General features: G+C 45.5%; 1 protein-coding gene across 1 annotated transcript; it reads right to left on the bottom strand.

Moving 5' to 3' along the window:
- Positions 1-54,354: 54,354 nt before the first annotated feature.
- LOC146809709 (germ cell-specific gene 1-like protein) lies at positions 54,355-192,996 on the bottom strand. Its single transcript, XM_085614370.1, has 6 exons — positions 192,779-192,996; positions 153,524-153,906; positions 71,743-71,790; positions 67,052-67,204; positions 64,749-64,860; positions 54,355-59,231 (listed from the first exon to the last, which is right to left on the bottom strand). Exons 2-6 carry the CDS (start codon positions 153,843-153,845, stop codon positions 58,883-58,885), a joined length of 984 nt encoding a protein of 327 aa, XP_085470496.1. The 5' UTR covers positions 153,846-153,906; positions 192,779-192,996; the 3' UTR covers positions 54,355-58,882.
- Between the last annotated feature and the right edge of the window lie 91,727 nt (positions 192,997-284,723).

The following is a 284,723-nucleotide window of genomic DNA, read 5'->3' as shown; positions in this document are numbered from 1 at the left end:
ATGCCCTAATGAGCTTCAAGGAATCCCTTCAAGGGAAGTCAGTCCTCCTCAAGATGGACAACATATCAGCTGTCGCTTATATAAATCGCCTTGGAGGAACAAGGTCTCCAGACCTCTCCAACCTGGCCAAAGAATTATGGATGTTCTGCTTGAAACACCAAATTTCTCTAAAAGCAGAATACCTTCCCGGCCTAAAAAATGTCTGTGCGGATTGGAATTCAAGGTTCCTCCTTAGATCACACCGATTGGAAATTAAATCCAATTATATTCAACAATCTAGACCATGTTTGGGGTCCACTAGAAATAGACCTCTTTGCAAGCAGACTCACACCCAACTTCCAAGATACTGCAGCTGGCTACCAGACCCTGGGGCTCTTGCAGTGAACGCCTTTCTCCAACACTGGAAAGACATTCGGGGATACACCTTTCCCCCCTTCGCGATGATTCAACGTGTCCTTCAGAAGCTGAGGACAGAACGGTCATCAATAGTCCTGGTGGCGCCATTTTGGCCGTCCCAAGCTTGGTTCCCAACAACATTGGAATTAGCTTACGAAAAACCCTTTCTACTTCCAGATTCTCCAGACCTCCTAAAAGACTTAAATGATTTCGATCACCCCCTCATTCAGAATGGGACTTTGAACTTTCTTGCCTGGAAAGTGTCAGGCGAGCCAATGAAATCACTGGACTTTCGGCGCTAGCTTCTTCTCTCCTCCAAGAATCTTGGGCACCTGGTACACACTATAGGTACAACGGAATCTGGAAAAGATGGGTTCGTTGGTGCCTGGAAAGGAACCTGGATACCGTGGAGGCCCCTATTGTGCATGTAACCAATTTCCTGGTAGAACAATTTGAAAGAGGTCTTTCCTACAGATCCATTAACTGTTATAGATCTGCCATTTCCGCTGGTCATTCCCTCCTTAATGGTCGAACTATTGGCAAAAACCCTATTATTTGTAGAATTATGAAAAGTATCAGACTTAAAAGGCCTCCCAAACCTAAATATGACTCCCTTTGGGACATAAGATTACTTCTTGATCTTTTTTGTAATTGGCCGGATAATAATTTATTAAACAACAAATTTCTCTCAATCAAACTAGCTTCTCTCCTTTGTCTAATATCCTGCCGTAGAGTTTCGGACGTTAAAGCCTTAGATATCCAACAGATCCTATGATGCTTTCGGTGTCAGATTCGATATTTTCAAAAGAACTAAAACGATGTCTGATATGATTTTTTATCCTAGGTTTGACTCTTGTAAAAAATTATGTGTAGTGGATTGCATGAGTGAATATGACTTAAGGACGAATCCTCTTCGCACTATTGGGGTGACCCAACTCCTAATTTCATTTGTTAAACCCTTCAAACATGTCTCTTCTTCTACAGTAGCTAGATGGGTTAAACTAGCTATGCAATTGGCAGGCATCGATCTATGTAGATTTCAAGCACATTCCTTAAGGGGAGCTATGGCTAGTCAGTCCTTTTGGAAAGGAGCAAAATTAGATGACATCCTCAAAGCAGCAGACTGGTCAAGCTCCTTTACCTTTGCAAAACATTACTGCAAACCTGTCGAACACATGTCAGATGTAATTCTGATTGACTATCAACATGCATAATGGCAGCCTCCGGTCTTGTAATGAAATTGCGATTCTCCTCTTACCATGACCAGAGAATCTGGATTTCATTAAAGACACGGAGGCTGACATTATCCCAACCCTCCCTCCCGGTAGTGGATTTTAACATCTCTTTATTTGTCATATGTAATTCTTTGATTTATTATATTTTAACTCAATTTGTTTAACAATTTTGCCTTTTATTACCCAATGTGGATTATATTATCTTTAACCACTGTTTTTCTTACCCCCTCAAAGGGTGATAAGTACATTTCCTAACTTTTTTCCCCTTTTCAGATAATTCGTCTTGACTGAACTCTTCTTCATCATCCATTGTAACAGCAGCCGACACCTCCTTCCTCTATTCCAGAGAGTGGCCTTTTCGGCATGATGCCAGCATATGGACTTTGCTGCCTCTGAGGAACTGTTTCTTATCTTCCTGTGTTCAATGCATTTAAAAGAGGCTGATCCTTGTGGTACCGTTGCCCAGATACACTTGTTTGTTCTAGAAGTTTTACTTATGATGTAACTTTAAAGTGGCTGTACTTGAAGTTGCATTAAAAAGATAATGCATAATGTCAGCCTCCGTGTCTTTAATGAAATCCAGATTCTCTGGTCATGGTAATAGGAGAATCGCAATTCTCCTTCCCAGACACACCATTACCATTCATATTTTGCCTGGGCCTTCCTTTGGTCCCCTGAGAATTACTCTGGCCCTTACCGTCTGGCCAGGGTAAGGGGCAAGCAGGAACTACTGGGCTCACCTGCGGCGGTTGAGGCCTTTTACTTCTGATGTCCCGGTGCCTAACCTGTTATGAATCCTGACCAATTGGGCCAAGAACCCCATCAGCAGTTGAATGTCAGTGGTAGTGCGGTTTGAGTAGAGCAAAGGTAGACACAGAGGGTGAACGAAGGCTGAAAACTCAAAATACATGCAATATTTATTTGATTTATTTTTATTTATTTGAAGAGTTTTATATAGCGCTGGCTAGACCCGGAGGTATCAGAGCGCTTTACATGAGGACAAGCATTTGTTTCAGAGCATAGTTACGAGTTACATATTTAGACAGTTTCAGAGCATAGTTACAAGTTGCTGGAGCGTAGTTACATGCGTTAAAAACATAAACGTAAGGTAAAAAGCAGGTAGCAGATTCCCACACCTCTGCTGTGTGTGGCTCCCTTTACCCTGTGGACTCTCTCAGAGGGGTCTCTCAGACTCCAGGGTATACATACTGGATCCCTCCCCAACAAGGAGAGAGGGAGAGCTTTGGCAAGGGGCGCCATTCCCACACCTCCGCTGTGTGTGGCTCCCTTGACGCTGTGGACTCTCTCAGAGGGGGCTCTGAGACTCCAGGGTATAAATGTTGGATCCCTCCCCAACAAGGGGAGAAGGAGTGCTTTGGTAAAGGGCACATGGTTACAATAGTTAGAGTTGCAAAAGTCCAAGACAGAAGAAACAAGTCCCCAGGAGAGGGAAGAGGGGAGGCAGGGGGCTGGGAAAGCGGGTCAGCTCTGGCAGATCAGCAGTGGGGATGGAAAAACCTTGTGGGGGCCCAACAAGGAAGAGTAAACAGGCCCCACACTTAGATGGGGTCTCAGTCATCAATTGAAGTCTGGGCGCCATTTTAGAGTCAGTCAAGTCCCAGGTAAGGAGTGATGCTTAAAGGGGACTGCTTAAACCCGTGACTCAGCAGTTTGTCTTGTCTCTTGTACTGAGATTCTTTATTCAGTAATGATTTTTGTCCAGTTAAAAACCTTGTGATCCTCCTTCACCGATAGTATTTCCCTGGCGGGGCCGTTTTGGAGTCAGGCAAGGCATATCCCTTTAAGGAAAAATTAGCAAAGTTTTTATTTTAATGGGAAATTATTCAGGCACCCTCCGGACCTCAAATTCCTAAATTGGGTCTCCTGAGGCTTACTCCGCTCCCTCACTTACCGCTTCTCCGCCCCTGCAGCGCATCCGCAAGGCGTGTGGGATTCTCACGGTATCGGCGCAGAGTCAGGCGGACTCCCGGTGAGCTCACCGGCTGATGCTGCCTCTCACGTTGGGTTGTACTCAGGTTTAGGGGATGTTTTTATGTGGGTTTTCGGCGTCTGCGATGCTCCGTGTGATCAGGGCAGAAACCACCGGAGGCAGTTGCTCCACTTCTGTTACAGGCGCCCACCGGAGATGCAGATAAGGCAGCTCCAGGTCTCGCCGCTCCCTCAATGTGGTCTCCCGAGGGGCCGCTCCTGTTTTCGCGGTCCCCGCTTTGTTAAACAAAAAAAAGATGAGTCCGCTCCGCTTCATGCGCCATTTTGGGGCGCGATCGCCTGGCGAGATTTTAGCTGATTTCACGGCAGCGACGTGGATTGGGGGAACGGCGTCTGCAGCGGCAGAAGCTCCCAATACTCTGATGTCAGGAGTGATCTTTTTTGGTGTGATTGAGGCACAGTGCTTGGCTGCCATGCATAGGGCTTCCACGGTATATCATCATTAAATAATTGTTCGGTCATATCCCCGCTTCTATGAAAAAATTGGTATTTACCAACACTAATAAAAATACAGCATTCACAAACAATACACACAGTCACCCGAGGTCATGGTGCTAGTGTTTCAATAGGTGGATTCCTGAGTCCCACTCCCCTCTCGCTAGCTGTAGTGGTTACTTCCCATTCACTACAGGTGGCATTCAGGTTTAGCCCTACTAGTATTCCGAGTCTCAGATGTGCCGCTCCAACTCTAATTAAAGTCAAAAGTGTTCCAGCACCGCATCGCTATATATTGCGGGAAAGTTCCACTAGGTCCTTCTAGTCCATTAATAAGTCTTACCCACACCAGCAAGACCTGCCCGACTGTATTCTCCGAGAGTGGGCATAGAGGCAGCAGTGGCTTTCTCTGGCAAGTATCGCATATGTAGCCCTGTCGGGGCAGTGGTCCGGTGTCCTCAAGTTCTTCACACTCGGTTCTGCGGAGACAGCAGCCGTGTGTCCTCTGCATTCCTTTGTTACCGGTAAGTTTCCTTAGATCCTCCCCACAGGTGTAGGGGCAGGAAGGAATTTGACACTCCTGGTGCAGATGCTCAGTCAGGGCTCTGGCCTGCACAGGTTACCTGATGGCATCATCCTCCCAACGACAGTCCAGATCAAGACACACTCCTTGCCTTTCTTTTCCGGTGACCCCCACCTGGCATATGGGGTCAATGTCCTCACCCCGCACACGGTTTATGGCCTGATTGGCATGGCAGCAACATTCACAGCTGCCTCACCTGACATACGGGGTCACCAACTTCACTCCCAATCTTCACAGGAGCCCCACCTGGCATACCAGGTCACCGACTTCCTTCAACACATGGGCTATCGATGCAGAGCAGTGTCTTTACACCTCGCTTTAGAGATCCAGTTGCTAGAATCTCTCACTGAAACTTGCTCCCTCCATCGCTCTTCTCTTCCTCACCTAGCATTCTGGTCTTGGCAAGCAGGCAGGCAGGCACGCACTGGTGTTCCACACTCCAGGGCAGGTGGTCTTGGATTCCTTGGGTGAGGTCGCCGTTTCAAGCTGGGACACTGATGGGCCTTAGCCTGCAGAGATTTCCCTCCTCGCACACCCCATCTGACTGCCTGACAGTTGTCCATTTTGGGAGCCTCGAGCTCCCCTTCCTGTACTCCATTTTCAGACACAGTATGTGATTTTGGGTCTAGTCTTTGATGTTTATGTCAGGGGTCTGCTTCCTTTTGAAGTGCTCTCTCCCCTGCCCTGCCCTTCCTCCAGAAAGCAGTCTGTCACAGCAATTGTGACTCCAAATCTGAGCACCACAAAACAGGCTATGAGAGTGACTAGAGGTTCACACATGGATGTCCGCCACAATGATATGTGCATCAAAAGGTTCCTCTGAGGCCTCAGCTCTGGCCTCTTTCCAGTGACCCTTCTCTGAATCAAGAGAGCCCTTGCAGCATACTGAAGATGATGGCTTTTCCTCCGGTGTGTCGTGCTCAGCTCGCAGAATGCAGAAACCCACAAGTCTATCTGGGGGTTTCTCTACCTCCTCATGCTCCTCCAGTCAGCTTTGGGTCTCCCAAAATGGAATCCCGAATATTTCCTGTATTGTACCATGTACAAGCACACATTCACCCAGCACATGCATATAACACACATGCACAGCACAACATCTTCCATGTATAGTACCATTCACAGGTACACATACACCTGGCACATGCATATAACACACACTGCATAGCACTACATGTTCCATGTATTTAACATTCACAGGCACACGTACACCCAGCACATGCATATTGTACACGCACTGCATAGCACTACATCTTCCATGTGTTGTACCTTTCACAGGACCACATACACCCATCATATGCATATAACACACACATTGCACAGCACTATAAACTAAACTGATGTAGGCCAAGGTTGAGTTAAGCACAGAGCAGTGGAACTTTACATGAGTGAGTCTGTAGGTAAAAAGGTCTGTTCACTTCTACTGATCACTACATGGTATGCTGCCACCATTGTGCTTATGCTGCTTAACACTTGGCAAATGCAGTAGCTTTTCACCAATATCCGGATAGCACTTTGGGTTCACCTCCCTGTCCAAAAAGAAACAGGTGTATGTCATGGCACACATGCATGATCTGTGTTTGCCCATGACAACAAAAAACAGCACGAGGGATACAGACATTTTGGTAGCTGAGGGACTCAGTGCAGGGGTACATGTTCTTCACCATGCAAGGGACTTTTCCATTCCAACGTTTAGCTTCAATGCATTTCAGGAAATAATTATTCCTTCATCAAGAAGATATGTCACTTGCTTAAATACATAGTTTATGAACACAATAATGGGAGAAAATGATAACCTCTATTAAGGTTACACTGTTTATTAAGCAATACATGATTTTCGTGTGTAGCATCAGAACTAAACAAGAATAATTGAACAAGAATATGGCTAAAGGTAATGTGCAATGTTTCTTGTATGTTGGAGCAACTAAAAGAAAATCTTAAAATGTCGCAATTAGATTGCGACAATGGATCTATGCAGTTCCCAAATCACTGGCAGAACGCCATTAATGTGTGGTCATGGTGGATTGCTTCATCCATTCAAAATCCTCTATATATTTCACTGCATACTCCTAATCTGCCTACACCCTTCATAGTAGATCAGGTAACAATTTCTCAGGTGCACAAACTGTCTCTACAGTCTATCACCTCACTGTTCAAGCCTGTCTTACTTTATAAAAACAAACCTACCTACATTTTGTTTTTGGTCCTTCACGCTAATATTCAGTGACCTCTTTTGAAAGCAAATATTTACCATCTTGGAACGAAATTAGTCAAACAATAATTTTTTCTAAACATCATAGAAACATTTGTAGTCATTCTGTTCCTTCTGCAAATTAGGAGTTAATTAATGTAATTTTTCTATCCAAAATGATCCCTTTTCTTACAAAATTCTTTGAGGTTTGGGACATAATCGATGAACATAGAGATGTCAATACATTAATTCTGATGTTTGACTAATTTTCATTGAATCTCACTTGGACAGACCATGCTGCTTATCCTATATAGTAACTGCCACATGGGTTTTGTATTGTAGAAATCACTTGGTTAGAATTGAATGTTTGTATGCACTATTTCACTAGCGGGAACCAAAGGCAGGCGAGCCCAGTATGGGATCAAATGCGAGCAAAACGCCCACCAATCATGGTAGAGGTAGCTGGCGTGTGCATTGTTAATGCATTGGGATGTATTGTTCTTTAAAAGGCTGCGTCTTCAACTCTTTACTAATTTGGAGCAGCGTAGGCGCGGTTGTGATGGATACAGGGATATTTTTCCAGGGTGCAAAGATAGAAAAGGCCTTCTGCCTTGTCTGTTTTTTCTTTTGCACACTCCATAGTCTGATGGTGCCGCGTCTGCAGGTGTGCCGAGAACCCCCAGAGATAATTGCTCGTCTTGATGACTTTGGCCGGCAAAGGAAGCCAATTGACAATGCATGTCGAGAAGTGGCAAGTTTTAAATTGCTTTCCTGTGAAAGAATGGTAAAATGTATGTGATTTAACTAAATACAATTTAATCACAAGAAAAAAATATTTTGTGGTTCTCTTTGTTGCTTAGAATCTACTTTAATATATTTTTGAAATTCCTGTAAGTTTTGTTCATGCAAATTAATTCCTGTTGAGTTACTTACTTCATATTTGGATCAGTGCTTAGCAGTCGACAACCTTTTACGCTGATTTCTTTTGCTGTCCTTGACCGTGGTGAAAAGTTAACCACAAATCACAAGAAATTTATTTTGGCCTTCCAGACATGTTGGCACCTCTTAAAGGCTGGTAGCACTGGAGAGCGCGAGTCACTATTAAGCCTTCTGCTCGTGTTTCAAAGGTGTCTTCTCAAGAGACAGAGAAAGCTGTTTTGTGATGGTAAGCAACCTAGTAATTGATGTTGGAGGTCAGCCCTGATTTCTTTCTTTAATTAAATGTAATGTTTAGTGCTAATCCTCAGCAAGTAGTATTAAGAGGAATTGGCAGATGGGGCTGTTAAACCTTGCATCAGCCTTAGTTGGCAAATGTTAAGCAGCAGGCCACGTGAGACAGCCCTGGAAAATGTCTCCTGGAATTTCTGATTTACCCCACCTTGCAGGCAGACTGGCATATTGGTAAATTTTCTGAAAGGTTGGTAGGAGTACGGGATAGGCTGTTAATGAGGGGATGTGTATATGTACTTAACTATATTTAAGGAGTGTAGGCTTGACATAGTTCGGATGACGGGTAGAGTGTTATGGTAAATATGTGCAAGTAGGACCTGCCTACTCGGGCTGCTGTCATGAAGAGTCTAGGGAGCTATATTTGCGATCTGTGCCCCCAGAGTCTAGGGAGCTCTGTTTGTGATCTCTGCCACCAGGGTCTAGGGAGCTCTGTTTGTGATCTCTGCCCCCAGTGTCTAGGGAGATCCTGTTGTGATCTCTGCCCCCAGAGTTTAGGGAGCTCTATTTGTGATCTCTGCCCCCATAATCTAGTGAGCTCTCTTTGTGATCTCTGCCCCCAGAATCTAGGGAGCTCTATTTGTGATCTCTGCCCCCAGAGTCTAGGGAGCTCTATTTGTGATCTCTGCCCCCAGAGTCTAGGGAGCTCTATTTGTGATTTCTGCTCCCATGGTCTAGGGAGCTCTATTTGTGATCTCTGCACCCATTGTGAACCTACTGCAGTAGAGGCATTCACGTACTGTGTTACAATTGTGTCTTTCATATCACAATATCTGTAGAGCCATCTGGCAAAGAGATGGCACATAGACATTGTTCAGTGATAGACGTAAACAGCCCTCATGCAGAAGTAGATCTACAGCGAGCAACTAAGTAGAGAAGCACTTTACATATCGTAGTACAAACGAAGCGAGCACAGAGGATTATACAGTGAGGGTGATATTCAAGTTCAAGGACAAACACACTTTATACCATAGATAATGTCTCTCTTCTCTGCCTTTGGGTGCCAGGGGAAGTCCCCAGGTACATGGCTTATGTCTCCTAGCTAGCAACATCTTATGACTGACGGTGGCGATGACGAGGAAACTGATGAAGAGATGCATTGACTAATAAACTGTGCAGAATTGAGTAAAGTGAAATTGATGTTTTGCTGTTTAGCACAATTGTTCTTAACTTGTGGTCCTGGGACTCCTGGGGGTCCTCGTAGCCTACTCAGGGGGTCCGTGACTGCTTAGAATATGAAATAATAATAACAGATTAATAAAGTTTATAAAAATAAAGAAGCAAAGTGTAAACATGAATGCTTTTAAAGGTTCAGTTATTATGAAGGAATTTGAAATTGGAGGCTAAAAATGAAGTTAGTATGCTCAGATTGATTCGTGGGAGCAGTGCAAGTGCATTGAACAGTATATAGTATGGAAGATGAGTGGCCTAATTTGAATTTAGAAAAGCTACACTCTTCCGATTTAAGATTTCCATTTTTTCATATTTGCTTGTGAATATTTAATAATTTGTGCGTTTGTTTGAGGGGCGCTGTTTCTGTATTTTAGTGTATTGTTTTACGGTTCATATCAATGAAAATGCGTAGGCCGGGTGTCCCAGCTTTCAGTAATGACTCATTGGGGTCCCCGGGTACCAGTAAGTGGGAGTCCATATAAATCACAGCATTAAAAGCCACTAGTTTAGGGTATTTTCTTGGTTTAATTGAGGCAGTTGTCCACTCCACAGACACTTTGTAGAACTTGTTAAACCGGTAATGCATTGTAGGTCTTAACCTGATACTGGACTTTTCTCTTCCTGAATCAGGGAAGGCTGCCTCACCTTAGTTTGTGAGCTACTTATTACTTGGCAGATCACTCTTTTTTAATGATCTTTCCTGGTAGCAACTTCAAGCTCATGTAAACAGTTTTTACATCTAAAAATTCCTAAATCGGTACCCAAATAAGGGCATAAACATGGCTGCACATTTACGTCAGTCAGTCAGAAAACTTTATTTCGCCAACACAATGTAGGCATAAAAAGTATACTACATATAAAAACAATTCACAACATTACGACACACATAAAAAAGGTAATTACTTTTAAAAATACAGATATAAATTCATGTTCATTTCCACAATAGTAAAATCATTTCATTTTGTAGGAATATAATTTCAAATGGTTATTGATCTCTTTTTTAGTGCCAATAAAAAAAAGGATGCTAAAGAGAAACAGATAAAAGGATCAGGTAGTAGCTGAAGATAATAAAGTGCTACACGACACTGTTTAAAATTCATTTTTCGCATAATAGGCATAATAAAACGTTTCCTTTCGTTATAATAAAATTTACAGAAAAACAAAAAATGTATATCATCCTGCATAGATTGATTATCACAGGTACAAAATGGGAGTTCAGAGACGACAAACATTGCGAGGAGTAGCCAGCATTAACGGTATATAATTTAATCGAAACCTCACCAAGACATACCTATGTTGCAGATTAGTAACGAAGGTTAGGTATGTTCTATATGGGTTCGTTAAATCTATGGTCGGGCACGCCAGGTAAGATTTAACTGTTGGGAGATTAATATTTTTAATCTCCCTTCTTATCTGGCGATTCGAGAGCAGTCGAGCTTTTAGGTCAATTTTGGACATAGTACTGCAGTTAGAAGGTTTCAAAAAGAGGTAATGAAGCCCAGCCGCCTTCAATGTTATTTCGACATAAGTTAGCCAAGCAATATTACCTACTCCATCTAGTTTCAGGACATCTTTGATGATCTCTCTTGTCAAGGCTAGGGACTCCTTTCGCCATATTGAGTGCCACATTAGGATAGGGGCCATTGCAATTGTATCAGTTATATAAGGGGCACCTAATTCCATGTGACACTTGTAATTAGCACATGACTGTGGTAACGAAAGGATCCTTTTTAGGAAATTGTCTTCAATAATCTGCAGTTTTGTGCAGTCTTTCATGCCCCAGACAGCTGCCCCATAGGTAGCAGTAGATACAGTCTTGGCTTGGTACACTGTTTTTATTAGATCTATTGGTTTTAAGCCAGTTTTTTTTATAAACTTAGTTAGAGCCCCAATGTTTTTTTCCATCTGAGTTCCTCTATTAGTGATCATCTTTTGCCATTTTGTTTGAGAATCAAACATAATCCCTAAATAGTTAAAAGAATCGACAACCCCCATTTTTCCCTCTTCAGTCGTGATTTGCGGATAATTTCGATGTTTTGAGCCTGCTACTAAAATAAATGACTTTGAGTAATTCACTTTCATGCTTAAATTACACATAAATTGTGTATAAACCTGGACTAGACGACGCAATACATTACTAGTACGAGCTAAGAGTACAGCGTCGTCTGCATATAATAAAATTGGCACTTGTGCTGAGTTAATATAAGGGGTATCTGGTGTAGAGCCCAACAATGCAGATTCAACACCATTAGTATAGAGTGCAAATAGGAAGGGGGCAAGAACGCACCCCTGCCTCACGCCTCTTGCAATTTTAAATGGCCTTGTGCACTTACCATTCCTCCCATAGCGAACACAGGCTGAAGCATCTGTATACAGGTCACAAATTATATTAATAATCTTCAGGTCAATACCCATCTCCTCCATGATCTGCCACAGCCTAGGCTGTGCCACGCAGTCAAAGGCTGCGGACAGATCCATGAAGGCTAAATGGAGATGACCTTTTTTTGCAGCCGTGTATTTCGCCATAATTAGGCTCAGGTTCAGGCACTGATCTACCGTGCCTTTCCCTTTTCTAAAGCCAAATTGGCATGGGATAATAATATTCTTTTCCAGTGCCCAGTCCTCTAATCTGTTTAAGATCAATCCACCCATTAGCTTTGCAGTAGAGTCTATTAAGGAGATAGGTCTATAATGTTTCGGGATCGACCTATCCCCTTTTTTATATATGGGAACGATTACAGTTGTTTTCCAAGATGGCGGTGCTTTTGATTGAGCAATTTTATTAAAAACATTTGTTAAAAGTGGAGCCCATAGATCTTGATTATCTAGGAATAAATCTATAGGAACTCCATCCGGTCCTGGAGCCTTTGCTCGTTTACATTGATTTAGAGCATGTTTTGCTTCGATGAGTGTAAAGCTGACAGGAGGCTCATCAGTCTCCAAAACATGGGGAAAAGATTGAGGGGTTGTCATATCATCCGTTCCAAAGTGGGCTTCAAAATGTGTCACCCATGCCTCTTGGTCAACATTATTATCTGTAGTCTTAGCCTGCTCATGCTTTAAAAACGGAGCATTAATCAAGGACCAGAAAGCTTGTGAACTTTTTAGTGTAGCAGCCTTTTGCAAGTTTTCCCACCACTCTTCTTTTAAGAACCTCAGGCTAGTGGTCCTTGCACTTTTGTAGGCTTGACGCAAGCCTTTTACCAGTAATGTATCTCGCGGTCTGGCCTTCAAAGCTACATGCAGACTCTTAAGGGTTTTATCACAATTGTTATCGAACCAACTACATTTTTTAAATTGGCCATTCCAAATGACATGAGTTAAATTGTTTTTAACATCAGTTAAAATCAAATCAAAATCCAGGAGCATTTTGTCATGCAAATCCAAGTCTAAGCAGTGGGTTATTTCCCCAAAGCGTTTAGAGACTAAATTTGCCCAAAAACTTCTTGTGTCCACTTTTTCCCACTTTAAAACGATACCGTTCTCTCTTGCTATCACAGGATTTATAGGGAGTTTATAAGGACACTCAATTTACTTTGTATTTTGGATACAGAAAGTTACTGCAGCATGGTCACTAAATGAGTAAAACGAGATCTTAAAATGAGAGAAAAGGCCTATCATTGCATCAGAGACCAAAACATAATCCAGGGTAGAAGACGTAAAGTGATTTAAAAAAGTACATTCAAACTGACCAGTTAAATTATCAATAACATTTAAAAAGGCAAGATTATTTATCATTAGTAATCTGTTTAGGGTATTAACATATTCAGTATGACAAAAATGGGGGACACAGTCTCCTTCCTCATCCTGTATTCCACAAGTTAGTGTATTAAACTTATCACAAGGGTGAGCATTAAAATCCCCTAGCCAAATTATATTACAGGGTTTACTGGATTTATCCTGTAACTCAGTAACATCTCTTTCCAGCGTAGCCAACACCGCTGCTTGGTTACTTCCAAAATTATTATTATAATAATTAATAAGCAGCCAGCAATAATCCTGAGAATGTTCAATTAAAATAATATGATAATAGGGAGAATCATTCAGAAATGCCTTCACTTTAAACGGTAAAATATTAGAGAACAATGTCAGAAGACCGCCCTTAGCCCGACCAGCAGATGACGGAGCAGCTGCAGTATAAAAGGAGCGGTACCCATTCAAATATATTGGGACCCTTTCCCAGGTCTCTTGGAGGCACACTATATCACTGGAAGTCAACAAAGAAAGCCAATCGTTATTAGACCTTTTTTGGTTATAACCAGCGATGTTCCAAGACATATGAAACCGATAGAGTTCCCTCGAAATGTCGGGCACTGAGACGGGTTATAAATGTTCTTGCGCCTGACTAAGGTGACTGGAGAAGTGACCGAAGTGGTAGTGGGCAAAGGGGACCTTTTATGCAAATCTAAAGGAACATTCCCACTGGTTGACATAGTCTCAAGATTCAGTCAATCACAGACAGAGAGGCCTTCTAATGCGGCATATCTATTTTTCAAAGGAAGTGGGCGGAGTAAAATAGAGGAAGGTTGATTGAGTAGGGGTCATGGAGGCCTCCAGGTAATTTGCCGACTAAAATGGGGCAACTGTGACAGCTGAGGAATAGAATGAGGTTTATAAAAGAAACCCAAAGGTAAAACAAATATCTCAGAATGAAATGAAGACATGTTTGGGAGAATTGATAATAAGTTGCCCACTACAAGGGAACTATCAAAGTTTACTACGATACAATCACCTTTGATAGTTTTGGGGGCTCTTCCTACCCAAGATACCCTCCTCGCCATGATGATATTTCGATGAGCATTAGAATTTTCACCTAGGCATTTAGATAACCAATGATGAGATTTATTTATAAGCTGCTCCGTATTTTCTAGTGTATTGGGGTTGAGTTCTGGGACGTTAACTAAAACCATAACATAGGAACATGCAGCTGGAGGAAGATCTAATGTTAACTTGGGGTTCCTAAGTTCATCTTGATACTGAGAAACTCCCCTATTTGAGCCTAAAGAATGTGACCCTCCCTGTAGCCCACTCTCCTGGCAAATCGCAGGTATAGGTCTAATAGGGCATGGGAGGGTAATGGGAGAAATAGTGGATATTTGTTGTTCGCCATACAACCTTGAGCGACCATTATTCTCAAGATTACCTAGTAGCTGTAGCTGCATTTGGGACCTATCATTAGGTCTCAAGTTATTAGTAGAAGTAGGATCACGGACGAAGCCAGAAGGAACAGAAGAGAGCCCAGTAGTTTGTTGTTGGGCAGTGTTACCCATCCCATTGATGATAGCATTTGACCTTACAAAGGGGTTTATGCTTAACTGGGAATTAGGTCTAGCTACGTCAGTTATTGCAGTAATATTAGGAGGGGAGTATTTTGTAAGACAAGAGGTCTCCAGAGCTGTTAATTTTTCCTCTATTTGAGACAATTTGTACAATACCGGATTCAACAAAACAGTCATCATAGTTTCTAGTCTCTTCATTAAGTCTGAGTCACATGGATGCACAGCCCCCAAGCAGGTTTGTTAGCATTTTTTTTCGTTTTGACCAGCACATCTAGTAGCACATCTAGTAGATCTTAGCTGCAATGAGAGACCTAAGTTTGAGTTGTTACCCTCAGTAGCGTTCTCCTTACAAATCCGCTTTGTAATTCTTTGCTTTACGAGACCACCTCCCTTTCTCTTTTTAGCGTTCGAATCTGGTTGGTTTGTTCCCACTTGGTTGGTAGTTAATTGCTTGTGGGTAATATTGGGGTCTCCATCTGTGGTATTAATAGGGCGAAAAGATGGATCCACAGTTGGAACTCCGACAGAGCCGGAATCACCTACAAGTTGGGTCGAGTTTAATAGGTCAGCGGCAGTAGCTGAATACCCTTGTCCTAAGGAAGAACGCTTTTGCATGATCAAGGTGTCCAAGGAAAGCCTTCTCCCCGTGAGTTCAATTTCATGCGCCAAGACCGATTCTGCTCTTGTTAAAAAGGCATCCAAGGTACCAACATGATCAGTTCCTTGTTTTTCCTTGGGGTTCTTTCTTTTATTCATTGCAGCCCTATTTATACAAATCTCCCAGAATCAAGTTTTAACTTTAACAGTACCTTAACAATGCCACAATATAATGGATATAGGTAGGTGCGATTTTATGGGAACCAAGCAAGACCCACCGCCTCCCCTACCTTATTCCTCAAATCGGTAGTGGTCAAAGATCCCTGCAACGGTGATTTCCTGGCAACGTGTGAGGTTCCGTGTGGGACGGAACAACACTTTTGAGTGGTGACGAATATGGATGAGTTGGGTATCTACGAACCGCAAATGACGAGTATAGTGGGTGTACGTAGTTTCGCTACGCAACCACGTATGGTTCGTCTTATTTTTGGGTTTGTTCATCTGAACCCTCGGGTTCCATTTTAGATACGGCATCCATTTTGTTTCTTGCCCTCAAGTAGCCAGCGAACGGACTTTGTCCGCTTCGTGACCCTGGGACTCTCAAGCTTACACGAGGGACACGTGTTCTTTTGAGTATGACTTTTATGACGAGGGAAATGACACGACGAAGGCAGATGGCCCCGCTCAAGGCTCATCTTGCCGTGCCGGTCTATTGTTTCAGTCATGCATACATTAGACACGGGGTCTCTGATCCCGTTATCAAGTTCCCTTTATTACTCCTAACACTCTTCTCTAATCTGTTGTGCATCCTTGTCCTTTCTTTGCATCTGTTTTTGTCCCTTCTCCTAATGTGTTTACGGTCAGGATGGAATGTGTTTTATTGCAGAGAAGATATGTTTTTACAGTTGGGAACTGGCAATACTGTTGTAATTATGTTCCGGCCTCCTGAAACATGAACGCGACTCTTTTGAAGTTTATTGTGGGAACTAAGTTGTAATCTTTGCTCACCATACTGTTCTATGGGAAAAACGTGTATAAAAGGAGCGATCCACTTTTGCAATTTGAAGCAGTCTCCGAGAACCTACACGTTGTGTACTTCTTGTGACCTCTGTATCCCTGCAGTAAATAAACGCTGATCTCTGACGTCGCTGGAAGTGTCCCGTGTCTCTGTGTTTGGTACGCCAGAACAGGTAACCCACGAAGGTTTCAGGTGTTGTTCCCTGGCACCGCTGGGTCTTAGAATAACCCAGTCCTTCAGTTGGCGCCCAACGTGGGGTGACATCAACGGTACCGGTCCAAAGCCCGACGATCGTGAGGAACTTCGTGTGAAATCTCCGAGGGAAGGTGCACCCCGCTTCATCGATCCAGTTGTCAAAATAAGTGGCCCGACGTCTTTTCCCGCGAAGATCCCCGCCTCCTGACGGCTGCGACGGACTGATGCCCTGACTGTCGACCTGTTTTGGCGCCTGGCGTAGTCCTTTGTACGGCGAGACGATCGACGGGCCTTCCTGGTGACGCCATTGTTCTCTCAGTTAAGTATTTTTGGGTCGCTCCCAGTGTTCCTTTGTTGTTTGCATGGTACCATAGCATTCGTGGTTCTTAGTTGTTGGGTTTTATTTGACGATTGCAATTGCCAAAAACCGAGGGTCTCGCATTTTTTTGCGAGGATATCATAAATTCGATAGCCCTTGAAGTTTGTAAACTCGGTTAGTGTGCGCGATGCCTAGCCGTAGTACTTTGTTTGGGTTTCTCAAATGTTGCAGAATGGATTCCCGGCTGGAGGATTCATGTCCGATACCTCCGGTTGGAACTCCAATTTACGAGCTCTATAGTCGCCATGGTGTGGGTCCTATCGTGTATAATGAATATTGGGTCCGCTACACTAAAAATGATGGTGTTCTTAGTTGGCCATCTCATGGTAGTTTCGAAACTGCCGTTTTAGATAATTTGGAAGCTAAACTGTTTAAAAAGAAGGCTAGGCCGGCCATGTTTGATTCCTTCCGGTTATGGCGGAAAGAGGCCAAGCAGAAAGAAATCAAACAGAGTAAGAAAAATAAAAGAGAAGGCGTTATTACGGTGATGCGAAATGCTGAACAGTATCAGCGAGACAAAGATGAGAAAGAGCAGGAAGTTAGTGCTCGACTTCATCATATGGCGGTGGATAAATGTTATCCGGTGCTACCGTCTAATGTTGATAAGTCGGGAGAAGAAGCGGTAGAGGATTCGTTATTGTCTTATCTGTTGAAATCACCACCTCCCTATGCTCCCGATGCTGTGGGCCCTGTGATTCTACCTCTTCCTTCACCTGCTGTTTTGGCGGCTGCTGGTCAGCCCGCCGTTCCTCCCGCTCTCCCGAATCCCCTTGTGCCGCAGATCGTTCATCCTCTTTTACCGGCTTCTCTTCCTACTGCGCCTTCTCAAGTCCCTCCTCAGTCTGTCGTTCCCGCTACTCCTGGTACCGCGTCTACTTCTACTGCCTCCACCCCTACTGTTGCTGCGCCTGCATCTTCTTCCTCTTCTCCTTCTGTACGTAGTCGTCTCCTGACTGCTGTTGCTACTCTTTATTCTCCGCTTTTTGGGCCAATACTCGGCTCGACTCTTTCAGATGTCGCTCAGAGGCGCAGCCAGCTTCCTGATGGTAGGGAACGTGAATCGCTGGTAAAAATGGCACGTAAATGGATTCGTAATCCTGTTAAATACACTTCGCGTGTAGTGTTTGAAACATTTTCTCAGTTTAATGCGCCCACTCAACGATTCGTGTTTGAGGAATTGTGTAAATCGTTGAAGGAGGAGTGGGATCATGATGTGGTAGATAATGTACCGTCTGAGGTTTCTGAGCTCCAGCATCAGTTCACAACTGGTGTGATCGTAGGTGACAAGGTTCGAGAAGCTCTAGAGCGTTTGTTATCATTTCGATGTACAGTGCAACCTCGAGCGTTGTTTAAGGAAGAGACCGCAGAGTGGATGGCAAAACCTGGTCAATATCCGATGCGGGAAGTTCCCCCAGTATGGATGCCAGGTGATCCTAATGCTAACCCTGCTGTCCCAGGCCATTTTCAGAGAGTGTGGATACACCTCCCTTGGAAACGATCGGAAGTCTTACAGGTGAAGCAAACTTTGCCTGATCCCCGTAAAAATCCAGCAGGTTATTATAAGGAGCTGTCCCAATTGGTGGATGCTACTGTTATGAACCTTGCTGATATTGACATGTTGTTTGGCAATGTAGTGCCCCAGCCGATTTGGGCGAAAATTCGTCACGAGAATCACGCGGCCGAGTTAGGCAGTGACTGGGCTGCCCTTACGGCGGCAGACGCTCAGCAAGTCGGTGGGGCTAAGCCTGAGCAGCTTATTGTGGCTTTGCCCCAGAGGATAATTACCCTTATGAAAACGCTTATGCCGGCGATGCGCGTCAATTGGGACAAGTTGTCCGCGTGCAAGCAAAAGAGGGATGAAAGCGTTTCCGATTTCTTTACGAGATTCGAGGAAGCATTTGTTGATCATAGTGGCCAGGACATGGGTTCAGAGGGTGGTCAGCGGCTGTTTGTTGATAAGTATGTATCGAACTTGTTGCCCGAACTTAGCAATAAGTTGAAAAATTCTGAGAGTTCGTGGGCTGTTTCTACCACTGCTCAAATATTGGCTACGGCCCAATATTACGAAAATAGGGAAAAGGAGGAAAGTGAACGTGCAGATGAGAAAACAAAGGTTCTTAAAACTAAGGTCTTATTGCAGCAAGCGTATCCTCCGCGCTCGAATTTCAGTGATTCGCAACAGCCAAATCGATCGCAATCACAGTTCTCCAGATCGCAGACGCGAAATGACTCCCGCACCTCGTTTTGTGTTGGGATATAATCAATGTGCGTATTGTCGAGGGGAGGGCCATTTGAAGTTTAATTGTCCGGTTCTCCGTGATAGGAATAATGGTGTGTCAGCTCGAGGAGGTCGTGGTGGTCCTCAACAAGCTTCACGTGGTAGAGGTCGTGGAGTTACTCAGAATCAGGCCGAGCGTTTTGCCACTTCCTCAGACTCGCAGAATTGTTTCGATCGACGCGAACCATCGTCCGGTAGATCTGCACAGTATCATGTGGATGACTGTTACGTCGAGCATGATGTTGATACGGATGGTATCTATTAGGACAGCCATAGACAAAGGAAGGGAGAAGTATCCGTTCCGGTTGATCAGAGAGGGCCTTATGTTGCAGTAGCCACATTGGGCGTCGTTGAGCCTTTTCTGTTGGACACTGGTGCAGCAAAAAGTTCCATTATGCATTCGAAACTCCCTGGCGTGCCTTTGTCTGGCTTAACGAATGTTTCCGTTGGATTCTCTGGCGCCCCCGTTAGCAATCCAGTTTCTAGCCCCTTGCCCCTTACGATTGGGTCTCATGAGTTAGAAGCTCCTTTGATTTTGACTATTGGTTGTGGTGAGAATCTTTTGGGCTTGGATTTGTTGAAGAGGTTACATGCGACCTTGTACTGCTCTCCTACGGGTGTGGAGCTTACATTGGGTGAGAATGTGATTTCCCCTATGTATCTATCGATCGATAAGCTCCCACCGGAATTGAGTTCTCTTCCGGTTTCTTTGTGGGCGACAGGTCCCAATGATGTGGGCCTGCTGGATATCCCACCTTATGTTGTTCAATTGAAAGTTGATGCGCGCTTACCACGCATACCCCAGTATCGTATTTCCCTTGATGGTGAACGGGCACTATTAGCGATCATTTATGATCTGATCGGTAAAGATGTTATCGAGGAGACACGAGGTAACGTGTGTAATAGTCCCGTGTTGCCTATTCTGAAACGAACTGATCCGTCCAAGCCTCCCGTGTACCGTCTAGTTATTGACTTACGGGAAGTAAATAAAATTGTTGTCCCGCAGTTTCCTGTGGTTCCAGACATTACAGCTTTACTGACTCTGATTCCAGCCTCTGCATCATGGTTCTCGGTAATCGATCTGAAGAATGCGTTCTTTAGCATTCCGATTGCTGAGGAAAGTCGTGATTTGTTCGGATTTTCGTTAGGAGGTCGCAGTTTCCGGTTCAAACGCGCACCTCAAGGCTACTGTGAGAGCCCATCGATATACAGCCAAGCTCTTAAGAGTCAACTAGATGCATTTGTGCTGCCGACTGGTGCGGCTTTGATTCAGTACTTCGACGATCTGTTGGTAGCTGCAGATACTGAACAAGTTTGCAAGACTGCTACTGTGTCACTGTTACAGCATCTCTGTGACTTACACCACAAAGTGTCACCTTCTAAATTGCAATATTGTTGTCAAGAAGTTACCTACTTAGGTCACTTATTGTCAAAGGCGGGAAGAAGGTTGACCCCTGAAAGAATCGCAGCAATTGCTCGAATGACTGTGCCGACGACCCAGAGAGATGTGCGTGCCTTTTTAGGTATCACGTCATACTGCAGACAGTGGATTCCGAATTTTTCACTGTTAGCGAAGCCATTGATAGCTCTCACGTGCAAGGACGTTTCGACTCCTTTGCCATGGACGGAGGAATGTCAAAAAAGTTTTTCTGAACTACGTGATGCACTGTGTTCGGCTCCCGTGTTAGGTACTCCTGATTACAGCAAGCCATTCACATTATACGTTCACGAGAGGGAAGGTTGTGCGTTGAGTGTTTTAACGCAACAATTTGGTGGCAAGCAGCGCCCGTGTGCATATTTTTCCTCGACCTTAGACCCGGTAGCTAGAGCGTTGCCAAGTTGCTTGAGGGCGACAGCGGCAGCAGCGGCGTCTATTCGGCAGTCCGCAGGTCTTGTCATGGATAATATGCTCATGGTGATGGTTCCGCATGCAGTTGATACTCTTTTGAATCCGACAAAGACTCAACATCTGACGAGTGCAAGGTTGTCTGGGTACGAGCTGACCCTTTTGGCAAGTCATATACAGATCAAACGTTGTAATGTACTGAATCCGGCGACATTGTTGCCGATTAATATGGAATCAGATGATGTGCCACCACATGATTGTTATTTACGAACTGAGGAAGAAACAAAAGGTCGTGTGGACCTGAAAAACACTCCCTTGACAGATCCCGATGGTACTTTGTATGTGGATGGCTCGTGCTTTAAATTGCCGAATGGCGATGTGACGACTGCGTATGCTGTAGTGACGTTGAGCACGGTTGTGGAAACTGCGAGATTGAATCAGAATTCAGCACAAGCTGCAGAGTTGATTGCATTGACAAGAGCGTGTGTTTTGTCTAAAGGAAAGCGAGTGAATGTGTTTACCGACAGTCAGTACGCATTCGGTGTTGCGCATAACTTTGGAAGACTGTGGAGAGAAAGAGGATTTATGACATCGCATGGTACGAAGATTCAGCATGGGCAGCTCGTGAATGACCTTTTGGATGCACTTACATTGCCTAAACAAGTGGCGATTGTTAAATTTAGTGCACATCGGAAAGTGACGGATGATGTTGGTCGTGGTAATGCGTTTGCGGATGAGATTGCTAAGGAAACGGCTAAGGATCTTGCGACCCGAATGTATGTCACGAGTTCAGTGAGGTGGCCGACGGAGACTGGTATGTGTGAAAATACTATTGAGAGTGTGAAAGCAATTCAGAACGAAGCTACTAAAGCTGAAAAGACTAAGTGGAAAGAAAGTACGGGAAAGTTGGACATGCATGGATGTTGGGTTGACCTGACGGAATGTCAGAGGTGGATGTTACCAGATACGTACGTATTAGCTGTTGTGACGATGGCTCATGGGTTGTCACATATCAGTGCGAAAGGAATATGTAGGTTTTTGTCCCCTGTATGGAGGAATGAGGGTATTGCTAAATGTGCCGAGAGAGTGGTTAAGAATTGTATGGTGTGTTTGATGCACAATCCTGGCAAGGGCACCCCCACTCCACCTGGTCATTTTGCTCCTCCTGTTTGTCCCTTTGAGGTTATCCAGCTGGACTTTATCCATATGGAGAGATGCAATAACTTAAAGTATGTTTTGGTTGTGGTTTGTGCGTTCTCCAGATGGATTGAGGCCTATCCTCTTAAGGATAACACTGCCCTGTCCACAGCAAAAATCCTGCTGAAGGAATACTTTCCTCGGTATGGAATGCCACGGATTGTATGGTCGGATAATGGAAGTGAGTTTGTGGGAAGTGTAATGCAGAGTGTGTGTAAGGGTCTTGGAATTCGTCAAAAATTCCATAGTGCTAATCATCCACAGGCAGCGGGTTTGGTTGAAGGGTACAATGGTACCCTGAAACTAAAACTCGCGAAGATACAGGCTACGACTGGTCTATCATGGCCTGATGCCTTGCCTCTGGCTCTCCTATCGACCAGAGCGACCGTACACTCCCGAGTAGGGCTTAGCCCATATGAGATTGTGTCCGGCCGCCCTGCGAATATTTGGGGGGTCCCGAGGCCAAGGGCTTTTGATAGTCTTGAGTATCCAATGTTAATTGACTACCTGCATGATTTGACCACTAAACTACGGTTAATCCATCAACAGGTCTTTGAAGCTCTACCAGCGCAGACAGAGGGTCCTGGACACCAGCTCCGGCCAGGGGACTGGGTCGTTACCCGAAATTTTGGTCGGAAACGTAACTTGGAGCCAAGATTTGTAGGACCCTTTCAAGTCTTGTTGACAACGAGGACTGCGGTTCGACTGGAGGGCCGGAAGAACTGGGTACACGCCAGCCACACGAAAAAGGTACCGATCCCCTTACCAACGGATGGTTGGGTGAGGACTGGGATTTCGGCAACAGAAACTGAGACTCCTTTGCACTTTGTGCCGTTTAGCGACGCTCAACCTGTGGGGAATGATTTGTCACTGCCAAACCCACATGTGGAGTCATCGGTAGCAGAGAGCCCAAGGTCTGACTCGTTGTCCACTTCATAGAATACTGTTGCGCCAGCTGAACAATTGTTTGTAAAGCAAACTCGACCTGGAAGAAGTCGATACTTTCTTCGTTCAAGGACTAATAAAAATTAGTTGTATATTTGCTTTTTGATGTTATGAACATTATGGACAATTATATCCTTTCTTTTTGAGTTTTTATGTGCTAAGAGATTTGTAATAACACTGAACGTTTCGAGGAAACCTCTCCATCCGGGTCACCGTAGGGCCGTGCGGGTACTCCTTTCTGTTTAGCAGGTTTCTGACGCTAGGTCGGTTACTTTTGTCGATTCCTGGGAACTCCTGGGGATTGATAATCGCTACTCAGAACGAAGTGCGTCAAGTACGTCACGGACGGTTTGTAGAGGATGGCATTCTCTAAGCTGTTGGAGGTAGAAAGGATGTCGGCGCAGAGATCAGAATTAAGAAGAGTTGTACGTACAAAATGTTTTTTGTTTCAGGTGTTCCTACTGTTCCTGACCGTATCTATGTTATTGGTGGGTGGAGTGTATTTTGGAGTACAGTTGTTATTACCTTCTGTTTCACCTACCTTTTCTCCTAAACTAAGCTCCCTCACCACTGTTTCCCCACATTCTTTTCATCCTCTGCCTCAACATGAACAGGTTAGGCGTGCGGAATTTATGAATAACTCCTTCGTTCAACTTCTACATCAGCATCAGTTGGTGATGAATACTACCAATTGTTGGGTGTGTGGGTTAATGCCACATACCATGGATAGGGGTATTCCATATTTGGTCCTTCCTTACAGCTCCCAGGGTTCGACTCGAGCATTCCAAACTATGTTCCGTAGTGCATTAGATTCCTACCCCAGTCGAGAGCCACGTTCTGCCAATTTCGGTCCTGGGCCGTATCACAAACCCTTGGCAATAGCGATAGCGGATTTAGATAGAGATGTTTTTGATGCATCGCTTATCCCAAATGAAGAGGTACAGGCTTATAAGGATCTGAGCGAGGCTGAGTATAGTACGTCAGTGGGTGATAGACAGCTTAAGAGCTCGTCCCCAATATGGATTGTACCACACCTCGGTAATTTCTGCTTGAAAGGTTTGGGTCGAAATCCGAGAGCACAACTTGGGAACAGTGCTTGCACTGACACGTATGTTCTGCCGATGCTCTCCTCCCCTGTTTTTCTGACTGCTAAGGGCACTTATTTTGTATGTTATGAACGCGCATATACATGGTTACCCCGTGATTTTTCGGGTACCTGTTATATTGCGAATCTTTTACCACCGACTTTCACTGTCGCCTCAGATTATCACAAAACTAGAGTTGTGAGAGGCGTTATTAGCAAAGAGGATACTGCCGGTCAAGAAGCAGGAGACTTCTTTAAGGGTTTCTTGCCGTTTTGGGGACCTATGGTTAATAGTAGGAACCTAAGACAGTTGACACGTGTAGTTGAGTCGACTGCTAATATTACTGCAAGTGCCCTTGGTAATTTAACAGCTGAACTTCAGGCGGATAGACTCATGACGTTGCAGAACCGTATGGTTCTAGATGTTGTTCTCGCAGATAGAGGTGGTGTGTGTAAAGTTATCCATTCGAGTTGTTGCATTTTTATTCCTGACAATGCTCCAACTGTATACCAAGCCATCTCGAAGTTGCACAAGATTTCCGAGTCCATACACGTGGACGAAGGTAATTGGACGCTTCTAGGATGGTTTTGGGGCCTGATGTCAACTTGGGGTTGGAAGATTCTGATGATCGTAGGGGTTGTTGTAACGTTTCTGTTCACGTGTTGTCTTTGTGTACAGTGTGGTCCTGCCTTATGTGGCCTATGTGCTACAACGTGTATAAGACGGCCATCTGTTACCAAGGAAACGTTGATGAATAGAATGATGTTCCAGCAGCAACTGAACGATCTGATGAATATTGAAATAGATTCCGATCTTGACTAATGCTTGCCTACATGAGGCCAAAAGGAGCGTCTGAGGTTCCGTGTGGGACGGAACGACACTTTTGAGTGGTGACGAATATGGATGAGTTGGGTATCTACGAACCGCAAATGACGAGTATAGTGGGTGTACGTAGTTTCGCTACGCAACCACGTATGGTTCGTCTTATTTTTGGGTTTGTTCATCTGAACCCTCGGGTTCCATTTTAGATACGGCATCCATTTTGTTTCTTGCCCTCAAGTAGCCAGCGAACGGACTTTGTCCGCTTCGTGACCCTGGGACTCCCAAGCTTACACGAGGGACACGTGTTCTTTTGAGTATGACTTTTATGACGAGGGAAATGACACGACGAAGGCAGATGGCCCCGCTCAAGGCTCATCTTGCCGTGCCGGTCTATTGTTTCAGTCATGCATACATTAGACACGGGGTCTCTGATCCCGTTATCAAGTTCCCTTTATTACTCCTAACACTCTTCTCTAATCTGTTGTGCATCCTTGTCCTTTCTTTGCATCTGTTTTTGTCCCTTCTCCTAATGTGTTTACGGTCAGGATGGAATGTGTTTTATTGCAGAGAAGATATGTTTTTACAGTTGGGAACTGGCAATACTGTTGTAATTATGTTCCGGCCTCCTGAAACATGAACGCGACTCTTTTGAAGTTTATTGTGGGAACTGAGTTGTAATCTTTGTTCACCATACTGTTCTATGGGAAAAACGTGTATAAAAGGAGCGATCCACTTTTGCAATTTGAAGCAGTCTCCGAGAACCTACACGTTGTGTACTTCTTGTGACCTCTGTATCCCTGCAGTAAATAAACGCTGATCTCTGACGTCGCTGGAAGTGTCCCGTGTCTCTGTGTTTGGTACGCCAGAACAGGTAACCCACGAAGGTTTCAGGTGTTGTTCCCTGGCACCGCTGGGTCTTAGAATAACCCAGTCCTTCACGTGGAAAGAGGGTAGGCCCCGTGCAGCCTCTTCTGCCCTAACGGGCACGCACGCCCTTGACCCAGGCTTTGCGAGTGGGAAACTGGCCTCGCCTCCTACCTCCTAGCTCATAAAACAGCAGCAAGGTCTCTTGGGCCAGGCAAGGCAAAGCAACAACTGGCGGCAGCGCAATCATGCAGTTTATGACATTCAATGCTATTTTGTACGTTGCTCCTCTGATGATCCATACACCGTCGCGATTCCTGCTTTAAATTCTTTCTTTTGGAGTACTTTACCGATAGCTGCGAGCGGATGCCTAGCAACTCATTGTTAAGTGCTGATTCTTTTTCAGGAAATCGGGCGGTGAAATCAGCCGGGACCAGGGAAACGGGGATCCTAGGATGCTCAGTTATGAAAACCGGTTTACTCACAGTTCCAAGCCAGGTTGTGTGTGAAAAAACCAATGGGGTAAATCCTGGGTAAATCCTGCCGTTTACTTTTGCGGGACCTCCACCGCTCACAAGCCCCCCCCACACCTCTCACCTCCGCAGCTTCCTCAGCTTCATCAGTTTCCTCAGGTTAGCCTCCGCAGCCACCAGTGATCCTGCCACGAGCAACAGGGGAAGAGTCACCGGTTTCGGGTGGCGGCGTGGAGTTGCGGGTCCTCAGCCAGGTCTGGTGGTCGGGTCGGGTCTCCGTGCAGGCAGACCGACCGCAGGGGATCACCGCAGATCGTGACGGGATCGTAGCGGGATAGAGGCCGCGGAACAGGAAAACAGGCAAACAAGCCGCGAGTCAATCCTGCGAGCAGCAGTGGCAGCAATGACGTGGCTCCTCCTCCTTACAAATGTATGCAAAGTCACATTGTCTGCATTACAAAAACTGAATTTGCACCCACACGTCAAGCCATTTTAATGTCTAACTTGTACTTAAGTGCCCAAATGGCACTGTGAAACAAGTCCTAAGTGTTTGCTCAAACACCTAACTTAGATTCTAGTCGTTTTTATTAACATTTTATAATCGTACAACATAAGGTGGGCATTCCCACCTAACGGTCTCAAACCTAATTTCAAAGTGGAATGGAGCATAGGGTCTGCAGTCTAGTCTGTGCCTCAGAATCTCTCATTTACAGTGGTGTGGCATGGCCCTTCATCAGAACTCAATGTTTTGCTAAAATAAATATCCTGTAATTTGGGGCCCAGTCTTGCAGGAAGTAGTCTAGAGTCAAAACACCCTCCTAGTGCTTTATGTTGTGAAAAAAACAAATATCAATAAAGTGCATTATAGTTCGAGTGCAGGCAAATCCTTTTCGTTTTTACTATAGAAAAGTAGAATGGAGTTCTGTTTTAAACCTCTGAGCAGAGTTGAAGAGAGAAGCAGCAGGTACAGTACAAACACCTGTGGCTTCCGGGTGTTATATAGTATGTAATACTTTGGAACTGTGAAACAAGTCTTCAAGGGATCCAGAAGGATTTTATCCCTGTAAACCGGAGAAGACCTGAAGTGGCAGTGTTCTGTCCTGTTACTAGACATCTGCCTTATTCAGCTGTAAAGAAGCAGCAGGTTTTATGTGAAACACGCTTTACAACACATCATTTACCACACATCCTTTACCACTTATTTCCTTTACAACGAAATTGTAAGTACATAGGTAAGTGAAACTATATATATATATATATATGTATATGTTAGAAATTAGGGTAAGGGCATTTTAAGGGTTACGGGAGGAGTAAGGGTGTTTTTAGGGGTGGGGGTATTGGGTGGTAAGTGTGTTTTTAGGGGTGGTTAAGGGTTTAACGGTGTGTAAGGGTTTTGGCTGGTAATGGTAGTTTTAGGATGCAGGGGTATTGAGTGGTAAGGGTGTTTTAGGGTTTAGCAGTGGATAAGGGTATTGGGTGGTAAGGCTGTTTTTAGGAATTAGGGGCGGAAAAGGGTATTGAGTGGTAAGGGTATTTTTAGAGTTTAGGGGTGGGTAGGGTTATTGGGTGGTAAAGGTGTTGTTAGGGTTTAGGGGTGGGTCGGGGTATTGGGTACCAATGAATATTACGATTTATGAGGTCTTGTTAGCCCTGAAAGAAAGTGTAGGGGGAAAAGCCCGGGACCCAATGGGGTCCCAGTGGACATTTATAAAGCAGCCGCAGATTTGTGGTGACCTATTCTAAGCAGGGTGTTTAATATAGATGCAACTGATAAGATTCCATCATCATGGGGCATGTCTAATATAATACCCATTTCTAAAAAGGGCAATAAATGTGAACCGAAAAACGATTGCTCAATATCGCTTTTAGATTCTTCAGCGGAAGTGATGAGCAAGGTATTATTAAAGAGATTAGAGGAATGGCCATGTGAATACTCATTACTTTCCCCGGCACAGTTTGGCTTTAGACAAGGTGTGGGGACCCTAGAGCAATGCAGTAATCTGGATTTGCTAATAGGCAAATGTACTTGTGGTGAAGGTGGTACATTGTACCTTTTGGTATGCAGACCTGAGTAGGGCTTTTGATTTAGTTGATCATTCCATTCTCCGGCCAACCTTGGTGCCCCTAGAACAATTATTTGCTTTATGGCCAGGCTGTATGAGAACTTATCAAGCAAAGTACGTTTTGGCCCCTAGGTTGAATGCACCACTAAATCCAATGTGAAAAGAGGCATTTGGCAAGGCTATGACCTTGCCCCATTATTGTTTTCCTTGTTCATTAATGAGGTGAATAAAGCCCAACTAAATGTCCAAGCAGATGTCACACGAGATGCCGGGAGTCCTATATCATTGCTATTATACGCGAAGGACACTGTTTTGCGGTCGCGGACCACGGTGGGTTTACAGAGATTAATTAATACTTTTGGGAAATTTATTTCTGCGGGGAAATTGGTGGTTAATAAAACCAAAACTTATACCATGGTATGTGGGGACAAGTCAAAACAAATGCAGATCTTTTCATATTGATGCCCCATGGCCACTGTCAATACATTTTGCTATTTGGGTATTACTTTTGCAAGTAATGGGTCATGGTTGCATGAAATAACTGACAGAGCCAAAATGAGCAGAAGTGCTCATGGGATCTTTAGGTACTCAGTGAAATTTAGAAGTTGCCCAATCAGAGATATGGTAGAGATATATATTGCTAGAGTAGTTGCTATCACCACCGAAGGGGCTGGTGTGTGGGGTTTCTCTAATAGCAAAGCATTGCAGGTCGAGAGAAATTGTTTCCTCATGCGTTCATTATACCGGCCCATTTCTGCCTCTACAGAGATTGGCCATGGGGAGGCTGGGCTACAGTATTTAGCAGGAATATAGCATGTTTCTACACATGCTATTACATCGCGTTCTATTACAACGCTGTTGTTACAACAAACGTGTTGTTCGAATGCGATACCTTTACATTGCAAGTCATTAGATCGACTTGCTGTAGGGGGCGTGCTGGATTTAGGAATAGTATAATTTACTATTCCAACTCCAGGGTGCCTAACAGTAGGGAATTTGTTGTAATAGTAAATTATACTATTCCTTAGGTTAGAGCGCCACCTACAGCAAGTCGATCTAATAACTTGCGATGTAAAGGTATCGCATTCTAACAACACGGTTGTTGTAACAACCGCGTTCTAAAAGGAACGCGATGTAATGGCAGCGTTGTAAATGCTGTTTCCCATTTAGTGGACGTGATTACACTATGCCCCCTGCTGCTCTGACACTTTATATGGGTTAGATAGGAGAGACAAGTTGTACTAAACCAATCATTTTAGATTGTCATTAATTGTAGCTTTAGTAGTCTGTTTAAGATGTTAATTCGGCCTAACCCCTCCCTGTTGACTACACTGACTAAATTGTATATTAAAGATATCTTTATGAATTACAGAAGGGTATCCTGAATGAGGTCTGAAGGGTGACATTTTGTTGGAGGAGGGTTGTCAAAGCGATCTATCCGGGGTCACAAATTCAGTGCACCATGTTGTAGTAAATGGATTTAGATTTGGGACTGTCCATCATTTGGTGGCCTTCCCCACAATGAAATCTTTCCCCCCAGATACGATTCCTTGTCCCAGTGATGGGTTGAAGAAGCAAAGTGCAATTCATTTTATGCTAATGAGTGATTTGTATTCAAATTTTAGGCATTAATATTAAAAACCCCTTGTGGTAGCACAAAATATTAGATTGCATATTGCTGCCCTGACATTTATGCTTGATCTGAATGATGGGGGGGGGGGGGGGGGGAGGGGGTTGATTTTAATGCTGTACTCTTTATTTTAAAAGCAATTAATGCACAAAAAAGTATTATTTTTAAAATAATTAGGTAATGCATTATTAATAGATATTTTTAATAATGGTTTCTATTGGAATAAGTTTGACGTTACCTATTCATTCTTAAACATGGTTTTTGGATCGTTTATATGAATCTGTGTTTTTCGGGTTTAGGGGTGAGAGGGGGTTTTGGGTGGTCAGGGTTTTTTTAGGTTTTAGGGGTGGGTGGGAAGGGTGTTTTAGTGATTAGGGGTGGGTAAGAGTATTGGGTGGTAAGGGTCTTTTTAGGGATGGGTAAGGGTATTGGGTGGTTAGGGTATTTTTAGGATGTAGTGGTGGTTGAGTTCAGGGGTGGGGCAGATAAGGGAATATATATTTATATATATATGTGTGTGTATATCTATATATATGTATACACACATATATGTATCTATCTATCTATCTATCTATCTATATATATATATATATCAACTCTAGTCTACACTTGAAGACACTGACACTGCGAGGAATAAAGGGGTTTCACTTACCTGATATATACTTACAATTTCGTTGTAAAGCCATGAGTGGTAAAGGATGCATGGTAAAGGCATGCATTTTAATGACATACAACCAAGTTTTATAAACGAGAACAGATCAAAATCAGTCTTGGTTTCTTTTCTGCTTCCCAAAAAATTGCCCTTTGGTGGAAGAACTCAGTTGCTTCTCCTCAAAGTCTAGCAGGCAGAGTCACAGAATATTTGATTGTAGTTCAATTTATAATATCAGGTGAATACTGTTGAGTGTGATCTTTCGCAACAAAACAATTAAAGATATCAACTTTTTGCTTCATTTAAAAGCAATTTTCTGCAAGTCGAGAATTTGTAAACCACCCTCAAAGTGTGCAATATCAATAATTTCTTGGGAGAACCGGTGGCCTTCAGTGACATCTGCCTCTAGAAACCTGGAGAAAATAAGAGTGACCCTTGCACACAGATTAAGAAAAACATTTCCTTACCAATACACTTTGCATCTAACTTACTTTATTTTCCTGATTTAGTTTTCTAAAGGTAAAAACAGTGAGGCGATAGCAAAAGTATAAGTAGAATCTTTTCAAGCTTAGGGTTAGTGAAGCTTTCAGCTAGTGTTGCAAGAGAATTTTTTTTGTTTTTTGGAGCAAGTTCCTTTGGATGTTTGGTACCAGTAAAAGACAATATTATATAGTGAGGTAATAGGTGCTTCTTCTGTTCTTAAGAAAGTTTGGGCGGTTCCGTGTGATGATTTTAGGGTGGGTGGCAAGAGAATGCTACAGGAACATAACCTACCAGTTTTACATTCAGAGGTGGGTGATTGGATCAGAGTCAAGTCATTGAGGACACGTTAGGAGGGTTTGAAAGTATTTATTAATTGATTGTATTGTATAGATCTTGCCTAAGGTGGTTTGTGTGCCAAATTGTCTTGTGGAGCAACATAGTAAGAGTAGGGAGGAACATAAACGTGATTTGCTGTAGCGAAGAGTGAGGCAAATCTAAAATGAGCCCTCTTCTACAAAACACCATTACCCAAATAGCCTCCCTTGATGAGAGATTATAAATGTGAGGGATGTATGGAAAGTTGCATGGTGTTGAGGCATACGTCTTGCTGGGATAGATGGTTATGTGAGTTGATGTTTCTCATAGTGTTGTCCTTGGGTATTTTATTTTTCCTGTGCTTTTTAGGTCGAGCCTGGGCCGTGCATGCGCTGCTCTGCATGCTGCATTCAGGTATGGACTTGAAGCTCCGGCCTCTCTCTGCCCGTATTTTTCATTGGCTTGTGTTATTGTCCACTGTTAACTGTGGCTGTTATTGGTCAATAGACTTTGTACTCCCTCCTTAGTACCGCCTTGTCTAATTTTGTACCCTCCCATGGCGACACCCCCTTTTATGTGTGTTGTTACTCAGTAGGCTTTAATTACAGCCTCCGAGCACTATTTGCTCAAATAGCTTTGTCCTGCCTGCTGTTGCAGGCAGGACACGCGCTCTCATAACACTTTAAAAAAATCTTTATAGCACGGGCCTGAACGCATTTGCAATGCAATAGGTCTTGCATTTGCGAGAGTTTAAGCTATTGGCATTGTAAATGACAATGCCTTTTATTTATCTGTTTTAAAAACAACACGGCATTGTCCTTTACAATGCCAATAGCTCAACCTCTCGTAAATGCGAAACCTATTGCATTGCAAATGCTTGTTCTAATATTGTTTCCTTTGCCATTTTGTTTCAGTTGCTTATTGAGGAAGCGAAGTGTGTTATCTGCTTCTAAGCTGACACTTTTTCTTGGTATTTGATGCCCTCTGTTTGAAACCATTATTACAGTGTATGTAAGCTCTATACTGGGTGGTGTGGCTCTTGCAAGCTGCTTTACCTCCTTTATGGCATAGTCTACTTAGCCAGTGTGAATTATTCAAACTGATTCCTGTAATTTCAGAAAAATATGGGCTTTGGAGGCGTGATATGCTTCATAATCTCCAAACATATAGATTTCTCCCAGAACATAAGTTACTTTACAGTTCTTTTTCTAGGAATTCCCAAACAACATGGGATTCTGTGAGTTGTAACTCCTTTCCATCGCTAACCAAACTGCTTCGCCAATCATAGACTTTTCTTTTCTCCTCCAGTTACCTCTTTTCTGGCCTTTTACACGAGTTGCCTCTCACTCAAAGTGCTGTCGCAGGAGCATAGGTTTGATATTTTTCATGATAAAAGTCAGACAGACCCATCGAATTGTTTAAAGAGCCGTAAGCGGAGCTTTAAAGTGCATTTTCTGCTCAAATGGAATCCAGTAAAGAACTCAAATTTGGGGGGTTGGGGATACATGATCATTAATTATCCTTTCTGAACCCTAGTAAACTCCAGGGTGATGCTTTCTAAAGCAGTATAAAAAGTTGGAATATTTATTTTGGTAAAACCACGTACAAAGCGTCACTGCAGTCCAGCTTATTGAAATAAATGCTGGAATTCTGCTTCCTGTGTGATATGTAAGAGGCAGGAAGTCATTAACAACCACACTTAGGGAAGTAAAGACAGCTGATATTTGACGTAAGTCATTGAGGAGGTACACGTTGGAAGCCCTGAAAGAATAATCCTATCGCTGCCACCCACCGCATCTATTTCCATCCACACGGATCTCATCCAGTTCATAATGGCCACCAATCTTACATGGCCACATACGCTGTGACACCTCTATCACAACACATTGGTGAAGTCAAAACATATGGACCAGATAAACTGAACTATGTGCTGTACAGAAATGTTGACCATGATGGGCGACCACATAGTTCCTTGGCTGACCTATCTCATCAGCGGACAGAGATACAACTTGAATTGCAAAAGGGTGAGCTCTTGTGTTCAGGACAACAGAAAAGATAGCAGCCATTGGAGCTCTGTCTGCTGTGCTGACACTAAACAGCCGGCAGTATTTGACAAATTCAAATACCACTGGTAACTATAACAAAACCAGGGCTGTCGCTTTCGGCTCTCATGAGGAGATTGTTGAGGACTGAGATCAGCTCTAATTCTCTTCCTCTAGCATCAGACAACATGAGACCTCCACAAAGTCTCCAACTTGGATGCTCGCAATTCCGTCTGGAAGGAGGTGACGGCATAAGATAAATGTTTAGGCAAAGATTAAAAGGAACTAAACATTCATAATATGAAATGCATTGAGGCTTGGTGAAATGTTTGGTCTTCAGATTTGATCAAATTTAACATACTATGAGGAAATGTGTCTGCATTCATACAGTGGGGGGGGAATGATAGACGCCACCCTTTCTTTAGTTAAACTAACTTTGTAGCACTCGTCAGAAATTATGAAGCACATAAAAACAATGTATAACAAAGATGGTCGAAAATCTTTGTTATACGATTGGTTAGTTGAGGCTTCCTGATGGTGCCTAGCAATGTAAAATCGGTGTGGTAGAATTTCCGTGCATGTAATTTGCATGTTGCTAACTCTGCCATTAATAAGTCTTACCCACACCAGCAAGACCTGCCCGACTGTATTCTCCGAGAGTGGGCATAGAGGCTGCAGTGGCTTTCTCTGGCAAGCATCGCATATGTAGCCCTGTAGGGGCAGTGGTCCGGTGTTCTCAAGTTCTTCACACTCGGTTCTGCGGAGACAGCAGCCGTGTGTCCTCTACATTCCTTTGTTACCGGTAAGTTTCCTTGGATCCTCCCCACAGGTGTAGGGGCAGGAAGGAATTTGACACTCCTGGTGCAGATGCTCAGTCAGGGCTCTGGCCTGCACAGGTTACCTGATGGCATCACTCCCAACGACAGTCCAGATCAAGACACACTCCTTGCCTTTCTTTTCCGGTGACCCCCACCTGGCACATGGGGTCAATGTCCTCACTCCGCACACCTTTTATGGCCTGATTGGCATGGCAGCAACATTCACAGCTGCCTCACCTGACATACGGGGTCACCAACTTCACTCCCAATCTTCACAGGAGCCCCACCTGGCATCCCAGGTCACGACTTCCTTCAACACATGGGCTATCGATGCAGAGCAGTGTCTTTACACCTCGCTTTAGAGATCCAGTTGCTAGAATCTTTCACTGGAACTTGCTCCCTCCATCGCTCTTCTCTTCCTCACCTAGCATTCTGATCTTGGCAAGCAGGCACTGGTGCTCCACACTCCAGGGCAGGTGGTCTTGGATTCCTTGGGTGAGGTCGCCGTTTCAAGCTGGGACACTGATGGGCCTTAGCCTGCAGAGCTTTCCCTCCTCGCACAGCCGATCTGACTGCCTGACAGTTGACCATTTTGGGAGCCTCGAGCTCCCCTTCCTGTACTCCATTTTCAGACACAATATGTGATTTTGGGTCTAGTCTTTGATGTTTGTCAGGGGTCTGCTTCCTTTTGAAGTGCTCTCTCCCCTGCCCTGCCCTTCCTCCAGAAAGCAGTCTGTCACAGCAATTGTGACTCCAAATCTGAGCACCACAAAACAGGCTATGAGAGTGACTAGAGGTTCACACATGGATGTCCGCCACAATGATATGTGCATCAAAAGGTTCCTCTGAGGCCTCAGCCCTGGCCTCTTTCCAGTGACCCTTCTCTGAATCAAGAGAGCCCTTGCAGCATACTGAAGATGATGGCTTTTCCTCCGGTGTGTCGTGCTCAGCTCGCAGGAATGCAGAAACCCACAAGTCTATCTGGGGGTTTCTCTACCTCCTCATGCTCCTCCAGTCAGTTTTGGGTCTCCCAAAATGGAATCCTGAATATTTCCTGAATTGTACCATGTACAAGCACACATTCACCCAGCACATGCATATAGCACACATGCACAGCACAACATCTTCCATGTGTTGTACCTTTCACAGGACCACATACACCCATCATATGCATATAACACACACATTGCACAGCACTATAAACTAAACTGATGTAGGCCAAGGTTGAGTTAAGCACAGAGCAGTGGAACTTTACATGAGTGAGTCTGTAGGTAAAAAGGCCTGTTCACTTCTACTGATCACTACATGGTATGCTGCCACCATTGTGCTTATGCTGCTTAACACTTGGCAAATGCAGTAGCTTTTCACCAATATCCGGATAGCACTTTGGGTTCACCTCCCTGTCCAAAAAGACCGGAATCAGTGAAACAGGTGTATGTCATGGCACACATGCATGATCTGTGTTTGCCCATGACAACAAAAAACAGCACGAGGGATACAGACATTTTGGTAGCTGAGGGACTCAGTGCAGGGGTACATGTTCTTCACCATGCAAGGGACTTTTCCATTCCAACGTTTAGCTTCAATGCATTTCAGGAAATAATTATTCCTTCATCAAGAAGATATGTCACTTGCTTTAATACATAGTTTATGAACACAATAATGGGAGAAAATGATAACCTCTATTAAGGTTACACTGTTTATCAAGCAATACATGATTTTCGTGTGTAGCATCAGAACTAAACAAGAATAATTGAACAAGAATATGGCTAAAGGTAATGTGCAATGTTTCTTGCATGTTGGAGCAACTAAAAGAAAATCTTAAAATGTCGCAATTAGATTGCGACAATGGATCTATGCAGTTCCCAAATCACTGGCAGAACGCCATTAATGTGTGGTCATGGTGGATTGCTTCATCCATTCAAAATCCTCTATATATTTCACTGCATACTCCTAATCTGCCTACACCCTTCATAGTAGATCAGGTAACAATTTCTCAGGTGCACAAACTGTCTCTACAGTCTATCACCTCACTGTTCAAGCCTGTCTTACTTTATAAAAACAAACCTACCTACGTTTTGTTTTTGGTCCTTCACGCTAATATTCAGTGACCTCTTTTGTAAGCAAATATTTACCATCTTGGAACGAAATTAGTCAAACAATAATTTTTTCTAAACATCATAGAAACATTTGTAGTCCTTCTGTTCCTTCTGCAAATTAAGAGTTAATTAATGTAATTTTTCTATCCAAAATGATCCCTTTTCTTACAAAATTCTTTAAGGTTTGGGACATAATCGATGAACATAGAGATGTCAATACATTATTTCTGATGTTTGACTAATTTTCATTGAATCTCACTTTGACAGACCATGCTGTTTATCCTATATAGTAACTGCCACATGGGTTTTGTATAGTAGAAATCACTTGGTTAGAATTGAATGTTTGTATGCACTATTTCACTAGCGGGAACCAAAGGCAGGCGAGCCCAGTATGGGATCAAATGCGAGCAAAACGCCCACCAATCATGATAGAGGTAGCTGGCGTGTGCATTGTTAATGCATTGGGATGTATTGTTCTTTAAAAGGCTGCGTCTTCAACTCTTTCCTAAATTGGAGCAGCGTAGGCGCGGTTGTGATGGATACAGGGATATTTTTCCAGGGTGCAAAGATAGAAAAGGCCTTCTGCCTTGTCTGTTTTTTCTTTTGCACACTCCATAGTCTGATGGTGCCGCGTCTGCAGGTGTGCCGAGAACCCCCAGAGATAATGGCTAGTCTTGATGACTTTGGCCGGCAAAGGGAGCCAATTGACAATGCATGTCGAGAAGTGGCAAGTTTTAAAATGCTTTCCTGTGAAAGAATGGTAAAATGTATGTGATTGAACTAAATACAATTTAATCACAAGAAAAATATATTTTGTGGTTCTCTTTGTTGCTTAGAATCTACTTTAATATATTTTTGAAATTCCTGTTAGTTTTGTTCATGCAAATTAATTCCTGTTGAGTTACTTACTTCATATTTGGATCAGTGCTTAGCAGTCGACAACCTTTTACGTTGATTTATTTTGCTGTCCTTGACCGTGGTGAAAAGTTAACCACAAATCACAAGAAATTTATTTTGGCCTTCCAGACATGTTGGCACCTCTTAAAGGCTGGTAGCACTGGAGAGCGCGAGTCACTATTAAGCCTTCTGCTCATGTTTCAAAGGTGTCTTCTCAAGAGACAGAGAAAGCTGTTTTGTGATGGTAAGAAACCTAGTAATTGATGTTGGAGGTCAGCCCTGATTTCTTTCTTTAATTAAATGTAATGTTTAGTGCTAATCCTCAGCAAGTAGTATTAAGAGGAATTGGCAGATGGGGCTGTTAAACCTTGCATCAGCCTTAGTTGGCAAATGTTAAGCAGCAGGCCACATGAGACAGCCCTGGAAAATGTCTCCTGGAATTTCTGATTTACCCCGCCTTGCAGGCAGACTGGCATATTGGTAAATTTTCTGAAAGGTTGGTAGGAGTACGGCATAGGCTGTTAATGAGGGGATGTGTATATGTACTTAACTATATTTAAAGAGTGTAGGCTTGACATAGTTCGGATGACGGGTAGAGTGTTATGGTAAATATGTGCAAGTAGGACCTGCCTACTCGGGCTGCTGTCATGAAGAGTCTAGGGAGCTCTATTTGCGATCTGTGCCCCCAGAGTCTAGGGAGCTCTGTTTGTGATCTCTGCCACCAGGGTCTAGGGAGCTCTGTTTGTGATCTCTGCCCCCAGTGTCTAGGGAGATCCTGTTGTGATCTCTGCCCCCAGAGTTTAGGCAGCTCTATTTGTGATCTCTGCCCCCAGAATCTAGGGAGCTCTATTTGTGATCTCTGCCCCCAGAATCTAGGGAGCTCTATTTGTGATCTCTGCCCCCATAGTCTAGGGAGCTCTATTTGTGATCTCTGCCCCCAGAGTCTAGGGAGCTCTATTTGTGATTTCTGCTCCCATGGTCTAGGGAGCTCTGTTTGTGATCTCTGCACCCATTGTGAACCTACTGAAGTAGTGGCATTCACGTACTGTGTTACAATTGTGTCTTTCATATCACAATGTCTGTAGAGCCATCTGGCAAAGAGATGGCACATAGACATTGTTCAGTGATAGACGTAAACAGCCCTCATGCAGAAGTAGATCTACAGCGAGCAACTAAGTAGAGAAGCACTTTACATATCGTAGTACAAACGAAGCGAGCACAGAGGATTATACAGTGAGGGTGATATTCAAGTTCAAGGACAAACACACTTTATACCATAGATAATGTCTCTCTTTTCTGCCTTTGGGTGCCAGGGGAAGTCCCCAGGTACATGGCTTATGTCTCCTAGCTAGCAACATCTTATGACTGACGGTGGCGATGATGAGGAAACTGATGAAGAGATGCATTGACTAATAAACTGTGCAGAATTGAGTAAAGTGAAATTGATGTTTAGCACAATTGTTCTTAACCTGTGGTCCTGGGACTCCTGGGGGTCCTCGTAGCCTACTCAGGGGGTCCGTGACTGCTTAGAATATGAAATAATAATAACAGATTAACAAAGTTTATAAAAATAAAGAAGCAAAGTGTAAACATGAATGCTTTTAAAGGTTCAGTTAATATGAAGGAATTTGAAATTGGAGGCTAAAAATGAAGTTAGTATGCTCAGATTGATTCGTGGGAGCAGTGCAAGTGCATTGAACAGTATATAGTATGGAAGATGAGTGGCCTAATTTGAATTTAGAAAAGCTACACTCTTCCGATTGAGATTTCCATTTTTTCATATTTGCTTGTGAATATTTAATAATTTGTGCGTTTGTTTGAGGGGCGCTGTTTCTGTATTTTAGTGTATTGTTTTACGGTTCATATCAATGAAAATGCGTAGGCCGGGGGTCCCAGCTTTCAGTAATGACTCATTGGGGTCCCCGGGTACCAGTAAGTGGGAGTCCATATAAATCACAGCATTAAAAGCCACTAGTTTAGGGTATTTTCTTGGTTTAATTGAGGCAGTTGTCCACTCCACAGACACTTTGTAGAACTTGTTAAACCGGTAATGCATTGTAGGTCTTAACCTGATACTGGACTTTTCTCTTCCTGAATCAGGGAAGGCTGCCTCACCTTAGTTTGGTGAGCTACTTATTACTTGGCAGATCACTCTTTTTTAATGATCTTTCCTGGTAGCAACTTCAAGCTCATGTAAACAGTTTTTACATCTAAAAATTCCTAAATCTGTACCCAAATAAGGGCATAAACATGGCTGCACATTTACGTCAGTCAGTCAGAAAACTTTATTTCGCCAACACAATGTAGGCATAAAAAGTATACTACATATAAAAACAATTCACAACATTACAACACACATAAAAAAGGTCATTACTTTTAAAAATACAGATATAAATTCATGTTCATTTCCACAATAGTAAAATCATTTCATTTTGTAGAAATATAATTTCAAATGGTTATTTATCTCTTTTTTAGTGCCAATAAAAAAAGGATGCTAAAGAGAAACAGATAAAAGGATCAGGTAGTAGCTGATGATAATAAAGTGCTACATGACACTGTTTAAAATAAATTTTTCGCATAATAGGGATAATAAAACGTTTCCTTTCGTTATAATAAAATTTACAGAAAAACAAAAAATGTATATCATCCTGCATGGATTGATTATCACAGGTACAAAATGGGAGTTCAGAGACGACAAACATTGCGAGGAGTACCCAGCATTAACGGTATATAATTTAATCGAAACCTCACCAAGACATACCTATGTTGCAGATTAGTAACGGTTAGGTATGTTCTATATGGGTTCGTTAAATCTATGGTCGGGCACGCCAGGTAAGATTTAACTGTTGGGGAGATTAATATATTTAATCTCCCTTCTTATCTGGTGATTCTAGAGCAGTCGAGCTTTTACGTCAATTTTGGACATAGTACTGCAGTTAGAAGGTTCCAAAAAGAGGTAATGAAGCCCAGCCGCCTTCAATGTTATTTTGACATAAATTAGCCAAGCAATATTACCTACTCCATCTAGTTTCAGGACATCTTTGATGATCTCTCTTGTCAAGGCTAGGGACTCCTTTCGCCATATTGAGTGCCACATTAGGATAGGGGCCATTGCAATTGTATCAGCTATATAAGGGGCACCTAATTCCATGTGACACTTGTAATTAGCACATGACTGTGGTAACGAAAGGATCCTTTTTAGGAAATTGTCTTCAATAATCTGCAGTTTTGTACAGTCTTTCATGCCCCAGACAGCTGCCCCATAGGTAGCAGTAGATACAGTCTTGGCTTGGTACACTGTTTTTATTAGAGCTATTGGTTTTAAGCCAGTTTTTTTATAAACTTAGTTAGAGCCCCAATGTTTTTTTCCATCTGAGTTCCTCTATTAGTGATCATCTTTTGCCATTTTGTTTGAGAATCAAACATAATCCCTAAATAATTAAAAGAATCGACAACCCCCATTTTTCCCTCTTCAGTAGTGATTTGCGGATAATTTCGATGTTTTGAGCCTGCTACTAAAATAAATGATTTTGAGTAATTCACTTTCATGCTTAAATTACACATAAATTGTGTATAAACCTGGACTAGACGACGCAATACATTACTAGTACGAGCTAAGAGTACAGCGTCGTCTGCATATAATAAAATTGGCACTTGTGCTGAGTTAATATAAGGGGTATCTGGTGTAGAGCCCAACAACGCAGATTCAACACCATTAGTAAAGAGTGCAAATAGGAAGGGGGCAAGAACGCACCCCTGCCTCACGCCTCTTGCAATTTTAAATGGCCTTGTGCACTCCCCATTCCTCCCATAGCGAACACAGGCTGAAGCATCTGTATACAGGTCACAAATTATATTAATAATCTTCAGGTCAATACCCATCTCCTCCATGATCTGCCACAGCCTAGGCTGTGCCACGCAGTCAAAGGCTGCGGACAGATCCATGAAGGCTAAATGGAGATGACCTTTTTTTGCAGCCGTGTATTTCGCCATAATTAGGCTCAGGTGCCTTTCCCTTTTCTAAAGCCAAATTGGCATGGGATAATAATATTCTTTTCCAATGCCCAGTCCTCTAATCTGTTTAAGATCATTCTACCCATTAGCTTTGCAGTAGAGTCTATTAAGGAGATAGGTCTAAAAATTTTCGGAATCGACCTATCCCCTTTTTTATATATGGGAACGATTACAGTTGTTTTCCAAGATGGCGGTGCTTTTGATTGAGCAATTTTATTAAAAACATTTGTTAAAAGTGGAGCCCATAGATCTTGATTATCTAGGAATAAATCTATAGGAACTCCACCCGGTCCTGGAGCCTTTGCTCGTTTACATTGATTTAGAGCATGTTTTGTTTCGATGAGTGTAAAGCTGACAGGAGGCTCATCAGTCTCCAAAACATGGGGAAAAGATTGAGGGGTTGTCATATCATCCGTTCCAAAGTGGGCTTCAAAATGTGTTACCCATGCCTCTTGGTCAACATTATTATCTGTAGTCTTAGCCTGCTCATGCTTTAAAAACGGAGCATTAATCAAGGACCAGAAAGCTTGTGAACTTTTTAGTGTAGCAGCCTTTTGCAAGTTTTCCCACCACTCTTCTTTTAAGAACCTCAGCCTAGTGGTCCTTGCACTTTTGTAGGCTTGACGCAAGCCTTTTACCAGTAATGTATCTCGCGGTCTGGCCTTCAAAGCTACATGCAGACTTAAGGGTTTTATCACAATTGTTATCGAACCAACTACATTTTTTAAATTGGCCATTCCGGATCACATGAGTTAAATTGTTTTTAACATCAGTTAAAATCAAATCAAAGTCCAGGAGCATTTTGTCATGCAAATCCAAGTCTAAGCAGTGGGTTATTTCACCATAGCGTTTAGAGACTAAATTTGCCAACAAACTTCTTGTGTCCACTTTTTCTCACTTTAAAACGATACCGTTCTCTTTTGCTATCACAGGATTTATAGGGAGTTTATAAGGACACTCAATTTCCTTTGTATTTTGGATACAGAAAGTTACTGCAGCATGGTCACTAAATGAGTAAAACGAGATCTTAAAATGAGAGAAAAGGCCTATCATTGCATCAGAGACCAAAACACAATCCAGGGTAGAAGACGTAAAGTGATTTTAAAAAGTACATTCAAACTGACCAGTTAAATTATCAACAACATTTAAAAAGGCAAGATTATTTATCATTAGTAATCTGTTTAGGGTATTACTATATTCAGTATGACAAAAATGGGGGACACAGTCTCCTTCCTCATCCTGTATTCCACAAGTTAGTGTATTAAACTTATCACAAGGGTGAGCATTAAAATCCCCTAGCCAAATTATATTACAGGGTTTACTGGATTTATCCTGTAACTCAGTAACATCTCTTTCCAGCGTAGCCAACACCGCTGCTTGGTTACTTCCAAAATTATTATTATAATAATTAATAAGAAGCCAGCAATAATCCTGAGAATGTTCAATTAAAATAATATGATAATAGGGAGAATCATTCAGAAATGCCTTCACTTTAAACGGTAAAATATTAGAGAACAATGTCGGAAGACCGCCCTTAGCCCGACCAGCAGATGACGGAGCAGCTGCAGTATAAAAGGAGCGCTACCCATTCAAATACATTGGGACCCTTTCCCAGGTCTCTTGGAGGCACACTATATCGCTGGAAGTCAACAAAGAAAGCCAATCGTTATTAGACCTTTTTTGGTTATAACCAGTGATGTTCCAAGACATAACCGATATGAAACCGGTAGAGTTCCCTCGAAATGTCGGGCACTGAGACGGGTTATAAATGTTCTTGCGCCTGACTAAGGTGACTGAAGAAGTGACCGAAGTGGTAGTGGGCAAAGGGGACCTTTTATGCAAATCTAAAGGAACATTCCCACTGGTTGACATAGTCTCAAGATCCAGTCAATCACAGACAGAGAGGCCTTCTAATGCGGCATATCTATTTTTCAAAGGAAGTGGGGGAAGTAAAATAGAGGAAGGTTGATTGAGTAGGGGTCATGGAGGCCTCCAGGTAATTTGCTGACTAAAATGGGGCAACTGTGACAGCTGAGGAATAGAATGAGGTTTATAAAAGAAACCCAAAGGTAAAACAAATATCTCAGAATGAAATGAAGACATGTTTGGGAGAATTGATAATAAGTTGCCCACTACAAGGGAACTATCAAAGTTTACTACGATACAATCACCTTTGATAGTTTTGGGGGCTCTTCCTACCCAAGATACCCTCCTCGCCATGGTGATATTTCGATGAGCATTAGAATTTTCACCTAGGCATTTAGATAACCAATGATGAGATTTATTTATAAGCTGCTCCGTATTTTCTAGTGTATTGGGGTTGAGTTCTGGGACGTTAACTAAAACCATAACATAGGGACATGCAGCTGGAGGAAGATCTAATGTTAACTTGGGGTTCCTAAGTTCATCTTGACACTGAGAAACTCCCCTATTTGAGCCTAAAGAATGTGACTCTCCCTGTAGCCCACTCTCCTGGCAAATCGCAGGTATAGGTCTAATAGAGCATGGGAGGGTAATGGGAGAAATAGTGGATATTTGTTGTTCGCCATACAACCTTGAGCGACCATTATTCTCAAGATTACCTAGTAGCTGTAGCTGCATTTGGGACCTATCATTAGCTCTCAAGTTATTAGTAGAAGTAGGATCACGGACGAAGCCAGAAGGAACAGAAGAGAGCCCAGTAGTTTGTTGTTGGGCAGTGTTACCCATCCCATTGATGATAGCATTTGACCTTACAAAGGGGTTTATGCTTAACTAGGAATTAGGTCTAGCTACGTCAGTTATTGCAGTAATATTAGGAGGGGAGTATTTTGTAAGACAAGAGGTCTCCAGAGCTGTTAATTTTTCCTCTATTTGAGACAATTTGTACAATACCGGATTCAACAAAACAGTCATCATAGTTTCTAGTCTCTTCATTAAGTCTGAGTCACAAGGATGCACAGCCCCCAAAGCAGGTTTGTTAGCATTTTCGTTTTGACCAGCACATCTAGTAGCACATCTAGTAGATCTTAGCTGCAATGAGAGACCTAAGTTCGAGTTGTTACCCTCAGTAGCGTTCTCCTTACAAATCCGCTTTGTAATTCTTTGCTTTACGAGACCACCTCCCTTTCTCTTTTTAGCGTTCGAATCTGGTTGGTTTGTTCCCACTTGGTTGGTAGTTAATTGCTTGTGGGTAATATTGGGGTCTCCATCTGTGGTATTAATAGGGGGAAAAGATGGATCCACAGTTGGAACTCCTACAGAGCCGGAATCACCTACAAGTTGGGTCGAGTTTAATCGGTCAGCGGCAGTAGCTGAATACCCTTGTCCTAAGGAAGAACGCTTTTGCATGATCAAGGTGTCCAAGGAAAGCCTTCTCCCCGTGAGTTCAATTTCATGCGCCAAGACCGATTCTGCTCTTGTTAAAAAGGCATCCAAGGTACCAACATGATCAGTTCCTTGTTTTTCCTTGGGGTTCTTTCTTTTATTCATTGCAGCCCTATTTATACAAATCTCCCAGAATCAAGTTTTAACTTTAACAGTACCTTAACAATGCCACAATAGAATGGATATAGGTAGGTGCGATTTTATGGAAACCAAGCAAGACCCACCGCCTCCCTTACCTTATTCCTCAAATCGGTAGTGGTCAAAGATCCCTGCAACGGTGATTTCCTGGCAACGTGGAAAGAGGGTAGGCCCCGTGCAGCCTCTTCTGCCCTAACGGGCACGAACGCCCTTGACCCAGGCTTTGCGAGTGGGAAACTGGCCTCGCCTCCTACCTCCTAGCTCATAGCACAGCAGCAAGGTCTCTTGGGCCAGGCAAGGCAAAGCAACAACTGGCGGTAGCGCAATCATGCAGTTTATGACATTCAATGCTATTTTGTACGTTGCTCTGCTGATGATCCATACACCGTCGCGATTCCTGCTTTAAATTCTTTCTTTTGGAGTACTTTACCGATAGCTGCGAGCGGATGCCTAGCAACTCATTGTTAAGTGCTGATTCTTTTTCAGGAAATCGGGCGGTGAAATCAGCCGGGACCAGGGAAACGGGGATCCTAGGATGCTCAGTTATAAAAACCGGTTTACTCACAGTTCCAAGCCAGGTTGTGTGTGAAAAAACCAATGGGGTAAATCCTGCCGTTTACTTTTGCGGGACCTCCACCGCTCACAAGCCCCCCCCACACCTCTCACCTCCGCAGCTTCCTCAGCTTCATCAGTTTCCTCAGGTTAGCCTCCGCAGCCACCAGTGATCCTGCCTCTGATCCTGCCACGAGCAACAGGGGAAGAGTCACCGGCTTCGGGTGGCGGCGTGGAGTTGCGGGTCCTCAGCCAGGTCGGGCGGTCGGGTCGGGTCTCCGTGCAGGCAGACCGACCGCAGGGGATCACCGCAGATCGTGACGGGATCGTAGCGGGATAGAGGCCGCGGAACAGGCAAACGGGCAAACAAGCCGCGAGTCAATCCTGCGAGCAGCAGTGGCAGCAATGGCGTGGCTCCTCCTCCTTACAAATGTATGCAAAGTCACATTGTCTTCATTACAAAAACTGAATTTGCACCCACACGTCAAGCCATTTTAATCTCTAACTTGTACTTAAGTGCCCAAATGGCACTTTAAAACAGGTCCTAAGTGTTTGCTCAAACCTAACTTAGATTCTAGTCGTTTTTATTAACATTTTATAATCATACAACATAAGGTGGGCATTCCCACCTAACGGTCTCAAACCTAATTTCAAAGTGGAATGGAGCATAGGGTCTGCAGTCTAGTCTGTGCCTCAGAATCTCTCACTTACAGTGGTGTGGCATGGCCCTTCATCAGAACTCAATGTTTTGCTAAAATAAATATCCTGTAATTTGGGACCCAGTCTTGCAGGAAGTAGTCTAGAGTCAAAACACCCTCATAGTGCTTTATGTTGTGAAAAAAACAAATATCAATAAAGTGCATTATAGTTAGAGTGCAGGCAAATCCTTTTCGTTTTTATTATAGAAAAGTAGAATGGAGTTCTGTTTTAAACCTCTCAGCAGAGTTGAAGAGAGAAGCAGCAGGTACAGTACAAACACCTGTGGCTTCCGGGTGTTATATAGTATGTAATACTTTGGAACTGTGAAACAAGTCTTCAAGGGATCCAGAAGGATTTTATCCCTGTAAACCGGAGAAGACCTGAAGTGGCAGTGTTCTGTCCTGTTACTAGACATCTGCCTTATTCAGCTGTAAAGAAGCAGCAGGTTTTATGGGAAACACACTTTACAACACATCATTTACCACACATCCTTTACCACTTATTTCCTTTACAACGAAATTGTAAGTACATAGGTAAGTGAAACTATATATATATATATATATTACCTACTGGCGGTCGCCAGTAGGTAGTTATAGTTAGGACCCTGTTTCCATAGGAAATCCGCAACATTCTATTTTGAATAACTTTGGCGCCGGTCGACGAATCCTCGCGAATTTCTCAAAATAGGTGGGGCGCTACGCTCCGCTCCTACCCTGAAAGTCTCGGGGGGATTCGTCAAGCGGGGGCTGAGATAAAAGGGGGGTCCCAAAACGCGTTTTTCCCATGCATTTTTCCATAGGACCTTTAGACAGGGCTACAGCCCGAACGGCTGAACAGAATTACTAGAAATTTGGCAGAGAGGTAGTCCTCAGGTCAAGGAAGTGCCTTTTGTAGGTTTGGTGTAAATCTGTTCAGTAGATTCTGAGAAAATAGCCTTTAAATCAATATATATATCTGAGCCAGCTTACGGTACGCTTACCGTAAGCTTACCGTACGCGTACGGTGGCGTGCGCGAGCGCGATTCTGATTGGCTGTTACATCTAAGTAAACATTCGAATCGGTCGAAACCAGGAAGCGGCGGCCGCCATTTTCTCTCTCGCACTCTGAGGGGGGGGCTGTAAACAAAGGCAAAAAACATATAAAGGGGCTGTTTAGACAGCGCCCATGCACATAGCCATGTTAGTTGAGTCCTCAAAGATCCCCCAAGGCCAAAAACGGTAAATTTTTATTTTTTGAAACATTCGCCGATTACGCATACCGTACGCGTACGGTGCGCTTACGCTAAAAATTTTAATAAAAAAAAAAAACACTCTCTGTGCATGGCATATTATTGTCATCACTTACAAATTAAATTTAACAGATTACCTATCACAAGGAAGCGCATAATATGTCCTCCATGTGCGCACGGTGCGTAACGTGGGCACGCGGTGCGCGTAGCGCACTGCGTGCCCACCTTGCGTGTACGGCACTAACTGCGTAAAGTGGGCGCGAAGCGCACCGCGTGCTCACTGTGCGCGCACGGTGCGCGAAGCGCACCGTGCGCGCACGGAAAGAACTGCGTTAAGTGGGCGTGCACGCCACGAATGGCGTAAAGTAACTTAGCATTTAAAAAAACGTACAAATTCACTGAAAAAACCATAGGTTTCACACACGTTATAGTTAGGAATTAGCATTTAAAAAACCTTGGTAATTCAATGAAAAAACCATAGGTTTCACACATGTTATAGTTAGCTGGAAATTTTACTGATAAAAAACCAATGAAATTCCCCCGTTATAGTTACTGTAGGCAACTATAACTCACGCAACCGCAATCCTCTGCTGATGACATATGTGTCTTTATGAAAAAAAAATATTTGTAATATATGTATAGCTAAAATTTAATGGAAGAAGACATGGGCAAATAAGTGTCTAAATACAGTATTAGCATCAGCAGAGGATTGCGGTTGCGTGAGTTATAGTTGCCTACAGTAACTATAACGGGGGAATTTCATTGGTTTTTTATCAGTAAAATTTCCAGCTAACTATAACATGTGTGAAACCTATGGTTTTTTCATTGAATATATATATATATATATATATGTTAGAAATTAGGGTAAGGGCATTTTAAGGGTTACGGGAGGAGTAAGGGTGTTTTTAGGGGTGGGGGTATTGGGTGGTAAGTGTGTTTTTAGGGGTGGTTAAGGGTTTAACGGTGTGTAAGGGTTTTGGGTGGTAATGGTAGTTTTAGGATGCAGGGGTATTGAGTGGTAATGGTGTTTTAGGGTTTAGCAGTGGATAAGGGTATTGGGTGGTAAGGCTGTTTTTAGGAATTAGGGGCGGAAAAGGGTATTGAGTGGTAAGGGTATTTTTAGAGTTTAGGGGTGGGTAGGGTTATTGGGTGGTAAAGGTGTTGTTAGGGTTTAGGGGTGGGTCGGGGAATTGGGTACCAATGAATATTACGATTTATGAGGTCTTGTTAGCCCTGAAAGAAAGTGTAGGGGGAAAAGCCCGGGACCCAATGGGGTCCCAGTGGACATTTATAAAGCAGCCGCAGAATTGTGGTGACCTATTCTAAGCAGGGTGTTTAATATAGATGCAACTGATAAGATTCCATCATCATGGGGCATGTCTAATATAATACCCATTTATAAAAAGGGCAATAAATGTGAACCGAAAAACGATTGCTCAATATCGCTTTTAAATTCTTCAGCGGAAGTGATGAGCAAGGTATTATTAAAGAGATTAGAGGAATGGCCATGTGAATACTCATTACTTTCCCCGGCACAGTTTGGCTTTAGACAAGGTGTGGGGACCCTAGAGCAATGCAGTAATCTGGATTTGCTAATAGGCAAATGTACTTGTGGTAAAGGTGGTACATTGTACCTTTTGGTATGCAGACCTGAGTAGGGCTTTTGATTTAGTTGATCATTCCATTCTCCGGCCAACCTTGGTGCCCCTAGAACAATTATTTGCTTTCTGGCCAGGCTGTATGAGAACTTATCAAGCAAAGTACGTTTTGGCCCCTAGGTTGAATGCACCACTAAATCCAATGTGAAAAGAGGCATTTGGCAAGGCTATGACCTTGCCCCATTATTGTTCTCCTTGTTCATTAATGAGGTGAATAAAGCCCAACTAATGGTCCAAGCAGATGTCACACGAGATGCCGGGAGTCCTATATCATTGCTATTATACGCGAAGGACACTGTTTTGCGGTCACGGACCACGGTGGGTTTACAGAGATTAATTAATACTTTTGGGAAATGTATTTCTGCGGGGAAATTGGTGGTTAATAAAACCAAAACTTATACCATGGTATGTAAAAACAAATGCAGATCTTTTCATATTGATGCCCCATGGCCACTGTCAATACCTTTTGCTATTTGGGTATTACTTTTGCAAGTAATGGGTCATGGTTGCATGAAATAACTGACAGAGCCAAAATGAGCAGAAGTGCTCATGGGATCTTTAGGTACTCAGTGAAATTTAGAAGTTGCCCAATCAGAGATATGGTAGAGATATATATTGCTAGAGTAGTTGCTATCACCACCGAAGGGGCTGGTGTGTGGGGTTTCTTTAATAGCAAAGCATTGCAGGTCGAGAAAAATTGTTTCCTCATGCGTTCATTATACCGGCCCATTTCTGCCTCTACAGAGATTGGCCATGGGGAGGCTGGGCTACAGTATTTAGCGGGAATATAGCATGTTTCTACACATGCTATTACATCGCGTTCTATTACAACGCTGTTGTTACAACAAACGTGTTGTTAGAATGCGATACCTTTACATTGCAAGTCATTAGATCGACTTGCTGTAGGGGGTGTGCTGGATTTAGGAATAGTATAATTTACTATTCCAACTCCAGGGTGCCTAACAGTAGGGAACTTGTTGTAATAGTAAATTATACTATTCCTTAGGTTAGAGCGCCATCTACAGCAAGTCGATCTAATAACTTGCGATGTAAAGGTATCGCATTCTAACAACACGGTCGTTGTAACAACCGCGTTCTAAAAGGAACGCGATGTAATGGCAGCGTTGTAAACGCTGTTTCCCATTTAGTGGACGTGATTACACTATGCCCCCTGCTGCTCTGACACTTTATATGGGTTAGATAGGAGAGACAAGTTGTACTAAACCAATCATTTTAGATTGTCATTAATTGTAGCTTTAGTAGTCTGTTTAAGATGTTAATTCGGCCTAACCCCTCCCTGTTGACTACACTGACTGAATTGTATATTAAAGATATCTTTATGAATTACAGAAGGGTATCCTGAATGAGGTCTGAAGGGTGACATTTTGTTGGAGGAGGGTTGTCAAAGCGATCTATCCGGGGTCACAAATTCAGTGCACCATGTTGTAGTAAATGGATTTAGATTTGGGACTGTCCATCATTTGGTGGCCTTCACCACAATGAAATCTTTTCCCCCAGATACGATTCCTTGTCCCAGTGATGGGTTGAAGAAGCAAAATGCAATTCATTTTATGCTAATGAGTGATTTGTATTCAAATTTTAGGCATTAATATTAAAAACCCCTTGTGGTAGCACAAAATATTAGATTGCATATTGCTGCCCTGACATTTATGCTTGATCTGAATGATGGGGGGGGGGGGGGGTTGATTTTAATGCTGTGCTCTTTATTTTAAAAGCAATTAATGCACAAAAAAGTATTATTTTTTAAATAATTAGGTAATGCTGCATTATTAATAGATATTTTTAATAAAGGTTTCTATTGGAATAAGTTTGACGTTACCTATTCATTCTTAAACATGGTTTTTGGATCGTTTATATGAATCTGTGTTTTTCGGGTTTAGGGGTGAGAGGGGGTTTTGGGTGGTAAGGGTTTTTTTAGGTTTTGGGTGGTAAGGGTGTTTTAGTGATTAGGGGTGGGTAAGAGTATTGGGTGGTAAGGGTCTTTTTAGGGATGGGTAAGGGTATTGGGTGGTTAGGGTATTTTTAGGATGTAGTGGTGGTTGAGTTCAGGGGTGGGGCAGATAAGGGAATATATATTTATATATATGTGTGTGTATATCTATATATATATGTATACACACACACATATGTATCTATCTATCTATCTATATATATCTATATTCAGTGAAAAAACCATAGGTTTCACACATGTTATAGTTAGCTGGACATTTTACTGATAAAAAACCAATGAAATTCCCCCGTTATAGTTAGTGCAGGCAACTATAACTCACGCGACCGCAATCCTCTGCTGATGCTAATACTGTATTTAGACAATTATTTGCCCATGTCTTCTTCCATTAAATTTTAGCTATACATATATTACAAATATTTTTTTTTCATAAAGACACATATGTCATCAGCAGAGGATTGCGGTCGCGTGAGTTATAGTTGCCTGCACTAACTATAACGGGGGAATTTCATTGGTTTTTTATCAGTAAAATGTCCAGCTAACTATAACATGTGTGAAACCTATGGTTTTTTCACTGAATTTGCAAGGTTTTTTAAATGCTAATTCCTAACTATAACGTGTGTGAAACCTATGGTTTTTTCAGTGAATTTGTACGGTTTTTTAAATGCTAAGTTACTTTACGCCATTCGTGGCGTGCGCGCCCACTTAACGCAGTTCGTTCCGTGCGCGCACGGCGCGCCCACTTTACGCAGTTAGTGCCGTGGATGGGCCATGTACGCACGATGCGCTTCGCGCACCGTGCGCACATGGAGGACATATTATGCTCTTCGTTGTGAAAGGTAACCTTTTACATTTTCTAATGAAATCTATGCCATGCGCAAAGGGTGGCCTACGGGCACCATTTGCACACGGGGTGGGGAGAGTGTGGATAATTTTTTTTTTTGAAATTTTTTTTACCGTACGTGTACAGTAAGCGTAATCGGCGATTTTTCGTAAAAAAATAAAAGATAATTTTTGGCATTGGGGGTACTTTGGGGACACATTCAACAAGGCTAGGTGGTTAGGAGCTGTCTAAACAGTCCCTTTACATGTTTTTTCCCTTTGTTTTTCCTCCCCCCCTCAGAGTGCGAGAGAGAAAATGGCGGCCGCCGATTCCTGGTTTCGAACGATTCGAATGTTTACTAAGATCTAACAGCCAATCAGAATCGCGCTCGCGCACGGCACCGTACGCGTACGGTAAGCTTACCGTAAGCGCACGGTAAGCGCAACGTAAGCTGGCTCAGATATATATATTGATTTAAATGCTATTTTCTCAGGAACTACTGAACAGATTTACACCAGACCTACAAAAGGCACTTCCTTGACCTGAGGACTACCTCTCTGCCAAATTTCAAGTAACTCTTTTCAGCCGTTCGGGCTGTAGCTGTGTCTAAAGGTCCTATGGAAAAATGCATGGGAAAAACGCGTTTTGGGACCCCCCTTTTATCTCAGCCCCCGCTTGACGAATCCCCCCGAGACTTTCAGGGTAGGAGCGGAGCGTAGCGCCCAACCTATTTTGAAAATTTCGCGAGGATTCGTCGACCGGCGCCAAAGTTATTCCAAATAGAATGTTGCGGATTTCCTATGGAAACAGGGTCCTAACTATAACTATCTACTGGCGACCGCCAGTAGATAATATCTATATGTATATATATATATATATATATATATATATATATCTCAACTCTAGTCTACACTTGAAAACCCGGACACTGACACTGCGAGGAATAAAGGGGTTTCACTTACCTGATATATACTTACAATTTCGTTGTAAAGCCATGAGTGGTAAAGGATGCATGGTAAAGGCATGCATTTTAATGACATACAACCAAGTTTTATAAACGAGAACATATCAAAATCAGTCTTGGTTTCTTTTCTGCGTCCCAAAAAATTGCCCTTTGGTGGAAGAACTCAGTTGCTTCTCCTCAAAGTCTAGCAGGCAGAGTCACAGAATATTTGATTGTAGTTCAATTTATAATATCAGGTGAATACTGTTGAGTGTGATCTTTCGCAACAAAACAATTAAAGATATCAACTTTTTGCTTCATTAAAAAGCAATTTTCTGCAAGTCGAGAATTTGTAAACCACCCTCAAAGTGTGCAATATCAATAATTTCTTGGGAGAACCGGTGGCCTTCAGTGACATCTGCCTCGAGAAACCTGGAGAAAATAAGAGTGACCCTTGCACACAGATTACGAAAAACATTTCCTTACCAATACACTTTGCATGTAACTTACTTTATTTTCCTTATTTAGTTTTCTAAAGGTAAAAACAGTGAGGCGATAGCAAAAGTATAAGTAGAATCTTTTCAGGCTTAGAGTTAGTGAAGCTTTCAGCTAGTGTTGCAAGAGAATTTGATTTGTTTTTTGGAGCAAGTTCCTTTGGATGTTTGGTACCAGTAAAAGACAATATTAAATAGTGAGGTAATAGGTGCTTCTTCTGTTCTTAAGAAAGTTTGGGCGGTTCCGTGTGATGATATTAGGGTGGGTGGCAAGAGAATGCTACAGGAACATAACCTACCAGTTTTACATTCAGAGGTGGGTGATTGGATCAGAGTCAAGTCATTGAGGAAAGGGTTGTCAGAAGTGTGACACGTTAGGAGGGTTTGAAAGTATTTATTAATTGATTGTATTGTATAGATCTTGCCTAAGGTGGTTTGTGTGCCAAATTGTCTTGTGGAGCAACATAGTAAGAGTAGGGAGGAACATAAACGTGATTTGCTGTAGCGAAGAGTAAGGCAAATCTAAAATGAGCCCTCTTCTACAAAACCCCATTACCCAAATAGCCTCCCTTGATGAGAGATTATAAATGTGAGTGATGTATGGAAAGTTGCATGGTGTTGAGGCATACATCTTGCTGGGATAGATGGTTATGTGAGTTGATGTTTCTCATAGTGTTGTCCTTGGGTATTTTATTTTTCCTGTCCTTTTTAGGTCGAGCCTGGGCCGTGCATGCACTGCTCTGCATGCTGCATTCAGGTATGGACTTGAAGCTCCGCCCTCTCTCTGCCCGTATTTTTCATTGGCTTGTGTTATTGTCCACTGTTAACTGTGGCTGTTCATTGGTCCATAGACTTAGTAGTCCCTCCTTAGTACCGCCTTGTCTCATTTTGTACCCTCCCATGGCGACACCCCCTGTTATGTGTGTTGTTACTCAGTAGGCTTTAATTACAGCCTCCGAGCACTATTTGCTCAAATAGCTTTGTCCTGCCTGCTGTTGCAGGCAGGACACGCTCTCTCATAACACTTTAAAAAAATCTTTATAGCACGGGCCTGAACGCATTTGCAATGCAATAGGTCTTGCATTTGCGAGAGTTTAAGCTATTGGCATTGTAAATGACAATGCCTTTTATTTATCTGTTTTAAAAACAACACAGCATTGTCCTTTACAATGCCAATAGCTCAATCACTCGTAAATGCGAAACCTATTGCATTGCAAATGCTTGTTCTAATATTATTTCCTTTGCCATTTTGTTTCAGTTGCTTATTGAGGAAGTGAAGCGTGTTATCTGCTTCTAAGCTTATACTTTCTTGGTATTTGATGCCCTCTGTTTGGAACCATTATTACAGTGTATGTAAGCTCTATTCTGGGTGGTGTGGCTCTTGCAAGCTGCTTTACCTCCTTTATGGCATATTCTGCTTTACTGCTGGACCAATTAAAGATTATTTCAGTCTACTTAGCCAGTGTGAATTATTCAAACTGATTCCTGTAGTTTCAGAAAAATATGGGATTTGGAGGCGTGATATGCTTCATAATCTCCAAACATATAGATTTCTCCCAGAACATAAGTTACTTTACAGTTCTTTTCCTAGGAATTCCCAAACAACATGGGATTCTGTGAGTTGTAACTCCTCTCCATCGCTAACCAAACTGCTTCGCCAATCATAGACTTTACTTTTCCCCTCCAGTTACCTCTTTTCTGGCTTTTTACATGAGTTGCTTCTCACTCAAAGTGCTGTCGCAGGAGCATAGCCTGGATAATTTTCATGATAAAAGCCAGACAAACCCATCGAATTGTTTAAAGAGCCGTAAGCGGAGCTTTAAAGTGGATTTTCTGCTCAAATGGAATCCAGTAAAGAACTCAAATTTGGGGGGTTGGGGATACATGATCATTAATCATCCTTTCTGAACCCTAGTAAACTCCAGGGTGATGCTTTCTAAAGCAGTATAAAAAGTTGGAATATTTATTTTGGTAAAACCACGTACAAAGCGTCACTGCAGTCCAGCTTATTGAAATAAATGCTGGAATTCTGCTTCCTGTGTGATATGTAAGAGGCAGGAAGTCATTAACAACCACACTTGGGGAAGTAAAGACAGCTGAACTTTGACGTAAGTCATTGAGGAGGTACACGTTGGCAGCCCTGAACGAATAATCCTATCGCTGCCACCCACCGCATCTATTTCCATCCACACGGATCTCATCCAGTTCATAATGGCCACCAATCTTACATGGCCACATACGCTGTGACACCTCTATCACAACACATTGGTGAAGTCAAAACATATGGACCAGATAAACTGAACTATGTGCTGTACAGAAATGTTGACCATGATGGGCGACCACATAGTTCCTTGGCTGACCTATCTCATCAGCGGACAGAGATACAACTTGAATTGCAAAAGGGTGAGCTCTTGTGTTCAGGACAACAGAAAAGATAGCAGCCATTGGAGCTCTGTCTGCTGTGCTGACACTAAACAGCCGGCAGTATTTGACAAATTCAAATACCACTGGTAACTATAACAAAACCAGGGCTGTCGCTTTCGGCTCTCATGAGGAGATTGTTGAGGACTGAGATCAGCTCTAATTCTCTTCCTCTAGCATCAGAAAACATGAGACCTCCACAAAGTCTCCAACTTGGATGCTCGCAATTCCGTCTGGAAGGAGGTGACGGCATAAGATAAATGTTTAGGCAAAGATTAAAAGGAACTAAACATTCATAATATGAAATGCATTGAGGCTTGGTGAAATTTTTGGTCTTCAGATTTGATCAAATTTAACATACTATGAGGAAATGTGTCTGCATTCATACAGTGGGGGGGGGAATGATAGACGCCACCCTTTCTTTAGTTAAACTAACTTTGTAGCACTCGTCAGAAATTATGAAGCACATAAAAACAATGTATAACAAAGATGAGTGAAAATCTTTGTTATACGATTGGTTAGTTGAGGCTTCCTGATGGTGCCTAGCAATGTAAAATCGGTGTGGTAGAATTTCCGTGCATGTAATTTGCATGTTGCTAACTCTGCCTTTCCAACTCTTCATTAAGGAAATCTTATGTTCATTTCTACATCTGTGTGCACTGGAAAAATAACAAAAAGCTATTGTGCAATAAGTACCTTTCTCAAGTATGCTCATCGTGCTATTCAATAAAAAAATAAAATCAGGACGTTTATTGCTAATTAGTAGAAAAAGGTAGCCTTCAGTGTGGTTCGTAATGTCATGGTTAAGTGGTAAAGTTGCTTGTGTGATACTTTAGCTATCCAAAAAGGGCAGTGTGGTGCCTATTTCATTCGCTCATACATTCAGTGTTTGAGTTGTTTTGAGGATTCTATCTATGGTCAATGTTCTTTGAGGGCAAATTCTTTCCAGTAAAAAAAAAAACACTTCGGGCTTCACCCATTGATTGCATGTAGTTGTATATGATCTCCACAGGAAAAGCATGACTGAACAGTGACAAATCCATTCATGGCTTTGTCAGGGTTTTATAGAGTCAACCAGGTGGATGCCCGTTGTTGCATTTGTCACATTCCTATTCTTGCTCCTAGCCAAGAGCCCATTGGCCATTTGCAGGTGGGCGTCATTACTCGCTCCACCGTGGAGGGGTGGTGGACCGAAGAAGTGGGTCATGACCGGAAGTGGTCATGAGTTATGCGACAGAGGGGAGGGGGCAGAGTAGAGCCCTTTAAAAGTGGGCTACCTCCCAGTGACCCCCTCTTTGTCCCCTTATGTGCTGCGGGAGCCAGACTAAATGTTTGCCACCCACCCACCCCAACATATCTACATGGGTGCTCATCGTAGCCATGTAATGACACTAATGCTTGAGGACGCTAAGTTGCCCAGTTGGCTGCCTTCTTCGGGAGAAGCCTTTCAGTGGTGAGGCTGGTTGGAAGGAGGGCTGAACTGCTGGTGGCTCTAGCCCTACCTCGGATACCCCAGAGAAGATATATGTGGGGCATGACCAAGAGTCACGGGATGCCCTGGCAGGGACCAATGTGCTATGCGGTCTCTGGAGATGTCTGAAATGTTTGATGTGAAAGTTTATCACCTGGTCTTTCTCTACTATGTTGCCCCCAAATGGGGATATGAATAGGACATGTGCAATGCCATGTTCAGGTTTGCTGTATATTTTGCAATATCTTCCATTCTGTAATGTCATTTTTTTACAGTGGTTTATACCACCTTGTTTCATGTGGAGTAAATTTGCTATGCCCTAACCTAAGAAGTTGAGTCTGTTGCCTTTTTGTGGGGGGGCGAGGGGACCACGCAGTTAGTAAGGGTGGTTCACCCCATCTCCATTGCACGAGCGAATGCACTACCGTCAAGAGCCCATCGGCCATTTGCATGTGGGCGTCATTAGTCGCTCCACCATGGAGGGGTGGGAGACCAAAGAAGTGGGTCATGACCGGAAGTCGTCATGAGTTATGCGACGGAGGGGGCAGAGTAGAGCCCTTTAAAAGTGGGCTACCCCCCCAGTGACCCCCTCTTTGTCCCCTAATGTGCTGCGGGAGCCGGACTGAATGCTTGACACCCACCCCAACATATCTACATGAGTGCCCATCGTAGGCCCATCGTAGCCGTGTAATAACCCTAATGCTTGCGGGCACTAAGTTGCCCAGTTGGACGCCTCTTTCGGGAGAAGACTTTCAGGGGTGAGGCTGGTTGGAAGGAGGGCTGATCTGCTGGTGGCCCTACACTTCTAGCCCTACCTCGGGTACCCCGGAGATTATCTGGGGCATGACCAAGAGTCGAGTGATGCCCTGGCAGGGACCAATGCGCTATGTGGTCTCTGGAGATGTCTGAAAAGTTTGATGTGAACTTTTATTCCTATTCTTGCTCCTTAGTCAGCCTTGTTAGAAACAGATAAAATAGAGCGCCCACATCTTAATTTAGTTTTCCCCATACTTCTGTTTCTTTTAGGGACTATTAGGACGTCTGTGCCTTGATTGTGAGTTAAGGGCTGCATTCCATTCCCTTTGCAAACACTTGTTAAGTGCCTCTTTGTGTACTTTGTTTTTAAATCAGGACTAATGGTTTGGTTTGGTTGTTTTTTCCTTGGCAAACTGGCTATTTGTGAATTTGCGTTTAGACTTTCTTCATTCTGGTTTCACTTACTTGGTAGTGGCTTATGCAAGAACAGTTGTCTACTTTTGACGGTCTTCAAGATGGCGTCAAGCAAACAGTGTCATAATGCAAAGGGGGAAAATGCCAGAGCAAAAAAACATAAGGGGCAATTAAATTATAGGATTTGTACTCGTAGAAGAATGGAGGTAAAGTTGACATTACTCATAAAAGACATAGGTGCCAAAAAATCGGATTTGTGCTGCTGAGGCTTAAATCAGAACAGTAACTGGGAGAAAAGGAACACTCTATTCTCTTGGGGGCAGGGAGTCGTTTAACCTGGATGAGAGGAGTGGAGTGGTATGGAGGGAGAAAAAAAATGCATCATGCATCTATGGAAATGAATTGTACATGCACATGTAGAATACAATATATTTACAGTTTATGAATGTGGAAAATCAGACTGGTACTCATTGGGGAATTACACAGGAGCTGAATATTCGGATTCCATGGTTGGGATAGCAAATGTTCCTCATGGATTCCAGAACAAACAATTGCCCATAACAGAGGACAGGCCCCTGCTTCCTCCTTTCTACAGAGAGAATTTAGAAACATTTTATGGCGAGCAACGTTTGGCCACAATATCCCCAGTCCACTTCTTAGCCTTTCTCTCTAATCTCTGGTGCTTTATTGGAAATGTCCTATTACTCCAGCATCAGCACTGCTCTCCATCATCAGTTTCTTCGCCTCCTTCCATCCGTTCTCCTTCCCCAACTGCATCCCTGACAGTTCCCGGCAGGTCTGTGATGCTGCCAACATCCACAAAAACAGAAGTGGTGGAGCCCTTGTGCCAATTAAAAGGGTCTTCCACAGAACCACTGACAGAGAAGATGTACTTTTCCCAGAGGAAGCGGACCATCTGTGAGTCCAGGAATGGATTGCGGGCTTGTACGTTCTTCTCAAAGATGCGCCTGCGGTATTTGAACTCCAAAATTGTCTTGGTGTAGGTGTTCAGAGTTAGAACAGAGGCTGACATGCAGAGGGTGAAGGAGAGCCAAGCCAATCTGCAAGGGAAGGAGAAAGGAGGCGATTAAAGACAACATTTTCAAGTTAGCCTGTATTTGACAAATGGAATGAAAATGTGCCCCTTCTCAAGTATGTGCATTTGGTAGCCATCTTGCATGTTTGAGTGGAGTCTTCGCCCAATATCCCAACTTTATGAATAAGAAAAAAAAGGCTAATGGAATTAAATATATATTAAAATACCCCCTAGTGCACATACACCTCCTCCCAACACAAAAGAACGTCTGCCAGCCTTTTCATGACGGTTTCGCCGTCATGGAAAGGATGGATCACAGCCTGCATCATAATATGGTGGACGGTGCCTGCTAGGCACCGGCACCTTTTTATGCATGCAGACCGCTCCGGCAGGCAATTGGTCCGATTGCCTGTGGCGGTTCTGTGGCGGACGGTCTTTGCGTCCGCCACGGTCGCAGTATGGATCCGCCCAGCATCCCAATCTGGCGGGCTGTCAATCCACGTTTGATGACGGACGGATTGCCACCGCACGTCTGGCGGTGGCGGTCCTTCCGCCATCATAATGACCCCCTTAGTCATTATTTACAATCTGTACTGTGAGCCAAAATGTGATGTCTAGAAATGGAAACTTATTTAAACAGTCTAGAATCAACTACAAGTCCCCTAAAGGTACAATCATCCAAGTGCTGGGAGCTCAGTTCTGAAGTTCCCAGTAACCCCAACTGAGAAATTAGCAAAATTACATCACTAAATGAAAAATATGTACACCATTCCTCTTCAAAGAGGCATTTCTAAACCAGAGCAGGGAGTATCCCTCTATCCGGAGTTTGCAAGACAGGTTTAATTTATATGCCTTATTCACTTGCCCACACCTTAAGCTTCTGAGCTACCCTCCTATATACAAGTCTGCAACTTATCCATCAGTTTTTGCCCCTGCATTTCACACGATAGTTACTGAGCCTTTGAGGTTCCTATTGACCCTGAGGCTGCAATCACCTATTCGTTCTTAAGCTCAAGTGCTACCTACCCATTTGTGAGTTGTCTATAGAGCTTGCAGATCTTGGCCCTTAAGCTTGTCACCTGTTACCGGCCCTGTGTGTCACCTGTTAGTATTCGAATTTATACAGCGCATCACCTGCCGTTAGTATGGCATTGCAACACTTTTGTTGGTCCGTGGTTCGACGTTCTAAACGTTTCCTTGCAGACCAGAGTGTTAATTGGTTTTGCTTGAAATCTGTTTATTAACGTTTATAACAAGATAACATAAAATACATTTCATGATACATGCATTGATAAAATATACGCACCACATTTTCATACTGTGCTGCATTTTAACAGTAGTCAACAACATTGTATAGAGGGCAGGGGTGTACTAGAAGTGATGTCAGTGCAGAAGACCCTAACAAGGGGCTTTGCAAGTGGTTAGGCATTTCGTGGGTCTACAAAAACCAATAGAACCATACAGTAAAACCAGAGGTGTGGCTCAAACAGTGGCCAACCCGGTGTGGTGGCTTGGAACAGTATAAGTTAATGAGTCTGAGGCATTAGAGGGGGATGTGGTGAAGGGAGGGAGGGTGTGTGAGAGCAGCAGGAGGTCAAGACCACTGCATCCGTATCATCATCTTGTGGTGCTGTTAATTAAGTAGTCAGAGTGATTTAAGCCAGGGTGGCGTGAAACAGGTGTACTCTAGGTGGGTAAAGTAGTCAAGCAGTGGTTGCCAGATGTAGGCAAATTTAGCATCAGTATGTGCCAACATATGGGACAAACGTTCCATGGTCATAACATACCAAAGACGTGTAAACCATTGAGCAATGGGCAGGGCATTGGGTGCCCAAGAATCGCCTTTCAATACGTAGTAATAAGAAATCATGACCCCCAGATATTGCATATGTTTCCCGGTGTAGAAGAACAGCACCAGCAAACGACAGAGGCAGTGGGGTAGATAGTGCGGAGGCTGGTCGGCGTGTAGTACCATCACATCATGATTTTGTATGCTGTTTCACACTGTGGTTAGTTCTGTAAGTTTTAAGGATGTTGCGCCAGAGTGTTTCCCACTGCTTTTGGGAGTTGCACTGTACAGGGCTGTTCTTCCATTGCGATTGGTTAGTGTAGAGTTGAGGCTGCGTTCAGTGTTGGAGTACTTGTTAGGTGCATGAGATCAAGCACCCTAGTGCCATCATATGCTCTGACCAGTTTCTCAAAAGAGCTAAAGCCCCGCTTGGGTCCCGCAACGTTAGGTGGGTGGAACACCCAGTGACGCAATTGACAGTGTTTTAGTTGTGTTGTCTCAGGGACTTTGAAGTCCACTTTGTATAACTCTAAGGTATTAATGGCCTCCCCCTCTAAAATATCTCACAGAGTGTGACATTCGCCAGCCTCTCAGTTGGAGAGTGTATGGGGGTCAAAAGCTGGCAGGTTACGAGCAAGTGGTGTGTTGGGAGAGGGGAAGGTGGTAAGGCCTGTTTGCAGCGCTGTTCTATCCTAAATCTCGAGGGACATCCTCTTAGGGGTGGCAATGTATGCCCTTCTTGGCCTGGCATGCTTGGGGAACCTGGCTAGGGCGACAATCCAACGCTCGGTCCATGTGAAAACAGTACTTTTTACTTTTGCAGGCTATCCATTCGGAAAGATCAGTAGCCCAGTAGTAGTCGAGTAGGTTATGGCAGGCTTATCCATCTTTGTCATTAGGTAGCATTAAAACGGAGCTGGACAGCCGATGGCTTTTGCCTACCCGAATAAAATCGGGTAAATCCAGTGGTAGGTGTAAGATGGCATCAGAGAGGGTGGGTGTAGGTAGCGAGTGAAAGAGGTAAAGAACTCGACAGAGAACATTCATTTTGATGACGTTAAGTCAGCCCAACCATTACATGTGCAGCGATCTCCACTGTGTAGATCATCCAGAACGGACTTCTGATATTCCGGCCAGTTAGCTTGTGTCCAGGATTTCAGAGTAGGGGTTAAGTTAAGACCCAGATATCTGATAGTTCTAGGAACCCTATGAAAGGGAGCTGGTGTCTGTAAGGCGGGGAGGTCCTTTTTAGGTCTCGCCTAGGCAGCGCGTGCGCTGTGTCTTCGAGACATGCTGTATTCAGGATATGGGCATGAAGCTCTGCCCACTTTCCACCCATCTTTTTAATTGGCTCCTGTCCCTGTCCTTTGTAAATGGTGGCTTTTCATTGGTTATTAGTCTTAGTAGTCCCTCCTTAGTACCGCCTTGTCTCTTCTTGTAACCTCCCATGAGAACACCCCTGTTACATGTGTTGTTAGGGGTAGGACACACACTTGGTCCTACGCTAGGCTGGCAGTGGTAACTTCACTCACTAGAACATCTCACATTTATAGTAGACCATCTACAATCTAATTCGAAATTAACGTAATAATTATTTTGTCACTTTCAAAGCTACTAATTGTATATATGGACATAGCTATTTGAATGTACTCATAGTACTGTCTTGCATGCAAAGCATTTTGGGTATGGTGGATTTATCATATCTTCTACAGGGTGCAGTACCATATGTGACCAAAAGAGGTCCCATGGGCCCTTTTACTTCGGTTGTTACATGTATACTTTAATAAGAGCCTGGGAGCACTATTTTCTTAATTGGCTTTCTTTTGCCTGCTGTTGCAGGCAGGACACTCTCGCACAACGTTTTTTTTAAATGTAAGCAGCACAGGCGCCCCAGATGGGATAATGGCGGACGTGCTTTTCTATTACCTGAACATGGGCGTGCTTGTTTTGTTTTAGTGGATCGTCAGCTGTCCATTGATGTCACCACGGCTTTACAACTTTAAACATATAATTGCTCATATTTCAAGCAGCTGTGTACTGTTTTGCTTAGGAAGTTTATAATGCTGACCTCTAGGAGCAGCTTGCCGTACTGCACCTAGACATGCAGTACTGGTGCCTTGCTCACTAGGGACCTCTAAGAGCAGTTTGCTGTAATGCACCGAGACATGCAGTGCTGGTGCCTTGCTCACTAGGGAACTCTGGGAGCAGCTTGCAGCACTACACCTAGACATGCAGTGCTGGTGCTTTGCTCACTAGGGACCTCTAGGAGCAGCTTGCTGTACTGCACCTAGACATGCGGTGCTGATGCATTGCTCACTAGGGACCTCCAGGAGCAGTTTGCGGTACTGCACCTAGACATGCAGTGTTGGTGCCTTGCCCACTAGGGATCTCTAGGAGCAGCATGCGGTACAGCACTGAGACATACAATGCTGGATCCTGGCTCACTATGCAAGAATTTGCAATGCACTAGGTTTCGAATTACTGAAAGTATGAGCTATTGGCGTTGCATTATTATTTGCAACACCAATACCTCAAACTATCAGTAATGCGAGACCTATTGCTTTGCAAATGCTTGTTAGGTATGGTGAGATTCAGGCCATTTGATTTGGATATGTTGATTTTAAAGCTTGAAACCTGCTCAAAGGCTGTGAGGCAATGAACCACCACAAAGAGGGAGGGTAGATCATCAGCGAAAAAGACTTATTTTGTGGGAGCGCCAGCCAAATGGGATATTTAAAATTGACCCTATCCACTGAATGGCAATGGCCAAGGGTTTCGACTGCCAGGGTGAACAACTAGGGTGACAATGGACACCCCTGCCAGGTGTCTCAAGCAAGGTGGATCGGGCTCATGTGTTGTCCATTAAACTGGATAATGGCTGTAGGGCTGACATAAGATGCAATGATCCAATTTATTATGCCTGGACCTAAGCCAATTTTTATGAAGAACCACATGAAGAAAAGTCCAGCTAACCCTGTCGAATGTCTTCTCCGCATCAAACGAGAGACGACAGGAGGGAATATTGTGACGGTGGGATTTTGCTACCAGGTGCGCAACCCAGCAAATATTACCCGCACTTTGCCTGCTGTGGATGAAGCCCATTTGGTCTGGATCTATGATGTCACGGAGGATCGCCAGGGTCTTTGTGAAGATCTTGGTGTCTGTATTCATGCGAGCTATTGGATGGTAAGAAGAGCATAAGGTGGGGTCCTTGCCCGGTTAGGGGATGAGGGCAATATCAGCAGATGCCATGGTGGGGGTTAATTCCTGTGTTGTGCGTGAGAGAGTTAAATAATGTCAGCAAGCAATCCTGGAAAATAGGGAGGAACAGGGAACGTTCGTCTTCGTCAGGATTATAATTTATCTGTGAACAAGGGCTTTGTTAGCCCAAAACGCATCAGGAATTGAGTAGTTAATCTAATTAAGTGAATTCACCGGATTTGTTCCATCCGCTGCCAATAAAGTTTGTTTGAACAGCGAGTGCGTCTCCAAGCCTAAGGCAAAACTAGTGAAGATATCATGCAACCTTTAAAGTCAATGTGCACCATTACAGCTTTAGTGCTATGATACTACCAGTTTGCATACGCTACTCCTTATAACACACAGTAGCACAACCTAACATAACATAGCGACATAAACCCAAAACTTCCACAGTACTAGGTCTAGACTCTATAAGCACATAAAGACTATCTGTCTTCGCTCTGATAGGGGAACTACTCTGTTACAACTGTGTCATTCTGTTTTTTAACTTACCCAAAGGACCAACCGTAATACCAGGTCTGAGGTCTCCAGTCTTTTGGGCCGAGGTTAACAGTCACCTGGAACACCGTCATATACATCATGTGAGCCACCATGCCAAGAAGCCCTGATGTGAACACAGAGAGAGAATGGTAAATGGAAGAAAATGAAGTACTATAAAAATCACCATGTGCACTCCATCCATCATAATGTTTTCACAGACCTTCGATGAATGTGCTGGTTTTGTGCTACTGTGGCTAGCCCTCCTTGTCTAAGCTCTGCTATCGAAATTCGATGAGAATCAAATTACCCATCAAGGATGACACATGGAGATGCTGTGATTGACTGTACTCTGTAGATTAGATCGGTCAGTTTCATATTGTGCTGAGATGCTGGGATGTCACTCTCTCATTACACTAGCACGACGCGGCTGACTTTAAGTATATACTCCCAAATACACTTTACAATTACACATAGTTGATAAAGCCACTTGCATCAGAGTACACACAAGCACAAAGACAAACTCACCTTTTGTGTAATAAACCTTTCTACCTGAATTAAAATTTTAATGCTACTCACCTTTGACCACACTCAAGTGAATCTGCTCTGGAGTCAGCCCTTAACTGCCCCTTACCTGTAGAACCTCCAAATTTGCACATAATAAAAACAACAAACTGATTACTTTTGAGGAAACAGTTATTAACCAACCTCTTCTTCCAAACCTTCAATCATCCCCCACTTTCCAGTCTGACGGAACCCTGCATGCATTTACCCCGCATGCCTTTACAACACAGTCACTACCCCGACTGCAACGTTACCCGGTGTTACTTTACCACACAAGTTGTTACAACAGCTTGCTGTAGGGAACGCTGGACTTTGGAATAATATAATTACTATTCCAACTCCAGTCTACACAACAGTAGGGACGTAAAAAGGCTTTAGTCGGACTTCGTAATGCGACTTTTCGTCCATGCGTAACCCTGCCTGACTACAGTTACAGCTTTGATGTCCTTCTAGTGGCTTTTTAGACGCAAATAAAGTGATTACGACTGAAGGAGAAACCTTGGGCTGGGCAAGGCAGCAAATCTAGTTCTGCATCGAAGTGACATCAACAGCTATGAAATCCAACTTTGCCCTTCCCTGAGATTTTGTTGACAACAGCTTCAGCAGGAACTCGATGATGACGTATCCAACTTCAAACAACCCTCATGGGATTCAGCCTTGGACTCTACCCTGCTGGAAGACTTTGAGAACCAAAAAGTAGACTTTTAACAAGTGTTATCAGTCATTGGCCTGAAATTGTGCTGCTGCAGGTGCACTATAAAATAAACAGCCCCCGTTAACATTCACCCTTGCCCTTCCCACGGCAGGACTGAATGTTCAAGGGCTTGTAATTCCACCACATCACGAGCCACATGCCTGGCCTTATTTGATGCAGCCAGTAGTACCCTTTCATACCTCTGTAAAGAAAGAGTACACACTCCCATCTCTGTAGTACTAACACACTGCTCTATCAAAGTGTTATGGAGGGAAAAGCAGATAAGTGGGCTTCTTTGGCATGCACCTTAGTGACGTGAGGAATATGATTCTGCCTCAAGCTCTTTATTATGGGGGTTTCGACAAAACATTCAATGAACAGACAACAGATAGAAAAATGCTCATTTTCAGTGTAGCATGCCTACTTTTTTTTTCTTTCAGTAGGCATATCTATGCCAATAGTTTCTGCTAAAGACTCTTTTCTAAATGCCATGTTGGCAAAAGTAATTTTTCCTTAGTTTATGTTGCTTGAAATAGACATAGCTACACCCAGAGTTTCTTCTAAAAACTCTATAGGTTGCCTTGTTGTCATAAGTACAAGTTCTTTAGTTTATCCCATGAGTAAGCTGGCAGGTGGCGCTAGCCTGGTCACTGTCAAGAGATTCTTCAAGACCTACAAGTCCTACTAACTTCCACATCTCATCACAGAACCTCCGCAGTGCCCTACACAGGCTCTACCACTACAAACATCATGATGATGTGTATGTTACTCATACTGCATAATTAACACATGATTGTGAGTCAAAGGAGAAAGAATGAAGGAAGCCAGGTAGTCAATATGTCCACAAAACAATGAATACAAGAGGGGTTGGGGCTGGCTGTGCTGACACTGTTCATAATTGAAAGATGAGACAGCAAATAATGGGGAGAAAAAAAACCCATAGGAAAGAGGGGAAGATGATGACAAGACCTCTTCTATCATTTACTCTGGTTGACCACACCACCCCTTCAACGGAGCAAGATGAACTTGTTAAAGATTATTCAGGATTACGGCTCTTTACCTGCAAGGACAGAAATGATTGCAGCGAAGGCATTAATCTTCAGCGCATTGATGAAGTGACTAGAGCAGGCCAGCTCCAGGCACATCAGCAGGAACCCCAGGCTTAGCAAACTGATGAAGAGGAATTCTGACACAACGGACATCCAGAGAAGTCCTGTAATGGCGCAATGCAAATGGATTCCTTTATTAAAGCAGAAACACAACTTGAACATTATAAACGGTTATATACCTCAAAGCCCGAAACATTGCATAGCTATGGACTACTGATGTCCACTGTCTTAGTATACAAAAGACACGCTAAATCAAATAAAATGGTCTGGAAAAATAGCAACATGTTTTTACTTTCAGATACTGCCACATTTTGAATGAAAGTGAAAACTGGCCACTTTAAATTGGGCAAGCTAACAAATGACCAAAACTCTGATGGCTCTTACTCCGTCAGGCTGTCAGGGGAGTATGTAAGTGGTGGAGATGAGTAGTCTGTGTCGCTGACATATTTAAGTTCCGTCCGACTGTAAATGAGGCGGGTGCAACATTAGTGTTGCGTAGAGGGTACTCCGTTGTCGTTGAAAAGGAGTACCCTCTCTGCCATACTTTAAATCAGGCCCTTTGTGTGTTTCACCTGGTATGGTACAACCTGTAGAAGAGTTTACTACCTGGGGAACAATTTTTGTGAGTATTTACACTACTACACATGGCACACACTCATTAGTAGTGTTACGGGGTGTTAAAACAAATACAGAATGAGCATGGAGCTACACCTACTGTTGATTTAGCGATGAAATTAATAGGCTATTTGAAAACTGTTTCCACGATATTTCTCAGTAACGTTTGATGAGAAGTAGTGGTTCTGGCAGTGCAACACTGTTTGGTGTCTTTCCTGCTTCCCAAAATTTTTTCAGAAACTTACAACTCTGTAAGCTGGTATACTTTAAGGTCTAGAGCCACAAAACTACAACTCAAGGAAGGATGAGTCTGAGGGTTTTGATAAAGAAAAGTCTGCACCGGAGACTAAGAAATCGCAGACGGATACTCAGAAAGACAGGATTTGCTCTCTACAGAAGAATTCCAGTAGCGGGAGATATATTTCGTAGACCATGATAAAATTAAGAAGCAAGATCATTATCAGAATTCTGATAACTTCTCTTTGCTTTTTTTGCCGGACTCTAGTGACAGTAAAAAGACAGCAAAGAGCAGATGGACTTAGTATTGCATAAAAATGAATATAATCCACACACTTGTCCATCAAATAGTTCAGCACCCACTGTTTATTGTTATATTGAATATTATCTATTCTAATCAGAACAAGACTAATCAATTACAACTTTCAGTTTTGTAGTAATATCACACCCATGTTCCATAAATTTGTTAAAAGTCTTTCAAGCTTGTCATGTGTTGATAAATTCTTTTACTGAAAATGAGCAAAGTATTCACACCAGCGTAGCCAACGGGTTTCATCCCTCCTCCCGAGATTTCTTCAGGGTTTTTCTCTCTCATATAGGTGCTCCACAGGCATCCATTCACATTAATTAGTCCAAAGGGTCCTTAATTAAAAAATAAAAAATATTCGTTTTGTTATAACATGATTGAACAGATTAAGCAAGTTTGTGGCTTTAGCCCATGTCAGTAAATAAACCTAGTAAGCGATTCACTGAGCGCGTTCACCGTCTCCGTGTTGCGAGTTCAAATGTGTTGGCTACGCTGGTGTGAATACTTTGCACATTTTCTATAAAAGAATTTATCAACACACAACAAGTTTGAATGAATTTTAATGAATTTATGGAACAAAATTTAAAGTTGTAATTGATTAATCTTGTTCTGATTAGAAAAGATAAGATTCAATGTAACTATAACTAGTGAGTGCTGATCTATTTGTTGTACAAGTGGCAGCAGAAGTGACAATAGTTTTCCAGACTCTCAAACAACATCTGGTAGTGGCTCCATTATTAGAATACATACAGGTTGAAACACTGAATAGACAAATACACTCTCCAGACAGGTCAGTGATGTAGAAATACAAATTGAAGGGGATATAATTGCAAATTTAAAGGTGCATTCTGGTCTCATTTGTCCAATGCCTGTGACATAAATTTTGTAGAGGATGATTGTCCTCCATCATTTATAACTATTCACCTTTAGGTAAGAAAGTGAGAATGGAAGCATTTTCCTCCTTAATGTCTGAAGAACTCAGAGAAAATTATGCATGTGCATGGGTCTTAAAACAGGCTCCTGCCTTGTCTAGAAACAAAGCGGATGGGACAAAGATTTTGTATCGCATTTGATTCCCATAAGGAGTAAGCCCCACGTTCAGGCTCAGTACCCATTAAAACCAGAAGCTAAGCGGGATATAAAGGTCAGCCGTGATCAATTAAAATTTCAAAAAATAATAGTGCCGTACCATTCTACTATGAGTGCCTCTCTTTTTCTAATATTGAAACCCGGTAACTTAAATAGAGTATTAAAAATGTACAATACGTGAACAATCAAGCCTTTGGACTGTTATACAGACCACTTATTCCAGTTCTTGGGGTAGGAGGCACGCTCACTGCGATCCTGCCACCACTTCCTGGCACCAAGAAAATTGAAAAGTGTCAATCAACAACTTCAGAAAGTACTATGTTGCCAATTTTGTTCAACAGACCTCAGCTGACCGCAAGGTCCCTCCAGATCACATCAGTATGTCCTCTCTCTCTATTAGGAGTTATCCCAAGAAGAGTACAGCCTCGCCAAGATCATTGGCGTCCTTTCGGCGACTGATAAACCTGCTGTGTCTCTAGCTTTATACCGGGTACCAACTAAATCAAATAATGAATTAGGCAATATGGTACAACCACCATATTCAACAAGTGAATCTGGTGAACGTGCTACTGCTATATCAACAATAGCCACTTCCATAACCACATTTTATTATGAACCACCAAAACAATCTAGGTCAATTAACATAATACAATTGCAAGAAACGGCACTTCATGAAAATGACTCTGATCCAGATTTTGAGACTGATAAGATCTAAGAAGACAAAGAAATAGTTATTTCACAAATTGGCAGATGCACAAATGGCTTCTTGCATGTTGCTGGTTCCATGACAGATACATTCATCCTCCATAGTCTTACATCGGGATTGCCACTGCAATTATATCACTCCTCATGTGGATTATAATGCTGGTTATAATCTTGTTGTTGATACATGGGAAGTATATTCCTGAGAAGCCAATGATATATTCTGTGATTCAAGAATTACAACTACACCCTTCTTCATACAGAGCCAAAAAGGAATTATGATGCTGTTAACAGCACTGCATATGCTGTGCTTGAGGGCATAATTTGGGAAAGAGTACCTTTATGAGACGTTTGATCCTACAGGAATGATTCAGGTTCCTTATGTTTTAAAACATTGTTTGGATGACATTATCACACCAGGTTTTTTTCAAAGTCATGGGGCATCAATGCTTTTAAAGAACTGATGGATGACCTGTGTTCATATGCTTCACTTGATAATGAAGATCCCTATCTAAACACAAAGAATCCTCAGGAGCTGCTTTGTTTTCCTTATTACATTCATCAAACTGACATGTAACATGTAAGAAATTACACCAAACTCAATTAGGGTAATCACGGCTTTAGAGGTAGTACTGTGACTTAAATTGCCAGATTATCACATCTGTAATGTCAAAAAAATAGGTGTGAGTAAAGATTAACTCCTAATTTTAGAAACATTTTTATATTCACTCTGAATGACACAAATCATAACTAAATGTCATGATCCTGAAGAACGTTTGGATGTAGGTTATTTTTTTTAATTTATGAAGGTTGGATAATGGATACATTTAAGAAAATAGGTCTAAGAGCAATTAGATTGAGCTAAGTGTTATCTTGGACTGTTTCATGATTCCGTTTTAGTACTATGCAGGCACAGAACAGGTCCATGCATCTTTTGCTTTTTAAATAGCACATAAATGCACTCAGCAAATCTCTGAGTTAGTGCATAGTTTGCAGACAGCAACGCTTGGTGTTGGGAAACAAAAGCCCACTGCATGATGTACAGTTGTGTCCCCTGCCCTGCATGCCAAAACTGCAGTATCTGTGATCCTGGCTTGTTACGCACGAATATACTGTGTGCTTAAAGGGCTAAGCCTGGCCTTCAGTAAAATAGATTCTGGACTTGTCCTAAACCTGAAGGGGAACTCAAAATAGCCAGGGTGGTCACTACTCTTTTGTACCTCTGTGGTGGGTGCTTCACCTCAAGACTGACCTGCTGTGCAACACATCACTCCATGTATAAGCTGGGTCAGGCAGCTCGATAGGCTGACATGGGCACATGATAGCAGAACCAGTTCAACGAAGGCAGCTTTGCAATCTACATCCTCTTTGCGAAAACCACAGAATCACAAAAAGGAGGTCATACTTATGAGTTACAAAGGTATTTATGAATGGTTTGTGACTCTACCTGGTTAGGGCCCATCAATGTGATATAGCAGACATCATGTGCAAGTATGAAAGCCCAAGTTTTGGCTAATGCCAATCATTATGTTTATTGAAGGAGTGATAACAGAGTGTATGTAACAGAAAGAAAGCATCTAAATGGAAATGAGAAATTTCTTGCACAAACCTGACCTACTTGTACGTAATAGTCAACTCCATGAAGCGCTTTATCCAAAATGCTAAAAGTCAGAGAATATGGAGCTTTCTTACCTTTTTCAGAGTCTGGGGACAGCTCGAGAAAGCTCCGGCAGAACTCATCTGTAAGATAAAGATACTGATTTAAGCACTGTAAAGCTAACTGATATTTACTTCAAAATGGAATCCTTGTCAATCCCTTCTAAGAAACAGAAAATAATGCAAGGTGCATTCAAATGCATCCAATGATACCAAATAGAACAAAACAAGCTGCCCAAGTTCCAAAGCACTGTGATAGTTCAGGTAGTAAATGGGGATAGTAACGACTGGGTGATAATTGGCAACATGTGCTGGTTATTAGGTTCTTTCTCTGGGATAGTAGTAGGCAACAAGCAGGGAATTTCAAGAATTGCAAATCCTTCCAGCCAGTTGTGAAAGAGAGACCTGATTTTATTCAAGGCAAGGGTATTGTGCAGTCATTTTTCTTACTTTTTTTTGCAACACTTAAAACCAAACTAGAATTTCCACAGTCCTGCTTACATAGGCAGGAAATGTAAACATAGAAAACATACATACAATCAACACCCTATAAAATAAGGCAGACACACAAGAAACTTCAACTTTTCTTGATGTCCACAAACGTTTATCACAGATCATGTGTGAACCTAAAAATGGTCCTCTTTCCAGCAAGATCTTGTTCCTGCAGCTTGACACGTGGTTAGTAGTGACTTGCGCTATGATTAATAAGAAACATCCATCATCAATAGTCCTATGGGTAGAAAGAAAAATAGCTGTGGTGGAATAATACACTTCCCCTTAAATAAAATCTGAACTCTCTTTCACTTCTGCAATTTTATTAGAAGACAGGAGGCTCAGATAAGCATTTTGAAAGCATTTTTGAAACTCTATCTCCAGCATAGAAATCACTCCCCAGCACACGTCTATTAAAGATAAGGTTTCCCAGTTTAGCTAACAAACACAGTTGACAATGTATAACAAATTAAGACACAAATACGATCCTCTCTTTCTTCTTTAGTGTTTATTCACGTAGGCCTTCACAACAGCTTCCAACAGTCAACACATGTTTCGTCGCGCAAGGGGATATAGTCCTGCGACTTCCTCAAGGCTAATTCTTCAGTGTAAAATCCTTTAATCTGTGGTGATACTTCCGGACCACAATGGATTTCTGTATAGGCCGCGTCAATCACAAAAGATCCTATTGTGTTCTCAAGACTTCACAGTCTGGCCGGTATTCACAACGCTTAGTATTTTGCCTCCAAAAACTTCACCCGACGCCGCCAAACATGTAAATCGAGTACGGCAACATGAAACACCGGATTGCAGTAAAAAGTGAAACTCTTGACTATTCTGACACCCTCAAGATGTCTTCTAATCCTGACCAGCCCAAAAGGCTTTACAGTCCATAGCTCTCCTGGCTAAGTGTGCCCCAAAGTCATATCAATCAATCAATCAATCATGGAATTTATATCGCGCACTACTCACCCGGAAGGGTCTCAAGGCGCTTGGGGAAGGGGGTCTGCTACTGCTCGAACAGCCAGGTCTTGAGCTGTTTCCTGAAGGCAAGGTGGTCCTGGGTCAGCCGCAGGTGGACGGGTAGGGAGTTCCAAGTCTTAGCCGCCAGGTAGGAGAAGGATCTTCCTCCGGCGGTGGCTCTATGGATGCGAGGGACGACGGCGAGGGCGAGGTTCGCGGAACGTAGCTGGCGGGTGGGCGTGTAGAAGGTGAGGCGGTCGTTGAGGTACCCTGGGCCCAGGTCGTGGAGGGATTTGTGTGCGTGGGTGAGGAGTCTGAACGTGATCCTCTTGTTGACAGGGAGCCAGTGCAGGTCTCTCAGGTGGCACGAGATGTGGCTGCGTCGGGGGACGTCCAGAATGAGTCAGGCGGAGGCGTTCTGGATACGCTGAAGTCTTTTCTGAAGCTTGGCTGTTGTACCGGCGTAGAGGGTGTTTCCGTAGTCTAGTCTGCTGGTGACGAGAGCCTGGGTGACCGTCTTCCTGGTCTCGGTCGGGATCCATCGGAAGATCTTCCGGAGCATGCGGAGGTTGTGGAAGCAAGCTGAGGAGACGGCGTTGACTTGTCTGGCCATCGACAGGGAGGAGTCCAGGATGACGCCCAAGTTGCGTGCGTGGTCCGTTGGTTTGGGTGCGGTGCCTAGTGCCGGAGGCCACCAGGAGTCGTCCCATGCGGAGGGCGATGGTCCCAGGATGAGGACTTCTGTCTTGTCCGTGTTCAATTTCAGGCGGCTGATGTTCATCCATTCAGCGACGTCTGTCATCCCTTTGTGTAGGCTGGCTTTGGCGGTGTCGGGGTCTCTGGAGAGGGAGAGAATCAGCTGTGTGTCATCGGCGTAGGAAAAGATGTTGAGGTTGTGTTGGCGTGCGATGGCAGCGAGGGGTTTCATGTAGATGTTGAAGAGAGTGGGGCTGAGCGACGATCCTTGCGGGACGCCGCAGATGACTTCGGTGGCCTCGGAGCGGAACGGAGGGAGGCGTACTCTCTGTGTTCTGCCGGAGAGGTATGAGATGATCCATTCCAGAGCCTTCCCTTGGATGCCGGTGTCGTTGAGGCGTTGGACTAGTGTGCGGTGGCAGACAGTGTCAAATGCTGCGGAGAGGTCTAGGAGGATGAGTGCCGCTGTTTCACCGTTGTCGAGCAGGGCTCGGATGTTGTCGGTGGCTGCGATGAGGGCGGTCTCGGTGCTGTGGTTGGCTCTGAATCCGGACTGCGATGGGTCGAGGGATCCGTTCGTCTCGAGGAAGGCTGCCAGTTGCTTGTTGACGACCTTCTCGATGACTTTGGCAGGGAAAGGAAGGAGCGAGATGGGGCGGAAGTTCTTGAGGTCGGTCGGGTCCGCTGTTGGTTTCTTCAGCAGAGCGCTGAACTCGGCGTGCTTCCAGCTCTCCGGGAAGGTGGCTGTGTTGAAGGAGGTGTTGATGATGTCTCGGAGGTGGGGTGCGATGGTAGAGGCGGCCTTGTTGAAGACATGATGGGGGCACGGGTCGGTCGGAGATCCGGAGTGGATGGTGTTCATCATGCGTGACGTGTCTTCGGGGGTCACCTCGGTCCATGTCTGGAGGGTGGCGGCGGGGTGCGTAGGTTCGACCGATGGGTGCGGGGGTGGAATGCCGAAGCTGTTGTGGATGTCGGCGATCTTGCGGTGGAAGTACGAGGCGAGGGAGTCGAAGAGGTCCTGTGCGGGAGTGATGTCGTTGTTGCCGGTGCTGGGGTTGGAGAACTCCTTGACGATGTTGAAGAGCTCCTTGCTGTCATGGGCGTTCTTGTCTAGTCGTATCCACTCCAGACATAACCATCCCATGCTTAACCCATCTAACCTTGTAGTTGAGGTTACTGGTGTGAATGGCTTCCACATAGCTAACAAGTGCACAGTGGAAGGTCTCATATCCTTGTTTACCTCCAAGACATGGGTCCTCACACAGCTTATGATGTGCAGTGAAAACAGGAAACCCCACATAAGTTGACTCATTGTTTGTATGCTCAGTGATGTTAAACTGTACCCCTCCTGGAGAAAAAGTAAATGTAGAAATACCTAGACCCTTACGCCTGAAACTCTCCTAAAGGAAACTAAACACAGCAATGTAACAAATTTATCTCGCAACAAATTAAACGACAAAGTTAATTTCCATTCTGAGACTGAAAACACTGCAACCCCAAATTCACATCTCACATCGTAGAGTATCTAGGTTAAGGAGGGTTTATGCATCTTAGTCCTTTCAACAAGCTGCACACCAGAGGATGCTCCCTTACGGGTTTCCTATCTATCTTTTGATGCTCTGCTGACACCACTGATCTATGCCCGTTAATTGTCCAAAACAATTTCTGCGCTGCCACTGGTGATACCAAGAGGTTTACTACACCTAAAATATGAGTTCCAGACACCAGCCATTCCATACCTCCCATGCTGATCTATAGGCTTTAACTGCACCAAGAGCCCAGGATGCTTGGCTGTACCCAGAAGTAGACCTGAAAGTCCTGGCAAGTCCCGAAATGCCCTGAAAGGTTCTGTCCCACCAGCACTAGTTTGTCCTAAAGCAGAAGGCTGTTGCGCAGCCCATATGGACTTCTCAATGGATAAGGGACTACCAGTGTATGCATTAGGATCTTCCTGGATAGTTCCAAAAAAATTGGATACAAAAGTTGGCTCCTCAATAATTGGGCAACTACTACCACAGAACAATCTGGAACAAACATCTGGATAACATGCCATAATGAGGAAAAGCATAATGACTTCTCCCATACCAGTCCTGAAGAAAAGCACCCGTTACCAAGGCCTCTGGATCTGGTCTCTAAATGAAGAACTTTCCAAGCTGAGCTGTTAGCCTGGAGACAAAGAGATTTATAGCGAACGGCCCCCAAATCCTGTCTAAAGCCTTAAATGTTTGCCCATCCAAGCTGCTGTCTCCCATATTCCTTGAACACCAATCTGCTACCCTTTTGGATGACCCTGGAAGATCCTCTGCTATCGGATACCTCCAGCTGGAGGCAAAACTGCCACAGAGCCTTTATCAACTCTGCCAGGAGTTTTGTTCTTGTGCCCCCCAACTTGTTTACATTTCTAATTGCAGTCAGATTATCCATACAAAGGAGTACTGTGCATCTTGCGCTGCCCTATACAAACTCAGGATTGCAAAGGAGCCTACAAGAATCGCTAAACAATTAATGTGGAATGATTGCTCCTTCCTGGACCATTTTCCTGCATTCGAGAGGGTGCCATACATTGCTTCCCATCCCCAAAGATTTCCATCTGATTCTAAAAACTAGAGCTGAGAATGTAGGGAAGATGCCCCTTCTGTCCAAGGCATCTATAAGGTCTAACTCCATATTCGCTTCTGCTCTTGCTTCTTGATCTACAGGCACCACCTTTGAATAACTTAATCCTTTCTGCACATGTATGATTTTTAACCTTTGCAGCGCCCTGTAATAAAAGAGTCCCAGGAAGATTGTCTTTATAGATGAAGACAAAAGACCCACCAACCCTGGCAATTGTTTGTGGGAGTCAAACATACCGATGGTGATAGGAGGATGCTTGCAACAAGTCTAACCACTGGCTATCACTTGGGTAGCATTCAAACCCATTGTTCTTTTGACGACCATGCCTCCTTAGATTAGACCCAACCATACACAAAGCAGTCTTGGTCTTTCTCCAATGGGAACAGTCCAGCTCAAACTGCCAACTACCTCTGAGACCTGAGGGCTGCCACTAGTGGCTTTAGCAGTTAGTGATACACCAGGGAGTGGAGAAAAACCCATATGGAAGGGATATCGACCTGTAAAATTGACCATGCCTATAAAACTGAAGAAACTTCCTGTGTTCCTGATACATTTGTACTGTCCGATAAGCATCCTTCAATCCAAGAGCACCATACAGTGCCCTGGAAATAAGATATCCCGAAGGCTGATGTTCTTCCCCATTTTGTGATTACTGTGCATTACAAAGTAATTGAGATCCTTTAGATTTATTTCTGGCCTAAATTTGTTGGTTGCCTTTTACACTAGAAATGTCATCTATTCCCCATCCGCTAGTATATCCTGCACCTCTATAGATTTCAACTCCATATTTGATTGTGAAAAGTGAATTGGAGCTGGAATTGTGAACTGGACTGGCACAGCTTAAAAGTCTATTCTGAACCCCTGAATTGTTTAAATAAAGGATCCATGGATCACTTGAAATCGACCCCCACTTTTGCACAAACAATGCAAACCTGCCTTATACCTTTGCAGAGGGAACTGAAATGACTGTTACCGTGGGTCCCCCTCCCCTTGCTTATCCACCATAGAATTAGAGATGTCCACCTCTTCTCCTCTCAGGTAAGAACATTGGTATTAAATACATGTACTGGCATTTGTAGTAGAGATAGGACTTGAAGAATCCTGCAAGGCTAGCGAAGTAGTCCCTGTACCTGATGAAACCCGCCCAAACACCCTCATTAGTGAGGAGTGGGCCTTCTCAAGAGATGTGAATACGTGAACATACCTGCTGTTTTCTTTATTGAGTTTGTCCCTAATTAGGGACACTTAAGCATTCAAGTCAACATCTGCCCTTCCTAGCTTAAATTAGGGTAAATTGTTAACAGTAAGCCTTTCTCTCAAAGGACAACCCTGAGTTAGTGTTATCCAGAAAACAAATGGCCATCTAGGCTCACCTGAGTGCTTAGCTTGTTCTGCTAAAGTTAAAAGGCCCAGAGTATCTGAAAAGCTTGCTTTGGCAGGATGCCCAACACCCTGTCAACTCCCCTTCTGGGGTCCTTGCTACCCCTGCTTAAAACTTCTTAATTTTGGTATCAAGCACAGGCTTCTTTACCTGAATGGAAGGCCTAGAGCATTCTGCCCTCATCCTAGATTTGGTTGCCCTATTAATAGGAGTCCTGATTATTGTCTTAATGTTTTCATACAGAAACAGGTGAGGGAACCAATCTGCAGAATTTGGATACAGCAACAACCCAGGATTAAAAGAGGACTGCCATCATCATCATCCAAAGTCACAGTCTGTGGTTTCTCCTCCTTATTTTTTCTTAGCCATATTAGGATTATAATCCTGGTCATTATAGTAATCCTTAGCATAAAAACCATTTAAACATGTGAAAAATATAATTAAATAGTCTCTTATATTGACCACCAACCGTACTTGAATCCATATCATTCCATAAGGTATTTAATTCCATATCTCCATGCAGAATTTAACCACCACAGTGCCCCTGCTTATTATCCAGCACTACCACATGCTTATTATTCATTACTTTTGTTTTAGGCTGTGCGGGTGAAAATAAACTTGATATTGCATTTGCCACTGAGTTTATGGCCACATTTTTCAAATATGCTACTGCTTTTTTAATATAATTTGACATAGATGAATCAAGAAATTCAAAGAGATTTTTCATAAAAACTTCTTCCTCCACTTCAATAACATTATTATTATCAATTCAATATTAGCTTTCTTCGATTTTCATAAAAGAAACAATGAAAGCTTACAATAAATCACAAAGCCAGTGCAGAATGACTTACTCAATCATAACCAGTTAAGTTACAAAATTAGCAATTAAAAAGATAATATCAATGTGAACAGTAGTCCTCATAATGAAAATGTGCAAAGATAAAAAAGTCGCTGTTACGCTATTGACGCTTCATTCCGTTGAACCATCTTTTCCTAAGGTAGATCACAGACCACATAAAACTTGATATTCTACAACAAATCGGTAAAGAGGTTAGTTGTTGCAAGAACAATGAAGCGGGTGACATTGTCTAAAATTGTAATCATGTAAAATAGGCAATATAAAAGGACCTTATAAAATGTAGAAAAATACATTATATGCAAAGTACATTGGCTAGATTTGTGGTCACAGGGGCATTTAATCAGAACATCCAACCTATCTTTAATATTGGGGAATGTAACTGAAAGGCTAAAAATATGCAGCCTATAATGTGTCAAAACAAACCTATGGCAGGAATTTTGCACAGAATTAAGATGAGGCTGCCTGCCTTCATTGATAAGTATCATTTTGTTGTTGGCTCTCACTTGGGTTTGCTAGTTCCAAAGATAGTCTACATTCTTGGAGCAGGGATAACCATTGCTTCTTTATATCTCTTCTACTGATGAGGTGAAGGGTATCAGGGTTCTCAAAGTACTCAGCATGACCTATTTCCAAGCAGATCTGTTTTATAGATTTGAACCAGGGGATTTGGTGAGCCAAAGACAGTTTAAGGCAATCAATAATAATCTTAAAATTTAAAACTGTCTTCACAGGTACATATAGCGTGCTACTCACAGAAAAAGCGCTTCAACGCCTCGTCAGGGGTAGTAAGCGCTATATAAATGCAATTACAATATAATACAATACAATATCTTGTGCCATAATATAATTGGTTGGGAATAGATCACGTCAGTTAGAAACAGTTAGAAACAAAGCCCCAAGTAGCGTGTGACATAAATTGAATTAAGGTTGGTGTAACCACAAATTCACACCCCATATACGGCTGTCAACACGCTTTTCACCTTCTATATGGTTAGCATTTCTCTCAAGGGTTTTTCATCAAATATGATAGCAAAATTTAACAATGCTGAAGTGGATTTATTAAAATGCAACTTCCTGTTGTTAATGGCCCATTTCCAAGAGCCGTGAGCCTCGAACAAAATTCCCAAAAAAGAGAAGGTGGTAGTGAAGTTCAACTTGACATTGTCAATAACTGTCGCGATCACGGGCCAGAGGCCAAGGAATAGGGCAGTGAGCAGTCTCTCTAGAACCGTCCGCCGACATAACACGGTGTCAAATGCATGTATCACCGGTTGGAGGCCACTAGGGGGCAACAGAAGAAACCTGAACTACATTACCCAGGAGCCCCACGTGGAGACAGCCCGGAAGCAGGAAGCGACTCCCTGACCTCCGGAAGACCTACAAAGCCTCGCCGCTCCCATTGCTTGGGGCTTGACAATTTCATCGTGTCCAGAGAACGAGAGAACGTATTTCCGAAGGATTCCTTTCAGCGTGTCCCGAACCCAGCCGAGCGACAATCTTCTGAGCGGCATTTCCCCCGAGCCCTGGTATCTTTCGCCTCCAGCCCCTCCTCTCCTCTTTGTCGAGACTCGGCCAGCAGAAGGTGTTTCCCCGCAGGACGACCGAGTCTCGGAACTCCCTATACCTCAGTTTCCTGGCGAGCGCAAACGGAGCGCTTTCCCGATGAGACAGAGGATTGCTAACCTACGGTGATGTAACTGAAGGTAGAGAGCGGAGCATTCATGCTCGGAGCAGCGGGGACTCCATTCAGGTATTTAGGCTTGTGTAACTGTCGGCTCTCGCATAGTGCCAAGACAAGGGGGATTGTCTTGGAAGCTGTGCGCGTTCCTCCTTGCTGATTTCGTTTTGTTTTGTTTTGAGGGTACGCACGTGCTAAAGCTACGTGTGGTATTTCCCTCCGAAGACCCCTTGCTGATTTTGGTTCTATCATTGACATTTCTATTATTGATCACGCCTTTGGATTCATTATACAAGAGCCAGGAAGACACCCTTGTTTGATAAACCATGGACCGTGCACACGACCTTCTCCTTCCAGCTTCCCCTTTTTAATCGTGTCTTCTCAGGTAGAGAGCCATTGGGGAACTATCGGGGTGGGAGTCATTTAAGGGAGAGTCATTGTTCTATGTTGACCTTGGACATCTTGTCTCCATTCTTGTGCAGTTACCCCGACTGGCCTGGCCTGACTGATTGGAGACCTTGGAGTACCAGAGTGCCGCAGTGGTGTTTACTTTGTCCCTTTCCTTTTCTTCCCTTGAGTGCAGTACTGCATAGCGGTGTATCTTAGCCCTGTGTGGAGTTGCGCCCTGGGGGAATTGAGGGATCTTTCAGCCTATCCTCGTTCCTGCTGATGTTCTACAGAGGTTAGTGGCTACAAAAATTCACGAGCTGCTGGCATCGTGACAGATTGTCAAGCCCACGTATACCATCAGTCTGAGCGATGGACACTAACGCGGTGTTGACCTCGCTGGTGGAGAGCGTGGCGGCTCTGCAGCAGGAGGTTCACACCTCGCGGCAAGAATCCCAAGAGTTAAGAGCCAAGATCGGGACCCTACGCAGGGAAGTAGCAGGCATCTCCAGGAGTGGCAAGAACCCCGTAGGAGGGAAGAGTCCGTACATCAAGGACTGGACACTACCCCCACCTCTATGGGGGTGGGTTCTCAGAACACAGGGTTCTTTTCCGTACACAAAGCCAGTCCTCCTTCCCAAGGGGCTACTCCCACAGTGCAGGTGATACATAACCCGGGTATACCCTTGGCCCCACCAGAACGTTTCTATGGTGATCCGAAGAAATTCGAGACCTTCATTAATCAAAGTCGCCTCCATTTTTATGCAAACCAGCCATTTTTCAAGAAGACGCTGCGAAGACTTCATTCATGATGTCCTATATGGGGGGGAATGCAGCTAACTGGACAATCCCATTGATGGAGCGGAATGATCCCGTGCTGCATGATTTTAAGGCCTTCTGTCTGGAAATGAGGAAACTCTTCGACAGAAAAACACACATGTTGACCCTGGACAAGGAACTCCTCACCCTTCGACAAGAATCACAGGATCTGTTAACGTACATTACAGCTTTCAATCGACTGTTGGTGGAAACCGACGGGCCACCGGAGAAAAGGACCATCCTGTTCTACCAAGGGCTCCGAAGCGAACTTAAGGACGTCCTCTCCCAAGTGGTGCAACTGCCTCATTCCTGTGAGGAATTAATAGAGCTTACAGTACAATTGGACCATCGGGTGCAAGAACGAAAAGGGGATAGAAACCGAGGAGAAACACGCCCCATTAATTTCAGACCACGACTTAACCAGGGAGACTCGCTCAAGTCCTCAGACAGACCCGAGCCCATGCAGATCGGCAGAATCAGGGGGCCCTTGACAGCGGACGAGAGGGAAAAGAGGAGACAGAAGCTGTGTTTATATTGCGGGAAAGGCGGGCATTTTATCAGAGAATGCCGGGCCCGGGAGAGAGGTCCTGACAGAGGCGTCACTCCAAGAACACAGGCCGCCACCCAACAGGAGACGGAAAACTAAGAAACCCAAGGACAGACGGGACCACCGCCTTGGGTTTGGGTTCACATACGGTCCCAGCGCTTCTGGCAAACACCATCCAACCTGCAGTGGCACATATCTCCCTGAGTGTCGAGTTATGGATCTCCGAGGCCTCTCCTCTCAGTATCTCAGCACTGCTGGATTCCGGAGCCACAGGAAATTACATGGACCAGCAGTACGCAACAAATATCGGAGTTCCTTGCGAATGCAAGAAGGCTCCAGAAGCCGTGAAGGCAGTCGACGGGAAGGCACTAACGTCTGGACCTGTCACACATCATACCATGCCACTCACCATGCGCATTGGGGCTGATGATTACGAAACCATCCAATTCGATGTTATCGACGCTCCCAATTTCCGCCTTATCCTTGGTATGCCCTGGCTTACAGTACATGACCCGGTCATCAGATGGACGGAACGTACTGTAGCATTGTACCCAGCGGCCTTTCATTCCAGAAAAAACTACCAGTACTCAAGCAGAGTTTTTGGCCATGGGCTGCAGTAACGTTGGATACTGCTGCTCTACTTTCTTACCCGAGGACTACGATGATTACAGAGAGCTCTTCGACAAACAAAAAGCCACTCAGTTGCCACCCCATCGACCCTACGATTGTAGGATAGAACTTGTTCCCGGAGCGGACATCCCCTGCAGCAGAGTGTATGCTCATACCGAACCAGAGACACAGTACCTAAAGACATACTTGGAAGAAAACCTTGCTTCCGGATTTATCAGACATTCCACGTCTCCTGCGTCTTCCCCCCTCTTTTTCATTTCAAAGAAGGACTGTGATGAGCTCAGGATGTGTATTGACTACCGGGCGATCAACAAAGTAACTATAAAAAATAGATACCCGTTATCCCTGATTCCTGTCTTGCTGGACCAACTGTGAGGCGCACGTATCTTTACCAAGCTGGATCTGCGAGGGGCCTATCATCTGGTACGAGTAAAGTCCGGTGATGAATGGAAAACCGCTTTCCGAACCAAATACGGACTTTACGAGTACCAGGTGATGCCCTTCAGGTTGTGTAACGCCCCCGCAGCCTTCCAATACTTCATGGATGAGGTATTACGCAGACTGTTGGACACTCACTGTATCGTCTATTTCGACGACATCTTGGTATATTCGGACAACCTTTCAGAACACATACGCCACGTCACAGCTGTGCTAGACAGACTCCGAGCACATTCCTTGTATGCCAAGCTGGAAAAATGTTTGTTCCATGTTGAGGAGGTTGCCTTTCTGGGGTACGTAATTAACGCCCGTGGCTTTCAGATGGATACGGGAAAAGTAGAGGCCATAACAGGATGGAAGCCACCCCAGAACGTGAAGGCAGTGCAGAGTTTTTTGGGGTTTGCTAATTATTATAGACGGTTCATCAAGGACTTCTCCAAAGTGATACACCCCATCTCCAGCCTCCTGAGAAAAAACGCTCCGTTCAATTGGAGTGCAGAAGCGAACCAGGCCTTTGAGACATTGAAAGGTCGTTTCACCCAGGCCCCCATCCTGCGGCATCCTGATACTTCCTTGCTGTTTCTGGTGGAAACGGACGCGTCGCAATACGCACTAGGGGGAGTGTTATCCCAACGGCACACTGATACAGGACAACTCCATCCTGTCGCATATTTCTCCAAAAAGCTTACCCCAAGTGAAATAAATTACTCTGTGTCGGATAAGGAACTGCTTGCCATCAAACGAGCCTGTGAGGAGTGGAGGCATTACCTACTTGGTGCACGCCATACTGTTGAAATTTACACCGACCACCGAAATCTCCTATTTCTGAAAACAGCCCGAGCCCTGACCCCACGCCAGCTACGATGGTCCTTGTTCTTCTCAGATTATGATTTCGTGATTAAGTATAAACCAGGACCCCAGAACGGAAAGGCAGATGCCTTGTCCCGACAGGAAGACGATGCATTTCCTCCCCCGGCCGAAAACCAAGACCCTCCTCCCATACTTCCGGCTTCAGTGTTCCAGGACCAAACCCTCGCCTTCGTGATCTCACAGGATTTCATCGAGGATGTCAAAGTTGCTCTCGCCAACGTGGATAGCCAAGCATGGCTACAAGAATCGCCTGAACACAGAAACACCACAGGGGACTTATTATACCACCAACATACCCCACGCAGCGCTACAGGAACAAGTGTTAACCTGGGCTCATGACTCCAAGTTGGGAGGACATTTAGGGGAATATAAAACCATTGCTAACATCGAAAGGTTGTTCTGTTGGCCTACGCTGCGTAAGGATACTAGGGAGTATCTAAAGAACTGTGCTGTGTGCGCTCAGGGAAAACCAGCAATTCCAAACCTGTGGGATTGCTAAGACCCATACCTATACCTCCAGTTCCCTGGCACACAGTATCCATGGATTTTATAGTCGAAATGCCCCCCTGTGAAGGGTACACTACAATTCTCGTTGTCATCGACCATCTAACAAAAATGGGGCATTTTATTCCACTAAAGAGACTGCCTACCTCAGCCGAGTTGGCATTGGTATTCCTACAACATATAGTACGAGCTCATGGGATTCCCCGAATTCTCATCACCGACCGAGGCTCACAGTTCACTTCACGGTTTTGGAGGGCGCTGTGCACCGCCATGAACCTGGACGCCCGGTTATCTACGAGCTACCATCCCCAAACTGATGGGAAAACCGAGCGGCTCAATCAAACATTAGAGCAATACCTGCGGTGTTTCAGTCTCCAAAACACCTCTGATTGGTATTCCTTGATATGGGCAGCTAAATTCACGTACAACAACGCAGAGCACTACACACTAGGGCGCTCACCCGTCTTTTATTTACATGGGTTTCATCCAAACATATTACCCTTTGACTGGCCTGTAGTGTCCAAACACCCTTCTATACAGGAACATCACGCTCACTTGAGAGCATTACTCATAGACGCCAAACATCATTTAGCCCTCGCTCAGGCCACACAAAAAAAGGCAGCAGACACGAAAAGGGCTCCGGAACCTGCATATCAGGTGGGTGACAAAGTATGGCTGTCAACTAAGTACCTACACTTAAGAGGGGTGGGAAAATTGGCTCCTAAATACATCGGGCCCTATGGGATAGAGGAAATCATTAACCCCGTGGCTGTGCGGCTCACTTTACCCCTTGCATGGCGTATCCATCCAGTATTCCATGTATCCTTGCTTCGACCGTGTCCGGTGAATATGAGGTTGCCAGCCAAACCAGCTCCGTTAGACATAGACGGACAGGAAGAATACGAAGTCAGAGAAATACTGGATTCCCAGTTAATCCGAGGCAGGGTGCAGTATCTAGTAGACTGGGAAGGATATGGGTTGAGGATAGGACATGGGAACAGTCCAACAACCTACACTGCCCCCGTTTGTTGGAACGATTCCATGCTAGACATCCCGGTAAACCAGGACAACCGCCGAGACGGCAGTCCTTAAGGGGAGGTTCTGTCGCTATCACGGGCCAGAGGCCAAGGAATAGGGCAGTGAGCAGTCTCTCTAGAACCGTCCGCCGACATAACACGGTGTCAAATGCATGTATCACCGGTGGGAGGCCACTAGGGGGCAACAGAAGAAACCTGAAATACATTACCCAGGAGCCCCACGTGGAGACAGCCCGGAAGCAGGAAGCGACTCCCTGACCTCCGGAAGACCTACAAAGCCTCGCCACTCCCATTGCTTGGGGCTTGACAATTTCATCGTGTCCAGAGAACGAGAGAACGTATTTCCGACGGATTCCTTTCAGCGTGTCCCGAACCCAGCCGAGCGACAATCTTCTGAGCGGCATTTCCCCCGAGCACTGGTATCTTTCGCCTCCAGCCCCTCCTCTCCTCTTTGTTGAGACTCGGCCGGCGGAAGGTGTTTCCCCGCAGGGCGACCGAGTCTCGGAACTCCCTATACCTCAGTTTCCTGGCGAGCGCAAACGGAGCGCTTTCCCGACGAGACAGAGGATCGCTAACCTACGGTGATGTAACCGAAGGTAGAGAGCGGAGCATTCATACTCGGAGCAGCGGGGACTCCATTCAGGTATTTAGGCTTGTGTAAGTGTCGGCTCTCGCATAGTGCCAAGACAAGGGGATTGTCTTGGAAGCTGTGCGCGTTCCTCCTTGCTGATTTTGTTTTGTTTTGTTTTGTTTTGAGGGTACGCACGTGCTAAAGCTACGTGTGGTATTTCCCACCGAAGACCCCTTGCTGATTTTGGTTCTATCATTGACATTTCTATTATTGATCACGCCTTTGGATTCATTATACAAGAGCCAGGTAGACACCCTTGTTTGATAAACCACGGACCGTGCACACGACCTTCTCCTTCCAGCTTCCCCTTTTTAATCGTGTCTTCTCAGGTAGAGAGCCATTGGGGAACTATCGGGGTGGGAGTCATTTAAGGGAGAGTCATTGTTCTATGTTGACCTTGGACATCTTGTCTCCATTCTTGTGCAGTTACCCCGACTGGCCTGGCCTGACTGATTGGAGACCTTGGAGTACCAGAGTGCCGCAGTGGTGTTTACTTTGTCCCTTTCCTTTTCTTCCCTTGAGTGCAGTACTGCATAGCGGTGTATCTTAGCCCTGTGTGGGGTTGCGCCCTGGGGAATTGGGGGATCTTTCAGCCTATCCTCGTTCCTGCTGATGTTCTACCGAGGTTAGTGGCTACAAGAATTCACGAGCTGCTGGCATCGTGACAATAACAAAGTCAAAGCACTTTTGAGCTTTTCTGCCACATTTCATTATGTATGTTTTACCTACATTAACATTCAGACCCAAATCTAGCATATAGCTGATAAAACAGGTAAGTAGCAGCTGTAAACCCAGCAGGGCATAAGTACAGCATCATTGGCATAAAGCAGAGCGCAAATGGGTCTATGCCCAATCTGTGGGAGATCCCTACATTTTGTTTGTAAAAACAGAACCCAAAATGTTAATGTACAGGGTGAACAAAAATGGTGCAAGGGCACATCCCTATCTAACCCCTCTCTTAAGATCAAAAGTGTGAGTGCATTCCTCCTTGGTCCGTAACTCACCCTTGACTTTCTCCCCGAATACATTTCTCTCAGAAAGGATATTATTGGGGGTCCACCCAAAGCTCTACCAAAATGTTTCACAGTTTGTCATGCAAAACACAGTCAAAAGGACTTGACAGCCTATCTGCCGTGCATACCTGTGGTTTAAGAGCAGGTAGTGGTAAAGGCATCAGTAGTGCTGTAAGGGAGGTATGCTGTGCTAGCGGTGAAGCGGTTGGAGGTCTGCCTCATCAGTTCTGGACGCCGGTGTGGACACCGACATGCCTCCCAAGACAGCCCGCGGCGGGAAAATCGGAGCTACTATCGAAGCTGTGGCAGGGAACAGAGCGCCGGTGTTGCAGGGCGCAATTCTAGGGCTGCGCTGGAGAGAGCAGTAGGTTTCTTGGACAACCCGGTGCAAGGAGGTGAGCAAGGGGTAGAGAGTAAAAAAGTACCCCAGATATTTTTGGCAGTGAACAAAAAAAAACATTTAATTCCGCATGTGTCGAAGGCTGCTGCTGAGAAAAAGTTAGATGGGGGAACCGGCAATTTGGATATCGTTGGGGCTAGCAATACAGACTAGGGGAAATCTATGTTGGAAAACAAGGTTGCACAGAGTCAAACAGAGTCTGAAAAGAGTGTTATGAGTACTGGTGCTGCTCCAGTAGAGTCAGGGGCAATGATTGAACAAAATATGATGACAATAAGGCTTCACGAGAGAGACTTGAAAATAAAAACCGCTCAGGATACTCCTGTTGAGGACAGGTTTGGAGATAGCGGTGTGGTAGAAGCTGAGCCTGGAGCAACTGGTGATGCTGTTAGCAGAGAGAGTGATTCAGGGAAGAAGTTTTTTTCCCTCTCAGACCCCTCGGATATATCGGATGATGATTGTGAACTAGGTCATAAATTGGGCTCTTTGGAGGGATCAATAATGAGCATTGGTAGTGGTCCGAATTATACAAATCTGGAGGATGAAAACTTTGAGGTATCCACTGTGCGTAAGCAAGCCCCAATTAAGGAGAAGGGGATGCAGTCAGAAGTAGCATAGAGTTTGCTGTAGGACTATTCCTCTTCAGTCAAATCGACCCCTGAAGGTGTAAAATCCTCGGATCAGGTCACGGGTGGTTTAGTAGAAAAACCAGATGAAGAGATCTCCCTGGAGTCAATTTACCAATGTATTTTAGATCATAGAGTGGAGACACGTATGGAGAATTTAAAAACTCACACGGCTTGTCGTAAACTTCAGAACACAGTGAGGAGGATTACCAAAGCGTGCAATGAATTTACTGAGAGAATGAATGAAGTTGAGGCACGAATATCTACATTGGAGGATGAAATGGTGACTCAGAAAGTGGCTACAGAAGCTATGAGTGCTCACAAAGATGACACACAACTTAAGCTTGTGGATTTGGAGAATAGGCTTTGGAGGAATAATCTCAGAATACTAAGAATACCTGAGGGGATGGAGGGTCAGGATGTTTATAAGCTCGTGGTAGAGTTGTTTACAGAGGCACTTCCTGAGCTGACGGTGTGGAATTGGGCCAGTGAAGTGCAAAGGGTGCACAGGTTCCCATTCAAGCAACAGGTTGCGAAAGGGGGGCAATCTGAATTAAGGCCAATGGCAATTTTGATCTGTCTGAATAACATTTTAGTATGTCAGGCCGTTTATGATCTTGCACGGCCAGATAGGAAGAGGGAGGGGAAGGGCATGCAATTTTTTTAGACCCGATTACTGCCATCATACAGTTGAGAAAAAGTGGCAGCTGTGCCAATTAATCACTCCCTTCCATGGAAAGGGGGCACAAGCTTTTTTGTTAAACCCTGCCACACTTAAAGTAATCTGTAAGGGGCAAACGCATTTCTTTATTTCAGAGGTGCAAGCTAAGGATTATTTGATGTCTATTTGAGCAGACCTATTGTTATGTGGAAGAGCAGGAGTGGGATTCTAATAACAAAAAGTATGCAGGTCACAAACCTAAGGTTTTTAAAGCATTACGGCAACTAATCTTGGTAGATGTGTGGTCAACCCTAAATAATACAGTCCTGGGATATACTTTTTATTCGCACCCACACCATAAATTAGTAAGACTTGACTATGTCTTTATGTCAAGACAATATATGGTGGGAGCACAAATGCAGGTATGGCCTAGGATCACGGCAGATCATGGCCCATTGCTATTAGATGTTAATTTGGTTATTCAAAAGAGGGCGGGTAGGGTCTTTACGTTCAATAGGAAGCTTTTATTGGATAGCTTTTTTGTAGAACATATGAAAGTTTGGAGTCTACAATTTTTAGAAGTTAACAGAGGATCCACCTCTAATGCTTTGATCTGGGATGCCACGAAGGCTGGATTGCGGGGTGAGACAATTAGCTATGGATGGGGTAAGAGGAAGCATTATCAGGATACGATGCGAGGACTCTTGGATGATCTTAGAAGGGCAGATCAGAAATTAAGGAGGGGGGCTAAAGCTAAAGAAATACAAACTAAGATAGCCTGTTGCAAAGATAAAATCAATAGGGTCTGGAGTAAGGATATTGCTAGTCAATATAAGACATATAAAGAGGAAAGGTATGAATTTGATGAAGATACAGGGCGTTGTTTGGCGCAGCGGTTGCGAGTTAAACAATCTTAACAGAAAATAAATGCATTGGTGGATCCGGCTTAGAATATGGTAGAAACTATGGAGGGTATATTGGGAGTCTTCCACGCATTTTATAAAAAATTATATTCTCAGGATGAAGGGAGTGAACAAGCTAGTATAGATTTTTTGCAAAAAGTTGACTTATTAGAATTAGGACAAGAGGAGCAAAAAGCGCTTGATGCCTTGATAACCATGGAAGAGTTAGAGGAGGCAGTGGGGTCGTTGGCTAGAGGAAAAGCAGCAGGGCCAGATAAATTACCACTTGAGGTATATCAAATGCAGTTTCAGGTGCTAAAGGAGGATATGTTGGCTGTCATGCAAGAGGCACAGGCTGGGAATTCGCCACCATCATGGGAAGAGGCCAATATAGTGGTATTAAATAAGAAAGATAAACCATCAGACCTACCAGGGTCCTATAGGCCAATTTCTTTGTTGAATGCGGATGGTAAAATATATGCCAATATCCAAGCAACTAGGCTGGCGAGGGTGATTACGCACTTGGTATCTATACATCAGCATGGGTTTATACCTGGCAGGAGCATGGTCAACCATATAAATAGAGTAGTTATCTTGATAGATTATGCTAATGTACATCAAGCTAGGTTGGGATTGATATTCCTTGACGCTGAGAAGGCGTTTGACCGTGTTTCTTGGCCTTTCTTATGGGCTGTTATACATAAGATGGTGTTTGGTCCGGGCTATATCCGAGCTATTCAAACTATGTATGCATCACCCAAAGCCAGGATATGTGTAATGGGTAAAGAATCGGAACCAGTGTTTGTAACTAGGGGAACAAGGCAGGGTCGCCCCTGCCCACCGTTGTTATTAGGCCTGGGCAAAAATTTCGTTCCGTTCGCGGAAATTGCGATATTTTGACATTTTTGCGTTCCGCGGAGAGCGCGAAAATGTCAAAAATTCCGGTTTCCGCAGCTTGGCGATAATTTGTTTCTTGCTCGCGCTGTAAAATGATACATTCTCGCGCGCGCGCGATCGCCTTACCTGAATCCCTGCGTTCGCCGACAAGTTTTCTTGATCCGGTCGCGTTCTCCATGAGATGTTGTATTGTTTTTAGCCATTTGCGCTGTCTCGCGACAGTTCGCGCCCGCAGTGACGTCATGCGTCGCGCGATCACGTCTTTCTTCTCGCGATCATGCACCGCGAGAACAACTCAAAACAAGATGGCCGCGCCCGCAAGCAGCCACATGGGTAAGTTGGCGACCCGCAACCATGCAGAAAATCGCGCGAACATGCCGGAAAAAAACTTCCGCATCTTCGCGATATTTCTGCTTGTTTGCGATAATTTTAAACATTCTCGCGATAATTTGCGAAGGTTAATTCCGCAAATTCCGCCCACCCCTAGTTGTTATTTGCATTATATATTAATCCGTTCTTGGGTATGCTTGAAAATAGTAATAGGATCAGCTCCATGACCTGTGCGCAACACCAAGTTTGAGTTTTAGCTTATGCAGAGGATATTGCGGTGGCAACATCGGATCCAGCGCAAGCAGTTGAAGAGATAGAAAGTCTTGCCCAAGTGTTTGGGGAGGTGTCAGGATATAAATAAAATCCCACAAAAACTCAGATTGTGTGTACAAAGAAGGTGTGCGCTGGGGATTCTTGGGTCGTTGTGGAGGCTACATACTTGGGTATAAAAATCAGGATGGATCTGCAGGAGTTAATAGAGGTCAATTGGGAAAGTATAGTTGCAGGGGTTCAACAGTGGTTGGAGCGATTGAAGTACTTGCATCTTTCGCTAGTGGGAAGGTGCCATGTCCTCAAGATGTGCATTCTTCCTAAGGTCATGTATTATTTCAGGGCAGTACCATTAGAGTTAACCCAAATACAACTGCAAAAAATACAAGCTATTGGCGATACGTTTTTGTGGGGACAAAGAAAAGCTTGGAGGGCTTTTAAGTATATGATGCTACCCCCGGATCGTGGGGGCTGTACCCAACTTTGCTTTTTATTATTATGTTTGTCTTTTTCAAAATATGATGGTATTGTTAACATGTGAGGAAGTGGAAACATTGGCAGAAACACCATCAATATATCAGTTATTGTTGGGGTCAGAGGCGAGAAACTTTATTTAAATTCTTGGAGCCAAGCTACTTTAAAAGAGCACAATTTAAAGTGGTATCCGCGGCATACAAAGTTTGGAAGCTGGTTAGAAAGAGGGTAGGAATATCAGGGATATGTTATTATACTCCCACAAACACTACATCAATGCTGCCGGCTATATTTTAGGATTTAAGAATGGAGAAATGGAGGGCAAATGGGATTAGGCAACTAGGTGATTTTTTTGAGGAGGAAGTATTTGTCTCATTTAAAATGCTAGTGGATAGATTTGGGTTGCAAAACAATTTTAAAAAAAAATATTTACAAATTCGAGATTATTTTTTGAAACAGAAAAAGCAGAGGGGGATGAAAACTTTCCCTCTCGTTGAGGCAGTCAGGCACGGAGTTAAAATAGGTGCACTGTATGGTATATTGATGGATTTACAACAGGATGATATGTAGACGCAGGATAGGAATTGGTGTTCCCGGTTACAACAGGATGGTTAGTATATGCAGGAATCAATAGGCTTTGCGGAGGAAATTTTGGTGTCAGCTAACTTGAAAGCCCAACATTTTAAGACATTATTCAATTTGTATCATACACCTTTGAAGATGATAAAATGGGGGGGTTCAAATGATGGGAGATGCGATGGAGAGGGCAGTTATCACCCATATTTTCTATGGGTGTATGTATTTAAACCAATGGAGGGGGCTCATTGAGGGGATTCTCTTAGAAATCACTGGTGTTAATGTGCAGATAATGATGGATATAATGCTAACAGGAATTGGAGATCCCCTTAAACAGGGTGAAGTTTACTATCCATTTAGATATTTGATATTTATAGCAGTGGCGGTAGCTAGGCTATGTGTAGCGTCACTTTGGCTGCAGCAGGTAGCCCCCTCTTTTGAAATGTGGCGGGCCAGATTCTATAGTATCTTTAATTTGGAATCTAGTTTATACTCCTTGAAATCAAAAGCTGGGTATTCAGATATGGGGGCCTATGATGGAGCGCATGAAATGAGAAAGTTATGTAATGGATATCAGCGTGTACTGCTTGTTTTGATTCTTTTATTATTGTTTATATATGATATGGCTCTTTGAGGGCTAATGTATATATGTAATTGAACTCGATTGATATTTGTTATGGATTGAATAAAAAAAAAATATATATATATAAAGGGCTTGACAAGTCAATAAATGCTAAAACATAAATGAACATTGTTTATTAGGGTATATTTTCCAATTAGCTAATTTAAATTTAACCCCTGTTCTATCATCTCCAGACCCCTAGGGAAGCCATATTGTAAATCGGAGAGGATTTTGTTGTTTTCTGCCCACTCTTCTACTCTGTTCAGTAATATTCTACCAGTGACTTTCACCAGGGAGTCGAATAGTGAAATTGGGCGATAACAAGCTGGATCAGAACGATCCCCTTTCTCATAGATGGGGGCTATCAGAGACTTTGACCAGGTATTCAAAATACTAAAGCAGCAACAAGCACCTATCACCCCGGTCAAAATAGGGCCCCACAATGGAATATTGTCCTTAAAGAGATCAAATGGAATGCCATCTGGGCCAGGAGCTTTCCCACCCTTACTTCCCATAAGTGCCCTATCAATTTCATCCAGGGAGAAAGATAAATTGCTCATGTCCGATGGAGAACCTTCAGCATCCGTGAGATCGACTGAGGTTCAGAAAATCTAGGAAAAGTGGGCCACCAATGAGACTCATTGATTTACAACTTCAAATCTGGGAGCACTATTATCTCTTAAGAATGGGGCATTAATAACATGCCAAAAGGCTGAGAAAACTTTAGTCACACAGGCCTCAACTAAAGAATCCCAGGCGGCATTCTTTAGTCCTAATTTCTTTTGTTTCAGTGCTAGACTGTACTCACCTCTACACGTTCTCACTTCTAGAATGCACCACAGGGTCTTGTGAAGCACTAACACGCTTATGAGCTTTACAGCATTTACGGTCAAACCAGCCTGGACTATAGTGACTGGACTGAGGTGGGGATGTAGTTAATCGTTCTTTAGTCCCATGAGAAATACTAAGGAAAGCTTCCTTGATGCCAACATCATTAGAAGAATTATCTAAATAGATCTCAAAATTCTCCTTATGACCGATAACCAGTTTTTCAAAAAAGTTTTCTGAGTTGACCATAGACCCACGTAGTGAAAGTCCTTTGTGGGTAACTAACACAATGTTGTCAGTGGTGCGTGCAGGATGATTGCTATTCTGGATCAACAGGCAGCTTACGTTTGCGCACTGTGGAAAGTGATCACTCACCAATATAGAGGGAGTGGTAAGGCTAGATAAAAACACACCCAATTTTTAGGAAGAAAGTCTGTAATAAATAACAGTGCTGTGACCACAACCATTAAAGGTGCAATTAAATGAGGCAGGAGGGGTACACAACTGATTGACAAAAACAAGATTATGATTTGACATTAGATCTTTCAATTCCCCTCCATAATCACTATGAAGAAATTGCATTTGATTAGTTCCTTACATGTCCACTATGCAGCATACCTTTTTAGGTGGGAGATTACATAAATTGACATTAAAATTACGTCCCTACAGTATAAGAAGCTCCTTCCCTCACAACAACATAAGACTTGAAGATGGTGATCAAGCTGAGGTAAAACCTTGAGTATATCAGTTAAAGGAGCATTATTATAGAAATTAACAAGCACAACATGAGGATTATTAGAAAATTCGATAACAATTATTTGATAATATGTAGATCTAATCTCTGATTTTATGCAACATGGAACAATAAATTTGATATAAAGATGGACAGCCAAACCTTGGCGCTACCAGCTCATGAAGGGACTGCAGGTAGGTGAAATATCCTGAAATGGTTCATATGGATGGGCTCGGGAGCCCAGGTTTCCTGGAAACACAGAATGTGGAATTTAGTTATAAAATCAATCATGCGCAGAAGGAGCACTTTAGAGCATAATCCTGCCACATTCCAAAATATAGCATTACAACGAAGTTGACAATCTTTGACCCCAAATGTTGGAGCTAAAGGAACATGATTAACCATGCTGGTCGGGCGAGAAGGTAAATAAAACATGACCCTCCCCAGTGACCCTTAGAGCTAAGTGAAGAGGACCCGGTACCCAAAGCTGTAGGGTCAACAGTTGGGTCAGACTTCTCAGGCTTGACTGTGAGTCAGTCTGTTCCATCCAATGCAGCCAACGGTGCAAAACGCTGGACGAAATTCATGCGTCTGTACAAGACTAGAAGTGGGTCGTGGCCTATCGGTAAAAGTCTGAGAGCGGCAGAAATAACCAAGTGGGAGAGATGTAACTTGACTGGAGGGAGCATTTAATAGACTAGGTCTGCACAAAATTGTCTCTACCAGGCTCGGAGGTTTGAAAGACATGACAATTGCCAGGTAGAGTTTTAGCTCCCCTACCAACCCACTTGCCCTTCTGATCATTTTTATATCCTCAAAAAGAGCCTTAGTTATTCCAGTTTTCTTACCTACCCAATGAATTGATGTATTCTTCAAGATATCCCTGGTTGCAAGCTCTTTTTGAGAAGGAGTCGGCATGTTAGCTAGTATCATGATATACAGAGTTGCTTCTGGGGGAAGATCAAGAAAATTGGGCACACCCCTGGCACTAACGGAACCTAAGATTTTATTGCGTTGCATGCCGAATAAGTGGGCAAATTTACTTTGCTAATAATAGATGTTTGAGCAGTGCCATTCTCGAGACTGGGTAATACTGAATGGTTATTTGAACAAAGCGGTGGGTGAGTGGGTACACAGAGGGAATTTGGACACTAGTCAGATTCAGGTTAAGGTGAGAGCTAGAACTGCGTTTAGATTGCAAAATATCTAAACAACTAGCAGTCATTTTTTGTACTAGTGTTAAACTTGCAGAGAGAGAGATTCTAATGATGACTTGACTAGGGCTTCTAGGGCTTGGACTGAGGCAAGTACACATTTGAGATCCTCCTTATTGACCAGCAGGACTTTGGCAGCTTTACCCCTGTAGACATGGCAGCTGAAACAAGCCCGTCCTGTACATTCATGCCTGATCTATATAAAGAAGGGCCAGCGATTTTCATACTCTTAAAGAGGTGGGTGGGAAATCGATTCAGATTGAGAAACTGAGGTTATAAAATCAGAGTTATTCTGCGCACACCCGTTAACTGCCTTACTCAGAGCAGTCCTACTAGTCCCCGCGTCAATTCTAGTATGCAAAATTGATGGTAAACTTTTTTTGATGGTTATCAATGCATCTCTAGTCTCTCTCTTCGACTGTGGTAATCTCTTTATCAAGCACTAGTCAAAAATTTTGTAATTGAAGAACAAGACTTACCCTGAGGCATGGATGGGGAAAGTTTTCTCTTCACCATGGTGGAAGGGGGTAAAAAGATGACACAATTAGGACGAAAGAATGGTCTAGAAACAGAGGACCAAGAGAATAGCTCCAGCCCAGCCGTATCCAGTATCCCCCTCCTCCTGGGTTGTGCAAGGGCTGTTAGGGTGCCCAGTCCAACAGCAAAGCAAAGCATCTAATTAGTCCAGTTGAAATTAGCTAAGACTAAGACTCCCAGAAGGCACTGGTGTAGAGAATCCCAGGACAGGGCACAGTGACCCCAGAGTCACAAGGCACACTTGCTTCCAGGTAACTGGCCTTTCTGACACACCCACTGGAACACGGCTGGCAGTACAGGGGTGTTGCTCGACCGCCTCTTGTCTCAGAGCCCCCCTTGCACAGCAGCTCCCCTTCAGCTGTCAGTTCCGGGTGAGTTTTCTCGGGCCCCGACCACTGGCACGAGATCTCTGCTCACCCGAGGACTGTTGGTGCCCATACAGGCAGGAGTCCAATGCTAACACGACTGGCCCGTTTCTCACACCGGCACCGGGGGGGCCCAGATGTGGATATTACATAACATTATTTTCATTACCACCTTCATCACTCATGGTGCATTTGAATTGAACCCCCACTATGTAAAACAAGTATTTGAAATGCAATAGGTCTCGCATTACGGATAGTTTGAGGTATTGGTGTTGCAAATAATAATGCAACGCCAATAGCTCATACTTTCAGTAATGCAAGACCTAGTGCCTTGCAAAATGATTGCATAGTCAGCCAGGAACCAGCATTGTATGTCTCAGTGCAGTGCCGCATGCTGCTCCTAGAGCTCTCTAGTGAGCAAGGCACCAGCACTGCATGTCTAGGTGCAGTACCGCAAGGTGTTCCTAGAGCTACCTAGTGAGCAAGGCACCATCACTGCTTGTCTAGGTGCAGCACTGCAAGGTGCTCCTTAAGGTCCCTAGTGAGCATCATAAACTTTGAAGATATGGTAAATCCACCCTACCCATAATGCATTGCATGCAAGACAGTACCACGAGTACATTCAAATAGCTATGTCCATATATACAATTAGTAGCTTTGAAATGTGACAAAAGAATTCTAGATTAGGTTAGCTTGTACTCTATGTGGAGCTGATGAAGAGAAATTTATAGAAGGTCTAATATAAATGTGAGATGTGGTAGGTGCAGTATCGCAAGCTGCTCCTAGATGTCCCAAGTGAGCAAGGCACCAGCACTGCCAATACCGCAAGCTGCTCCTGGAGGTCCCTAGTAAGCATCACAAACTTTTGGTCACATATGGTACTCCCATAATGCATTGCAGGCAAGACAGTACCATAAGTACATTCAAATAGCTATGTCCATATGTACACAATTAATAGCTTTGGAATATGACAAAACAATTATTATATTAATTCCGGATTAGGCTGTACTCTATGTGGAGCTGATGAAGGGAAATTTATATAAGGTCTAATATAAATGTGAGATGTTTAGGTGCAGTTCCGCAAGCTGCGCCTAGATGTCTCTAGTGAGCATCATAAACTTTGAAGATATGGTAAATCCACCCTACCCATAATGCATTGCATGGAAGACAGTACCACAATACATCAATATATACAGTTAGTGGCTTTGAAATGTGACAAAATAATTATTATATTAATTCCGGATTAGGTTGTACTCTATGTGGAGCTGCTAACCTCGTTTAGGACCAAGTGAGTGTCCTGTCTGAAGGCCTTTAAGAAAATAGTGCATTGAGGTTGTAATTCAAATCTAGGGTGTAACAACACATGTAATAGGGGGTGTCCTCATGGGAGGTTACAAAAAGAGATAGGGAGTAACTAAGGAGGGACTACACGGCTTAATAACCAATAAAAAGCCACCATTTACAAAGGACAGGGACAGGAGCCAATTAAAAAGATGGGCGGGAAGTAGGTGGAGCTTTATTCACATATCCTAAATATAGCATGTCTTGAAGAGACAGCGCAAGCGCTGCCTAGGCGAGACCTAAAAAAACAAATTATTTACAAAAGTGCAAATGCTTATGGTTTTATAATTTCCAAGAAGCAGACTATCCTTCAATCAAAACTCTCCTGTATGGATATACAAAAGAAACATATAGTTTAAAAATAAAACATCATGAAAATGAAATATTGAAAAACAATTCTGCTTGAAAGCCTCTCCGGCGAGACCCAGTCTCAAACTTCAAAACTCCACTCAGAATCTCATGGCACTGCCTTCAGTCTAAATTCCTTGTAAAACTAAATTGTCTTCTCTAAAAACAGACCCTTAACATCCACAAACAATAGAAACCACACGCTACAAGCACGCACATCTACGTCCAAATTGTCAAATTAATCTTAAGGCTTCCAGTGTGCGCATTTACATTGACACACTTTCTCTACAGCCACACTTGAAACACTCAAGAAGGTGGCAAATTTACCAGGAGCAGGTCTGCCTCGAATGCAGGTCTCCCAAATTAACAATGTAACAACAAAATAAATTGACAAATTACCCATAGCATGTCTCCCTGTAGTGCTAGAGGCACTCTTGTGATCTGACACTCTGTGATGACCTTTGACTACCATTATTTTAATTGACTTTGGTGTGTTATTTTATCCTAGCCTGAATGTACAACGTCCTGCATATGCCTTGCTTCTCTTAAAAGTTTCTTTTTTGTAAACTTGCAGTCTTTCAGTGGGAGCTGTCACGGAGTAGAACAGCATTGCCAAGAACAGAACGTGTGGGATGTGCATATGAAAGCTTGAGAGGGAGGTGTGGAATGTACTTTTTGGTCTCGAAGTGCAGTGTTGTGAGCAGTGATGCACAAATGTGCTCTGTGTTGTACATTAAGAGATGAAGTATGTGATGCTATAGGACATTGAGAGATTAAGTATGTGATGTTATGAGCAGTATTGCACAAATGTGCATTGTTTGATAAGTATTATGAAGTTCTTACTATTGGCTTTGACCTGGTCTCATGTCATCCAGTTTTCAGACACTGCCTTGCTTTGGCTTTTCTGCACGCACAGCAACGCATGCAAGTTGTCTGTGATAATCATGTTCAAGGATTGTTTTTGTGAGAGATTGTTTAATGTAACCTGGAAGGCTTTTGTGAGCATCGTCAAGATAAAGGCTCGAACATGCGAGATGGAGAGGGAACGTGGGAACTCCTTACTGCCATTGGAATGCTTGCTTGGAAGCTGGCCAGTTCTGGTAAGATTCCTTTGGCTCGGGGGTTTTGAGATTATAAAGCTGAGGGTTGTTGACTTAGAAACCAGGATTTTGGAATCCGAATGGGGACGGACGCGTCTACTTCGATACGGAACCCTGGTTTCTGAGGCTCTTAACCACGGCTGTTAATCCCCCAGGCAGGAGTGGGCTAAGATGCAGTGTTTGCACCAGGTGAAGTGTTGAGTTTTGATTATTGCCATTGTGATGTTTGGCCAGTGGCTTTGATCATTTGAGGTGCTTGAGCTTTGATTATTGCCATTGTGATGTGTGGCCAGTGGCTTTGATCATTTGAGGTGTTTTCTTTGTGATGTGTTACTGAGTGAGGTTCACACCCAAAGTAATCATTTGATGTACCTAGTGTGTATATATCTTTCTGATCTCTTGCAGGACGTCCAGCATATTATATTTTCCTAAGTATTTTCTCATATTATTTGCTGCTTGTTTTTTCATGGTATTATTCATGCATTTAACTGTTGCATTTACCAAATGTGTTATTATTACTTGCATATAAACATATAAATCTCTTTGCGTATTTGAATATTGTGCATTTGGCATCTGGGAAAGCCTTTTCTGTTAGAGAGCATTGTGTAAAATAAAACCCCAAGCCTTATTCTAAAAAGAGAGACTTTGCATTTTGTAAAATAAAACCCTCTTCTAAAGGTGTTGTTTGTTTTGTGTTAATGTCTCATGCTTCATTGGGTTTGAGCCACCGTGTGGCAGATTCTGTATTATCTGAAAGGCGAAGCAAGACACTCCCCTGCAGCACGTCCCAAGGAAACGCAAAATAATAAACAGCTACGGAACACGAGTGCGACTCAGTTCCAAAATCTGAAGCATTAAAAAACAAGAAATCAGCCGCCACACAATGCACACAACAAACTAAATATACTATTTCCTTTTCAAAATAAGAAGTCTCATGCCATACAATACCATCAAAAAGACAGATCTCAGCCCGCGCGGCGGAACTTGACTCTCACATCTCCTCACTAGAAGAGCTCCTCCTCTCCTTAGGCACCAAAGCAGTCCTCTCTGACTGGAAATCCACCCCCAGTCCACCCCGCGCCTTTGACCAGCGGTGGAAATTACTGTGCTCAGTTAGAGGCACTAATAACACTTTATACTCTAAGCTCCATGGCTCCTTGAGCCGTGGCGGCTTTGAGATACATTGGATAAATACTTACAGGAGAACAAACCGCCACAAAGTCCTCTTCCATTTCCTCGCTTGTTTGGGGGTAATGTCCGGAATTTATCATATATCCAGCTTACCCCTGCCCAGTGTAGCCGTACCCTCCTTGCCTCTTTCCCCATTACTCCTACCCTCTTTTCTCACTCTTTGTCTCCCTCTTTTCTTTCTCTCTCTTTCCCTCTCCTCCCATGAGCCAGCAGACTTGTTTTGCAGTACTCTCTGATCAGAAAGTCTGAATTGTGATTAACTAGACATACCAATCGCTAGACATAACTACCACCATGTCTGCTTTCTAATAAGAGACGCTTCGTAACCACTTGTTATTACTGTATACTATTACCAGCCATATCATTCAATTGATGTCATCGTCTCTCTCTTCCTTCGGACATTTGGAGTGTACTGCTTACCTTTGTATTGTTTGCTTCTTGATTTTCTTTTCCATTTTATATCAAATAAAAATATCTGAACAAAAAAAGAACAACTTCTCTCAGCAGCAATAAATGAGAACGTTTCTTGTGGGACTTCCCTATTTATAGGGTGCTGATTGTATGTTTGCTATGCTTACACTTCCTGCCTAGATGAGTAGGATTCTAGGAATTGTAGTTTGCTTTTACGTGCTACAAATAAACAATAAGAAAAGAGACTGCATAATTTGAACCTCGCGTCTTATGATACAATCAATCCTCTCTGTCTGGTGTTGCTTAACATATTGATAAAGCAACACTCTCGAGGTTTAGAAGTTTAGGCAAGTCTTTTGCAGATGATTTCAACCTCCACTGTATAAAGATGTCAAAAAGTAGAAAGAGGTTTTAAAAATGAATATTGTGACCAGAAAAGTAGTAACTAAAGTTCAATGCAGCAAAAAGTGAAATATTCAGCAAGCATAGACAGCATGGAAGTTGTAATGATGTGCTTGGCTTTGCTGGTGTAGGATGAGTGCTTGCAATACAGTAAAAATTAATGGTTCAGAACATGGTGTTAAAGGACAGGAATGGGGGATAGCAAGGCATTGTTTAGTTAATATGTCTTTAATGAAGTGAAAACTACAACTTAACCAGTCGCGTAACAAAACATTCCGATTCTTATACTTTCAGGACTGAGCTCTAAAAAGATCTTCAAACATGAGTGAAAGATCCTCAGAGTATAGCGCCCAAGGTAAAGAAAACCCTAAGCCCCACCCCAAGGTTGGCGCAGAACAACACACATTTCAGGAGAAACCTGAAAACTGAACCTTTATAACTCACCTATAACTCAACAAATAAAAGATGTCAGTCCAGGGCCTCCACTCACTCACTGGACTCTAACTTTCCTCTTTGAATCTTTTTCTTATCTTATCTAGCGCCCTGAAGTAATCCATAGGTTATAGGCAGTGCAATATGAAATTCCTCATGAAATAAATAAATACCTTAGAAAATGACTTTTAAAAACAAATGCAGAACAAAGTTTACCTTCATCCACATACAAGGACCTAATTACACAAACGTGTAAAATAGTCAAATCTTTCTACTTGCCATTGCTAATACAGTGGACGTGCCCTTTGCACAGCACAACGCCACTTTATCAGCAGCCAACAAGGGAGGACTCTATCTCACTGGGCCAAGCGGCAGGAGCCGCCAACGCATGTAAGCCGCGCCAGGAGGGGCTTAAAAGGATCTCCAGGGTCCTGCAGCGGGAGCAGCGCCCGAGCCAAGAGTGGGCCCGTCCACGCCTGTCAGAGCCCGGAGGAAGCTGGGCTGGGCCACCCCTCTAACATCTGGATCCCGGGACTATCAAACATCATCACTGAAGTACATTGGCACTTTTTGTTATTAACATTATCAGGGGTACTGAAATGAGCAAACGGAAGACCATCAATGACCAGCCGGGGTCGGGAGTAGCAAGAACACTCAACGCTTTTCTCTTGGAGCTGAGTCAGTCCACACCCATGAGATCGAGCTAACGGAGCGCCGGCTCTCATCGGCCTTTGAGCTTGCAGAAATGTTCCTCACTAGGCAGTCATTTTACAGGTAATACTCCCCTACATCCCCCCCCATCTCCACCAATACAACACATGGCGCCAGATCTACAAGCCCCTCCACCCCTTGAGTTAGTAAATGGGCCTAATATAGTTACACGGGCCAGGTTGCTGAAAAGTCCGCAAGATAACAATCAGCCACCATCAATAAAAATAAAGGGTTGGGGACTGCAAAACCAAAAACAAAAATCTTCAACAGCTAATATTAGTAATATTAGTGGAGACAAAAGCGGAGATGGAGGCCGCAAACCTGGGACAAGCTCTGTATTGAGGACTAATGACTCTGATATATTGCCTCCAAGGACGAATGATGAGGACTTCTGGAAAAGGTTAGAGACTATGGTTTCTGTTCTTATTAATCCTCTGTTACTAAAATTAACTCAAATTGAAGACAGACTTGCAAAAATTGAGGGGCTAGGTATAAGTAATTGCTCTCTCTCCATGGGCACATGCCCTGGTAGGGGTTTTGGGTCTTCGGTAAATTTGGGGCTGGGAGATGGGGATCATCCAATTGTATCCAACCCTGAGAGTGGGCAGCCGCATTACATAAACACTAACGATAGTACTGTTGATGCCAAATGCCCCCCACAACCCCTGGAATCTATTGGGCATTTGCATGGTATTGAAGGTCCCACAATTGGGTGTATACAGGATGGTAGCATCTCTAATAGGACCTTACCTAACATACCGGTTCCATTGTTGGGAGATGGAGGGAGAGATGCCCACACACAGCTACAGCAAAGGCCTAACCTGAGTCATCCTATTAATCAAAATCAGTCTTTGCACCTCCCGCCTGAAGCCACTTCCTATAAGATTATACTGGTAAACGTCCATCCTCCTCCTCCTGCCCATGAACCTTGGACCACTTTAAGGAATAAATCACTACATTTATTGAGCACTGGAACTGGTCTAACTGATATTCTCTCCTCTGAATTTAAAATGGCTAGAAGAATAGGATGGGCCAGTAAAGCAAGTAAACATTTTGCAGGTAACTTTTTGGTCCTAACCTTTAGAACCCCCCATTTGGTGCAGACTATCCTTGATAGAACTGGTAATCATTCTATCAAGGCCCAGGAAATTAACATTTTACCCCTAGGGTATTTCTACCAACCTCCAAAGGTACAGTGGTTCAGACCCATGGCGGGGAGTTACCCGGGCATAATGCAGAATAGGTACAGGGTCCCGGTCAGTAACCGCTTTGATACCTTCAATACCCTAGAAGATATAGATTGACTAATTCAAGCTATAGATTTTCATCCTATTCAAAAGGAGGACGCTAACAGTAATAGATCTAACAAATTAAACATAAGTAGAAGTATCCCTCACTATGTACAAAAAGAAATAAAAACGCACGCTTTATTACCGGCTTAGCCTACTCTGAGAGAAGAGCTATGGGGCACTAAACATCCAATTGAGGGCTTTAAATATATCTCATTCATTAGCCCAAATGATGCATTAAGTTCCAATTTACTAATCCCTGAAAATTCCTGTAACCTGGTTTTCTGGAACATCTCAGGTTTACGATCAAAGTTTTTTTTTAAACATAATTTTATTGATTTTCAAAGTTTACATGTACCATACATTAGCGCAGTATTGCATAAGAATCCCAACAGACATCTTGTATTATTACATTCAACAGGCTGTAACAGTTCCTGCCCACTGTTCTGCAAGGACATGCTTGATTTTCCTCAATGTTATACATATTGCAATTCCATTACAACGTGACGGTTGACAGCTCAAATCGACCATGAAGTGGCATCATGATAACTTTCCGTGTCTGTTCTGCCCTCCTGTAATTGGTTATAACACCGTCTTATCTCAACATATGATGTACAAACCCACAACTGTACTTTTCCCTCCCCCCACCCTCTAGTCCTGAGTACATACAAAACCTCCAATGTTGATCAGTGACACTTACATAATTGTATCCTACATTATACACGAAGCATACAGCTTACGTCCTGGGTCGTGTCGGTCCAAATCCCAGTTTCAGTCACTTCCTTGCGTGTTATTAACGGTATTAACAAATGCTATATCCAAGGACCTACACGCTTCCAGCATGACATTCCATTCCATCGCTGTCGGGGTCTTTCGTAGCCCTCTCGCCTCCTCCCGCCTCAACGCAGCACTCTCTGCCCCTCCCCAGCGCACCAATTCACTATGCCATGCATACGTAGTGGGCGGCGTTTTTGATTTCCAGCGCATGGTGATCATCCGTCCTGCCAACAGGAGCGCCAAATTTACAAACCTACATTGCACTTTATATTTGGATGTTCCTTTTCTTAATCCCAGGAGACAGCCCTCGACTGTAGCAGGTATCTCCCTATGTGTGCTCTCCGCCGTATGACGTCTGACCGAATCCCAATACCCTCCAATCCGTTGACATGACCATATCGTGTGCACTAGGTCAGCTCCTTCTAGTCTGCATCTGGGGCAGTGGTGTCGTGTGGTTGGGTACATCTTGTCTAGTTTGCGTGGTGTAAGATACGCCCTGTGTAAGATCATAGTTTGGATATACTTGAACCGCGCGTTCCGTGATACCTTTTTAGGGTGTTCCACTACTCTCTCCCATTCCTTATCCTCAAGGGCCCTACCTATGTCTCCTTCCCAGGCATTGCGCAGCGGCATCAGGTCTACTTGCGTGTGGGAACGCAGCCCTACATATAGCCCCTTAATGAGGTGCCGGCCCCTTCCCATGTAATACAGTGTTTTTACCAGATCATTTGTGGAGGGTTCTTGCCTTTGTGGGGCCCAATGTGCTCGGATATATTGCAATAATGCTGCGTGTAAGAGATATAAATGGGCCGGCGCACCCGTTTCTCGCACAAAATTATCGTGGTCCAATAACACCCCATCTCCGAATAGGTCTGCCACCGTAGTGACCACCACGTCCAACCAAGGTGCAAGTCTACACGCCGTCAAGCGTTCGCTCTGTAAAGGTATACCAAGCAGATGTATATTCCCGGCATATGCAGGGGATGTCTGGTGTACTGCAGAGCTGCCCTCCAGCACCTCAACGCCGTGCGCAATAGAGGGGGGAGTTCACGCGGCATCTTGCTATGCGGCAGTAATAGGGTGTGTAGGGCCCCTTTTCCTACGTCCTGTTCAGTCATCCCTATCTCCTGCAGGTTACGCCCCGCTGTCCAGAAGGACAGCCACTGCAGTTGGTAGGCATAGAAATACGCTCTGAGATCAGGCACTCCCAGGCACCCACCAGATGTGCTGCGTTGTTACTTCTTTAGGCTGATCCGTCGCCTGCCCGTCCTCCAAATAAGTTCAACTAGTAATGTGTTCATTAATTTAAAAGTAGTGCCCGAGAGCATAAGTGGTATGTTTGTAAAATAATAAAGTAGCCGCGGGAGGACCACCATTTTTGCGATTGCTGCCCTACCCGCTACTGATAGTGGCAGAGTGGTCCAAAAGGTAATGCTAGAGCAAGGGGCTCTCAGGGCTCTGTTCAGGTTGCCCTCTAGCATGTCTGCCTGGGTCCGATATACGTGGATGCCGAGATACTTAAACGTGTGAGGTGCAACCTCGAACTGTAGTGTGCCAAATTGAAAGTCCAGGAAGGGCGCCTGTTCCTTAAAGAAGAATACCGTCGATTTCGTTGGGTTGATAGCGAGACCTGACAACTGCTCGAAACGTTCAAACATCGTGTCCATGGTGTCCATAGGGGTGTGGAGGTCGCGTAAGTATAGGATAATATCATCAACATATGCCGACAGCAAGTGCGTGGTGTTTCCCACCCATGTCAACCAGCTCCACCCTGATCTTCAATGCTAAAGGTTCAAGTGCCAGTATAAAAATAAGCGGCAAAAGCGGGCATCCCTGCCTCGTTCCCCTGTGTATCTGATATTCTGCCGATATGTGCCCTCCCGTCTGCGCTCTAGCCGTGGGAGCGCTATAAAGGAGGTGGATCCACCTGACATACTCTTCCGTCAGTCCAAATCTCTCTAGGGCCCTATATATGTAGTCCCATTTAATGGTGTCGAACGCTTGGCACATGTCTAGTGAAATACAACCCGCATAGTCATATCGGTTCGGGGCCTCTGCGAGTAGGTGGTGCAGTTTCCTAGTGTTCAATGATGAACTACGCGCAGGCAGGAAATCCGTCTGATCTATATGGATCAGTTTATGTAGTGTTGCCAGGAGTCTATTAGCCAAGACTTTACTAAGTATTTTGTACTCCGTCGTTAACAGTGATAATGGACAGTAGCCGGCCATGTCAGTGGGGTCCCTGCCTGGTTTCGGGGTGACACCACCAGCGCCTGCGCCGTGGTGAGAGGAAGAGAGCGCCTCTCCAGTGCTTCTTTATATAAAATTTCCAACTGGGGCACAAGGGTATCCGCATGGGTAGCATAAAATTCAGCTGGCAGACCGTCCATCCCAGGGGTTTTATTTCGGGGGAGACCCTTAATGGCGGCTCTAATTCCCGATTTAGTGATGGTGCCCAGTTACCCTTTCTGAGCGTCTGCTGATAACTGAGGGCATGATATTGTGGATAAAAACTCATCTATGTGTGTGCTCACTTCTTCCCCAGGCTCACTATAGAGTATTGCATAGTATTGCCTGAAAGCCTCATTAATATCTCCCTGGGTAGACACCACATCCCCTGCAAGGGTAGTGACCTCATTAATAACAACATTAGGGGGTCGTACCGTAGCAGTTTCGCCAGCAGGGTCCCCGCCTTGTCTGCCTCTGTGTGGCTCAATTGCGTGTATCTTTGATGGTCTATGACACGGAGAGACTCCAGTAATTCGGCGTGTCTGATTCTAGCCTCCTGCAAGGGGGCTCGCTTGTCGACGTTCCACACGGCTTCCTGCTCCAGCTTGTTGAGCCTCTCTTCCACATCTATCAGGGACTTATAAACCTCTTGTCGTGCCCCTACCGTCACCCCTATTGCCTTCCCACGGACCACCGTTTTAAAGGTGTCCCACTCGATCAACTTAGTAGACGCTGTGTTACTGTTTTCAGTAAAGTAATGCTGGATAGTGTCTGATATACCAGTGCGGAACACTGAGCCTTCTAGCATTTGGAGCCGTAACCGCCATGTTGGCACTGGGGTGGGTACCCTGCCCCACCCGATCACTATTTCCAGTGGGTAGTGATCAGAGAAGGATTTTGCCAAGTATGTAGTAGTCATCACCTGCATCGCAATTCTATTTGAACAGTACATCCTATCATTTCTCGTGTGTAACATGTGCACTGTTGAATAGAAGGAGTACTCCCTGTGTGTTGGATGTCTCATTCGCCACACGTCACTTAACCCCCATCCCTCTGCCCATCCGCATAAAGCACTCGCCTGTTTACAGACTCCCTTCCCATGGAGGGGCGGATGCGACCTATCAAGTGCAACATTCATCACAGCGTTACAATCCCCACTGATTATCCATGGGTAACTCTCACAACCCGCTAGGGCGACAGACAGCGTACTCAGGAACTTCTCCTGCTCTGAGTTTGGCGCGTATATAGAACCCAGGACTACTGGTTGGCCGCCTAGGGTACCCCACACCAAAATATACCTCCCCTGCTGATCCACTCTCTGCTTCATTAACGTAAAAGGCACTCCATGCCTGATCCAAATTGTTGCGCCTCACGCAAACCCCGAGCATGTGGTAGAGAAAACCTGCCCCCTCCACTTTTTACGAAGGTACACTATCTGCACCTTGCGCCTCAGTAGCTGTGCATGTATCCTATGGCGTTTCTGAACCGAGCCCAGGCCGCGAACATTCCACGTTATTATGGTATATTTATTCTGCATATGCATCGCATGCCCAGATTTGGCCGCCATGCGGCCAGCATAACATGTGTTGGTGCTGTGCCAACTTAAGAGTATGCGCAACTCAGGACCATTCCCCTCCCTGATAATACCCAATACTTGGTCCGATCGTAGAACTATACCGGACCACCGAACTAAACAAAAAACATAGAAACCTAAATTGCATCTATACAGAGCCTTCGCACTTTGGGGTACATGGCCAGGCCTACACATGCAGCGCACACTCTTATTCAGGGTTACAATGGCAATCAAACGGCCCCTGGGCCATATATTCAAGCAATTCAAAGCCGTTAGGACAAACATAACAGTAAGGATATAGCAACCGTGTACATTACTGTTCAGTTCAGATCCGGGTTCACAATGCAGTCCATCCCGCTAGGAAATCAGCCCATCAGCCATCTGCGGGGTCACGGAGGGAAACAGGGCTATGCTCCCATCCGAGTCCGATCTCTGAGTGTCCACTTCGGAGGTGGTCAAGTTGCCGATCTGCGCCTTAGTTCGAATGGAAGAAACCGCAAGGATCGCCGTCTCCTTACCGCTCTGCATCTGTTGGGTCGTTGGGCGGAGTTGCGTATTCCCTTTGTGCAGTCAACGTCAGCTGCGCTGTCCTGGTGGCTGACCATCACGTGCAGTGGAAGTCGAGGTCTGAGAGGCAGTCCTCGATTGTCTCTCCGGTTCCATCACCTCCAGCCATTCCTCTACGTCACCAGAACTTTCGAAGAAATATGTCTTCCGTTCGTGAACAATCCTTAACCGCGCCGGGAAGAGTAGGGCGTATTGCAGATTCAATGAGCTTAGAATTTTAAAACAGACCTCTAGGAAGCTGGAAAAAAGATGGAGAACCTCACATCAGGAGAAGGATAGGAAGCAATATTGGGCTTCTCTGTCCATTTATCACAAAGCTATTCGTGGGGCACGTAAAACCCATATAGCATCACAAATTGCTGCTGCAGGGAATTCCTCAAGGGGTTCTCTATCAGGTTTTACAGTCTTTCATTAAGCCAGTTGCCTGTGAAAGCTCTGAACTAGTATCTCAACATCTTTGTGACCAAATTTCGTCCTTCTTTTCTAATAAGATAGATAGGATTTATGAGAATATTGTCAACTCAAACAATGCCACTACTGCCACTGTCTCCTGTCAGGTTTTTTATGATACTGAACATGTGCCTAATGCACAAGTTTTAGACACCTTTCCCTCAATTTCCTCCTCAGATCTATTGGCTCTGATGACCCAGATAAAAAGTGGTAGTCCGGATGACATCATACCTGCCAAACTTATGCCCATCCTTTCTGGACAACTAGGCCCCATGATTCAAAGGCTTGTTAACTTATCTCTTGACTTGGGCTCTGTTCCCAAGGATTGGAAGCGTGCGCTGGTAAGGCCCATCAGGAAAAATACAACTATCCCTTGGACCGAACTTACCAATTTAAGACCTATCTCACTGCTTCCTTTTCTGGGGAAATTGACAGAAAAACATGTCAACAGACTTTTATCAGGCTTTGTTGAAGATATGGGTGGCCTTGACTACTCACAATCTGGGTTCAGGCCAAAACACAGCACAGAGTCTACTCTTCTGTCTGTGGTAGACGACCTACATATGCTTCAAGATAAAGGTTACTCTGTAATCTTAGTTTTGCTTGACTTGTCAGCAGCGTTCGACACCGTGTCACATAACATTCTTGTTGACCGGTTGTCGAACATAGGAGTAAAGAACACAGCCCTTGCCTGGCTGAGGAGCTTTCTTACTGGCCGTACCCAGACTGTCACCATGGGTACTTACCGTTCCAGGGAAGTAGAAATCACGAAAGGGGTTGCCACAGGGCTCCTGTCTGAGCCCTACACTCTTTAACATCTATGTGGCACGCCTGGCAAGAGTGATGCGCAAATTTGGTTTTATTCCCGTGTCCTATGCTGACGACACGCAGCTCCTCTTCCCTTTCAAAACCCTCACGACGGAAACTAAGAACTCTTTCTCGGCAGGCATGAAGGCTGTAGGACAATGGATGTCCTCTAATTACCTACAATGCAATGTCAGCAAAACAGAGATTATGTTGTTCGGAGGAGCCAAGGTACTGTGGTCCCCCGATTGGTGGCCCCCCGATCTGGGTATGGTTCCTGAACCGAAGCAGGTTGTTAAAAATCTGGGGATACGTCTTGACCAGGACTTAGTGTTAAGGCAGCATACCAATTATATCACAGGTATATGCTTTTACACTATTGGCCTGCTGCGTAAGATTTTCCCTTTGTTGCCGGATTCTTCCAGAAGGACCTTGGTGCAGGCTCTTGTCCTAAGTCGGCTGGATTACTGTAATGGCCTGCTCCTCTCAGCAAATGAGGGAGTGTTGGCCAAACTACAGGTGATCCAAAATACAGCAGCTCGACTGGTCCTTAATGCCCCACCTAGAACAGCTTCTAAACCTCTTTTGGAAAAGCTGCATTGGCTGTCAATCCGTCAACGGATTAAGTTTAAAATTTGTTGCCTGATCCACAAAAGCATAAATGGCCAAGGTCCCCTGTACCTGGAAAACAAATGTATTCCTTATACTCCTACCAGGACCTTGAGATCCAGCAATGGTTATCTGCTAGTAGTGCCCCGTGCCAAAAAAGCTAGACATGGTGGCAAAGCATTGTCAGTCGTGGGACCTACATTATGGAACAGTCTACCACTAACTTTAAGACTATGTCCCGAACACCTGCAATTCAGGAAACAACTTAAAACTTTGTTGTTTAAAAATGACATTTAGGCCGGCCCTCCCTGTCTGCTAATGATCAGCTAAAACCCGACCCAAAGCGCAGAGATACTCCATTGGAGTCGATTCCAGCGCTATATAAACCCGCAAATAAATAAATAAATAAATTCCCTTAGTTTCCTTTTAACAGACAGGAAGGAGGAGCGTTGCTTCTGCACCATTAGCATGTAATCTGGATATAACAAGACCTTAGTGTTGTCAAAACGAATTTGGGGCACTTCTCTTGATTTCTGCAGCAGCTCGTCCCGGTCCCTGTAATTGAGCAGTTTAATTATGAGTGGTCGCGGTGTGGCCCCCGGCTTCGGACGGCTCGTAGGGATTCTGTGTGCCCGCTCGATGCAGTATTGATCTGAAAGACCCTCTGAAGTGAAGTGTTCTTTGAGTCATCCCTCCATATATCGGGCAGCATCGGTCCCCTCACTCTGCTCTCCCTGCCGCATCCTCCACTCGCTCCATCAGGGTGGCAACTTGGGTCTGTAGTTGTTTAATATGGGCGGTGTTTTGGGTTTGCTGAGGGGATAGAACATCCAGCTCTGTCGTGTGGTCCTTCACCTTGTCGGCGAGTTTGGCATGGTCAGCCCGGAGTAGCGACAGACCAGTCGTAAGGGCGCCAGTTTGAGTTTCAATGGCTTTCCTTGAGTCTCGCACTTCCTGCAAGATTAAGTCCAGCTTGTCCGTTGTCTCCACTGCATTAGTAGGTGGTATACAGTTGGCCTGTTGGGAGGCGTCCATGGATGCTGCAGTATCTGGTTCGTGGTCGATACCAGTATCGCCTTCTTGTTGCTTGTCTTTCACTCGCCCCATCTCAGAGTTGCCAGGAGCATTGTCCCTGGCTATAGTGGTGGATCTGCACAGTCTGTCTCCGTGGGCCAGCCACATGCACTGCCAGACGTCTCTACAAGGCCCCCCGCTGTGCAGTTGCCCCAGCCGGTCCTGCCGTTCGTCTCTAAGTTAATTGGTAGAACTTGCCTGCAGTCCCCAGCCTGGGATTCTCTGGCCTTGTCTCCGTTGCACAGTGCTATGTTCATCTCACCCCTTCTACAGCCACGCAGTGCTGTTCGTCTGTGCAGGTCTAAGCCGTCCCAGGGGGGTAGGAGGTGGAATCGCTCCAAGCTTCCCGTCTTATATCCTCTCTCTAGGGCAATCCCCTGCTGGCCATGCCACCACTAGCTCCATGCACTATTTCCACCCTCCTTGCACTGGCCTGCGCACCTCCACCGGTCTCAGTGCTGCCTTAGCAACACACTAGCAGGCGGTTGTTGGCCCGTTCGTGTAGTCCAGGCTGTTCTCCCGCATCCGAAGTCTGTCCACACACCACAGCTGTGTCTTCTCCCCTGCAGAGCCCCAGTTGCATCTCCCACCCGCAGTCCGCTTCTTTTCGTCAGCGGGATGCTCCGCCTTTCGTTGCTGGATAGAGCAGGCGTGTAGGCCGCGTCGCAGCCCCGGTACTTGCGTGGTCGAGGCCAGAGCCGCACACACCGAGCCCGTTGGCGCTCACCCTCTGGGCCGCGTCGGGTCTCAGGCTTCACTCCGGCGTTCCCACGCGACCCCACCGGGTCTCTTCAGCACCGCCCAGGGCTCCACACCGCGGGTCCTCCATGCACCTCCAGGCCGCGTGTGGAGTCCGACGGGCCACACCACACCGTCAGCCCAGCCCGCCTCGACCTTCCGTCATCCCACAGGCCCTCCAACAAGGGATCGCACCGCTCCTCAGCAGGGGCCTTGCGGGAGCCCGGAAACGGCTCCGATTGTCAGCACCCGTTTAACACTGCGGCGCCCGGTCCCGGTAGGCGGCAATCAAGGCTGGAAATGGCTAATTATCAGGATATTGACTGCCTGGGTCCGGATCTCCCTTAAGAGGCGACCGCCATGTTCTGCAGTTGGCCACGCCCCCCCCCCCCGTTTGCGATCAAAGTTGATTAAATCATTATGGTGCGACTTTATATCAGAGTTTGACATAATTGGCTTCCAAGAATCCTGGGTAAAGGATATCGTACATATTATTGGTTTTAAAACTTTTCACGCTGCAGCTGTGGAAGCGGTTTACGGGAGGGCAAAGGACGGGTTGTGTACCTATGTATCCAACAGGGTGAATGTGAGAAAAATTTAGGTACACATAGAAGAAATCTATTACCAACTGATTTTACTCCATGTTGATAAGAAGCAATTTATCGCCCTGACAAATTTTTATAATAACATCCCCCGGACCAGATTGGAGTAATTGTGAAGAAATTGGGCCATGGTCTGAAAACAATTTAAAGTGGCAATGTAAAGGACATATTCATCATTTTGGTAGGTGATTTTAATTCTGCACTATGCTCAAATGATGGGGAGAAACTATGTAGGTTTACAAATGAGGATGGGACTAGCCATTCACACTTTCGACACTCTAAACTTGGCAAACTATTTAACAAAGTTATGTTTGGTCTTGACTTAGGGTTTGATAATGAGCTATGTGTCCCGCACGTTCCCCTAAGGCATACTTTTAACGGTAGAGAATGTTTTACAACCATAGACTATATATTGCTGTCAAATAGTCACTCGAGTAGAGTCAAACAATTTACTACCCACGATAATTTATTGAATGACCACTCCCCATTGAGTATTACTGTTTCACTGTCAAAAATCTAATATGGCTCCGGGATAAAAGTGCACATGTCGCACAAAACTTAACTATTAACAAAAATAATGGTTATTCACTGCGCTGGTGGATGGTGGATCCCTTAGAAATCTTAAAACAAGTGATAACTAGTTGTAAATTATCTTTCGAAGCCTGTCTGAGTGAAACAACCATACCTGATAGTCTTGTAAATTCTTTCCAAGAAATATCGGGAGTTATTAAAGAGGCCCTATTTGTTCAGAATAGTAAACAAGCATTTGCAATGCAATAGGTCTCGCATTACTGATTGTTTGAATTATTGGCATTGCAAATATTAATGCAACGCAAATAGCTCATATTTTCTGTAATGCGAGACCTAGTGCATTGCAAATGCTTGCATAGTGAGCCAGGAACCTGCATTGTATGTCCCAGTGCAGTAATGCAAGCTGCTCCTAGAGGTCCCTAGTGAGCAAGGCACCAGCACTGCATGTCTAGGTGCAGTACCGCAAGCTGCTTCTAGCATCATAAACTACATAAGCGAAACAGTACATAGCTGCTTGAAATATGAGCAATTACATGTTTAAACTCTTAGGGCCGTGGTGACATCAATGGACAGCGGATGATCCACTATAAAAAAATAAGCGCACCCATGTGCAGGTAAAAGAAAAGCACGCCCGTCATTATCCCATCTGAGGCAGCCATGCTGCTTACATTTTTTAAAAAGCGCTGTGAGAGAGAGCGGGCGTGTCCTGCCTGCAACAGCAGTCAGAAGAAAGCCAATTAAGGAAATATTGCTCCCTGGCTCTAATTAAAGTCTGATACTAAACAGCAAAGAGAAGATCAGGTCACTAAAGAACCTGCACCAGTCAGGTTAGTACAAAAATTGTAAATAGACAGAACTGTGGTGCAAAGAGCCAGGGACGTGACCTTCCTACGTCCCTAATATTTGGTTTCACCCAAAGCAAATACAACAAGCATTTGCAATGCAATAGGTCTCGCAGTTACGCAAGTTTGAGCTATTGGCATTGCAAATGGCTATGCCATTTATTTTGGTATTGGTTTTTAAAACAAATAAAAGACATTGTCATTTACAATGACAATAGCTTAAATGCGCGTAAATGCGCGACCTATTGCAATGCAAATGCTTGTTAGACCAGTGATGAGCAGCATTTCGGGAGTTGCAGTTTCACTTTTGACATTTCTGATATATGCTCATAAATCCTAGCGTGCAAACTGCTGTTGCTAAGAAGGAAGCCATCATTCAAGGTGCCGCACACGACGTGAGGCCTCTTGTCGGCGATGGAAAAACAGGAACTCCTCGGTTGTAACAGGCCCCGCATCTGTAGGAGTTCCTGCCACTTCTATCGAGCCGTACTCTGCACAGAGGTGCTGACAGTCACTCACTTATAATGAGAAGCATCGAAATACGAGTCTCAAAAGCCAGGGTCACCGGCTACCTAAAAGGACTGCCAGAAGGTGCTCTAGGTAACATGACACCAAGTAATAATATTGGAAGAAGGCGCCAGGAATGTGATATAAAGAGCAGTGTCGTGAGTGGATCCTGCATTAGATGGAAGCAGAGAACGGACTCATTTTTATCTGAAGTGCAAAGAAAGTCGTCATTCTTTTTTTGGAGATTTTTGGTGAAATATCTGGCATCTGTCAGATCACTGGATCACCAGAGAAGCTCCTGAAGATAGTACATGAGCTGGGCGAGTAAATGTGCTTTTTGCAGATATATCTGCACACCTTGGAGGCCAAAGGCTACACTTCCAGCAAACTGCAAAGATTGTGGATGCGCCTTCTGCAGAAATCTGAGATGCACACGCAGCCTGATTCCTCAAGCGGCTATAGCATGGAGGTGATGTGGCTTAACGGCTGCGCGCTGACCTTGGAACTGGGGGAACAGATCCGAGTCCGTTTAGTCTCTTAGGCTCAACATTCTATGATTCTGGGCAAATATCTTATTCTGCCTGGGCCTAAACAAAAATTCTGACCTCATGTAATGTAATCTGGGGCTGAGGCAAAGTGCTCTGGTGCCTTTAGGACACGTGAAAATGCGCCAGTCACAGGGATTCACATGCAATAAATCATCCGACTGGTTTATTTTGCTAGGTACGGTAATACGTGCGCGCAGACCGCAGTTCACATATTGCAGTTCCAGTGTATACTAGAGCTCACGGCTAGATGAAGCCGGAGAAGTCCGCCATAAAAGTGGAACAAGTAACATCTGTATTTTTTGTTCGCACACAGAACAAAATCCGGGTTATTTCGCTGGCGAAAAATAAAACCCAAGGCATCCAGATTAGTGCCTGTCCTTCAAGTACAACCCAGTCACCTCCCTGGTGACTGCCTATGGCCGTTTCTCTTCTAACCGCAGGGATGTTTGCTTCAATTACAGGTCACCGGTTCTACTCCTAGTAAGACAGCTCAGTTGGTTAATGTGCGCGCTGCAGAGACCTTCCTGTTAACTGCAGCCCATGGGTTGCCATATTTAGCAAACTAGTTTATAAATCTCCTCCCACCTGCTGTACAGTTCAGATCTGTGTATAATCTGCGGTTTTCCCATTCGGATCCCGGCATGTCCGCCTTTCCATTTCCAAAGGTCAATAAAACGGAACCCCCACAGACGTTCCATTTAATAGTAAAACCACCTAATAACAGCCCAGTTTGTGGTTCGCGCTGTATAGGCTGTGCTCAGTAGTATTATGGGGTACATTCCTGTAGGCAAACATTACATTTTAGTGGCACTCTGTCAAGAATTCCTGTCATACAAGGGAAACACGCCCTTATGTAAACAGGAGAGCTGTTACATAACTCAAGGAAAACACGCCCTATAAAGGGAGGAACCGGGAGGTACAACGCTGTCGGATATTGTGTTCACACCGACGTACCTGCTTCGTAAAGAGCAGTGTTCCGGAGTGGTGCTCCAGTAAGGCAAGAACGGAGGTAGGTCGAGTCGTTACTCCCTGGGCCGTGTCTTGCCCCATCGTCACCTGTGAAGGACCCGGAAGCTCTACCGGTCAACCATTGAGCTTCGCTTTTTGACTCGGCTGAGTCCAAGCGCAGTGGCGCTTTTGCTGGTTGGAGTCGTAACTCCCAGCCCGACCAGAGACACAGGGACTGCCAGCTGTAACGCACACCAGGAGGTGTTTGCCGCGTTACAGACTCGGAAGTCCACAGGATCAATCGAGCGGCTGCTCTCGGTTCAGTCTTCTTGCTTGTGATTGGGGTATCGGTGACGCATCACCAGGAGGTGACTCCGCGTCCCGGTGCAGTCTGAGGAAGAGGTTGAGCGGCTGCTCCCTTCAGGTAGAGACCCCGGCTGGGTGTTTCCCTGACTCCTCGATTCTCCCCAACACTCTTCGTGCCCCTGACAGCCTACCGATTGGCATTGTCGGCCATTTCATTTCTGCCCTCTGTTGGCATATGCCGGGACCGGCGTATATGCAGAGGACGGTTAGGACCATCCGTGCTGTGGGCTGGTAACGTACTTAGCCTGGAGGATTCCAGTGACTATAACGTGTTTATTCTTTGTATTATATTTGCCTTCATTAAAACAACTAACCCTTCACTAGTGGTTGCGTCCTCATTGTCGTGTCTGTTAAACGATCCTGAGACGTTCAGGGCGTTACACACTCACCATTTTCCCATGACGACCTTGAGCTCTGCGCAGGTGGTCTCAGGCGCTTCCGGTGCTGCCTGGGTGGCCTGCGGCGTGTGGGTCTCACTGTCAGACATGCTGGAATGTGCTTCAGTTTTATGCTAGGTCTTTTTTTATGCTTTTCGGTGTCACCTGTTTACTCTCCGCCGTCTGTCCGTCCACTGCCTCCTCCCTCCGCCCGCCAGGGCCTGCCTCGCACGCTCCGGCTCTCCACTGGACTGAGAGGAATCGTTCTGGCACCGGGCTCGACACAGATCCCGCCGACGCTAGCATCGGTGGGGGCCTCAGAGAACTGGTGCCTGCTACCCTCTATAGCCACCCGGACGCTGAAGATGGGCCCTGACGCCAGGGGAATGACACCCAACCACTCCGGGGTGCCTCGGTTAGATTTCTGGTCCCAGTGATCAGATCAACGTTCGAGGCAGATCCATGAGAGCACGAAGGCGCCACCCTGGAACAGATGAAGGGCCACTAGGGTGGGCTGATACTCCCAAACTATGCAGACCCTCGTGCGGACTCATGGCCCCAGTGATGATAACCGGCGCCCTGAGAAACATGCTCCGGCGCGATCCTCTTTCGCTTTCGAAGAGCTTGTTAACCCGAATCTATAAAAAACAAAAATCAGTTAATAATAAACTGTAGCAAGCATGCTGATTTGGGGTGTAGAAAAGTACCAAAAAACAAATGAGGAAAAGGTAGGTGACAATAGAAGCTACGAATAGAGCTATTGTTTAAGTCCCTCTCTGCCGCACCTACACACACTTTAGAACAAATCACTTACTTGGCTCCTTACATCTACTTATAGCAAGGAATACATAAAACTGCGCTTTCAATGCTCTCTAGAAGGCGGGATTCCGCGTTGTCTGCCTGGTTTATATTTTGGGCTGGCTCTTCGCCGTCCGAGGTTTGCTTCCTCCCCCCGCCTGTTGAGCACAGTCTCAGATGGCACCAGCTTGCAGTATCCGGCCAAGGGGCGAAGAGATGCGCTCGGAGACCGCGTGTAAAAACAACGCGTGTCCGGGAAAGAAAACATTAAAAAAAAATAATAATAAAAGCGACGTAGAAGTTAACATAAGAAAAAAACAAGCCGGAAGTCAGGCGTCCTTGCCCGGGACGTGGGCGGGGCCTGCTCCGGCAGGAAGAGAAACGGCGTCACGTGCCATGCTAACGCGGGGCTCCCATGCTGAAGGGAGAGCCCCGCGGTGGCGACCGGAGTGGAGGGGGCCCGGATGACGACTGCGGCGCCCACGGCGGTGCGGGGCTCCTGGGAGTGCAGGGAAGCCCCGCAAGAGAAGTGCTGCAGCCGCGAGGAGGAGCCCCCCCAGAAGAGAAGCCCGGTGAGTGAAGAAGGGCTGGGGGGCTCCGTGTGGGCTATTGTTGGTGCCTGATCAAGGCACAGCGTCCTTTTGCCATTCTGAGCGGCCCCCGTCTTGCAGCGGGCCGCTCCAACAGGGCTGACATGTGGTCGGAAGGGGGACAGGAGATGTGCACGCCGCGTGGCTGTAAGCGCGTACACCAATTCAAATCCGCTAAGAGCCTGCGCGTGCACATCTCCTGTCCCCCTTCCGAGGCAAGTCAGCAACAATAGATCTCGCTGGCGACAGCGCTTCGCGCTGCATTCGCCAGGCGAGACCTAAAAACAGAAATGGCTCAGCACACAACTCAGTTTCAAATGTAATAGACAGAGATGTATGTCAAAATCAATAAGCAACCATAATTATAAAGTATCCCCAAGGATTCACGGTAGACTTCAGTATCTGAATGATGACATTTTCTTTATTTTATTGTTCACATTGTTCTCAGTTAAAACACAGCATACAATTCATAGCCTTTGTTGTTCAAGTTATTCTCAATTAAAAGCACAGCATACAATTCGTAGCCGACGCGACGCGTTTCGTCCCAACGGGACTTCTTCAAGGCTCACAGAAAGTGCATATACGGTCCAACGTAAATCAGTGTTTACCCTTATCCTTTCTGTAATTGGTATATTCAAAAGTCTAAGACCTTTATACAGACAAACGCCTCTATGTTAATATGATGTGAAAGTGGAAAATTGAAGGTACGATGGCCTTGATCGTGATATACGGTCAGAAAGTCCTAAGGTCAGCACTCCGCGTGTTCGAAAGTCTACATGTAAAAACCGAAGTAAAAGGGCCAGTCTTCATGGGAGGTTACAAATGAAGACAAGGTGGTACTAAGAAGGGACTAACAAGCCAATTAACCAATAAGAAGCCAGTATTTACGAAGGACAATGACACAAGCCAGTGACAAATATGGGCGTGGAGATGGCGGGGCTACAAGTACATACTGCAATACAGCATGCCTCGCAGAGCAACGCATGCACGCTGACTCTAGGCTCAACCTAAAAATGTATTCTATGTCTTATTGCTAATGTGCACTAAATCTCCGACATGCATTACATTACCGCTTCACAGTTAAACATTTTAACTTTAAAATGATAATGTGATGCATGTCGGCAATTTAGTTGATGTAATTGCGTGTGCATGCATCCACCACACATGCCCGCGCCGCCACTCTCTGTAGCTGGCAGCCACCACGGTTCATTCGGACTTAAATTCAACATCACTCTTTTCAAGAAGCGACTGCGAGAGCCTCCCAAGCAAGATCCTTGATATATGTGCTGCTCAATTATATAACAGGACCACAAAGACAGGGTTGGAGTTGCTTGTGTAAATGAACCACTCCCCCAAACACAACACGTTTGAATGTTGGGTGGTCGGATCTTAGCAAGTTGATCTTTAAACCTTTTAGTTGCTTATTCCTGGTGCTAATGAGGTGAAGACTTTGTGCCTTGTTAAGATTTATAAAACTGTCAAAGTAATGAAGTAATACCATGACATAATTTGCCTCATTATGCTGCATAATTTGCCTTTTATTGGTGTATAATTTAGTCAACTCTGCCACGTAATTTTGTCCTCCCCACTACATAATACCAGTGTCCCTCACCGTGGACAATAACTGCATTAAAATATAAAGTAATCACCTTAAGTGAAAAATAAATGCAAGGTAACTTAACACAGAGTAGAACTGAATGCTACTGTGACAAGGGGATGGTCCATGGGTCGTTATTGGGAAATCCCATGCAGCCACCCAAGGATTTTGATGCAAAGCCCTAGCTACTAAAAATAAAGAGTAGACAGGACTCAGGACAGACAGTAGAAAATGGACTTTTCCTTGAGGAATCCGTAAAGTTTTAGAAAAGTTTTCTTTCAACTTTTCAAATTTTGCATGCATACTCCACTTGACAGCAAACACACAAAGTGGTATAAGCCGAGGTGTTCCATCTTTTTCCCAACCCTATGCTTGATATCACGTCTACCCTTGCTTTATTGCAGAATGTAAATAACGATAAAGAGTACTTGTAAACTGACTGCAAGCCTGCCTTTCTATTTCACTTCTGATCTATGCAATTTTATACTTTATCAGAGCCTGTGGCTCGGAAACCACAGGCACATTGTATAGGGTCTGTGGAAAGTCTTCAAACCTGTCTGTTTCCCCATAAATTTAGTGTCTCCTACTACCCTGGTACAGAGCACACTGGAGAACAGGTAACTGGGTCAGGCTTTGTGTAAAAATCCAGATACACAATGTGAAAACTGTGTGGCCTTCTTATCCATAATGCGCATCCATCTGCCACTCCCAACCGTACTGCCTACCGCAAGCCTACATTTTAGAATACGACAAATACAGGGCATAGAAAGGTAGTACTGGAGCGTACCGCGAGACTGAGCAAGTGTCATGTCCTCTCTACCACAAGATGGCTCCGCAATTTAAATGTGCAGTGCTGAAATATTTATTAATCGCCAGGTCACAAGTTGGGATCCCTGCAGTGTGACTTCAGTCCATGGGTAGAGCTTAGAAATGGCAAAACTGAGATATGAAGCGCAGTTTGACATGGCCTTATTGCATAAGAAATGTTATGTGCTGATAGAATAGTTTCAAGAGCCCCCTACCCACGCCTGTTTTAAAGCATGACCTGCGGTTTTGTGTGCCATTGGCTGTTTATTCAAAGACCTTTGACAAAAATGTTAACATGAATTCCGTCTTTAGAGAATAATAACCTTTTCAAATGCACTTCTTTGTTATTTTGACCTATCTGTTTTGTCTATTCTTCTTATTGTCAAAGAAGTCCCCAATGAAATATGATTTGAAATGTTTAGTAAATATCACATTTCTTCAGCAACTGGTCTCTTCAACCTGAGGCCAACCTTAGGACCAGCGACACCGTGACCCTTGCAGCTGCTAACAACGGTAAACAACGTTTACCCCGAAACTTTTAAAACGCAGGGAATCACGACCGCGTTGTGATTCCGCATACCATTACTCCGCAAGTCAGAACAACGACTTGCACGGGGGGGGGGATGTTGGATTTAAAATCCAACACCTACCCTATTGTCCACACAAACTGGAGTTGGAATAGTAAATTATACTATTCCAACATCCATCGCCCCCCCTCCGCAAGTCGTTGTTCCGACTTGCGGAGAAATGGTATGCGGAATCACAACGCGATCATTGTAACGACCGCGTTGTGATTCCCTGGGGGATAAAAGGCGGCGGAATAAAATCATACATTTCGCTAACAACTGCTAGTTGTTCCCGCAGGCCCCTTGTCTAAATTCCATTGTTACGGCAGACTCTCTGAGAGAGTCATTAGCATGAATATCTAGATTATAATTCTGGTTTGTCACTTCTGTGACTCAGCAGCACCGGTGGCACGGTCACTGGGGCCGGTAGCCATCTTACTTGTCGGATGCGGGTCACTATTGGCGGATTTTAAAGCTGTACCGACACCGCTCATGGAGAGACTGTCCGCACCGCCGGCGCTGCTTCAGCTTAGGCGGGGAGGATAGGTGCAGAGGATGGTGGGGAGGCTGTCAGTGAAGAGTGGGTGGTATGGGTGGTGGTGGTGGCGGCGGCGGCAGGGCACCATTCATTTAAAACTTGGGCTAGGGAGGATAAATGATGCAGAGGGTGATGGGCCAGATCGGCAGGGCACCAATATGTTTTTATAATACTCGGTAGTGTGATTAATGCCGAGGTTCATGCGGGAAGGTCGCAGGATCCCAGGCATTTTTTTAAAACTCTAGGTAGAATAAGTAGTAGTTTGACCAAATTGAGTTCAAGAGGGCACACACTTTTTGGAGGGCCACTGGGATTATGCGACGCTGCGGGTTTTTACGTATAACTTTGGATTTGCCTCATAATTTACTGGCTGCTATACAAGTTGCAGATTTAAAAAACCAAAATAAACAAAATTGCTGTATTTGGGTGTTGAACTAGTACTAATAAACTCAAACCTTTGTCCAGAGTGTGTCAATGTTTGTCAGAGTCACAACTAGAGTCAAATTTCGTAGGGGGCTACTAAAAATTTCAGGGGGTGGGGGGCTCTAATTCTTCCAGCAATACACAGAGTGGAGATGAAGGGGTAAAAACACAACAAAGCCTCGTTAACTTGTCTTTTCAATGCCCTGTGAAGTACTCGGGTGCGGCTGCAATAAGCTCAACTAAAAGTACTTCGCAAGAAGCTTCCACCCCATTGAGCGCCACCATTATCAGACCCTAGGCCCCTAGGGAGTTATCGGGACGGTCAGTCCGGATGTATGCGGATGGAGAACAATGCGCATCATAGGCTGCGCAATGGATGGGCAGTGTCTTGAGGAATACACTTGGCCTGATAACACTACACTGGTGGCAGTCTCTCCACTGAAGTGTTATCAGGCTGTATATACTTAATAGAATTCTTTCTCAAAATCAAACAAATGTTTTTTTTTTTTTTTTTTTTTGCATATTCATAGAGCGCGAACTCGCCCCAAGGTATTGGCGCTCTTTACATGGAAATCATGTTGCATTGTATCTATGAATGGTTTAATATGTTTTTTGGATTAAATCAAATAAAATTCAGATATGTTTTAATATAGTTGTATTGTATCCACACTGAGTTCCTATATATCATGATGTTGTTGGTATGATGAGTTGTTAGATTAACTGAACCGTATGACTGCCTAGAGTGTTTTCTTACAATTATATGTTTTTTACATGAGCACCAGTTACTGAGACGATATACCACTGTAGAAGTGTGCGGCACTTCAAGAGAGACTCCGAGTCAGTGCTCACCAACATGCACATCAGTCCGGGGAATTCCTCATTACTTGATGTATTTAATCCAGTGACAGCAAAGCCTTCACTCGCTCTGGAGGCTTTTTGTTTCACTTTCCTAGCGCTTTCCATGAGCACCAATAACATTACACGGCGACATATTCATATTTTTTGTAGACACTGGGAGATTAATCAGCAGCTCTGTTAAAGACATTTAAGTAATGTCCTGAGCTGCTGAATAATCTCCTTGTGCCTACAAAAAATATGAATCTGTAATTGTGTAACGTAACTCGTGCTTTTGAAAAGCACTGACAAATGAATCAAGAAGCGAAGAGCGAGCTGCTTCTTATGCGTGGCTTGATGCAAACAAAGAGCGACTCCAACAGGGATCCCAAAGCGAGAGGGTGTGGCTCAGCAGCCAGAGCTGCAGACTTCGGAGCTGGGGATCCGTGTTCGAGCCTCAGCATCGCTTCGACATCCTGTGAATGATTGTGGGCAAATGTTCTCCCTAAAATATACAAAAAATAAAATAAAAAGCATTGATCAGTATTGGAGGGATGGTGGGGGCCCACACAAGCACTATTGTGGGAGGGGTTGGGGGTGGAGACCACAGGAATAATTAAGTGCACAGTGAGCAGCGGCTGGCAGGAAAAAAGAAGCCCATTCTCACCTTAAAATAAAGCCCAAACCAAACTATTCTACCAAACTATCCTACCACAAAAAACCCAACTAACACAAACCTCAAAAAGCATAAATATACCTAAAAATAATACAAGCAATAGAGCTGTAAGCACTGCAGGGGAGGCATCAGTAAAGTATCTGTAGCATAAAGAGGGGATGTGCGTAAGAAAGCTACATTTAAACGTAAGCAGTAGGGAGCTGCAGTTGAACACAGACAAACACTAACAGAGCAGGAAACCAAGAAAGAAAAGAGTACCCCAGAAAATAGATAAAGAACCATAGTGGAATGAGACAGTACTTAGTCCCTGCTGCATGGGAGGAACGGATGAGAGAAAGGAGGGACAAAGAGGCAGGACTGACCACTGGCAAGCAAGAATTTTTTAAGGACACTGGCATAGACAAATGAAAAGCTTGGGGATGGCTTTGACCCAACATAAGAAATTACAATAGGTCTCAAATGCTCGACCTAAAAAGGAAGAAAGAAACAAGGTTGTTTGACTCCAAATGTACACGAGCCTACGCTAACTTAAAACGTAAAACACATAAGACTCCAAGAAATCCAAACGATATCAGACAGGCCAGAGGGGCCTATAGGCTAGCACTCAAGGAATGTAAAGCAACTCTGAGAAATTACGCTTGGCTAGCATTGCACAATGCCTCTCTATCCAAAGAAAGCTCGGCCTTCTGGAAAGCTGTGAAAACCCCCTTTTTGATACCCAGAGATGGCCCGACCATTAAAATAGCTATCAGAGAAGAACAATGGATCAAGCACTTTTCCACGATGTATAATTGTGGTGTAAGTGCTGATCCTTCAGATAGCCAACCGCATGGAGATGTTGCCTTGGCATCTCTGACTCACCATACTGATCTCCAGATCACTCTGGATGAAGTCAATTGTGCTATTATAGCAAGTATGGGGGAAAGGCCCCTGGGCCTGATGGGGTCCCAGTAGACTTACATAAGTCAAATGTGATGTTATGGGGCCCATTATTAGCTCAGTTAATTACTACAAGTTTCTCCTCCCATTTTATAACAAGCTGGTCAAAATCTATTATAGTGCCTATTTTTTAAAAAGGGGATCGTCAGGATCCTGGCTGCTACAGGCCAATATCTTTTTTAGACTCTCTGGTAAAAGTGGTTGGCCGAATCATTTTAGAACCATTACAGGACTGGGCAGAGGATAATAAGGTTATCTCTGATATTCATTACGGATTTCGTGAGGGCTTGGGAACTGTCGAACAGAGTCTAAACTTGAACATCATCGTAGGGAAGTATATTCGGACTAAGAGGGGCAGGCTGTTTTTAGCATTTGTGGATCTCAGAGCAGCCTTCGACTGCGTTAGGCACAGTAAGCTTTGGAAGATCCTTGAGGATCTGGGAGTGGAAAAGCAAATTATTCACTTTCTTGGACGGTTATACAGTGATGCTAAGGCTAGAGTGCGGTTTGGTGCAAATAGTGAATGTTCTGCCCCGTTGCCAATAAGGAGGGGTGTAAGGCAGGGCTGCGCCCTAGCCCCCTTTCTTTTTAACCTTTATATAAATGGCTTGGACAAAGCACTGGTAAAGGATTGCCAAGATCTCCCACAAATAGGTGGACGCCCCATACCCGCTCTCATATATGCGGATGACGCAGTCCTGATGTCCCGCACCCAAGTGGGATTGCAAAGGGTTTTAAACAGTTTTTCACTTTTTATGTGCAACTTGGGCCTTAGGGTAAATACAATTGAAAACTTTTATTATGAGATGTGGTAACGGCAGCCAAAAGTGCAGGATATGTATATAGATAAGCAGAAGATAGTTCACTAAGAGATTTTCGTATCTTGGAATTCTTTTTGACAGGACTCTTGGTCTCAAGCGGTGCAAGCTAAAAACTGTCATTTATGAAGGCCATAGCTGCCCTCGTTAATTTTTCAAGAAAGCTGGGTAGGGGGCCCCCGGTGGAGCGTTTAGAGATTTACAAGGTGAAATGTGTCTCCACTGCAATGTATGGTGAAGGGGTTTGGGGTTATGTTGACTTGCACCCCCTACAAACTGTGGTAAATGCGTTTCTAAGATATATTCTGGCAGTCCCGAATAGCATATCCTCGTACGTTTTCCACTCTGAATGGGCATGCCATATATTACAGGTCTTATAAAAATAGAACCCATTATTTTATGGCACAGGATATGGTCATCGACAAAAACCATGCTTAATCAGGATATTTCAAAGGACAGTTTTAAATTGGATGGGGCTCTAACCATCCTGTGGCTAAGGTATGTCTGGGATTTTATGTGTGATCTGGGCCACCCAAATTATTATACCAAGCCTAGTACCATTTCTACCATCACAAGAAAAGAGTTGAAAAAAGAGGTCCTAATGTTATTAGAAACTCTCAGGCTATCGGCAGAGATCACAAAGCCCACTGTACTGTCCAACCAAGTGATTTTGACACCTTTTAGTATCCAACCTTATTTAAATATTGTACCTGGTGGTACTGACCAGATTCAGACTTGGGATTCTACATAGACTTATAAGTTTCCCAAAAATGAATGACTGGTCACAAGCTTTTGTGTCCCTGCGATGACCATTCAGAACAATCAACCTTACATGCTGTTTTATTCTGTAGATTTTATGATGGACCTAGGAAAATGTGGATTGTACCAATTTTTTAATCTTTGGGTATCAGACAATGTCGTCCTGCGTTCATTTTATTACAGTTTTTGGAAAATGAACATACAGTTTGGAGGGTAGCATTATTTCTAAAAAGTGTACTTAAATGCAGGAAACGTATTGTACCATGAATGTCTGACCAATCATGGAAAAAGGAACAGTAATGAAATGAATTAATTTTATATTTGATATTCTTATTTTTATTGTGTATTGTATTGTGGTTTTATGTGGTTTTATGATTGCCTAATACAGTAATCGAATAAAGCTTTGTCTGAATCTGAATCAGTGGATATATAAGTTATTGCTAATACAGTTTAAGTTCATGACATTCCTCATAAAGCAGGTGCATATAGCAATGCCAAAATTACAGACATTTCTGAAAGGAAAACAGTACCAACATGTGCACTGCACCAGCCCCGGTGTTGCAGCTTCTCCACCAGAGGCTGGATGGGCATGCTGATAGACATGGTCAGAGCCCAATATCTAACGCCCTTCAGTGTACTCGGTGGCCCGCCCATAATCCTGCTGGGTGAGTAAGAGGTCCACTCTGGATGCAAGGCAGTGAGCAAGGACTCTAAAAGGCTCACCCGTTCCAAGTTTTGGGAAGGACCAAAGCAGACAGAGCTCTAATTTGACTGTGGGCACATAAAGTGTTGTACTCACTTCTGTATATCAAAATCAAGGGGAATGGAGAGAAATTATTTTCCAAGTTCCAGCATACACTCTCCCCGGTTTAACTGTATATATGCAAAACATTTAGGGGCATATTCACAGTAAACTATCGCAATCAACAGCACTTTATCGCAGCCAAAGTTGCGATAAAAATACCTCCCCATTCACAAGCCGGTGTAAACAGCCCACAGCACCAGTTTACCCGCGATAGCAGCCGCAAAAAACATCGCCACAGAGGCCCCCCGCAACTATCACTAATGAGATGACAGAACTGCGATAAAAACACAAAACAGGCGATAAGGCGCGTTAGCACCAGGAAATCTACACCTGCTCTGACCTGGTGTAAAGTCGGACGGCAGCCTGCACCACAAAAGGGAGACCAGCCCAGGGCCACATCGGAAGGGCAACAGATGCCATGGAGCCACCCATCATGCGGCCCGGACACCCATGAGGGCCATAACACCCACCGACACCACCCCAGGACCACAACCCACACCTAGAACACTCCCCCCCGGACCACCACAGACGCAGCGCAGACAAAGACAGCGGACCCCCAGGAAGCGTACCAGCCACACAGACCCAACCTCTGACAATGTCACCGTCCACCACAGGCTGAAAGGGACAACCACCCCACGCATCCCGACCATCATCGCCCAACAGGCCTACGGCACCAACACAGCTGACAACCAACATCCCATCCCACACCAAGCTGCTGGCTTGGCTGCACCTGTTGACCCTGGCACCCCCAACCAACACCCGCCAGAGTCAGAAGAGTCCAACTGCCAGCCACATCCAAGTCCCTCACACCTGTCCTGGACATCACCAACACCCTGGTACCCCAGTTCCCATACGTCCAACACAATGCGCAGGTCACGCTGGAGACCAAGCAAGGATCATACGCCATAGCAGGATGCAGGCATGTGTTGGGAGCAATCCACAGCACAGATGTCCCACCTGTGCCCCCTGGTGACTCAGCACGCAATCACCGCAACAGAAAGCACACGTCCCACTCCAATGTGCAGGCAACAAAAGAACACTGTTGAACCTCCCAAAAAGTCGCCTTCAAATACACAGCCAGTGTGCATGATTCCTCCATCCTCCGACAATCCATCAGCAATCAGTGTTCCCAGGATGGCACCAAGGGAAATGCACAGCCCCTTGGCAAGTTCCAAATGAACACCCCACTCACCTCAACTCCACAACCATGCCAATCACAACTCTGGCAATGCACACGTCACAAAATCACATCCAACATGCACAACAACATGCCCACCCACCAGACACGACAGAACAACTCACAATGGTCACCTGGCCAAGCCGTGAACATGAGCCGTCAACTGCATGGCACCTCAGCCACACAACTGCCGAATGTGGGGAGAGGTGGCAAACAGGCATGTGTGAAAGATGCAGTAGTACCATGATTGGGAAAGTACACAATGCCAAGAGTGGCGGAGATGTTCTGGACAGACTGCAGTATGCAGCACACACCCATATCCATGGCGAGATACACCTCTGGTGTATGGAGTGTAGTAGACAGTGGACGCAACCATGTTACCACAGCCAGTGGGGGACCTTGCGGAAATCTTGCCTGTTACGCTCCCCCCTAAGCATGACCGGAGTGTGATGGCCCAGCGTACACCACGCCAGCGTAGGGGTGTGAATAAGTAGCACGTAGCCCTGGACGTGGTCCTCTTCCAGAAAGCCCAATGTCTCTGCCAGGGCGGCGCCTCTCACCACGCCATTAGGCCGACGCCGTCCTCGTGGCCTAGTTGCCTGCGACGCTGTGCGCCTGCCGGACCACGAACCCATCAGGCCCGCCCCTGCGCAGCCAGGCCTCACTGGTCACCTGCCGACACTGATGCGTGTCAAGGAGGGCCCACCACGTTCCAGCTCAAGCCCCAGGCCCGAGTCCCGCGACCTTGACAGACCATCACGGCCTCGACGACACGGGCCTGCTTTAGCCCTTTTTCATTGACATACTCTACTGCCGCCTCAGGCCTACTCCCCAGCCCAGTAGGTCCCATGTGTGAAACTGTGTCCTGAGTCATGAATGGCAGTGACCCCAAATCCGGGCCACCGGCAACAGCACAAGACTCCCTTCGATCAGTGAGGCATAGTTCCATATGGGCTTCTTGCTACACGTGGTGCCACTAACCCTGTTCAAGGCCAGCCGGCGACACGTGGTGCCACTAACCCTGTTCAACGCCAGTCGGCGACACGTGGTGCCACTAACCTGTTCAACGCCAGCCGGTGACACGTGGTGCAACTAACCCTGTTCAACGCCAGCCGGCGATACATGGATGAGGGACCAAGACTACCCTGCTGACCAGTAGGTCCTACATCCAGCACCTAGGCGCAAATCACTAATGGCAGAGTCCACACCAGTGGTCGCACAGAGAGGAGTAAGAGGAAGATGCGGCTCAGTCCGGACGAAACCCGGGTCACATACACAGAGGTGTCCCAACACGTGGTGCCACTGAACCTGAACTACGCAGGCCGGTGGGGCCATCCAACCTATGCCGGCGACACTCGGTGAATGGGCCATGCTGACCGCTGCCTCAGGCCTACACCACGGTCAGGTATGTCACACATTTGGAACTGAGTCTTGATTACAACATGGCAGTGAACACCATTTAAGGCATAGGACAAGTCACTATTCTCACTTCGATGTGGTGCCAACAAGTCTGTGCATGACATCACAACCACACGTGTCTGTGGCCCTACGCGGACTACTGCCCTCGGCCTACACTGCGCACAAGTGGGTCACAGATTTGGAACTGAACATCGGTTATTCAAAAGGCAGAATATATGTCATCGCACGCACGGGGAGGCGTAAGAGGATGATGAGTTGCAGTCTGGAGGGAATAAGATCATCGTTACGGAGGTTATCGAACACTACTGACAACTGCCCTTGTGTCACTAACTCTGTGCCACGCCAGCCAACGACATGTGGCTGTGGGCCACTGCTGACCGCTGCCTCTGGCCTACACTGCGGTCCAGTAGGTCACAGACTCTTCATTTTGCAATGGCTGAGTTCATATCAGCGTACCGGCATCATCGCAGACAGCATCTCCTCTCAGCCCCGGTGCCACTAAGTCTGTTCCCCGACAATCATGGACACTCTCTGGTCGAACTTTGGTGGCGTCTGAATCTATGGACTAGGGGGCAGTTTTCATCCTCATGTAGCTGATACCTAATTGGTGGTGGCAACAAGGCTGTCGCATTCCACTCCTCCATTTGCTGCTTCCGGATAAAATCAAACCTTTCAGCGTCATGCCCTGGAGGACACCTTCCACTGTCCCCCGATACCCTCTGCAACATACACCTCGGACATTGATGGTGACCCGCTCAGATCGCATGACCCATCTGACTGCACCGCAAGTCACTGTCCCGTGGCTGGGTGCCTGTGCCGTCCGCTGTGCATCCGGGGCCACTAACTCTGTGCTGGTCAGGTCCGTGACCCCTTCTTCTGAGATATTGGATGGCCCCCAAAGCGTTGGCCTTGAGGTCATCAACGCCATTTCTCTGTGGCCCTGCGCTGTACGCAGCCTCCGGGCCCAACAACGTCCCACCAGTGCTCACACACCAAATCGAGTCCTGACCGGCCCAGACGTGGCATCACTGCAGGAGGCACACGCCCCCACCGCAAGGACCACCTCCAACAGCCATCTGTCAGAGTCAAAACGGTGGTCCTGACAGACTTACTGAGTTGCTCAGACTGGTCGTGGATGCCATCATCGGCCTGATACCCTGCTCAGCACTCCAGGTGCCAGTGACTCAGTGCACCACAAGCCATTGTCCGTTACTGATTGAGCTGTGGAGAGGTTGCGCAGCTATGTCACCTCAAACAGTGTGGGGGCCCTGAGACGTTGATGGGGAAGATGATGCAGGTATGACACACCCCACTGCATCTGCATCAGGTGTTTGTTGGAGGGACACAATCCGAGACTTTTTCTTCACATGGGCGCGCTCATCTCTAGTGTCCCATCCCCAGTGCACTGCAACTCACGGACACTTCTGTTTGCATGTTGGCTGTCCTCTGCTCCGGCTCCCTCCATGTTACTCAGCAGTTGACTCTTTAATGCATGTGTTTTCTGTTTCCGTTACACTGGTGTCTAATGTTCAAGTGGTTGCCAGAAGATATTTCTGTGTGTATGTAAATATATGTAACGTGACAAGTTTTCGCTATTTTTCTTAGAACAGATAAAAAATCGTTGAATATAAGATAAGAGTGTAGCGCTTTTTGGTTTGGACAAAGGGCCCCTTTTTCTCATTTGTGGATTGTTCTCATTTATTTGGAGAGACATAATTGAAAAAGTGCTTTAGATTTTTAAAAGTGGCAGAACCACTGTTTCACTTATACTAATAATCCCCAGGTTCTGCACTAGACTGGGCCACCCCATTGCTTTATATCGTCGACCAGAGTAACATAGACATTAAATAACTTTGGACTCAAGGATGAATCAGCTGAAAAAAGCAATTTTCCAAGAAGGATTGAAACTATGAAAGTGCTGAGCCCTGAAAATCTGCTACCGCTAGTCTTTTAAGGAGCACCAGATGAGATATGGTGTCAAAGGCCGTGCTGAGGTTCAAAAGAATAAGAGCTGCAGATCCTCCTGAGTCCAGCTCCTGCCTAAGATGTTCAGTGACTCCTAACAATGCCTCTTGGCACTGTGTTCTGGACGAAAACCGAATTGAGAGGAAGGGAGCTTAGTGTTAGATTCCAAAAAGCCAGAAAGCTGGATGTCGATTTGCTTTTCAATGATTTTAGCATAAAGTAGCAGCAAGGAAATCAGGCAATAATTGGCCCAGTTAGAGGCATTCAAAATTAGCTTGTTGAGTAACGGTAGCACCATAGCATGTTTCCAAGCTTTGGGAACTATGCCATTTGCGTAAGACATCTTCTTCAAATCAATAGGAATAGGGGTTAAAATGGGACTTAATAAACCTAGCTTTTCAAGAGGCACTATGTCGGAGGGGGAACAGAACTCAATGGTTTTCAATAATGTCAAAAACAAGTTCATATCCAAAGGCTGAAAACAGCTCAGGGTCTTTATAGACTCCATCATTAAAATGATGAAGTTAGCCATGGTGATGGGGTCAATAAAAATAGAATTTGCATCATTTGCAGTAGTGGTCCGAGCAGCAGCTGATATCCAATATTTGCAGATGCCTTCAGGCAAGACCAAAACAAAATTTTGCAGCCTGAACTGGCCACATCTGAACTCTTGCTTCCCTTTAAATATGCCTTCACTGATACCTTAATGGGGACTTGGCCAAAGCCCTGTTCCTACACACTGGTGAATGGGAGATGGCCAGGTGTCACATGGCGGCTCCTAGTTACCCTGATCATCTCACTAAACATCTTACTGCTGCGAGTATAGTTGTTCAAGCTTCAGCGAGCAAGGTGACCCCCAAATCATTCCCCACAACTTCTCCTGATATGGAGCTGAACAGGCTCTTCTAGACTGGCATTGTCAATGTTTTTTGTTTATTTGGTCTCCACGTACATGCTGTATAGTACATAGCTAACAAGATCTTGCTGGTGGTGCTGGAAGAACTTAGAGTTTCTCTGGCTCAGACAATTTATGATGGACAAGACACAGCTGAATATGTGATGTGCACTGGACTAGATACTACTGACTGCCTGGAAAGGGTGGTTGAAACCAATTTGTCCTCCGCCAACATATGTAGATGTGTTCCACAGACTTTTCTGAGATGTACAAGCCTCATGGGTATGCCATTTGCCAGCTCTCGCTTTTTACCTTGGAGCATTTCACAGACAGTGGATCCATTGTACGCTCTTTGGATTTCTTGATCCCTGCCAAGCACTTCCCATACCAGTTCAGAAAATTCAGAGGCTACACCAGGGGGCTGGCACATAGGCAATGGCACTATACCCAAATATGCAGCAGTCACCCTAGTTATTTTGATGCCTTGAACATAGTTGTGGTAGGCAATGAGCAGGTCAGCAAGTGTGCTAGTCCTCCTAATTCCCTTCCCCTGCGGCAACAGCCACCAAGTTTCCTTTAATCCCTTTAATAAACACAGGAAATTTGATGGCGTGCTCTATGTGTCATTTGAGTAAACAATTCAAAATCTTTGCGGTTCACAAGCTGAGGGAAAACCACTAAATCCCCCTAAATGTGGACCGAGGTCCTGACAAATGCAAACGAAGCCTATGCACACACTACAGTGTTAAGTGAAAGTTCAAATGTGTAAACATGAAAAAGATACAGGCAAATGAAATCTTGTAAGAAGTTCTTCTTGTTTTCATTCAATGAGAAAACACAGGGTCCAGCTAACACGCGTTTCGTCCAAAGGGTAGTGACCCTGGACTTCTTTAGGGCTGGAAGTGATACAAAAACAAATTCACTTTACATTAATGTCAGAAACGTCACGTGTGTAACAAGGACATGTACAAGGACATACACGAAAGAATAAGTGACACACGTGCGTTTACAGTACAGGAGACGTGGCAGACATCGTCATCACGTGGGGAAACCTTCATTGCATAGACATTGATGGGTGGTGTGAGTGGAAATTGCCAACTGATTGGCATGAGAGAAAGGAGAAGAAAGAAAATGCAATGTGTGTTTACATTGCAGTGCTGGTATTGTGGGAGCCTGCGTATATAATGTGTGCATGCTAACGCCTACAAATCAGGCCATCCATGCTAATAAACAGTTGATCGCTGGTAGAAAATCAATCTGAACGTGGAAACAGGACTGAATAATATTGAGTCAAGAAAGTGGAAGGAACGTGCTAAGGAAGCAACAATAGCGTGATGACCTGAGTGTTAAAGACAAACCAAAACCGAGTGAGTGGGACTGTAGAAAGAGAAGGACGCACACCTGTCATGTGAGCAAAGTAACTTGGACTTGGGGAAATTCGATACAAAACGGTTAATTAATATGCTAGAAAAACCACTGAGTGAGAATGTACTCAAAAGTAGTGCCCGAGAGGTGAATACCTCAACTAAAAGCCGGTGATAATTCCAACCCGGCCCGTCATAGGCAAAGCCAACTGGATCTTTGTGGTAAAGACTCCGTCAACGTGGGAATATAAATTTGACCTGATCCTGCTAAATAGACACAAAACTGGCTTAGAGTGCAGGTGACCAAAGGTCACGTTGGAAAGGTGGGAATCTCACCTAGAAGCTGGTGATAAGTCCAACCCGGCAGGGCATCGGAAAAGCTACAATTAATCTTCCGAAAATCGCTTAGTGTTTCTGTAGATCAAAGTAAGACCTATCAATGCTGAATTACTGCGAACATGAGTTAAACACCAGGTGTAATTTTCAGTGGTCATGATACGAGAGTGAAAGTCCCGTGGTCTCTTACCTTGAGATCTAAAGGGGCCTCGTCTAATTAAATGCGTCCTGATATAGATAGCGAGTCAAGAAAGGTCAGCCGGAAGTGTATATAGGCCAAAGTATGCCTTAGAAGTCTGTCATTCTGTAGGAATGGACAAACAGTGGTATTAGACTAAAGAATTGTAACATGCGAAAGCCAAAGCTACTGATTGAGAAAGGCTGTAAAAATGTGGAATATGGGAAAATGTCTACCTTCGAGCGAGTACGCTGCGAAAATAGTCCAAGCACTCCCGGAAACACGTAGAAACCGTATGCTGTTACGGAAACGACCCGGAAGTGCTTAAATAGTGTCCTTCTCAGAAAAGCTAGAACGCAAGGCGTAGAAGTACCTACAGGAACTGTTATACACGAAAGGAGTAGGTGAAAATGAAAATTTGTTTAATAAAGTTCACACGATATGCAAAATTGTAGATAGTAGTGGGGCTGTTCTAATGTACTAAGTTTGCAGGATATAACGGTGGCGTTAGCAAATCGTGATGAGTTCATTGCAGTGCGAGCAAGAAAACAAGAGAGTCAAAACGCCACCAGTAATAATTATCACAATCTGGTTTCAAAAGTGTACATGTATAGATTGTAAATTAGTGATGGTTCATGGTGCGCACAGAGTAACATGTAATGAAATTCACAATGGGCATCTTATAACATGAGGGTCAATGCAATAAACACAGTCAATTATAGTGGAATGTGCAATCAAGTGAACCAAATGTATCATAACATTTAAAATGTGAGGTGACAACCCACCGTCAGCAAAGCGAAAACCAGTAGAAATTGGGGACAGCGATACATATGAGGAAGAGTAAGCAGACAGGTTTTTGGTGGAAATTTCCAAAACCTAGGACAATTGTGTGTATACAACGACATTTGCGGGATGAAACATGACACAAAATATAGGTCCTGGTGTCAGTGTAGAGCAAAGAGACATGCGCATATAAGATTATCAGGGACATGTGCATATCATTACCGAACATTATAACAATAAACAGAAAAAACAGACAACACTCCGTAGCGAAAACAGGGCTGATATGCAGAGGGCCACAAGTTAGCCTTACGGGATCCGCAAGGAAAATATCTACATGTTTAATTAGTCATACCAGATAGAAGATTTACAGCAGGATGCGACTGGGATATGCATAGTACGTATGAAATGATGCACATGACATATGCAAAGGCCCCACACCTGTTGTCATGACTGTAATCACATATCAATGGGGTGGAGTGACACGCCAAATCAATTGACAGCTGGAAAAGTACCAAACAGGGGACCAATTAACGGATACATAGTGGGCGTACATATTAATCACCTAAAAAATAATGTAACTCATGGTCGTTGTTGAGTCCTAGCTCAACCGCTCTCAAACGCATGATCCATGTAGCCTCAGTACACCTAAAACGCAATTCCCTAGTCCCACCTCTGAGATTAGGTTCAATGGTTTCAATTCCATAAAACGTAAAACATTTGTTAGTTCCTTGAGCGGGGCAGACTGCTGCGTGTAGTGCCATGGGGTACCTGGCATCTCGCTGTTTAATGGCTCTCACATGTTCGCTAATTAGTTCCCTGAGTATTCTGATGGTGCTGCCTACGTAGAGACGTTTGCATGCACACTCTAGTACGTAAATCACATATTTGGTACCATAGTTGATTTTCGATCTGATGGTATAGTTCTTATTAGGTCCAGCAAATTCAATCAAGTTGCTCTTGGCCCACATGCATACACCGCAGGAACCGCATTTGTAAAAGCCTAGTGATTTCTGTGTTATCCACGTCATGGTTTTCCTTTCTGTGGGGAAACTAGGGCTCAGTCTGGTTCTCAATGTCCTACCTCGTCTGTATGTATTCAGCGATCGCTTGGTGGTGTGGTCTTTTAGAGACTTGTCAGCTGTGAGCAACCTCCAGTGTTTTTCAAGGCTCTTGTTGAAGACAATACCGAGGTTGCTGAAGTCTGTAATTAGCCTGACCGGATGCTTGTCCGTAACCTTCTGTTCTCTGTTGTTTAGTGTGTCATTCCTACATGTCTTCTTGATCCTACTCTCTGCTCTCCCTAGGTTTGGTTGTGTGTATCTCCTATTCTTGAAACGTGCTTTCATGCTTGTAAGGCAGGACTTGAAGTCATCATCGTTACTACAGTTTCTTCTTGCCCTGGTGAATTTGCTAAATGGGATGGCTAGGATCTGATGTGGCGGGTGTGCATTTGTGGTGTGGAGGATTGCGTTGCAGGCGGTGTCTTTGCGAAAAAGGCAGCTGTGTGGTGCATTCTCCCTCACATATAGTTCTACATCTAAGAAAGTGTATTTAACACTAATGAACATCCTTATTGAGAACGCTGACCGCAAGGTCTCAAAGTTACAGGTTGAGATCTCACTCCTTGAGAAAGAAATCAGGGACTTAGACCTGAAGAAAGCAACCAAGAAGAATTACGTAATACTAAATGACATTCTCTTGAAGCATCAGAATGATATTTAAAGAAAAGAAAGCCAGAGAATTGAGACGTGACGAGATAGATTACAAAGCGGGTAGAATCTTTACTTTCGCGAAAAAGTATGACCAATTACTTCAAGAGGGCCATGACAAAAATAGATCTAACAGAACCGAGAAAATCTCTATCTCATCCAGCTCTACCTCTTTGAGCGCCCCTCCCACCAGCAATAGTGACATTGAGAACAATGCAGGTTCCTCTGGGGAAACTAGACCAGGTAATTTTTCTTTTTTAAGGGAGGTACAGAGAATCAGAAAGGGCAACAGAGCACAGTCCAGAAGAACAGATCAGGACTCAAGACCCGTAGAGGAAAGAGAGCAGGACAAAGAAGAATACAGAAGGAAACTAAGATTGGGAGACAACAGGAGGTGATAGACAGTGCTGAGAAAGGTGTTAATTTTATCAACTTCTCCTCCAAGACACTGACAATGACATTGTTGGATTTGGGGGTCTCTAGTTGGCATAGGTAGGTACCTGTGACAAATAGGGACCCTTGCGTCTAGTCAGGGTAAAGGGGAACACTCCTAAAATAACCCCTGCTCATCCCCTTGGTAGCTTGGCACGAGCAGACAGGCTTATCTCAGAGGCAGTGTGTAAAGCATTTGTGAACACATACAGTAGGGCACCAGGGGGCAATTCAGTTGATACTTTCTACCAACTGGGCCTAGAAGACTTAAACAAATACAGTGACTCAAGCTGCCACATGAGAACTAGACACCGTTTCAATCTTCTCCCAGGTGAGCGTCAGGCTCTCAACACACTAGCCATTGATGACGAGATGATAATAAGAGGAGCTGACAAGGGGGGTAACGTAGTCGTGATGAACAGTCTAGATTACCACAGGGAGATCATGACACAACTCAATGAAGTGACTTGTTACGAGAGTCTTCATCAGAACCCCATAGGACCTTTAACATTCAAAATCAACAAACATCTTACTGACTGGCACAGTGCCGTTCTGATCGACGATGATGAGCTGATGTATCAAGTGACAACACTACAGATGGACACCACACAAGTTTTATATGAAAAATAAGTATTCTTTATAAAGACTTATCACAAGATCATAAACGACAAAAATCTACAATACTGTTACTTTGAAATGGTAGAATTTAGCTTAGTTCTCTTAAGATGGTAAATGCGACACTCGGAGTTCAATGTACCTTAGATGCGACACGCAGGGCATTGAAAGTTTTGCAAAGACTGTGATGCATTGAAGATCCGGTGCAAATAAACAAAGATGGCGCTTTCTTCTTGATGCGACACGCTTCCCGGTGATGCGGCGGTGCATGATGCGACGTCAATCCTCTTCTCTGGTGATGCAAGATGTTTCCTCACGTTGCAAGCCGCGACAGGCCCTGCGACACACTTCCCAGTGATGCAGCGGCATCTGCGGCGACGTCAATCCTCTCCCCTGGGGATGCGAGTTGCTTCCACAACGATGCGAGCCACGACAGGCCCTGTGACACTCTTCCTGGTGATGCGGCGGCGTCTGTGGTGACGTCGATCCTCTTCTCCGGTGATGAGCCGGGACAGGCCCTGTGACACGCTTCCCGGAGATGCGGTGGCGTCTGCGGCCACGTTGATCCTCTTCTCCGGCGGTGAGCCACGACAGGCCCTGCGACACGCTTCCCAGGGATGCGGCTGCGTCTGCGGCGACGTCGATCCTCTCTCCTGGCGATGTGAGGCGCTTCGGTGGACCTGCATTGACTCAACGATTCTACTACGACCCGCTTCCCGGAGATGCGGCGGTGTCTGCGGCGACGTCGATCCTCTCTCCTGGCGATGCGAGGCGCTTCAGTGGACATGCGTTGACTCAACGATTCTTCTGCGACCCGCTTCCCGGAGATGCGGCGGCGTCTGCGGCGACGTCAATCCTCTTCTCCGGCGATGCGAGGTGCTTCGTGTTGTGAAGCGGCAGCAGCAGTTTGGCGGCATGCTTCTTTTTCTTGAGTCGCGCTTCCAGCGCCTTGCGACACACAAGCCCTCAAAAAGTCCAGCACAGCTGCAGGCACTTCAAGAGAACTCTTGGGGAGCTGGTGGGTGAAGTCTGTTGTCCCTGAGACTTCAGTAGGAGGCAAGCTCTTGGAGATCCTTCACAAGTTGAATGAAAATGCACACAAAGTCCTTTCTCCTTTCTTTGGCAGTCAGGCAACCACTGTAGGCCAATCCCCCAAGCAGCACTTCAGTTGAGGGGTAGTCTCTCCTCAGTTTCTTCTGGTTCCACTCCTCAGCAAAGGTTTCTTCTTGTTCCCAAAGTGATCTAAAGTTCTGGGGTCTGGGTCCCCTTTTTATACACAGGTTCTCTTTGTTCTCTGAAGGCAGAGAGGCCTTTGCCTAGTCCAAACCAGTTCTGGTCAGTCCTGGAGCACTTTGTTTACATGACTCCTTCTTTCCTTTTACAGTGCAGGGCAGAGACATCAGACGCACCACAGGAGGTGGAGCCAGCATTGTGGAGGGAAAGCACAGCCCTATTCAGGTCCCAGGTGCAACTCCTCCCACCCATCTACATGGAGATCTCTCTATTCAGCCCTGGGCTGACTCACCCTGTCTCCGGGAATTCCCCAGCCCCCTGGAATTTCCCAGTCCCTGTCACTCAAACTCCAGACAAGGAATACACAGCCTAGCAGAGGCAGGTTTGGATGGTTAGACAAGAAAATACCTACTTTCTAAAAGTGGTATTTCCAAACACAGAATGTTAAAACCAACTCCACTAAAATATGTCTTTTATCATTCTGAGTTCAGGCATACTAAACTCGAATTTCTACCATGTTCCCTGAGTCAGTTAGGATTATAAGATGTAATAATCAAACTGCCCATTCTGACCTATGGGGAAAAGGTAGCCTTGCAATAGTGAAAAACGAAAATGGCTGTAATTCACTATTAGGACATGCCACACACACCAGGGCTTGCCCTAACTTATACTTACAATGCACCCTGCCCTTGGGCCTACCATAGGGGTGACTAATTTGCAGCAAAGGGAAGGTTTAGGTACTGGCAAGTGGGTGCACTTGCCCAGTCAACATGGCAGCCCGAGACTGCACACAGGCTCTGCAATGGCAAGCATTAGACACACTTTTACAGGCTGTTTCTGTAGGTGGCACAACCAGTGCTGCAAGCCCACCAGCAGCATTTGGATTACCAGCCCTGGGCACTCCTGGTGCACTGTACTAGGGTCTGACAGGTAAACCAAACCAGCCAATCATGGAATCACTAAACCATACATCAATTTACATAGGGAGAGCATATGCACTTTAGCACTGATCAGGAGGAAGGCAAAAAGTTCATGGATGACCCTGCAAAAAGGGCGAAGTCCAACAGACATGATCTCCCTTTTAGAGAAAGGTTTGAGCTTCATCCCGAAGGTACAGGGAGATATTTGTAATCTGAAAATTGATTTGTTTAAGTTTGTGCGAAATCTCAAATTGAAGAAGTTTTTCCCTAATAATCCTATGCCGAATAAAAGAAACACGAATATTCCAACCTGTTTTTTATCAGATGTACTAAGCATACAGGATGTGCATGACACACACTTACTGCTATCACTTACAGACATGGAACATACACCATACCAGATGGAGACAATCCTAGAAGAATTAGAGGTGGACCCATACTACACACTGGCTAGTGGTTTGAAGAACAAGTCCAAATGGACACCCACCCTACCAGGGGGCAATTCAGTTGATACTTTCTACCAACTGGTCCTAGAAGACTTAAACAAATACAGTGACTCAAGCTGCCACATCAGAACTAGACACCGTTTCAATCTTCTCCCAGGTGAGCGTCAGGCTCTCAACACACTAGCCATTGATGACAAGATGATAATAAGAGGAGCTGACAAGGGGGGTAACGTAGTCGTGATGAACAGACTAGATTACCACAGGGAGATCATGACACAACTCAATGAAGTGACTTGTTACGAGAGTCTTCATCAGAACCCCATAGGACCTTTAACATTAAAAAATCAACAAACATCTTACTGACTGGCACAGTGCCGTTCTGATCGACGATGATGAGCTGATGTAACTTAAGGTCTTCAGACCAACATTCCCGTGCCTTTACACCCTCCCTAAGGTGCATAAACAATTGACTTTTCCACCGGGAAGACCCATTGTTTCTGGAATAGGGGGACCTACTGAACGACTTGCCGAATACGTTGACTTGTTTCTTGGCCCTCTAGTGCAGAATCTCCCTTCCTACATTATACATTAGAGTAACCAAGCACATTCTCAGAATCCTTACAGATTTGAATTTGTAGCCAGGCATGATCCTAGCTACACTTGACGTTGTGTCCTTATACACGAGCATTAAACCAGAACTCGGTCTTAAGGCAATACAAAGACATCTTCACAAGAGAGCAGCAACACAGCGGCTGCACACCAACATGCTGTTGTCAATGATGGAACTTATTCTCGAGAATAATGTCTTCCTATTTGAACAACACTGGTACAGACAGAAAAGGAGAGTAGCTGTAGGCTCCATGTTTTCTCCATCCTTTGCGAATCTCTTCATGGGCGGTCTAGAGGAGAATTGGATCTGGGGCAGCAAAGATAGTACATACAGTGACTCCATTATTTTCTGGGGGCTTTACATTGATGATTGCCTCCTAATATGGTTAGGCACGCAGGAGAAACTCACCCCATTTTGCACATATCTTAACACCATCTCCTATGACATCAGGTTTACTCACACAATCAACTGAATAAGTGTCACTTTCTTAGATGTAGAACTATATGTGAGGGAGAATGCACTACATTGCTGCCTTTTTTGCAAAGACACTGCCTGCAACGCAATCCTCCACGCCACAAGTGCACACCCACCACATCAGATCCTATCCATCCCATTTGGCGAATTTACCCGGGCAAGAAGAAACTGTAGTAACGATGATGACTTCAACTCCTGCCTTACAAGCATGAGAGCACGTTTCAAGAATAGGGGATGCACACAACCCAACCTAGGGAGAGCAGAGAGTAGGATCGAGAAGACATGTAGGAATGACACACTCAAAAACAGAGAACAGAAGGTTACGGACAAGCATCCGGTCAGGCTAATTACAGACTTCAGCAACCTCAGTATTGTCTTCAACAAGAGCCTTGAAAAACACTGGAGGTTGCTCACAGCTGACAAGTCTCTAAAAGACCACACCACCAATCGATCGCTGATTACATACAGACGAGGTAGGACATTGAGAACCAGACTGAGCCCTAGTTTCCCCACAGAAAGGAAAACTATGACTTGGCTAACACAGAAGTCACTAGGCTTTTACAAATGCGGTTCCTGCGGCGTATGGAGATGGGCCAAGAGCAACTTGATTGAATTTGCTGGACCTAAGAAGAACTATACCATCAGATCGAACATCAACTGTGGTACCAAATATGTGATTTACGTACTAGAGTGTGCATGCAAACGTCTCATGCGTTTGAGAGCGGTTGAGCTAGGACTCAACAGCGACCATGAATTACATTGTTTTTTAGGTGATCAATATGTATGCTCACTATGTATCCGTTATTTGATCCCCTGTTTGGTACATTTCCAACTGTCAATTGATTTGGCGTGTCACTCCTCCCCATTGATACGCGATTACAGTCATGACAACAGGTGTGGGGCTTTTTAATGTCATGTGCATCACTTCATACGTACTATGCATATCCTAGTTCCATCCTGCTGTGAATCTTCTATCTGGTATGACTAATTAAACATGTTGATATTTTCCTTGCGAATCCCGTAGGGCTAACTTGTGGCCCTCTGCATATCAGCCCTGTTTTCGCTACGGAGTGTTGTCTGTTTTTTCTGTTTATTGTTATAGTGTTCGGTAATCTTATAGGCACATGTCCCTGATAATCTTATATGCACATGCCTCTTTGCTCTATGCTGACACCAGGACCTATATTTTGTGTCATGTTTCATCCCACAAATGTCACTGTATACACATGATTTCATTACATGTTACTCTGTGCGCACTGTGAACCATCACTAATTTACAATCTATACATGTACACTTTTGAAACCATATTGTGATATGACACAAACTGGTGACATTTCATCTATCTTCTTTTCTTGCTCACACTGCAATGCACTCATCACGATTTTCTAACACCACCGTTATATCCTGCACACTTAGTACATTAGAACCGCCCCACTACTATCTGCAATTTTGTGTATCGTGTGAACTTTATTGAACACTTACTCTTTTCGTGTATCACAGTTCCTGTCGGTACTTTTCCACCTCTCGTTCTAGCTTTTTTGAGAAGGACACTATTTAAGCACTTCCGGGTCATTTCTGTATTAGCATACGGTTTCTACGTGTACCCGGGAGTGCTTGGATTATGGTCGCAGCGTACTCGCTCGAAGGTAGACATTTTCCTGTTTCCCACGTTTTTACAGACTATCTCAATCAGTAGGTTTGGCTTTCCCATGTTACAATTCTTTAGTCTAATACCACTGTTTGTCCATTCCTACAGAATGACAGACATCTAAGGCATACTTTGGCCTATATACACTTCCACCTGACCTTTCTTGACTCTCTATCTACATCACGATGAATTTAATTAGACGAGGCCCCTTTACATCTCAAGGTAAGAGACCACTGGACTTTCACTCTCGTATCATGACCACTGAAAATTACACCTGGTGTTTAACTCATGTTCACAGTAATTTAGCATTGATAGGTCTTACTTTTATCTACAGAATCACCAAGCGATTTTCGGAAGATTAATTGTAGCTTTTCTGATGCCCTGCAGAGTTGGACTTATCACCGGCTTCTGGGTGAGATTCCCACCTTTTCAACGTGACCTTTGGTCATCTGCACTCTAAGCCATTTTTGTGTCTATTTAGCAGTAACAGGTCAAATTTATATTCCCAGATTGACGGAGTCTTTACCACAAAGACCCAGTTGGCTTTACCTATGACCGGCCGGGTTGAAATTATCACCGGCTTTTAGGCGAGGTATTCACCTCTCGGGCACTACTTTTGAGTACATTCTCACTCAGTGTTTTTTCTAGCATATTAATTAACCCTTTTTTATCGAATTTCCCCAGGTCCAAGTTACTTTGCTCACACGACAGGTATATGTCCTTCAGTTTCTACAGTCCCTCTCACTCGGTTTTGGTTTGTCTTTAACACTCAGGTCATCACACTATTGTTGCTTCCTTTGTACGTTCCTTCCACTTTCTGGACTCGATATTATTCAGTCCTGTTTCCATGGTCAGATTGATTTTCTACCAGCGATCAACAGTTTTTTAGCCCGGATGGCCTGAAATGTAGGCACTAGCATGCACACATTATATACGCATTCTACCACGATACCAGCACTGCGATGTAAACAAACATTGCATTTTCTTTCTTCTCCTTTCTCTCACGCCAATCTCTTGGCAATTTCCACTCACACCACATATCAATGTCTATGCAATGAAGGTTTCCCCACGTGATGACGATGTTTGCCACGTCTTCTGCACTGTAAATGCACGTGTGTCACCTAATCTTTCGTGTATGGCCTTGTACATGTCCGTGTTACACACGTGACATTTCTGACATTAATGTAAAGGGAGTTTGTGTTTGTATCACTTCCAGCCCTGAAGAAGCCTAGGGTCACTACCCTTTGGATGAAACACGTGTTGGCTGGACCCTGTGTTTTCTCATGGAATTAAAAACAAGAAGAACATCTTACAAGATTTCATTTGCCTGCATCTTTTTCATGTTTACACATCTAATTTTCACTTAACACTGTAGCGTGTGCATAGGCTTTGTTTGTGAAGTTTCCTTTAATTTGCCATTAATGGTGCACACCCATCCTTTAGGAGCAAGATTCAATACTTTCAGGTTGGCAATTCATCATGCTGGAGAGATGGATCATACAAATCCTTCTGTTTGACTATGCACTACCCTTTATTATTGCCCTGCCAAATATTCCCCCACCACAACACGGTGACCTTCAAGTCCCTTCTGTAACTAGAGGTGTGGATGTTTCTCTTCAGCGGTGCTATCGAGAGGGTGCAGGACTCAGAAAGAGGCGTGGGTTGTTACTCTTCATGGTATATCTTCGAACTGAAAAATGACAAGGGCCTCCATCCTATTTTAGACTTTCAACCTCTGAATGTCTTTCAGTAGGACAAATTTGGATTTAGAATGCTCATGCTGGCCCAGATCTTGACTGCTCTGGACCCTGGGGTTGATGGTGTCCTTTGACCTACAGGACGTTAATAATCTATACCAGCCCTGGCGTCCCACATATTTTACCCGTGGTCCAAGCTCAGCCAGGTGCATTTTCAGTAAACCATGCTGCCTTGTGGCCTCACCAATGCCCCTCAGGTCAGGGATACAAGTTTTTCCTTGCTTAAATGACTGGCTATTGAAGATAGGCTCACCACAGTCAGCCATAGACCACCTCCAGATGAAGGCGAATCTCCTGACATCATAGGGGTTCATGGTCAATGAGCCAAAGTCACCTGACTCCTTCGCAGAGGCTACCATTCTTTTGAACCATCCTGGATAGAGTGCAGTTCAGGGCCTTCCCTTCATTGCAACAAGTCCATGACATTCAAGCTATAATCCTGATGTTTCAGCCTTGGTCTTGGATACCGGTGAGAGCAGCTCTGAGGTTTCTTGGTCTCTTTGCCCTCTGCATCCTTCTTGTCGAATACACCGGGTGGCACATGTGGGCTCTACAATGGAATCCGACGTTCCAGTGGGCCCAGCATTAAGGATATCTATTGGATGTCATCCAGATTTCTCAGGAGACAGCTCACGATCTGCAGTGGTGGCTGCTCAAATGCTATTGGTCCAGTGGCCGACCCCTTCCCTCTCCCCACCCAGTGCTGACGCTGGTGGTGGATGCATCACTACTGCAATGGGGACGTCATCTGTGGGAGGTGAACATCAGGGGACTCTGGTCTCCGACAGAACCCATCTCCATATCAATGTGTTGGAGTTACGACTATTCATCTAGCTCTGAAGGCTTTCCGGACATCCATCAAGGTGCAGGTTCTCACCGACAATACCGCTGGCATGTGTAATTACAACAAGCATGGCAGAAGTGAGTTCTGGTTCCTGTGCCAGGAAGCTCTGCATCTCTGGAGTTGGTTGAAGCAGCAGGGCACTTTTACAGCTACAATCCATCTAGCTGAGTCATTGAATGCCAGAGCGGCCAAGTTCAGCAGGAGGCATTTGCCATATCATAAATGGCATCTACATACCAAAATGACACAAGGCATCTTCCAGCAGTGGGGAGACCTCTTGCTAAATTTTTTTGCCTCCATCGAGAATGAGCAGTGTCAAAGGTTTTGTTTCCACAAGAACACTGTATTCTGGCTGCAATGAAATATGGAACTTCTGTACACCTTTCCCAAGTTCTGAAAAACATCAGGAATAACCAGGCCAAGTCATCTAAATGGCTCCGGATAAGGCAAGGAGAATGTAGTACCCAGAACTTATAGGAATGAGCATCTGTCCTCTGATCAGGCGACCACTTTAGGAGGATCTTCTGTTGCAGTAGCACGTCAGGGTCTTTCACCCAAATCTGTGCAATCTACATTTACAGAGTGAGTGGCGGCAGTTGATTGCGTTTGATCAGCTGATTGAAGTGGTGGATATCATCCTCCCTGCTAGAAATCCAGGGCGGTGCGACCGGTGCCACCGCACCGTGTGCTGACTTCACACAGGGGCGCCTGTTTGCTTAAAAGCAGCTGCTGCCGTGTTCCTGGCCTCCAGCAACTTGCAGTCCACAATTAAAATGTCAAGAAAACTCCAGTGATCAATGTTCTTCCTGGCAAGATCGGAGTTTTGTCTAGTAGAAGTTTTGACACGTGGAAGTTTTGAAGGTAGCACAAAGGGTTAATATGCCTGCTGCAAAGAACATGTACCATGCAGATCACAAAGTGAATATAATGTAAACAGGTCAGTGGGTTACTGCTTTTGTCAGGGACTTCCTTTTGTTAGTTGTAGTTTGCAGTGAGCTATTAACTGCCATCAAAGAACTGCGTGCAGACTTCAAGGTATAGATTAGAGTGTATGGATTTTTTTGCCCAGACTTTCATTATTGTAATGTTGCAAAAAGGGCTCATTTGGATACAAATCAGTTCTGGTTATTAAAGAGAGCCCCAATCCATTGTGTTACATTTTAAATTCAGAGTTTGCGCTTCTCCAGACCAAGTACTCTTCAACTATACTGCCTACCTGTATGGATGACATGTGAATCTACCCCTTGTTGTCCTCTGTCTTATGTAACATTTCCTATACACTGATTTACACACCTATGATTGATTGTCTCTGTGTAATGCGTGTGTTATCTAAAGTGCTCTGACAATCCTTCAGTTTCATGAATAACGCTATAAAATTAATTAAATGCATCTGAGAGAGAGGTTATGAAGAGTGTTAAAGGGTGGTAGTGAGGGTATCCGTGACTGAGGTGGTCGTTGGGGGCGCCAAAAACATTGTTGCACTGGGCGCCACCAGTGCTAAAGCCGGCCCTGTAGACATCCTTCCACAGAGTCCATTTATGCTGGGAACTGGGATACATTTGTGGCTTGGCATGGTATCTGCAAGACTGACCCTTTACAAGCCAAGCTGCCTATGTTCTTTTGTTCGCTTTTTGTGTTTGCCGTAGCAAAGCCCTGCAGTGGGTTCTGTTAAAGGCTATTTGTTGATGTTTGTGGCTTTTCTATGTTTGTCGGACCAACCATCCTTGTTTAAAGTACCTGCTGTGGTAAGTGTTATAAAAGGTTTGACACACGTTTCTTCCCAGACTGTTAGTAATGTTTCAGTGGGACCAAAATGTGGTCTTCATATTTGTTAGCTGTATGCCATTTGAGACGATGCATAACTGTTCACTCTGTTTCCTGACTTTAAAGACTGCCTTCCTCACCATAATTACTTCAGCTTGTCTTGTGAGTGAGCTTCAGGCACTGTTATAATCATATATTTTCTGTTCTCGGTATCCCCCTTCTCTATTTAAATATGCTGTTTATTTAGATATTTTTTTCATGTTGATAGTCATTGGATTATGATAAACATGGCTCCATTAATGTATTCATGTTTTTCTGTATGGATGGAATGTTCTTGTACATTGATGGTTTTTAAATATTAAACAAGGTTTCATAAAAGCAGACAACTCCATTTCTCATTTATTGTATTTAAACGATAGGCAATGTTTCACAGAATGTAAGTAAGCAACTGCCAGGTCTTTACTACTAATTGTTTATTCTAAAAAATTTCAAATACAATATATAAACTAAGAACAGAGTGTGATGTGATAGGGTGGAGTTTTGCTCTAGGGCCCTAAGACTGAGGGTCCTACAGTGATGTAATCACCTTCAATGGCTGATGGCTAAGGGGAAGACACTTCCAGCCTTCACTCGGTGGGCTTTTCTGCCTATCTGCAGACAAGAATAGCAGATGCAAGTTCCTTTTTGAACATTGGTTCTGTTGTTCAAAAGAGGTATGTGGGTCTAAACCATCTCTTAAACTCGAAATAGGTCTCTTTTGCTGCTAAGTTTAGCTTTCTTAGCTGACAGGAAGGTGGGGCTGGAGATATTGATATAAAGAAACTTTATGACATCATAAAAATGTTACAATATTTATTATTATTTACCCTCCTGATACATATCATAACCACAATTTGCTTGATTTTTAGAACAGTTATTATTCATACTGCATGCAGTAAGATAGTATTTTGATTTTAAATAAATCTTGAAAATATATTCGTGGTTTCCTGAGGTTTAGTTCCACCAATTATCCTTGTGATATCTCACAGGATTGATCATTACCTAGAACGCATTTCACTCAACTAACATTCAGGGGGTTACCGGGTCGCTTGCACCCATTGGTTCTCTGTCTCAGGTTTGCATATTGACTATGTCTTCGGTACCGCAGGTCTATAGAACCCATTTCCTGGCCGTGCCCTGGAAAAGAATCTCTAAAATGTATCAGGTCTAACCTCCCTACACTAACGTTTTCTGGACAAACTTGTGCTGAGGAGTAGGGCAGCCTTCTTGCCTAAGGTTCTGGCTCATTTCCTCGTGGGGCAACCCATCACCCTGTCAGCCTTCTTTGCTCCCCACCCTTGAAAGAGTTAGAAGAAACTTCATTGGTTAGACCCGGATCATACCAAAAACCCCCATGTGGCAATCAGCTTTTTGTGCGGATCTCTGGGATACAAAAAAAGGGAAGGCAGTCTAGAAGACGACCCCTTTGATGTGGCTAGTCCTCTGTATTAAGATCTGCGACTCACTGGCCAAGAAGCAGCCACCAGAAGGTTTGAGAGCCCATTCTAACAGGACTGAGTCTGCTACCATGGCGTTGGCACATGGGGTGCCCGTACATGACATTCACCAGGCTGCGATGGGGGTTTTGGTACATGAGTTCACAAAGTACTACTGCCTTTACAGCCAAGTACAGTGTTAAGGACATTTAAGCCAGCTGGTCCTGTAGGACTTCTTGGCCTGAGTCAACTCAATAGACCCTTCATTTGGGGAGATACTGCTTTGGCATGCATCCGGAGGTGAGAAATCTGCATGTAGAATATCCATCAGGAGAATAAGTTACCTATGTTTGGTAATGTTCTTTCTATTGGGTACTCTATCTAACGGCAGAATCCTCACCTCCAACCCACCTCCCTGTTCAGTGGAGTGCCTCATTTTAACTTCTAAAAAAGTTTCCAAATTAGCAATCAGTACACTGGTACCGACAGTTTTTCCCGCTCCACGTGCAAGTTGCCGGAAAAGGAAGAATAGGAAACTGAAGTCAGTGCACAATTGTAGTACTTTTATGTGTCTCCGAAATGTAGTGCTGTTCTATCACTTCTAGGTTGGTGTAGAGCCACACAGCACCACCTAGTGGCATATGAGAGCATTGCTGCAGAGCAGTTTCCCGATCCAGTCTGGTGCTTAGGGAGGTTGAGGAATCTGCTACAGTATTTACCAGAAAGAGCTAGCTTTACCGATGTAAGTAATGTGTTCTTTTCAGTTGTGCAAAACCAGGACTACATATTTACATCTCAATTATCATAGTTGTAAATCAGTTTTTCATTGAGAATAAGTGCCTTTGTTTTAGATACAGAGGACTGGCTATAACACAACTATTTTGTAGCTCATATTATAGATTTTGCCTCAACCGTGAGTAGAGAAATTGTCACTGCAGCTCACATTTTGACTGTTCTACAGTTTGTGCCATGTGTGCACTTACAAAAAGGCTAAATAAGGCAATCTAAAAATGAAATCAAATGCTTTTTATACAAAGAGGCTAAGGCAATTATGCATCGCACCTAACACTTTAGTGGGTGAAGTTACCAATAGACTAGGGTAGTGCGCAAGTCCAGAAATCCAGCTCCCATTGTTTTCTTCACAAGAAAAAAATCCATAGACAATTGCAAAATTGGATGGCTCAGCACTACAATTTTTTGTGTGATTTTAACAGTGTGAAATTCAAATCATTGTAATTTAACACAACTGACATAATGCACAGACTCCATTGTATTTGTTCAAAAGATTTCTTTATTCATGTTCTTCTTTTATTTATTTAAAAAAAAAATATCCTTCTTTTATTAAAATATAACCAGCGTGTTTCGTCCCAACGGACTTCTTCAGGGGTTCACACGGAGGTTCTTCTGAATGAAGTGGCATGGAAATATTATACACTGATTTTCTCAACAATATCCAGATTTCCCTAGGACCTCTAGTGGAAAGGTACCCACTTGTGGATGGACCACTTTATGTGATGTGTCCTGGGGTCAAAGAGTTACAGGAAGAAATTAACATCTTATGGCATCATAGTCAAGAATCCGAGAAGGGATTTCTTATATGTATTGTCTGTAGTACTGTGATTCCTGTGAGTCAGATGGCTCAATCTGAACAACCTGTAGCATGTTCCCAAGGCAATGTTTTGGATATGGTTGAGAAAATCAGTGTCAGTTGTGTTAAATTATATTGAATTGAATGTCACACTGTTACAATCACATAAAAATTGTAATGATGAGCCATCTAATAAAATCAGTTTCCATTTTTAGGGGGAGGCACATGCAGTTGGGCCCAAAATGCTCAGAAGTATAAATATCAGCTATCCACTCTAAACTAAGAGAATCATGCACAAAGTTGGGTTTCCGACAGTACTGCTCTTATGGCAGTGAATTACTTTTGTAATACAATGAAAGTGGATTAGATTATTATGTAGTTGAAGTGCATGACATTCTGATTATGAAATAAGTACATAACATTACTTATACAGTGAAAAAGGAAGACATTTTTGCAGAAGAAGAGTACCATTTTACTGTGACAAGGGACATGAATGACAGTTCTAATAAAGCGGAAGTCCAAAGGATTGATAATACAGCTGAAGCATATGCTTGAGCCAATACAATGAATATGTAGTGCATTACCCTTGTATTACTATTATAAGAAAGAAACTATAGTATTAATACATAGGAACTGTGAGTCTACTTGGTGAGATTTGGTGTGTGTTGGATTTCAGGATTGTCCTATGTATTTGAAGGGATAACCTTCATGTAAATGTAGAGAATAGAAGGGGCTGAGAGCAGTGTAGTGGGAATCAGAGTTATCTCCACCTAAGTCACTATATGTTCATGTACCCGTGAGTACAAGTTTGACATTTCTAATGCAGTGGGAGTTCACGACATTCCAAATACACTTTAATAGTGTGGAAATATGTCCCTTTCTTTCGAGAGTCAAAATGCACAATATTGTAAATACTGTGGAGTGACATGACATATTAGTTAGAGTTCTCCCTACTTTATGCTTAGAATGATATTTCAATGACCGAAAAGAGGAACAGGGATTCTATATCTTGAAATATCAAGCTTACAAAAACTAGGAAATATTTTATTCCTAATAATACACATCACACAGTCACCCATCTCTGTCTCAGTGAGTTGAATGCTAGCTGCAAGCCATATTTTTAAAACTTGACAAAGTCAACTCCGCCTTCCACCCTTTTGTGGTCATTATTAAATTGAATACCATTAAATCAGGTCATTGTAACACCTGCCATTCACATTGCTTACAAAAGGTTCAGTAGGAAGTACTGTACAAAAAGGGTATCATTATAAATCCTTAGTCTACTGCTCCTTTCGATACAGGTGAGGCTCTAGTTGAAGATATGTAGAATACAATGTGGAATCTGTATTGTGGAAATGAGCATGATAACATTCAGCTAATTGTTTATTGCAATCTCAATTTGTGTTTATTTAGTATCAGATACTACTATTGGATTTTTCCGTTAGAGGGTATGGTAAATTGCAATAATGCAACAAACATTGTACAATACTTTATGTATCTCCTTATGGGAATTTGACTCTGAATTATCATGAAAAGGTAATTCAGCAGAAAGAATGTGAACTGCTAGTTTTCCCTTTGTTTAAGTAGCAGTTGATGCTCTGTTCCGGGATCCGCATTTCACATAGACTGCTACTTTCTAATATTACAGTACAGTAGTAATGCTATTTTCTTTTTACAAGTAATTACAGATGTCACAGAAACTAGATTCTAATAAAGAATATACAGGTATGGCTACGGTATACTGGTATGGCTTTCATGTATTATATCACAGATAAAGTGATATGCCATTAATATGCAGTGGAAGGGTATGTCATTACATGTCCACAAAGCCCTCCACAATGCCGGACCTGCATACCTCAACCGCCGCCTCTCCTTCTACACTCCCACTAGACATCTCCGCTCTGCCCAAATGGCCCTAGCCACCATCCCACAGATCCGCAAGACCACAACTGGATGAAGATCCTTCTCCTACTTCGCTGCGAAGACCTGGAATTCCCTACTGCTATATCTCAGGCAATCATTGTTGCTGCCTCAATTCAGGAAGGACCTCAAGACCTGGCTCTTTAACTGAACCTCAGATCCCCCCCACTCAACGCCTTGAGACCCTAACGGGTGAGTAGTCGTGTTATACAAGAAACGTGATTGATTGATTACAGTAGAGTGGAAGAACATGCCATTCATAATACAATAGAACTGAATGCCATTCTTAAATCAGTGGAAGTGCTTGCCATTCACAATACAGTGAAAATGCCACATTTGCCTTCTTACCGTCCATATTCTTCTCGCAGGAATGCCAGAAACCTGTGTGAAAGTATCTGTAGGAGAACTTGTCGTCGCCTGTGTCCCAGTTGTAATGTACCGCGTTGGGGTCCTGGGTCCCATTCACCTCTCCAGGGTCAGCAAAGCTGCCGTTGAGGTTGAGCATTAGGCAGTTCTTGGTCTTCACCGCCGAAAGGCAGGGTGGCTTGACCACCTTGTGGGTGCCTTCGCACCAGTAGCTGGTGAAGAAGGCGCCCACTGATGACGTAAGTGCCAGGGAGTTCAGCACCACTGCGAGCTGAGCTCGGGCTCTCCTGCTCAGCTCGATCATTGTGTCTAGGGCGCACAGAGCTTCGGAGAGGGTCTACATGTGTTTCATGGAAAATACTTTTCTGTAAAAATGAGAACATTTATGGTCAAAAATTAAAACTTACTCATTGCTTTTTTTTCTCCTGTTATTTTTAATTAACTTAATTCTACTACCACCACTACTACTGCTAGCAATAAAAAACAATCATTAAAGTAATGTTAATAATACAAACAGTTATAACGATATTTATATTGTTAAAAATCCTGATTATTTTCAAACCCAAAATGCTTAGCACCCACCTAGAGAAAGGTAGATTTAGCCATTCATTCTGTGGATGAACAAATAAGTGAGCACGGTAATAATATCATCAATTGTTCAAGCCTCTAGAGCCCCAGGTGTCCTATTTAAAGAGCCATTATTGTTTATCATAGGAATATGTTTCTTAAGTAGCATTTATTACTATCTTCCTTTAATTTCAAAGCACTGTAAATATAAAATGCATGTCTCTTAACATTCTTTTTTAACTTACTGTACTATGTGAAGGAATATTTTATATTTACATGTAAAATAATTAGCTAATCGAATGAATGCTTAAAATAACGCAAAGAAGATTTATGTAGTGCTTTATGCAAAGCTTCACTGGCAAAAGTGCTGAACCACTTAATTCAGTATTCTTCTTCTCTGTTAGTACAGCAATTGGCTGACAAAATTGCAAATTGTTTCATTCTTGATACATCTAAGCAAATCTGCAAAACACCCACAGCTCCATCTCAAGAAGAAAGTTTTTTTTGTGCTCTTTTCTGCAGCGGATGTGGCTTGGTCAATAAGCTGTAGGGCACAGCCTTGGAATCTGAATTATACGATTGATAATTTTTATTAGCATAAAAATAATTAATTTACAATGGCCATGAATGAATATTCAGGTTTTGAAAAGAATACAGAATGAATAACAACCAAAATTAATGTAGCAGCAACAACATAACATTAAACGGAGAGTTTTAAACTGAGTACTAACCATAATATGCAAATAAACATAATAACAGGCACTATTTCTTCAAAACAAAGTTTGAGACTTTTTTTTAGACTAGTAAGAATTTATTAACAGTAGCCTGCAAATGAATGTTCAAATTTTGAAAAGAGTACAGAATGAATAACAACCAAATATTAAAGTAGTAATAACTTCACACTAAAAAGAACGTTTAAAATTTAGTACACACCATAAAATGCAAACAAATATGACAACAGGCACTGTTCCTTAAATACAACTGCATTTTGTGGAGGTCTGAGTTATAATTCTCGCTTTCCTGCTTCACCACATTAGCGATGATTATAAGTCAGGTGGAGGCGTATTCCCGTGTGGGATACTGCTCTGCCTCACCATGAATGGTGTTGAATGTTCTCTAACCCAGACTCACCAGGTGCAAGAACACTGATCCTGATTTTACTGGCTGGAAAATCTGGCTGATGAAATAGCTTGTAGGTCGGGCTGCAGGTGCACCATGGCATTGGTCCATGGTCATCCCCTCCTACAGGCACAGAGAGACCCCATGCATTGCTACCCCATGCTAAACGATACCCTCTCGGGTGACGAGCACGCTCTACAAATCCACCTTACATTACAGTCGATCCTGCCTCCTACCTTTCCATCTGCCTCATCCTCATCACTCTCCATCAACGCTCCCTACCCACACTAGCCCCCCTGTTCCCACTTGCCACTAGATGAGGGCATGTGGTAAATATGAACATTAATCTCGATGGAAAAGGGAACCAAAGTGTATCCGCTGTTATGTCTCATTCTGTGGGCATTTACTACTAATTGCACCATACTGGCAGGGTATTGCTGCACGGTAGAGGTTTTACAGGTGCAAAGTTACCAACACACCAGTACCATGCAACATGTAATCGAGGCCCATGTATCATTATAAAATTATGCCTTTCAACTCCTTGTCCAGGCCTCTTCCGCGTCCTGCAAACGGAACACCTAGAAACTAGGGATTTCTTTACTTATTTCCCAATTGGATAACCAAGTAACTGCCCACGAGGCGCTCCATGGTAGCACAACCAATGCTTCGTGGACACAATATAGACTCAATGTACCATCACAGCTATAACTCTATGAAGAATAAGACTTTATTCACAGGTTTTACAATTGAAACTATTGGAGTGACATATTTGAAGAAGTGATACTGGACCCATGACATATCACTGCTTTCCATCTGAGTTCTTGCACTGCAGTGCACAGGTGGTGAAGCGTCAGTCAATATAGTTATGATGCATATATAGTGGAAAAGGCTCCTGTGTCATCTTGCAGTGGCAGTAAGACCATCAGCTAGCACAGAGAGATCAGTGTTGTTAACTTTCTACTTATTACCCTGAGCAGCAGTGATGCCCTGGTCACTGTCACTGGATTCAAGCAAGCCTGGCTGAAATGCCAGAAACCGGTCCCAGGATGCTTGTTTCCGGTCCAGGGAAGACATGGCTCGGCAGTGCGGGCTGGACTGTTCCCATGAGGCACAGGGTCAGACTGATTTGCATATGGCCATGTCTGAACTGGGGTGGCGGAGTGAGCTAAAGAATGATGATGGATTAAACCCAGATCATTTGACTGGGGGTGAGTGCTTGCAATGTTCAACACTCCGTCCATCATCCCCTTTGGTTTTGCTACTCTTGGTGTTCTACACAAACCTTGACTAGCTGTAGGTCGTGTTGGCTGCCTCTCCCCCATCATCTACACCCTTGCTTAGGTCCCTCAAACCCGCAGCTACCACTTAGACTTGTGTCACATTAAGAAGAGTGAATATAAGTAGCTACTTCTACCTTTAGGCCACAGTCCACACTTAGGGATGTCTTGTGCAAGCTTGCCAATCAGTGTGAGGCCCATCTCTTGAACTATAATGTGTGCTCCTCTTAGCTGCAAGAGCTGGTAAAGGTTGTCTGAGCCAGTGGTCTGCACCCAAGCACTGCTGGGTAAAACCCAAACAAAGTCACATGTCACAAGTCACGAACTCACCCCACCCCCAGAGGCTGCTCCCTCCTACCAAGAAAGAGCATGCAACCAACGTACGTAAAAAGGTGTCCATTCTTGGACCTTTTTTTGCAAACACTTTGAAAATTGGGAGTAAACACTGCGCCACATTTCCCATGATGCACTATGAGAGCGCTGTTGCTGGTTTACATATCAATGTGTTACACGTGTGATTAAAATGGATTGCTAAGGTTAGTGGTGCTGGTGGTCCTCTGACCATAGTCACAAAATCAACAGGTCATGCACACTCACTGGCACTGCTCCTTTCAGACGAGAATCAAAAATTTAAATTTACTCTTGTAACGGGATGTCCGGGACGGACTGCGCTTGATCTGATCAGCAAACACAACGCCTGCTCTGCACTAAAGACGCCGTGATGATGGGGAGGGCTTTCGCACAGCTGCCAATCAGCGTGCTCCCCATCTGTTGCAATTTAATTTGAACTTCTGGTCCGATGAGCCCTTGGCGGGTGCCTGAGCCGGTGGTCTGTACTTGAGTGTTGTTGGGTCTTTGGCCGCAGGAGCAAAAGCAGCAAGTTAACACCTCCCTTCTGACGCGTCCCAATAGAATCAAGCATGTGCACATAGAGGGATGCTTGGCATGGGCTGCACTTGAACTTACCATCGAACACTATGAGAAATGCAAATAAACAAACTGCCCTGCACTACATCTAACATGATGATGTTTGGAAGGCCTCTTGCAGGGCACTACTAGTCCTGAAAAAAGAAATAGAGGACTAACCTAACTAAGCAGTATGCAAGTGACATCCCGGCCCGTGATATCACTGCACGTGACATCACGGTGCATGACATCAGGGCGCATGACATCACACGTGGCATTATTGGAAGTGGCATCACAAGCCACGATTTTACAGGAAGTGGCATCACAAGAAGTTACATCAGATCTTAAACCCTCACATAAATGTTTAGCAGGTCTATCATGAGTACATTTGAGTGCAATTCGAGTATACATGCACACCCTCCTCATTTAGGCAGGAGACTCACACTTTTGTAAGCTGCACATAAAACAGCGTTGCCTTTTGTCAGCGTAAAGCTTCATTTACCCAAAGATTGAACAAACTAACTCTACTGCCAGCCTACTCAGCCAGGCATAATATTCCATACGCAGCACATTTCCATGTAGATGTGATAGCTTTAACTGCCTGCGCTCTCCAGAGGTGAGACCACTCTCCTATGCAAAGTATTCTTTCTCAGCCTTACCCACCTGCACTCATTTTGGGAGATTGGGACTCATTTTTTGCCAACAGATCATGACCCAAAGCAATAGAAAAAAACAGAAATGGAGAAAGGAGAGATATGAAAAAACAATGATGAATGCAGAATAGGGGTTGAAAAAAGAACCTACAAGAATAAGCAATTTTAGGGTAGTGAAAGAAAGGTTATGGCAACCTTCACATTCTGCAATAGGACCCTAAGAAAAAGTTTGGGGCTCTGCATTTATGTTTTTACAAATTACACACTGCTCGCCAAAATGTCACTTCCACATTTAGCAACAGACATCTCTCTTATTCGCATTGTTGGCATAACTATATCTAAACAACCCTCCCATTTACCAGTGCAACATGACAGCTCACGCTAGAATCAGTAACGCCTGAATGTACAAACAAAGAATGGACCATAAATTTCAAAGTAAGCGGGACCTGCTCATCAAAATAAGTGTAAGCTGCACAGTATCCAAGGACGAAAAGGAATCGGTGACACAGGTAACTCACAAGAAAAAGGCACATGCAATTCCAGTCCGAACTAGCACTTTCAAGAAAATATTGGCCTTTCTAAGGAAATATTACTAGTTTGTTTAGGAAAACTAGCCAAGTGGGGTGATGTAGGAACAGCAAGAGACACCACAAACTATCGCCAGTCATCAGAATCCACACTGGACTTTACTTGCTAAAAAGAACTCTGCATACTCTAGACATGTTACACTGTCAACGTGGTGCACCACGGCCTACTTTTTTACAGCAATACTGACCTGTGGGCTTACCTATTCACTGTAACCTCATTCTGAAGGAGCAAGTCCTAGGTAAGCACACATGATCTTTCATTTCATAGATAGCATAACTCTGAATTACATCAGTCCTCAAACCTAAAAGAATCATAACAACAAAGCTAACCTGTATTATTGTGTTTTAAGACAGTACATTGCAAACTTTACATCGCTGCAGTAGGTAGGTGTGAGAAGAGCAAGAAAAAAACACCCATACCTCAGCAGGGTAAGAACTTGGCAAAATTTAACACAGCCATATCTAGCACTCTTGAATGTACAAAGTTACAAAAATGCAACTTGTCTTCTTTTCAAGGAAAACAGCTCTTCAACATTTAGTGATTGGAACTGGTAAATAAAGCACACAATTTCAAATGTTTGGAAATAATTTTTTGTTGTGGGGTGACAGGTTTAGATACTTCTTCTCAAAACTGAAATATCTGGGTCATAGAGAAGCAAGCAGGATTATGCAAGGCAGTCCTTATTTGAAGTGAAGAGTGCACAATTGCACCATATGCCCGCTACCCAAGCTTTAACCTAATTTGTCAAGAATTAAAGATAAAGCATGTAAAACAGGAGAAATCAAGATATGTCCATCTAATTGCTGAAATGAACAATGTGAAAGCAGAAAACCTGGGATCAACCCCGGCTTCCCAGCTTGACCAAATTCTCTGTTCCTAGGCAAATCTCTCTCTGGCGTTTGATTTAATAAGCTGTAATGTTGCACCATGTCTAATAAGAATCTTGGATGTGGGGAAAAGAGGAGCCAAATAGGTTCACGTCCGGGAAGAGACCTGTGAAGAAAGTTTGACTAAAAGGCCCACCTGCCTTCTACCCTCATGGAGCTCTAAATTGGACGCTACTAAAGAAATGCAAGCATAGCAACCAAATGGGTAGGTATGTCTGGCATGTATGAGTGTGGCGATTGGAAGTTTCACAATTAAATGCAAACAAATAGGATATTAATGGGATCCTTTTGAGGTCCTGATGAAAGCCAACTAGCGTGGTGAGGCATTGGTGTGATGGCTGAAACATGTTAAACCAGGGTTACAAACTATACTAATTTCCTTAGTGCATCCCCACCTATTTTTAACTCGTCAGGGTGCCCTTTGAAAATAAAATTAACCCCCAGGACACCCTAACCTATTTTAAATCTAGGATCCCACCCAATAACCAAAAAGCTTCCTTGGCTACCAAGGTTGAGCCCATCCAGATACACTACATATCTGGACGAGGATTCTATGATGAAGCATGCCATTTGGAATTCCAAGGGGTGAGAGCCCTGCTAATGCCTTAGCATGAGCCCCTTGGGCGGGTATGGAGAGAGAGGATAAGCACAGTAGAGATTTTTTTCCTGTTGGTTTTCTATGGTTACGTATTTGGGAAGGTGAGCAAATCCTGTATCACTTCTCAGTCACTCCTTCTTGGAACATAGTATTAAGAATCTAAGCCACATATATAATACATTTGACATTTGGATTTTAATGTGGCTTCTGCCTGCCAGCCACATCTAACCTCATGCACCAAGAATTAAACACAAAACATTGACTTTTGATGCGAAATAGAAATAAAGAGATGTCCATTTAGTGGCTGAATTGCACAAAGTGAATAAAGAAAACCTATGAGCTGCCCATGACCTCCATATGCCAGGTGGGGGCCGAGGTGATGATTGAGCGCTGTCGTCCTGGTGCAATGCTCTATCAAGAAGAGGGCCGTTGCACTGTGCAATGCTGTGACATGAAGGGGCATTTTTCTGTGCACACTGTCATACAACCCATATGCCAACAGGGGGGCCTGAAGTGAGAGGGATGTCGCCCTGGAGCAGCGTGCAGCTTTGAAGGAGAAGAAAGCCATTAATCTCAGAGGAAGAGCAACGATTCAACTACCCAACAATCCAGGAGGACCCATGACCTGCTGTGGATTCAGGAAGGCTTACCACATAGGCACAGGAGCGTGTGGATGCCTGCCGTCTCTACCATAGCATCCAGTCTTCTGCTCACCACCGGGCCGCAGACACAAGAACGGGCACTCCGACCGCCCACTCCAGTGAAAGAGGGTAAGACTGAATACTGTACCCCCAATACAGGGCTTGCTCAGACTGACACGCAACAGCGCGGAGGCACTTTGACTTTCTCAAAGCCATCATGGAACTTCTAAGACTTGAACTCACTAGCCGGCCTAGCTGAAATGCCCCCTCACATAAATAGAGAAGAACCTCGATTCTCTTACAGGGAAGTGAAACTCATGAGCTGATCTGAGGAAAGCTAGTGTGCATGCCTTTAGAAGACTGCGTATATAATTTGCACACAAAATACACAGGTGGATGTATGAGAGCGCCAAAGCAACACTCATGCTAAACCTACCTAATGCACAGTAACGAAAGGTAGCACAATGGGCTGGCTTGCATATTTCTTTTTCCCAAAGCCAATCAAAAACTATCCTAGAGGCTATTTCCTCTTTGTATGTGTGCTGCAGAATGCAGCATACATGCAAAGAGGAAATAAAAAGGAGAAATGGATATATTTATTCTTGTTACGCCAGCCTCAGATAGACTCACCAGTTTGGTGCAAAGCAATATTAACAAGCCTTTGTAAATATGTTTTTTTGTCAAAATACATCGATGGATGCACAGGAATCCCCTAGCACCACTCATGTAATGCCTACCTGATAAGGTAATGCAAGGAAGGGGAATGTGCTGCCTTGCATTTTTTTATTTTTATTAAGTTTGGTCTTTTTTACAAGCCCACACAAACGCGATTTATGTGGTACTGTAAATCCCAAAATAGATTGTGCGTCAGGGTTGTGCCAGAAAAGTGACTTAACCCTGACACAAATTCTGGGCCTCAATTTATAAATTTATTTGAGAAAGTGGCAACAAGAAGAAAACTGACAGTATACCTGTTAGACCCACTGACAGAATATTGACACCTAAAATATCCCCCTACCAAAATATTGTGTCATAAATATCGAAGTCAAAAATATCTACATCCTATATTTATAATGGTAAGTACAAAAATATCAAAAAGAAATTATCGGTATCATTAACATAGTTGTAAAAAATATCATTTTTTTAGATGTATATAAAATAAAATAATGAATATTAAATATATTAAATAGTAACATTAATTGTAAAGAAATAGATTTAATATACATCTTAACAAATATAACAAATAAACCTAATTCAAAAAAGTTAAATATATATATAATATATATATATATATACCTATTTACTTTAAAACATTTATCAAACTGAAAATTGTAATGCTTTTTATAGTTAAGAATGAAATAAAATTATATATATATATATATATTCACTTAAAAAACCATAGGTTTCACACATGTTATAGTTAGCTGGACATTTCACTCGTAAAAAACCAATGAAATTCCCCCGTTATAGTTAGTGCAGGCAACTATAACTCACGCGACCGCAATCCTCTGCTGATGACGTCAGATATACATCACTGTATTTAGACACTTATTTACCCATGTCTTCTTCCATTAATCTTTAGCTATATATATATTACAAATATTTATTTTTCATAAAGACACATATGTCATCAGTGATGTAATATCTGACGTCATCAGCAGAGGATTGCGGTCGCGTGAGTTATAGTTGCCTGCACTAACTATAACGGGGGAATTTCATTGGTTTTTTACGAGTGAAATGTCCAGCTAACTATAACATGTGTGAAACCTATGGTTTTTTAAGTGAATTTGCAAGGTTTTTTAAATGCTAATTCGTAACTATAACGTGTGTGGAACCTATGGTTTTTTCAGTGAATTTGTACAGTTTTTTAAATGCTAAGATATGTATTTATTAATTTTTTTTTTTTATCAGGTTTTTCACCTTGCGCGCCCACGGTTCGCAGTGCGTGCCGTGCGCGCGCGGTGCGCGCACATCGCGATTTAAAAAAAAAAAAATGTTTTTTTCTCCCTTGGGGGTCCTTCTGTGAACCCCTGACCAAGGCTAGGGGGTCAGGAACTGTCCACTCTGCCCCCTTTTCACGCTCTCCACCTTTTTTTTCAACCCCTCAGACTGTGAGAGACAAAATGGCGGCCGACACTTCCTGGTTTCGACCGATTCGAATGTTTACCGACATCTAACGACCAATCAGAATTGCGCACGCGCACGGCAGGGTGCGCGCACAGTGCGCCCACGGTGCGCGCGTATAGATATTGATATGCTTTTAAATGCTATTTTCTTAGGAAATACTGAACAGATTTACACCAGACCTGCAAAAGGCACTTCCTTGACCTTATGGCTACCTCTCTGCCAAATTTCACGTAATTCTGTTCAGCCGTTCGGGCTGTAGCTGCGACTAAAGGTCCTATGGGAAAATGCATGGGGAAAACGCGTTTTGGGACCCCCCCTTTTTCTCGGCCCCCGCTTGACGAATCACCCCGAGACATATGTCATCAGTGATGTAATATCTGACGTCATCAGCAGAGGATTGCGGTCGCGTGAGTTATAGTTGCCTGCACTAACTATAACGGGGGAATTTCATTGGTTTTTTACGAGTGAAATGTCCAGCTAACTATAACATGTGTGAAACCTATGGTTTTTTAAGTGAATTTGCAAGGTTTTTTAAATGCTAATTCGTAACTATAACGTGTGTGAAACCTATGGTTTTTTCAGTGAATTTGTACAGTTTTTTAAATGCTAAGATATGTATTTATAATTTTTTTTTTTTTATCAGGTTTTTCACCTTGCGCGCCCACGGTTCGCAGTGTGTGCCGTGCGCGCGCGGGGCGCGCACATCGCGATTAAAAAAAAAATGTTTTTTTCTCCCTTGGGGGTCCTTCTGTGAACCCCTGACCAAGGCTAGGGGGTCAGGAACTGTCCACTCTGCCCCCTTTTCACGTTCTCCACCTTTTTTTTTCCCCCCCTCAGACTGTGAGAGACAAAATGGCGGCCGACACTTCCTGGTTTCGACCGATTCGAATGTTTACCGACATCTAACAACCAATCAGAATTGCGCTCGCGCACGGCAGGGTGCACGCACAGTGCGCCCACGGTGCGCGCGTATAGATATTGATATGCTTTTAAATGCTATTTTCTTAGGAAATACTGAACAGATTTACACCAGACCTGCAAAAGGCACTTCCTTGACCTTATGGCTACCTCTCTGCCAAATTTCACGTAATTCTGTTCAGCCGTTCGGGCTGTAGCTGCGACTAAAGGTCCTATGGGAAAATGCATGGGGAAAACACGTTTTGGGACCCCCCCTTTTTCTCGGCCCCCGCTTGACGAATCACCCCGAGACTTTCAGGGTAGGAGCTGAACGGAGCGCCCCATTAGTTTTGAAAATTTCGCGAGGATTCGTCAACCGGCGCCAAAGTTATTCAAAATAGAATTTTGAGATTTCCTATGGAAACTAGGTTGTAACTATAACTATCTACTGGCGACCGCCAGTAGATAATATATATATATATATATATATACATACATACATACTTATACCACTAACATAACATCTATAAAAAAGCAAACCATTCTTATTAAATTAAAACATTAAACTATTTAAAGAATCTTTACATTTAGTAAACATTATTTTATAAATTACAAATATTAATAATTAAAAATATTATAATTTCAAATAATCAAAACATAATAATATAAATTATTTCAATACAAAATACATTACAACATTAATTACACATACTATTCCCACTACAATTTAAACAAAACTATGCAAACTATTAAAATAAATATATACAAAATGTACCACTCCCACTTAGCACAACACATAAATTTGAGACTGGAGAAAAATAAAAATGAAAAAATCTCCCTCCAATAAATGCAACAGTAGTAAAAGTGACAGACTGCACATAGGTAATATTTACTGCACCCATTCCAGCAAATACAACACTAGGGAAGCTGTTAAAGAGCAGATGGGTAAAATGTACTATTCCCATTCCACTGAGTGTAACAGTAGGGAAAGTGTTGAATTGCAGAGGGATCAAATTTACTACTCCCACTCCAGTCAGTGCAACGGTAGAGAAAGTGTTGGATTGCAGAGGGATAAGATGTAATATTGCCCCTCCAGTCAGTCTAACAGTAGGGAAAGTGTTGGATTGCGGAGGAGTAAAAATTACTATTTCCACTCCAGTGAGTGCAACAGTAGGGAAAGTGTTGGATTGCTGAGGGGTACAAATTACTATTCACACTCCAATGAGTACAACAGTAGGGAAAGTGTTGAATAGCAGAGGGGTACAAATTACTATTCCCACTCCAGTGAGTGCAACATTAAGGAAAGTGATGGATAGCACAGGGATAAAATGTACTATTCCCGCCGCAGTCAGTACAACAGTAGGGAAAGTGTTGGATTGTGTAGGGGTAAAAATTACTATTCCCACTCCAGTGAGTGCAGCAGTAGGGAAAGTGTTGGCTAGCAGAGTGGTCAAATTTACTATTCCCACTCCTGTCAGTACAACAGTAGGGTAAGTGTGGGATTGTGAAGGGGTAAAATGTACTATTCCTACTCCATCACTTCTAATTTAAAAACAAACAAAATATCATTAACAAAATAAAAATATTTTAAAAACAAAGTAAATAATAATATATAAAAATATTTTGTAAATAAAAATATATTTAATATTGAATACATATCACAAATAGCTACAAATATTATATTAAATAAAATAAAAAAATAAAATTCAGCTGCAGAGACCTGGCTGTTACCAGTAAATATGAGGGAATAATAATTGTAAGATAACTCTGGGGGTTAATGCTGTTGCTGGAAAGGTCTGTGTTTTGTCAAGCCTCAGTTTTGACTCAAAGTAGCATAGAGGGTTAATGTGTCTCCTGCAAAGCACCTCATGTAACATGCAAATGAAAGATTTTATTTTATGTAGATGGGTAAGTGGGTCACTGCTTTGAACACATAGGTGCACATGCATCAAAATTTGGAAAAGCGATTCCTTATTAGCGAGAAATAAGGAATCGTTATTAAGGAATCGCATTTCTGAATGCATCAACAGATTCGGTAAAAAAAAGCGATTTCTTAAAAATCGCTATTATTTACCGAATCCACAATAGCGAGTAGAGCAAACACCGATTAGCAAAAAGCGATTTCGGTATTCGCGAAATCGGTATTAATGATTTCGGTATTAGCGAAATCGGTAATAGCGAAATCGGTAATAGCGAAATCGGTAATAGCGATTTTGCAAAAAACCGGTCGCTCTGGGAACGGGCTTATGACATCACTACCAGGAAGTACAGCTGCCCCACCCTCATTCACTCGCCTGAGGAGCTCACAGGAGGAGGAACAGGACACAGGCTGAGGCTAGAGAATCCTCACTGACAACACTTCCACCCTACCCTCACCCGGATGGACAAGGATGCACCAGGATGCACCAGGCACCGCTGAAACAGCCAGGAAGAGGAAGAGAAAGTTCTCTGACCGGGAACTGGAGCACCTGATCGAGGGGGTGAGCAGCAAGCATGATAGGCTGTTCGGAAAGCTGTCTCTCAAGGTGCCAGAGGGGGAGAAAAGACGCATATGGCTGCGCCGTGGGAGTGACGCCCTGCAGCATCGATGAACTAAAGAAGAGGTGGTACGACCTCAGGAAGAGGGCCAAGGAGAGGATCGCAGAAAGGGTCAGGGAGGCAGCTGGCACAGGAGGGGGGCTATCCACAGTGCCTGCAAACACTGCCCTTGAGGAGCTAGTCGAGGGGACCATCGAGCCAGAGGCGGTCGTGGGAGTCACGCAGATGGACACCTCCGGCGCAGCCACAACTGAACAAGGTAAGATGCATGCCTGCGCCCATACTCTGAATATCGTATACCCATTCCCATCCCCCCAGCTCGATCACAGTGTGCAGTGTGCAGGCAGAGGCACACCACACATATTCCCTCATATCAGTAGTGCATCATGGGAGTCGTAATCATGTCAGCCAGGTGTGCAAGTATAGTCATAAATGCAAAAATAATTCCGATCAGCAGTAGAAGCAAAACATAGACTCAAATAATGTAATTAATAGAAGGACATGTATGAAAAATTACAAACAGATGTAGTCATAATCCAACTAACCATGCACTGTTTCACACACAGATGCATCTCCTGGCGATTCAGATGACAGCGGCCGCCTCATCATCTCGGAGACACCAGCTGATTCTGATGGTGACACTCCGCAGGAGGGTCAATCCCCACCTCCACCAGCAACTATACCACCACCACCACCACCACCACCACCTGCTGCGCCAACTGCAACCAAACCGCCAAGACGCAGGGCACAAGTCCCCCCCATGCAGGTGATGGATGCATGCCCAAGTCCTGCAACACCAACTGGGCCAAGTCCGACAGTTGTCACACTGCCAGCACCACCACCAGCACGTGGCCGACTCTCGCAGCGGCGCAGGTCCCTGCGCAGTACTTCTGATGTAGCCGACCAGGCAAGCTCCTCATATGGTGGCATCGAGGCACAGATGCTGCGTGTCCAGCGCCTGCAGGGGAGACACATGGGACCATTAGCCTACACATGTCGCGCCTTGCAAAGCAAATGTGTACCCTGACAGACGCTGTGCGGGACATGACCACAGTTGTGGCAGAGGGGAATGGAAAACTGAGTGAGGACCTCCAGGAACTCACCCGTGCCATCAGAGCAGGGCATCACAGTGAGCGATGGAGGCACAGACAGAACTTGCTCCATTCCACTGCATCAACCAAGGCCATCACTAGGCTGTGCAACAGCACTGCTGTATTGTCCCGACGCTCCGTGTCACTGCAGGTGGACCTCGGCCAATATTGTGGTGACGTGGCAAAGGCCTTAGGCCAGGTGACCACTGCAGTGGAACACTTGCAGAGCTGAACTTTCAGTGGCAGCACCTTGGGAGGGGAGGACGGCAGTGAGGCTGCCTCAAGTGTCAGCAGCGTATCCGTGGTGGAGACCAGCACCAGGAGGCACAGTTTGCGCTGCTCCACAGCCACAGGGACAGGCCGTGGTGAGGTGGAGGAGACAGGTGATAGGAGCCTGGGTGTTCGTGGCAAGCGCCACTAGTCATACAGTACGGCATCCCTGACCATGGTGGGGTATCCATGGCCCTGTCCAATTGTACTATTGCACACCCGTGATTACAACGGGCATGTTTTGGTCCTCATTCTGTGGGGGAACTGTAATTCACATTTATGTGTGACCGCACATACATCAGTGCTTCTGTGCATTAAACAGTAGCACCACTAATGATATCGTCATGGCTCATTCTTACCTGTGTCAGAAATGATGTTGCGTAATGTATGTCCGCCTCCTTTGGCTCTCAGCTGTGTTAGGAACGTGTGCCTGTCGGTATTGTGCGGGTGGTTGGTCATCCCGGTAGTCGTCATTCCTGTCCACCTCTATGGGTATCCCCCTTCTGGTTGCGATGTTGTGCAGCATGGCACATACTGCTACAATCTGCAGCAGGTGTCTGGTTTGTATTGCAAGGCACCACCAGTCTTATGTAAGATTCGGAAGCGACTCTTCAGAATCCCAAATGTCCTCTCTATCACATTTCTGGTGCTTATGTGGCTTGCGTTGTAGCGTTGCTCCTGTGGTGTTGCTGGATTGATTTAGGGGGTGAGGATGTATTCACGCAGGGCGTATGCACCGTCACCTACAGGATGGAAGCAAAGGCTTAGCGACAGTGATGAATATACATGTATGATGCTCATTTTATGAAGAAGTATGTGTACGTACCAAGCAGGAGTTCCTCTCCAAATTCTCCATTGAGTAGGCGCCTGTGGATGCCACTGTGTCGGAATATGTAGGAGTCGTGTGTGCTCCCTGGAAATTGTGCCACTAGGTCCGTGATGATGTGCTTTGCATCGCACACGGCCATCACGTTGATGGAGTGGTAGGACTTGCGGTTACGGAAAATGTACTCATTGGCTGAGGGTGGACAGATAGGGACATGCGTGCAGTCAATGCATCCTATGACATGGGGGAATTGGGCCACCTGGTAGAATGCCTGTTTGGTGTGGTCCAACTGCTGTGGGGTTGTGGAGAAGCTGATGTGGTTATGTATCATTGTCAGCATGGCATCAATGAATTTGTGGAAGAAGCGTGATAGTGCGCTTTGTGATACGCCTCCCGCAATGGCGATGACCCCCTGAAAACTTCCAGAGGTGCAGGCTGCATAGGACCTGGACGTGCGCAGGAATAGGATTGGGCCGACGTGTCTGGTGCTGCAGTAGTGGATCAAGGTCTGCAATTAGGTGCATGATCATGGCACGATTGAGACGATACTTGTCGTAAACCTCATCCTCATTTTGGCCAAGCAATGTGATGCGCACTCTGAAGACTCTCTCCTGGACCCTTCTCCTGCGCTGTCCTGCTCCATTGATTTGCATCCTCCTTGCAAGCACGTAGAGGGCAGCCATTTTGTGCAAGGTAACAGGGTCTCCTGGCCCTATTTGTATGGCTTACTGATTGTTAGCATCTGTGGCACTTTTAGAATTTTTTTAGGTATTTTTTTTTTTATGCAACTTTACCTCCTGGTTCTGATTCCCCTTAATCTGCTCATGCAAAATTGCGATTTGTGGGATTTTCGGTATTTGCGATTTTTGATGCATTCATTAGCGAATCGTCATTTGCGATTGGCACATGCCGGGCGCTATTAGGGATTTCGGTATTTGCGATTTATTGTTTTGCGATTCTTTATTTTGACGGGGCTTCTTTTTGCGATTCTTTATTTTAGCGGGGAATTATTTAGCGATTCTTTATTTTAGCGGGGAATTATTTAGCGATTCTTTATTTTTTCCCGATTTCTGTTGATGCATTGGGAATCGTTTTTTGCCACTTGCTAACGGGTGATTTTTGCGATTCTGTATTTTTGCGAGTTGGATTTTGGTTGATGCATGTGCCAGATAGATCCTTATGTTACTTGTAGTTGCATTGTAATCCTTCTAATATAGCGCAGTTAGCTATGGAAGATGAAATGTGACTTCTACACCTTGTAACCTTATCCTGTATATTGATTTACAAATGAATATGATTTACTGTATATGTAATATGTGCATGTGATGTGAAGCGCTCGGACACCCTGCATTGTGATGAGTAATGCTATACAAGAAAAAATAGTGGTACTTAAATTATTTCAATTCCTCATCAGGGGTTGTAAATGCTATATAAATTTTATTTATTTAGTGTAGATATTGGGAAAGACCAGCACATCTGACATGCTTACAGAAGACTGAACAAAGTGAAAATCTGCCTCTCTTAAGTAAGTGTGAAGTGCTAACAAGGTGTGTGCCTTTGTTTCCCCTCTGCTGCATTTGTATCTATGGGAAAGGCTCCTGACTGGTCCCAGTCAGCAGACTCGACCAGAAGGAGGCCTGATGACCCCTCATTTTCGGCCTTCGTTATGGGCCCAGCAGGAGTCTGAAATAAGAAAGCTCCCGCCCCGCCTGCACGGTGTTGTGGATCGAAAGCAGACAATGTGCAGGCGCTGCTGAATGTGTCCCGGTGTTTGAAAATTAGACTGGGACAAGTTCAGCACATTATTCAGTGGGGCCCAACTTCTTGGCAGGGTAGACGGCGTTCACCCTGTGAAAATAGTGGGTGGATGCCGTCCACCCGTGTTTACCCACGACTTGTGCCCTGGCCTATTGCAGGCGTACAGATCAGTGTGAGACCACCTGTTCAAATTTTCCACTTTAAACATGTTATAAATTCACACTTCATACTAGAATTCAGCTTAATTATGGCCACAGTTTACCCACTGCGGAAGCTTCAGTGCGCCGCGAACAGTTTGGAAGCGCTCAGATTTTGGCCTCAATAGATCAGATGTACCAGAAAGACTCAATGCGGCAATTCTTGCTATGACCTGTCCAGTCTTCTGAGTCAATGGCACCGACTGGAACTTGAGGAATGGGAACGGATCTCACCGGTCAACACAAAGCAAGATCCCATCCTTAAAGGTACTGTTGTCTTCATGTGCTCCTGGATATCCTTGGGGTGTTTTAGTGTCACAGGGTATCTGGAGACTGGTGCCCAGTAAAGGACACTGTACAATTAACCTGCGTCCTGAGTCCAGTAGCCCAAGTGGATTCTCTCCTGGGACAGTGCCAGGCTAGTGGCTCAGTACCCACTGAGGGGTGATGTTGTTTGGATACTGTCCTAAACTAATCGATTCCTGACTGGTTTCCAAATGAATAAGTCCTGTGAGTCCAGACGACCGATTACGATGCGTCCCAACATCGTTCGGTCGGACTCGCATTGACTTCAATGGGAGCCTGCGTTTTCGAACGTGATCACAGGCTCCCATTGACAAGAGGGTTTGTTGGGGAGAACCTTGCACCCTGTGGAGGGCACCCCACAGTGCCTGCCACATTGTGCATGGTTGGGAAGAGGTGTGCCTTGGGTACCCCCACCGGCTACATGCTACAAGGGGGGCCTGCAATGGGCCCTCAAAGACCGATTCCTAATGCTATTTCTTGTAGGGCAAACCGAATCGGAACAACTGTCCGAATCGGTCATCGTAATGGCTTGTCCAGAAACCGTGTCCATAGAGCTGTACAATTCGTCTCCAAAAGACTTGGACTGTCCCATTGCCTTCCAGAATCGGTTTGCGGACATCGGAATCGGTCGTTCGGAGATCTGTACGATTCGGTAGGACACCAGGGTTTCGAAGTGGATTCTGCAATGCCGAATCCCATCCGGAGCCTTTCCTAACGGCATCGTAATGTAAGTGTCTATTTGTGTTGCTGTTATGATTAGGAGCTTGCATTTCTACGTTCACCAGTTGTGGGCTTGTTCGTACAGTGGCAGGTGCACCCAGAGTGACTCAGGAGCCAGTGGCCACCAGTTGGTGGATCATCTGCAAAGGTGTCTTTACCATTGCTTCAGCGGGCAATGTCTCTGGAACTGTAGAATCTGGAAAGATGATTTTAGCTTTTCTGGAATCATGACAACTTCATCCATGGGATTAACACAAGCTGCCACATCCCCAGCAGTGCAGTAGGCGCCACTGGTTTCCTCACACTTGAAAGGAGCCCCATAGCCATATCAGCTGTATGTGTTTGATGTCATGACATGCCAAACAATGAGCAGCATCCATCACTCAGCAGCCTGCTCTTTGGGTGTGCAAGCACTCGTCGCCACTGATATGTCCTCCACAATGTTCAGGGAACAATGTCATTTTATTCAGGTATTCATGTGCGACTGCAGTGTGAGGCACCTGGTACTACAGTCATCACAGATGCAAGGCTCCCCTGAATAATAACATAACATTCCTAACATCACAATTCAGAATTCTACATCTAGATTCATTAATACACACCACAAGGAGATGAAAACCCAACAGTATTGTGATCCTCCCCAGTATTATCACCCTGCATAACTTCTGAAGTAGACTTCTACAGGCATACAGGGTCATAATAGAACATGTTGGTTATTTTTTGTGTGAGAAAGGCAACAATAAAAATATTTGGCCAATAAGACAGAAAGGTGAGAGAGTAAGTGAGGAAGGGATATATATATTTAGAGAGAGACAGAGATCGAACAACCAAGGGAATGAAAAAGATCAGTGGAGACGAAGAAGACTCTGTATCGTCTTCCCCAGCCTCGGATCATGTAAATGATTACTCCACACATGGAACTTGGTATTACCCGTCTTTATTCCTCAGTGTGTAACTGTTACCTGAACAACCTACACCATGAATTCTATCAACTACACCCAAGCACTTACATCACAGTTCTACGGACTACGTCAGGAACCAAAAGGGTCTGTCATTGCTAACTCACAAGACACTGCAGACTATATAGAGAGATGAATGAGAATGGGTGGGAAAGGGGAAGGGGGAGATACAGGGAGAAGAGAAGGAGACAAAGGGAAGTGGAAAATGTAGCAGAGATGAAAAGGGGGCTACAGAGGTGTGAATGAGAGGCGGCAAGAAGAGGGAAGCAGAAGAGGTAGAGAGAGGGAGAAAGAGAGAGAGAAAGAGGTGAGGATGAAAGATGGAGTAAGGGAAGGAATATTGACCAGGGAAAGGAAGAGGATATTACAGAGAGATGAATGAGAGAGGACAAACAGCTGAAAGAGAAAGACAGTGAGAGAGACATGAGGACCAGAGAGGTTCTGCAGAAAAGGGCGAGAAGAAATCAGAACAGAGGTGGTAGACAGACAGTATAGAGATGAGAAAACAGGGCAGGTTATACAGAAATAGACAGAGCTGAGTCCATGGTTGAAATGAGAGAACGAGCAAGGGACAGTGCAGAAGTGAGTCATGGGACAAGGGAGTGAGACAAGAGGCAGAAAGATGACAGGAGAGAGACGGGTGAAGACAGATACTGAGAACCAAAAGTACAATGAAGCTACTTTGGACAAATGACACTGAAATGAACCAGAAAAGCTGGCTCATTCTCTTGTTAAACTACGTCCACAATTTGACGGAGTGTAACAGACATTATATGATGGACCTGGTTTCTATGACAACAATAATGTACATTTATTGTATGGCAAAGTCAAGACCTGGATTGGCTTGTATGGAGTACATGAAATAAGATGCTCATCAACCAAAGGCGCTGTGTCTTGCGTTGAGGCATTGCCCTAATCTTGTGCTCTGTTGCTTTGAGGGTTTGGAGGTGAGCAGCATTCCATCTGTTGTCCTGCTAAAGACCCTCTGAGTGACAGAGGGGAAAACACATGGACTGTGCATGTCTCAAGGGTTAAAAATCCAGGCTCTATGGTTTGTATCACAGAGACAAAGCGGTCTCTTAGAAACATATAGCCTCGGCTCACTCTCTGGCAGGCAGACTGCTGTGTGATAGATTGAAGAGTCTTTTTCATGGGAACTGTAAGGTGCAGTCGCCAGGGAGAGGTGAGCTAGCCTGAGTGAGATATGTGCAGCCAGCTGGCTCAAGGTAAGTATTCATTGAAAGAATCTTGAATGCTGCCGCTGTATGTCTGTGTGTCTGAGTGTCTGTGTGTGAGCATGCATGAGTACGTGTTTACGTGTGCCTGTGTGTTTGCAAGTGCTCGTATCTATGTGTATGTATACATGTGTTTTTGTGCGAGTGAAAGGATGATTTATGCCCACTCTTAGTATAATTCTAGCATTGGCATAACCCCTTGGTAAAACACAAGCCCTGGCATAATCATGGTAATCCTTGGCATAGTGTTGGCATCCATGAAATTCTAAGGCCTAGCTGTGATAAAATGCAGGTCATTGCTTGATGGTGGTAATTCAGGGCATATTATGGGGCATTGATGGCATGATGGTGCTCACGCCTGCTAAAATATTGGGAATGGCATAATGGTCATAATTCTTGGCATATTGTGTGCATCCATACCATGATGGTGCACACCCCTGATATAATGCTAGCCCGACACATTTTACACTCCTGTGCCCCTCTTCGGTATAATGCTGCCCTGGCATCATGTTGACCATTCATAGCATTTGTTTATAAAGCTCGTTTACAGAGTGTGTGTTCAACAGATTTACCCAGAGTGTGTTCTCTTTTACTTCGAGTGTGTTCAGCACAAATGGTTTCTTGCAGATCCATGGCATTTCCATGCCATGATGATGCTCACCTGTGTATAATGCTTGCTTTACCATCCCACCATCGGTAATTGCTGGCGTGGTGTGGGCATACATGCCAAGATGGTGCCCACCGCTGGCATATTGATGGTACTTGCAGGCGCACTGAAGTCATTCATGGAATGATGGGCATTATTTCTGCTGACTCTAGCATAATAGAGCTGACTTCTTACTTGCAGTGGGCATCCATGGCAAGATAAGGCCCACCCCTAGTGCATTCTTGGTGCAAGTATGATGGTGGTGGTGGTAGTAGTAGTAATAGCAGTAAATGTTATAGTGTTTAGTTACTTCAAACGATACAAAACGACAGTATATAAAAAGAACACTGGGCTAACACACAAAAAGAAAAAAAATGATTAATTATTGGGGGAATTCCTTATTGAAAAGAAAACTGAATATCCAATACCAAAAAAAAGGATTTTGAGACTGAATCGAAGTCTCAAATAAGGCCGGGGATAAAGTTGGGTTGTTTACAAATAATCTTTAAAGTGTTAGAGAAAGACATAGCCAATGTTGGATTCAAATGTCTCTCACAGATGCCCGATAAAGTAATAATGGCGAAAGTTTAGGGATTCATCACCAGTGAAATGTATACCTGCCTACGGAAGGGAGCGCCACTGTAGCTCATACAAAGAAAATATATTTGATTTGGATGAAAAAACACAATATATATCCATATATAGGAAATAGTATTTGATGTCGCCCAAAACACTGAATTATCTTTGGTATGGGAGAGTACACCTAAATACCCACATATTCACTAGCTATGACCCTCTCAATCATGTTGCTTCTCAAGAACTAACTAGATCAGTTCTTCTTCCCAATGGCCACTTTATTAATTTTAGTTCTATTTCTTGCCTAGTTGTTTTCCTCCAACCAGGCTTCTAGTGCTGATAGCAGTGGTCCATCAGGACAGTTGAGACCACATACATTGTGAGTGACACTGGATAATTCCCCATTTAAGGAAGGACATCCCTCACAGAAGACAGAGCAGTATCTAGGTGAGCAATGTATAGATAGCCCAGTAATGATGACCATGAAAAAGTGTAGTACTAGACTGGATGAGAGCCAAGCATTAGATGAGGTAGAGGATTCCCTTGGTCAGATTCTGAGTGGTAAGAAGTCGGGCACAAAGATATCACGGCTAAATTATTCAAGAGACTGACTGCCAAAGTGGGGCTGGCTTGCTTATGATGTTCAAAGTGTTGAAGAGTAATGGGAAGCTGCTTACTAGTAATCTCTTGATGCCTGTGAATGCGAAGATAAGAGTATTCATCATTGCCTTACTGGGGCATCCAGATCCATCGGGGTTCACGCCTTGGTCCTCTACCAGGCTAAGAGCCTCATTTACAGTTTGGCGAAGTGGGATCCGGGAAACAACCATTACAACGCAGTCATTACAACGCACTACCTTTACAATGCAGTCATTACAACGCAACATCCTTTAAATCGTATGTCATTACAACGCAGCCATTACAACATATGTCACTACTACGCATGTGATTACAACACATACCACTACAACACATGCCATTACAACGCATTATAAGGTAAGTAATGGGAAACAGTAATTTTTACCCCTACACTATCCAACACTTATCCTACTGTTGCACTCACTGGAGTGGGAATAGTAATTTTTACTCCTTCACTATCCAACACCTAGCCTACTGTTGCACTCACTGGAGTGGGAACAGTAATTTTTACCCCTACACTATCCAACACTTACACTACTGTTGCCCTAAAAGTATTATGCGTTGTAATGGTATGCATTGCAATGGAATGCCTTGTAAGTGTAGTTTCTAAAAATGCGTTGTGATGGCATGCGTTGGAAAATCATGTGTTGTAATGGAGGTTGCAATGTAAAAACCGCGTTGTAAAGGCATGTGTTGTAAAAGTTTGCATTGTAACGTGTCCTATTCGTGGGATCCCTGGGGTTCACATGTCTCATTTAAAGTTACTCTTCTGCTGCCACTTCATTCCACCTTCTTGCCCTCCGTGAATTCAACCTTCACATTACTACACCACCACACATCTTCACACTTGCAACTCACACCCTAAAAAAAACTCGCTCACACACACACACTTGTGCATCCTTGAACAAGTATTATAAAACAGTGTTGCAGTGGTATGTACATGTGACAGGAAGCTTGCACGGTGGGTACCTAGGTTGTAACTCTCCTGTGTATTTGAGGGAAACGCTCAGTGCTGCCTCACATATTGGACGTTTCTGCTGCTGCCATTACAGTTTTTTACATGTGAGGGACACTTAATATAATATGAAGAAACCATAATAAAGAAAAGCAGTTATTATGAATCCAGAAACGAATAAGGATGGTCATGAAAAAGATTAATGAATATAGTCACACCCTACGTGTTTTAAATAAAAAAGCAATATAAAATACATTTTTAAAAATGTAGAGTGAAATAAGGGGGGCAATAATGGTTAAACATAGAGTTAGAATGAGTGGTTGAAATGGATAAAGTTTGGGGTAGAGTAAGGGAAAGGGGCCAAGTGTGATGTTATGCTTTAGGAAAGTAATAGGGTGAGAGTCAAACTTTGTAGGTGGTTGAGGGATATGGTTAGAGAAAATGTTATCCTTATAAAGTAAGTTTGATGCCCTATTTTATAAACTATGGCACATTCTACTATGATTAACCTATCCACAATGAGAACTTTTTGGTGATAGGTTCATGATTATAGTGTCATGATAACAGTCTTCTTCATTGTGACATTCTTTCTTTTGACATACATTTGAGAAGAGACTGTACTACTGCTGCACAAGAGAAGGGGAGAACCACCGCTACCTGGGCCATACCACTTCTGTCTGTGTGTGTGAGAGGGAACTTTGTACGACTGCTCCTTCCACCTGGTCCTGTACCGGTTCTTTGTGTTACGGGTCCTTGTACTACTGCTCTCCATTGTAGGCCTGTGCTGTGTCTTAGTAAAACGTTTTACTGAGCAAAAGACAAAACGATTTGCAGTGCCAATGCTTGTTGTACTATGGGGCTCAATGAGCACTGTTAACCCCAGGGTGCAGAGCTTCCAGTGATCTCTGCAGCCTTCAGAAGTCCCACAGTTTGTTTGCTCTTGCCAAATGCATGCGGCAAAAATGTCATACATAAATAAACAATCTTTCTATTTGCTATAATGTGTCTACTCTTGGCAGTACTTTCTCAGTGGTTGGGGTGTGAGGGGGCAACTCAGCTGGTTTGAGCCTATATGGGAGCGTTTGACCTATATATGGTCAATAAAAAGTAATTCATAATATCCTCCACTCAAATTGGACCAGGAACCCCCTCCAAGACTAAAACAATTCACTGAATAATTGAGATGTCCAAATCAGTAGAACTTCCCAGGTTCCTATACTCAGGGATCCATTCCAATGGCGTAGTCATTGGTGAGGGAGTTAGTTAGGGATTCAATCCACTCCAAATGGGAACTGGGAATCAAGGTCACTAATCAGCAGTGACTTAAAATGCTCATAACTCTGAAGTGGTTGGAGCTAGGTAGACCCTTCAAGTGGTTCAGAAAGCAGGGCCAACTTCTGCAGGCCCAGGAACTGAAGGGAAGCGTGAGAACATCAGTGTCCCTCTGGACAGAGTATGGGTAACTTGAGTCTCCCCTGGAGCATAAAACAGCAGTCTGGCAGTGTTAGAAGGTGGTTCTGACACTAAGGGCCGCCCAGGTTTTTTCGCTTTTTGAAAACCTAATTGTGGAGCTTTTACTGTGGGGGAGTCTCATAAGTTGGGACTCACCCACAGTGAACTCAGGATGTAAGAGACTGCATGGGGATTTTACTGGTGTTCCCCTGGCTTGACCAGGCCACTGTTCAGCAGCTGGAGTAAGGTACACCGGGCTGGTTACATGCAGACACATGTGTACATGCATGTGCACACGTGTACGGGCTGCTCAGGGGAGATTCCTAGCGTGCGCAGTCCAGGAGCAGCTACAAAGTGAATGGTGTGGCAGGACTTATGCAGTATTGGGTGGTGACATGGAATAGGCTTTATACCCTGGAAAGAAACATGCCAGGGAAAGTCAGTGTGTATTACTGTTTTTTCACTTCATTATTCCCCTATAGGAATGTGGAGCCAGGGGCTAGATGAACTTCCATTAGGCCTACAGATGCTGCCTCGTTTTCCAACATCGGTGGCAGCGGTGGGATACATAGTATCCCATTCTGGTGTGCATTTATAACATTTGATAAGTCCAGTTTTGCCACACATCACCTATGCAGTAATGAGCAAATGGAAGAGCGCAAGCCTCTGAGAAAGGTTCAACGTTTTGGTTATGTGAACTAAAGGTATGGGAAAGGAAAGCCCCGTGCCCATATGTGTCATGTGAAGTTAATATGGTTTAAATGTAAGCTGTATTGATATGACCGTGCTATGTTGATTATAATGTGCTAGCGGGATGGTGCTTTCCAGGAAATGATTGCATACAAATGTTCTAAGCCATATTGTACACCTTTGAACCCTAACACTACATACACTACACCTGCATGAGGAGGGTTTCCACAGGAGGGGCCCCAGATATCCTTCCCCCACTGGAAGTTTCTTGCTAATGGCGCAGGCCAAAACCACTGGAAGGGTGGGGCAGGAGGTTTCTTTACCCCGTGTAGTAGCGCCCCAGGGGTTCCCATGGTGGGGGATCCCAAGAAACTTTTGACACTGTGGGAGGAGGGTGTGGTAGAGTTGAGTGTCCGGCAGGTCCCCCAGATTAACTGGTGGGGAGGTGAGCAACCCAGGGGGGGCCGCTGGTAGTGGGTGGCCCCCAAGGAGGGTAGTTCTTTAGTGATGGTGTGTAGTGGTAGCCCCTAGGTGGGCTAGGTAACTGACCCAGTGGAGATCTGAGTGGGGGCGATGTGCTCCCTAGTTTACAGGGGAAGGGTTAGTGGTGGACCCTGAGGTGTCGGGGTCGGGTGGCCGGTGACCAGTCCGGTAGGTCCAGAGGGACTTGAACCCCAGGACCAGGAGCTGGTGGAGGGAACCTGAAGTGGTGGCTGGGGCGATGCCTAGCCGGTAACCAGTCAGGTAGGTCCTGTGGGACTTGGACCCAAGGACCAGGAGCATGGGGGTGTTCCCCTAGCTCGATGCAGGAGGTGGACTTCTGCAAGGTAGTACCACCCTGGACACAGGTGGGGCCCAGCTTAGGTGAAGGGACCCTGTGTTTCCCCAAAGGGGTGGTGCAGGCCTAGCCGGCATCTTTAGGGTCCCTGGCTGATGGAGGTAGTACCGCCCTGAAGACAGGTGGGGCCTATCTTAAGTGAAGGGACCCTGTGTTTCGTGAAGGGGTGGTGCAGGCCTAGCCGGATCTTTAGGGTCCCTGCCTGAGAGTTGTAGTTCTACCCTGAACGCAGGTGGGGCCTATCTTAAGTGAAGGGACCCTGCTCTTCATAAGGGGTGGTGCAGGCCATCCAGGGACCATGTAGGTCCTTGGGCGGTCTCCCAAGGCGCTGCAGGGAGACCGGGGAGAGCCCTGAGAGGTGGGCCTGGGTCTAGCTAACTCAGGACCCACAGGCTCTCTAAGGGTACTCCGGGAGGAGAGCGCACCTCTCGGAGGGAAGGGTACATAGGCCCTGTTCTCGCAGCGGAGAACAAGGAAGGGGTCTAGGTTCCCGGGGTAGTTTCCGGGTGGAGCTACTGACGGGGGGAATGAGCTGTAGGATGTCTGATGAGGCACCCTCAGTGTTCCTCCCTGGCACTGCCAGTGTGGTGGTGAGGCCGGTCTGAGGTCCTATCAGGGTGCCAGGCCAGTGGCCAAAGGGTGCTTTTCTGTGTAGGGAAGCACAAGTGGCTGTGCTTTCTTTAGGGAAGACAGTCATCCCGAAAGGGTGATGGCAGCAGAATGACCTCAGCGGCAGGCTGAGGGTGAGGGTCCAGAGAGGTTGCATCTTTGGGGTGCAAGGACCAAACGGAGAGAGGGTACTGGTTGGAACAAACTCTGGAAGGGAGACCAGCTAGTGACCCAGGGGATGGGATTTAGACCTATCCCAGAAGACCGCATCAGTGCTGAGGCACTGGACCCTTGCCCAGAGAAGTGGTAGGCATAGTGTTGCATGCCCAAGGGCAAAGGTGAGCCTAGTTAGGCTGAGTCCATGTAGACCATGAGTGACCTAGAGGTATCTAACCTAGAGCCCGGAGGGTTCTTAGGGTAGTCTGGGATCCCTGTCATGGGTGGAGATTTCATGGATGGGAGGAGTAGGTGGTCTAAGCGGATAACTGGTCAGTAAGGGGGGTCTGGTCAGAACCCCTTATAACTAGTTATCGCTGACTACGGGAAGTGTACCCATGTAGAGTGGCTACTTCTTCCCTGTAGGAATCAGCTGGGCGCGGCCTGTGTTAGAAGGTGGTTCTGATACTATGGGCCGCCCAAATTTTTCGCTTTTTGAGCACCTAATTGTGGAGCTTTTACTGTGGGGGAACCTCATAAGTTGGGACTCACCCACAGTGAACTCAGGATGTAAGAGACTGCATGGGGATTTTACTGGTGTTCCCCTGGCTTGACCAGGCCACTGTTCAGCAGCTGGAGTAAGGGACACCGGGCTGGTTACATGCAGACACATGTGTACATGCGTGTGCACACGTGTACGGGCTGCGCAGGGGAGATTCCTAGCGTGCGCAGTCCAGGAGCAGCTACAAAGTGAATGGTGTGCAGGACTTATGCAGTATTGGGTGGTGACATGGAATAGGCTTTATACCCAGGAAAGAAACATGCCACGGAAAGTCAGTGTGTCTTACTGTTTTTCACTTCATTATTCCCCTATAGGAATGTGGACCCAGGGGCTAGATTAACTTCCATTAGGCGTACAGATGCTGCCTCGTTTTCCAACAGGCAGCTTTGCAGACTCACCACACTGTGATCCTGGAATGCAAATGTGCAGCTTCTCGATGAAGCAGTTACTTCTTGGAGCACTTCTTTGCAGCTGGGCTGCAAGGCCCTTGCGGCTCACTTCCTTGAGACAGCCTCCAGGTACACTTCTGTCAGCTGGCCTTGGTTACTTTTCCTCCTGATTGCTTTTCTTCCTGGGTGGTTGATTGCCCTCATCATTCAAGTCAAGGTGCAGTAGCAAGATCTCTTCAAAAATCTAAACCTATTCCAAGCCTGGAGGGGACACAGCTACTGCTCCCATCCCTGGCAAATGCCCTCTAAGGGCTGGTGCACTGCGCCCCTTCAAGGTTAAGACAAATCACAGGTTACTGGCTTGATGGTTTAACATTTGTGCTACATCAGGACAGGTGGCAGGAAACAGAGCCTAGCAGAGTGTGAATTCACAAATAATAACACCCCTCCAGCCAGGCTATTCTTTTTAGGGTTTTGGGCTAGAAAGAAGAGTCAGGACTTGTACCATCCATTAAAGAGGTATCATGATTGTTCTCAGACATTCATAACCAAGTTTCCTTGGACACTAGGCAACTCCCAGCACAACACAGGGAAGATATATAACGTGTTATGTACAGTGAAGGGTGTTGTCTCCTGACCATCAGACAGCTACAACTTGTGTAGGAGACCTACAAACAGAGGACTTAGAGGCTGTCATGTCCACAGAACATGTCCCACACACAGTGCCCTCCACCATGCACATGGACTCCTGTTCTCACAAGCTGAATACATGCAAACCACCACAACTAATACATCCCATGGGAGGTAAGGACCCCAGTAAGTGGGCCAGGGTGGGTTTGGCACAATCAAGGCTGGTGGCACATCCTCACAGAGGTGCAAGTGAAAAGGCCTATGCCTTAAGCAATTTTATGCTGCCACCCTTAACTATGGGTGAGTCTACACTTTGGATGCACCCTCTTTCCACTAGAGCCTGTGTGGTATCATAGAACATCAGCACAAGATATGGAACAACCTCCTTTGGACGTGTAAATTGTTGAGTACACCGGTCAGAACATAAGTCACGTATTTTTTGTAGTTAGCTTATTGGTTTATTGCTTTTGTCACAGATTAAAGATTCTTCTGTTAATTGAAGTTCATAACTAACAATCCTTCTAATATAGCACATCGAGCTATGCACTAGTATCAAAGCGCTGCATGCAAATTTAAAGGAATAGGCTTAGAACCTTATTGCTTTTTCCCCTCAATCTTTCCTTGTTCTATGGTTCCTAAAAATTGTTCCTTTAGGTAGCAATAACATTTTATTTTTTTGTATACTCTGATCATTGTGTTTTGTTTATGGGGTGGATTTCCTAACAGTTTGTACTTTCCAGCACAAATCCTGAATTGTGTTGGACTGTAGTCCTAAAGTAACACAAAGTAGCACTATGTGCTACTTTGCATCAGGGAGGAATACTGTGGGTGGTACATAGACATTCTGATGCACATACCCATAGAATTTGACACTAATCCCTAGCTACTAACTTTGGTAGAAAAAAAAATTACGCCTCCTTAAGGTAGGGGTAAATTTGGAAAATATGTGTATTTTCTTCAAACTTTCCCAACGTTGCATATGCGTTACACCGTACATCACACATACAAAGTGGTTTGTCAAAACTTAGATTTGTTTGCTGAGAGGGTACCCTTCCAGTATAAAACCTAAGCTTGACACCACTGAATCACCATTGCACTATGGTGCAAACGTGTGTGCTATCATGCAAGGCAGTCCAAAGTATGCCAGCATTAGGAGAGAGAGCATCTGCACCATATCTTAACAGATATGGTGCTGTTGTGCTCTCTCCTTTTCACGCAATGCAGCACAGCAGCTTTGGTTACTGTGCATCATAAAAACTTAGTTAAGACGCTCCTTCGTTTCTCCAGAGCAAGTACCCTTAACATATAATGCCTAAGATGACATGCGACTCCTACACCTTGTAGTCCTCATTGTCTTAAGTAACTTTCCTATTCATTGATTTACGCACTTTTATGACTATATAATGTTTGTGTTATAAAGCGCTCTGACATCTTACATTTTGGTGAAGGGGGCTAAAGAGAGATGAGAGGCTCCATTGAAAGGAGTTAGAGAGGGAATCTGTGAAAGAGGAGATCATTGGGCGGGCGACAACAAACACTGTTGCACCAGGCAACACCAACATTGAATCCGACCCTTGGGAGGGTGGTTGAAGGGAGGGTGGTGGCCAAGCCACCTAAGTGATTTGAAAGAGCTCCGTACAAACTGGCTCTCGGATCCAGCATTTATTGCCTGAATGAGTTCTATCCGCGCTACATGTCTACATGGAATAGTACCTAGGTGGGCCAGCAGAGAGCTAATCGGAACCCCGGGTTCAGCAAACCTCCGTCTGACATGCTGCAACCTGGCACCTGCATGTGCCCTGGGCCCGAGGCTTAGCGAATCCTCGGCTGACCAAGCACACTGCATCACCCGAAGGATCAGAGGATCTGAGAGACTGGGTGGAGACAGCACAAGCGAGAGCAATAGAGGCAGCGGCCCTGAATGTCGGGGCATGGTGAAGGTCCTAGTGACCGGTCATCAGAGAGGGTGCATTGGACTGGTGGGGACACTGCTGATTCAGAGCACCCAATGGCCTGGAGAGGCTAAGGGGCGCTGGAGGTCGTGTATCAAGAGTGGAGAAATGTGGAACTGCCCACACTAATTCGCCAGAGCTGGAGATAGGAGCAGAGGAGAATGCAGGGCTGAATGCCCAGGCACCAGAGTTGGTCTCAGAGGACACCCGCCAGGCGGGGGTGGGGGACCACGCTAAAGTAAGAATGCGGCTGGCATGTGCCACGCACATTGGGCTAGGCAAGACAAGTGGCTGGTGTGTGCCAAGCATCATTGAACTAGGAGCCACTGGGAGAAGCAGGGGTGGTGGACATCCCCTGTCAGTGACCCACAGAGTGTGTACCCCCTGCTGCACATCGGATTCAAGAAACTGAACACACTGGGAGAAAGGAGAGGCCAAAAGCTACACAAACAGGTACCAGGGGTGACACCAGATGTGACGGGACCTGGGGGTTCAAATACCGGAACTAGAAGGGAGAACAATGTGGGGCCCTGGCAGCACCTCCCACAGTTAAAGTCCTGACCCTAAACAAGAACACACACATCAGCCATGCGGCACCCAGTTAAGAGATTCAGGGCAACAAGACTATCCCCTGCCACAATAAGCCCCAGTGCCGGTCCATAAGGGGCACACTTATAACGAGGTGGGGCACCCTTTCTTTTTTCTTCTGTACTCCTGACGTGAGAAGCTGGACAGGCCTATGATGACCCACCACCTCAAGGGTCAGCCCAGGGGACTTTTTCCTTAGAGCTACAGCAGCGGTAGCACCCCTGAATCACAGTAAGGGTGTGATGCTCATCATCTGGACAATACCTGGCAGAAGGGACCCTTAAAGTGCTGCCCCCACAGCTAGGTGCTAACAAGGGCACCTATTTCAACATCAAACCCTGAACTATACGGGAACACATGGAACACTGAAGTATAAACCCATGCTACATAGGTCAGACCTGGGAGCGGAGACATGTACACCTAGTGACTAAGTAACAGTGCAAGAACAACTGCTTTACCTGTCTATAGTGAGCACTCAGTTCTACAGTGGAAAATAATGGGCCACACGTAACAACAAAACAACCTTTCCAGTACCACTCACCTCCCCCAATGTCAGAAGACAATACAACTGCGAATGCCCAACTTCCATTTAGACTGGCAGTATCGGATGACAAATTGGATGCGATCTTGCAGGCTATAGAAACCTCATACACATCCATTGAAACGGAAATAGCAGAAGTCAAAATAGACCTGGGCATACACCGCAATTACTATAAGAAGCTAGTTGGTTGAGTATCTGAAGTGGAGCAAAGCCTCCACAAGAGCCAACCCTAGGCCTCTCAACAACAGAAAATCACATCTGAGCTGCAGGAAATAGTAAAGCACCTAGTAGACCTAGCCAAAGACACTGAAGGGGGAGCATGAAGAATCAACATCAGAGTGATTGGGATAACAGAATGAACAGACATGACAGCATTTTTGGAGCAATGGTGTAAATTCTTCACTTCACCACAGGATCTCAATGTATTTCACTTTGGAGCAAGCTCACAGGGTGTCAGCCTGCAGACCACTGTAAGGCTCGCAGTCCAGGCCTGCAGTAGCCAAGCTTCCACATTCCAAAGATAGAGATGAGATACTCCGGGCAGCTAGACAATCCGCTCCACTGAATTATGATAACTCTAGAGTCTTGGTGTTCCCAGACTATACCCTAATTGTACAACAACAATGTGCCTCTTTTATGGGAGTCAAGTGTTGGCTCAGAGAAGTCCAATTACATTATTCCTTGCTATATCCTGTGAATTTGAAAATTATCTAAGATCACCAATACCATCCACTACTTGGGACTGGATAGAGCACATGGAAGGAATGGAGGCGGCTTCTGACAAAAAGCACCAAAATTCCAGAGTGGTTGTCAGCGGGTGAGTCTGTTGACACCAGTGCACTTTCTGCCCAGACTGCAACCCACCTACCCACTATGCATCAACCGCAAGATGAGTGGCATTCAGCCTACGAGAGAGTAAACCTCCTTTTGCACAACCAAGTCAATAATGGATTCAGATCCCAACTCTGGTGACAGCACTGATAAACTCGACATACCACCCAAAACTAAAAGGTGTAGGATGATCCCATACCTCACTGTCATACCCTACAATGTCTATTCACTTACACCACCAGAACAGCTGGCCCCAAGACAGGGCGGTCGGACCTACACAAGGCATCCTCTCCTAGTGGCAGCCACAATAGGCGCTAGCATCAATACAGCATGCAGCATATCAAGCTTAAAGGCACTCACCGCAGGGACTTACCCAGGGTCACTGAATATAACTATCTTCAGTGCACGAACTACAGTTTGTCACTCTGTTTGGGATGTAGCTAGTTCCTACAGGCCCTCAGCGTTGCTATTGTTCTAAATTATTAGCCCAGAATTTTTTTTCTTGGCACAGCCTCACAGTGAATATCATGGGCTCGATGTATCAAAGGGTTTTACCCATTCTGTGTCTATGGGAAAATGTCTTTGGACATATGTCCCATATCCTTCATAAAGAGCACAGCGGAGTCACAGGCAGACTCTACATGATTGTGATGCAATCTGGGTAGCCCTCATTATTCATGGCATTACATGATTCCAATGGCCCCAACAGCTGACACACGCCTTCTCTCATGGAACATGAGGGGGGTGCATACTGTGCTTAGACGCTACTCCATTTATTCGTACATTAGGCGCCAGAATACTAACATTGTTTTCCTTCAGGAAACCCGTTTTATAGCGGAGGAACAATTGCCGAAACTCTGGCAAGGCTCTTTTCATGCAACAAATTACTTGGCCTACTCTAGAAGGGCACTGATTTGTGTGTATCTGAGGTCCCCTTCTAGGTAGGCATCAGTCTGGTTGACAAAGAAGGTTGATATGAGCTGATGGAGGGACGACTGGATGGCTCACAAGTGTTGTTGAGCAGCATTTACACCCCCAATGTGAAACAATCCAGCTTCCTGGCAGCCATTTCTGAGAGACTGGTGCAGTGAGGAGGCATCCCTTGGATTCTCAGAGGGAACTATAACTGCATGTTAGAAACACACAGAGATAGTTTGCACACACCCCGTACCCCAGGCTCAGACCACACAACTAGCAGGACATTCCATGAGGTGGATTACGAGCTAGTCACTTAAAGACACATGGAGGGTATGCTACCCTACAACAAGAGTCTACTCACACTATTCGGCCCCACAGGAACTCTCTGTCCTCCTAGACAGAATCCTGTGCTCTGAAAACATACTCATGAAAGTAACAAAGGCAAACTATCTAGGGAGAGTTATATCAGATCACAATGCACAAATGGCAGTCATCCAGTATCATGAGAACTCCTTGGGGACACAGCATTCGGTGGAACGTGCTCCACCCACATCACTCACTTCTTTGAAGAAAACCACCCCACGGCCTCGATGAGAGCTGTAAAGAGGAACACGTTTAAGGTGGTCACCAGGGGGGTTTGTATGGAACAGGTGGTAGGAATAGGTCATGTACTAGAGAGGGCAATTAAACACATAAAATCAACCCTACCTGTCCTAGAGCGTGATACGATTCAGGATGTCACAATGTTGGCCCCACTGGAAGAAGCCTGCATCAAACATCAAACATGCAGCCCTCCTAGAGCGACTTCGCTATTAATATTTCACAGCATGCACCGCAAAAACCCATGCAGAGGTAGATAGATGAGGGAGTCTCCTAGCCTGGCTAATCAGGCAAAAGTCACAGACTGCCCCAATATTCCAGATTACCCAGAGCGACAGCACAGCTGCATATACCCAGAATGAAATCCTACAAACATTTCATGACTATTACGGCACAGTTTATAAAGCGAACTCCATGGAGTCCGGACAGGAGGTAGATGCCATTTTTCGAAGCTTCCAATCTCTTGTATACCAGAGGATGTTAAAAAAGAACTAGATGGCCTAACAACACCAAATGAGATCAAACAAGCAATTCATAACCTGGCAGGTAATAAGACAACGGGAATGGACGGTCTCAGCCTTGGAATATTACCGCTCCTTGTCTAACCTTCTTGCCCCAATATTATCATAGGTGTATAGCGAGTCCCTAGAGAAAGGTGTGCTGCCCCTTTCCCTTTAACAGCCTCCTCTAATATCCATCCTTAAACCAGATAGGGAACCTGCCCTTTTAGCATCATTCAGGCCAATAGCCAGATTAGGAACCGACCAGAAAATCCTTTTGAAAATCCTTTCGGACAAATCATACACAGCAACCAGAATGGATTAATCCCAGGGCGTGGTACATCACAGAACATATGAAGGGTATTTCATATAATGGATAGAGCACCTCAGTAGTTTCACAATTCTACCTATCTGGTGCTAGATCTAGAAAATGGACTTGACATACTCACGTGGGATTATCCCTTCCAGGTCCTGAAATAAATGGGTTTTGGACAAAAGCTAAGAGCTTTCACCAAATTACTATACACTGAATCTTCCTCTTGTGTACCAATAGGAAAATTAAAATCAGCTGCCTTTTCGGTCTGAAGAGGCAGCAAGCTGTGGTGCCCGCTCTCTCCTATACTATTTGCCATTGCAATGGAACCCCTGGCTATTAAACTCCGCCAGGAGGGAAAGCTCTCTCCCCAGTCCACAATGCCTTGCAGACATTTAGTAGCGCAGCAGGCATCCAGGTAAATGAATAAGTCATGAGTCTTCCCACTGCACAAAAAAAGCCTCCCCGCAGGTGGTAAGGTTAGGAGAGGAAACGATCCAAAGGAAAGGGAGGGCCATCCACTATCTTGGCATCCAAATAAACCACTCTAAAGATGATGTGTTTTATGGGAACCTGCGGCAAGCACAGTCTGCCATAGAAACTCAGATCCAATTTTGGAAGAACGCCCCGTTGGCCACAACAGGTAAAATAACGCTCTCAAAAATGGTTATCCTCCCAAGGTTGCTTTACTATTTTGTAAATGTCCCGTTCGTTACCCCACGACTCTTCTTTTGAGAGCATGACATTATGCTTGGTGAGTTGATCTGGGGAAACAGGCACCATCGGATTGCACTGGCTAAACTCCAACTCCCGGTGGGTGGGGCTGGCTTGGGCGCACCATCGTTTGAGTCCTACTACCTAGCAGCCCAATTGCAGTGGTTGTCCCGCTGGCTAGCCGGAAGGTCGCTGAATGAGACATGTACTGGGGCAGGTCGCTTTATAACGAGTAAGATTGACAACTTCCTCCTTCCTCCCAAAGTAAACCACAAGCAATCATAGTGCCAACATGTTACTGTGACCCACAAATGTATGCCCAGAGTCTTCCAGTGCACACAGCAGATACCGCCCTATACCCATGCAACTCCTCTTAGCCCGATATCCTGGCTTCCTCACAACTGATAAACTGGCTACTTGGCACGAATCATCTATCACTTCTGTTTGGGGATATGATCCTGATGGACACCGACTTACATTTAAACAGCTCCCTGAGCAATACGCCGTCCCTCCAGGTCTATTCCTTACATATAGACAACTCAGGGTGACATTCCACAGACTATGGAATACTCATGATGAAGGACCACAGACACATGCCGTATTACGGTCACTGTTCGACACCTGGTCACCTGGATATTTAAAGCGATCAGAGAGCACACAGGGGTCTCAATCATGGCCTTTAACAAGACATAGGCGAAAGTAGGCAGAGACGGTCCACAACACTGAATGGTCTGAGGCACTAGAGTTCCCATAGTAGGCCTCCAAGAATGCTAGATTTGAGAGCCTCCAATTTACCACACTACTCCGAGCCTATCTCACACCCAACAAGCTCAACCAATCAATCAATCAATCAATCAGGGGGTTTATAAAGCGCGCTGCTCACCCATGAGGTCTCAAGGCGCTGGGGGGGGGGAGCGGCTCCGTATTTCTCCACAGCACACATCACCTGCTCTCACTGTAGCTCACTGACAGCCGACCTACAACATATGCTATGGTCGTGCCCAACCCTAACACATACTGGATGACCAAACACAATACCCTTACAGAGGTAACAGAGTACTCTTACGTACATAATTGGGAAGCACGCCCTCTGAGCATCTTTAAACATAAGAAACATCATAAGGCCCGGCGAATGCGTTGGCCAAATGCACCATCACCCTGCATTGGAGGGCAGATAACCCCAAGCCATTGGTCACTTGGCACGCCACCCTTATCCACTAGGTGACCGCAGAGAGCACGGCACTCCACTGTGAAGAAGCCAGAAAGCTCTGTAAACATTAATTCTCCATGGCATGGGATGCCTTGCTTCAATGCTTAGTTTGTAAACGTATAAGTGCCAGGGTCCGAGGTACTCACGGGTCACCTCATGCTGTAGGGATAGCTTTCCCCCTGCGATTTCATTATTATGTATATTGAATACATTTTCGGATTTATGAGCTCTCTCCCAAATTAGACAGGGCCACCATGCGGTGGACCGTCATAAATAAATGCAGGTGTTTAGAAACAAGTGCTGGAGCTAAGCACCAGCAAACACTGGGACAAAGTAAGCACTGCCTTGCTTATACACTTTGAAACTCTTGTGTGAGACAGTACTCTGCCACAGTGAAAGACTTTGCCATTTGGAACAGCGAGGTATATCTTACATATCACAAAAAATATGGAAAGTGCTCCTTCCCACCCGCTAAGGCGCTCTCTTCGCCCCCCTCAATACTCATACGTTGCACTAAATTTCAGCACTGGGGTTCACCGAAGCGATAGACCCAGAAGACTGTGCCGCTGCAAGAGTCTAATCATTCATTAACTGCCCTGATCAGGTAAAGCGCCTCGATTTTACTTGCAGCTGTAGCCATATTAGTTACTGTTGTGTTCCCCCCTTTTTTTCTGTATCCCAGGTTTAATGATTGTGAAAACTATTCAAGTACATTTGACTCGAACTGACTTAGGACCAGATGTACAAAGGTTTTTTGCATGCGCAAAAGGGTTTGATACCCATTTGCCCCTGCAAAAAACCTGTGGCCCATGTACTAATCCCATTTTGGGAGTCGCAAATCAATTTGCGACTCACAAAACAGGATTAGCGACTCGCTATTAGGAAGGGGCGTTCCAAGGGCGTCCCTTCCAAATAGCGACTCCTTAAGCTATGTGAGAATGTTTTGCGACTGCAATTGCGGTGGCAAAACACTCGCAGTGCACCACACTTCTCAGAAGGGTAGTAAAGCACTCGCACCAGGGACCCCTTCCCATTTGTGAATGCATGCGCAAATATTTTTTAAGGGCAGCGAGTGGTCCCAGGGACTGCCCTTAAAAAAAGAAACTGAAATGTTTCATTTTTATTTTTTAAATGCTTCACGTTTTCCTTCAAGGAAAATGAACTGCATTTTTTTTAACTGCTTTATTTAAAAGCAGTCCCAGATAGGGAGGTCTGCTGACCCCAGCAGGCCACTATCCCTGGGAGTGCCAGCCATTCCCAATGGGGTCGCAAATTTGCAACAGCCTCATTAATATGCATGAGGCATGCAATTTGCGACTCCATTAGGAATTGCAAACAGTGTCTCAGACACTGTTGTGGATCCCAGTTAGCGAGTCGCAAATCGTGAGTCGCAAATGTGACGCAATTTGCGACTCGCTAATTGGCGGGTCGTACATCTGGCCCTTAGTTCTATTACAGAAACTGAAAACCAGTATATGGACAGTTGTAAACGTTATAACCACTATGACAATGAAGTGATGATTTAGAGCAGGGGTCTTCAAACTAGGGGACGGGCCCCCGCTAGGGGGGCCTCAAGTGATCCTAGGGGAGCACCAGGCTCTGGCCAAAAGAAGCATTATGCTGATAACAGTGCTTTGTTTTAGGTTGAAACAAATGAGCTGCAGTAAGCCACTCTGTAATGGGCCATCACTAACATGTCCTTGATATCCTGGCTGGGAGTATGTGTCAAAAGGGAAGGGACTCCAAATAGTCTTCAAAATTCCCAGCCCACTTCTAAGAATCACACTGTGGATCCTTGCACGCGTTAGTAAGGCCTGTCTGACCTGTATAGTATGTTTGGCAATCATGCATTTGGTTGCATTTTTAAAACAGTAACAGAACTGAACGGCGATGTTTAAATAAGTCTAGACATATTTAAAGATTGTCAATTGAATAAAATAATTGTGAAAAATTCTGAGGGAGACCCCATTCTATTTTTTTCACAAGGGAGGGGGGGGCATTAAAAAGTGTGAAGACCACTGCACAATAATTCACCTGTAAGTGATGGTCAAACTTTTTTTCCCTAAAATGTAAAGCCCAATAAAAACTGGTTAAAAACCACTGAAGCCAGCTCTTTCCCTTTTGAGTTTATAAAAGATTGCTTCTGAAAGCCACTAAATACCCTTATTCGTGTCTTTTCTGTGGCATTTAACCACTTGTTTTCAAAGATATCGCTTAAACTGCTTTGAAATTGAGAGTCTCCCCATCTGAAACTGAACATTTTTGTATTACATGTTTGATCATTATAAACGGGACCAATAAAGTACAAACAGTATATTATTGTGTAAGGCTGTACAAACCCCTTCGTCATTTGTCAGCGGTTGGTTATTTCTACAGAAGTTAGTCATGCACAGACTAAACAAATCGAATTTCCCGAGATCACACAGTTTGTTCATTAGAAAATTACAAATGATTAACAATTAAGAAATAAAATTAACAAAATGAAAACAAATTGCTGCTGCTGGCATGTAGTCTAAAGTGCAGAATATGAAACTGGGATTTTAATCCCGGCTTCCCCCCTTTACCACGTTGTGTGCTCTTGGCCAAATCGCTTTATCTACAATTGCGAATGCTTCCCTGTTAAAATATGGAGCATTTAGAAGTAGGCCAATGTCAGATATAAGCCTTGCATAATACAGTGGGAAGGAATTGCCATTTGAGGGGGGAAAGAGAGTGCAAGGAAGGGGCGGCTGGCTCGCGGCTCCGTCTCCCCCACCCAGCCCCCTTACCTGGACGCGGAGTCCGACGGAGGGGTCTCGTAGCCGGCCGTCTCGTTAATGAGACCGGGGAAGGCCAGGTGACCCAATGACTAATAATTCCTGTCCCCGTCTCTCCCCCGCATCTTTAAGAAGGCAGCCCCCTCCACGGCTCCCCTCCGTAGAGTTAGTTCCTTGTTCCGGCTGCAGCATTTACTATCCAGAAGATGAGCGCAAAGCTGATTAAAACTCCTTCATTATCCAACGTGGAGGAGCGACAATCTGTGGGAGATTTACATCCCGATGGCAATTGAATCAGTGGGCTTTTCTGATGTGCCTCCCCCGGAGACCCCTCCTCCCCCACACAAACACACTCCCCACCCGTCCTGACCAGAGGCGCTGGTTGTATGGTCGGAGGGGTGCTGCGGTACCCCCAAAATAACCATGCTGGAGTTCAGGAGGTGAATGGGCAGCAAAGCTAACCTCCATTTTGTTTTTATCGTGTCACGTTTGCTGTGTGTTTAATTAGAGAGGGCAGATGTCAGGCTGTGTCTTCTGACAAATTGCTTAGCAGATTGGTGTTTACTTTCTCTGACTGCGAAGTGAAAGGATTTGGTAAAGTGCAAGATGTAACAGTATTACTGGGGTACAGGAAGTGTCAAAGAAAAGGCTGTAGGAATTAAAACATGTTTAATATGAAACAAAATGTAAACACCTGTACCTGGACTCTGCAAATATTTACAAATGTATCAGTGATTGGCAAAGTATAAACCAGAGCTTGAAGTCGACTGGATCGCGTTAGTAATTACCAGGACCCAGCCTTAACCCCAGTGGCAAAACACTGATCGATTAGTGCGCAATGAATGTAAACAGTGCCATGGTATTTTCTGTCAGCGATTTGGTTCCTGTTTTTGTTTCACACGTTTTTACTTAATCTTGCATTCCAATTTTCAAGATGTTGTATTTGTGTATTTTTTCTCATATAGCAAAGTACTCTTGTATATTGCATACTTTGACCTGAGTCCCCTCCAGGTGTTTATAACCAGCCACAATTGAGAGCTCTGGAGCAGGCGCAGCCAGCACACAGTTAAAAGCGGTGGAGTGGTGGGGTGGGGCAGGGTGGGGCAGGGTGAGTCAGGTTGGGGGGATGGGGGGGGGGGTGGAGAATCGACAGACGACAGGATAGGTAAAATGGAATAATTTTTTTTTTTTTTTAAAACACCTTGGGCTCGCTGCATCGCCGAGTTGGCGATGCGGCGAGCACATTGTAAGCATTTTTAAATTTACTTTTACCTATCCCGTCGTCTGTCAACTCTCTGAACCGCCAGCCCTGCCGCACCGGCCCACTGCTCTTACCTGTGCCGGCCACACCTGCTCTGGAGTTGAGGCGGAAGGCAGTGCCAGTTTCCCACAGTGCCGGCCAGTGGGACAAAAAGGTGTTCAGAATACATTGTCATCCAATCGTCGGCTTCTCTGCAGGTCTCACAGAGCAGTGGTCATGCATTCCAGTTGCAATTGTGATTCTGTCGGCCCATGTTTGGGTACAGCCGTAGTACCAAATTGCATCAGGCAAAGTCGTCCCAGCTCTTGCTCTCAAGTCTCTCGGAGCCTCCATCCCTTCGGGGTAGAAGGGCAATGCTGGCGCTGTTAAGTTTGGAAACTAAGTTGGCCCCCTCGGTGTTATTTATCGTTAATGTCAGAGGAGGAAACTCTTCCTGGGCCAAAGGGTAAGAGGGGATCTGGACCCGCAGTGTGCTATGTTACTCCGCAGTACAAAGAGGCCCCTGTGGGTGGCACTGATAAACAAGCATCATCTGAATGTGAAAGGGCATGTCCACCGGGGAACAGGTCTCCAAATGTGTATAAGTTATACTGTGTCAATGTGTATTGGACCAGTTTCTCCTGTGTGATTGGGAGCTATTGATTGTCTGCCAATGGGAAGATAGGGGGAATGAAGGGGGCCTCCCCGGAGCAACCGGGTAAGTTTCCTCCATGCCCAGCTGGTGGTCGAGAGGGTTTGAATAAACTGTAATCCAGAGGCATGCCCTTCGGAAGGAGGGCGCGTACGGTAGGGGCCCTGGATCTGCCTGATCCCTATCTGGCTTAGCATACGCGAGGTACACATTTGCATGGTACCAGTGGTGTGCATACTGACACTGTGCGGCGAAGTAATATAATTGGAGGTTGGGAACACCGAATCTGCCATGTGCATAGGCAAGCACTAGAGTCGACCAGCTAATCCGGGGTCTGTGGTCCGTCCAAATGAGTCACAGTAAGAAACTCAACAGGGCAGTAAAGAATACATTTGTAAGTGGGATAGGAATGTTGACGAAGAGGTATGAGAATCAGGAAAGCACCGCCATCTTGATAATGGCAATGCGGCCAGCCATAGAGAGGGGGAGAGGGATCCACCATTCGATTTGAGAAATTAGCTTATCAGTGGGGGGCAATAATTCAGGTGTATGACTCGTTCTTTCTCCTGGTGAAGTGTGCTACCCAAATACACGACTGAGCGGGAATCGTTCAGACTTGCACCAGTTGATAGTGAGGCCAGAGAATCTCCTAAATCTGATAATTTCCCTAATTGAGTGGGGGCAGTTTATCTGCGGGTGGCGGATAAATAACAATATGTCATCCGCGTATAAGGATAATACCAGAGGGCCTGGTTTGAAGTGTATACCCCAGTGGAGGAGATTCTATCGGACCAAGGGATCCATTGCGATAATGTACAGTAGCAGGAATAGTGAGCACCCATGCATGGTCCCCGGTGAAATAGTTATTGTGGAGGTAATGGAGCCATTAGCTCAAATGCAGGCCACAGGATGTGAATACAGTAATTTGACCAGCGCAAGGAACCCCTGTGACAATCCCAGTTTGTGGAGTAGGGCGCGCAGGAATGGCTACTCCAGGGAGACAAATGCCTTTTCTGCATCCAGCAAGGCCACCACAGTAGGAACGTCTGGAGAAACTCTGTTCATCACTGAGAAGACAGCCCTTAAGTTAAGTGATGACAGCGGTGAGGCACAAAGCCAGACTGCACAGGCAAGGTTATGTGTTCCAGCAGCAGCGACCTGTGATTAGTTATGACTTTGGCAAGTACTTTGTTGTCAAAATTTAACTGGGAAAACGGGCTATAGAGGGTCTTTTTTAGGCTTCAACAAGAGGGTGATTATTGCCTCTCACAGTGTCAGGGGAGAGTGCCCGAGTAGACTGACTCGGCATACATTTCCAGCAGGTGTGGTTCAAGGAGGTGTTTATATGGAGGGTCCCATTCTCTCCATGCCTCTGGAGTCAAGCTAGCCTGGCTGATGAGCGGTGAAACCCTGAAACCGGTTTTAGGATACTTGTTTCCGGTCCAGGGAGAACCTGGGCTGGCAGTTCAGGCTGGACTGTTCCTATAGGGAGCAGGGTCAAGACTAATTTGCATGTAGCTAGGTTTGAACTGGAATGGCATGGAGATAAAAAAACAATGGATTTAGGCCCAGATCTCTGTACTCGGGTGCATGTTGACACTGTTCAACAACCTGTCCATTAATTGTTTTATTTGTATTTGTCACCTGAGTGGGATGGCTATGCCCAGACGTGGGTCCCGTGATCTCCATGCCACTGGAGTCAAGCTAGCCTGGCTGATGAGGGGTGAAACCCCAAAACCACTCCTAGGATGCTTGTTTCCAGTCCAGGGAGAACCTGGCCTGGTAGTTCGGGCTGGACTGTTCCCACAGAGAGCAAGGTCAAAACTGATTTGCTTATGGCTGTGTTTGAACTGTAATGGCATGGGGAGCAAAAACGATGTATTTAGGCCTAGATCTCTGTACTGGGGTGAATGTATGACATTGTTCCAAATTCTGTCCATCAATTGTTCTTTTTTCATTTGTCACCCTGAGTAGGAAGGGTATGACCAGATGTGGGTCCTGTGCTCTCTATGCCACTGGAGTCAAGCTAGCCTGGCTGATGAGGGGTGAAACCCAGAAACTGGTCCTATGATGCTTGTTTCCAGTCCAGGAAGAAACTGACCAGGCAGTTTGGACTGCACTGTTCCCATAGGAAGCATTGTCAGTACAGATTTGCATATGGCTGGGTTTGAACTGGAATGGCAAGGAGAGCAAAAAACCATGGATTTAGGACAAATCTCTGTACTGAGGTGCATGTTTGACATTGTTCAACATTCTCTCGATTCATTGTTCTTTCTGCATTTGTCACCCCGAGTGGGACGGCTGTGCCCAGACGTGGGTCCCCTGCTCTCCATGCCACTGGAGTTAAGCTAGCCTGGCTGATGAGGGGTGAAACCCCAAAACCAGTCCTAGGATGCTTGTTTCCGGTCCAGGGAGAACCTGGCCTGGTAGTTCGGGCTGGACAATTCCCATAGAGAGCAGGGTCAAAACCGATTTGCATATGGCTGGGTTTGAACTGGAATTGCATGGGGAGCAAAAAAATGATGGCTTTGGGCCCAGATTTCTGTATTGGGGTGAATGTTTGACATTGTTCAACATTCTGTCCATCAATTGTTCTTTTTGCATTTGCCACCCCTAGTGGGACGAGTATGCCCAGACATGGGTCCCGTGCTCTCCATGCCACTGGAGTCAAGCTAGCCTGGCTGATGAGTGATGAAACCCCGAAACCGGTCCTAGGATGCTAGTTTCCAGTCCAGGGATAACCTGGCTTGGCAGTTCAAGCTGGACGGTTCCCATAGGGAGCGAGATCAAAACTGATTTACATATGGCTGGGTTTGAACGGTAATGGCATGGGGAGCAAATAAAACATGGATTTAGGCCCAGATCTCTGTACTAGGGTGCATGTTTGACATTGTTCAACATTCTGTCCATTCATTGTTCTTTTTGCATTTGTCACCCCAAGTGGGATGGCTATGCCCAGACGTGGGTCCCTTGCTCTCCATGCCACTGGAGTCAAGCTATCCTGGCTAATGAGGAATGAAACCCTGAAACCAGTCCTAGGATGCTTGTTTCCAGTCCAGGGAGAACCTGGCCTTGTAGTTCAGGCTGGACTGCTCCCATAGAGAGCAGGGTCAGTACTAATTTGCATATGGCTGGGTTTGAACTGGAATGGCATGGGGAGTGAAACAATGATGGCTTTAGGCCCAGATCTCTGTGCTGGGGTGGATGTTTGACATTGTTCAACACTCTGTCCATCAATTGTTCTTTTTCCATTTGTAACCCCGAGTGGGTGGGTATGCCCAGGTGTGGGTCCCGTGCTCTCCATGCCATTGGAGTTAAGCTATCCTGGCTGATGAGGGGTGAAACCCCACAAACGGTCCTAGGATGCTTGTTTCCAGTCCAGGGAGAACCTGGCCAGGCAGTTAGGGTTGGACTGTTCCCATAGGGATCAGGGTCAAAACTGATTTGCATATTGCTGGGTGTGAACTGGAATGGCATGGGGAGCAAAAAAACGATGGTTTTAGGCTCAGATCTCTGCACTCGGATGAATGTTTGACATTGTTCAACATTCTGTCTATCGATTGTTCGTTTTGCATTTTTCACCCTGAGTGGGACGGGTATGCCTAGATGTGGGTCCCATGCTCTCCATGCCACTGGAGTCAAGCCAGCCTGGCTGCTGAGAGGTGGAACCCCGAAACCGGTCCTAGGGTCCTTGTTTCTGGTCCAGGTAGAAACTGGCCTGGCAGTTCTGGCTGGACTGTTCGCATAGCTCCCCAGGGTGGTCAAGACTCGCATATGGCTCGGTTTGAATTGGAATGGCATGGGGAACAAAAAAACAATGGTTTTAGGCCCAGATCTCTCCATTGGGGTGAATGTTTGACATTGTTCAACATTCTGTACATCAATTGCTCTTTTTGCGTGGACATTGAGCCTACATTTAACTTAAAGTATTCCACTATGGAGTCATGCAGCTCGGAGTGGAATGCTTCGTCATGAAGCGCGGCACAGGGTAAGTGCCATTGACATTGGATGCCCCCACTGAATGGTATCTGTAAGACCGTCTGGACTGGGGAGTGGTCAGAGAGCATAAGGGGGAAGTGAGTCACACTGTCTAACCATGGGCTCACAGTCACGGAGACTAGCCGAAAATCTATGTGTGTCCATGTATGGTGGGGGGGCTGAGTACAATGTAAATCTGGGAGTGATGTTATGCAACTGATGCCAGTTGTCCTTGGGGACGTCAGTGTCACAAGAAGTATCTGAGAAGTATCTGAGTGGGCCCCATGTAGAGGTAAATGTGCGGTAAGTCCCTGGGGTAGGAGCACAATTTCTGTGTCATGTCAAGAAAGATACTGCAGTACTTGCTTACCTTTGTGTGAATTATTGAGGGCTCGAATGTTCTATGAGTGAATTTGGCCACTAATCCCCTGTTGTTACGTGGGTGCATAGTCAGGGAAGGTGGGTGCTGTGTATGAGGGTCTTTCCTGTGGGGTAAAATGACTGATATAGACAAAAAAACAGAAGTACAAACCCTCCCCACCCTTCTACCACAATGAGCACTGAATCACCCAGAGAGTTCCTGATAAAAGCAACGAAAACACAACATAACATCAACAACAGCAAAAACATCATCCCCAACACTCTCCAAGTTGAAATATACCTCAGTTGGTGAGCAACACTACAGCAATCAAGCCCTGATAGAAATTATGTCAGATCCATGGGGATGTAGAGATGAGTCACACAGTAGCTTCAGAATATGAGCATTTTAGGGGATGCAAAACAGAGTAGTGTTTGCATCACATCATGTCTGGTTGAGCCAGGGAAAATAAGCAGGGACATGCGAGGGGTGCACGGACCAAATGGAGCTGCCAGTCCAGTGGAAAAAGGTCCATACTTGCACAGGCATGCAGATCGAGAGGGCAACGGACGGGTGTGGAGTGATGGCTCCTTACCATGCTGTTTGCAGAAGGCCACTGCATCCGCTGGTGTTTTAGACAGTCAGGTCTTCCTGTTAAAATCAATCTGGAGACGAGTCGGGTATAGCATACCAATATTTGGCAGCATAGCCTTGGAATCTGCAAACTTGCTCCTTGCCTCTTGCACCATGATGTTGAAGTCCAGGAAAAATGAGAGAGTGGTGCCACGGTATTGCATAAGGCCCTTTTCCCGCACCAGTCTAAGCGCGGTGTCCCTGTTCTGAAAATTGAGCAGCTGGGCTATATTGGGGTGTGGCTGGGCCCTCAGGACAGATCGTTGGTCTAGTATCCGGTGTGCACAGTCCACTAAAAAGGTGGATGCAAAGTTCTGAAAACCAAAGAGCTCTGCAAGTGGGCACTCCACAATTATGTCCATATGGCCAGTGTCTGTGGGCTCCACCACACCAAGTATGCAAAGATTATTTCGGCGAGACCTTGCCTCCAGGTACTCATTTTTAATGGCCACGGTTTTAAGCAAGCATTCGACTCTCTGCTGTCTCTTGTGGACCTTCAATGCACTGTCCTCCAAACCAGTTAATTGCTCCTCAGCACTGTCTAATCTCGTGTTCTGATGATCAATGCGCTCCCTCATATGGTCAAGTCTGTTAGTGAGGGTGTCACCACCAGCTACTACACCCCTGCAACTTGCCTGTTGCTTGCTGCCTAGGCCGTGCCCACCCCTACTCACACGGCATGCATTTCCCTCAGCCTTCTCGCTAAGTGGGGGGCCCGGGCACACTAACAGCATATTGGAGAGACTCTCTGCCGTATGACTGATAGAGTGGCTGAACAGCCCTTGCCGTGGCGGTGCAGCTCGCCTCGGAGGCCCCCGAGGGTTTTTAGCGTGTGCCTTCCCGCTAGGTCTATCTGTTGTGCCGCGTACAGGTCCCCATCATGCCATGAGGGCCACGGCGTCCAAGCAGTACATTTGTTTGTATCCCATCGACAAATTTCACCGCACCAGGAGGAAGTCCATCAGGAGGGCAGTAACATCATAGTAGGCCTGCGGCCACTGTCGCCGTGGGGCCTCCAAGGCAGGCACCATGCCGTCATGCTCACTGGCAGATTAGCCATCTGGTCAGTGCCGCAGAATGGGAAAGGATGCCGGCACGCGCTGCAGTTCTTTACGGTGGTAGTGACTTTCTGTTGGATGGTCACTGATATCTCTGGAGACCCAAATCTCTATTTCAAGGGCTTTGCTTGCCAGAGATTCCCGATTGTGCGGCAAATCTTGGTCGCCGATATGGCCACGCCCCCCAGGAGCGTACATGTCAAACATAAAGTGAACATAACAGGAGTGACTGAGACACTTTGAACACCACTACCAATTCTTAAGGCCTCAGGAATGTTTAATTCACTGTCTCGTAATTTCAGAATTAAAACATTTTCAATGTCATGATAACTAAGTCATCATTGTTACTCATTTATCATATACAGCGATAAACCATTGACAAAGCCAATAATCCTGGCTGATTTTGAAGCAAATCTGTTGTTGCGTTATATGTCTGGATGCAATAACAGAAAGCTCAGAAAGGCACCAAAATTCCAGTCAGGAGGCACACTATGGAAGTCACAGAAATGTGAAAAGCCAAGCCTTTAATTACATAGGTCACATCTCTTTTAAAGACACCCCCCAATCATTTTTTCATTCCACTTACAGCGCTGACACAAACGAAGCAAACTGTGGTTTTAATAGAAAGAAAACATATCACAACACTTTATTTGGTGATGCTCGTTGTAATCCAATTTCCACTCATTGTTTGTGTGCTACCTAGTGTTATCAGTAAAACTGGATGTCTGTGCAAATGTAGTGACCATTTCAATGGAAAATGTGCTGTTTGTAAATGAGAGTGTGCTACCACACATTCTTTAGTGGTATATGTGCAACAGTGTACTCTAAAATCCACCACAGGCTACATACCACACCCTTACCACTCTCCTGATAAAGGGCGTAGCTCATTTGCCACACTTCTTCTTTGTGTGATTCTTGGCTTTTCATAATCCCAGTGATTTAACATTGATGGCTGCACCCCAACTCTGAAAATAGTTCAAGCACCAGTGCCTCCCTCAGGTCAGGGGTCTGGAGATCTGTACTGAAGTCCACAAGCAGTGATGGCAACAGAGACAGCATGACGTGGCATAACACGAGATGGCACAGCATAAAACTGGTAACTATACGCAACCGCTTTATAGGACTGGATGAAATCAAGAGTTAGCCGGGTCACCACTAGTTAGTGACGTGTAATTAGGTGAATGTCGATTCGAGAAATCATGTAAAAGCCCAACACTTACATTATAGAACAGTTTCCACTAAAAGGCACCCCCTGTGGTTTCCATAGATGACTACTGACAACCTTGGGCAACCCTCCACTGAATGCCAATGTGACTTTACATGGTAAACCGTTTCTAAACCAAGTACATATATTTCTTCCACAGCCCCAAATGCCATCCTCTGCCAGTCGTTCCCACCAGAACTCTTAGGGCCTCATTGGAAGAGCTCTGGTAATATCAGGAAGTGACGTTGATACTGAGGGGTGACATTTTTTTTCCTGGTGCAGTATTAGTAATGAATAGTGACTTTATAAAGTGCAACTAATACCCAGTCAGGTGTCCTAGCGGTGGCAGAAAGCAAAGTGAAATTAAATTCTAATGAAAGAGCCATTTCTTGTTTCTGAAAGTTTATTGGGGGAACATTCCAAGCTTCAGTGAAGGGTAAAAAAGAAACTTCCTCCTATCCATGATTGCTTAAACCTAGGCACCACATGTAAGGATCTGGAGGAAGACCATAACGTTTCTAAAGTGTGATAAGATCGAATATGTGATTTCATGGCAACTGAACCATTGTTTGCTACAGCGTTGTAACAAATGCATAGTGCTTTGAAGACTGTTCTTATTTGAACTTGGAGCCATTTCAAGGTTCCCGTTCGGACTGTGGAGTAATGCTGTAACACCACACCTTTCCTCCTATTTCAAGCTGTGAAAATTAGAAATACAGTCTTTTTTACCCTCACACAAAGTTTTCAGGCTCTATCCGGTGAAATTTGTGCAGGAAAAAAAACCTGGGTCTCAGTGAAATTTATGTGCAAGTTGACACCCCAATATGAGTCAAAGACCCGGTTGTCTCTGAGTTAGGGATGCCAGGACTCTTATAACCTCATCACTATCGGCTTGAAGCCTCAGGGGTCTGGTTGAAAGCTAGAGGTGTCTTGCCTCATGAATCAGCTCTACCGCTAGCTCCCACAATGCAGCGATCTGGCCTCGTTTTCACTTAGCCGAGGTTCTGGTAAATAGATAAGTTGTGATCTACTCTAACCAGCCACACATGGAACACTTTTCTCACCCTTGATAAAGTTGTGGGAACCGGGCCCTGTTCAACCTTTTCGTTCCATCCCATCTTCTACTTGTGGTCAGCGGCGGCTCCTCCACTATGGCGTAGGAGTGTCGCCCCCCCCTGCCAGCAGCCTCAAAAGTTGAAAAATAAAACGATAATAAAAGAGGTTTATTATTGGCTTATTTTTCAGTGCCGAGTCTTCTGGGCAGGGCCATCGCGGGGGCAGTCCCAGAGGGGGAGTGGTGGGCACTGTTATCAGTGCGCATGTTGGTTTGGCCGGTCGTCTTAGGATGGCCAAACTGACATGCGCACTGAGCTGTCTCCAACCCGAGCTGCATTGCCGGGTTGGAGACATCAGGCACAGGCTCCCAGTCTCTGTGGGAGCGTACATCCAGGCTGCCCAGGCCAATCCTGACGCAGCTCTCATGCAGCCAGCAGCATGAGAGCAGCGTCAGCATTGGCTGTAGGGGAGTCTGGGAGCCTGTGCTGCAGTCAAGAGCAGGAGAGCGTCGAAGTGGCGGTGGCAGGTATATTATTTTTTCTTCTTTTTATGTATAATCATCGCTGTCCCCTCCTGTTCCCACCCCCGCCCTGCCACTCTGTCCTGACACCAGCCGCTACTGCTAGTGGTACCAGGCTGCGTGGCTCTCTGCCAAAAGTCGAGGCCTGCCCAAATTCAAAAGCAGTTGAGCATGAATTGAGCCTGACCATCTAATCCAGTTGGTGTTTTTGGGTATTCAAATGCCACTCAACCTCCATCATAAACAAGCATTAAAAATGCAGTAGGTCTCGCCTTTCATTAAGTTAAATTTGCTTTGCTATACAATGCCATTAGCAAACCAAATGACTTTAACTTAATCAAAGGCAAGACCTGTTGCATTTTCAATGCTTGTTGAGTGAGCCGTGGGACTCAGTTAGCATGTTTAATACCGTGTTTCTGTGGCGACACCATGCGGTGCCAGGTTAATTCTCGCCTGTTACTCGCTGGTGTTTTGCTATTTTTTTTCTCGTTGCCCACTTTCCACTTTCCACTTCCAAACTGGTGTGACGAGGCCACTCGTCAGCCCTGATTATGTTATCTGGAGCCGAGCCATGTTGGCAGTATCTGGATGATACACACGGCAGCTATCTGTGAACTATTTTCCTGTTTCACGATTAGCAGCAACTCTGGGTACGCAGGATTTTTAACCAGGAGCTACATCTTGTGAACACGTTTATGTTGGCGGTATTTACGTTTTTTAGATTGTAGGCATTATTTGAATTTATCAATGGTAAATTGCTATTTTTTGCTGTTTATATAGCGCGAACTACACCTGAAGATAACAGAGCGCTTTACATGAGCACCAGTTGCTTTACAAACAGACACATTATTTTTAGGCCCGGGGAGACTAAGTGATTTGCCCAGAATCTGAGCCTCCCGCCAGACTCGAACCTGGTTCTCCAGCTTCGGGCGCTTCAGCCGTTCAGCCACACCCTCTCCTCGTGCGATTGACGCCAGAACCCTATATTGTATCTTTTTCAGTTTAAAGAGATCTATTTCAGTAAATAAAATTTTGCAAAACAAATTAAAATATAACAGATGGCTTTGACCGCTGGCAGACTGAAATACCGGTGACACAGATCACATTATATATGAAAGGCCGACAAGTTAACATGAAATGTGAATCGACGTAATTTACTGTTAGTAAATTACCTGCGTGGCGGGTCATGTGAAACGTGCAAGGAGTTGGTGAACTTGTGCTCGCTTGGTGCATGGATTGCTGGCCGCACAAGAGCAAGTAGTAAAACGTGCCGCAGGAGGTTTGGAGTTGCCGCCACTCACCACCCTAGCAATTGTCTGAATAGAATTACGAAGAGATCTATTTCAGGAAATAAAATTTTGCAAAACAAATTAAAATATTACAGATGGCTTTGACCGCAGGCAGACTGAAATACCGGAGACACAGATCACATTATATATGAAAGGCTGACAAGTTAACACTAAACGTGAATCGACGTAATTTACTGTTAGGAAATTACCTGTGCGGTGGGTCTTGTAAAACGTGTAAGGAGTTGGTGAACTTGTGCTCACTTAGTGCACAGATTGCTGGCCGCACCAGAGCAAGTAGTAAAACGTGCCGTGGGAGCTTTGGAGTTGCCGCCACTCACTCACCCTAGCAATTGTATGAATAGATTTACGAAAACAATAAAGGATGTTTTATAACATCGGATGTGGATTTATGTGCATTGCCTTTTAAGAATTGGACTGGATTTTTTAAAAGCTTTTTACAATAAGGAGAGTGTGGGGCATAATTTCATTAGTAATTCAATGAGGACGGCTATTTATATACATATATAGCTGCCCTCAAGTGGAGACTGGGTGATTGTTCCTTAAGTTTCGAGCACCTTAATAATAACTGTTAAAACAAGCTACCGAAACAAAGATGGCGTGGGCCAGTCGCCATGGGCCATCCCAAAAGGCAAAAGGGCGTTAACAACAAAGCCCGATATCCAATCACGCGCCACCGTTTACCATAACAGATGACACAAGCCAATCGGAAAGATGGGCAGGGATTCAAGTCCCTTTCTAAATCTTGTTTACTATAGCTCTCGCAGGCAAGGAGCACATGTGCGCTCCAACGCCAGGCGAGACCTAAAAATCTTCATATGTAGACATGTCCCTTACATATTCACAATATCCAGTATAGAAACTGGCATTTATTGGATTACTGGTTTATTGAAGGTGCTCACCTCTGACTGCTCAACTAATTTGAGTTGAGTTTATGATGATGTTCAACTCACAGTGAATAAATGGTTAATGAGCGCTCATGTAATCGTTGCAGACATTGCCATTGTATGGTTACTATGTACCATCACATGGGTCTTCCACTATTTCAAACTGGCCTGCCTATAACGTTTCCGTTTCCTGGAGCAACAAAAAAATCACATTTGAGGAGGTAACCAGAAGGCAGCCTCCCAATCAGGATGCAGACATTCTCACATACTGTTAGTACGAAGAGCACATCTTGGAGAAGATTCGACCAATTAATACATACAGCTCCAATAAGTAAAATTTTAAAGTCTATCTTGGATGAGTGGGAGAGAGGCTGAGACCGAGACAGAGAGATAGGGAGATAGAGAGGCAGTTGAATAGATCAATACATAGACAGAATGACAGAGACAGATGCAAAGGTAGTTTCCTAGGTTACCTCGATCTGACCAGAGTGCAGGATTTCAGGGTACCAGGAGGGGTTGTTTGGAACAATGCCAACTATCAGACATTTCATGAGACTTGCATTGCTGTAAGGTACCTTTGAGGGAGAAGTGAGGTGCAGATCAGTCTTCCCACAAGAATTAGTAGAGCACAAGTACATCACCTGCCTCCGGTAATCATGAATGTCTCCACCTGGTATGATTTGTTTTTCTCATGAATGTGTACAGAATTGAAGATCTGCTGGAAATCACGGATCTGACAAGGGGATCGCACATGTGGTGGGAATTATTTCATTCTTAAGAAGTACCACTTGTTGGCCGAGCAGTTTGACCTTGAGGTAGCCGGTGCAATCATTCACAATAGAAAGGGTCTGGCCTTTTCCAGGGACACTAAACGCTGATGAGTGGCTTCTTCCCGAGCACCATGCTCAGAAATTTAGACACCACGGATGACTGTTCTGTAACTTCCCGTAAGACCTCGTGCATTAGGCAACAAGATAGTTCCTGATCCACTAACCTTCCAAGGCCAGAGAATCACACTCACTCAATATTTGGCTTTTTGTTTTTATAACTTGTAGGTGTTCCACTTGTGCATGCTTGCTAATAGTAGACATGATGTGTCTTAATACACAGACCCCTCCCAACCAACATTCGCACATGCACCCAGTGCTTGTTAGGTCTCCATGTTCCTGCAGCAATGTCTTACATCTTCTGTGCGGAAGGTCCTGGAGAGGTCTGGATGACAGTTGCAGGTGAAGGATAGTTTGTACTAAATAAAAATAATGCACAGTCAGCTCGCAGTACTAGTTTTCGAAATTTGCAGAATAATCATACACGTTTATTTTATATGACAAAGCCTCTCTCTGTGCTTTTGTGTTTTTTCGTTTCAGCCAAATCATTGAAAAAGAAAGCTCATTCTGTGGTATCTCTCGTGTAATATGTTTGCTCTCTCAAGGAAACATTGCGAACAATGTTTCTCTATTTTATAGCTTCCCAAAGTTTCCTGCCGACGTTCTGTGTATGTCCTTGATTAGCTAAACAGATCATTGTATTGCTGTGTTACATAAAATCTCAATTTGTTTCCTTAATTAGTTATACATAGCCTGGCCAATAGAGCTAGAAGTATCTTGCTTTCCAGACTGTTGATTGGTTTTGCTAGTATGTCATATCATACCAGGAAATGCATGTGGCTTCTGTACCCTAAAAGCTTATAAAAACTGTGCTCTTTTGCAAAACTGGAGAAGAGCTAGACTTTCTTTGGGTTTCTAATTGAGCAGACTCTATGTCAAGCTGTCTATTTGACTTAGTCTTGGGGCTTATTTATTTGTAGGCACACTATGCCTTAGTCTGTTTACTGATTTTGTACTTAGTCTTTACTTGGGTTTTCTTTAGAATATGACCTTATGTTAGTCCTTTTAAAAAATAATACTTTTATTTTGTTGATGATGATTCCTAAATGACTAACTAATTACTTTTTGCCTTCTGTAATGATTATATTTTGTAATGAACTCATAAGGTTTTAACCGGTATCCTTGTCTCATGCAGGCTTGTTAATTACCCTTGGACTAAATCTTATGAAGACTCACATGGCCTTACAAAGACTCAGACAGTACCAATTATGTGCAGCAATCCTCTTAATTAGTTAATTAGACCGTCGACACAAGCACTGATCTGCCACCATATCAACCAGGGGTACTAGATGACCCCCTCGACCATGGCTCTCCGATGCCCCTCTCTGCGATTGGTCACTTCCTGCTGAGGTTTAGCATGCAAACAGTTGACCAACAGGTTTTTCAACTCAGGGCAAGTACATGACAGTGAACAGCTACTCTTGAAGCAGAAGAATTGATTGTCTGGTATGCTGTTTGTGGGTCATGGTAAAGAAATGTTTTGAAAATTGGAATCGTCATTCATTCCTTTGCTTCAGCAGCTTGTGAAGTGGCTCATTTTGAGTGGCTAGGTTGAATGCAAATCAATCACAGTAGGTGATCATTTGCAAAAACTGAACACTTTGGACACAATCCAAGCTGCCTACATCACCATGACAACTTGCACCTTTAGGAGATCAGCCATCGGCCCGGCTTCTAAGAAGATATTCCCTCAAACACATTCCCCTGGACAAGATGCTCCCTGAATTTAGTCCCCTAGAGGCGAAAATCCTGATGGGTGCATTATCTAAATGAGGTATCTCCCAAATGTATTGTTCACTAGTCCTTAACGCATCCAGCACATTGACACATCTGTTTTCCTAGTGGGAGGAATGGGTGGGACAGCTTGATGATGATGATTGGTGTGACACTCTGATGGCCCCCTGCACTATCATGATTTGCTCTAGGCTATGGCTGATCCACACATATTACCTCTATGTTGCCTACCTCACTCCCAGCTGCCTCTACAAATCATGCCTCCTTCCAAGCACGACATGCTTTAAAAGTCCATATTCTTCCACATATTTTTATCATATGATCTGGACTTGCCATATTATTGTGAAATATTGGACCAGGATGGCCAATGAACTGTCAGAGGTTCTGGGGTGAGAGGTGAAACTCTCGCCAAGATCACTCCTCTTGGGCATCTTTGAAGGAGTGGAGGGTACGAGACCTGATCGGGCATTACTAGAGGTGGCCACTGTGATGGCAAAGGGAGACATACCTAGGAAGTGGAAGTCCTCCGGCTCACCCTCCATCATATCTCAGTGGCGTCGGGAGGTGGACTGGTGTGCTCAACAGGAAGGACTTGTGTATGAGGACAGAGGTTGCCCAAGAAATATGTAAAGATCTGGAGTGAATGGTGGGCCACATTAAATGTGTGGGGGTTCCCCCGGGATGTGTATATTGTGGACATGCTCCACTGTCTGTCATAATAATGATGTTATAAATTCTTTTTGTGGATGACTAGCGATGGTTGGAACTGGTGTGGATAATTGTGCTGTTAAGAAAAACAATACAATTGTTTATTAAAGAAAAGAAAATATTACCAAACAATCAAGACATGGTGGTCTGCTGACCCCAGCAGACCACCATCTCCGTGATTTTAGCAATTCCTAGGGGGTTGCAAATTGTGACCTACCTCATTTATATTGATGAGGTAAGTTGATTTGTGACCCCTTACGAATTTCTATATGAAACTCTTGGTAGTTCATACATTTGTAATAGCGATTACCTAAATTGCTATTTGCAGTAAATCGCAATTAGGTAATCACTATTACACATGTTAATGCATGTGGCTCTTTGTTTCTTGTTTCATTTCAGATCTCGTGCATGAGGTATGCTGTGGGTGAAAAAAAGCCGGTGAGGACGCGGACAAAGCTGCCAGAGAACCGCAGTCAGGACCGCCAATGAAGCAGAGAATCAGGTGAGGTAAACCGTAAAACAAGCACGGTGGAAAACTGGAACAACAAGTGTCATTTCTGGCTTCCTCGGCTTCTAAATAGTATGCCTAAGCAATGTATGTCTCGTGGTACTAGGCAAGACTGTTGCTCTCAGTTCTAAAGGATTACATTTCACCGTATCGCAGGCATGACAGGTACAATGGCTTCGAAATCCTTTGCTTCAGGGTCCAGATTGGAGGATATTATGAACGTGGCAGACTGGTTCTCAGAATATACCTTTAGAACCTTTTATTACAAACCTATTGTGGATGTTGTGTCATTGGTGGCATAGCTTTAAACAAGCATAATTGGAGCCTCAGGTCCTGACATAAAAAAGAACTTTCAGTTCTATTGAGGCCACAGAGGCGAGAATTATCCTACCCATATTCTTTATCTTATGTTTAACATATTTGTAATAATTTTTATTTTATGATTCATGATATTTGCTGAGAAATTTGATTGCCCACCCTGTTACCTGAATTATATCAGTCAAGTATGAATCAAAGTTTCTGGCTGCTCCTTCTGTTTTCGGCAGGAAATGATTAGAAATTAGGCTGAACTATCGGTGGACGCAGTGTTCGTTGTTTGCTGCAGGACCTAAAAGTTACAGTCCAGTTCTACAAGATGCGGTCTCCACGTCGCACTGGCTTGGGCCGGCCTGTTGTTTGAGGCCTGGATGGAGGTTTACAAATTCTTCGTTGTGTTGCAGGAATTCTGCTCTTAGAACGGAACTATGCTTAAAACCATAGAACATCATACTTCCAAAACAGAATTACTGCTCATCTCCCCTCCAAACCACATCTCCAAACTAGACCAATGGCTGACTCACCTCATAGCTTTCAACTGCACTCCTCTTATCATAGACTCAGCTAATCACTTGGAATCACCATGGACAAGCACCTGAATATGAAAAATCATATCAGCAATGTATGTAAGGGAGCAAATCACTTGAAGAGATCACTCTTATGAAACCTTTCCTTCCACTAAACAATTTCAAGCAGGTGGTCCAAGCGCTCGTCCTGCTGAGGCTAGACTACGGCAGTGCTACCCTCCGTGGCCTTCCCAAATACGCCATGGCTCCACTAAGGGCATCCCTAAATGCTGCGGCGAGACTGGTTACAGATACCAAACAAAACTAGCATATATCCCCAGTACTAAAATCTCATAAATGGCTACCCTATGAAGCACGAATCCAGTTGAAGATTGTTGTTCAGACGCACAAAGCCCTTCACTTCAATACTCCCTTGTACCTGGCTCAAACTTGAACTACCCTGTTGGGTAAGAGCCTCAAGAAACACCTCTACCTTCCTCCTGAAACCACTCATTCTTTAAAAAAAAAAACTTGTCTCAGAGCTTTTTCAGGCGCTGCCCCAAAGATATGGAACTCCCTTCCACCGGAAGTACGCAGAATCTCTTCAGTGACCATGTTCAAATTGGAAGCCAAAAGATTCCTTATGAACACATTCTTACCCTAAGAGGGATAGGCTTCACTTGCTTGTTTTCATTGTTCCTACTACCATTGTACCACCATTTGTTACGGCTCTTTACTGCATACTCTTGACCCTCACTTGTCGCCCGCCTACACTTGCTGATTGTGCTACCCTCCTGGTACAATTGTCCTGTAATCTGCAAATATTTTTGTTTTTATTTTTCTTACTTGATGTGGATATTGCATTTATGTCCTTCCTTCCATCATATTGTAAAGCGCTCTGATATCCCTCGGGATCTTGTTCGCGCTATATAAACTTTATAAATAAATAAACTCTACGTTTAAAAAACATTCACATAACTTTCACAGCAGGGTCAGCCCCCACTCTTGTAGGTGCTGAAGATGGGAACAGAGTAGTGCATTTTGTATTTCGTCAGTGTAGCCATAGATCAGTATGTCATCCTATGAATATTTTCCATAGTGTTTTGTGCATGAAAACATTCCCAGAAATGTGGTTGTAAGACCTGTGACTAGGACTTCATTGTGTTGAGCCTACAAGACAGCACATGTGCTGTCTGTTACAAGACATATTGTGGGCTCACCAGTATCATTTAGGGGCTTCGAGCCCACCATTGCTTACCGATGGTTGGCTTTCTTATCACTCTTATTTGCCTACTTCTTATTCATGTCCCAGCTTCTCAACCTAGTGTTTGTAGCTTCCATGGAGAATAGGCTCTTTACGATATCTCTTGATTGGCTGTGCTTCCACAGCTTGCTTTTCATGCACTTCTTTTTTCTTTTTGGTTAAGAACATGAAGGGAGTGCGAGTGCTTTCTAGCTTTCTCCCTCACATACTTCTCTCCCCCTTACACTCTGTGTTGCTCTCTAATGCCCATGTACTTCTCCCCAACCTCTTCCCTGTTGCGCTTGCCTGTGTTCTTTTCTCCTGTTGCTTCTCCTCACCACCCGTCCTCTGTGTTTCTTCCCCCATCTGCAGCATCCTTCTCCCTTGCCTTCAGTGAAGTGCTTGCTTTCGTAGTTGTAATGACTGCCAAATAAACAATATGTGATGAGCTACAGTGGTTCTGTCGGGGAGAACCCAATTGCTTTGAGGAAAATAAAATGAATTAAAAGAAAAACCCAAAGAGTCGCTTGATACCTATTAACTAATTTTAACAAGTGTGGCATTTACATTGGTTAAATCATGCAAATAAAGTTTGAACGCATATCAAATGACATTGGAAAATAGATTAAAGCAAAACACCTACTAGTATATGCTTGCAAAAGAATCTTCTTTTTTATCAATTGAAGTTTTAAGTCAATATTTACAAGAAATTAGAGGGCTGTCAATACAAAAATACTGACACAAGTGACATGTGGTAAGGTGACATTAAGTGCTCAGTGATGGTGGTGCAGTGCATATATACAAGGTGATATATACAATTTATTTACACAGGGTACTAGAATGCGGTAGACAATTACTCTGGTGAACAACAGGTATACTTATTGATTAGACACACAGAGATTTGATTGGTCTGAACCGTATATATTCGTCGACGTTTCGACCCTGACAGAGCGTTATTAGAATGTCATGGCAGGTCTTCTTCAGGAGAAGGCTCACCATATACATACCCAGGTTCTGAGGGACACAGGGTCGCCCCCTTGTTGTAAAAACAACAACGCCGGTCTACACAGCCTAAATTCATATTGCCTAAAAATAGGGATTACAAATTGTTTACGAGGGGAATCATACAATTTAAAAAAAAAACATAATATGCAAGATGGATTGAATGGAAACACCATCACAAGGGCACGGAGTCAGGTCAACAAAAGAAATACAGTTTGCTGGATAGCCAATCATGAAAGGTAAAAGATTTAAACGTAATCTTGTCTGAACATAACGGTGTTGTATGTTCTGAACTTGCAATAAATATAATGGGAGACCCTCTTGAACATGTAAAAGGTTATATGCAACTACTGAGGGTTTCACATTATCCCCCTCTGCCCTTTTTGACTGTGCCTTGTTCAAATACATATACTTTAAAGAGAGCTTAGTAATATTCAAACAAGTACTCGGATCATCATACAGATTGGAACATCCAAGTGCTGCACTTTGTGATTTTATGTAGGGAAGCCATGGAATTTTCTGCGCCGCATGAAATTGTAAACAATCCTTTACAATCAATTCAGTTAAAACAGTTTCCTCCTTTCTTCATAAGGAATTCCAGAGTAGCAGGGGTGCCATGTTAATTTTATCTGTTATGTAGAAGGCCCGCAGTTCCTCATGGATTATGGTATTGGAACAGCTTAGCGGAACGGCCAAAAGATTTTTCATAAACACATTTTCTACTGACTGGATACCTTGTACCTTCTGGAAACCCCAGATACCAGCCCCATAGAAAGCGATTGTAACACATTTACATGCGCACATTTTTAAAATGTCTTTGATTGGTCTAGCGCCCACTATTTAGCGAATCTGTGTATACGCCCTGTATGGCCTGTTCGAACAGGGCCACTCTGTTTGTAATCATAGGCTTTCAGGTGTATTTATCATCAAATAAAATTCCAAGATACAAGTAAACAGCAGTCTACATCACTCTATTATTTTTGATGGTATGCACTGGTCTTCTCCTAGGTTAACAGATGTCATTATAAAGGTTTTAAAGACATTAACTTGTAGATCAAGGTCTTGCATAAAAGCGATATAGTGGGGCGTGGCTTGGCAAGCCAGCATGGCGGACGGCTTCTAAGTGAGCTCCGTCCAGCCCGACTTTATCCTACAGTTATCCTGCTCCCCCGGCCGCGTTACCTTCCGCCTGCCATAGCGGAGGATTGGGAGGCACAGTATTGCTGTTTCCCCGGAACTGGGGCCAGGAGCGGCGCCCGGTGGCAGCGATCGGTCCGGGTCGGGGCTGCGGCCTAGAGGCGGCGTTGGGACCGCGGCCTCGAGTACGGACCTGAGGGCGAGTTCCGTGACCGAGTGGCAGGCTGCAGTGAGGCTGGGAGCGCCCCTGCCGGGGGCGCTGCGTGTGATCCCCGCGACCGGAGGCACTTTGTATTCTTGTCGGAGGGCTCCCCCCCACTAGCGATCGGCGGACTATCGGTCCGAGGAGTGCAGAGTGCCGGGGGGGGGACGCCATCTTGGACCTGCATCCGAGGAGCTCCGGGCCCGCGTGGAGGCCGATGCGGGCGAGCTGAGGGTCGCATTCTCCTGTGAGCTGCAGAGTTGGCCCAGGTGGGGCCGGGATCTAGTTCTGCGCCAGGAGCCCTGGGAGTGGACTTTCGCCCTGCACTTGGGCTGCTGAGCCGACTGAGGATTGCGCCTGGCGATGACAGCTGAGACGGGCTGCGGGGTGAGTGAGTCTGCTCCCTTGGGGGGTTTACTCCCCTTCCCCCCCCTCGTCCCGCTGCTCTGGGGCTGTCGGGAGGTTCGGCGGTGCACTCGGCCCGCGTGGGGGCATCTCGGGGTGGCCCGGGACGCCCGCGGCGCTCTTCGTGGATGGCCTGGAGGCACATCCTGTCGGCTCCCTGGGGTGTGCACGAGGCCCAGTGCAGGTGCCGGTGAGATCAACGGCCCATGAGGCACAGTGGTGCTGGGGCCTGGATAGTGACTCTGAGGCGTTCCCGTCGCCTGTGGCCGTGGAGAGTCGCTGACGTCCGCCAGCTGGGCGAGGTGGAGTGAGGCTACCTGGCCCGTGTTGCCTGGAGCCGCTTGGCTGGGGCTTCCGGACGGCCGCCTCGGCAGTTAAATCGAGCTGCGCGGCATTGGATCGGTCTGCAGTGCTGCTCTGCGCTGTGCACTGAGGCCCGGAGAGGGGCGCGGGACCGGCGCTTCTTGAGGGACGAAGGACTGCCTGCCCCATCATGACTAGGGACAAACCTGGTGGAGGGCCTTCCAAGCAGAGCACGCTTGATAAATATGCGGGCTCCGGTGGCCCCGCTGGGGCGGCGGCCGGGGCCCCGAGTGCTGTGCCAGACAACGCTGCCCTCCTGGCGGCTATCACCCAGTCCAGGGACGCCAGGGACGCCAAAATAGGGGCAGTGGTCTCCGACGTTATGCTGCTGCGCCAGGACCTGCGTAACGCTGTGGCCCGTATCACCGAAACTGAGACTCGGATATCGGGGGTAGAGGATGTGGTGACTACCTTCAACAACGGGTGGCGTCTCTGGAGACTACCCAGCGTGGCCTGGCGTCTAGGGTCGAGGACGCGGAGGGAAGGGCCCAGCGCAACAACCTCCGCTTTGTTGGTTTTCCGGAGGGCTGCGAGTCTGGGAATATGGAGGAGTTGCCCGGTGGCTAGAGGGCTGGCTACCTGCTGATTCCCTTTCCAAATGCTTTGTAGTGGAAAGGGCGCATAGAGCCCTGCTGCAGAAGCCTCCCCCTTGGGCCCGGCCACGGCCAGTGATTGCAAAGCTGCTTAACTATCATGATTGGGACGTGATCCTCAAGCAAGCCAGAGCCCACGAACCTCTGCAGTTTAACAACGCCCGCATCCTCATATTCCCGGACTATACTAGGCAGACTCAGCAACTGCGGCAATCGTTCCTTGCGGCGAAGGCCCGCCTGCGGGAGCTTAAGCTTCCATATGCACTGCTTTATCCGGCCCGACTACGGGTCGTTTACCGCTCCCGCACGTACTTTTTTGACTCTCCGGAGGTGTTCACTTGGACGGACGAGACGGTGCGGCTGCGCCCTCACTCTCCACCTGGGAAGGAATCTGACTCTTCCTCGAGTGGGGCGAACCGTGGCGAGCCTGGTGGTCGGGTGAAGAAGTCTCGCCGCTCCAGGTCCAGGAGGCGATCTAGGTCCAGGGACGCACTGGCGGGCAGGGGGTTACCAATGGAACAGACGACGCCGGCGGACTGATATCCTCTTTGTGATATGTACATTCATGCCTCTTAGATATACAATTTCAGCGGTCAGGGGAGCTCTGTATGGGCTGCCATCCTGGTTGGTATTACCAAGACGGGATGGGGGCTAAGGGTTGAAGGGTTGTAGTTTGGGGACCCATTGGTGGGGGTGGGGTGGTACCCCCTGTTGGGGTCTGCTGGCACTGCCTGCCGCGACAGGTACTTCTCTGTTCTTGAGGTACGGGGTGGGGGGAGGGGGTTGCAGGGGTTGTAATGGGTGTTGTTGCTGTTTTCCTATCGCACTGTCTAAGCGTGGGTTGGGGTTGCAATGTGTGTCATGTCCTGGGGGGCTGGGACTCGTCTGGCTTCTGATGCTCTGCCATGGCAGCCGATACGGGTAGATTGCAGGGTCCCTCCGGCCCCCTGCGCATTTTGAGCTGGAATGTCAGGGGGGCGTTAGATAAGATTAAGCAAGGCGCCATCCTTAAGCAGGCCAAGCGTGCGGGGGCGGATATCCTGATGCTTCAGGAGACACACCACATGGGGACGAAGGCGCTGTGCTTCCAACGGTTTGGATATGTTCAGGTGTTCCATGCGGGTTTTGTGCGAGGTTCACGGGGGTGGCGGTGCTGGTTCATAGGCGAGTTCCCTACATTCATGGTGGAGTGATGCACAGGGTAGATATCTTTTTCTACAGGGGGAGGTGTGGGGAGAGCCGGTGATCTTGGGGAGTGTATACGCCCCGCCACCGCTGTCCTGGGGTTTTGTTGAGAAGCTTGTGACCGTGTGGGCGGATATCCCTCAGGGGCTGGTGGTGGTGGGTGGGGATTGGAATGATGTGCTGGATCTGGCCCTAGATAGGCGGAGGCCCGATGGGGCCCCGGCTGGGGGCAACATCACCAAGCTTCACTCCCTCATGATGGGCCAGGAATGGGATGACCCATGGCACCGGTTGCATGGTAGGACCCCGGGATTCACCTACCTCTCGGCGGTCCACGACTCCCTCTCTCGTATCGATTGTATCTTTGTGTCCCGGAACGACACGGGCAGGGTGGTGGCGGCAGATATCCTCCCCCGGGGGCTCTCAGACCACTCGCCGGTCGCTATTACGCTGCGTGTCGGTCCTAGGCGATGCCCATTCCGGTGGCGTCTCTCTGTCTGGAGCCTCCAGCAGGCGAAATACAAGGAACACATGGGAGACGCCATAGATCACTATTTGCAGCATAACGTGGGGACGGTGTCGACGGTGGCGTCCCTGTGGGAGGCGATGAAGCCCACACTCCGCGGGATTGATATCTCCTTCTGTGCCGCGGCGCGCAGGGCGCGTAGGGATTCCCTTGTGCGGGCTGAGGCGAAGATCTTGGAACTGGAAGAGCGCGGTGGCAGTGGGGGGGACAGCGGGCCCGCTGCCAATTATTGCTGGCGCAACAGGAACTCTCTTCCCTCCTGCTAGATGAGGCCCGTCAGGCATGGTTCGCAACCCGCAGTAGGATCTACCAGTGGGGGGACAAATCTAGCAAACTCCTGCATCGACTGTGTCAAGGGGCGACACGGTCCCCTGCTCTCCCGGGTGTCACTGGGCCCGATGGACGGCCGATTTCCGATCCGTTGGCCATCGCTGAGAGCTTCGCAGATTATTATGCGGAACTCTATGCGCCTCGGGGATGTTTGCCGGCGGAGATGGTTGCCCGGTTCCTGGATGACCTTCCACCTAAGACCCTGACCGATGAAGTAAGGGCGGACCTCGATCTTCCCTTTACGGTAGAAGAACTGAATTCCACTCTTCAGGAGCTGCAGCCTGGTAAGGCGCCGGGTCCCAATGGATTCCCAAACGAATTTTTTAAGCGCTACTCTCAGCAGCTCGGCCCTCACTATTGCAGAGTGGTGGAGGAGGCCAGGGAGACGGGTAGTCTGCCCAGAGATTGGCGGCACGCTGAGGTGGTGGTATTTCACAAACCCGGCCGGCCCCCTGAGCACCACGCGTCCTATCGCCCCATCTCTCTTCTCAACGTGGAGGCTAAGGTCTTGGCAAAGGCGCTTGCTAAGCACCTCCGTCCCCACATCTTGTCGCTTGTGCACCCCGACCAGGCTGGGTTTATGCCCCAGCACGCAACCTGCCACAACCTACGCACGGCGCATGCGGCTATTGCGGCAGCTGGAAAGCTGGGGGTACATGCGGCGTTATTACTTGCGGATATGGATCGGGCTTTCGATTCCCTGAGCTGGGAATACCTCTTTGCCCTCTTGCGCCGCTTGAATCTCGGCCCTCGCTTTCTCTCATATCTGACCTTGCTTTACACCGACATTACGGCGTCTGTGCGAGTGGCGGGCTCCGTCTCATCGGTCTTCCCCATTGGTCGAGGCACCAGGCAGGGGTGCCCTCTGTCGCCCTACTTGTTCGCCCTGGCAATGGAGCCCCTTGCTGCGTGGGTGCGTGTGGAGAAATGGTGGCCTGCCACAATTGGCGACCTTGTCGGGCTTCCAGGACTGGGATGCGATAGGAATCTCAACGTTGGGGGATGTCATGAGGGGGCCAATTTTGAAATCCTTCCAGGAGCTACAGGCGGACTTTCACATGCCGCGCACCCAATTCTTTAAATACTTGCAGTTCCGACATGCCCTCGCTCCCAGGCTGGTGGGTCTGGAGGAGTTGGACGATTATAGCCCGCTTGAGGCGAAGGTGTTCATGGGGGACTTGCGAGACCATAAAATTTCGCGAATATACCAATCCTTGGTGACCCACTGCTCCCCGTCTCTGCAGCGTCTCCGTGCAGCATGGGAGGAAGATGTAGGTCAGCTAGAGGAGGAGGACTGGACGGAGGCCCTGGCCTCTCCGCGTGGGGCGGCTATCGCCGTGAGCCTTCGACTCATCCAGTTTAAATACCTCCACAGAGTGTATTTTACCAGAGCCCGATTGTATAAGGCGGGCCTAGTGGCTTCTCCACACTGCCTCCGCTGTCTGCGTGACGAAGGGACGCTGCTACACACGGTGTGGGACTGCCCTGCCTTAACTAGGTTCTGGCGGGGGGTATTGTCATGTCTTTCGGAGGTTCTGGGTTGGGATCTTCCACGGTCCCCTAAATTGGTGCTCCTACATGTGCTGGATGATATAGGGGGCAATGTCTATAAGCGCCATCTGATGCTTCTGGGTTTTACTCTTGCTAAGAGGGATGTAGCGAGGGCATGGAAGGCGACGGCCGCACCCTCAATATCTGTTTGGAAGGCCGGACTGGATTTCTGTATGGACCTAGAGGCCCCCATTTATGTGGCGCAGGGGTGCCCACGCAAACATTATAAAATCTGGAAGCGATGGGCAGACTACAGGGGGTTGGAACTGGCACCCACTTCGGTGGAATAATTGCGTGGGTAGCGGACCATCTCCTCCCTATTGGTGGGGAACATGTAACACTTGATTGCCGGGCGCCGCAGGGCCTTAGAGACATGGTGTATGGTGAAGACAGAATTGTAGCTGTGTGCGGATTTGCAGCCTTGACTAACTGGGCGGTGCGATGGGTGGGGGGGTGGGGGTGGGGATGGTTTTATGTTCCTTTAAGTGGGGGGACTGCCTTTGTTCTGCATGTCTCTTCTGTATTGTTTATTAGTTATTCCATGAGAAAAATGTCAAAGAAGGTATGCGTAATTTTGCTGTTGCGGAAGTCTCTTGGTCATAGAGCTTCGCTAAATGTGTATTTGACGAATAAAATATGTTTACAAAAAAAAAAAAGCGATATAGTAATGTATCAGCCCTTGGGGCCCTCAACCTGTTCATGAGATTAACACTGCGTCATCTGCATAGGAGAGAATGGGTAGAGGGCATGAGCCAATATTGGGTGTAAACTAGAAAAACTCCCACACAACCTGTATTTACTTCTATATAGGCCTGTTAGGGCTCCATGGGCTGACCAATACTGAAATCAAAAATTCATAAACATGTGCATACTGTTATTTGTCTATTTATTTGATTATAAAAACGTATTTATATGTTTTTCCAAAGGTAATTTCTTTTTTCATTTGAAAATACAAAATTTCATAATTAAAAACATATTATGAAACCACATATATACCAGAGACAATCTTTCCACATAAAGATACATTAGGTGATAATCATGTACAGACAAAGCAAATTGACAAAAATACAAATATAAGAAAACATGTGTCTGTTATTAGTCAGCCACACCTGATCATTCTCACCTCATGTATGTACAATATAGGGCGTATCTTGCGATCTTGAACACAAGGCTTTTTCCCCCCTATTTGTGTACAAGGAGAAGAGGAAGGGCGCTAGTATGCACCCTTGTCTTACTCCTCTCATAATCTTAAAGTGACCACTGCATTCATTGTTCCGGCCATATAAAACACAAGCATTTGCGTCTCCGTACATTTGTCCAATATAGGTAATAAATGCCTCCTCTATTCCCAGTTCAGCCATGATTACCCAAAGTTTAGAGTGTGACACACAGTCAAAGGCTGCAGACAAGTCCATAAATTAAAGAAACATTGTAACTTTTTGTTTAGAGGTATTTCCCTATGAGTAAGGATTGGTTCAAACCTTGGTCCACCATGCCCAATCCTCTTTTAAAACCGAAATGTGTATCTGTTAAAATATTTTTTTCCAAAGCCCAATCATCCAATCTGTGCAATAAAACATGGCCCATCACCTTCATTGTTGAATCCAAGAGAGATATGAGACTATAACATTTTTGCGGAGGGATTTATCACCTTTCTTAACAATAGGGATTATAATAGAGGTGCTCCAAGTTAATGGTGGTCTTATGTTGGCGATAGCCTTAAAAACATTTGTGATCAATGGTGCCGAAAGGTCTAAGAGTTCGCAAAATACATCAAGTGGGTCCACGTCATGTTGAAAGGAAAAACACAAGCACTTTACTACCTAAAAGCAGTGGAAAAGTTCACAGAGTTCTACAGCCAGCAAAAGTAGGGTTAGAAAAAAGGCAAATGATTCAGGGTTTCCAAGCAGAAAGGGCAAGTTTCCAACACCAGCATAAAAGGAAGAAGTCGGCCACAGGAGAAGAGGAAACTGGGTTGTGAGAAAACAGTAGCCAATATTAAAAAGTATCTGGGTCCAAGATGTCTTTATTGTCATAAGTATAAGACCAGTTGCAAGGCAGGTCTGAAGCATGGCATCCCTCCAGGAGCTAGATTGATGGTAGCTCAGACTAGCCTCATCTGTGCTCTCCAAGACTCACTGGAGGAATAGTCACACACAGTTGTCATGACATCTTGCACTCCATAGAACATTGACATCATGAGACTGGGACAGTACACAGAAACACAAGAGACAGGAAATAACCACTAGTGTTAGCAACTTTCTAGGTGACAGGAAAGGTATGTTTTACTGGTTTACTGACACAAGACGTTTTTCACTCTTGAAATTATATTTCTGTGAAAATATTGTTCACTTGCTAGTCACGGGTACCTCAGAGACAAGTTTAGTCACACTTATTCTTTAACACTTTCACTCAAAAGTCCAAAATAACTTGAGTACTGTCTACGAACGGCGGTGCATTGAAGCCAGAAATTACAAATGGACTGACATTTAATTAATTTGTGTGTAAAGCCAGAAAGGTTAGAATGCAATGAACCACACACAGTGGCTGAGATTAATTCAAGGATCCCATCCATCACTTTTTTACATACTTCAATGTGATGCCCTAAGTGCAACTGGTATGGTGGAGAAGAGTCTTGCCGGTGGCAGTGGCAGGCTCTATCCGCTCGTGCTGTGTTTATTTCATGTGTCACACTGTTAGCGCTGATCCATAGCGTGGTATTTTAATTTTAGCGAGTAAGGCTAAATTTTAAAAGTTTTTGTGTGCTCACTTAATTTCCTGTCACTCACTTCCTTGCCGACTCCCGCCCCGGTCCGCCGCGTCCATTTCTGGGCGTTTGTTTGCGGAGGGTGAGGAGGAGCCAGCACTTCCGGGCTCGGGCGGCCAGGTCAGCGTTCTAGTTGCCCCTACTGCCTATAAATGTGTGTTGGCCAGCGACCGCGCAGCGGACGCGTGCAGCGGGCGCGCCGGAAGCGCGCCGAAGTCGAGCCAAAGTCAAGCCCGTCTGCGCCCGTCCGCGGCCGGACGGGGCGCGGGGCCATACACCCTGGCCTACCAAATCCCCTCCACATACGGTATGATAAACAAACCTTGTTGAATCTCCGTCCTGCTATAACACTACCATGTCTACACTCTATGAAGGTTCTATCATTACACAACTGTTCTATGTGCCCTTTTACTCCTGAAACTGGCTCCATAATAGACCCCCCTAAAAAACTGATAAAAGCCGCACTGCTTAACTGTAGATCTCTCAGTAAACACTGCATCCAAGTTTATAATCTACTCGAGGATGAAGCACTTGATATTTTGCTGTTAACTGAAACCTGGCTTGGCGAACACTCTGACCCAGACATCATAGAGGCGTTGCCTCCTGGATATTCTCTCGCTAGGCTTGACAGGCAAGACGGTAGGGGTGGAGGAATAGCTATCGCTGTTAGAGCCCCACTGGAATGCTCCCTATCCCCCCTGACAATTGACCACTGCGAAGCTGCTTCATTCACTATCACACTGGGGCCCCAACACTCCCTATCAGGTATTCTTATATACAGACCCCCAGGCAGACTGTTTGATTTTACAGCTAGCCTAGTAGAGGCGACAGCACATCTCGCCTTGAGGAAATCCAGACTCCTGGTGCTTGGCGACATGAACATTCATTTTGATGATGTCCAAGACAAGGATGCCTCCTGTATAAAAGATGAATTACTTTCCCTGCAGCTAGCTCTTAAAAACCAGGACCCTACTCACAGACAAGGTCACCTGCTCGACCCCATATTTGGCAACTGGAATGGAGTAGAAGCGCTTCCTCCAATACCCGTTCCCTGGTCTGACCACTTTGTCATTCCCTTACAAATATGGGTGTCCGAGTCTGAAACAAGGAGCGATAGCATGCAGATTTACCAATGTCGAAAGTGGAAAAACTTTAACTTAGACACTTTTATCGACAATCTTGAAGCGGCAGGACCTCCTGGAGGGTCCGACTGTGAGACCGCCTATACATGCCTTAAGAACTGTGTCCTAACTGCCCTAGACAATACCGCTCCCATCCGTAGGTCAGTAATTAACAAGAAGATGAGGAAACCCTCCCCGTGGTTTACTTCAGAACTTCAGGTTACAAAATCTGCATGCAAAAAACTGGAACGTGAATGGCGCATTAAATTTTGCCCCACAGCCAAAAACCAATATAAAAAAGCGCAAGCGAGTTACTATAAACTTATCCGTTCCGCTAAAGCACTTCATTATAAGACCCGCATTGGAGAGGCTGAGAACTCCTCAAAGGAGCTTTTCAAAATTTTCAAAGAAATTTCGGTGGTAACTAATGAGAGCAATGCCCAGAATGACTCTGTTGAAACGTGCAATAATATTGCTAAATACTTTGCCAGTAAAATCACCAACATCTACGCAAACTTCTCTAAGGATTTGCCCTTGGGCTCTGACTTTACTGAGAATTTGGAGATCACTCATGCTAAGACATGCCTAAACTGCTTCTCTGTCCCGCCTACCACAACCTTAAATAGTATCTGTAAAAGCATCAAATCAGGCTCCCCTCGGGATCCTGCCCCTCCCAAGATACTAGCAGCTAGCCTTAAAGTCTTAGAACAACACTTTAGATACATTCTCCAACTCTCCTTTTCTACGGCCACCCTCCCTGCGGAGTGGAAGAAAGCCATTGTACTTCCGATAAAGAAAAAACCGAACATAAGTCAGGATATCCTAGAAAACCTGCGGCCCATCTCGTTGCTACCTTATCTGGCGAAGGTGGCCGAAAAAATAGCTAACAGCCAACTCATGGCCCATCTAGAGTCTAATAATGCCTTCCACAGTTCTCAATCAGGGTTTAGGGCAGGATACTCCACTGAAACCGCCCTTCTGAGAGCGACCGAAACCTTACGGGCAGGCGCTGATGAGGGCCAGACTATGGCACTGATTATGCTTGACCTTAGTGCCGCGTTCGACACTGTGGCACATTCCATCTTGCTGCAGTGTCTGAACAAAGCCGGGGTCACCCAGGAAGCACTGGGCTGGCTAAAAGCCTTTCTCACCAACCGCTGCTTCCAGGTTCAGAGAGGCATGTACCTCTCTGATAGCATAGCTTTAGAACAGGGGGTACCTCAGGGCTCTGCCCTGAGCCCCACCCTGTTCAATCTTTACATGGCCCCCTTGGCTGAAGTGGTTGAATCGTTCGGCATTGAATTAGTCTCATATGCCGACGATACCCAACTCCTCATCTTCCTGTCCCAAGCACCCTCCATTGATGCCGACAACTTTAAAACCTGCATGCAGGCTCTGGCAGGCTGGATGACCCAGCACTGCCTGAAGCTAAATGGTTCAAAAACGGAGGTTCTGGTAATTGGAGGCAGGGATACGAGCTGGACCAAGGAGTGGTGGCCATCATGTCTGGGGCCGTTACCCACTCCCTGCAAAGCAGCTAAGAACCTGGGGATCTGGGTTGATCCCAGACTCTCCTATGACAACCATGTGCACAAAGTGGTAGGGAAATGCTTCGGGGTGATGAAGACCTTGAACCGTACCCTAGACCTCCTCCGTCTTGAAGCCAGGCGCACTATGACCCAAGCTCTAGTGACCTCGAGGATAGACTATGGAAATGTGCTTCTGCTCGGAACAACACAAAAAAACATCAGGAGACTTCAAGTACTCCAAAACACGGCAGCACGCCTAGTCCTTAGACTCCCAAAAAGATCAGCCTCTAAACCAGCCCTAGCCACTCTGCACTGGCTCCCCATAAAAAAGAGAGTCCTATTTAAAGCACTTCTAATGTGCTACAGGATCATCTCACACAAAGCTCCCCCCTACATGACTGATCTGGCTATCCCCTACGAGCCTAACAGAACTCTCCGCTCTGGGGGAACTGGATTGCTTAAAATTCCCCGCGTCAAGAAAGCCAGAATGGGTGGTTGTTCTTTTCGTGTAATGGCTGCCAAAGAATGGAACTCTCTCCCCATGAGTATCAGACTAGCGGATTCAGAGACCTTGTTCAGAAAACTTCTGAAAACCCATCTGTTTTCCCTTTAATTTCCCTCTCCTGGCCCTGACTTTTCTCCACAGCGCGGGGACACGCCGGGATGGCGTCACCATGCGCTTTACAAGCCCCTTTATTATTATTATTATTATTATTATTATGCCTAGACATTGTTCCTGTGCTCACTTGTCACTGGAACCAAGCTGCACATTACTGATGAGCCCCAACAAAGGCAAAAACGGTTCCTGGGTTGATTGGGTTTCAGTTCGGAGAGGACCTGGCTTAGCAGTTGGCTCAACTGCTCCTATTGAAACAGGGTCAAAGCTGATTTGCACATGGCTAGGTTTAATGTGAGGTTGCATTGTGGTAAAAAAACAATGGACTAGGATGCGTTCCTGCGTAATTACCAGTGCCTAGGATTATTTTAAGCATCCGATTCATTCCTTTTTTGTATACTTCGGAAGAAATTCAAAACATGGCTTCGGAAGGCTGCAACAGAACGCCCTTTAAGATTTTTTACGTCTGCGACATTTATTTCCTTAGTGGACTCGGCAGCTTGTGAGTTCATTCAAGGTATGCATTTTTCCACAAGAGATCTTCAGTAGCTGAACCCAGGCTCTACTGAAAGGAAGAACGCCTAAATGCACCCCTACCTATAATTCAGGGAGTATACTCCCTGCTTGTTTCTGGTAAAGGGGCTACTGGCAGTTTCTGGTAGCTGGTTATAGTTCGGGGGTAAGGGTCTTTTTAGCTACACCTTGATGGGATGTATTCCTACCCATTCCCTCATAATAACTGGACATTTTGCACTGGACTGGGGCCAGTGTTTTTCCTAATGTCTGTGTGCATGTACGTTAGTGTGTGGTTAGCTAAGGTTGGTGTTTTGGTGGGCCTGGGACCTTGTGCAAGGTGACTGGTTTCCACTTGGGACACTACAGGTGAATCAGTGCAAGACTGTGGTTTTAGTGCAGGTGTGTCTTCATTCTCAATATATCTTATTGTCTATGGCCCATTCTGCGCCAGTTGTTGACTGGTGAGAAGAGGGTTCCACTGCTTATCTTCTGCCAAACCAGTTTACCTCCTCTGTACTGAAACACATCACCGTCCCCTTTTCAGTGTTGTGTTGGCCAATAACTAGCGGCCAGGGAACTGCCGCTCAAGCAGTCTTGCACCAATGAATAATCAATTTTGACTGTTTCTGACCACACTAACCTACACTCACCAGATGAAAAACCCAGAACAAGCATTTGCAATGCAATATGTCTCGCATTTACGCGACTTTAAGCTATTGGCATTGTAATGACTATGCCTTTTTTATGTTTTAAAAACGAAAACAAAAATAAAAGGCATCATCATTTGCAATGTCAATAGCCCAAACTCGTGTAAATGCGAGACGCTCTAGATGGTAGAGAGCAAGCCGATGCATATGTTGACAGAGAAGAACGGCAACAGGTGGAGGATGAAAATAGATGCAAGGAAGAAATTGTATGAAGGTTGAGGGGCCGAGGATGAAGAGACGAGAAGCCAGTCAGGGCGGCAGACGTCACTTACACTGAGGCGCGCATGCGGATGGTACTACCCTAGAGACCTCCGCGCAGGTAGTGACAGCAGAGGAAGGTCCGGCCCGGAAGAGAACGCATGAGCTGGGCGATGAGAGAAGCCGCCGGGTTGCTCCTACCTGTGCTGCTGCCACCCCCAGGCCGACTCGCCAGGCTGTCCAGAGGGAGGATACCCGAGCATTTCTCCCAGTCCACATGGCCACCCGGGCAAAGCTTGGAGACGATCTCCAGCGCCTTCTGGCACAGACTGAGCCCCTGCTGCACGCTCATGTCTGCACCACTAAGCCATGTGTGCCCCTGGGCACTCCGCTGGAAGGGGGCCACCCCAGCGGTGGCACTGGCGCTCCGGCACCTGGCAGCAGCACACAAGTGCGCGGCGCATGTGGCACGGTGCATCCGAGCGAGTCTTTAAAACGAGTGGTGCACATGCAATAAATGGAATCTTCGCGCCATTAATGTTTATCTCACCATGTACAAAAGGAACACACCGTGGAACAAGCTGTCGCCACGCCATTGCGCGAATTATAAAAAACAAGATAAGAAACTTAAAACAAGTATAACCAGCATTGGCCGCTCGGCCATGAAAGTGATCGCGCGCTGTAAGGGTGCCCGCGAGTGATGCGCTTAATGAGCCATGACAGAGAGGAAAGCCAGATGGCACCGCGCGTAACTGTGCGCGTAACCGCAAGCTTTAGGCCACAAGCAAAAGCGTGTGGTAGGATTTTTGAAGCCCACTTACTAAAAGTCTTGCCAGAGCAGCGCATGCGCTGGCTCAGGGGAGACCTAACAAAAAGGACAAAGATTCGAGCAGGATGACGCAGGGGCTATATAGGACTCACACGATTTTGTTGCTCCAGGGGCTGAAAGCGGGTGCCGCGGTCACCCATGGGTACGGAGTGTTTATGCGGTTCGAGTGGTGACCGGTTTTGGGGAGTTTGGGGGGGAAGGGGGGGGGGGGGGGGGGTTGGTTGATCGTTAGGCGCAGGCGCCATTTGGGGTTCTCCGCTTGTTTATGGTTGTGCACAGAGAAAATGAGGCCTGCATTATCCTTCTCTAACTGTGATACGAATGCACCTGCTAGCGCCGCCGTACCCCCGGGTTGACGGCAAGGGGCTGTGTTAGATAAGACAAAGTGCATGTATGCAATTATGCGGCCGGCCCGAGGGGTTGTAGGCCAAAGCTGTGTATTGGTAAACATAACAATAAAGGTCTTTTAAAAAAAAAAAAAGGACAAAGATTATGGGTGTTTGCCCTTGTTTGAGCTTTTCTAAAGTTCATATTTTTGTGTGACAAATAATATTGAGTATTAATCATTTTTATTTTGGATCCAGTACGCAAATAATGAATTAGTATGTGTGTACTTGAAACAAGTTTAATATGAGGGTTAGATGTGTGTTTATTAACATGATTTAGGTATGCCACTTTTTGGTGAAAACACCATGTTGTATAAAATGGGTGTTGTTTCTATCTCTGATTTCCAATTCTGCATTCACCCCCTCCAATCAGGTTCCACTGCACATTTTCTTTCCCAACAGGCTCTACAGAAGCGAAGACAGTTGATGTAATATTTTCTAACAGTGATGAATACAATGGGTTATTTAATGAAACTTTTAGTGTACTAGATAGATGGTAACATTCAAGGTTTCTTCTGCTGTGTTTCTGTTGCTCAGTTTAGTTTTGCAAGTTCATGAATCACCTTGGTCTAATGTTACATAATGTGTTCAAAACATCCTCAGGTGACAGTGAGGTGGAAAAGCAAGATGCTTTCTTAGAAATGAGGCAGTTCTTAGAAATGGGACAGTACTGTGTTGTGTATCAGAACTTCTTGATTGTGGGGGTGAGCTAAAATAATTTTGAGCTGAGCATTCTTAGGCACTACTAGGGATGTTGGCCAACTTTTTTTCGGTTTTGCTATTCATTTGGGACTTAGAATGATTTCTGACTTTTGACTATTCTGCATTAATTTTGAGTTTTGAGCCTTGATGGCATTTATTCTGTACCGCTTGATTTTGAGATATCTGTGATAAAACCCTTTAACGTGTACTGATCTAGAACTCAGATATTTAGTTATACTGATTGCTTATTTTTGATACTCTGCTAAACTGATGTTTAGCGGGGTGCCTTTTTATGCAAGATCAACCTGGATTGGAACCTCCTGAGGTAACTAGTGGAGAGCTGAATATTTTGGGGTGTCATGATTATTGGGGTACAGTACTAAAGACTGGGGTATTGGGTTCCACTTCGACACATTTGAAAAAAGATGATTTTTATAATTTGAACAAAGATGACAATTCAGCGAGTAAGTCAGGCTTTCCACCAGCATCCCCAAAATAGAATAAACACTGGGACCCTGGAGCCAGTATTATGTACTTAACATGACTTAAAAAGAACACTTCACACTAGTGAAGAAATGACATTTGCAAAGAAATGCCTTTGAATTAGTGGCTCATTTTCTTAAAGACTAGACCCAAGCAATACACTCTGGAGCAGCCATGCTTTTGTGACCTGCTCAGGAGAATGAGGCAGCTGTAACTGAGAGGACCACCAGTAGGAGGCCTGGCTGTCTAAAGCTCTGTCTGTTTGTTTTGTTAGCTCTCAGGGATCTGTGTGACACAAAGTAAATAGACTACATACCCCACTTTTATTAATATACCCCATACACTACCCACCCCAGAATAGTCAAATCCCCTGAGTACCCCTATACACTACCCATCCCAATCCTTATAAACTGCATACTACCAGTATATACTACCCACCTTTCATCCCTAAAAAACTCTTACTGCCCCTGTATACTACCCACCCCTAATCACTAAAAGCACGTAGTACCCCTTAAAACTACCCATTCTTGAAACCTAAAAACGCCGTACTACCCCTGTACAATACCCAGCCCTCAATCTTAAAAAAACTTGAATACACTGTAAACCTACCCACCCCTAAACCTAAAAACCCTTTACTACCCCTATACAGTACTCACCCATGAACCTTAGAAGCCCCTTACTACCCCTTTTTAAGTGACATAACTCTAATGCAGTAAAACACATCTATCTATCTATCTATCTATCTATCTATCTATCTATCTATCTATCTATCTATCTATCTATCTATCTATCTATCTATCTATCTATCTATCTATTATACATATTGTATACAGGGCCAGACTGGCCGCAGCTGGCATTAGGCATTTCCCCGGTGGGTCGCCAGTGTGGGGGCTGGTTTTGGGCCACGGGAGGTCCGTTTTCGTTACCGGGGGCCGGCAATATCGGCCCCCTTTAACAAAATTGTCCAAAACCGGCCCTGGCAAACAGCTCGGCCGCACCCCCACCCTCCCCCCAGGCGGTCCAACGCAGCAGTTTGCCAGGGCCGGTTTCGGATCCATGTCCGGCTCTGATTGTATATATCACAGTGGCAGTCACCACTGTGTAGTTATAGAACAGTCAGAGTTTCCAGAGGAAGAACATTTTTATATTTCACTAATAACTTTAGCAACGTTTGATAAATCTTCACAAAACATTCCGAAACAAAATTCATGCACCTCAGATCCTTCCGGGAAAGTTTCAGGGTGAGCCATCAAACTTCACGTAGGTGGCAAGAAAAAAGGGGAGGTCCTAAATTGTCAATTCCCATGTTAATTCACATGGGTAATTTTGGGCGCACATAATTGCTGCAAATTTCGCAAAAAGTTAGAACTTTACTGAGAAAGCATGCCTTTCATTATTTGGTGCAAATCCATTCAGCCATTTTCGAGGAATTCACATTTACAGAGGTGATCAGGGTGGTCATGAATGGATTAAAATTTAGTGATATCTGGACGGTTGATCCCATAGGAGTACAGCAGAACCACCTTTTTTTAAAATGGGGCCCTCTGATTGGGCCTGGGAGCATTTTCTCCTTTGGTCCACTTCAGAACTATGGTAATTAGATTAGTTCTGTGGTACCAAAATAATTGATTGGCTTGCTGCAGCAAAAAATAAAATGCAGTAGCTGCCACAACAGAACTCAGGGACTTAGTCCCCGAGCCCTGAAAGCCCTGAAAGCCCTGAAACAGTTTTGTGACAATCCCATAAGGGGCAGGGTGGAACTCAAGACCAGGTGGGTGGTCCCAAAAGGACCCTCAGGTTAAGAAATAAAAATAAAAAATAATTCAGGTGGTGGTGGTGGGTACCACTGTACCAAACTGGTGGTACTGTGGTTCCCAGCTCGGTCACTGCAGTAGTACAGCATCACCGGCACCCCAATTCGTAAAAAAATATATATATATCCGTGGCATCGCAGGGACAGCACAACAGACCAGGGAGAGAGAGCAAGAGGCATGCACATGAGAACTGGGGCAAGGGCACCAATGGAGGGCTGTGGCAGCACAGGGGCAGTGCCAACACATGGACCAAGAAGGGAGACGGCAGGGACATACACACAGAGAATAGGGAAGATGGGCACAGGGGCAAGAACAGAGGGCAGTGGCAGCACACGGCAGTGTCAGCGTAACGGACCAGGGAGGGAGGGGGCAGAGGTATGCACAAGGATAATGAGGAAACAGGGGTTAGAGGGAGGGGCAGCAACTGGGGGCAGAGGCAGCACAAAAGAACAGGGAGGGAGCAGGCAGGCGCAGGCACACTGAGAATGGGGGCATGGGAAAGGTGCAGAGGCAGCAATGAAGGTCAGCGGCAGCACAGGGACAGTGACAGCACAACGGACCAAGAAGGGAGATGGCAGAGGCATCCATAGAGACAACGGGGCATGGGAAACGGGGCAGGGGCAGCAATGGAGGGCAGAGGCTGCAATGGAGGGCAGTATCAGCACAGGGGCAGTGGCAGCACAACGGACCAAGAAGGGAGGTGGCAGAGGCATCCATAGAGACAACGGGGCATGGGAAACGGGGCAGGGGCAGCAATGGAGGGCAGAGGCTGCAATGGAGGGCAGTATCAGCACAGGGGCAGTGGCAGCACAACGGACCAAGAAGGGAGATGGCAGAGGCATCCATAGAGACAACGGGGCATGGGAAACGGGGCAGGGGCAGCAATGGAGGGCAGAGGCTGCAATGGAGGGCAGTATCAGCACAGGGGCAGTGGCAGCACAACGGACCAAGAAGGGAGGTGGCAGAGGCATCCATAGAGACAACGGGGCATGGGAAATGGGGCAGGGGCAGCAATGGAGGGCAGAGGCAGCAATGGAGGGCAGTATCAGCACAGGGGCAGTGGCAGCACAACGGACCAAGAAGGGAGGTGGCAGAGGCATCCATAGAGACAACGGGGCATGGGAAACGGGGCAGGGGCAGCAATGGAGGGCAGTATCAGCACAACGGACCAAAAAGGGAGGTGGCAGAGGCATCCATAGAGACAACAGGGAAGGGACAGCAACGAAGGGCAGTGGCATCAAAATGGACCAGGGAGGGAGAGAGCAAGGGCACATACATGTAGAATGGAGGCGAAGGGAGGGAGGGAGGGGCAGAGGGATGAGCAGGTATGGCAATGAAGGGCAATGGCAGCGGCAGCAAAGGGGTAGTGGGAGAACAATGGACCAGGGAGGGAGGGGGCAGCGGCAGGCAAATGGAGACTAGGGGCAAGTGGAGGGCATGGGGAGCACCAGAGGGCAGCGGCAGCACAGGGCAGTGGTTGCACAACAGACCAGGGTGGAAGGGAGCAGGGACACGCACAAGGAATGGGGGCTGGAAGGGCAGGGGCATGGGCAGCAATGGAGGGTACTGGCACCACAGGAGCAGTGGCAGAATAATGGACCAAGGAAGGTCATTTACAATGTAATTTACCATATCATGAGTGATGTAACATGTGAGGTCATAAGCAATGCATGGCAGGGGGCATGTTATAGTTAGCACGCTGGACTATAACTGCCCAATTTCAGTGGTTTTTAGGTTTCTAAAGGTTAGTATTCAACTTATTTCAACACCTGACTCTAACACTACTTTATTAATAACTACTTTTCAGTGAATATATATACACACATATATATATATCATGCTCCAAGTTGCCCAAAGGTCGGGGATGCACTCAGGCGACAATTAACATCCTGCCCTCCATTACACTTGGACTGCCTTGCCGACGCGTTTCGGAAATGTGTTCCTTCTTCATAGGCTTGCGGCACAAAGTTTGCTGCTGTACATCACAGCTTTATTTAAATCAAGCCTTCTGATAGGCTGTCGTGATCTGTCTCTTGCCTCCTGATAGGCTCTGCCTCCTGATAGGCTCGTGATCTGTCTCTTGCCTCCTGATAGGCACTTTCAAAAGAGTCATAGACATATTGCCTGCTGGGAAATGTATTTTCCTTTTTGCAGCCATCTCTAAAACTTTATTTGTCCTCCAATGGACTCCAAGGCAAGGAGAGTAACAATCCTCGGTGTTGTGGCCTCACGGCGTCCGTGCTCACTGTGATTGCGATGGTGCACTCCCCACGGCGTAGGCTGCCGTTAAATATCATGCTCCAAGTTGCCCAAAGGTCGGGGATGCACTCAGGCGACAATTAACATCCTGCCCTCCATTAACTTGGACTGCCTTGCCGACGCGTTTCGGAAATGTGTTCCTTCTTCATAGGCTTGCGGCACAAATTTGCTGCTGTACATCACGGCTTTATTTAAATCAAGCCTTCTGATAGGCTGTCGTGATCTGTCTCTTGCCTCCTGATAGGCTCTGCCTCCTGATAGGCTCGTGATCTGTCTCTTGGCTCCTGATAGGCACTTTCAAAAGAGTCATAGGCATATTGCCTGCTGGGAAATGTATTTTCCTTTTTGCAGCCATCTCGAAAACTTTATTTGTCCTCCAATGGACTCCAAGGCAAGGAGAGTAACAATCCTCGGTGTTGTGGCCTCACGGCGTCCGTGCTCGCTGTGATTGCGATGGTGCACTCCCCACGGCGTAGGCTGCCGTTAAATATCATGCTCCAAGTTGCCCAAAGGTCGGGGATGCACTCAGGCGACAATTAACATCCTGCCCTCCATTACACTTCGACTGCCTTGCCGACGCGTTTCGGAAATGTGTTCCTTCTTCATAGGCTTGCGGCACAAAGTTTGCTGCTGTACATCACGGCTTTATTTAAATCAAACCTTCTGATAGGCTGTCGTGATCTGTCTCTTGCCTCCTGATAGGCTCTGCCTCCTGATAGGCTCGTGATCTGTCTCTTGCCTCCTGATAGGCACTTTCAAAAGAGTCATAGGCATATTGCCTGCTGGGAAATGTATTTTCCTTTTTGCAGCCATCTCTAAAACTTTATTTGTCCTCCAATGGACTCTAAGGCCACAGAAATTAATGCACCATTTGAGGAAGGATTTTTCGGGACTCCAATATCCACAATGCCTACGGTGAATGGACAGGCCCATCTGGGGGCGTGATTGGGCAGTGATTAATGGAGACCGGAGCATGTATCCATCATAGCGATGGCCTCTGAGGAAGAAAGCAGAGACTTTCGAAACGCGTAAGGCGAATCGCATGCTGGCTGTGTGATTGATACCAAGAACTGAGCTTACCTGTATCCCGAAATTAAAAGGCTTGCCACCTTGTGTGTGCATTCGAGTGCTTCTCAATTGGTGGGACTGGCAACAGAGCGTTGATTTATGGCGGCGACCCGGCCGTCGAGGAGCACCACCCCACGAAGATGGGGGCTAGGCGGCAGAGCATCTGTAACGCCGCTAAATGGTATGCACACAAGGAATTGAAGGCAAGCGCAGTTTGCGGTGGCCCATCTATGGGCTTGAAATGTTTCACAGAAATTAATGCACCATTTGAGGAAGGATTTTTCGGGACTCCAATATCCACAATGCCTACGGTGAATGGACCGGCCCATCTGGGGGCGTGATTGGGCAGTGATTAATGGAGACCGGAGCATGTATCCATCATAGCGATGGCCTCTGAGGAAGAAAGCAGAGACTTTCGAAACGCGTAAGGCGAATCGCATGCTGGCTGTGTGATTGATACCAAGAACTGAGCTTACCTGTATCCCGAAATTAAAAGGCTTGCCACCTTGTGTGTGCATTCGAGTGCTTCTCAATTGGTGGGACTGGCAACAGAGCGTTGATTTATGGCGGCGACCCGGCCGTCGAGGAGCACCACCCCACGAAGATGGGGGCTAGGCGGCAGAGCATCTGTAACGCCGCTAAATGGTATGCACACAAGGAATTGAAGGCAAGCGCAGTTTGCGGTGGCCCATCTATGGGCTTGAAATGTTTCACAGAAATTATTGCACCATTTGAGGAAGGATTTTTCGGGACTCCAATATCCACAATGCCTACGGTGAATGGACCGGCCCATCTGGGGGCGTGATTGGGCAGTGATTAATGGAGACCAGAGCATGTATCCATCATAGCGATGGCCTCTGAGGAAGAAAGCAGAGACTTTCGAAACGCGTAAGGCGAATCGCATGCTGGCTGTGTGATTGATACCAAGAACTGAGCTTACCTGTATCCCGAAATTGAAAGGCTTGCCACCTTGTGTGTGCATTCGAGTGCTTCTCAATTGGTGGGACTGGCAACAGAGCGTTGATTTATGGCGGCGACCCGGCCGTCGAGGAGCACCACCCCACGAAGATGGGGGCTAGGCGGCAGAGCATCTGTAACGCCGCTAAATGGTATGCACACAAGGAATTGAAGGCAAGCGCAGTTTGCGGTGGCCCATCTATGGGCTTGAAATGTTTCACAGAAATTAATGCACCATTTGAGGAAGGATTTTTCGGGACACCAATATCCACAATGCCTACGGTGAATGGACCGGCCCATCTGGGGGCGTGATTGGGCAGTGATTAATGGAGACCGGAGCATGTATCCATCATAGCGATGGCCTCTGAGGAAGAAAGCAGAGACTTTCGAAACGCGTAAGGCGAATCGCATGCTGGCTGTGTGATTGATACCAAGAACTGAGCTTACCTGTATCCCGAAATTAAAAGGCTTGCCACCTTGTGTGTGCATTCGAGTGCTTCTCAATTGGTGGGACTGGCAACAGAGCGTTGATTTATGGCGGCGACCCGGCCGTCGAGGAGCACCACCCCACGAAGATGGGGGCTAGGCGGCAGAGCATCTGTAACGCCGCTAAATGGTATGCACACAAGGAATTGAAGGCAAGCGCAGTTTGCAGTGGCCCATCTATGGGCTTGAAATGTTTCACAGAAATTAATGCACCATTTGAGGAAGGATTTTTCGGGACTCCAATATCCACAATGCCTACGGTGAATGGACCGGCCCATCTGGGGGCATGATTGGGCAGTGATTAATGGAGACCGGAGCATGTATCCATCATAGCGATGGCCTCTGAGGAAGAAAGCAGAGACTTTCGAAACGCGTAAGGCGAATCGCATGCTGGCTGTGTGATTGATACCAAGAACTGAGCTTACCTGTATCCCGAAATTAAAAGGCTTGCCACCTTGTGTGTGCATTCGAGTGCTTCTCAATTGGTGGGACTGGCAACAGAGCGTTGATTTATGGCGGCGACCCGGCCGTCGAGGAGCACCACCCCACGAAGATGGGGGCTAGGCGGCAGAGCATCTGTAACGCCGCTAAATGGTATGCACACAAGGAATTGAAGGCAAGCGCAGTTTGCGGTGGCCCATCTATGGGCTTGAAATGTTTCACAGAAATTATTGCACCATTTGAGGAAGGATTTTCCGGGACTCCAATATCCACAATGCCTACGGTGAATGGACCGGCCCATCTGGGGGCGTGATTGGGCAGTGATTAATGGAGACCGGAGCATGTATCCATCATAGCGATGGCCTCTGAGGAAGAAAGCAGAGACTTTCGAAACGCGTAAGGCGAATCGCATGCTGGCTGTGTGATTGATACCAAGAACTGAGCTTACCTGTATCCCGAAATTAAAAGGCTTGCCACCTTGTGTGTGCATTCGAGTGCTTCTCAATTGGTGGGACTGGCAACAGAGCGTTGATTTATGGCGGCGACCCGGCCGTCGAGGAGCACCACCCCACGAAGATGGGGGCTAGGCGGCAGAGCATCTGTAACGCCGCTAAATGGTATGCACACAAGGAATTGAAGGCAAGCGCAGTTTGCGGTGGCCCATCTATGGGCTTGAAATGTTTCACAGAAATTAATGCACCAATTGAGGAAGGATTTTTCGGGACTCCAATATCCACAATGCCTACGGTGAATGGACCAGCCCATCTGGGGGCGTGATTGGGCAGTGATTAATGGAGACCGGAGCATGTATCCATCATAGCGATGGCCTCTGAGGAAGAAAGCAGAGACTTTCAAAACGCGTAAGGCGAATCGCATGCTGGCTGTGTGATTGATACCAAGAACTGAGCTTACCTGTATCCCGAAATTAAAAGGCTTGCCACCTTGTGTGTGCATTCGAGTGCTTCTCAATTGGTGGGACTGGCAACAGAGCGTTGATTTATGGCGGCGACCCGGCCGTCGACGAGCACCACCCCACGAAGATGGGGGCTAGGCGGCAGAGCATCTGTAACGCCGCTAAATGGTATGCACACAAGGAATTGAAGGCAAGCGCAGTTTGCGGTGGCCCATCTATGGGCTTGAAATGTTTCACAGAAATTAATGCACCATTTGAGGAAGGATTTTTCGGGACTCCAATATCCACAATGCCTACGGTGAATGGACCGGCCCATCTGGGGGCGTGATTGGGCAGTGATTAATGGAGACCGGAGCATGTATCCATACAAGGAGGCGATGGCCTCTGAGGAAGAAAGCAGAGACTTTCGAAACGCGTAAGGCGAATCGCATGCTGGCTGTGTGATTGATACCAAGAACTGAGCTTACCTGTATCCCGAAATTAAAAGGCTTGCCACCTTGTGTGTGCATTCGAGTGCTTCTCAATTGGTGGGACTGGCAACAGAGCGTTGACATATATATATATATATTCATGGGTAAAAGCATTAAATAATTATTGATCTGCCTGGTGAAGTACCACATTGTAAACCTACAAAACAGTGATATGGTAGCTACCTGCATGGTAATGACTGCGTAGTGAAAACTACAAACCAGGGGGGAATAACGTCTGGTTTAGGAAGCACATATAGCACTCATAACAAATAATTATTCTAAGCGATGCTCCTCTTGTAAGAACAATATATGAGTTTATTTATATTCAGATAATATGCTGAGTATCTCCGGTTTGATTGCACAATAAGTACCTTGAATGTGTATCGTGTTACTCAGTGTATTCTCTAAGCTCCTAGGGGATGCATACACCGAATCAGGGATACAGTAATGTGACTATAGCTAAGAACTGGCTTTGAGTGTTCTCTCCTTTCACTTGAATGCGAATTCAATTAAGAGAGCAGCACTTGGGCTTTACAAAGAATTCTGCAGGCGAAGGGTTTATGAGAAAAGTGCAGGGAGCAGTCATAGAGACAGCATCACTGGCTACCACTAAACCCTATGGAACCCTGTACATCATTAGGGGCTACGTAAACTCAGGGGAAGCCAAGTCCAGGTTTACCCCACCTCTTATGTACCGAGCACTCTCATGCCTGCTTCAGACAGTCAGGGACACTCAGGAGCCTTCATCACATACTAAGTGGATTTACCAGAGAGCCAGTAGGCGGTCTCCCCATTGGGCAGGTCTATACACGGCTGCCACCAACCATGTGTAAAGTCATGGCCTGGTCATGAGGTCATTAGCCTTCCATGTTAAAAGGAGTACCATTTTGGATATACCACTATAACTCAACAACTGTTAGTGAGTAACATCACCACAAGCATGTTGAAAACAAACGTAAAGTTCTACTGATAGTGCGAAGTAGCATCGGATGGATATTTTGCTGTTTTCCAGTTCGACTGAGAATGTAATGGGGAAGGAGCATCGCCTCACTGCTCAGAGGCATCCGTTGAAAAATAAAATAATAATAAATCAATGTTGTTTATCATTTTGCTTTTCAGTGAGTGAGAGAGCCACGCGAGTGTAGAGCAAGGCATGGCCGGGGCATGGCCGGGAGGAGGAGTGTTTGGTACCGATGCCTGTGTGGGTGACTTTGGTAGGACATTCAAACCGACATGAGCACTTATATTTCTCCAACCCAGCTGTGGTGCTTCTCTCATGCTTGGTAATAGCATGAGAGCAGCGTTTGGATTGGGTGGGGAGTCTATGTTGTGTGTCCCATGGAGCAGAGGAGCACCGAGTCGGCCGACAGCGTCAGCGGCAGGTAAGACTTCTTCTTATATTTATTAATATCCTCCCCCCACCGGCTGCCCCACCACTTTACATTGGTAGCAGCCACCACTGAGACTAGCATCAGATTTTCTTTTCCCAATGAGCAACATTTTAGTGGTGCCAACAGGCAGCCTTGTTTCATGCTTTTGGCAAACATTTATTATACCTTGGGAACAGGTAAAGCCCTCTGGATGTACCATACCCTAGATATATTTGTGGATTTCGATAAGGAGATCCGATCTTAAGGGAGCAAACCATCAAGATCCTATCCATCCAGTGGGGATGCCACATTGTCAGCAGGGAGCTAAGAATCGAATTCGTCCGCATAAACCTGCGTTCTACCATAGGACGTGTTTATGTGGCAAGTCTAAGAACAGGTGCCTTGTCAGGGCTCGTGCACTCAGCCATGAGCCAAGTCCCTTCCGCTGCCTTGAACCTTCGATCCTCTGCCCAGAGTTTCGTGCATTTTTTCTTGGCATGTGACATTTTGTGCATCTCCTGCGGGCACAGGAAATCGGATGTTCATACGCTTTGGCGAGCACAGACCATTCGATGGGTTTTAGCTCCGTTGGCGCTTGATGTTCACTTGTTTTGGTTCTTGACCTAAGAAGACGGACATCTGATTTAGCATAACCATCTATGCGGCCATCCCTTTCCCCGTCGAACAAGATCTACGGAGACTAACCCGGCGGTGACCTTTACCTGACCTAACCGTGTTTATCCCGGGCGGTGAACGCTTGTGATGAGTCATGAATGCATTTCTCCAGCAGGTGGACCTGAGCGAATCTCCGCTTCAAAAAGTTTACTTACAAATGCATGTCTTTGCCCCGTTTCTTTCAACGTGTGCCCTCTTCAACTATCATGTGTTCTGTAGATTGAGTTGCTTCGATCGATCTAAGGCACCGATAATCCTTGTCTACGGAAGAAACAAAAACCTGGACTGCACGGAAATATGGTGCCTTAGTCTCATGGAGATACTGAGTGAGTCACACCCAGGGCGCAATGTACTCTGCCCCAGACAACCCGCCCTGGAAGCCTCCTCTTGTGATATTATCCATCTTAACAGTATTCATTCGATTCACCTCACATGAATGTACAAATAACCTATTCCTAGCTGAATAATTCAAGTCGGTCACTGAGTATACAGAGGTTTTGCAGCAGGGGCTTTGTTCCACTGAGCTAGTTAACATCCCTCATGGTAAATTCTTCTACAAATCAAACATCCGCTTGAGGAGTCTAGGAAAAGAGGCTTTAATAAATTACTTCTCGTAACTTCGCCGACAAGCCTTAATTCCTTATCCAAGATTGCCACCAAGCGGCCATGCTTGAGGTTGCTAGTGTATTGTTTTCAAGCATAGACCAATTCAAAAAGTCAGTTATGTAAGATTTTATGGGTTTAAGCAATGACATTTTAAGACTTTGGGGGTCCGGAGCAAGACATATTTTGGTGGGCCCTGTTTGAAACAACTTTGAATTATTTTTACACATTTTCTGCTAATTCAAACCCTATGTTACTGAAAAATATTGAACTATACATTAAAGGTTGGGATACAAAAATATACTTAAGTGACTTATAGAGAAAGACACTTTCCAAAGGGGCCTTTGGAAGGTGGGGGCTCTGGGCAATTTCCCACTTTTCCCATGCATTAAAAAACCTCTAGGTTTAAGGTGTAAAGGTATATATGGGTAAGGGATTAGATGGTTTAGGGTAGAGGTTAAAAACGGACGGGGATATGTACAATGAAGTGGTGGAGCGTGTCGTTAGCCCCCTTGGCTTAACGACAGGCCCTGCCACTTTGGAAACGCAAGACTACACCATATTTACAAGAATGTGGTGCAGTTTAATAACTTAGCGTCAATGCAGGTACCCTTGCACCAGAGTGCAAGGGTGTCTGTGTGCAGGGAAGGATTGTTTTTTTGTAGGAAGGTGTCCCTTCCTGCACATAAACAATCCTAAAATGCAATTTTGTAACTTTCATGTGTGCTGCTTCATGCAGCACACACGAAAGTTACAAAATGGCATTTTTTGAAAGGTTTGTTTATGTAAAGGAAGGGACACCTTCCTGTACATAAACAAACCATGGCATTTTGCTTTTTCCATGTGTGCTGCACAATGCAGCACACAAGGAAAAAGCAAAAACGAGGAGAAATAATGCATTTCTTCTCGTTTCGCCAACTTAAGACCAGGATTTTCCTGGGTTTAATTTTGGTGCTGTCTCCTTTGTATGCCACCCTTGTATATGGGGGTAGCATCAAAATGAATGGGTGTTGCGGGGGAACGCCCACCGCAAAACCCACTGCACGGCTCTTTCACGCTAACCATAGCGTGAAAGGGTGCCTTATGTACAAGACAGCGTTAAGCCACATTAAGTGGCTTAACGCTGTCTTGTACATAAGGCGCAGCCCCTATCGCCACCACAACGTCCATAAAAAAAGTGACATTGTGGTGGCACTAGGGGCTTGTACAAATGCCCCTGAGGGTCTTATTTATGAGAAGCTTGCACTGCTGGAGCGTCACTTTTTTGATGCTCCAGCAGCGTAAGCCTCTCAATCACATCTGTGAGGTGAAGCAAAGCCACTTTGCATGGTTTTGCGTGGCCTCATAGATATGGAGTAAGACAAAGTAGTACAGGTCTCTGCCTTGCCCTACTCTGAGTCAAGGCGGTGTTTCATGAGCGTTTTTATGGGTTTCCCCTCACAGAACCCATGGATTTTGATGCTGCTCCAGATTTACTTAATCTCGCAAACCTGGGGCAGCGCCAAAACTTTAAGCATTATGCAGCACCCATAGAAAGAGGAAAACACCTCTCTGGATTGTTTTTGTGCAGGAAGGTGTGCCTTCCTGCACAAAGACAATCATGCCAACAACGCAAATACCCTTTGAGGTAATTTCAGGCGTGGCCTGCGCCACCAGGCCCTTAAAGGCCCGGTTCTTCACCTTGCAGCATGGTACAAGGCTGCCGGCGTTGGCGCTAGGCAGTAAATTGAACGCCAGTGCAGGGGGAAAGTACAGGAATGCATCATATTTCAGAAATATGGTGGATTCCTGCCCTTTCACATTAGTGTAGGGCAGCGTAGCAAGAAGACTTGTGGCGCTTCCCTATGCCAATTACTCATAAATGAGGCCATAACTTCAAAAGGGTTCATTTCAGGACCTATATTTATGTCGAGAAAACGAATTGATTTCTCAACAATGAGTATAAAGACCCTTAGGGTAATCCATGTCACTCCCAATAATTCCAGTGAAAGAGGGAATTAATAACAGAAGAAAAATGAGTAAACCTCCTAATTTGATAACTGTCTTAAATTAGAATTTTAACCATGACTTATGGACGGATTGATAATGGCAGCCAGAGTGAGTTATTGCTGTTTATTAATGTTATTGTTGTTATCGCTGTTTCTGCTAACGTATGTACAGTTTGAACCAGAACAAGTTGCCATCTCCTAGGAGCATGGTATACAATATGGGACAGTAATTGGAGACACAAAAGGGCAATTACAGCATTTTAAATATGTTATCTATTGTTTTAAATGTAATTTATTGCTGTGTAACACTTATATTCTTTCAAAATCAATAAACAAATGGGAAAAGGTAATCTACGTTAACGATGTAGACCCTGTTTTCATTTTATATGCTTTACTTCGTCTTGCATGACCTAAAAGTATTTATTATTTTTTAGATATTGTTTCTTAAGTTTTTTTTTCATGCATCATATGACATTTTCACAGTGCATTTGTAAACTGAGTCACCTGCGAGTGTCAAGGTGAGTTCAGGTTGTGGGTGGGTGTTAAGAGCTCCGGAGCTGAGGCTTAAGGTAGGACAAGGTTCTCACATTGGCTGTCGGGGGCAGTGGCAAAGCTAGGCCTTTTGCCACCTGTGGCGGTCCCAGCCTTTGCCACCCAGTGGCAGTCATAAGAGGGGGGGGTTGAGGGTGATTAATTCCTGCGGTTGCTGCCCCTCTGGTCGCAGGCAAGAGTCGGGGGTGCGGCCGCCGCCCCAAGAACTCGTGCTGTCCGGAGCGGACCAACCCCCCCACCCCATCCTTGCAATGCCACTACAGGGGTTCATAATGTTACTGAGACTACATGCACATTCAATCCTTTGCTTCTCTGCAGAGCACACAGTGTGATGGCCAAATATGTGCCTATTGTAATTATTAATCGAGAGGATGTGTGTGAAGGCAGTACACAATTGTGGACCTATTGACAGCACCTAAGGGACTGAAAATGCAGTGCTTATTGGTGAGTGAGTCGGTGGTTTATGCATGTAGAGAGGCTGTTGTGTGGAAGAAATGAAAGTAGGTATGAACAAAAGAAGACAGAGAAAAGACAGTGCGGAAGAGGAAAGAGATGATGGACCAATTTTGTCAACACATTGTGCTGTATTGTAAGGAAACAAGGGAACCCAAATAAAGTCAACCAGGGACCTTGGGAATTTAAGCTATTATAAAGAACAGTGGTCCCTAGAGAAACAAAAATAGGAACAGGGGAATAAATATAGACCCAGTCAGTACTATATTTGTTAAACTTGTCCAGCCAGACAGAGGTTCAATATTTAATATTTTTGAATTCAGTAAAATCAGTACGAACAATAATTTCAAAGTGGGACACAAGCCTGCAGCCTACTAAAACGAAAAGGACAAACAGTGGAGAACACAAGGAGGCTCAGGCAAAGCTGTAGGTTTGTTACACACAGAATTTCCAATGTGACAAACAAATCGCATTGGAACACCTTTACACATTTAACCCCTTCAGTGCCCATGACGAGCTGGACTCGTCATGGGCTGCGGTGGCGCTGTGCCCATGACGAGTCCAGCTCGTCATGAACTCCGCCCGCTAATGCAAGGCGCGGCACTGGGCGGGGAAAGGGGCGGGCATGCAAGGGGTTAAATAGCAATTCAGAGCAGTGCATAAGGTGTTTAGGGTGTCGGCGGCATTTCGATCCATATAAAAATTAAAGGATCATCATCAGGACATTTAAGATAAGCATGCCTGTGTACAATTGCCTGTAATAAGCGTTATTTACTTTCAAGCACCCAACTTGCTTTGCCCTGGAAAGTTGTCTTTGGGTAATTTAAATAGCACTTAGGTAGCCTTATTGTGCACCAGAGCTTTGAAAGAGAACAGTAGCACAACATCTCTGCATATATGCATTTCATGCAACACAACACAGAGACTTTGGCTGTTGCACAGCGTTGCATGATATACTAGTAAATTTACCTCGACTCATGAGATATGCAGAGGAACGAATTCAGAAAGATGTGGATAAATGAAGTGCCCAAAAGACTGAGAGACTGCAAAGAAAAGTGATGTGATAAAGAGAATGGAAGTGATTGAGAAACCGGAAGATGATTATCCCTTCCACAGACCTCAGACATATTCACAGACTTCCTATTACTCCTGAGTTCAGGCTACCCCATAGAAATTTGGGGGCATATTTACTAATTGTTAACACAACGCCAGGCAGCAAGAAAAGTTGCTGTGCTGTGATGCGTGCAGCCGCTGCCTGTGCAGGTAAGAAATGTGGGGAGGTGGGGTCGGGTTGGTGGGGGTGAATTCAACAGACGAACATGAGGGGAAATTAAATAAATAAATAATTTTCTATCATCATCTGTCAAAATACCCCCACCCCACCTGTCCCCACCACTCTTAAATGCAGGGGCCGCAGCTGGTTACGTGTCAGGGAGAGATCAGAAATGCTCCATATTTACAAAGATATGGAGCATTTTTACAGGCACACTGGAGCATGTTTACAAGAGAATGGCGGACACCTTCCTGCACATAAACAATCATTCATGGCGTTTTATTGTTTCTATGTGTGCTGCACAGTGCCTTATTCACAAGGCAGCGTTAAGCCACATTAAGTGGCTTAACGCCGCCTTGTACATAAGCGGAAGGGTTTATCGCCACAGGAAAGTCATAAAAAGCAACATTCCTGTGGTGAAAAACGTTTGTAAATATGCCCCACTATGTACAGCCTAGCACTAACACAGGCACCTATGCACCGTAGTGCAAGGATGCCTATGTTATAGGCATTGTTTTTGTGCTGGAAGGGGCACCTTCCTGCTCCAAAACAGTCCTTAGAGGCATTTTCCTCTTTCTGTGCGTGATGCAGCATGCATCACTTATAGAAAGAGGAAGTAACGCCTCACTGGGGAAGGGCATAGTATTTTGATGCATTCCCAGGTAAAGTAAACCTGGGAATATTCCAAAATCCTAGGGTGGGTGCATGTTAACGTCAGTGCTTTACACATGGAACACATCCTAGATGCAGTGTAATGCAAAGCAGCACAAGGGCCCGTGCATTATTTTTTTTTACAAAGCCATGCAAGGCAGTGCAAACCGCTCCATGCATGGTTTAGTAAATCCCAGTTAAGGACTTGCATTGCCTTGCAATGTTTTGCGCCACCCAAGGACAACGCAAGTCCTTGGTAAATCTGGGACTACGTCTTTAGTGAAATTTGCTATGATAACAATTTTCTCAGTGTTTTGAGCTGTGTCAAAATCATCCTATATCAGGCATTTAGTGTTACTCTGATGAAAAGATAAAAAATGGAGCATTACTGGATATGTTGGATTCCTCTTAGTGAATGCACGCTTTAGCTCAAATATTAGTGCCTTAACAGGGTGCTGTACTTCCTACATATTCCTCATATTCACATGCACCATAGTTTCAGTTTTGCACGATATACAAAGGTTTATAGGAGCTCTCCTATTCTGGTAAGAAACATCATACTTTTTTTAAACTAGTTTTGCAGGCCTTCATGTTTTGCCATTCAAAAAGTCCCTTAAGTGTTGTTTTCATTTGGCTAAATTCCTCAAGTAAGAAATTGTTTACTAGTGCATCTTTTAGAGGGTCTGCTTTTCTTCAGGTTCTGGATGGACTTCCATCTTTTAACCAATAAAAATCACTCAGTATATCTTTGCCTAGCAATGCTTTGAAGTTGTTCCTGACATCACACTTTGGTGAGTTTGTCGCTCAACTTTACGTACTTTTGTTCTTTTTTCTTCATTTCTGGTTCCCTCATGCGTAGGATTCCTGCTGGTTACATACTTTCCTATTTTTTCTCACTTAGTGTTCTCCCGCTTCCCATCTCAGTTACAATAATTCAAGCCTTTAGAGTTTCCTGGGCTCCATGCCTATGTCCTGATGGGTTTTGGAGCTAGTTACAGGATTCCATCATCCGGAGACTGGTGTATCATTCTGTAATTATTACCAGCTAAAAAGTCAAGGTGTACTGCTTTGTTTTCCCAAACACTAAAACTCTTGTTTATGTTTTTGTAAGTTATAATGTACAAGTATTCTGCCAGAAAGGAACACAAGCAAACCCAGACCGGTTCAGCTTTATTAGGCCTCATCAGTGAGATAGTCCTCGGATCCTGTGGCACAGTGAACAAGCGACACACATCTGGGCATACTGTCACACAGTGTCAGCTACATTGTATGTCAGGCCGTCTGAATGTTTCATGATTGATTCCATGGTAGCATTGTTCCATTTATCCTATGTAAAAAAGTACACAAGGCTTTGATGACACCCCTTATTTTGAATCAAAGCCTCTGGGGATCAAACATGCATAATTCCTTACACTTTAACAAGACAAAAAGGAGTTCATATTTGGGGTGGCTCTTCCGTTATAGCGGAGGAGCGTTGCCCCACTCAAATGCCGCCAGTAAAGCCCCAGAGACGCAAAATGAAATAGTAATTAAGTTAATTCATTACCATTTTCTTTTTTGGCAACCCGTCCCAAACCGAGTGTCAGGACGGGATGGGGCCTTCTGAATGGCAGCAGGGAGGGTTGGCGTGCTGCCTGTAAACTAGTTTAAAGTGTGCATGTCTCTTTGGCCGGGCGTCTCGTGATGGCCATCCACTCATGTGCACTTTAAACCTCTCTAACTCAGCTGTCTGAGATAGCTGGGTTAGAGAAAGCAAAAGCCTCAAGTGCTCTTGTGAGCGCTGATAGTGGCCGCTCCCACCAATCCTGGTGCTGCTCTGACGCTGTGAGAGCAGCACCAGGATTAGTTCATGGAGTTAGCTGGCACCCTGGACGTCATGAGGGAAGAAGAGGACCGGAGTGAGGAGAATGCAGCAAGCACAGTAAGTAACGTTTTATTACTTTTACGTTATTTTAATAATGTATTTATTTTATGTGCCCACCCACCACCCATATGCCCGCCGTCCACTCAGCATAGTGCTAGCCACCACTGGTAAAATTGTATATTAGTTACTTGCAACAGTTGAATATAGAGGTTGCCTGGACTGATGAAGCTGCTGCTGTGGCTTGCTACCGTGGTGTAAAAGAAGTGCTAAAATACCTCAGCTGTCGTGGTGAACTGGCCTACTATAACCCCTGCACATAATTATAGACTTCACCCTCCCACTCAATGCACTACAAAGACATCCTGAATCTGAGAATAGAGGTTATCCGCAACTTACTTGTAGTGCACCACTAGTCGAATCTTCAGAAGCAACTCCTAATGAGGAAGAGGCCATGCAGTGAGCAGAGGTGTGTAAGCCTCTCACTCAGGAAGAGAAGGAGAGAAGGAGAAAGTGGGTCTCTGTTTCTATTGTGGAAAGCAGGACATTTTATGTGTCAGTGTCCTAATTTGATTGGAAACAGACAGGGTCTTTCTTAGATGACTGACCTAGGGTGATCACACAAGCGGGTTCATTTATCTCTGACAATGAAGGCGCATTTCCGAATCAAACTATTACTAAATACTCAGAAGAGGCCCTTTCTAGTCTTTGCTGTGTTTGATTCTGGAGCCTCGGGCTGTGTCATGGACCTTGTATTCAGACAAAGATGAATCTTCCAACCAAGGTAAAGAGAGATTCAAATTGTTGAAGAGATGTCCCTCAACTCAGGGATAGTAAAGAGGGAAACCCGTCTAATCGTTATGGCGACACCAAATTGACACATGGAAACCATTCACCTTGATCTTATTAAGGGTCCTGCCTTTCCTGATGTTTTGAGGGACAACTTGTTTACAGAGACTTAACCCTGTGCAGTATTGACAGGCGCCCTCTAACTCTAACATGTTTTCTTTTCCGTATTGTAAAACCACTGATTTCATTGCCCCAAAGTGGAAAAGACTTTGCTATTTACATGATTTGTACTCAGAAACACAGCCAAGGCAGATACCTTACCTAAAGCATATAGAGATTTCAGGAATGTCTTACTTAAAAATGGGGCAGAGACTCTTCCCTACATAGGCACTACAACTTTGCCATTGATTTGGGTCCTTGGACAAACATTCCTCATGGGTGAATGTATTCCTTTACAATGAATGAAAATGAAGTGCTACAACAGTATCTCTAGGAAAACTTTGAGAAAATATTCATTTTTCATCTGCTGGGGCACCCATTTTAATTTATTTCAAAAAAGAATGCCAAGTGCAGCCATTGTATTGATTGCCATCAACTTAACGTGATCACCATTCGTAAATGTTAATCTTTGCCTCTCATGTCTGTGTTGCTAGATCAGATAAAAAAAATAAAGATTCTCTCTCTGTTCAACCTCATTGGTGCTTACAACATGGCCAGGCTATGTCAGGGAAAAGGATGGACGACCGTTTTTAACACATGATATAGACAATATAAATATCTTGCCATGCCTTTCAATCTTTGCAACTGCCTTTCAGCACCTTGTGAATGATAAATTCAGAAATGTGAAACATTAAGGTTGATATATTTAGATTATATAGTAGTATTTTCTGAAAACCTCCAAAAACTAAGAGGTTAAAGATGAGAGGCTCTGTTAAGACTATGAAAACACTCTTTCTATGCCAAGATTGAAAAGTATTAATTTAAGGTTTCATAAATCACCTTTTTTCTGGTTCAGGAATTTAGAAGAAGGGATCAGCAAAGTTCCTACTAAAGTGAAGGCTGTTCATTGATGGCCCCAACCTACATTAGTAAAAGGGATACAATGCTTTTGTATTTGGATTCGGATTCACCAAATTGTACTGGCACTTCATACCTGACGTTTTTTTCCAACACCAATCCGATCAGCTTATCAAAAAGGAGTACCTTTCAGCTGGGCCAGAGAGAAGGAGCACACCTTTGGAAAAAAGAAGCTTTTACTTAAGCAACTAGTCTGAGACATCCTGATGATATTTTACCTTTCATAGTAGAAGCTAATGTCTCCTCTTGTGTCATTGGAGCTGAACTCTCACAATGCGATCCCCTCAGTGGAGCCCTGCACCCTGTACCTTTTTTGTTGTTGAACCCTCAAACATTAAAAATGCAAATGTACAATCTATGACCAAGAGATAATGGCAATCAAGGAAGCATTCACTACGTACTGCCAATATCTGGAAGGGGCACTACATCAGGTCACAATATGGGCAGTTCTCAAAACCCTTTAGTAAGTTACTCCTATGAAATGCACTAATGGCATAAATGCTTATTGGATATTATTCTTTTTCTAGTTTCTTTACTTGATAATCTTAACGACAGTGAATCAGTCATGGGAAAGCTGATGCGTTATCCAGACCAAGACTCAACACTTCCACCTTGCATTTTCTCCATCATCATGGCAAAAGACCCTCTCACCAGGTTCTTGGAGGTACTTGCAAATGCTGACAAAACTATATATGGGAGACAGTAACTGTCTAAAGATTCCTATAGGTGTGAATAAAAAGGCAAATTGTTATTTCGAAATAAGACTCTCTACCTTCCTATGTACATTTGCAGAAACAGGCTCTGCAGGGGTGTCATAATTATCCATCATCAGGTGACCCAAGACAAAGAAAAAACAAAGAACTGGTAGAGCAACGTTTCTGTTGGCATAGTCTGTTCATGCTTATGGTGAGCAATGTGCCCAATGTGTACAGGCAAAGACACAGCATATGAAACTGGCTGGTTTATTACATAACCTTCTAACTCTTGATCAACCACGATCAATGATAGGTATGGACTTTGTTGCAGAACTTTGTCTCTCAGAAAAACACAACTTAACTACTATCAGCCTTAGGGTGGTCTTCACCCAACATTTTGCCTTCATCCTCCCATTCTTGCTGATTTATTTTTGGTGGCCATAGCACTTTACTAGTGCTCACCAGTGCTAAAATGCTTGTACTCTCTCCTTTAAACATGGCAACACTGGCATACACACTATTGGCACATTTAAATTACTTCTAAGTTCCTAGTGAAGTGGTATAGCATGTACCCAGGGTGAGTAAATTGAATGCTAATAGTGTGCCTGCAACACTCCCTGTGTCACACTTTGGTAGCCTTTTAAACATCTCCCAGGCCTGCCACTACAGCCTGTGTGTGTATTTTTAAACTGCCATTTCAACCTGGCAAAAACCTTCCTTTTTAATACCTATAAGTCATCCCTAGGTTAGGCACAGGACAACCCAGAGGGCAGAGTGCAGTGTACTGAAAATTTTGGACATTTACTTTTAAGTTTTACATGTCCAAGTAGTGAAAAACTCTTACATTTGTTTTGCACTACTCCAAGGCCTACCTCACCCATAGGATAACATTGAGTTACCCTATTATGTTTAATAAGTGATAATTTTTAATTGGGAGCAGGTAAGAATCTCGAGTTTGGTGTCTAAAGAATTATAATTTAAAACCCTTTTTAATGGTAAAGCTGGATTGTAAGTCACAATTCTGAAAATCGCCACTTTTAGAAAGTTGGCATTTTTTTGTCCCAACCATTGCTGCCTGAAGCCTTTTCCTGGATTACATGACTAGGTGTAGCTGACAGTAGGTCTTTGTGTATTCCTCCCAGACCGTCAGTGAGCCAAAGCAGTAATAGGTGTTGTCAGGATGAGCCATCTCTGTCAGGATGAGAGGGGGGAGCTGTCACCTATTTATTTATTTAGATGGTTTTTATAGAACTAACTTGACCCTTTCAGGTATCAGAGTGCTTTGCAAATTTACAGAGAGCAGCACGGTGATAACAATAAAATCAAATATATAGGTAGCACCCAGAGAAGGGAGGGTATGCTTTATAAGGTTCAGGGAGTAGAGGGGAAAAATCAGTACAAACCAAGAATAATGTTACAATAAAACTGCAGGAATAGGCAATGTCAAGAACCAGAAGGGTAGAGTCAGGACTGAATAAGTTGAAAACAAAGGTCACCAGTGAAAGTAGTCATGAGTGTGATTGAGGGAAGAAAGGTGTCCTAGAATCTAGGGATGAAATTTGTTCATGAGGAGTACTTTGACTTCTTTCTTGAAGGAAATAGTTGATGGATTCATTCTGACTAGGGGGCAAGGTGTTCCAAATTCTCATGGCCATCCCACAGAAAAATTGATTGTAAGTTTTCTTCTTGAAGAATCTCTGTGATTTCAAAATAAAGGTGTTGGAGCTTCTGGATGACCTGGTGCTGCCAATAAGTACAAGCTTTTGAGCAAGATACCTGGGGGTTTTGAAGTGGAGGGCTTTACGTATCAAGCAGGCAATTTTTAGCTGAATTATTGCTTTGTATGGGAGCCAGTTGAGGTATTTCAGATCAGGGGTGATGTGTTTTTTTTCTTTTTGAGCCTGTGATGAGCCTAGCAGCAGCATTGAGCGAGGCTCTAAACAGAGCCAGTTTGGATCTGGCCAATCCATAGAGGGTAGTCCAACATGGGAATCGCCAGGGCTCGCACTGCATGCTTGAAAGCATTGGGGGGAGGGTTTTGAATTTCTTAGAATGTTCATTTGGTGATTCGCCACTTTGGTGGCGGCACTGATGTGCTTCTGCATGTTGAGGTTCTTGTCAAGAATTAATCTGAGTGATCTTGCTGAATCAATGACCTGAGGAATGCAGTTGAGGGCTGTTAGATGTTTCAATTCAAAGGTATTTGTAGAGTTGTGTTGAGGGCACTGATGTCTTCTGGGGAGGAGACTGTTAAGTATAGTTGGGTATCGTCAGCGTACATGGATGTTGGATGAGCTCAGGATTTTCGTTAGCGGCTCCATGAACAGGTTGAACAGAGTGGGCAAAAGTTAGGAGCCCTGAGGGATACCTAATGTGACTGGAATGGTTTGTGATAGTGCGTGATTAACCTTGATTCTTTTAGTCCTGTTATGGAGGTAGGAGGTAAACCAGTTTAGGACTGTTCCAGTTAGCCACATGCAGTGTTCCAAGAGGTCTAGTAGGTTGTCGTGCTTGACCGTATTGAATGCCGATGATAGGTCCAGGTGGATTAGGAGACATGATTGGTTCTGATGCAGCATATTTAGTGAATCGTCCACTATGTGTTTCATAGCCGATTCAGTGCTGTGCCCTGGCCGAAAGCCGGATTGAAATTGGTCTAATAGCCAGAATTGTTTGATGTGTTTGAAGAGTTGGATGTGAACACATTTTTAAAGGAGCTTTGCCAGGGTAGGAATATTTGAGATAGGTTGGAAGTTGTTTAAGTCAGCTTGATCTACTTTTGTTTGTTTTTTTAGGATTAGGCATTCTGAGATAGTGCCTTGAAGGAGGTAGGCATTAGCAATCTTGGTCCATAGTGTGAGTATCGAGGGTATGATCTCCTTGAAGAAATTGGGAGGTAGAGGGTCATTGAAGTGGTTTGAGGGTTTCAGCAGCAATGTGAGAATCTTGTGGATGGCACTTTCCTCAAAGGTCTTGAAAGAGTTCCAAGAGGCGTTGTTTTTGGGGATGTACCCAGTGGGGCATGGGGGAACAGTAGTCCAGGAGGCAGAGAGGATTGGTTGAGGTGGGAGAAGTGCTTGTTCCCAGGTATTTTGTGCTTTTAAGAATTAATTTTACCGAAATCTTTAAGATTGCATATCTCCGGTTCTACCAATTGGAGTTTTATTTTTTTGGTTGCAAATAATTTATTAAAATATACTCTATTATTCTAGATTGATGTGGGATTTTTCTTTATTACTGTTTGGGCCAGATTCGCAAAAGTGTCATGCAATGCAGCAGAGCACCCATAGATGCTGTGCTGCATTGCGTGATGGGAAGAGAGCAGAAGAGCTTTAAAAGCTCTCCAATTAGCTTATACTGTCCATTCTCCCCCTTTGGACTACGATTGTCAATGCTTCTCTCTCTCAGGGCATGTTTCTGGACAGCTTAAAGACAGGACAGGTTACCCCAATTTAAAAAAACAAATATGGACTTTTTCGACAACGACTACTATCACCCCAATATCCCAACGTTTGCAAAACTAATAGAGAAAGTTGTACACCTTCAACTCTGCAACCACTTTAAAGAACTTTCAAATCCTAGATGCTTGTCAATCTGGTTTGAGCTCGGATCATAGCACTGAAATGACTCTGACACGCATTGTCAATGATGGCCTGCGAATGTTAGACCAGAATATACCTTCCTTACATATACTACTTGATCTCTCCTCTGCTTTCAATACCGTCAACTATGACAGTATGATTGACCTTCTTGAGAAGAGGATGGGGTTATCGGGTCCAGTGTTGATCTGGTTTGCTCAAAGAGTCAAAGTAAATCAAACCCTATCTGACACTACTCCGGTCTTGACTGAAGTTACGCAAGGATCCTCAGTCTCACCCACTTTATTCAATTTGCTCATGAAACCTCTTACTGAACTCCTGAAGCTATCAAACAGTGCCGTAGGGTTGCCATTTCACTCTGGACACGGTTATGAGTAAGAGGGCTATTGACCGGTCCACCCTATAATTTTATTACAGCAACCTATAACTGTGATATGACCACTAATTTACATGGGAAATGGCATGTTGAAACTGTGTTTCTGCATGGTTTGTTCTACATTTAAAAGAGTAGACTTAGAGCTTAGACCTTTTTACAGGGACATGGCATTACCATATTTATTGATTCAGCAGTACTACTTTTCAGTAAATATACTGACTTTGTTGAATACATAGAAATCTACAAATCATAGATTTAACATGATATTTCCTCTCAAAATCTCTAGATGAGGGCATTTGCTTCTACATTTAAAGAGTGCATCATGCCACATCATATATATGCATATCAGAGAAAGTATGTTTCATTGAACCTCTTTTATGAAGAGTGATTGCCTGATTTATTACTTTTTATATATTACTTTTTATTAAGTATTCATCTTGAAATGGTTTACTTTGCTTATAGCCTTACACGGCAGCCATTCACATACACAGCAAGTGCAGTATTCCTGTGAACAAAATGTAAGAAAATTCCCCAGGTTTTCAATATTTGTTTAAGTAGTAGTAAATATGTTAATGATACTCATCTTACTGTCTGCCGTTAAATTGTCTATTGAATGTATTACAGATTTGTATTATTCTGGAACTTGCAATCAATTTAGAAGATGTTGATGAATGAAGTGTTATTTAATTTTTGGCAGAGTGCTCAACTTGTTTGATCAAGTTGTGGGGAAGTAGCATTCTCCTATAAGGAGTGTCACATATGGTGAGACACATAGGCAATATGGGATCAGGCCCCAGCACAGTACAACCATGGACATCATTTAGGGTTTGCCAGGGGTCGCAGCTGAGACCCCTGGCTTACCCTTTGCGACCCCTGCCTCAGATGTGGTCAATTCCTTGCCAGGAACCCAGTGGCAGCTCATCATTGCAGACAACAGTTGGGGCTCCACTCTTTGTTTTCTGTCAATTTGTTATTACACTAATAGTGAAAAATAACATATCACTATTAGTGTAATACAAATGGAGTACACTTAGCTGGAATATGCTCTCCCATGGCAACTGAAGCAAGTACAAAATGCTTTTAAATCTATGTTGTGTTCGTGCTTGTTCGAGTGCATGTAAGTGTGAATTTGTGTGTATGGGTAAGTATGTGTGTGTGAGTGAAAGTGGAGGTCAAAGGGCGTGTGATGTCACTTCTGCTACACCTGGCATTTTTGTGAATTGACGTCCATGAGTACAACAACCTTTACAGTAATGAGGAAGCATTGCCAACACCAAGCACCATGGCACAGGGCTCCTCAGAACAGGCAAGCTCAATATCCATAAAGCAAACCACAATAGCACGGACGGCTGTAGGCATGGAAAGGCGCACACCACAGGGGCGCGGCGGACTCAATGCCACCCAATAATATTTATTCGAAATGTTCTCCAGGTCAACCTTCATTGGCAGCAAAAACAGGTTTGAGAAGTTTGATCCCTGTGGGTGTGAAAAAAGAGAATATGGCGGTAACAGTTTATATATTTTCCTTATTAGGACACCAAACGAAGGATCATGACTTGACTAAAAAGATGACGAATAAAGAGAAATGAAACGGGTGAGAAAAAAGAGAAGTATTGAAAAAATCGTACGTGCATTTACGGTAATGGTTTGTTTTGTCATTGAAAAATACCCTTTCTTCGCAGCTGACCTTTACGTATATCAGTTACCAAAAATGTATGGGAAGCCCAAGGCTTGGACACACTCAGTACGACAAAGGGTTTGGCTAGAAATTGTAGATTTGGCCCACTCTGGAGTGGGATCAAGAGGGTCAACCTGTATCACATAGTGGCAGTCAGTGAAGGCGTATCCAAAATGGAGCAGTCCTTTTGTGATACTCAGTTCAAAAGCAAGTCAGACAAAGTTTAGGTATTCAAGGGGCACAGACTGTACAGGGGACACAATCTTCATCAGGTAAAAAGGGGCAAGGGGAATGTGAAAGGGGAATGTTTATGGGGACCCCTGTGCAAATGTAATCATGTGTGAAGCATGTGCTGGGAGGTTACCGCTCCACACTCTATGGAGAGCACAAAGTGTGTGCAGACGAGAAAGAGCATATCAAGAAATTAGCTCCCGAGCTACTCATTGGAGACCCCTGAATTGTACCCGCCATCATCACAAAGGCAGAAACATGGAGGGAGAGTGCCTCAAACAGTTGCTATAACAAAGTTGCGAATAGCACATGAATGCCTGAAACCTACTGGGACTCTTATATAGGCCTGTGGTGTCACGTTTGTTAGGTTACCCAATAATGTCATCATGGAATGTCATTGTTATGAGGTTTCCCTGGAGGGAGGTTGAGCCAGACAGACCAGGGCTGAGCCTCTAACGACATCTGCTCCTGGTGGGGTCATTTATGTATCCATTCAACTTACAATAAACCCTTTCTTAATCTACTGATGTTGTTTACGTATTTCTGCATGCCAACCTACATCACAAAAATGGCGAAAAGGATGGGATACATAAAGATCTTCATGTCCAGTGGGAAGTAGCTTCAATGAAAGCTTTTCACCTGGAGGAACTCTGCCTAAGATAACACTGCTGTGTGTCAGTTGACAGAGTTGAGTGATTAATGAGAGGCTTTTTAACCAGAAGGAAATCTGCTTCTGATGTGTGATACCATTTCACAGCACTATGATATAATCCACAAGAAATTGTTACAGATTGTTTCTTTTAACAGAAATTAAAGTGTGTGACAGCTGTGTTGCACTTCTGGCAATAAAATATCTCATGGACATTGCACTCAAAGAGCACCTTGCGATACCTCTGTTTTGGTCAGTTGGCAGTGCGTCATTTCAAATATACCAAGGGTCGCTATGCGTTTTCAAGAGCGCGCTTAACCTATCGTCTGAGTCGTCTCTCTTCTTTTCTCGCCAAGTGCTGGCTGTCGGATTGTGTCTCTGATGAGATGCAAAAAGGAAGGGTCCTCAAGGTCATCGCGTCTTCCTCACGCACAAGTTCTCACGTCTTATTTTATGGTGTATGGAGGCATTGTATGCTGTAGCTACTGTAGCTGTTGCAGCCAGTTTGGTACCCAAAAAATATATAAAGAAAACAATTCTGCAATTTGCTTTCACTTTCACACTGTGGGAACCTACATCGTTCAGAGACAGGTTATTGGATACCCTTTATTAAATTACAAGATACCCATATAGGGGATGAGTATGTGGGTTGAAAGATTCCCATTGCTAAAACATAAGACACACTTAATGGGATGAGTGTGTGGCTAAAGACACACAATTGATGGCCAGAATGCAGAACAAATCAAAACATTGTCCCCCAGTCAAGAGATCTGGGTTAAATCCATCATTCTTTTGCTCACCATACCACCCCAGTTTAGACCTGGCCATATGCAAATCAGTCTTGACCCTGTGCCTCATGGGAACAGTCCAGCCCGAACTGCCAAGCCAGGTCCTCCCTGGACCAGAAACAAGCATCCTAGGACTGGTTTCAGGGTTTCACCCCTCTTCAGCCAGGATAGCTTGAATCCAGTGACACAGTGAGCCCGGGGACCTACGTCTAGGCATACCCGGTGCACTTAGGGCGAGAAAGCAAAAGACACACAATTGATGGACGGAATGCAGAACAAATGAAAACATTCTCCCCCAGTCAAGAGATCTGGGTTAAATCCATCATTCTTTTGCTCACCATGCCACCCCAGTTTAGACCAGGCCATATGCAAATCAGTCTTGACCCTGTGCCTCATTGGAACAGTCCAGCCCGAACTGCCAAGCCAGGTCCTCCATGGACCGGAAACAAGCATCCTAGGACCGGTTTCGGGGTTTCACCCCTCTTCAGCCAGGATAGCTTGAATCCAGTGACACAGTGAGCCCGGGACATACGTCTAGGCATACCCAGCGCACTTAGGGCGAGAAAGCGAAAGACACACAATTGATGGACGAAATGCAGAACAAATCAAAACATTCTCCCCCAGTCAAGAGATCTGGGTTAAATCCATCATTCTTTTGCTCACCATGCCACCCCAGTTTAGACCTGGCCATATGCAAATCAGTCTTGACCCTGTGCCTCATGGGAACAGTCCAGCCCGAACTGCCAAGCCAGGTCCTTCCTGGAGCGGAAGCAGGCATCCTAGGACCGGTTTCGGGGTTTCACCCCTCTTCCGCCAGGATAACTTGAATCCAGTGACACAGTGAGCCCGGGACCTACGTCTAGGCATACCCGGCGCACTTAGGGCAAGAAAGCAAAAGACACACAATTGATGGACGGAATGCAGAACAAATCACAGCATTCTCCCCCTGTCAAGAGATCTGGGTTAAATCCATCATTCTTTTACTTACCATGCCACCCCAGTTTAGACCTGGCCATATGCAAATCAGTCTTGACCTTGTGCCTCATGGGAACAGTCCATCCCAAACTGCCAACAATTGATTTAGGTCCAGAACTCTGTATTGGGGTGAATGTATGACATTGTTCTGCATTCTGTCTATCATTAGTTCTTTTTGCATTTGTCACCCCGAGTGTGACGGGCATGCTCAGACATGAGTCCCGTGCTCTCCATGCCACTGGAATCAAGCTATCCTGGCTGAAGAGGGATGAAACCCCAAAACCGGTCATAGGATGCTTGTTTCCAGTCCATGGAGGACCCGGCCTGGCAGTTCGGGCTGGGCTGTTCCCATAGGGCACAGGGTCAAGACTGATTTGCATATGGCTGGGACCAAACTGGAATGTCATGGTGAGCAAAACAACGATGGATTTAGATCCAGACCCCTGTACTGGGGTGAATGTATGACATTGTTGTGCATTCTGTCCATCATTAGTTCTTTTTGCATGAGTGTGTGGCTGAAATATATCATATACCTGTTTCTATGTTTTTGTTGTTTCCTTGGTTGAGTGAGTGGTTGTATCAGTGTTTGTTCGTGTATTGTACTTAATTTTTGGTATTCTGTGTTCTACCCCTAAGTTATGCTTGCCTCGTCAACTGGTGTAGTTTTGAGGTTGTCATAATAGCGTCTTGTTTCTGTGGTGTCCTTTTTACATGCACCATTTGTTGATGCTATGAAATGTTGCACAGTCTGGTGTTTTTCGGTTGAGCCTATAGCAGCAGTGCGCATGCGCTGCTCGCTTTGCGAGGCATGCAGTATTCAGTACAGAGTGGAAGCTTCATAGAAGCTCAGCCCACTCTCCGCCCATTGGCTTGTGTCTTTGTACTCCGTTAATGTCTTCTGATTAATTTTGAGGCTTGTTAGTCCCTCCTTATGACTCCTATGTCGTCATTTGTCACCTCCCATGGCTACTGGCCCCTTTACTTTGAGTTTTACACCGTACGTGGTCTGTGAGCACTCCTTTGTGCCCCCTTCTCCCCCCGCCGGCACTCCCGTTGTCCGTGCCTGTGCCCCTACCCTCCCACCCATTGTCCGTGATGCAATATGCAATAGGTCTCGGTAAATGCGAGTCCTATTGCATTGCAACTGCTTGTTAGTACCGCACTACTCCGTTTTACAGTATCAAACTGGTTGTTATTACAAATGATTACTCTCCTGAAAAGAATGTTTTCTTTCTTCCTGCTCTTTCCTGGTTTATGTTATCATAAAGGATTATTCAGCGCCATCGTGTGGCTAAACTGATTATTACAAGTCAGAGTATTACAACACTGCACATCTTATAAACGCTGATACATAATTAGCTTTTTCTCTAAGCACATCGGTTGTGGTTTTATTGTCAATGTGTGTGTTTAGATGTCTGTACTTGGAGAGGGTAGCTTTGTGGGATGGGCGTGACTCCATCATTCATTTCAACGTTATATTTGTGAATAAAGAAAATCTAATTTATTAATTTGGGGTGACTTTATAACACCATGCTTGTCGCATCAGCTCCACCTTGGGGCGGATATGTTGGTGAACACTGTTACGTGATACATCGATGTGAGATAAACAGTGTATTAAGGAGTATTAGAATATTTGCAGAGACAACATTCAGAGTCCTGCCGTTGTGGGGAGCTATCAGCGTTGGGTGCTCTGAAAGTGACAGATCTGTGTGTGGGGTTGGGGTCGGGTTTGCCAAGAGTTAGCTATTAATAAGAAGAGTACCACACCAATGGGCCCTTTTACGGTATGGGGGTGGTTTCCAGGCCCCCAAGTCGGCAGAAACCTTTGCCTCTTCCTTCCCGGTAGAAGACCCCGCCATACTTAGAGGTCATCGCCACACAAGTCGGGGTCTTTCTGCCACCAGAGGAGCAGTTGCTGCCAAGAGTCCAATAAAGGAGGTGAAGCTTTGCTGAGCAGGGATCCATGTTTAATTAGCGCCGCTTGGCAACGTTATTTTCTTCAAGAATGAGTCCCTTGAGCATGAGTTGATTTTTGGAAAACAAAAAGATCTGTGGCCCTGTTGTGGAAACAGTTTTCACCCTGTGTAAAATGCCAAGTCGCTGATTTTTTACCCGAAATTACCATGCCACACCTGAAGGTTCCCAGCAGGGAAATCTACGTGCCCCAGCCTCCACCTCCATAAGGGGGGCTGACTGTCACTAGGACCCTGTCCTACGGGACTTCTGCTCACAGGTTCCCATAGGTAGGAGCAGCAGACGCTCCAACATGGAAAACCTAGCGCATCACCTAACTCTAAGTAGAGCGGGGAGCATGGATTTTTGCAGGACCAGCGCAAATTTACTGTGGTGCTATTCTGCAAAGCTCAAAATTACACTTTTAGGGCCTTATTACGAGTTTAGCCGTTATACATCACCCCTGATAAATATAGATTCCATGGGATATGTTATTACCCCCAGGTCCCTTATGTCCTCGTCCCCTTCATAAACAGATTGGAGATAACTATCTCCCGACAGAAAAAAAGAGCAGAAGGCATGCTGGGACCCTAATACTGCCCCTCCCACCGGGAGTACATAAGCAGTACTTACCCAGCATCCCGTCTGTTCTTTTTTTCTGTCTGTCGACAGATTAGACGTGGTGTGCTGTTCTGCTGCTCCTGCTGGGCTGGTGTGCCGTTCATTTCCTCCTCCCCCGCCTGGCTGCCTGGCTGTGCGGGCGGGGGGAGCATTCCTGGTCCGTCCCCTGGCCTGCCGGGCTTGCTGGGGGTCGTGACGGTGGTGGCCGGTGTGCTGCCTGGTTCCTGCGGGACCTTTACGGCTGGTGCGCTCCCGGGTACTTCCGGGTCGCGTGCACATCTTCCTGAAGCTGGGCGTTTGGGAGACGTGCCGTGTTTCCTGTGTGCCGAAAGATTCATTTCCGCTGTTGGGGTGGGGGCCTTGCTGCTGGTGGTGTCCAGCCCCTGCCCTGGGTGAGTCCCGCTTTGCGGTGTTGTTGTTCTTAGCTTTTGCGTTGGACTCTTTCTTCCTTTCAGGTCCGTGTTGGCCGGCAGAGGCTCCTGGGGATGCCGAGGTTTGGACCTCATGAGGATGTACGAGGCATGCGCTCTACTGCTGTGCTCCATCCCGACCGACGCCCCTGCCCTGGGTGAGTCCCGCATTGCGGTTTTATGGTTCTTCGCTATGCGTTGGTGCTCTTTCTTTCTTTCTTTCAGGTCCATGATGGTTGGCGGGGGCTCTTGGAGATGCCGGGGTTTGAACCCGGGACCTCATGCTTGCATTACATGCGCTCTGCCGCTGAGCTACATCCCGGCGCGCCCATGGTTTCCCTTGCTGCTGGCGCTGTCCTGGTCCTTCCTCTTCGCTGTCGCTTGACTGCTTGGGGGTGTTGGGGTGCGTGGATCCTTGCTCCTCCTTCCTGCCCGTTTGCCCTGTGTCCGAATGCTTCTTCTGCTGCCGGAGTTTGTGACTGCGGCAATGTGACGCTCCTTCTGGCTGCTGCCTCTGCCTGTGCTGGTTTCCTCTCGGTTGTGGATGCTGCCTTCCCGCGTGGGCTGCCTCTTTTGTGGCTAGGGTTCCGGGTTGGAGCCTGACTTGGGCTCGGCGTACTGTGTTTCTGCGCTGTTCGCCTGGTCTCCCTGCGCCTTGCGCACTTGTAGGTATCCTTGTGTACCATCCCTGGTGTTCTTACGGGGAGCTCCGATGCCTTTGCGTCAGGTGTGGCTGTGTGACTTGCGGTTCTCTGCTGCACTTCGGGTGTTTGCGTGGTGCGACGTAGAGTTGGTGTGCTCCTTCTCTTTCCCCGTGTCCGCACCTCTCTGTCCTGTCCCCGGTGTGTGTTGGGGTTACGTTCCTGTGGTGCTCTCGTTGGTTCTGTTAGTTGTGCACTGGGGCTGCTGTGTGGCCCTTTCTTTCGGGGGCTGTTGGCCGCTAGGCGCCTCTGTTTTTGGGCGCTTCCTGCTCTTCCCGCACTGCTGGTTTGCTACTTTCCCCTGCTCCGGTGGCGCCTCTGTTTTGTGTGTGGTGCCGGTCCTCCCACTCCTGTTCCGTTTTGGACGGGTTGGCCTTGGCCTGTTTGGGTGGGGGTGGCTCCTGGTGTTGCCGGGGTTTGTACCGGGGGCCTCCTGCTTGGGCTGCGTGCTCTCTGCTGCTGCTCTGCGTCCCCTCTTCTGCCCTCGTGTGTGGTCTGCGGGGCTGGGGTTCTTGCCTGGTTGGGCTGTTCCTCGTCCTTGGCTTCCTGGGTGTACCGAGTGGCTGGGATGGTATGCTGGGGTGTGCGGTGATGCCGGTGTTTTTGTTCACCAGGTAGGCTGTCTGTATGACCTTGTCTCTCGTGCGGGGGCCTGGTCGACGGTTTGGCTCTCTGCCTCTGCGGCCTCCTGCTCCTGGCTGCCGGGGCTGGCGCTGCGCATCCGCTGTTGCTTGCAGCTGGTCTGTGCCGCCTTGTCCCCTTGCCGCTTTCCTTTCGGGGCTTCTGTGTTGCTCCACTGGGTGTCTGTGGGCTTGCTTGCTAGCTGCCGCTTTGCCTCTGTGGGACATGAACTCCCTGGGTCGTGGGTCTGGGGTTCGTGGTCCTCTCTTGTACGCTTGGGCTTCCCCTCTCTTGCTCTCTTGGTCATGCCGGGGTCTGCCTGTTTTTTGGCATTTTCTGCGCGGTCCTGGGGCTGGGTGTTGTTGGGACCCGTGCTGTGGTCCGGCCTGGAGTGGGCTGGGTTCCTAGGTTGGATTCCCTACCAGGGGGTTCTTGCCTGTGCGGCTGGCTCTGTTCCTCTGCTGCCGTCCGGTTCCGCTGGTTGTGGGCCGTGTTTGGCTGTGCCGTGGGTTTTTTCTGCCTCTCTTCGGGGTTGCTCGCTCTGTCCGCTGGGGTGCGGTGTCCCCTTCCTTTCTGGGGTCTGCGCTCCCTGGAGTTCGGTGTGGCCTTGTGCTGGGGGGCTTCTTTTGCTGAGGCTGCCTCCTTTTTGCATCTGTTTCTGGCTTCTTCCGTGCTGGGTGCTTTGGTTTTTTGTTTGCTCCTGGCTCTGGCACTGGCGTTTCCTGGTTTCTGGGGTTCCTTGGTGTGGCCTTGTGTTCCTCTGCTACTGCGGCGCTCCTGCTCGTTTTCTGGGCTTGTCTTTGGCTTCTTTCGGTGGGTCCTGGTCGCCCCTCCTATTGCCTGTGGCGGTCCTGCTCTCGCCTTGTCTCTGTGGTTCCGCTGGGTAGGGACGGGTTTTTTCCTGCTTGTGGCTCCCTGGGGGTGCCTGTGGCGATCGGCTTCTCCGACGGTTTGGGTTGGGTCCTGCTCTCCCTTTCCTTTGAGTCCCCCCTGGGGTGTGTTGCCAGTGGCGGTTCGCGTTTTGGCTCTCTGGCGTTCTGGCCTGGTTTGTTTGGGGCCTGGCTCTCTTTGCTGGTGCTGTGTCCTTGACTTGGCTCTGGTTTCCCCTCTTGGTATGCTGGGGTTTCCGGTTTCTGCTGCTTTTGGGCGTCTGGTGGTCGCCTGTTTTTGGGCGTGTTTCCTTGCTTGTGCTCTCTCGGTGGATCATGGCGGGGTGCTCTCTTGGTTTCGTGTCGTGTTCTGGTGGGTCCTTCTGGGACTGCTCATGCCGGCGCTTTTTTCCTGGACTTGGTTCGCCTTTTGTTGGGTGTCCCTGTTTCTGCCTGGTTCCTGGGGTTCGGTTGGGTTCTGTTGAGCTTCGGTTCTCCGTTGCTCCTGTATGGCTGGCCGCCCTCTTCTTTTTTCCTGGGCTGCGGGTCCCTTGTCCGGCCCTGTGTGGGTCCGGGTGTTCGGTGCTTCTGGGTTGGCTCCTCCGGGGTTGCCTCCTGTTGCTCCTGGTCTGCGGGCTTCCTTCTGGATCTGAGTAGCCTCTGGCTGGGCCTCCTTGTCGTGCTCTCCCTCCTGGCTCCTGGGTGTCCGGGTTCTTCTGCTGCTTGGCCCTCTGCTTCTCTGCTTCCTCAGGTTTCCGTTTTGGTGGTTTCCTGTGCTTGTTCTTTCTTCCGGCCTTCTGTTTGGGCCGGCGTTGGGTTGCTGGGGGTCTCGTTAGGCCTCTCTGCCTTTCCTTTACCCTGGCTGCGTGGGCTTCTTCCGGGTTGGTTGGGCCTGTGGGCCCTCCTGCTCTTGCGGGTTGCTGGGCTCCGGTCCTGGCTTCCTGGTTCCTTATCCCTTGTTGCCCTCGTTTTTTGCTGTCTCTTGACTCCTCTTTGGTATTGTGTGGGGTCGGACCTGGTGGGTTTCCGGTCTGGGGACTATGAGTCCTAGGGCTTTTTGTTCTATGGCTCTGGCCCTTGCTGTGTGCTTGGCCTGGGTGTTGGGTGCCTGTGCGGTCGTCCTCCTTCTTGTCTTCTGTTTTTTTGTCTGCCCTCTATCTTGCGGTTCCGGTTCAGTTCCGGATTGTTTCCTCTGCTCCGCCTGTTCTGGGTTTTGGCCGCCCTGTTCGGTTGGTGGTTTTTCATCCCTGTGGGGGTTTTGTCCTCCTGGGGTTTTTGGGTTTCTGTCTCCTTCCCGGTCCTTTTTGGTCTGGTTGGGGTCTGGTTCCTGTTCTGCTCACGTGCTCTTGCTGTGGTTCTTCCCCGGCCCTGGCCTCCTCTGCGGGGTTTGTTGGCTTTCTTGTCTGTGCTTTCATCTGGCCGGGTTGTTCGGTTTCTGGCCTGGGCCTTCCTCCTTCTTTCTTGGTCTGGGTGCTTGGGGCTCCGCCTCGTTGCCTGGGCTGGCCTTCTTTCTTTGGCCTTGTCCGGGGGGGTTGGGGATTGCTCGGTGTCTGTTCGGCTGCCGGGTTCTGTGTGCCTTCCTGGTGGTTCTGGGCTGGTCGGGCTTGTCCGTCCTTGGCCGTGTTGTTTGGTCTGGTTGTCCTGTCTCCTGTTTCTCTGGTTGGTGGCCTTGTTTTTTGTGGTCCTGGCCTTGTGTTGTTTTCTGGGTTGTCTCCGGTCCTGGTTTGGTGCTGGCCGGTTGCTTCCTGCGGTCTCCCCTGGCCTCCTTCTCGGTGCTCCCTTGGATTGCTGCGTTGGTGTGGTTTCCTGGGTATGCTTTTGGTTTTGGAAGGCCGGTTTTTCTGCTTTGGTATTCTCCAATCTGTTTATGAAGGGGACGAGGACATAAGGGACCTGGGGGTAATGCTCTATTACTTACCGGTAATCTTCATTACTCCGGGTCCCGTTGTCCTCGTCCCCATCATACGCCCCTCCCTCCCACCCGGGCGTCCGGCCTTCCTGTCTGGGCTTGGTTGTACAGACGGGATGCTGGGTAAGTACTGCTTATGTACTCCCGGTGGGAGGGGCAGTATTAGGGTCCGAGCATGCCTTCTGCTCTTTTTTTCTGTCTGGAGATAGTTATCTCCAATCTGTTTATGAAGGGGACGAGGACAACGGGACCCGGAGTAATGAAGATTACCGGTAAGTAATAGAGCATTTATCGGTGCACACCAAAATCTGCACACTATGGTAAATTCTGCATGTTTTCCCGCATGTTTTCCCCCTGTTCAATTTCGGCAGGTTTGACTTGATGACATTCTACGAAGGTTGAGTTGTTTAATGCATTCGATAATTATCGGGTCTGTTAAATACCTTCAAACACGTCATTCTGACACATGCGTAAACAGACGTTTAGGCATGGGTCAAAATATAACGAGCAACTTGTAATCAGGGCCTCAGTGTCTCATTCTGAATCTCAAGGTATTTGTGGTCAGAAACACTGCATAAGTGAACTATTATTACTGAGCGGCTTGGGGCAAAAAACTATTCAACCACGTTGTGTTTCCACCTACGTGACTTTACCATACAATTCAGAATTTAATGGTTTTTGAGAGTAGGAATAGAATTAATGTGCGGTTGTGATTTCCCCACACATTAACACACAATGTTTATTCCAAACACAGGGATTTGAGCAAGTAAAAACCCCAGGGCTGAGCACAAATCGCCTTCAACATTAAATTGTCAAACTGGCACAAACACATGTGGCATGTCCTTCCCTGGGACTGAAATACTGCAGGCCCTGAAACACTCCTAGCTCGTAGCTGAGCTCACAGTCAGGCCATCTTCGTTTCAGAAAGGAGTCAATAAACAGGAAGACCACGTCAGAAAGCCCTTGCCTGACTTGGGTGTGTTCATATGCACTGAATGTGCAACACTGCATCTAAGAGCATGGCCGACTTTTCCGGCACAGCACAGAGCCGAGCGCCTATTTTACGCACCTTTAGTACCTAAAGTGAATTCTTTAACCCCATGCTTCTCTGAGTTATTGCTTGATTTTCAGACAGTCCAGGGGGCTGTACTGTCTCATGTATCCTGTATCTCATTTTCAGAATTACGATCTACATTAAACATATTGCTCGAATAGTCCTATTGATGCCGCGCTAGGAGGGTGTTTGCCTGGGTCTTCGTACGGTTGCAGAATGCAGTGAGTACAGAAAGTTCAAGTTATCTTTATCCTCAAAAAGTACTTTTATTAAATATTCAGAATGGTGCTTATAAATCAGGAAGACAAAAGCGGCCATACAGTATTGGTCTTAAGCTACGCAAACATAGTTTTCTCCCTGGATGCTTGGTGCGATTTTCTCAACGCTTACAAATACACAGAACCACCTGTTAAAAGCAAAAGTGAGTGGATTCAGTGAGTGGTACCACATGCTGAGTGCTGCAGGTGGAACTGAGTGAAGCTTGTGAGTGGAACTCTTAGAAGAACTGTCGGTGTTGCTGTAAGTGGAACTATAAATTGGATTAGTGAAATTAAAAGTTTCCATACATTTTAGGAGCTCTGCTTTTCATGACATTGTGAAGTTTGTCAACTTAACAAAACATTGCTCGCAGATGAAATTTTCTGTAATAAGAAGTTTTTGCTGGTGTTTTTTTTAGCAAAACCTTTACGGGAAGAATCTTGCTTAAAGAGCATATTTTCCCACCATTTCCCCAGCAAATGCTACTTTTTTTGTATGGTTATCCACCACATGCATTTAGAGAAAACTTTGTGATAAAACGAAAAGCTGCTGAGCATTTGAAAAATATTTACAAAGCTGACAAAGAGCTAACTTAAAAAAACCTTTGCACACTGCGAATGGTAAGCTGAGTCACTGAAACTATGTATTTCATTTTATTTTGGGTATTTTTATAGAGGAACTCTGCACCTGTCCTGTGCACCTGGTAGTATTCGCTTCGCCACCTGAGTGTAAGGTATATACAAGCCATGCAGAGTGGTTATATATAAGATAAGAAATGTTTATAACACTTTTTTATTATAACTTTTCAGCATGCTGTACAGCAGCCACACTGCCTACAACATAGCTTAAAGAAATTGACAAAATCAATAGCTCTGACTAAACACTTATTAGGTCCCAAAGGCGAGACCTATTGGCTATGCCAATGCTTGTTTAGTCTGTGTTTTCAATGTGTTTCTTAAGGTGGAAGGCATTTGTCTTTTGATTAAAAAAACAGGAATATGTGTTGAATCCTGCTTCCAGGTTACCCAATGATGCCACGGAATATCCGTGTTATGAGGGTTCTCTGAAGAGCATTTGAGCCGGGCAGACCAGGGCTGAGCGTCTAACTCCATCTGCTCCTGGTCCTCTCCTAACCTACTGGAGCTGTCTGCTACTTCTACATGTCAACCTTCATCACAACCAAGCCCCTTGAAAGATACATAACTAGTGATACTAGAGCGTCTGTCTTATAAATGGGAAGAAGCATCATCCACACTCAATGTTGAATCCTGGCGCGAAGCCTCCGAGGATGATAGGACAGCTTCACGAGCTGCCAGCCTTGGGAGGATGCAAATGTCTGCTCGATGGCTCACATACTATACCCCGGCTCTTCTTCACAGTAGAACCCTGAAAACTTTGGAACAATGTCAATGGGATCTGAGCCCACAAACTGGGTACACATGATATGGCTTTGGCAACAGCCTAAAAGAATTCTGTAGGGAATTCCATAATTTTGTGACAAGATGTCTGAAAACTCAGATAAATCCACATATGTTTAAATTTTGATTGAAAGTACAGATCATCTGGGAGTGAGACCAAAGTCAGTAGGACGTTGGGGGTTTATTGCAACTTTAGTATCAAGGTCAGTGATAACTACACTTTGGCAGTCAAACATTGCACCGCCTTTTTCAGCCTGGCTTCTTAAGATGCAAAATGTATATAAACAAGAGCGATTTTATGCAATAGGCACAGATGCAGGCATTAAATTCCATAAGAATTGGAAGTATTATGAGAATAACACAAATATAAATTAATTGGCTCTGTTCAGATAGATTTTTTTTAAAAACTTTATTTATCATTTTCCACGGGAAAAAAAAGGCGGACATTATGAGACATATGGAAATATGTTGAAAAGTAGAGCATTGTCATGGTATAATTACATATCAGAGATTGCAATAAATAGGAATTACAATAAAACTCGAGATTACAGCGAACAATGGAAAAGGCTGGGGGGGTGAGAATACTGTATACAATAGTATCCTAGCTGGTGGAATAGAAGGACGCCGTGGCAGCGGGAGAGGGAGGTACTGAGCTCTGGGAGTCAGGCTCTAGAAAGAGCAAATAAGTCAGAAGAGGTTGACATATATGTTTATGTCTAGCCGTGGGGGGTTGTAGTGTGGCATAAACTTCACTTGTCAAGTCACAATAGGTCATTCTCTGCAGCCAGGCCGTAGTAGTGGGATGCATCGCGCTGCCCCAAAGGAGAGCAATCTCTCTCTTCGCTAATAGCAAAGCGATCGCCACAAATCTACGGATATTCTTGGGGATGGGTGCTACATGACCCCAAAGCACCATCAGAAGAGAGGGGTATAGAGTGAGCGAAAACATGCTGGAGAGGATGCTAAATACGTCAGACCAGTATTTGCTGATAGGCGGACAAGTCAAGTGGAAGAAGTCTGTCTCCACGAATCTGCATTTAGGACACAAGGGCGACCTGCAGGGGTCGAGTTTGGCGAGACCAGAGGGGGTGGGGTAAGATCTATGCGAGAAACGAAAGTGAAGTAGTTTATGACGATGGTTGGACAACAATAAGACCAGTCCTTGTTGGAGAGGGGAGTACCCAGATCCTCCTCCCACTGCCATCGAACCCTACTGTCAGAGGTGTGTCCGAGTGCCCGACAGACGCAGTAGAGTTTACTGAGCAAATGAGACTCATCAGGGTCCGTTTTTAACTACGTAAGAGGAGGAAAACCTTCTGGGGCAAGAGGGTAAGAAGGAATGTGGGAATGTAGTGTCCCATGTAGCTGGCGAAATACAAACGTATCCATGTAGTTGGCATCGGCAAATCTGATGTCTACTGAAGGGGATAGCACATGTTCATCCGGAAATATGTTGCCTATTGTGTGGAGGTCATGGCAAGGCAAAGTGCGTTGAACAAGTTTTTCGAGTGTCAAAGGCAGGCAGGGGTTACTTGAGAGGGGAAGTTCAGGGGACTATAAAAAATCATATCCCAGGACCGTACTAAGTATTTGCCGGGCACAGCTTGTAGTAGACAAGGTCTGAATATCTGTAGGGTCTAGCCTCTGACTCTGAGGCAAAAGAGCTGCTAGGGGCGTTAGATCAGCCAGGTCCCATTCTGGTTTGGCATTTGTATAGGGGTGTCCGGATGGTCCCAATAGTATGCACACTGAGCCTGAGCCACTAGGAAATACGTTTGAAAATCTGGGACTGTGAAGTCACCCCGATCATGTGGATAGATAAGGGTATTATAAGCGATCCAAGGTGTGCGACCAGCCCAGATCAATTTTAAGAGGAGACTGAGCACAGTGGCAAAAAGCAGTTTGTCAAACGGATGGATATGATTAAAAAATAAATACAAAAACCGGGGGAGCACAACCATTTTAATAATGGCAGTACGGCCTGCCATGGAGAGAGGAAGACAAATTCAGCGCTCTAGTTGTACCACAAGGCAAATCACTTATTCTTTGTCCGTATGCAAATTGACGCCCAAATATTTAACAGTATCTGCACACCATGTGAGGGGATATTCGTGGAGGGGAGAACAGTGACATCTGTGAGGGGGAAAAGTTCAGACATAGCCCAGTGAATGGGCAGACCAGAAACATCGCCAAACCAAAGGTTCTCTCACACCGAGGGGGTTAATTTGACAGACTGGTGACGAACAAACAATAACATATTGTTGCCGTACATAGAAATGAGGAGCAGACCAGATTTAAAGTGGAGGCCACGATGCAAGTGGTTTTCCTGAAGTTGGTAGAATCAGATGGTCCATAGCTATATTAAACAATAGGACAGAAAGAGTGCACCCCTACCTGGTGCCCCTGGATATGGTGAAGGGCTCAAAAGTGATCAGTTTACCCATGTGGCGGGCTGTAGGGTCCGAAATGAGGAGCGATATGGGGGAGAGAAACCCAGTGGGCATCCCAAACTTCCGCAGTGTTGGGTGGAGAAAGGGCAATTCTAAAGAATTAAAAGCCTCCTCCACATTGAGAAGGGCGACCACAGCAGGTATTTCTTGGGAGACCTTGTTCAGAATGGAGAAAACGATACGCAAACTCAATGAAGTGGACCTGTGAGGGAAAAACCCAGTTTGTAGGGAGGAAACTATTTGTTCAAGCAGCAGTGATAATATATTGGCAGCTGCTTTAGCCAGGATCGTATTGTCAAAATTAAGAAAAGAAAGTGACCTATAGGAGGTGCATAAATTGGGGTCTTTGCCAGGATTAAGTAGCAAAGAGATCACCGCCTCGCCCACAGTGGGTGGAAGGATCCCCTTGTCCAGGGCCTCAGCATAAACATCCAGAAGGTGGGGGACAAGAAAACCCCTATATGCCTTATAAAAGGGTCCAGTGAGGCCATCAAGGCCAGGGGCCTTGGAGCCATCTGAGAGTTGATCACCTGAGTGATTTCCTCTGTTGTAAAAGGTTCACTTAAGAATTGGGATTGACCAGTGGTGAGCCAGACCATGGCTATTTCCTCAAGTATGCCAAGCGCATCGTGTCATCAGGATCCAAGAGTGAAGTGCATAGGGACTTATAATAGGTCACTAATTCTCGAATAATGTCTTCGTTAGCAGAAATCTGGGCGCCGCCGTCCAGGTGGAGTTCAGTAATACATGCAGGACCCACTGTGGGACTTTGTCAAGTTATGACCAGGGCGTTCACCCTCACCATATTTACGGGTTGCAGACGATTTGCCAAGGTACGTAGTCTCCCATAGCAAAGTCCTGGAATTCTGTAAGAAGAACTGTCTGTCTGTGAAGGTAAAAGGGAGTAAAGTGCGGAGTATTTGCCTTGTCGAGTTCAAAAAGTTCTGCTTCTATTCAGTCTAGGCTATTGCAGATGTCCTGAAGCACGCCTGTGTGCTTCGAAATCCAGACCCCACGTATATATAACTTAAAGGCATCCCACAAGATGGCATGACTAATAAGGGAGTTCGAGTTAAGCTCAAAATATTCAAGTTAGAAGCACGAAGTTCCAAGTGAAAAATAGCACCCAACAAAGCAGTGGCAGGGAAGGACCAATGTCATTCCCAGCCTCCCCAAAAGGGGAGGATGAGAAGCAGTTTCACAGGGGCATGGTCGGACAAAGTATGTGGTAAGATGTGTATGTCCGTAAGCTTTGGGCGAGCATTCTCAGACAGGAACCAGTAGTCCTGCCACGTCCACACCGCATGAGGAGCAGAATAAAAAAAGTGTATCCAGAGCACTGTAGGCATCTCTGAGGTAATGTGTGTCAATAATATCTTGGAGAAAACATAGTGCACGTGTTTTGCCACATGAACAAGTGCTGGTGGTGTCTAATGAGGGGTCAACAATTAAATACATATCCCCACCCAACAGTATGATGTCTGTATCAAATCGGCCAAAAAGGACAGACAGCTCCTGAAAGAAGAGAGGATCACCTATATTAGGGGCGTAAAGATTCAAAAAGAAGACTCGCCATCCCAACAATGCCCCTGTCACAAGGGCATAGCGTCCATGGCTGTCAGTGATAGTAGTGTGAGGGCTCAAGCGGAGACTTCTATGAAAGAGTATACATACTCCATGGGAATAAGTGCTGTAGGTGGCAAAGTATCTGGGGGACCCCAGGAAGCTGTGAAGAAGAAGGATTGAGGAGGGAGATGTCTCCCCTGTAAGAACACAACCTTAACACCATGTCGAGTAAGGTAGGTCAATACCTGTTTGCCCTTTTGGGGATTGTTAAGACTGGAGATATTCCATGTGTGGAATGTAAGTAATTTATCACCCCCCCCCCCCCCCCCAATCATCAAAATATAGGGAGCAGTAATGTCAAGTTGTGTGTGTAGAGCCATGGACAGTATCGTCCAATCTATTTGAAAAAAAGGAACAAACAAAAAATAACAACCATAGAGACATAAATTAACCATCCCCCACTCACACTGGCTATTAGAGACACAGCAAATCCCACAGAAGCCCAAACAATAAACAGAAATCCAAACATTCGAGACATGGAATACTCCTTGGGAGGCGAACATCGCTGTGACAATCAATGCCCATAATGAAAAGTGAGAGTTGGTGATTAATCAATAGATATCAGGGTTACATGAATAAAAGACATCTGAGGCAAATATAGAGCTGGTTAACTACAAAATGACAACCTACTGACCAAGTGAGAAAGAACCACTGAACAGTTCAGCCAAGAGGGAAAGTTTGGCGATACGTTGAGGTCTGTGGAGGAGTGCTCCGGGGTGGTGCGGGATGATGGAAGTCCATTAGTGCCAGAGTGTTTGCAAAGAGAAAGCACCTTTGCCAGGGTATCGAAGAATAGGGCCTTACAGTGCACAACCACCCAGAGCCTTGGTGGGTACAACATACCATACTTGAATCACTGCTTGTGATGTTGGGTTTTTGCATCTTTGAACTTCTGCCTCGTTTCTTGGACGGCAAGTGTAAAGTCAGGGGAAATGGAGATCGTGGAGCCCTGATACTACTACAGAGTATAGTTTCACGGTCTCTATAATTCAAGATGTAAGCCATGATGGGGCGGGGTGAGGTGAGGTGCCCAAAGGTGGGCAGGGACCCAACGATCTGTCGGCCCTTTCAACAACAAATGTGGACATAAAATGTTGGGAGCCAAACAAATCCGCGAGCAGAGATTTTACAAAATGGTTGGGGTGTTGCATGCTGGTCGATTCTGCAAGGCCAACTATGCTAATGTTGTTTTCAGCGCGAGCAAGCTTCAACGTCCTCATATTTAATAGTTACTGTTTTCAGGATACGCTCCAATCGCCGGATCAGGAAAGTCCCACCAACCTCGAGGCTGGGTACGCAATACTCAGCCGCATCTAGAAGAGTGCCAGGGCACTCTAAGCGTTCCCCCATGTGATCCAGCCGAGCGGCAAGAATGTCAAAGCGGGCATCAATTGCGTGAAAGCCAGCCCGGAGGACCTCCATCTGAGCCAACACAGGAGTAGGGTCCCCCTAATCCTGAAGACAGTCAAACAGCTTCCCAAAATCCTTCAGCAAGACTTGCGAGGCATAGGCCACATAAGTGCTAGCACGCACCCCAAAGTGAGAAGCGGCGTAAGAACGCTTGAGAGCAGATTCCACCTCACACTCCACTGGATCAGTCAGAGAAGCCTCCTCTGACGACAAAGAGGAAGAAGAGGCGGAAGCCATAGAGGACAAAAGAGAATTAACTTTCGGAATCGCAGGGAACTGAGAGTCAAAGTCCGCCAGGCGACACCGCTTGCCCAGAAAGCACGGAATACCCTGCTTATCCACCTCAAGCCATTCTTTAGTCAGGATATCCTTCAGGACATCATGGAAGGGAAGGTCATCCACCACAGAGGAACTGTACTGTGCGAAAAACAGCTCATCAGCCAGGGATTTAGGGACAAAACCAAGCACCTCAGGAATATGGACCAGCATATCAGAAAACACCTTGCCCTGGATGTACTTTCCTTTGGGGAATTGTCCATGTCCTCCTCATCATCCTCAGCCCTCTTTGCTGCAGGCTTCAGCAGTGCAGACTGGCCTGGGGAATTAATCAAGTCCTGTAAATCAGCTCTGGAAATCTGCAACATCCTCCAGCAGATCCTGAGCATTATTCTGCTTGGAAACTGCCTTTGCAGGCACAGGTGAAGAAGCCCCTTCACTCATGGTGAGACAACCAGAGAAATGCAAACAGGAACTCACCACACAACACCAAGGAAGTGCCCAGCAACCTCCAATAAATACTTCCCCCAATGACCAAATCAAGTAACGTGAGACCGGTAAATGAAACAAAAAAGGACAGCCCTGAAGTCTCCACCCACAGCCACAGAGTCACAAAGATCATGGCCGCAGGGGCCGGACGCTGCAAGAGAGCAGCAGCGCCGGAACGACCCGAGGCCAGGACACCAAGAAAACTCCCCGCCCCAGCCCAGAACATGAACGGGGAGTGCCCAGACCCCAGAACAGGAGTGCGGGCGACTGGAGGACCAGAGCTGCTGCGCCGAGCATTTTTTCCAGAAAAACAAACAAGAATAAATGTATAATATCAAAGATTTGAAAAACTCATGGCACTGGAAACCAAAGGAAACAAGAATCAGGAGACCGGGAGCACCAGCATTCTGACCGCCGTCGGAGCAGGAAAAAAACAGGCATGGCGGTAGGTGGGCGGGGCTTATGTAGTTTTCAAATACTGGCGTTGTGATTGGCTGGGTGGAGGCAGGACTGCCTCACGTAGTAAGGACTGGGACGGGGAGGACTCATGAGGGGTAATGGTGTGTACAGCGCTGCCCCAAGCGGACGCCAACCAGGCTCCAAGCCTCGCGGCCTGATGGATCGTGTACACCGCCAGCCAGGTCCTAGGTGGGACAGCATGCCTGCTGTGGCGCTGATGGCGGGGGAGCGGGCGTCGTCGATCTGGGGTAAAGGCAGGGAGAGGCAATATGGGTGTACGGGAGAGGGGCCCAGCGAGGCTCTGTTTCCTTAGCCCCAGGCTCACCCACTGCCCCTATCACTGTGGGGCCTCTGTGGCGGGCTAGGACGCCCCTTTCCGACCTAAGCGCCTGCAGGATAAGGCCCCATTGGTGCAGCAACCAGCAATTTTAGGCCCCTAAGGGCTAGTGGGACAAAGTATTTCTCATGGAGGACGGATGGAGTCAGCTGTAATGCTGTAACCCTCAGGATTTAGGCAAGCAGTGTTGGAGCTTTAACGCAGTAGGCTCTGGGATGCCAAGCGTCAAGGCCAGCTTGAGAAAACATAAGGCAGAACAGCCTTTAAAAATAAAAGAATAAACACAATCCTCACAGTTCAAGTCTGATGGGAGCCCAGTAGAAACAGGCAAGTGGATGGATAGCAAGGTAAGTCTGGGATGGGTGAGAAAGAAGGCATCCAAAGATGAATGAAGTCAAAGACTCTCAACATCAACTGATAGACTACTAAGGGTAATGACCGATTTATTGCAAAATGATATTGATAAAAGTTTCAATTTACCAAACATGTGTAGGAAGGTGGATATCTGACTATGGTTACCCCCAACGTTTTGCCTAGTGTCTAGCTGGTTTTTCGACTTAGTTGGCCATGTACCCTAGGTACATTCCCAATTGGTAAGGATCACCTTATTGGACCCTGTACAGTGTACCCTAGGTACCCAGAGCATAGGTGTACCCTAGGCCTCCCAGGGGCTGCAACATGTATTATGCCACCCATGGTCTGGCATTCCAATCAGACACAACTGGCTGATCACTCAGCTGGGGCAAGGTCGTGTAATCACCCCTTGCTTAGATATAGTATGCCTATATCTACCCTTATATATAGACACATGTGTACCTATCAGTCACTCCTATGGCAGGCCTTAACAATCCTGGAGGCAGAGTGCTTGGTAACATGTGAGATGGTGCTCTAGCATGAGCTGAGCCTGTCTGCAGCTTTCGGAACCATGTCCTTATAGCTGTTCTATGATATAGCCTACCATATACTCTTAAAGTGCCTTATAATCTTAAACGGTTATGGTAACTATGGTTTGGCTTTATCAAAACATGTCGTGTAAGGTGTCTAACACTTTGGAATAATACCCCCATACCATTTCTGGTGATGAGGATATTATTCCCCCCTTCTAGAGGGAGAGACATGTTAAAATCCTACTTTGCTGTTTAACTCTAACCAAAGCCTCAGCATCACAAAATGGATGCTGCTGCCACAGACACAAGTCTGACCTCCTGCTGCTGGGAGTGATCCCGGCAAGGGAGGCAAGGGAGGCTTGGACAATAGGTTTCCTGCTTGGGGAGGTGCTAGCACCTCCCCAGACAGACTTTAGTGTATTGGGGCAGGGAGGGCTGAAAGGAATGAGACATGCCTGGGGCACACAAGGTGTCCCATGCATAGTCCAGTTCAAACCGGTGCTGGGGCACACCAGCCCCAGTCCTGGCGCGAAACTGGACAAAGGGAAGGGGGTGTAACCACCCCCCTCCCAGGTCCCACCCATAAGGCGTGACCTAGCAGGTAACCCAGCCCCCCAGATTAGTATAAGAGTGGTAGATGGGCCTCAGGAGATTAGATTATCCTGAACCTGCAACTTGAACAGAAACTCTGGACCTTCGACATTCGACGAAAGAAGAAGACTGAAGAATCTCCCTTGTGGCCAAGGAGTGGCTACCCTGTGCAAACAGGCACCATCAAGAGACTACCCTTTGCTTTGCTAAAGTTCTACGAGGGACCGACTGCAGAGCCCGACCACAGCCTTGACTTCCAGACTTCTCCAACCCTGATCCACATCCACAGCCGAGCTGAGATCCGTGGAGGCGACGAGAGACGTGGGACCGGCTACCTGGGAAAAGTGGCTAGTATCTTCCAGCGCAGCTTCTGAGGCACCCTCGAAGTTGTGCACCGGGGATTGAGAAGCCCCAACCCCAAGCACCATCTGCACCGAAGATCAGCCCCCCCACACTCCACGAGTCCTGCGTGGGGCCCTTCTGCATTTTCCTGCTTGCCGCGTCTGTCCGGTTGCTTGCCCGTTGGCTAGTGGCCTTTGTGACGACGCATCCATAAATCTTCACTGCTGGTTTGGCTCCTCCAGACTGGCTCCCGCTTCCTTGCAAAAGAGAAGCACCCCAGACCTTCCTGGTCTGCACCAGAAGCAAGTCCTCCGTTCTTCGTGGGTTCCGCTTGCCAAGGCTTGGTGAGTCCTAGTCCAACTTCGACGCCGCCAACAGCAAGAGCCTTTGTGGGACAGCGTGCCTCCTGGTCCTGGTCGTCCTCGACGTTTCCTGGTCCCCGTGGCAGCAGCGACAAGCTTCACCTTCACCTGCAATCTTCACGACATCGCCTGGTTCCTTCCTGGTTCCACGTGGTCACTGGCTAGTGACCTTGACTCTGTCCCTTCTGCTTGCAGGTCTCCTCTCTTCTTGATCCCAGCCTTGGGATCCACCGGACACTCTTCACTGACTGCCTGTCAGCATTTTTCCTTCAGGCATCCATAGAAGTCCACGACGAAACCCGACGCAAGTTCACACCTATGCACCCGCAGCCTGTGGGCTAGGTAACTTGGGTACTTCGGTGCTCACAAGGGTAGTGACTATCCTAGGGTCTAGTTTCCGAGTCTCGACTCTCTAGCTGCTTCAGAAGTGTCCTTAAACTGTTAATTTCTAACAACTACTATTTCTATCGACTTTTACGCATTACGCGTGAGTGTTTCCACTCTGCACCTGAATCCCGTGGGCCTCCCACTTCCTAACTGTTGCTAGTGTAGTGTAGCCCCAGCGATTCCCTAGGCCTAGGCCTATCCTATTTCCGTGACAGTGGTCCTTATACCACTTCTTTAGTATATGGTTTGCGTGGCCCCTAGGGCCTAACTGTATTACTTACCTGTGTGACTTAATGTATGCTTAAATAAGACTGTGTTGTACTTACCTCTAATCTCATAAAGAGTGCTGAGGGTTTGACTAGAATAAATACACTTTATTTTATATATATATCTGTTGTGGTGTCCTTTCATTTGGTATTCAAGGGATTATATATGGTATCACAGCTGGCTTCACATGCCATTCAGAGTTTAGCCTAAGACTGCTCTTGTCCATGCTACCACTAGGATAGCTGGTCTATAAGGTTGACTTTACAACCAATCACCATAAGGGTTGTTTGGACTGATATAAGGTGTACACTAGAACTAGTGACATCATACATCAGGCCAACTTCTCACATTGGTGAGCAGCGGTTGGGATCTGAGCTTGCTGTTGTAATACCATTGTAATCTTGAGATACTAAATTGAAAGATCACACAGATATTGTTTAGGTACATATAACATAGATTATAATACTTAAGTCCTACTGGACTTAGTGGTTGTAGGTTGAAGGGAGTAACACACCCTGACTACAACTACTAGAGAGGTTTAGTAGATACAACTAGTGTAGGTAGGTGCATACACCACACCCTCACTAGAATCATGTCCCTGAATGGAGATCACACTGATACTCCCTCAGGAGAGGAGAATCCTGGACAGATTCCCTCTAGATATGATGCATTCACTTTCCAGGAGATGAGACAACTGTGTACCTCCAGGAGATTAAAACAGGGTTCCAACCCTACCCTTAGACAGCTAGTGGAGCTTCTGGAGGCCTATGATGCTGAAAGAGCTGCCAAGTATGGTGCCATAGCTGTAGATAAGGGTCTACCCACCACAGATGAGTCAGATGGGACTTCAGATGAAGAGGTAGACAGCCAGGGCCAAGTAGGAAGACTTAGCCAGGCTAACCTAAGCTTACATGGGAGTTTGCATGGGGTCCCCCCATACAGACCCCCAAGTGGGCTTAACCAGAGAAGCAGGAGAGACAGATCCCCTTCAAGGGAATCCATCCACTCCCATGTCTCTAGCATCTCTAATGCTTCCTCTCACAGGGGAATGACTTCCCCTGAGAGAAAGGAGCATGAAGCCAGAATGAGGGAAGCTAATCTGAGGATTCAGAGGGAAGAACTTGCCCTTGCCAAGGAGAAGCTTGCTCTGGCTAGAGAGCAAAAATTGTGTGGGTCAGAACCCACTGGTGGCAGCAACATTCCTAGAGATAGGGATAGGTCTTATGACCATAGAAACCTAAGCAAGATAGTCCCCCCATATCAGAATGGGGATGACATCCACAAGTGGATGACTGCTTTGGAGAGGGCCTGCAAAGTACAGCAGGTACCCCAGAGTCAGTGGGCAGCTATCTTGTGGCTCTCCTTTTCTGACAAAGGTAGAGACAAGCTCCTCACAGTCAGTGATGAGGATGCTAACAATTACAAAGTCCTGAAGAGTGCTCTGATAGATGGGTTTGGCTTAACCACTGAGCAATATAGGTTGTTGTTCAGAGACACCCAGAAGACACAGACACAGGACTGGTCTGATTTTGTGGATTGTGCCACTAAGGCTTTGGAAGGTTGGTTAACTGGCAGCAAGGTGCAGGACTATACAGGATTGTACAACTTGATTATGAGAGAGCAGATCCTTAGTAATTGTCAGAACCAACTTCTCCATCAACACCTGGTAGACTCAGATTTGACCTCTCCCCAAGAATTGGGAAAGAGGGCAGATAAATGGGTCAGGACCAGGATTAGGCCTAAAAATCAGGGTGGTGACCAAAAGAAAGATACCACCAAGCCTCAAGAGAAGGGTGGGGATAAAACAAAAGAGAAATCTTCCTCAGGGCCCCAAAACTCCACACAGGGTGGTGGGTCCCAAGCTCCCTCCTCTACCACAGTTAAAAAGCCTTACTGCCATGAGTGTAAAACTCCTGGGCATTGGAAAACTGACAGCAGTTGCCCAAAGGCTAAAAACAAAACTGTTCCTCCAACTACTCCTGTCACACCACCTATTACTGTCAGCAGTAATCCCCCAGGTGGTGGGAGTGCCCCCAAAAATTTGGTTGGGTTTTCTTGGGGAACACAGGGGGACCCTGGCTTAGCCAATTACCCTACAGCAGCTACTCTTGTCTGTGATGGTGGCATGGGGTTTGCCAACTTCACTGCCTGTCCCAACACTTTGGGTAGGTACAGACAGGAGCCCTACATCAATGGTAGAAAAGCTGAGGCCTACAGAGACACTGGAGCTAGCATCACTATGGTGGCCCATAGGCTAGTTCCCTCTGAGCAGCTTTTGCCTGGTTTCTCATACCAGGTAACTAACATTGATGGCAAACAGAACAGTCATCCCATGGCAGAGGTATGTCTCAGCTGGGGAGGTGTCACTGGCCCTAAAAGGGTGGCAGTGTCTCCAACCTTGCCTGTGGACTGCTTACTGGGGAATGACTTAGAACTCTCAGCTTGGGCTGGAGTTGAACAAGACACCCATTCCAAAATGGTAGGCCTTTCCCAAAAGGGTAGTGGGGTTGTGCCAGTCACAACCCCTGTCCAAGTAGATTTCCTCCCTGAAAAGGTTGGAAGGGCAGTGGTAGCCACAGCCCAGGCAAAGACAGACTTCCCTGTAGAGATTGGCAGAGCTGTGACAGTCACAGCTCAAACCCAAACTGAGTGCCTCCCTGAAAAGGTTGGCAAGGCTGTAATGGTCTCAGCCCATACTCAGACTGACATAGGTGTAGTGAAGCCTGAAACTATGGATCACTCCACACAAACAGAGAGTAGTGGGGAGGAAGTAAAATCTTCCTCTCCCCAGACATTAGGAAAAGGTCGGCCTCCTCAGGGATCTGACCTCACCCCTTGTGAAGGAACTGCCCCAGAGGTAGCCAGGCCTGGCCTGGCAGAGCCTCTGATGTCAGTGGCCCCTTCCAAGGTGGGACCCAGTCTGGTGCAGGTAGCCTGCCTCTCTCTACCCTGCCTCAGTCAGCCCAGGGCTGCAGAGGTCAGGGAGGCCCGTGGACCCCAAGAGGGCCCCTGTCCACAAGAACCCCCCCATCAAAAGAATGAGGATTGCCTGGCTAGTAGCCCTAGCCAGGTGATGGGTAAAAACATTCCTGAGGGATCCCCTTTACAGGTAGTTAGGGACCTCCCCCAGAGGGATTCTGTTGGGCACAGGCAAACATGGGACCTTAGGGCCCCAAACCTGACCTGTCCCTCCAGTAAGCCCACAAAAGGGACCCAGCCTCCAGCTTTAGGTAGCCAGAGGCTGACCCTGAGAGCACAGTGCAACTCAGTGAAAGAAAGAAAGGCATCCATGGTGGAGGATGATTGGAGGAAGCTGAGGCCTCACTTTGAGGACACTCACTTCAGTACTCCATCTCAACACCAGCCTTTTACTTTGCAAAGACACACCAAAGGTAGAGATTCCCTATGGTGGAGACCCTATGATACCTTTAGGATGAGGGATTGCTTAGTGGACCATGAGACAGGGGGTAACCATGCCAGTGCTGGTTCTTCCTTATATGGCCACTTAGGCAATAGAGGCTTACCTTGTCAAGGCCAGCCTTATCTCCTTTCGTTTGGGGGGGGATTGTGTAGGAAGGTGGATATCTGACTATGGTTACCCCCAACTTTTTGCCTAGTGTCTAGCTGGTTTTTCGACTTAGTTGGCCTGAGATCCTGCCATTCAGGGTCTCAGGCTGTCTGCTCTCTCTTTAAAATGAACTCCATGTACCCTAGGTACATTCCCAATTGGTAAGGATCACCTTATTGGACCCTGTACAGTGTACCCTAGGTACCCAGGGCTTAGGTGTACCCTAGGCCTCCCAGGGGCTGCAGCATGTATTATGCCACCCCTGGTCTGGCCTTCCAATCAGACACAACTGGCTGATCACTCAGCTGGGGCAAGGTCGTGTAATCACCCCTTGCTTAGATATAGTATGCCTACATCTACCCTTATATATAGACACATGTGTACCTATCAGTCACTCCTATGGCAGGCCTTTACAATCCTGGAGGCAGAGTGCTTGGTAACATGTGAGATGGTGCTCTAGCATGAGCTGAGCCTGTCTGCAGCTTTCGGAACCATGTCCTTATAGCTGTTCTATGATATAGCCTACCATATACTCTTAAAGTGCCTTATAATCTTAAACGGTTATGGTAACTATGGTTTGGCTTTATCAAAACATGTCGTGTAAGGTGTCTAACACTTTGGAATAATACCCCCATACCATTTCTGGTGATGAGGATATTATTCCCCCCTTCTAGAGGGAGAGACATGTTAAAATCCTACTTTGCTGTTTAACTCTAACCAAAGCCTCAGCATCACAAAATGGATGCTGCTGCCACAGACACAAGTCTGACCTCCTGCTGCTGGGAGTGATCCCGGCAAGGGAGGCTTGGACAATAGGTTTCCTGCTTGGGGAGGTGCTAGCACCTCCCCAGACAGACTTTAGTGTATTGGGGCAGGGAGGGCTGAAAGGAATGAGACATGCCTGGGGCACACAAGGTGTCCCATGCATAGTCCAGTTCAAACCGGTGCTGGGGCACACCAGCCCCAGTCCTGGCGCGAAACTGGACAAAGGGAAGGGGGTGTAACCACCCCCCTCCCAGTTCCCACCCATAAGGCGTGACCTAGCAGGTAACCCAGCCCCCCAGATTAGTATAAGAGTGGTAGCTGGGCCCCAGGAGATTAGATTATCCTGAACCTGCAACGTGAACAGAAACTCTGGACCTTCGACATTCGACGAAAGAAGAAGACTGAAGAATCTCCCTTGTGGCCAAGGAGTGGCTACCCTGTGCAAACAGGCACCATCAAGAGACTACCCTTTGCTTTGCTAAAGTTCTACGAGGGACCGACTGCAGAGCCCGACCAGAGCCTTGACTTCCAGACTTCTCCGACCCTGATCCACATCCACAGCCGAGCTGAGATCCGTGGAGGCGACGAGAGACGTGGGACCGGCTACCTGGGAAAAGTGGCTAGTATCTTCCAGCGCAGCTTCTGAGGCACCCTCGAAGTTGTGCACCGGGGATTGAGAAGCCCCATCCCCAAGCACCATCTGCACCGAAGATCAGCCCCCCCACACTCCACGAGTCCTGCGTGGGGCCCTTCTGCATTTTCCTGCTTGCCGCGTCTGTCCGGTTGCTTGCCCGTTGGCTAGTGGCCTTTGTGACGACGCATCCAGAAATCTTCACTGCTGGTTTGGCTCCTCCAGACTGGCTCCCGCTTCCTTGCAAAAGAGAAGCACCCCAGACCTTCCTGGTCTGCACCAGAAGCAAGTCCTCCGTTCTTCGTGGGTTCCGCTTGCCAAGGCTTGGTGAGTCCTAGTCCAACTTCGACGCCGCCAACAGCAAGAGCCTTTGTGGGACAGCTCGCCTCCTGGTCCTGGTCGTCCTCGACATTTCCTGGTCCCCGTGGCTGCAGCGACAAGCTTCACCTTCACCTGCAATCTTCACGACATCGCCTGGTTCCTTCCTGGTTCCAAGTGGTCACTGGCTAGTGACCTTGACTCTGTCCCTTCTGCTTGCAGGTCTCCTCTCTTCTTGATCCCAGCCTTGGGATCCACCGGACACTCTTCACTGACTGCCTGTCAGCATCTTTCCTTCAGGCATCCATAGAAGTCCACGACGAAACCCGATGCAAGTTCACACCTATGCACCCGCAGCCTGTGGGCTAGGTAACTTGGGTACTTCGGTGCTCACAAGGGTAGTGACTATCCTAGGGTCTAGTTTCCGAGTCTCGACTCTCTAGCTGCTTCAGAAGTGTCCTTAAACTGTTAATTTCTAACAACTACTATTTCTATCGACTTTTACGCATTACGCGTGAGTGTTTCCACTCTGCACCTGAATCCCGTGGGCCTCCCACTTCCTAACTGTTGCTAGTGTAGTGTAGCCCCAGTGATTCCCTAGGCCTAGGCCTATCCTATTTCCGTGACAGTGGTCCTTATACCACTTCTTTAGTATATGGTTTGCGTGGCCCCTAGGGCCTAACTGTATTACTTACCTGTGTGACTTAATGTATGCTTAAATAAGACTGTGTTGTACTTACCTCTAATCTCATAAAGAGTGCTGAGGGTTTGACTAGAATAAATACACTTTATTTTATATATATATCTGTTGTGGTGTCCTTTTATTTGGTATTCAAGGGATTATATATGGTATCACAGCTGGCTTCACATGCCATTCAGAGTTTAGCCTAAGACTGCTCTTGTCCATGCTACCACTAGGATAGCTGGTCTATAAGGTTGACTTTACAACCAATCACCATAAGGGTTGTTTGGACTGATATAACTGTGTACACTAGAACTAGTGACATCATACATCAGGCCAACTTCTCACATTAACATGTGATTGACCAAGTGCTGGAGGGCATACCCTTGTTGATTCTTGATAATTACGCTTGCATATAATGCATGGCAGAGTCACACCTAAGCATAATCGAAATAGTCACACATAAACGCTGTGCAAACTTGTCAGCTGAGGTAGGGTGTATGTACTGTTGCCACAGCACCGATGGGGGTGGCTGGGCCAGCTGCAAATAGCGTTGGAGTTCCTGACCTCCTCTTAGAGGATAAATGGGTTGTGCCAGCAGCTTCTATAGATGGCAGTGGAGCTGTTGCCCTGGCTGCTGGGTTTCTACCAGGGGCGGCAGCAGTGTTTATGGCACCTCAAACACCGAATGTTCGGGGATATATGGCAGTGTGAGTGGCAAGAGCAGGGCCAGACTAAGGTGTAGTAGCACCGCCAGGGCAGGGTGTCGGGCAATTTCACTCTTATTTAATCTACAGGTGTGCCTACCCAAATGATCAACTCTATGATTTAGGTGGGGTTTGTAGTTTTATATAGTGAGAACTTGGCCTAAGTGCATTAGTGCTTTACATGAGCGCTAGATTACATTACAAAAAGTCAGACTTGTTTTCTTAGGTCTCACCTAAGATCCCACATGCGCTGTTGCTTGCAAGACATTTTGTTTACTTACCCGGGCTTGGAGATCACCCATTGCTTACCATTGGTTGGCTTCGTTGTCACTCGTATTTCCTTGCTTCTCTTTGGTCAGTGTGTTGTGGATTCGCTTCCTCCTCATGTCTTTGTCCTTCCCCTGGAGCATGGCTCAAGTACTGCTTCATTACCCAGGGTCCATCCCCTGCTCGCTCTTTTAGAGCTCCTTTTTAGGTCTCTCTGAGCCCCAGCGCTTGCGCTGGCTCGAAGAGACATTTTGTATGTGGGATTTTCAAAGTGCTGCTGGCTGGCCTAACGCTTGCGTTCACGCGATTGTGCACGCGCGCAGCCGGCCGCCACCAGCACTTTGAAAACTCGTGCGTCATCGCGATCACTTTCGCTTTCAGAGAGATCGCGATGACGCACGCGCACACACAACTCCCGCTTCTCCCCCTCCCCCACCACATATTGCGTCTCCGGCCGCTCGCGCGCGGCCAACGCTTGTTTTCTTTTGTTCTCCTCAAGTTCTGCTTTCAAAACTGTATAATTTTACGAATGTGTCTGTATTCTGCAATTTTCCCACATTTTATAGTACTTAACTTCACACTGTCTCGCAGCCAGTACGGTTAACATGAGTTTCTTATCTCCTTAGTTCCAGATGATGTTTTTGCCCAAAATTATATCTGGAAAAGATCTTACAACTTTAAAGGGAGTA

The sequence above is a fragment of the Triturus cristatus genome, chromosome 7 (genome assembly GCF_964204655.1).
Source record: "Triturus cristatus chromosome 7, aTriCri1.1, whole genome shotgun sequence".
Taxonomy (NCBI): Eukaryota; Metazoa; Chordata; class Amphibia; order Caudata; family Salamandridae; genus Triturus; species Triturus cristatus.
Note: the sequence above shows the minus strand (reverse complement) of the source record. Positions and strands in the feature narration are given on the sequence as shown.

Excerpts from the sequence above, each read along its gene's own strand:
- LOC146809709 (XM_085614370.1), bottom strand. The coding sequence starts at position 153,845 with ATGATCGAGCTGAGCAGGAGAGCCCGAGCTCAGCTCGCAGTGGTGCTG. Across the intron at positions 71,791-153,523 it reads CTGCGAGAAGAATATGGACG|ATGAGTTCTGCCGGAGCTTT; the intron begins GTAAGAAGGCAA and ends TTTATCTTACAG. Across the intron at positions 64,861-67,051 it reads AATCATTTCTGTCCTTGCAG|GGCTTCTTGGCATGGTGGCT; the intron begins GTAAAGAGCCGT and ends TGTTCACATCAG.